Here is a 209,821-nt window from a genome sequence, read left to right on the forward strand (position 1 = left end):
TTGAGGAAACTCCATACTGTTTTCCAGAGTGGCTACACCAGTTGCATTCCCACTGACAGTGCAGTGCGGTTCCCCTTTATCCGCATCCTTGCCAACATCTGTTGTTTCCTGTGTTGTTAATTTTAGTCATTCTGACAGGTGTGAGGTGGTATCTCATTGTGTTTTGATTTGTATTTCTCTTTTGATGAGTGATGTTGAGCATCTTTTCATGTGTCTGTTAGCTATCTGGATGTCTTCTATGGAAAAGTGTCTATTCAGGTCTTCTGCCCATTTCATCATTGGATTATTTGTTTTTTGGGTGTTGAGTTTAGTAAGTTCTTTATAGATTTTGGATACTAACCCATTATCTGATACATCATTTGCAGATGTCTTCTCCCATTCCATCGGTTGCCTTTTAGATTTGTTGTTTCCTTCACTGTGCAGATGATTTTTATCTTGATGATGTCTCATAGTTCATTTTTGCTTTTATTTCCTTTGCCTCCTGAGACAAGTCTAGTAAGAAGTTGCTGCGGCTGAGGTCAAAGAGATTGCTGCCTGTGTTTTCCTTAGGATTTTGATCGTTTTCTGTCTTACATTTAGGTCTTCCATCCATTTTTAACTTAGTTGTTTTTTCTTTAATTTTTTTTTTAACATTTATTTATGTTTGAGAGATAGAGACAGAGTGAAAGCAGGGAAGATGCAGAGAGAGAGTGAGATAAGAATCCAAAGCAGGCTCCAGGCTCTGAGCTGTCAGCACAGAGCCCACTGAGGGGCTTGAACCCACGAACTGTGAGATCATAACCTGGGCTGAAGTTGGATGTTCAACGACTGAGTCCCCCAGGCACCCCTTGAACTTAGTTTTGTAAAAATATGGAATGCTTCATGAATTTGTATGCCATCCTTGCACAGGGCCCTAGCATAATGTTTTTGAAGTTCATCCATTCTGTGCAATGTATCAACACTTCATTAATGTTTATTGCCAAATAATATTCCATTGTATGGATTTACCCCATTTTATTTACCTATTCATCTGTTGATGAACATTTGAATTGTTTTCACCACTCAGCTATTGGGAACAACGTGGCTATGAATATTCATGTACGTGTATTTGTTTGAATACCTGTTTTTAATTCTTCTGAGTATATAACTAGGAGTGGGACAAATGAATCCTTGATCATGTGGTTAATTCTCTGTTTAACTTTTTGAGACATCTCCGCACTATTGCCACAGCCATTGTACTATTTTATTTTACATTCTCACCAGCAATGTACCAGGGTTTCAATTTCCCACCTTCTCACCAACACTTGTTGTCTTACTTTTTTGTTATAGCCATCCTAACAGATGTGAAATGCTGTTTCATTGTGTGTTTTCTGGATGCCTTTTATTTCATCTGCCAACTAAAAGGGATACTTCTTTGTCAGTAAATAACAGGTTGTCATGTGCTGTTTTCAGGCAGATTTGCTTTTCATTGTTGTTCCGATTAGCATTTCCCTGATGACCAGTGATGTTAAGCATCTTTTCATGCACATATTGGCTATTTGTATATCTTCCTAGAGAAATGTCTATTGTGTGGGGGTTTTTTGGATGCTTTTTATTTTATACACTTTAAATTGGGTTATTTGTCTTTTTTTACTGAGTTGTAAAGTTTTTAAAAATATATCCTAGATACACAAGTCCTTTATGAGATATATGACTTGCAAATATTTTCTCATATTCTGTGAGTTGTCTTTTCAGTTTCTTGATGATATCCTTTGAAGTACGAAAAATTTACATTTTGATGAAGTCCAATTTATCAGTTTTTTCTTTTGCTGTGTTTTGGTGTCAAATCTAAGAGACCGTTGCCTATTCCAATGTCACAAAGACCTACTCCTATGTTTTCTTTGAAGACTTGTAGAGTTTTAACTCTTACATTTAGGTCTTTGATCCATTTGAGTTAATTTTTGTATGGTGTGAGGTAGGGGGTCCAACTTCATTCTTTTGCATATGGATATCCAGTATCCCAGCATCATTTGTAGAAAAGATTATTCCTTTCCAATTGAATGGTCTTTCACCCTAGTAAAAAATCAATTGGCAGTTAGTATGAGGGTTTATCTCTAGACTCTTGATTCTATTCCATTGGCCTCTATGTCTTTCCTTATGCCAGTACCACAAATGTCTTGACTACTATAGCTTTGTAGTAAGTTTTGAAATGGAGAAATGTGAGTCTTCCAACCTTGTTCTTCTTCAGGATTATTTTGGTCATTCTGGGTCTTTTGAATTTTTACGTGAATTTTAGTAGCTTGCCAATTTCTGAAAAGAACTCAGCTGTGATTTTGATAGGGTCTGTGCTGAATCTGTAGATGAGTTTGAAGTGTATTTCCATCTTAACAATTTTAAGGGTTTTTTGTCTGCCTGTTTGTTTCTCCAAGATTTGGTTTAAGTTCCAGGTAGTTAACATACAGTGTAATATTAGTTTCAGATGCAGAATTTAGTGATTCAATACTTACATACAACACCGGACGCTTATCACAATAAGTGCCCTCCTTAATCCTCATCGCCTATTTAACACTGCCCTCCCCCCAACCCCACCTTTTGTCTGGTAACCATCACTTTGTTTTCTGTAGTTAAGAGTCTGTTTCCTGGGGAATTCTGGGTGGCTCAGTCAGTTAAGCATTCAACTCTTGATTTCAGCTCACAGTTGTGAGACTGCATCAGGCTTCGTGCTGGGCATGGAGCCTGCTTAAGATTCTCTCTCCCTCTTTCTCTGCCCCTCCCTGCCTCAAAAAAATAAAAATAAAATAAAGTTAAAAAAAAAGTCTGTGTCTTGGTTTTCCTCTCTTTTTTGTCCCCCTATGTTCATTTATTTTGTTTCTTAAAGTCCACGTGAGTGAAATCATATGGTATTTTGTTTTTTTCTGACTGACTTATTTTTCTTAGCAAGATTTCAACAATTTTAAGTTTTAAATTCATGAACATATGATGTCTCTCCATTTATGTAGGTCTTCTTTTTTAAAAACTAAAAAATTTATTTTTATTTTATTTGTTTATTTAATATTTGTTTATTTTTGAGAGAAAGAGAGACAGAATGAGAGCAGGGGAGTGGCAGAGAGAGAGGGAGACACAGAATCTGAAGCAGGCTCTAGGCTCTGAGCCCTCAGTGCAGAGCCTGTCACAGGGCTTGAACCCACAAACCATGAGATCATGACCTGAGCCTAAGTTAGATGCTCAACAGACTGAGCCATCCAGGCACTGCATTATAAGTAGAATTCTTTATTTCATTTTTTTGGTTGTTCATTGTAACTATTGTGTAGAAATACAATTTATATTTGTATATTAATCTTGTATTCTGCAAACTTGCTGAACCTGATTATTAGTTCTAGTAGGTTTTTCGTGGCTTCCTTTTTTTTTTTTTTTAATGTTTATTTATTTTGAGAGAGAGAGAGAGAGAGCATGGGTGTGTGAGCAGGGGAGGGGCAGAGAGAGGGAGAGAGAGAATCCCAAGCAGGCTCCATGCTGTCAGCACAGAGTCTGATGCGGGGCTTGAAATCGCAAACTGTGATATCATGACCTGAGCCAAAATCAAGAGTTGGAAGTTTAACCAACTAAGCAACCCAGGTGCCCCTTCCTTAGGATTTCTTTTTTTTTTTCTTTTTTAGGATTTCTTTATGCAAAAATCACATCATCAGTTAATAGGATAGTTTTACTTCTTCCTTTTTAATCTGGATGCCTTCTTGTCTTATTCTAGTCTGCTTGCCTTGGCTATAATGTCCTGCACAATGTCGAATAGAAGTGGAGTCTAGTTCCTCATCTTAGGGGAAAGGCAACCAATCTATCACTTTAAGTATGATGTTAGCTGTGGGTTTTTTGTAGATGTCCTCTATCTGGTTGAGTAATTTTCCTTCTATTCCTAGTTTGTTGAGTGTTTTTATCATGAAGGGGTCTTGAATTTTGTCATGTGCTATTCTGCATCTACTAAAGGATCCTGTGGGGTTTTGACCTTTATTCTATTAATGTGATGTATTTTGGATGTTTTGTGTTAAGCCAATCTTGCATTCATGGGATAAATACTATTCCTACAAGACAAATCTGAGCCTCTAAATTCTGCTTTTCAAAGATGGAAGAATTAAAAAGTGAGTATTTTCATTACAAACTTAGTCAATATTAATATTAATATTTCAAGCAAAATTCACTATAAGGATCTCAAAGAGTTGGCATCTTTAGGTATTACATGATTCTGTTTCCAAAAATATTATTTGCACATAACCTTCCAGGAGCACAATGGTCCTTTCAAATAAGGTACACCTATGGTTATAAAATGAGAAAAATGGGAAAACTAATATTTGGATTTCTTTTAGAGGTAAAACCCTGATCTAATTATTGACGATTGACCAACTCTGTCCATATTTTATTCATTGCATAAACATGCAAAAGTAATATTTTTGTTTCCCTCAAACATGTTCTGAGTCCCAGAAACCTTTGGGCCAGAAACTATAAACACCTTTTGAAATAAATTTTATTAATGGAACTCCAGTGACTTTTATTAGATCCTTATTTTTGGTTAGTTAGTCCTTTTGCTTTTTGCACCAAACTGAGGTGTTTTGAAATAATATTGCATTGTCCCAACAATCTGGCAGGCATGGAGTTTTCAGACAAGAAGATATTTATGGTCAGCTGAGGCAGGGCAATCACTGTTCTAAATCTTGAGGTTTCAAGTTAGATGTAGAGACTATAACAGACTCTTTTTACTCCTGTCTCATTGCTAGAGACTTGGAGCAGATTCCAGTTTCCACTGGTAGTCTTTGTTGAACAGTTCAACCTTTGTAATATGTGATGGTTGGAATAATCTTCCCTTCTACAAAACTTAAAATAGCTTGGGTTTTGTTTTTTGTTGCTAGATTGTTGCAAAGGGAGCACATAAGGGTTTGAATATATATATATATATATATATATATATATATATATATATATATATTTAATGTTTATTTATTTTTGAAAGAGAGAGAGAGAGAGAGCACAAGTGGGGGAGGGGCAAAGAAAGAGAGGGAGACACAGAATCAGTCTCCAGGCTCTGAGCTGTCAGTCAGCACAGAGCCCGATATGGGGTTTTAACTCAAGAACTGCAAGATCATGACCTGAGCTGAAGTCAGATGCTTAACTGACTGAGCCACTCAGGCATCCCAGGGCCTGAATGTATTTGGAAGCATTCATTTAATGAGTTAGGTAGAGTTTAGAGAAGAGTTGGAGGAGAATTTGCTACAGTTCATGAAATTCGGACCAATTTTAAGTCATACAATTACTTCCAAACTTCTCCTTCACCAAGCTGTTACTAGTATCACTAAGCAACACTTTTGGAAGATCAGCTTCACCCCATGCCAATGAAGTCAGTAAAAAGCATTAAATGGCTCAAAGGAAGCAGGAGGCAGGAGAGTGTCATCCCCCAAACCCCAAGGGCATATCTGTGGGTGGTGATTATATCCAACTGCTACCCATCTTCCATTTAGAAAGGCCAGCCTGGCTCTTCCTCTTCTCATTCAGACGTAGTTAAAAATAAATTTAACCAACAGGAAATATCAGATAACATACACCCTGTTCACTCTTTCAGAAATTACTTATTGGAGGTATAGGATGGGCTAGGCCACAGGGACACATCTATGAACTAGACCTGTTCCTGCCCTGATAGAGTTTGAGGTATTTTACTGGAAAAAAAATAAAAGACACGATGACAAAAGTAAACAAATGAAGTTATTACAAATCACAGTAATCTTTCATAAGATCTATGAAGAAAGAAATATACCATGGTCTGGGATAGAGAATATCAACGAACCATCTTCATTAGACAAGGTGGTCAAGGAGGCATCTCTGAGGAAGTGATATGTTAGCTGAAATCTGTGGGACAAGGAGTTAGTCACTTAAAAAGCAGGGTGAACAGAGTCCTAGAGAAAAGGAATAGTACATGCAAAGGCTCAGAGCCTGGAACAAGTCTCACCTGTTCTGGTAACTAGAGAAGGCCAGTCTGGTTGGAAGGCAGCAAGGGAGAATGGCATCAGAGGGAGCCCAAGGTTAGTGGGAATCCAGGCTATACTCAGCTCTTTTAAGCAACTGTATTAGTTTGCTAGGGCTATAGGATATATGTTTTGTTCCCCACACACTAAGCAATTAACCCAGTTCTGACACTATTTATCTGGTGGCAGCATCAGATCCTACAGGTTAAGGGCTTGGTCTTAAAAGACTGCCCCATCCCTTCACCCTCCAGATGCCAACGGCCAATTCCAAGTTGTCACCTGTGCTCTGACCAACTTGTCTATAGATTGGAGGTTCCAACAACCCTTTCCTTAGGTTTGATTAACTTAGAGTGGCTCATAGAACTCAGAGAAACATTTTACTTGCTAGATCACTGATTTTCTATAAAAGAATACAACCCAGGAAGAGCCATATGGAAGAGATGCATAGGGAAGTTATGGGGAAAGGGCACGGAGATCCCATGCTGTCTGGATGCACCACTCTTCCCAAATCTCCACGTGTTCAATGACCTGGAAGCTCTCTGAACCTGGTCCCTTTGAGGCTTTATGTAGGCTTCATTACTTTGGCATGATTGATGGAATCCCTGGCCACTGGCATCATTTTCACTTAATGACCTCTTTAAAGGGCCATCTCCAAATACAGTTACATTCTGAAATATTGGGGTCTTAAAACCAAGACACAGGCCCCAAATGGAATTGCTGGTGCCAAGCTTCCCATCACCAAACTAAGACTTAAGACAGTTTCATTTCTCCCAGAAATGGAAACTTACACCAATTGGGAATCGCCTGATCAGTGCTAGTTAGGTGATCTGTCCGATAGGCCCCCCCCCATCCCCTAAAAGAAAGTAATCTTATAACAAACAACTGCCTTTTTGCTTAGTAGAACTTCCTTGTTCCTGTTCCCTTCTGGCTATGAAAGTCTTTGATTTTGTACAGCTCCTTAGAGTCCCTTTCTGTCTGCTAGATTGGGTGCTGCCCAATTGGAGTTGACTTTTGCTTAAATAAACCCTTAAAAATTTGAATATACCTCAGTTTATCTTTTCACAGGGGGATAGGGCTTCCACATATGAATTTTCAGGGGCATAATTCAGTCCATAACAGCATAACTTTAAGGATTTCAGATTTGCTCTTAAGAGTGGTGGAAAACCATTGAAGAGTTTGAGGAAGGGGTATGAGGAAGAGTATGTTGAAGGAGATGTAGCAAATGCTTTTAGATATTAATTTTTTGCCAACCAAACCTTGTTTTTTGCTCAAGGCATTGATGTGTTCAGCCAAAAATGCAAATAGACTGGTTCTTTTGGCACAAGAGGTGGTCATGTGACAGTGTTACAAGTGCCTAATGGATACAATTTGGAGGTCTACTGAGTGGAATTCAGTAGTCTCAGGAAAGGCTTGTTTTACTGATGTAAAGGCATGCATGTCCCTTTGGCCTTCACTGTTCCTTCTTTTTCCTACCTGGGTAAAGCTTACAATGCCTGGAGACACAGCAGCCATATTGCACCCGTCAAGATGAAGGTTTTATGCCAGGGATATAGAGCTGGCACATAAAAGGAGCTTGGTTTTCAGATGACACCTTTGTGCAGCTATATAAGCTCTGGTTAGCTTACACCCACACTTTGCTCCTTACTTGTTTAAGCCACTGAAGCAGGGATTCCTGTTACAGCTGAACACATTCCTAACTGATACAGAGGTCTGGACCAGAAGAAGGCATGCCAGTTCGGAGGCCTTTGCCAAAGTCCAGACCAGAGATAATAAGGGCCTGGATTAGAATGGCAGTAATGGAGTTGGAGCAGAGTGGACGAATTCCAGAAACAAGGTACATTGCCTGAGCAGCACCCATGTGAACACCAAGAATTTTCCCTTACTTATCCAGGACCATTGAGCCCAAACTTGATTTATTTGGCCTTTTCTTAAAGTCTTGTAGCATGTACAGCCTCAATAAACATTTTGGTTTACCTACTTTGTGCTAGCTCTTGTAGTTTTGAGGAATTCTTCCCTGGCTACTCAAAGGTACACTGATCATTTCTTCCTGTGAAGTCAGTTGTTTTCACTTTATTCTATAATCCACAGTAATAAATATATTTTGTATCATGGCCAGAACACATGTAACTGAAAAAAAAGATATATACAGCTATAGATAGATAGATAGATAGATAGAGGCAGATATATAGATATATACACACATATACATACATACAGATATATAGCTGAAAAAGAAGTATTACAAAGCAGTAATCAAAATATGTGCTACACATTCTATTCTACTCCATTAACTGAAAAGATTCTGGTCACATACACCACCCAGTAAATTTGCTTTCATGATCCAGTGAGGAATTAAGAACCATAGTTTGAAAATTTGATCTAAATTATTGTTTTGGGGCACCAGGGTGGCTTAGTTGGTTAAGCGTCCGACTTTGGCTCAGGTCACGATCTTACAGTTCATGAGTTCAAGCCCTTCATCAAGCTCTCTGCTGTCAGCTCATAGCCCGCTTCCAATCCTCCGTCACCCTCTCTCTCTGTCCCTCCCTGCTCTCACTCACTCGCTCTCTCTCTCTTTCAGAAAAATAAACGTTTAAAAAAATAAGTTATTGGGAATGCAAGCTGGTGCAGCCACTCTGGAAAACAGTATGGAGGTTCCTCAAAAAACTAAAAATAGAACTACCCTACGACCCATCAATTGCACTACTAGGCATTTATCCAAGGGATACAGGCGTGCTGTTTCAAAGGGACACATGCACCCCCGTGTTTATAGCAGTACTTTCAACAATAGCCAAAGTATGGAAAGAGGCCAAATGTCCATCTATGGATGAATGGATAAATAAGATGTGGTATACACACACACACACACACACACACACACACACACACACACACTGGAGTATTACTCGGCAATCAAAAAGAATGAAATCTTGCCATTTGCAACTATGTGGATGGAACTGGAGGGTATTATGCTAAGTGAAATTAGTCAGTCAGAGGAAGACAAAAATCATATGACTTTACTCATATGAGGACTTTAAGAGACAAAAACAGATGAACATAAGGGAAGGGAAACAAAAATAATATAAGAACAGGGAGGGGGACAAAACAGAAGAGACTCATAAATATGGAGAACAAACTGAGGGTTACTGGAGGGGTTGTGGGAGGGGGGATGGGCTAAATGGGTAAGGGGCACTAAGGAATCTAATCCTGAAATCATTGTTGCACCATATGCTAACTGATTTGGATGCAAATTAAACAAAATAAAAAATTAAATAAAAAAATAAAAAAATAAGTAATTGTTTTGACACTTATTTTTACCACCCAGTGGTATCTCTTGCACTGATACTTGACTTTTCATGACAATGTCTTGTCTTACCATCTGGACCATGATCTTCTCCTTACCTTGTTTTTGTATCTGTCCATAATGCCTAGCACAGTGCTTGGCATATAGTGGATTATATACTCTTTGAGATCAAGAGCCATGTAATATGGAATTTTGGGTCTCCTTGTTACTGTAAACATGATAAACCATTCTTTCCATTTGTCTGTGGTTGGGTAGGTCATAGAAGTTCAGGAAAATAGGAACAGCTGCTTCAGGCTGCCATCCACTTCTCTTAAGTAATGTCTTTCTTTTTAGGACTCGATATTATTATTATTATTATTATTATTATTATTATTATTATTATTTTGGTTTTTAGCCTTTTTTAAATTTTCTTAACTTACGACCAAATTAGTTAGCATATAGTGCAACAATGATTTCAGGAGTAGATTCCTTAATTCCCCTTACCCATTCAGCCCATCCTCCCTCCCACAACCCCTCCAGTAACCCTCTGTTTGTTCTCTATATTTAAGATTCTCTTATGTTTTGTACCTGTCTCTGTTTTTATATTATTTTTGCTTCCATTCCCTTATGTTCATCTATTTTGTATCTTAAAGTCCTCATATGAGTGAAGTCATAAGATATTTGTCTTTCTCTGACTAATTTCACTTAACATAATACCCTCTAGTTCCATTCATATCGTTGGAAATGGCAAGATTTCATTCTTTTTGATTGCCGAGTAATACTCCATTGTATATGTATACCACATCTTCTTTATCCATTCATCCATCGATGGACATTTGGGCTCTTTCCATACTTTGGCTATTGTTGATAGTGCTGCTATAAACATTGGGGTGCATGTATCCCTTCGAAACAGTATACCTGTATCCCTTGGATAAATGCCTAGTAGTGCAATTATTGGGTCATACGGTAGTTCTATTATTAATTTTTTGAGGAATCTCCATACTGTTTTCCAGGGTGGCTGCACCAGCTTGCATTCCTGCCAGCAATGCAAAAGAGATCCTCTTTTTCTGCAACCTCGCCAACATCTGTTGTTGTATGAGTTGTTAATATTAGCCATTCTGACGAGTGTGAGGTGATATCTCATTGGGGTTTTGATTTGTATTTCCCTGATGATGAATGATGTTGAGCATTTTTTCATGTGTTGGTTGGCCATCTGGATGTCTTCTTTTTTTTAATATGAAATTTATTGTCAAATTCGTTTCTATACAACACCCAGTGCTCATCCCAACAGGTGCCCTCCTCAATGCCCATCACCCACTTTCCCCTCCCACCCGCCCCCCTATCAACCCTCAGTTTATTCTCAGTTTTTAATAGTCTCTTCTGGTTTGCCCCCTCCCCTCTCTGTAACGTTTTACCCCCCTTTTCCCTCCCCCATGGTCTTCTGTTAAGTTTCTCAGGATCCACATAAGAGTGAAAACATATGGTATCTGTCTTTTTCTGCCTGAATTATTTCACTTAGCATAATACCCTCCAGTTCCATCCACATTGCTAGAAGAGGCCAGGTTTCATTCTTTCTCATTGCCAAGTAGTATTCCATTATATATATAAACCACAATTTATTTATCCATTCATCAATTGATGGACATTTAGGCTCTTTCCATAATTTGGCTATTGTTGAAAGCGCTGCTACAAACATTGGGGTATAAGTGACCCTATGCATCAGCACTCCTGTATCCCTTGGGTAAATTCCTAGCAGTGCTATTGCTGGGTCATAGGGTAGATCTATTTTTAATTTTTCGAGGAACCTCCACACTATTTTCCAGAGTGGCTGCTCCAGTTTGCATTCCCACCAACAGTGCAAGAGTGTTCCCGTTTCTCCACATCCTCTCCAGCATCTATAGTCTCCTGATTTGTTCATTTTGGCCACTCTGACTGGCGTGAGGTGATATCTCAGTGTGGTTTTGATTTGTATTTCCCTGATGAGGAGCGACATTGAGCATCTTTTCATGTGCCTGTTGGCCATCTGGATGTCTTCTTTAGAGAAGTGTCTATTCATGTTTTCTGCCCATTTCTTCACTGGATTATTTGTTTTTCGGGTGTGGAGTTTGGTGAGCTCTTTATAGATTTTGGATACTAGCCCTTTGTCTGATATGTCATTTGCAAATATCTTTTCCCATTCCATTGGTTGCCTTTTAGTTTTGTTGATTGTTTCCTTTGCAATGCAGAAGGTTTTTATCTTCATGAGGTCCCAATAGTTCATTTTTGCTTTTAATTCTCTTGCCTTTGGAGATGTGTCAAGTAAGAAATTGCCGTGGCTGAGGTCAGAGAGGTTTTTTTCCTGCTTTCTCCTCTAGGGTTTTGATGGTTTCCTGTCTCAAATTAAGGTCCTTCATCCATTTTGAGTTTATTTTTATGAGTGGTATAAGAAAGTGGTCTAGTGTCATTCTTTTGCATGGTGCTGTCCAGTTCTCCCAGCACCATTTGTTAAAGAGACTGTCTTTTTTCCATTGGATGTTCTTTCCTGCTTTGTCAAAGATTAGTTGGCCATACATTTATGGGTCCAATTCTGGAGTCTGTATTCCATTGGTCTATGTGTCTGTTTTTGTGCCAATACCATGCTGTCTTAATGATTACAGCTTTGTAGTAGAGGCTGAAGTCTGGGATTGTGATGCCTCCCACTTTGGTCTTCTTCTTCAATATTACTTTAGCTATTCAGGGTCTTTTGTGGTTCCATACAAATTTTAGGATTGCTTGTTCTAGCTTTGAGAAGAATGCTAGTGCAATTTTGATTGGGGTTGCATTGAATGTGTAGATTGCTTTGGGTAATATTGACATCTTAACAATATGTATTCTTCCAATCCATGAGCACGGAATGTTTTTCCATTTCTTTATATCTTCTTCAATTTCCTTCATAAGCTTTCTATAGTTTTCAGCATACATATCTTTTACACCTTTGGTTAGGTTTATTCCTAGGTATTTTATGCTTCTTGGTGCATTGTGAATGGGATCAGTTTCTTTATTTGTCTTTCTGTTGCTTCATTATTAGTGTATAAGAATGCAACTGATTTCTGTACATTGATTTTGTATCCTGCAACTTTGCTGAATTCACGTATCAGTTCTAGCAGACTTTTGGTGGAGTCTGTGGGGTTTTCCATATATAGTATCATGTCATCTGCAAAAAGCGAAAGCTTGACTTCATCTTTGCCAATTTTGATGCCTTTGATTTCCTTTTGTTGTCTGATTGCTGATGCTAGAACTTCCAACACTATGTTAAACAACAGCGGTGAGAGTGGACATCCCTGTCATGTCCCTGATCTCAGGGGGAAAGCTCTCAGTTTTTTCCCATTGAGGATGATATCAGCTGTGGGCTTTTCATAAATGTCTTTTATGATTGGATGTCTTCTTTGGAGAAGTGTTTATTCATGTCTTTTGCCCATTTCTTCACTGGATTATTTTTTGGGGGGGTGTTGAATTTGATAAGTTCTTTATAGATTTTGGATACTAACCCTTTATCTGATATGTTGTTTGCAAATATCTTCTCCCATTCCGTCACTTGCCTTTTACTTTTGCTGATTGTTTCCTTCACTGTGCTGATTGTTTCCTTCGCTTTTTATTTTGATGAGGTCCCAGTAGTTCATTTTTGCTTTTGTTTCCCTTGCCTCCGGAGACGTGTTGAGTAAGAAGTTACTGCAGGCAAGATCAAAGAGGTTTTTCCCTGCTTTCTCCTGGAGGATTTTGATGGCTTCCTGTCTTACATTTAGGTCTTTCATCCATTTTGAGTTTATTTATGTGAATGGTGTAAGAAAGTGGTCCAGGTTCATTTTTCTGCATGTCACTGTCCAGTTTTCCCAGCACCACTTGCTGAAGAGACTGTCTTTATTCCATTGGACACTCTTTCTTGCTTTGTCAAAGATTAGTTGGCCATATGTTTGTGGGTCCATTCCTGGGTTCTCTATTCTGTTCCATTGATCTGAGTGTCTGTTTTTGTGCCATTGATATTTTTATTATTATTATTATTATTATTATTATTATTATTATTATAACAAACCTTAGATTTTTGTTGTCTTTCTGAGTATTTAATGCGTAGACTAGTTGATTTGGTAAGGTAATAACACACCCTAAAATGCTAGCAGGATAAAGCTAGGAGAGAAGGCTGTTTCTCTAACTGGGAGATTTCAAGAAAACTAAGAGAAAAGAGCCATGGTAAGGAGATGGGGGGACGTTTGTGGGCCAGGTTATCACACCAGTCTTGGAGCAGCCCATCTGTGTTTGAAGCATTGGAGAGGTTGAAGGCTGGGGAGGTCTGGGGAGGTTTCCTGGAACATGTGTACTTGCACAAGCTAGTGAATGGGAGACAGAAAACAACCTTATTTCTTGAGCAAACTTCACTCTTCCTGTCTTGTTTTCTCTGTATTTGCTGTCTTCATTTATTAACAGGAGACACTACTGTCTCCTTGGCTTCTGAGTGCCACCACTCTGTGGGTGGGAAATGGAAATCTCAGACTTGACATTCCTGGCTCACATGAGCAAACCTGGCAGGCAGACTCCTGTCACTTGGGCTCAAGGGAGGGTCTGGTGGCTCTTGGGAGAGCCACCATTTGTTGCCGGCTAAGAAATTGCTTTTTGAATGAAAAGAAGAAGGCAGCTTTAATTTGGCAATCTGGAATAGGCTCCAAGATACACTGAGAAGTGAAAAAACTAAGTGTAGACAATGTGTATGTGAGCTACCCTCAGAGGGAGAAGCTAGAAGGATATTTATTTGTAAATGCATATTTGTACATATGTAGAATATCTGTGGAAGAACACACAACAGACTAGAACTGTTACTATGTTTGAGGACGACTGGGTGGCTGGGAGATAGGGATGGGAGAGAGACTTATTTTTCACATGTATCCTTTCTGCATTTTGAATATTTTACCACGTACATGTTTTACCCTGTTGAAATAAATTATTATTTCCAATCAAAGCAATCTATGCAGCCCCTAAAAGTGATATTTATGAAATATGTATGAGAACACAGCTTAAAATATTATTTTAAATGAACCATTATAGTATATATAATACAAACAAAAATAACAATAAGCAAAATCCCTGTGTATGTAGAAAAAGACTTTGAAAGTGATACACCATAAGTTTAAAAGGTGGTTTCTGAAAGTAGAGGCATTCTTTTTTTCATTATTTCCAAATTTTCTTTTATTGTATCTTATTTAATCATGGTGAAAAAATAAACAAATCTTATAACCGAGAAGATAAACTGCTTTTCCTTCCCAGGTTGCAGCAACCAAGCTGTCACCGGGCTGACCTGTCCACATGGTCTTGATTCCGCTTGTGGCAAGTGGGTTAGATTGCGACTAGAGAGGAGGGTGAGGTGAGAGGCAGCGTCAAACAAAGGAAAAGACAGGAAGATTTCAGCTGCCTTCCACCTGAGGAATTTTCTTCACCTTCACCACGGATGTTTGCCAAATGTGGGAGAGTCAGGTGTTCTGGGCTAGATACATCTACTCATTAAAGCTCTCGCCATCTGCTAGGCTTTCACCCCTTGGATCACCGGTTCTTCTGAGTTCCTTGTGATTTAAATGTTTATTTATTTTTGAGAGATAAAGCATGAGTGGGCGGGGGGGTGCAGCGAGAGAGAGGGAGGGACAGAGTGTCTGAAGCAGGCTCCAGGCTCCATGCTGACAGCAGCAGACCCAATGTGGGGGCTCAAACTCATGAACTGTGAGATCATGACCTGAACCAAAGTAGGATGCTCAACTGACTGAGCCAGCCAGGTGGCCCTCACAGTCTCATATTATTAACTGCCTCCAAGATATCTTCTCCTGGAGAACATCTAGCGCATTCAGTAGGTATGAAGGGCATGTGTGGCTCCCTCTGACAAACCTGCTGCCTGCCATATAATCTCTTTGTCTGTTAATAGCACTCTCATCCCCCCCAGGGGTCTCCTGGCTCACCAGCCATTAAGTCCCCCAGCCTTTAGTCCAAGCCATCATTTAATTATTAATTTTTAAGTAAACTGTATGCCCAGAATGGGGCTTGAACTCACAACCCCTAGATCAAGAGTTGCATGTTCTACCCACTGAGACAGCCAGGCATCCCACCTAACCTGTCATTTTATTTTTATTTCTTTATTTAAATTGTAGTTAGCCAAAATACAGTGCAAGATTGGTTTTAGGAGGAGAATTCAGTGATTTATCACTTACATACAATACCCAGTGCTCATCACAAGTGCCCTCCTTAATACTCATCACCCATCTAGCTCATCCCTTACCCACCGACCTCCATCAACTCTCAGCTTGTTCTCCATGGTTAAGAGTCTCTTGTCACTTGTTTCCCTCTCTCCTCTCCATCGTCCCTTCCCGTATGTTCATCTGTTTTGTTTCTTAAATTCCACATGAGTGAAATCATACGATATTTGTCTTTCTGTGTTTGACTTACCTTGCTTAGCATAATACACTCTAGCTCCATCCACGTCATTGCAAATAGCAAGATTTCATTCTTTTCAATGGCTGAGTAACATTCCATCGTATATGTATACCACATCTTCTTTATCCATTCATCAGTTGATGGACATTTGGGTTCTCTCCATAGTTTGGCTATTGTCAATAGTGCTACTATAAACATTGGTATGCATGTACCTCTTCAAATCTGTATTTTTGCATTCTTTGAGGAATCACCTAATAGTGCAATGGCTGGATTGTCAGGTAGTTCTATTTCTAGTTTTTTGAGAAACCTTCACACTGTTCTCCAGAGTGGCTACACCAGTTTGCATTCCCACCAACAGTGGAAGGGTATTTCCCTGTCTCCACATCCTTGCCAACACCTGTTGTTTTGGGGTTGTTCATTTCAGCCATTCTGACAGGTGTGGGATGGCATCTCATTGCAGTTTTGATTTCTCTTTCCCTGATGATGAGTGATGTTGAGCATTTTTTCATGTGTCTGTTAGCCATCTGGATATCTTCCGTGAAAAAGTGTCTAATCATGTCTTCTGCTCATTTCTTCACTGGGTTATTTGTTTTTTCAGTGTTGAGTTTGGTAAGTTCTTTATAGATTTTGGATACTAGCCCTTTATCGGATATGCCATTTGCAAATATCTTCTACCATTCCGTTGGCTGCCTTTTAGTTTTGTTGACTGTTTGCTTCACTGTGCAGAAGATTTTTTTCTTGATGAGGTCCCAGTAGTTTCTATTTGCTTTTGTTTCCCTTGCCTCTGGAGATGTGTCTAGTAAGAAGTTGCTGCAGCCAAGCTCAGAGAGGTTGCTGCCTGTGTTCTCTTCTAGGATTTTGATGGTTTCCTGTCTCACATTTATCTCTTTCATACATTTTGATTTTATTTTGTGTATGATGTAAGACAGTGGTTCAGTTTCATTCTCCTGCATGTTGCTGTCCAGTTTTCCATTTGTTGAAGAGGTTTTTTTTCCATTGGATATTCCTTCCTGCTTTGTTGAATGTTAGTTGCCCATGTAGTTGTGCGTCCATTTCTGGGTTTTCTATTCTACTCCACTGACCTACGTGTCTGTTTTTGTGCCAGTACCATTCTGTCTTGATGATTACAGCTTTGCAGTATGGCTTGAAATCTGGAATCGTGATGCCTCCAGTTTTGTTTTACTTTTTCAGGATTGCTTTGGCTATTCGGGGTCTTTTGTGGTTCCATACAAATTTTAGGATTGTTTATTCTAGCTTTGAGAGAAATGCTGGTGGCATTTTGATAGGGATTGCATTAAATGTGTAGATTGCCTTGGGTAGTATAGACATTTTACAATGTTTGTTCTTCTGATCCATGAGCATGGGATGCTTGTCCATTTATTTGTGACCTCTTCAATTTCTTTCATAAGTGTTCTGTGGTTTTCAGAATACAGATCTCTTACCTCTTTAGTTAGGTTTATTTTTAGGTATCTCATTGCTTTTGGTCAATCTATCATTTTAAAATGAAATTCTCACCAAGCAGCTTTCCTACTTAAATACTCTCGGCAGAATTCCATTCACATAAAATCCACATTTCTTGTGTAGTAGAATGGGTTCTTCACAGGATGTTCCTAGCTTGCCTCTCTGGCCACATCCCCTACCATTGCCTTCAGCTTCTTCTTCTTCTTTTTTTTTTTTTTTTTAATGTTTATTTATTTTTAGACAGAGTGCAAGTCAGGGAGCGGCAGAGGGAGAGGGAGACACAGAATCCGAAATAGTCTCCAGGCTCCCAGCTGTCAGCACAGAGCCCGATGTGGGGCTCAAACCCATGAACCGTGAGATCATGACTTGAGCCGAAGTTGGAAGCTTAACTGCCTGAGCCACCCAGGCGCCCCTGCCTTCAGCTTCTTAATGTTCCTTGAACAAAATACATTCTCCATAACTCTGTACTTTAGTATATGCTGTTTCTAATTTAGCTAATCTCCTACTCATCCTCACAGAATTGCCTGAATTATCACCTTCTCCCTGAAGCCTTCCCAACTTCCCTAAGCGGTATCGGCAACTCCCTTTTTGTGTGTGTTGTCTAGGCCTTAATCCCTAATCCTTGCCACTACACAAGACCAAGGATTGTTATATCCCCTGAGTCTTCCTTGGACAATGCCTAGCACACAGTAGGTGCTCAAAACCTTGAATGAATTAATCAAAGGTTTGCATTTCTTCCGTGTTTCTATGATGTTATTCGGGCCCTCAAATATTGTCAAATGTTGTCCTATCACTGGGTCACACAGAGCTGTGGCCTAGAGGAGCTATTCATAAAGAAAACTTTCCTTCACCAATTTCCCTGGCTCTTCCCCTTTAGCCCTTTCCCCCTTATCTCTCAGTCAGCAGACTCAGTGTGGGTGGTGGTATGCATAATAAAACACCTATGCCTTTGATTTGATTCTGTTCTTAATTTTCATCCTTCTCAACTCTGTTCTTTGTCAAGTTTTAATAAATAAGTGTGAATTCCCCTTGGCATCGGACTGCAAGTGGAGCAAAAGAACTATATTACGGTGAAGAATCATCTGAGCAAACAGAGGAAAGGGGTGCACGAAAATTGAAAATTGCACTGCAAGGGAGATGCCTATCAGGCTTTTGGAAGAGAGCTGCCCACCCCCGTCCTCTGGCTTTGATCTCCAGGGCTCCACTAGAACAAGGTATTAGCTTTAACCAGCTCTTTGTTTCTGTGCCAGGAATGGATGCCAAGGGGTCCTACTTAGAAGCAATAAAGAGTAACAACAACAAATTGCTGTCAGAGTCAGACATATAATAACCTTAGGAGATGGGCCCTTATCTAGCAGAAACACAAGCAGAAGAAACCTTAGCTGTGATCTAGAAACAGGGGAGGAGGTAATTTCCAAGCTTCCCCTGAGCCACAGCCCCTGCTGACCAGGAGACCCAGGACTTTTTTTTTTTTTTTTTTTTTAATTTATTTATTTTTGAGAGAGAGAGAAAGAGAGGGCGCAAGCATGAGCAATGGAGGTGCATAGAGAGGGAGAGAGAGAATCCCAAGCAGGCTTTGCACCATCAACGCAGAGCCTGATGGGGGGCTCGAACCCATGAACCCTGAGATCATGACCTGAACTGAAATCAAGAGTCATACACTTAACCCACTGAGCTACCCAGGCGCCCCTGGCACAGAACTTCTTAAAGGCAGCCACTATCACCACTCCTCCAGAGGGAGACCACCACGTAGGTAGAGTGGGGACAGTGGGGGTGGGAGCCACCATCTCAGAAGAGAACAACACCAATGTACCAAAGGGCACTGTCTCTCATCACTCCCTGTGTCCTCGATCTCTACCTGCTGACAACACGGTCACTAGCATGCACTCTTTGAGTCTCCTTCTAATTGTGTTTCATCATCTGTGACTGACTCAAGTACAAGGTTGTATAGACTGGGACTATGATGCAGAGATGTGGTCCGGTTTAACATATATTCTATATCTATGCATCTGTATGGGGTGGGAGAGAAAAATGAGAGCAATACTAATTTTTCTTAGCCCAAGATAACCCTTTAGCAGACAAACCACACCAATGTCTGAAGAACATATCTTTTCTAGCCCAGGAAGCTACTTGAGCTTCCTCTTTCATTCCTGAACATCTGCCAACTTCATCCCTTCTAACCACTTCCATTTCCTCGTCACAAACTTCCTCATCCCTTTGCAGTGCGGCCCCCTCCTCCACTTCTTTCCCGAGGTGACACCAAGACTCCTGAATCTTCTCAGACCATATCCTGTTTTTCTCTGGGAGAAGAGTAGTGCTATTCACAGAACAAGATCAGGGGAAAGTGGTATCTCATTTATTGGCTGTGAAACCTTGGTCACCTTTGCCCCTTTTGTGCACATCCTGTCCCCCTCCCCTGCCCATCATCTAAGGAGTTGCCAAGGTCACCGAGTTCACTTCTGCAGGATCTCTCTAGCACCTACCAATCCTCTTCATCCTCACTGCCATGACAGAGTGCAAGAGTGGGAGTGGGGATGCTGATATCTGTCAATTCCAACTTTCACACCATGACCTTCTTCCCGTCTGTATTAATGTCCTAGAGTTGCTATAGCAAATAGCACAGACTGAGTGCCTTAAAACAACAGAAATTTATTGTCTCATAGTTCGGACGGCTAGAAGTCCAAAATCAAGGTGTGGGCAGGGTAGTTGCCTTCTAGAGTCTCTTCAGGAGGGTCTGTTTCATGTTGTTCTCCTAGCTTCTGGGAGTTGCCAGCAATCCTGGGCATTCCTTGGTTTGTGGATGCAACACTCCAGTCTCCACCTCTGTTTTTCTAGGGCATTCTCCTCTGTGTGTGTGTATAGCTCTGTGTTTCTGTTTTCTCATAAAGACAACAGTTACTGGACTTAGGACCCACCTTCATGTTAACTAATTACATCTGCAAAGATTGTATTTCCAAATAAGGTCACGTTCTGAGGTTCTAATGGACATGGACTTTTGGAAGACGCTGTTCAACCCCAGACACAGTTTTTCCAACTCTCAGAATCTCCCTACACCAACCTTTCTCTTTCTCCTCATAGGGTCCTCCAGTTTCATGGTCTCTCTACTTTGTCCCAGTGTGTCTGTCTTCTGTTGACGTCTGATTTTCTATCCAGATTGGACCACACAGTTAATGACTTGCCCCTTCTTCCAACTTTCTGTTGCTCCCTCTGTAGGCTGCCTACTTGGGGACACACAGGCTTTTCTCATTTGTTAAAGGAAACTGTGCACCTGTGAGGACTATGGTTGCAGGGAAATCTCTGTCTCCAGCTGCAGCTGGGCCTTCCAGGCCAATTAGCAGTCTTCAGTGACTCTTGCCTCACCTCTCTCCCCAAGCCCCACCTGACCAACCCTCCTTTAGTCTCAGGAATTAACTCTACTTCACTGAGAAAATTGAGCCACGAAGCTTCCAGGACCTAAACAGCCTGTCCCTTCTCTGTTTTACCAACATTTACAACTAATCTCCTCTCCTCTCCTCTCCTCATGTCACAAGGTAAGCTGCCCTCTCTGCTCAGGCCAGTCCAAGCCCCTCACAGCCCTCTGGGAGCTTGCTCCTTCAGCCATCCTGGCTCCCTCCCTCAGCCTACACCCATGCTCAAGCCATGTGGGTCTAAGAACACACTCCCTCAGGGCACCTGGTGGCTCAACTGGTTGGGTGTCCTGACTCTTGATTTTGGCTCAGGTCCTGATCTCACAGTTTGTGAGATCCAGCCCATGTCGGGCTCTGTGCTAACAGCGGCTGAGGCTACTTTGGGATTCTCTCTCCCTCTCTCTGCCCCTCTCTCCCTTGAGCTCTCTCTCTCTCTCTCTTTCTCTCTCTCTCTCACAAAATAAACATTAAAAAAAAAGAACACACACCCTTTCCTCTCTCTGATCTTCTTTCTTCCTAGTTAATGACTTCTCTCTCTTCTCTGTATACCTTCCCCCACACCCTGGGGCTTCTCTCTCTCTCTCTCCTTCTCTCTCTCTCATTAGCTAAGGTGCTTGAATAATTGTGTCTGTGATCTACACACACCCTCCCTTTCCATTCCCACAGAAGCCATTTGTTTCATGGAGCATCCCAGGCCCCTCAGTGGGATGTGATCCCTCCTCCCTTCCTCCTTCCTCTAAACCCCAAAGTTCTGTTTGTGCCTGTCCTGTTTGGTGTCATCCTGTCTTCCAGATTCAGAGCAGGGTGAATGTTACAGGCATCATGTAACTCTATATGGTACATGTAAAGGCTATGAAGGCAGCTGGTTCTGGGCCACATTGTGTTTGTTTTCCTCCTTGTGGCTGGATGAATGGAGTGGGCCTCATGGGCTGAGGGAGACAGAAACTTAACAGAACATGTAAACAGTTTCCGTTTCCCAAGGTCTCTTCCCTGTGGCTGCTGCTGCTGCTGCCTTCCGTGAACAGTGGTGACTTGGGCAAGGAAAGAGGGAAGGGGACTGAGAAGGCAGCCCTCCCATTGGTGCCAATACCCTGCTTATCTCTCTTCTGACCTGAGTTTACATGTGCACAAGGTGGCCTAGGAGGCATGCATTTCCCATCATGTGTGGCTTTGTGGGCCCAGTCCTTGCCAGCCCATCACACGGTACAGCCATGGGACAACCTCTCCTCTCCACATCCAGGTCTCTGCTATATTCTCCAAGGCAATATTAGTCACCGATTATTAAACACGCACATGTGAGGCTCTGAGGTAGGTGTTTCCTATACCATTTTACCACTTCCTCTAGTCCTTACTGCAATCCAGTGAGGTAGGTACTATTGTTTCCCATTTTCCAGGTGAGAAATAAAGACGTAAAGAGGTTAAGTAACTTGCATAGAGTCCTGCTATTAGTGGCAGACCACTCCCCAAGCCCTGGCCTGGATGATGCAGAGTTCATGCTTGTGGCAACTCCACCAGCCTGTCTTCTTTTCTCCAAAGGCCAACCTTGATCTCAATTTTCACCTGATCTCAGGCCTAATGTTTCAGTGGTGCATTTACAAGGTGTGAGCTGCCTGAGGGACACAATTCTCCCTCTTCCCCTGTGGCTTGTCCAGGAGCCCTGTTCTGTTACCCATCATGGAAATGCATGAGGGGTGTAGGTGGACAGGGGAGCAGTGAAAAGGAGGGCAACAGACCTGAGCTCTTACTAGATCCTCTCCTTCTTAGGACAGGATCTGGCTTATGTTTTCCCCCTTGCATATCTTTAGTGCCCATAAGTATGTGCTGAGTGAGGAAATAAACATTTGCTCCTGATCAAAATCTACAAGCAGATGTATTTGCCCTGGGGGTGAAAGTTATTGCAGAAGCAGATCCTCATCTGGACTCTCTTCCCCTGCCTTATTGGAATATCATGCCAACAAGGCATAGCCCAGTAGGTACTCCAGGATGGGGAAGTCTTAGAAAGCTGTTGTCAAAGAGTGGCAAGTGGTTTTGACATAAAGCAAGTTTTCATGAAGATTTAATGTGATAATTTGGATAAAACCTGGCACAATCTTTATTAAAAAGGGAAGTGTTTAGTAAAGTAACAAAACATATTGGCATAGCCAATCCTCTAAAGTGGCATCCAAATAAATGAGGCAAAGGGATAGTCAAAAACTTCTGTGCCCCTTTGGATGGCCATTTTACCTTAAAGGTCTTGCCACTGAATGTGGTACAAATAAAAACACATCACAACCTGCCACTTCTCTTCTCTTATGGCTCTCCATCGTACTCAGAATAAAACTGAGCTGCCTCCTCTGACTTCAGGCCCTTCTTCATCTGCCTCCATTATAGATCTTGTCTCGTACCCTCTCCTTTCCTGGTCTCTGGCTGGGGGAACAGGCCAGAACCTTTTGCATGTGCTTCAGGGATGAATTGAAGTGTCATTTCTTTCCCTGACCACCCAGAAGGGTCCTCATTTGTCTGTTGTTTTGTTTTGTTTTGTTTTGTTTTAAACACTATGTCCCTAAGACTGCTTGACAAATAGATGTTCAATAGATTGTTGTTGAAAAAGTGCACAAAGGAACTGGACCGTTGCTACTTTGTTTTTTGATTATTTTTAATTTTTATTTATTTTTAAAATTTCCAGTATAATTAACACAGTGTTATATTAGTGTCCGGTATATCATATAGTGATTCAATAATTACGTACATCACCCAGTGCTCATTCCCTTAAGTGTACTCTTAATCTCCTTCAAGTATTTCACCCATCCCCCACCCACCTCCCCTCTGGTAACCATCAGTTTGTTCTCTATAGTGGAGAGTCTTTTTCTTCCTCTTTTTTTCTTTATTTGTTTTGGTTTTTAAATTCCACATATGAATGAAATATATATTTGTCTTTGTTTGACTGACTTATTTCACTTAGCATTATATGCTCTAGATCCATCCATGTTGTTGCAAATGCCAAGATATCATTCTTTTTTATGGCTGAATAATACTCCATTGAATATATATATATATATATATATATATATATATATATATACACACACACACACACACACACACACACATACATATGTGTATATATATATATATGCAGCTAGGCACTTGGCCTGGCTGCAAGCCTGCCCCCCCAATATATATGTATATATCACATCTTTATCCAGTCATCTATCGATGAACACTTGGGTTGCTTTCATAACTTGCCTATTGTAAATAATACTGCAATAAACATAGGGGTACACATACGTTTTCAAATTAGTGTTTTTGTATTCTCTGGGTAAATTCCCAGTAGTGGAATTACTAAGTCATATGGTAATTCTATTTTTAATTTTTTGAGGAACCTCCGTATTGTTTTCCATGGTGGCTGCACCAGTTTCCCAACAATAGTTGGAAGTTGCATGAAGTTTCCTTTTTCTCCACATCCTCGTCAACACTTACTGTTTCTTGTGTTGTGGATTTTAGCCATTCTGACAAGTGTGAGGTGGTTATTTCATTATAGTTTTGATTTGCATTTCCCTGATGATGAGTGTGTTGAGCATCTTTTCATGTGTCTGTTAGCCATCTGGATGTCTTCTTTGGAGAAATGCCTATTCATGTATTCTGCCCATTTTTTTCTTAAATGTTTATTCATTTATTTTGAAAGAGAAAGAGAGATGGGGAGGGGCAGAGAGAGAGAGAGGAATAGAGAGAATCCTAAGCTTGCTCTGTGCTGCCAGTGCAGAGCCCGACGTGGGGCTCAATCCCATGAACAGTGAGATAATGACCCCAGCCGAAATCAAGAGTCAGATGTTCAACCGACTAAACCATCCAGGTGCCCCTCTTCTGCTCATTTTTAAAACTGGATTGTTTGTAGCACTGCTAGGAATTTACCCAAGGGATACAGGAGTGCTGATGCATAGGGGCACTTGTACCCCAATGTTTATAGCAGCACTCTCAACAATAGCCAAATTGCGGAAAAAGCCTAAATGTCCATCAACTGACGAATGGATAAAGAAATTGTGGTTTATGTACACAATGGAGTACTACGTGGCAATGAGAAAGAATGAAATATGGCCCTTTGTAGCAACATGGAGAGTGTGATGCTAAGTGAAATAAGCCATACAGAGGAAGACAGATACCATATGTTTTTACTCTTATGTGGATCCTGAGATACTTAACAGAAACCCATGGGAGAGGGGAAGGAAAAAAAAAAAAAAAGAGGTTAGAGTGGAAGAGAGCCAAAGCATAAGAGACTCTTAAAAACTGAGAACAAACTGAGGGTTGATGGGGGGTGGGAGGGAGGGGAGGGTGGGTGATGGGTATTGAGGAGGGCACCTTTTGGGATGAGCACTGGGTGTTGTATGGAAACCAATTTGACAATAAACTTCATATATTGAAAAAAAAAAGAAAAAAAGAAAAATTGGGTTGTTTGGTTTTATTGGTGTGAGTTGTAAAAGTTCTGCATATATTTTGGATATTAACCCTTTATTGGAAATGTCATTTGCAAATATCTTCTCCCCATTCACTAGGTTTTTTTTTTCCTGTTGTTGTTTTCTTTCCTGTGCATAAACTTTTCTTTTGATGTAGTTCTAATAGTTTATTTTTGCTTTTATTTCCCTTGCCTCAGGAAACATATCTAGAGAAATGTTGCTACAGCTGATGTCAGAGAAATTACTGCCTGTGCTCTCTTCTAAGATTTTTACTGTTTCAGGCCTCACATTTAGATCTTTAATCCATTTTGAGTTTATTTTGTATAAGGTATAAGAAAGTGGTCCAATTTCATTATTTTGTATGTAGCTGTCCAGTTTTCCCAGCACCATTTGTTGAAGAGACTGTCCTTTTCTCATTGCATAGTCTTGCCTCCTTTGCTGAAGATTAATTGACCATATGATCAAGGATTTATTTCTGGGCTCTCTATTCTGTTCTATTGGTCTATATGTCTATTTTTGTGCTAGTACCATATTGTCTTGATTACTGTAGCTTTGTAGTATGTCTGGAAAAATGGCATTGTGAGACCTCCAGGTTTTTCTTAAAATCTTTGTTTGTTTTAAGTAAACTCTATGCCCAACATGGGGGCAGAACTCACAACCCCAAGATCAAGAGTTGCATGATCTACCGACTGAGCTAGCCAGGTGCCTCTGTGATACCTCCAGTTTTTACCTTCTTTTTCAAGATTGCTTTGGCTATGTGGAGTCTTGTGGTTCCATTCAAATTTTAGGATTATTTGTTCCAGTTCTGTGAAAGAACACTGTTGGTATTTTGATTGGGATTGCATTAAATCTGTAGATTGCTTTGAGTAGTATGGGCATTTTAACAATATTTGTTCTTCCAGTCCATGAGCATGGAATATCTTTCCATTTGTTTGTGTCATCTTCAATTTCTTTCATCAGAGTTTTATAGTTTTTCAGAGTGCAGTCTTTCATCTCTTTGATTAAATATATTCCTGGGTATCTTATTATTTTTGGTGAAACTGTAAATTGGATTTTTTTTTCAATTTCTCTTTCTGCGCTTTAATTATTAGTATATAGAAATGCAATAGATTTCTGTAAATTGATTTTGTACCCTGCAACTTTACTGAATTCATTTATCAGTTCCAGTAGTTTTTTGGTGGAGTCTTTAGGGTTTTCTATATAGAGTATCATATCATCTACATATAATGAAAATTTTACTTCTTTTACCAGTTTGGATGCCTTTTATTTCTTTTTCTTGTCTGATTGCTATAGCTAGGACTTCCAGTAGTATGCTGAATAAAAGTGGTAAGAGTGGATGTCCTTGTCTTATTCCTGATCTTATGGCAAAAGCTCTCAGTTTGTCACCATTGAGTATGATGTTAGCTGTGGGTTTTTCATATGTGGCCTTTATTATGTTGAGATATGTTCTGTCTAAAACTACTATGTTGAGGGAGTTTTATTATGAATACATGTTGTACTTTGTCAAATGCTTTTCCTGCATCTATTGAATGATCATATGGTTTTTATCCTTTCTCTTACTAAATTAAGAAATTTTTTTTAAAAGTTTATTTATTGTAGGAGTGACCAAGAGAGTGTAAGCTGGGGAGGGGCACAGAGAGAGGGAGAATCCCAAGCAGGCTCCACGCCATCAGCACAGAGCCCTATGAAGGGCTCAAACCCATGAACTATGAGACCATGACCTGAGTTGAAATCAAGAATTGGACTTTCAATTGACTGAGCCATTCAAGTGCCCCTGTCCTTTCTCTTTTTGATATGATGTATCATGTTGATCGATTTGTGAATATTGAACCACCCTTGGGTCCCAGAAATAAGTATATCTCACTTGATCATAGTGGATGATTTTTAGTGTATTGTTGGATTTGGTTTGCTAATACTTCAGTGAGGATTTTTTAATTATGTTCATCAGAGATATTGGCCTGTAGTTGTCTTTTTTTGGTAGTGTCTTTATCTGGTTTTGGTATCAGGGTAATGCTTGTCTCATAGAATGAACTTGGAAGGTTTCCTTCCTCTTCTATTTTTTGGAATAGTTTAAGAAGAATACATATTAATTCTATGTTTTATTTTTGTTGTCATTTTTTCACACTGTACAGCTCCCTTCAGTGCTCACAGCCCACTGGTGAGAAGGCTGGGCAATGGTTTGCATGCATCTCTGGCACTGGCACACTATGAAAGGCCCACAGAGAAGGGCTGTCATCAGTCCATCACCGTGCACTAAATTATTCTGTAAATGTTTGGTAGAGTTCACCAAATGGTGAAGCCATCTGATCCCAGACTCTTGTTTGTTGGGAGTTTTTTTGATCACTGCTTCAATTTCATTGCTTATAATTGATATGTTAAAATTTTCTATTTCTTTCTGATTCAGTTTTGGGAGCTTTCATGTTTCTAGGGATTTATCCATTTCTTCTAGGTTGTCCAATTTGCTGGCATATAATTTTTTCATATATTCTCTTTTAATCCTTTGTATTTCTGTGGTGTTGGTTGTTATTTCTCCTCTTTCATTTTTTATTTTGTTTATTTGAGTCCTCTCTCTCTCTCTTTTTATGAGTCTGGCTAAAGGTTTATCAATTTTGTAGATCTTTTCAAAGAACCAGCCCTTGGTTTCATTGATCCGTTCTATTGTTTTTTTGTTGATGTTGTTTTTTGATTTCTATTTAATTTATTTTTACTCTAATCTTTATTATTTACTTCTTTCTACTGTTCTTGGGTTTTGTTTGTTATTCTTTTTCTAACTCCTTTAGGTGTAAGTTTAGGTTATTTATTTGAGATTTTTCTTGCTTCTTGGGGTAGGCTTGTATTGTCATAAACTTCCCTCTTAGAGCAGCTTTTGCTGCATCCTAATGATTTTGAAACATTGTGTTTTCATTTTCATTTTTCTCCATGTATTTTTTGATTTTCACTTTGATTTCTTGGCTGACCCATCTATTGTTTAGTAGCATGTTATTTAACCTCCATATATTTGTGTTATTTCCAGATTTTTTCTTGTGGTTGATTTCTAGTTTCATAGTATTGTGGTTAGACATGATAGATGCTATGAATTCAATCTTTTTGAATATGTTGAAACTTTTTTTGTGGCCTAACATGTGATGTATCCTGGAGAATATTCCATGTGCACTCAAAAGAATGTGTATTCTGCTGTTTTAGGATGGAATGTTCTGAAATACATATTTATTGGATCCAATGTGTCATTATTAGGTCCAATGTGTCATTCAAAACCACTGTTTCCTTATTGATTTTCTGTTTGGATGATCTATCCACTGATGTAAGTGGGTGTTAAAGTCCCCTGCTATTATTGTTTTACTATCAGTTACTTTCTTTACGTTTGTTATTAGTTGCTTTAAGTATTTTGGTGCTTTCACGTTGGGTGCATAAATATTTATAATTGTTATATATTCTTGTTAGGTTGTTCCCTTTATGATTATAATAGTGTCTTTATTTGTCTCTTTTTATCAGTGTTTGTTTTAAATTCTATTTTGTCCAAGGGGTGCCTGGGTCTCTCAGTCGGTTGAGTGTCTGACTCTTGATTTTGACCTAGGTCACGATCCCAGGATTGTGGGATTGAGTCCTGTGTTGGGCTCTGTGCTGAGTGTGGAGCCTGTGTAAGATTCTCTCTCTGCCCCTCTCCCCCACTCACTCTCTCTATTTCTCTGAAATTAAAAAAAAAATCCTATCTAAATAGAACAAAGTCTATTTTGTCTGATATAAGTATTGTTACCCCATCTTTCTTTTTATTGCCATTTGCATAAATGCCTTTCCATCCCTTCACCTTCAATCTGCATGTGTCTTTAGGTTTGAAATGAGTCTCTTGTAGGCAACAAATAGATAGGTTTTGTTTTTTATTCATTCCATCCCCCTATGTCTTTTGATTCGAGTGCTTAGTCCATTTACATCCAAAGTAATTACTGACAGGTCTGTACTTATTGCCATTTTGTCATTTGTTTTATGGTTGTTTTTGTAGTTCCTCTATATTCCTATCTTCTCTTGCTCTCTTTTCTCACAGTTTGTTGGCTTTCTTTAATAATATACATGGATTCCTTTCTCTCTCTGTCTCTCTCTCTCTCTTTTTGCATGTCTGGTTTTTTTTATTTGTGGTCACCATTAGATTTATATTTATCGTCTTATGCATATATATCATAACAGTGTATCTTAAGTTGATGGTTGCTTAAGTGTGAACCCATTCTAAAAGCACTAACTTTTTACTCCTCTCCCCCCATGTTTAAGTATATGGTGTCATATTTTATATCTTTCAATTTGTGAATCCCCTGACTGATTTTTATAGATATACTTAATTTTACTGCTTTTGTGCTTCTTACTTTTCTTACTCTTGCTTTTAGTCTTTCCTTTCTGCTCAAAGAATCCCCTTTAACATTTCTTGTAGATCTGATTTAGTGATGATGAATTCCTTTAACTTTAGTTTGTCTGGGAAACTATCTCTTTTCTATTCTGAATGTCAGTATTCTTGCTATAGAGTATTCTTGGTTGCAGAGATTTTTTCTTTCAGCAGTTTTTATATACCATTCCCTTCCCTTGTGGCCTGCAAAGTTTCTGCTGAAAAATAAGCTGATGACCTTAAGGGGTTTCCCTTGTATGTAACTATTTTATTCTCTCTTAATGCTTTAAAAATCCTCTTTATCACTACTTTTTGTCATTTCAGTTACTATGTGTCTTGGTGTGGACCTCCTTGGATTGATTTTGTTGGGAACTCTCTGTGCTTCCTGGATCTGGATATCTGTTTTCTTCCCCAGATTCAGGAAGCTTTCAGCTACTATTTCTTCAAATAAATTTTCAGCTCCCCTTTCTTTCTCTTCTCCTTCTAGGATCCTTATATGCAAATATTATCCTCTCTTTTTTTAATGTTTATTTATTTATTTTGAGAGAAAGAGAGTGCAGAGTGGAGGAGGGGGCAGAGAAAGAGAGAGAGGGGGGGGTGGAGAGAGAGAATCCCAAGCAGGCTTTGCACTGTGAGTGAAGAGCCTGATGTGGGACTCAAACTCACAAACTGTGAGATCATGACTTGAACCAAGATCAAGAGTTGGACGCTGAACCAACTAAGCTACCCAGATGCCTCACAAATGTTATTACTCTAGATGGTGTCACTGAGTTTTCTTTGTCTATTTTCATTTTTTATTATTCTTTTTTCTCTCTCTTATTCAACCTGATTACTTTCCATTAATGTATACTCCAGGTTGCTGATCCATTCTTCTGCTTCCTCTAGTCTACTATTTATTCCCACTAGTGTATTTTTTTTTTTTTGATGGGTAGGGGGAGGAGCGGCAGAGAGAGAGAGAAAGAGAATCCCAAGTAGGATCCATGCTTAGTGAGGAGCCTGATGTGGGGCTCGATCCCACAAGCCTGGGATCATGACAAAAACTAAAATCAAGAGTTGGAAGTTCAACCAACTGAGCCACCCAGGTGCACCCTCCCTCTAGTGTATTTTTAATTTCAGTTATTGAGTTCATCTTTGATTGTTTCTTTTTTTATGTTTTCTATCTCTTTGTTCAGAATCTCACTGAGGTCCTCCACTCTTTTCTGAAGTTCCATGACTAAGTTTATGACCATTGGTATCTTACATATCTTCCTTTCCTTTAGCTCTCTTTCTGTGATTTTGCCCTGTTCTTTCATTTGGGACATGTTTCTCTGCCTCCTCATTTTGTTTAACTTTCTGTGTCTGTTTCTCTGTTTTAGGAAAGTCAGCTGTGCCTTCTGCTCTTGAATGTAGTTGCCTATGAAGAAGAGGTCTTATAGTGCTCTGCATGTCCCCTGTTAACCAGAACCTGGTGCTTCAGGAGAGTCTTCTATGTGTGTAGTGTGCATCCTATTATTGTGGCTGAGCTGCATTTGCTTTCAGTCCAGTCACCTGCAATGGCTCTCTTTGCCTATTGTGGGCAGGGTTTGGTCCCTGTGTTGTTAGTGTGCCAGTCTGGGGCCACCTTGTGCTTGAGTTGGGTCAGATAAGGCTTTTGCCAGAACTGTGGCAGCACTGAACCATAGAGTGCTCTCTCTGTTTTGTCTCCTGAGAAGCTATTATTGGTTGCTGAGGTCTGCGGTCAGACCAGTTGTCTGTCCCCAGCCCGCTGCTGGGACCACAGTCAAACTGGTATGTGTGGTTCTCTTCCTCTCTCCCTGGGTAGGAGGAGTCAATCTGGGGTGATGCTGATCCCTGTTGGGGCTGCTTGCTGACAGCTGTGGTGCAAACTTTGGATGGACTCCTACCAAGGGTGTATTGGAGGGAACAAGTCCACAAGAGAATGCAGGGGCGAGACTGCAGTGTTAGCAAAGTTTGCATGTCTGCTATGGGAGGAGGTTGGCTGGAGGGAGCCAGTCCTCTTCCAGGGGGTGGGGCATACTGTTAGGAAGCTAGGTGGAAAGTGTTGGCACTGTGATCTGTTGATTCTCACAGGTGTCCGCGTATCTAAGCTGGATGTGAGGAGGGAAATGATGCCTGCCAACTCTTGTGTTCTTGGGGAAGTCTCCCAAAGATCCCTGCCCCTTCCCCACAGGCCTCTAGATTAGGAAATAAATCTCCCTCCATACACCCGAGGAATCTTTCAAACTGCTGCTTCTGTGCTGTATCTCAGCAGAGCTGTTTGTTGTCCTGTCTCTTTAAGGGTGGGGACTTGGTTTCCTGTTGCCCTCTGGCTCTCCCAGAGCTGAGCCCACTGATTTTTAAATTTCCAAGTGTTAAGCCTCACTGATTGTAAGAATTCATGAAGTTAGGCCTCTCTGGTTTTCAAAGCCAAATGTTATGGCAATTTGTCTTCCCAGTGTGGGTGCCCCCTGCTTGGGATGGGTTCTACTCTCCCCTCTCCATGACCAGTGGATCCCTCCCTCCTGTGGACAGTCCTGTGGGTCTGTTTGGCTCCTGACCATGTCTTCCCCCTTCCTACCCTCTTCAGTGTGACCTTTTCTCTCCATTTAGCTGTGGAGACTGTGTTCTTCCAGTCTGTGAGCCATTTAATGGGTTATTTACACTAATGTGGGTGTTATCTAGGTGAATCCATGGGACGAGGTGAGCCTTGGATCCTCCTACTCTGCCATCTTCCCTGGAAGTTGACCATTGCCACTTTAGATGGGAAAGGTGAACTTGGTTTTCTTGGGGTCTTACCTGTCTTCAGGGCTTTTTTCAAGATGATGTCCTGAGAAGTTTTTAAAAGTTGGGGTGATCTGGAAAGTATGTCAAAAACATAGGGAAAAAAAGGCTGTCTATTAGTGAGACTAGTAGATAATTGCTTGAAGTCTTTTTAGCAATCCCTGGGCCCAATCCACTTCCTGATTCTGTCTGTTGACCTCACCCTGAGCACTAACTGCACATCAGCTTAGCTTGTGGTTTCTACCATTGCTTTCTTTTTCTTTCTTTCTTTCTTTCTTTCTTTCTTTCTTTCTTTCTTTCTTTCAGTTTATTTGTTCATTTTGGGAGAGATAGAGGCAGCACAGGTAGGGAAGAGGCAGAGAGAGAGGGAAAGAGAGAATCCCAAGCAAGCTCCACATTGTCAGCACAGAACCCAATGTGGGGCTCGAAGTCACAAACCATGAGATCATGACCTGCACCCAAATCAAGAGCCAGGTGCTCAACTGACTGAGCCACCCAGGCACCCCCACCATTGCTTTCTAGGTTTCTTGACTTGTTGCTTTCCAGGTTTCTAAATCTTATAAGGCAAATCTAGTTACACAGGTTTTTATCCCAATTAAAATAATTCTACAGTAGGAAGACAAGTGACAAGAATTTGTATTATAATCCAATTGCCAAACTCTTTATACAAGTTGGTCAATTTTAAAAACAAACTAGAAGGGGCTTAGGTGGCACAGTCAGTTAAGTGTCTGACTCCTGATTTTGGCTCAGCTCATGATCTCACGGTTCATGAGTTCAAGCCCCCCATCGGGCTCTACACTGACAGTGCTGAGCCTGCTTAGGATTCTCTCTCTCTCCCTCTCTCTGCTCCTCCCCTGCTCATGCTTTCTCTCTCTCTCAAAATAAATAAAGTTAAAAAAAAAACAGGCTAGAGGGGCATCTGGGTGGCTCAGTTGGTTGAGCTTCCGACTTGGCTCAGGTCATGATCTCGAGGTTTGTGGGTTTGAGCCTCATACTGGGCTCACTGCTGTCAGCACAGAACCCGTTTTGGATTCTCTGTCCCCTTCTCTCTGCCCCTCCCCTGCTTGCTCTCACTCTTAAACATAAATAAACATTAAAAAATTTTAAAAATAAAATAAAAGAAAAATAAATTTATTTTTTATTTTAAATAAAATAAAAACAGACTAGAGTGGGCGTCCTCTCACCCAGAGATTTATAGCAGCTAATGGCAAGGGTCCTGGCCAAGGGACAAAGGTAGGAGTTTTAGGGACTTCTGGGGACCTGGGGTTTGCCTCTGAGCATGATTAGGAGGTGTTGCTCTACAGGAGAGAAAGAAATGGATAGGAAAGAAGAAGCTTTTCCAAAGGAAGAAAGATTAAGGAGAAAAGTTAATGTTTGCCCATCCTATGAAAACAAAAAATGTTATAGGCCAGAGATATGAGGCCTTCTATATTCAGTCACTCCTTCATTGTCTCCTGCATTTATTCATCTATTCAGTGAATGTTCGGTGCATTGTGCAGGCAGTGAACTAAGTCCCAGATGATACAAGGATGAATGAGTCTTGGTTCTTGACTTTGGATAGGTCAAATTACATGACCAAATGTTATGGTGTTTGTGAAAGTGTCTTGTAAACAGCACAACACTATAATGTGTTGGTTATCCTATCAGTGCTTAATACAGTGACTGGTATGGAGCAGGTGCTCAAAATGGCTGTTGACTGAAGGAATAAGATGAGGGGCTGAAACAACAAGCTGTGATATGTGAGAACCGGAGACTGTTGTGGTTGGAACCTAAAACGGGAATTGCGTGATTCAATAAAACACGAAACAGGTCTCCTTGATTATTCCGGAGACTGGGAACTCAATGTTCTTTTTTTTTTTTAAGTGTTTATTTATTTTTGAAGGAGAGAGAGACAGAGCATGAGAGGGGAGGGGCAGAGAGAGAGGGAGACACAGAATCCGAAGCAGGCTCCAGGCTTCGAGCCGTCAGCACACAGCCCGATGTGGGGCTCGAACTCACAAGCTGTGAGATCATGACCTGAGCTGAAGTTGGACACTTAACCAACTGAGCCACCCAGGCGCCCCGGGAACTCAATGTTCTAATCCCTCCTCTTCTCATAACTATGTGACCTTGGGTGACTTAATCTTTCTGGGGTTGAGTCAAGGAGTACAATCAAATTTCGGACTACCACCTTTGATGTGCTTTATTTGTGAATTGAGCTCCATCCTGAAGTTTGTTGAAGAAAGTAGCTGGAGTTAGAATAATACGTTACTGATTCTCAGTTGTAAATCCCTCCAAATCCCATGGAAGAAAACAGATAAAACTGTTGAACAAACATTTCCTTTTCTGTGTAGGAATGTGGTCATCTCAAACGGGAGCCACTGGTTAAATTGTAACCTTACGCTGGTGCTTACGTTAGCTTCTGTCTTTCACCTGTTGACCTTCAGGAAGCTGCAATGAGGATTTAGTATCTAATTTGGAAATTAATTAGCTGGGCAAGTTTTGAGAGATTTATAATTTGTGCCAAATTAATTCCCTCAATTTTTTATAACATTAAATGACCATTAGCACATATAAATATAATAAATAGAAAGCTTTCAAAGGCTGTTTGACCATCAAAGCCTGTATCATTCTTCATTTGTGCCAGGTTAGAGAAGAATGCCCAGAGTGAAATGTGGCCAGAAACCACAGTGCAGAGAAATTTAACAGTTCTCCGAGTTCCAGAATGAGTCAGAGAGGAGCCAAAATTTAATCTTACAATCTCATAAGTGCTTTATGACTACAATTATTACTTAAAGCTATCAGATGGCATAGACACGCACTAACTACTATTGTGGAAATTGAGTAGTACTTCAAAGTTTTCCAACAGAGATCATTTTGACAGTAGGTTTATCATAAGTGGTAAGGATCTATTTTCTATTAAAACATTATGATATATTTCATTATATGATTAATAAATGTTCACTACTGAAAAGTTAGAAAATGTGGATAAACAAAACAGGGGGGGAAACCCTCAAATTCCTATCCTGGAGGGAAAAACACACACATACTTTAAAAAAAAATGTTTATTTATTTTTAAGAGAGAGGGAGGGAGAGGGAGAGCACAAGGGGGGAGGGGCAAAGAGAAGGGGAGACAGAGAATCCCAACCAAGCTACCTGCTGTCAGCGCAGAGCATGATGTGGGGCTCAAACCCATGAACTGTGAGATCATGACCTGAGCGGAAACCAAGAGGCAGATGTTCAACCTACTGAGCCAGCCAGGCGCCCTCACACATACTTCTTGAAATTAAAAAAATGGGATTATACTATTTGTAACTGGAAAAATACTCAGAACCTAAGATCAAAAGTCTACACTCATATTTCTGTACTAGGAGAAGCAGCACCTGGAAAGGAGTGGAGGTGGAGGCTGACTTAAAAAAATAAATTGTATATACAAAGGAAAATGAAAACTTTGGGGAAAAAACACTAATCTTGAGGCATATTTAATATATTGCTTCATATTATATTTGTATGGTATTACTTGAGGTCAGAGAACTTGAGTTCCTGATTTCCTGTGCTTTGTCCTAATAAGTGTTTTTTGAGTTGTTTGCTGAGTAGTAATGTTCAAGTGCTCCACTTACTCTATTAGGTTATAGTAGTCTTTATTATAATCAAGAACCAAGTTTGCTGGGAGTCAGCCTGGCACAGTGCTTTGCAGTACTCAGCGTGCTCAATGAATATTTGTGGGTTTTTTTTTAAATGTTTTTTATTTATTTCTGAGGCAGACAGAGCATGAGTGGGGGAGGGGCAGAGAGAGAGGGAGACATAGAATTCGAAGCAGGCTCCAGGCTCTGAGCTGTCAGCACAGAGTCCGATGCGGGGCTTGAACTCACGAACTGCGAGATCATGACCTGAGCCAAAGTCGGACGCTCAACTGACTCAGCCACCCAGGCGTCCCTCAATGAATATTTGTTAAAGTGAATGTATGTGTTTAAATAATAGTTTCAATCACTGTTTGAGAGGACAAGTCTAGGATGCTGAACTCACATGGAATTCATAGGTTTCACCTTTTTCTTTTTTAAAACATTTTTTAATGTTTATTTATTTTTGAGAGACAGAGCGCAAGAAGGGGAAGGGCAGAGAGAAAGGGAGACACAGAATCCGAAGCAGGCTCCGGGCTTTCAGCTGTCAGCACAGAGCCCAACATGGGGCTCGAACCCATGAACTGGGAGATCATGACCTGAGCTGAAGTTGGACGCTTAACCAACTGAGCCACCCAGGTGCCCCTCACAGGTCTTATCTTAACAAACTTCAGAATATTGATTTAAGAGACTTAATTGACACACACAATGTACAGATTGACACTATGGCAGAGACTAAGTGCCACACTTCATAAAGTGTGCTAGAGCTTGTCTAGAATCCCAGACCATTTGATTACTAAGAGAAAAATTTGCTTTATGGCGATAATGAATGAACTGATAACTTTTAGGAAAGATTTATGTCCTTTTACACAATGAAGAAAAAAAAATAGGCCAAGAATACTAATTTGACAATTCCCCAGAAGAGAATGATAGTTTATTTCATAGGCAAGGGGAATTCCAGAGAAAAGGGAGTGACTTTTCATAGAGTCATTGAGCTAGCTAATGGTAGAGGTAGGACTAGAACCTGGGACCCCTGAATCCTGATTCATTGCATTTTCCACTACCATGCTCCCTAATAGCATATGTCCTACAAATACTGGATCAGTGACCTTAATTTGGAATACTTTCATATAATATTTTTAACTAAGAAATGCAAATGCTTACCACCCTTATGGTAGATGGAATAATGGCCTTCCAAGGAGTCCACATCCTGATCTTAAGAACCTTGGGGATATGTTACCTTACATGGTAGAAAGGCTTTTGCAAATGTGATTAAGTATTTTGAGATGGGAGATTAGATTATCCTAAATTATCTGGAAGATCCAAAGTAATCACAAGAGTCCTTACAAGAGGAGTCAGGAATGTCAGTGTTAGAAAAGGAGATATGATCACAGAAGCCAAGGATTGGAGTGATGTCACCATGAGCCAAGGAATGCAGGCATCTTCTAGAAGTTGGAAGAGGAAAGGGACAGATTTTTTCCTGGAGGCTCCAGAAGGAGCCAGCCCTGATATCTTGATTTTAGGTCAGTAAGATTCATTTCAGACTTCTGATCTCCAAAGTTGTGAGAGAATCAATTTGTTTAAATCACTAGTATTTTAAGCCACCAAATTTGTGATAATTTGTTGTAGTAGTAAGAGAAACGAATACAGTCTTCATTTCACAATAGTTGTATTATTTTTTATCATATTCTTGAAGAGCTGGAGGGTGGATAGGTAGCAGTGGAAGAAATCCTTTTGGCTCTGTGGGGTGGTTAAGTATTTTCCACTTCAGGGTTTCAAAAGGTAGTGTTTTGTATTATATTTATCTGTTTTTGTCCTTCCCTTTATCATATTTTTTCTACTGCTATCTAAGCAAACTTATTAGGTCACTTACTGAGTCAGAGAGAGTCAAAATTGAAGCTTCTATTTGTGTCTTTTATCACAGACCTCTTACAAACATCTCATTCTTTCACCCCATCCCAATTCTTTCTTTTTCTTTTTCTCACAATCCTCTTTTCCTCATGCACTTTCTTTTCTGTCCCCCTATTCCATTTAATTGAAGTTAAATTGCTTACTCATCCCTCTTCTTCCTCTCGGTTTCTCTGGAGCCTTCTGTCACCGTCATATTCCTTTTTTTTTTTTTTTTAAGCCCGATGTGTGTCTCAAACTCATGACCCTGAGATCAAGAGTTGCATGCTCTATTGACTGAGCCAGCCAGGCACCCCTCACTGTATTATATGCTTGAGTTTCTACCTGATTTTGCTCAAAATAGTCTAGACACTCCCTACTTTACCTGTGCTTTCCAGAATTTCTCACCCATAGGCTGAAAACCAATCAGAGGAGTCAGAGATTCTCAGAGTTTAAGGAGGTTTCAAAGATCATCAATTCCAACTACCCACTTATGTTTGAATTCATACCTTCTCCCTGATGTGCATGACAAATAACTTCCTTTCTTCCATCATTTTTTTTTTTTTAATATCTGTGTGGCAGGCATATGCTCAACCTTTGCTTGAACACCCCCAGGATGGAGAGCTCACTCCTCTATGAGGCAGTCCATTCTGTCTTTGGGATGGACTGACAGGGAAGCTCTGACATGGAAGAAGTTTCTCCTTCTGTTGAGCCAGAATCTTTTCTCCTCTAACTCTGACCCATGGGTTTAATTCTATTCCTCAAGTCATGGAACAATATTAATTTTTTTATATGACAGTCCTTCAATATTTAAAGATAATCTTCACATTTACAGTGGGTTTTCCTCTTGTCAGACTAAACTTCTCTGTTTCTTTGAATTCCTTGCCAAATGATGTCTTTTAGCTTTGTGGTTATGTTCTGGTTTTTTCTTTTCCCTCTTTGTCTGTGTTTGATTTGAAAAGGAATGCCCAGGACTGACTGAAAGAATCAGAGAGGAACGGTACTATCACCTTGCTCATTAGATCAGTGCTTCCCAGAAGTTTCTGTTATGATGGAAAAAATGTTCTATTTCTGTGCTGTCCAATATGGTAGTCACTAGCCACATGTAGTTATTGGGCATCTGAACTGTGATTAATGAGCATGAGGAACTGAATTTTAAATTTTATTTAGCTTTAATTATTTAAAGTTTAAATGGCTCTTAAAATAGAGGAAATTTGTCTCTATACATAAGACAGGAGAAGTAATAGGAAGTTCTGAGGGAAGGCTGTGATGAGAATCACAAGGGCTGGAGTCTTGTCACTATCATGACTTTGATGTATGTGTGTTCATGGAATAGTCAAAACACAGTCATTTTCCTTTTTCCTACCATCAGTTTTTCACTTGTAAGGTGAGAGCATTGGATTGGATCAGTGTTTTTCAAACCTCAAATCTGAATTCATTAGTAGGTTTTAAAATCAATTTAGAATTTTCACTGGCAGATTGTGAAAATTAATAAAGGGAAACCTTATTTAAAATGGAATCAGGAGGGGTGCCTGGGTGGCTCAGTTGGTTGAGCGTCTGACTGCGGCTCTGGTCATGATCTCGCAGTTTGTGAGTTCGAGCCCAATGTTGGGCTCTGTGCTGACAGCTTGGAGCCTGAAACCTGCTTCAGATTCTCTCTCTCTCTCAAAAATAAATAAACATTAAAAAATATTTTAAATAATAAAAATAAATAAATAAAATGGAGTCAGGAGACCAGCAGGAGAAGTTCTCCCACCCTACCACTCCTCCTCAGCTCCTTGCAGACCCAAGAAGAAGAAACCTATACTTAACTACCCCAGCAGGTGGGAAGCAGTTTTTCCCTTGCCCAACCAATGAGAGATTGCTTCACCTCAGCCAGTGAAAAGCCACCACACTTCAAAATCCCAGTTTACTCCAATGGACTCTTTGTTTATAATAGCCCCTCCCAACTCCCCCCTTTCCTCTATAAAAGTGTCTCTCTTCTTTGTTCCCTGGATTTGCCAATGGTTTTGCCATAGCTTGTATGTCCCAAATTGCATATTCTCTCCTATCCCTGAGTAAGGCCATTTGCTGGTAAAATAACTGGCTGTTTTATTTTTAAGATTAGCAAAGCTTTTTAAAAGATGAAATAAAGACTCCCCGCCGGCCGCAGCCTGACACGCCGCACGGCCCCCCAGTCTCCCGTGGCCGCCTCCCCCAGGCATGGCACAGGGCCTCGCCTCACTATGGCAGCAGCACGGCACAGCACGCTCGACTTCATGCTCGGCGCCAAAGCTGATGGTGAGACCATTCTAAAAGGCCTCCAGTCCATTTTCCGGGAGCAAGGGATGACGGAGTCGGTGCACACCTGGCAAGACCATGGTTATTTAGCGACCTACATAAACAAAAACGGCAGTTTTGCCAATTTGAGAATTTACCCACATGGACTGGTGTTATTGGACCTTCAGAGTTATGATGGTGATTCACAAGGCCAAGAAGTTGACAGTCTTCTGAACAAAGTAGAAGAAAGAATGAAAGAATTGAGTCGGGACAGTACTGGGCGGGTGAAGCGATTACCACCCATAGTTCGAGGGGGGGCCATCGACAGATACTGGCCCACTGCTGATGGTCGCCTGGTTGAGTATGACATAGATGAAGTGGTGTATGATGAAGATTCACCTTATCAGAACATTAAAATTCTATACTCAAAGCAATTTGGAAACATTCTCATCCTTAGTGGGGATGTTAATCTGGCGGAGAGTGATTTGGCGTATACCCAGGCCATCATGGGCAGTGGAAAAGAAGACTACAGTGGCAAAGACGTGCTCATTCTAGGGGGCGGAGATGGGGGCATATTATGTGAAATAGTCAAACTGAAACCAAAGATGGTCACTATGGTAGAGATTGACCAAATGGTGATTGATGGATGTAAGAAATACATGCGAAAAACATGTGGCGACGTCTTAGACAATCTTAAAGGAGACTGCTATCAGGTTCTAATAGAAGACTGTATTCCAGTACTGAAGAGGTACGCCAAAGAAGGGAGAGAGTTTGATTATGTGATTAATGATTTGACAGCTGTTCCAATCTCCACATCTCCAGAAGAAGATTCTACATGGGAGTTTCTCAGACTGATTCTTGACCTGTTGATGAAAGTACTGAAACCGGATGGGAAGTATTTTACACAGGGTAACTGTGTCAATTTGACAGAAGCCTTGTCGCTCTATGAAGAACAGCTTGGGCGCCTGTATTGTCCTGTGGAATTCTCAAAGGAGATCGTCTGTGTTCCTTCATACTTGGAATTGTGGGTATTTTACACTGTTTGGAAGAAAGCTAACCCTTGAAGACCGTTGTCCCCAATCGTGTGTGCTGCAAATAGCCTTCCTGACCTTCATATGCTGTACATGACATCGAAAGGAGTCAGGCAATTGATTGTGAATTCCTTCAAGTTTTCTTTTCTTTTTAATTATTATTCTTAATTTAAAAAAGCAAATGGAAAATGTATATTTTGATGAGCTAGGGTGTTATTTTTTTTGAAAGTCAGCTGAAGGATGATTAGACAGCACAGCGAAGGCTGCTAAATGCACTGAACCCCTAGAATGTGATTTTTGTTACTTTCTTTTGTGTGTGTGGGCTTTTTATTTTTGTTTTGGTAGACTTCAAATTTGGTTGTTTGGAGGAATGAACATCATTGTTTTTGTTCTGGAGGGAAGTTCTTGGTGGTGTTTTTTTTCCCAGAAAATTGACTTAGTTATTAAAATTTGGTGCTTATAAGAAAGAGTTAAGAAAAAATGAATAGCAATGCTTCAATTAAAATTATAAATGAGAAAAAAAAAAGATGAAATAAAAGAGATCAGAATGTGCTGTTGTACTTTGTAAAGTAAATATTGTTTTGTTAAACTTTTGTTCCAATTTGTGTGTGTGTGTGTGTGTGTGTGTGTGTGTGTGTGTTTACTGGGTTATTACATTAAATGTGTTTCTAACTGTGGATCACAGTAAAAAATGTTTTAAAAACATAGGAATTCATGACTGCTGTTCCTTTAGCCTGGTATTTTTGGTTTCTCTGTGTCTGCAAAAAGTATTCCTTGGGGCTTTACCTTCATGGTGAGGTCAGAGAATACGTTTCCATGATGTCATCCCACACCCTCAACCCAAGCAAGCAAGTCTCTGTACTGAGACTGTGACAGACACAGGCAACTCAGAAGGTGAGAAGAGGCTGAGGTATAACTGGGAGCCATATTGTTAAACAATGCTGATTCCATGACATCTTGAGGGTTTTAATTGGATTTCTTGCATATTGTAGCCCCTTTGGTTTCACTATAATGCTTAGAAGAGATTGTTTCTTGGGGTGCGTGGATGGTTCAGTCGGTTAGGCTTCCGACTCTTGTTTTTGGCTCAGGTCACGATCTCACAGTTCATGAGTTTGAGCCCCACTTTAGGTTCTGCTCTGACAGAGCAGAGCCTGCTTGGGATTCTCTGTCTCCCTCTCTCTCTCTGCCCCTTCTCTGCTTGCTCTCTCTAAATAAATAAATAAATAAATAAAACATTAAAAAAAGATATTCTTGCTTTAAGCAGGAAGTTGTACAAAATAATAGGATCCCCTCTCTAGAGGTAATATTGTATGATTCCATGAATACAAAATTTCAATAAATACTCATAACTAAGGACACTCTTCTAATATCAATAATGACATCAGTCCCTCTGCAATGAGGCATAGGTCACAGAGCTTATTATCCCACTCCATCTCAACAGTCCTGGGGTCTTAGGTTGGCAGCTTTTGAGAGGGCAAGCCTGGGCTTGAGTTCAAATCTCTTTCCTCCAAAACTGTCTAGAATTCTACTGTACCACATGCAGAGGGATTATTGTTATCAAATTTAAGTGATCAAATATGTTTTTTCTTCTCATGTCACTAAATGTAATTCTACTGAGTACAATTCAACAAACATTAGCAGGGCCTGTGCTAAAGGTGGGATGCTGCACTCAAGAGATTTTTGTTGAGCACCCATACTTTGGGGACACTTGGTATAGATGAACTAGGCATGGGGAGCACAGGCCACCGCTAGGGCACACTCCTAAATTTAGGAAGGAAGGAAAGAAGAAAAGAAAGAAAGAAAAAGAAAGAAAGAAAGAAAGAAAAAAGAAAGAAAGAAAGTAAAAGGAAGGAAGGAAGGAAGGAAAAGGGGGGGAAGAATGGGTTTCCCCAATCATCTTTTATGATACTAAAATATACCTATGATAAGCTGTAGCATGACTGAGGTAATGCTGTCGCATGACTGAGGTAATGCTGTCATACTGGAAGGATGGAGTATGTTGGGTGAGTGAATTGGGTTAGATGCTGAGGAATTGTATTTGGGTCTCCAGCACTGACCTGCAGATAAGCTCTTGAAAGCAAATGACCAGAACAAGGTCATTCAGATGGTGAAGTGACAGAAGCTCATTTTCTAATTCCAAGTGTTCTTGCTATGATAGCCTGTGTGTTCTGTAGTGGAGTTAGGGGGCATAAGGGTAGCATAGGCTTGAACATTTTCTCTGAAGATTATTCAACCTTCTTAACCTGGCGTAGGATCTCCTAACAGCCTTTGGGTAGTAATAGGTTTTGTCATGCAGATTTTTCCCTCTGGGAAAACAAGACACTGTGCAAAACCATTAGAATATCCAAGTTGGCCTGAAAGTATATGAAATTACATTTAAAAACTATATCCTAGGTTCTTAATTAGTTTTATTGTGGATTTAGTTTGACTGACTCACTCTCTAAAAGACAAATGGCCCCAGTGAGGGGAAATAATTGAATTCTGGAACACAGAGTTGAAGACCAGACTCTGGACCTACATTGCACCCCCAAGGTGCAGGTGTTCAGACTTTAGCCTGAGCAGTGTCCAGTGAACCCCAGGCCAGTCTCTGTCCTGTCCTATAGAACACCATAGCACAGAGTTTGAGAAGGCTGTTGGAACAGCTAACAGTATAAACATTGATGCAAAATATTTTGCTTTATAAAATATATATAAAAACCAAAAATATCTGGAGACAAATCATGGTGTTAAAAGTTGTTACATTAGGGACATCTGGGTGGCTCAGTCGGTTGAGCAGCCTACTCTTGGTTTTGGCTCAGGTTATCATCTCATGGTTTGTGGGATCGAGCCCCTCGTGGGGCTCCACACTTACACCATGGAGCCTGCTTGGGATTCTCTCTGTCTCCCTCCCTCTCTCTCTCTGCCCCTCCCCCACTCATACTCACTAACTCTCTCTCAATAAACAAACAAACAAACAAACAGGAGTGTCTGGGTGGCTCAGTCGGTTAAGCATTCCACTTCGGCTCAGGTCATGATCTCACAATTTGTGGGTTTGAGCCCCGCATTGGGTTCTGTGCTGACAGCTCAGAGCCTGGAGCCTGCTTTGGATTCTGTGACTCCCTTTCTCTCTGCCCCTCCCCAGCTTGCACTCTGTTTCTCTCTTTCAAAAATAAATAAACATTAAAAACATTTTTTTAAATCTTTAATAACTAAACAAAAAAGATGTATTAGAAAAAAAGGAAATGTTAAAGTTATTTTCAATTAGAAATGTAAAATGGGTAAATGAAAACCACAGTTAAAACTTATCCACTTTAAGCAAATGGTTCTCTATCAGAAAAAAAAACCAAAAAACTTATCCACTTAAGTTGCAGAATTAGGATCACAAGGGCTGGAGTCTTGTCACTATCATGGCTTTGATGTATGTGTGTTCATGGAATAGTTAAAACACAGTCATTTTCCTTTTTCCTAGCATCAGTTTTTCACTTGTAAGATGAGGGGCCATAGGACGGCAGGCATAGAGCTGTTTATACCTGTTCTTGAAATAAGGAGCAGGTCTTAAGCCTGGAGAGTAGAAATTGGGCAGAGATAGGGTAGAGGATGAATTGGTGGAGGCAGAGATTTTTGGCAACAAGACTAATTAGAAGGTCACTGTGATGGTCCATGTGAAATGAGAAGGAATCATTAGGGAACCAGCAGCTAGATGGAAGGCAGGGGGCCAGTCAGAAGATCTTCTGGAGTTGGAATTGGCTGGATTATATTTGAGGGAACTAGGTGTTCTTTCAGCTGGGGTAAGAATTCAATTTACATGAGATTTATTAATAGGGGGAAAAAAAGCTAAGTTTTATTATGTGCACATGGAGGCCCAGTAATGAAAATGAGACCCAAAGAAATGACCGGGTCAGGTAGTTTGGTTTTTTTTTTTTTTTTTTTTGCGAGGAATTTACAGGATAAAGAAAACAGGTGTTTAGGATCTTTAATTAGTAAGGAATTCTAAGTGGAATTTGGGCTGAGGCAGTGGATTAGTAACAAGGTTTGCTTCTCTGGCTTCTGAACTTTAAAGTACCTGTCTCTGGTGATAAGGATTTTTGTTGTTGTTTTTTACTTCTTAGTATAGGGAAGGGATTTTTCTTTTTTTAAGTTTTTTTATTAAAAATTTTTTAATGCTTATTTATTTTTGCGAGAGAGAGCGTGAGTGGGGGAGGGACAAAGAGAACAGGAAATGCAGAATCCGAAGAAGGCTCCAGGCTCTGACCTGTCAGCACAGAGCTCCACGCAGGGCTCGAACCCATGAACTGAGAGATCATGACCTGAGCGGAAGTCAGACGCTTAACCGACTGAGCCACCCAGGTGCCCGGGATTCTAGGGGAAGAGCAGATTGAAGGGATTTTTAAAAGTGAGGAAGTGGAAGTCAGAGAGTTAATCCAGTGTCACTTATAAAGTGCAGTTTTAAGCATCAAAATCCTCATTTATCACTTGTGCAAGTCAATATTGAAGAATCTCTATGCATATGTTTTTAATCAAAACATTCACAATAAAATGTCTAGGTTGTGTGTGTGTGTGTGTTTAAATTTGATTTTATTGTAGCAGTTCACTAATACTCCATCTTCTCCCAAATAATCACCATGATAGTACTATTCCTATTTTGTGACTTGGAGAATAGACACTTAGAAAGATTAGGCATTAGAATTTGTCCATAGCCACAAAAGCAGTAGAAAGCTACTGTTGGCCACTAGATTTAAAACAGTAATTAAAATGGTATCAAAGCAGGTATTATGTACTGGATTACATAGAACATAGCTGGAAATCCATGACCGCATAACTTAGTAATTTAGTATTTAGTATATTCAGTTCAACTCAGATGTTTAAAGAGTATTTATGCTGAACCGGACTAGATGGAGAACATTTCTTGGAGAGTGGAAAGTGTTAATGTTTAGCTAAAAAATGAGACTCTTCTAAATAGGAAAGAATGGCATCTCAGGATACAGTGAGGAGTCAAGTAAGGATACTTTAATAAGTAGTTAGTTTATAAATAATAGGTTTGGGGTGCCTGGGTGGCTCAGCCGGTTGAGCGTCCGACTTCGGCTCAGGTCATGATCTCGAGGTCTGTGAGTTTGAGCCCCGCGTCGGGCTCTGTGCTGACAACTCAGAGCCTGGGGAGCCCGCTTCGGATTCTGTGTCTCCCTCTCTCTCTGCCCCTCCCCTGCTCATGCTCTGTCTCTCTCTCTGTCTCTGTCAGAAATAAATGAAAATTAAAAAAGTTTTTATAAATAATAGGTTTAATACAAACTACAGGTGAAAAGGCCTTACTGTGAAGTTACTGCTGGCATTTAGAGTTAAAGAACATATTGTTCTTTATATGTTGTTCAAATATATTTTATCGGTTATATATATATATTTGACTGAGAGAGAGAGTGTGAGCAGGGGAGTGAAGCAGGGGGAGAGAGAAAGAATCTTAAGCAGGCTCCACACTCAGCACAGAGCCTGACACGGGGCTCTATCCTATGACTCTGGGATCAAGACATGAGCCAAAATCAACAGTCAGATGTTCAACCAACTGAGCCACCAGGTACCCTGTGTTTTATGTTTATAAATCCTTCTATCTCATGATCACAAAGTGCTTAATAAATAGGAACCCATTAAGGAATATACCATTATTATGAGGTAGTTATATATAAACAGTTTCATATTTTCAGATGGAGAAGGTGAGGCAAGAAGTCAACGTATACAATGTAAGTTAGTGGCAGGTTTGGATGTAGAAATAGAACATAGTTTCTCTTCACACCCAAAACTTTGCTTCAGTAGGTGGCTTATTGGCATTTATAAGTTAAAAGCTTTCTTGTAAAAAACATTCAAATAAGAAAATCTGATTTAAGTTTCCCCCTTTGATACAGCAAAACAAAATGCTAAACACAAACTTGCCTGATTTAATACGATTTCAGCCCAGAATCCAATTTGGGGTCTAGAATATCTTTTCCAAAGAGCATGGAAACCTAAAATAACTCTTGATTCTTAATGTTTAAGGCACCTTATTATTTTTAAAGTGTTTTATTTTTTCATTTCACATCATGACATCTTTTCTTTCACCAACTTAGAAATTTGAGAAAGGCAAAGGAAAGCCGTGAAGGTGAAGGCAAAGCCAACTTGTGGCTTAACTAGAATGGAACTTCTGTTTTTATTGGTAAACTTCAGTATATGCCCTTCACTCAGACCATAGTCTAGAAGAATACTTTGCTCTGAGTAAATGAACCAATTGTTCCAAACAGATCTAGTTAGTAATGGGAGAGAGAGATTTTGTATCAGATTATTATTAAAAAATTTTTTTTAAAATGTTTATTTTTGAAAGGGAGAGAGACAGAGTGTGAGCAGGGAAGGGGCAGAGAGAGAGGGAGACACAATCTGAAGCAGGCTTCAGACTCTGAGCTGTCAGCACCGAACCTGATGTGGGGCTCGAACTCACGAACCATATCCTGACCTGCGCCGAAGTTGGACACTTATCCAACTGAGTCACCCAGGCACCCCATATCAGATTATTATTATTATTTTTATATTAAATTTTTTTTAAATGTTTTTATTTATTTTTGAGACAGAGAGAGACAGAGCATGAGCAGGGAAGGGGCAGAGAGAGAGGGAGACACAGAATCGGAAACAGGCTCCAGGCTCTGAGCCGTCAGCCCAGAGCCCGACGCGGGGCTTGAACTCACAGACTGCGAGATCATGCCCTGAGCCGAAGTCGGATGCTCAACTGACTGAGCCACCCAGGCGCCCCTTGATTATTTTTTTAATTGAAGTATAATTGACATAATATATCCTATTGGTTCCAGGTGTGCATCATAATGATTCAATATTATTATACATTATGAATGACCTACACCATAAGTCTTGTTACCATCTGTCATCATGCAGTTATTATAATATTACTATCTTCCCTATGCTATACATCATCATGACTTATTTGTATTATAACTGGAAGTTTGTACCTCTTAATTCCCTTCACCTATTTCTGCCATTCTTCAACCCCCAACTGCTCCCCACCCTGATAATAACAATTTGTTTCTCCCATCTACGAGTGTGTTTCTGTTTTGTTTTGTTTGTTCACTTATTTTTAGGTTTCACATATACGTGAAATAATATAGTATTTTTATTTCTCTGTATGGCTTATTTCACCTAGCATAATACCCTCTAGGTCCATTTATGTTGTTGCAAATGGTAAGATTCATTTTTTTCATGGCTGAGTAATATTCTATTACATCGATATATTACAACTTTTTTACCCATTCAGCTATTGATGGACCTTTAGGTTGCTTCCATATCTTGGTTTTGTAAGTAATGCTTCATCACATAGGGATGCATATATCTTTTTGAATCGATGTTTTTGGTTTTTTTTGGATAAATATTTAGAAGTGGAGTTGCTAGATTGTATGGTAGTTCTATTTTTAATTTTTTTGAGGAATCTCCATACTGTTTTCCATAGTGGCTGTACCAATTTACATTCTAACCAACAGTGTATGACGATTCCCTTTTCTCCACATCGTTGCCAATACTTATTGTCTTTTTGATAATAGACAGTCTGATAGATGTGAGGTGATATCTCATTGTGGTTTTGATTTGCATTTCCTTGATTAGTGATTAGTGATGTTGACCATCTTTTCATGTGTCTGTTGGCCACCTGTGTATCTTCACTGGAAAAATGTATATTCAAGTCCTCTGCCCATTTTTAAATTGGGTTATGTGTTTTTTTGGTATTAACTTGTACAAATTCTTTATATATTTTGGATATTAACTCCTTAGTGGATGTATGATTTACAAATATCTTGTCCCACTCAGCAGGTTCCCTTTTCATTTTGTTGATGGTTTACTTCATTGTGCAAAAGGTTTTCAGTTTGATGTAACAATTTTATCTTTCTTTTTCTTTTTCATTTTAGAGAGAGAGAGAGAAAGTGTGGGAGAGGGGTAGAAGGAGAGAGAGAGAGAGAGACAGAGAGAGACAGAGAGAGACAGAGAGACAGAGAGAATCTTAAGCAGGCTCTATGCTCAGTGCAGAGCCCCACATGGGTCTTGATCCCGTGACTCTGGGATCATGACCTGAGCTGAAATCAAGAGTTGGATGCTCAACTGACTAAGCCACACAGTTGCCCCAGTTTGAGGTAATTCTATTTGTTTATTTTAGCTTTCATTGCCCTGCCTGAGGAGATGGGTCCAAAATATATTGCTAAACTAGTGTCAAAGAACTTATTGCCTACATTTTCTTCTAGGACTTTTATGATTTCAGGTCCTATACTTAGATCTTTAATCCACACTGAACTTATTTTTGTATATGGTGTAAGATAGGGTCCAGTTTTTTTCTTTTGTATGTAACTGTTCAGTTTTCCTAACACCATTTATTGAAGAGGCTGTTTTTTCCCTATTGTATATTCTTGCCTCATTTGTCATAGATTAATTGAACTTTATGTGACTTTTCTGGGCTTTCTATTCTATTCTGTTCTATTAATCTATGTGTCTGTTTTTGTGCCAGTATCCTACTGTTTTGATTACTATAGCTTTGTAGTATAGTTTGAAATTAGAGAGCTTTGTGCTTCTTTCTCATGATTGCTTTGGCTATTCAGCATGTTTTTAGTTCCATACAAATCTTAGGAGTATTTGTTCTAGTTCTATGAAAAATGCCATTGGTATTTTGATGGAGATTGCATTGAATCCGTAGATTGTTTTGGGTAGTATGTACATTTTAACAATATTCTTTCATTCTACGAGCATGGAATATCTTCCCATTTATTTGTGTTGTAGACTTTGTATTGGGTTTTGTAAGGGGTGCATTTTGTGAGTTAGGGAAACAGTGAGTGGTGGAAAATAAATTTCTCTTTAAGGAATAGACAACATAATAGTTGAGGACAGGGATGTCTAAGCTCCTAAATTCAAATATTTTCATATTTTAATTTCCTAACCTGATATATTTGTGATTAAATAAAGGTTGTGTTTATAAAAATGTAAACATCCATTTAAATCGCTCGATTCCGAGTCCCTAGACAGAAACAATGATGTCATCAATAGTAATAATAATGGTAGTAACTGCTAACATTTCCTAAGAACTTGCTGTGCACCAGTCACCATGCTAAGTGGTCTGTGGGCATTAACTTTTTAATCCCTTAAGTCAGAGCTATTCCTAAATCAATCTGCATGAAAAATGTCAAACTTTAATCTGAAAATAAAATACACTATATAATGCTTAGAAATAATGTTATATATATAGTATGTGTAACAATTATATATAAAGTAAAACTTAAACTGTATCATATTTAATACATTGCTATGTACTCATGTATGTATTTTTACAAGAATGGGTTCATGATACATAAACTTTTAAAAAACTTTAGGGGTGCCTGGCTGGCTCAGCCGGTATAGCATATGACTCTTTTTTTTTTTCTTAATGTTTATTTATTTACTTTTGAGACAGAGAGAGACAGAGCATGAATGAGGGAGAGTCAGAGAGAGAGGGAGACACAGAATCCGAAGCAGGCTCCAGGCCCTGAGCTGTCAGCACAGAGCCCGACGTGGGGCTCGAACTCACAGACCGTGCGATCATGACCTGAGCTGAAGTTGGACGCTTAACCGACTGAGCCACCCAGGCGCTTCTTTCTTTCTTTCTTTCTTTCTTTCTTTCTTTCTTTCTTTCTTTCTTTCTTTCTTTTTAGCATATGACTCTTGATCTCAGGGTCATGAATTCAAGCTCCACACTGAGCCTAGAGCTTAAAGATTTTTTTTTAGATACATTTTATATTTAGAAGTATTTTAGATTTATAGAAATATTGCAAAGATAGTACAGAGTTCCCATCCCTTTTCACCCTCTTCACCCATTTTCTCCTATTATTAACATCTTAATTCACATTCCACACTCATTACAATTAATAAGCCAATATTAATAATTAACTGAAGTCTGTATTTTATTCAGATTTCCTTATTTATTTATTTATTTATTTATTTATTTATTTATTTATTTAGAGGGAGAGAGAACAAGGGCGCCTGAGTGGGGTAGGGGCAGAGGGAGAGGGAGAGAGAGAATCCCAAGCAGACTCTATGTGCAGCATGGAGCCAGATGTGGGGTGCAATCTCATGAATTGTGAGATCGTGACCTGAGGTGAAATCAAGAGTCGGACACTCAACCAACTGAGCCATCCTTCCCCTAGATTTCCTTATTTTTTTCCTAATGTCCTTTTTCTGTTCCAGGATCCCATCTAGGATGCCACATCACATTTAGTTATTCAGCTGCCTTCAGTTCCTCTTGGATGTGACAGTTTCGCAGACTTTCCTTGTTTTTCATGACCTTAACAGTATTGACAAGTACTTGTCAGTTGTTTTATAGAATGTCCCTCAGTTGGGATTTGTTTAGTATTTTTAAAAAAATTTTTTTAAGTTTATTTATTTATTTTGAGAGAGACAGAGAGAGTGAGTGGGGGAGGGGCAGAGAGAGAAGATGGGGCAGAGGATCTGAAGTAGGTTTTGCGCTGACAGCAGAGACCCAGGGTCTCAATTCAGAAATCATGACCTGAGCCACAGTCAGACTCTTCACTGACTGAGCCATCCAGGCACCGTCTGGTTTTGTTTTTTTTTTTTAATGATTAGACTGGGATTATGGGTCTTGAGAGGAAGACTTAATATACTTAATCATTTGCTTATATCGATATTGACTCATGGATATTTACTTTATATTTTGCGTTCTAATCCATGCCTTTTTAAAAATGTACTTTCATGGCTAAGTAAAATGTGGACAGCTTTCGAAGTCAACAGAGGTGAACAACATTTAGAGGTTATGCAGTATGTATTTAATCAACCCGTCACTTTTTCCTTATTTCCAACAATGCTGAAATAACATCCTTGTGCGATCATTTTTGTGCACTCGTGTGACTATTTTTAGTATATTATTCTAACCCCATCTCTAAGACACATTCATTATACCTGAGCTATGTTCCCTTTCTTCAACTATACACTGCGTTCTGTAGCTTAGGCGGTTTTCTCTACCGAGAATGCTCTTCTGCTATCTTTGCCCACTCAATTTCCCTATTTGATTCAGGGCTCAGCTCCAAGGCATCTTGCTGTAGAAGCTCTTCTGTAGTGTTTTGAAGAGAATTTTATGGTTCCATCCTACTTCTCTTTGTTGTCTATGTATTATAATACTCACCATCTGAGCCTCCTGTTTTATCCCAGGACTTTTTCCTGGGTAGTTTATTAATGGGCAGAAGAAGAAGTGAGACCAATCACACTCATCTGTGTCCTCCATTGCAGTGATGAGCCCATAAAATAACTAGTATATTTTGACTTTGAAGCGAAGAACCTGAGTAACTGACACATTTAACTGGGCTCAATTTCATGGCTATTCTTCCTTTCTTTCACATATATTGTTGTTGCTACATGCTTCAGGGAGTTGAATATAGGTGCTAGTTTTTGTTTAAAGTGCAAATAACTGTGCTGTAGTTTAAATGTAATGTTTTCCAGCTGTCTGTCAAAAATGTTACTGGAAGGCTTTGGTATTACAGTGTCTTACAAAATGGGCATTTTAATGTGCCAAGTATTTATAGGAAATTGTATATGAAAGCAGGAGAAATGAAACGATTACATAAGGCCCCTTATACTTCTGACTTTCTTTTAAGTAAGCAGGGGGCATTATGTACCCCAAATATTATGGTTAGTAATAAGAGGTGCATGTCAAAAAGCAAAACAGAAACAAAGCAAAGAGACAACGTTAGTTTGGTTGTGACGCTGTCAGCTGAGGCTAAAGATCTCATACTGCTTTGTGATGACACACCCAGACTGTATTTAGGAAATTCGCGCCCCTTCCTTTAATACTTGGAGACGAGGTAACCCACACATCCGTGACCCCCCAACTAGGTTGGAGGAGGCCTTGCCGCAGGCGCGCGCGCACAGACCGCCAACCGCGGACACCTGGCTCCGGGCTCAGCTAGGCGGGGGGCCCCGCCTCCGATCTACCGAAGCCCAATCATCTGGAGAGTCTGGGGTACGTCCCGCGCCGGCCACGCCCCCAGCCTGCGGGGCGGGGGGCGTCTTTAAGAGCCGGCCGGCCGGCCCCCGACGCAGTAGGGGGTGCGGGGCTGTGGGCTGGAGGCCTGAGTGCTGTGCTCTGGGGTGCCGGCTCGCCTCCGCCTTCCTCCTCGCGGCAGCCTCCGTGCCCTGCGCCGCCGTCCCACCGGGGGCTCCACCGCCCTCTCCTCGGCCTCACCAGCCCGCTGGCCGGGCGCTCGGCGGCTCCTCCGTGAGCCCGCCGGGAACTCGCACCCCTCGCGCTCCCCTGGCTCCCGAGGGGGCCGCCTCGGGCCATGGTGCCCTTCCCCGAGGAGCCCGCCGCCGCGCGGGGGACGAGCGAGGCGCAGCCGCCGGGCCCCGCGCCCACCGGGGCAGCTCCGCTGCCGGGCCCGAGACCCTCGGACGGCCCCGAGGCGGTCGTCGAGAAGGTGGAGGTAGAGCTGGCGGGACCGGCGGGCGCTGAGCCCCCTCAGCCTCCCGAGGGCGGCTGGGGCTGGCTGGTGATGCTGGCGGCCATGTGGTGCAACGGGTCGGTGTTCGGCATCCAGAACGCCTGCGGGGTGCTCTTCGTGTCCATGCTGAAGACCTTTGGGTCCACGGACGATGACAAGATGGTCTTCAAGACAGGTGAGGCGCGGAGCCGGCCGGGGCCAGCCGGGGGTAGGGGGAGAACGGGCATGGGGCCCCTGAGCGCATCCCTCGTGAGGAGTGTGCTCGCGCCGGCTTGTGCGCCTCGGTGGGTCCCTGTGTGTGGGAGAGCGTGAGAGAGGTGGGTCTGTCCCATCGCAAATGCAGCCTGTCGCTCCAGGGGCCTCGGTGTGCCTGGCTTTGTAGTGAATACAGATTTGGGCACGGTGTGTTTGGAAACAAGCCGCAGAACTTATTTCCCAATAAGCAAGAGTAGGGTTTAAGAGTCTACGTATACTTTCCTCTTAATTGTCGAGAGCAAACAACCTTCCAAACCCAACGACACCGCACTGTGATTTTTGCAGTCTCTTATGAGACCGTGACCGTTGGGTTTTCGTTCATGTGCCTCCGGGGCTGCAGAGGGGCGTGTGTGCTGAGGGGAGGCAGGGTTGGCGAGATTAAAGAGATTTATTCCAAGGTCAAGGGGAGTTCCCCCAAGGGAGCTCTGCCAAGAGCCCTGGTTTCGTGGTTTGTTTGTTTGTTTGCTTGTTTTGGGGGGGGGGGGGGCACTGTGTGCTAAATATAGAAAGCATAGGAGGCAGCCAGATCAGGGACCGGGAGGAGGAAGGTGAAGGGTTGCCCTTTCCTGTTGTGTTGTCATATTTAACCATATACTAGACTAGATGAGAAAGTGCAGACTCAACATTTTTTTTCCCTGTAGAGACTTATAATGTGATCTCTTGACAGGCAAAAAACAAGTCCAAGACCTTTTGTATATAACTCTGTTACATACATTATTGTACTTCAACCTGCAAGGCAGGTGTTATCAGCCTTATTTAGGAAAGAAAACTGAAGCTTGGTAAAATAGTGTCTTCGTGAGTAGCAGAATGGAGATAGAACACACATCTTATGACTTAAAGGGCTAAGGGATTTCCATGACTAAATAAGGCTCCTCCCTGCCATTTGAGGAACTTTATATGATTAATAGTCTTTTTTTTAAACCTTAATTTTCTATTTTTAGAGTGACTGTTCCTTAGGACTTTAGTGTGCATGCAAAGAACATGCAAGAGACTGTTCTAACAAATTCTAAGGCAGAGGTAATGTTGGGAGTTTTAAAACCTTTTATAAATACTATTATACTGTATGTATCATTCTGGAGTGTGCTTTTCTTCTACTCTGCATTGTTTGCAATTTATCCACATAATATCTCAACTTGAACTGGTAGCTTAAATTCTTTACATTTTAGCTCCAGGTTTTCCATTGTATGAATATATTATACTTTACTAATGCATTCTCCCTTTAATAAACGTTTAGATTACTTCCAAACTTAATATAAATAATGCTGCAATGAATATTCTCTTTGCATATGTGATAATGTACCATATTTAATCTGGAATTTCTGTTCCTTAAACAGTAGCTCTTGAACTACTGTGTTACGCAGGTCACAGGGCTAGTATTAGGCTAATGTAATATCCTATACTTATTTTTATGGAAGGCAACTGTTGAAAGTCTAGCAGGATTGATATGCATGTGCAATATTGAACAAAAAAAAATTTTTTTTATATGAGCATGGGTATCTGGTAGGGAGAAGCTCAAGGAGGCAGATGGAATTGGTAGAGTCAACATTTTAAGACTGGTTCCTTTAGCATTTAGCATATTCTTGACTAGGATTACAGATTTTTAATGCAGTCAAGATAGCAAGACAAAAGTCTTTTGTTTACCAGTGTTTCTGCCAACTCAGGTGAGTAGGTCCTTTCTATCTGTGGATTTTTTCTCCTTCATTTTATGAGAGTGAGAGTGTGTGAGTGAGCAACTATGGGGTAAAAACCATAGGAGGGCCAGAGTTTTACTGTGTCGCAGCCTTGACCTATCTTCCATCCCCAAAGTTCCTGTTGGCTACAATGTTCCAACACAGGCCACCTGAGGGGGGACAGAGGGGACAGGAACCTGCTCTCTTGAGCTTTTTGAAGCTATTTTCAGTTTTGATGAATATCCTTCTCCATTTACTCAGTTGAATCCTTGACGATTTTCAGTTATGTTTGTGTATATGTGGGTGTATATTGTATAAATAGTTATCCAAATATGCCAGCTAAATACTGAAAATCTTTTTACTTCTGCACATGACTCCCATGTATGGTTGTGCCCTTGCACAAAGGTGCCCAACTCAGGGTAAGTGGTGCCTGAAAACCAGCCTGTGCTCTGGGTGCCCGCCTATATACTTGTAATGGCCCTGTATGACATAGCAGCTACATTGAATCTTTACTTGGATACTATGTGATACAGAGCTGATAACTGATACAATTTAAGGTCTAAGGAAGAACAAAGATTTAACCTCATCTGTGAAAAAATGGTAACAAGATACTCTTTAAGCCAGTTACTACTGAGACCTACCCACCCCCTGTGCCAGCCCAACACACACACACACACACACACACACACACACACACACACACACACGCAGGTGTTTCATAGTCCATCCTTCACAGCAGGTATTAAAGTATTTGAGAATACCTGAAGTTTGACTGTTCAGGCTTCTTTATTTTGATATTCTAATGCTGAGTCATCTGTGATCAAACAGATGCAAGCTTCAAGTACAATACAAAAAATATCTGAATTGTTTAAAGCTTTTATTTTTCAAACTTTTGGTCCATTTTTTATTACTGTTATTCATGATTGATAATCTCAGCATTAGAGAGCATTTAATTCTGTCTCCATGTTTTCATTGGTTTCTTCATAGTGATGAGCCCTAGGGCACATAGGGAGGTAGTGATGGAATGCAAATTGAGGTTTCTAAATGATAGTTCACTTTTCTTGAGAACTACCTATGTGCCAGGCCCAGTGCCTGCATTCCTATTTAAACATTACAACAAGTCCAGGATATTGGCTTAAACATCTTTCTTTTCAGATGTGGAAACTCAGGCTTACAGAGTTTAAGTAAGCAGTGGAGCCAGGATTCAGCCTCAGGCTTATGTCTCTAGAAATGGGGTTTTTAATGATTGATCATATTGCATTGAGTAGATAACTTTTGCTAATTCAGTGTTCTTAAAATTTTTTTAAACATTTATTTATTTATTAAAAAAATTTTTTTAAACATTTTCTCATTTTTGAGAGTGAGAGAGACAGAGCATGGGGGGGGGGGGAGGGGCAGAGAGAGGGGAGACACAGAATCTGAAGCAGGCTCCAGGCTTTGAGCCATCAGCACAGGGCCCGATGCGGGCTTGAACTCACAGAGTGCGAGATCGTGACCTGAGTCGAAGTTGGATGCTTAACTTACTGAGCCACCCAGGCACCCCAACGTTTATTTATTTTTGAGAGAGAGAGAGAGAGAGAGAATGCAAGCAAGGGAGGGGCAGAGAGAGAGAGAGGGAGACACAAGATCTGAATGAAGCAGGCTCTGAGCTGTCAGCACAGAGCCCGATTCAGGGCTTGAACTTGTGAACCATGAGATTATGATCTGAGCAGAAGTCAGACGCTTAACTGACTGAGCCACCCAGGCGCCCCTGCTAATTCAGTATTCTTTATGTTGTATATCAATTCAAGCATTAATTGAGCACTATTCCAGGCATTCTAGGGTTGGAAAAGAAGTCTGAAAGGTCATGATCTCACAGTTTGTGAGTTGGAGCCCCAAGTCAGGCTCCTTGCTGACAGCACAGGGTCTGCTTGGGATTCTGTCTGTCTCTACCCCTCTCCTGTGTGTGCACTGGAGCAATTTCTCACTCTCTGTCTCTTTCAAAATAAAGAAAAGGCTTAAAAAGTCTGAAAGATTAGGGTGCCTGTTTCTTGATCTTACTTTGCTATCAATAAACGATTGCCAATTGTTAATGTCTCATTGAAATAGATTTTTGTAGAGGGACTTCTATGGAGAAACAAGATAATTTCATATGGCATTTAAGCAAAAATCTGGGGTTTCCTTTGAAGAACCATGTTCCTTTAGATTGATCCACGGTAGGATGATGTTTCCAGACAGAACTGAAAAGGAGCCTTTCTCAGGCTTACTTCTTTTCAGGCTATCTTAACTCTGCCTATGCAAAACAAAAACAAAACAAAAAAAACCAACAACAAAAAAACCAACCAAAAAACCTCTTCCGATACAACTGATGATCCACCCAAAATTTCTCAGGAAAGGCCCTGAAGAAATTCATTCACACGAAGATATAGGTTAGTTTATACATCTTCGTGTTACTCCTTATTCATTCTTCAACTGTTTACCAAGTTTCTGACACTCTGTGCTGGGCACTAGAGATGGTAATTGAGAGAAACAAGGTCAGCTGTTCCCAAGGATTTTTTGATCTTCTGTGGGATACAAATGAGTAAACAGAATACTTCCCTGAGGCATTTGCAATATATCCGTGCTCAATCTTATTTTAAAAAGCTGAAATTCTAAGGGAATTCCAGTGAATGGTGAGGGCTGAGAAAGGCATTTGATGGCCTCTTTCTCTATGGTAATAAATCTTACTTTATTAATTTGAGACTTTGGAAAGGGCAAGCAAGCTGAACTGCAAGTTAGGCAGTAGAACTAATGGAAAGTGTTGAGTGTATCCCAGCCCCACTGTGTTACCCTGGCTGCTGATGACATGGTACTCAGAGGTCTGCCTCACACCTCCTGCTGCATCAGAGGAAACAAGCTGGGCTCGAGTGGTCTCTTTTCAGTTGAACTTTTACTGGTTCACATGTGCACAGGCAAATCTGATGCTTTTGGGAACACGAAAATAATTACTACCACTAACTGGAACATTATTTTCCCTTAGAAATCACTACTTGGCTGGATATTGGAAAACCCATTTTTGGTTCCTTCATGGAATTGATAAAGAGTCAAGGGTACTTTTCAGACGCAGTGCTGTGGACACTCTGGGATCTTACGAGGGTATTAATCTAGTTTACTTCCCTGCTTTCTTCCTGGAGAAAGAAATATTTTAATGGCATATTCACTTTTTAAATATATTTATTTAAAACAAGTATGTTTTCAGAATCAGTATTCAGAGTAGTTAATGATATTCTTTTGGAGATAGGATATCTTTGTGGTCCAGAGGCTTGGTCAAGTAAATTCTGAAGGCTTCTTTGGGAATTCCAGAGGCTTCTTTCAGTAATTCCCAAAATGTGTTCTTTAATAACCTTCTTCAAAGTGGAGGTCTGTGGTTAAACAAGTTTGGGAAACACGGTGCATTATCCTCCTTTCTTGGATATTTAAAGTAGAAATCAAGGTATTAAAAATTCAGTAGTTTTAAAGAGAAGTAGATTATTAAAAAGGTTCCAAAAGGGAGGCTCTTTGTCTACAATCTTTAATGCAACTCTGCCTTCTCTGTGTGGAGGTAGATCACTCTTTAGACAGTTAAAAATCACAAAGTAGGATTTTCAATAGCACTTAAGGAGCAATACATCTTGTTAGATCTTTCAGTATAATCCTACTAGCACCTCTCAAACTTCAAGTCAGTTCATGTTCCTGAAGGTTTAAAAAAAAAAAAAAGTTTTCCAGGCACCCGGGTGGCTCAGTCAGTTAAGCGACTGACTTCAGGTCAGGTCATGATATCTCAGGGTTTGTGAGTTTGAGCCACCCCCCCCTCACCCCCCCCCCTTCCCCGCCATGCCCACCATCCCCCCCCCCCGCCCCAACTTGTGCGCACACTCTCTCTTTCTCTCTCAAAATAAGTAAACTTAAAAAAAAAAATTAACTGCTCAAAGAACAAAATCAATCAAAAATAAATGGATACCAGAATTATGTCAGGAGGGGTTTTGAGATATCTTTTTGAATAAATTATACTCTGTGCTCCTGATGTGATTTGCTATATCTTTTGGATGGGTTCTTGTTGAATCTGTGTTGCAGTTCCTTGAGGCTTCATCCTAGGCCATGTACTTCACTTGTCCTACCTTCCTGTGTGTCTCATACACCCTATGGCTCCAGGCACTATTTTGGGGTTGTTATTTCCAAATTTCTTTAATGTGTTCCTGACCCGTATTCATTATATTGGGACAGTTCCATGTGGATACACAGGTATATCATACTCAACTAAAATGAACTCATTTTTTAGCCACCCCATATTATATATATATATATATATATATCTCCACCAAAAAGAATAGCCCACTTGCAAATAGACATATCCTTCCTTCTGAATTCTCCGTGCATGACGCCTCTGGTTGCTTGAGTCAGAAACCTGGAATTCATCTTAATTTCTTATTTCTGCCTTTTCCTTTCCTATTTTGTTAAATCAGACACAGTCCTTTTGCATTGACCTCCTTAATGTCTCATAAATCAATCCCCTTCTTTTCCTTTAGTACTGTCTTAATTCATGCCTTCATTAATTTTGGCCTCAATTATTGTCATAATGCTTTAACTGGTCCACCTGTCCTCAGTTATACACTTGAGTGACTTCTCTAAAACTTAGGGCCATATCATTTTTCTGTTTAAAAGCCTGCAGTGAAACTCATTACTTCTAGGAAAACGTTGAGCTCCATACACCAAAGGACTTCAAGTTCTGGCCCTTGCCTGACCCGTTAGCCTTGTCTCTCACCTCTGTTCCTTCTTGTTCTTTGTGTTTTGGCCAAGCTGAAAGCCTTGTGCTTTTCCAAATTTATCCTGCTATCTTTTGCCTCTATGCCTTTATGTGTGCCTCTCCTCTCTTCAATGTAGTTGTTAGTCCTTGTAAGATTCTGATGAAATGGTTAGCCATTTTATTCCTTTTGTCACAACCATGGGAGAAAACAATGATTTTATGCAAGTGTTGTTACATTTTTGATGCAATTGGAATGTTTTGGGAGTAACATGAATTCAAATGAGTTAGGAATTAAATTTAAAGTGGAAGACAGAGCAGGTGCCTGGCTGGCTCAGTCAGTAGAGTATGGAAAGGGAAGGGGAGGGGGAGGAGGATCTCTGGGTGGTGAGTTTGAGCCCCATGTTGAGGATAGAGATTATTCTTAAAAAAGACTTAAAGTGGAAGACCGAGAATGTAATTGCAGTCTATTCTAATCTAGCATTCTGTGAGTGGTATTTTAAAGAGAATCCATATTTAAGTGATAATTTGCACAGTCCTTTATCATAAATAAAGAGCTTTCATACACATTAACATTATTTTTTTAGAGTAGCCTTGTAGCGTGCTGTTACCTCCATTCACAGATAAGAAAGTTTTAACTTGCACAGTTTTGGGTTGGGGCACATGATATCAGTGTTTATATTTTTCAAGTTGAACTTAAGAGCATCTTTTCAGCTGTGTAAAAATTTGTGCTTATGTTAAAGTTGTCCTGAAATGTAGAACCTTGCCTATTTTCTTCCTTGAAACTATTTTCTGCTTATTTCCCTATATATTCTCTAGAACTTTAATAGTGTCTTGTACCCAAGATATCAGAAATCCTGGGAAGTTGCTTTTGGAATAGAATTCTATTTAGAGTTATTACAATCCAATTAGAGATCTGATCTCATATTCAGATTAAACAAACAAACCTTGACAAAAACAAACCAAACCCCAAACACTACTTGAAAAGTTGGCTCACCATGGCTCTGAGCATTAGCCTAGCCTGGTGCCACCCATGAACGATGGTGTTTTTATTGGCAGTGATTCAGAATGAGCAACTCCAGCACTCCTGGGAGCTATACAAACCCACCACACCATAGCCAGTTCTTCTGAGACTGTAGTTATGGAGGAAAGCAGTGCTTTCAGATGTACATGTACATGTACCAAATGCTAAAGTAATGCTAAGGTATCTTCATTAACAGCAGAAATAATTCCCTACCTTGAATATAGGAACCAGAGCTAAAAGAACTAAGACAATGACATGCCTTATTTCCAAGTTGCAAGTATTTTTTCATTTCAATAATTTTTAATTATGGGGATACATATGAAATACAGATGTGAAATAATGTATATGGACCAAAGCAGTGTTTCTGCTTAAGTTAATTCTGGAAAGATATAGGAGTCTGAGAAGGCAGCCCAGATCCACACCCCCCCCACCACCACGAGGAGCATATCAGAAGTTCCAGAGAAGCACATTTAATTTACAAAAGGATAGTCAAGATTATAATTCTGTATGCGAAAAACAAAAGAATCTAATTATTTCCATAATACAACCAAAAGTGACAAAATCTTAGCTGGTGGATAAATACAGAAGCATGGCTTTATCTTTTGAATATTATGGCTACTCATTCAAAAGGTAAACTACCCTTAGAGGTGTGCATCAAGGATTATGAGACTTCTGTGTTTATCAAGAGGGAACAAAGTTGGCCAGAAACACTGCTCCCCCATAAGGAAGAGAATCACTGACTAGAGTTTATGCATTGGTATGCTGTTCAGCTATTACTTTTTTTTTTCCTTTGCTAAAGTAAATTGCATCAGCAGTGTTCTGTGTGTATTCAGAAAGTCAAAATTTATTCTTGTGACAAACTTAGACTGGATTCAAAACCAATTCTCTGATATGCTTTATAAAAGCAGTAAACCACTATTCATTAAATGGAGGTATTTCTTGACTCTTCTGGGTAGATTGGTATTAATGCCAAGTCGAGTGGGTTAGTCTGGTGGCCTTTTAATAGTAAAAACCTTTTCATCTTGCTTAATTATCCTTTTTATTAGTTTTGACTTCATGTTCCATTTTTTCAAATGGCAGCATCTCAAAGGATTCACATTTGTCAATAGTTGTTTAAACGACATTCCACAAAGTTAATTGATGTTTTAGTGCAGTCGGGGGCAGAAAGTTGCCATTGTTGCTCTATACTAATGCAACACTCAAACTTTGGCAGCAATATCCTTAACTTCATACTTCTCCCTCAGTGCCAGGATTTTGGATTTCTTACTTTCTATTAGTTTATCTGTGGCCTCTAAGTTTTCCATGTTGAATAAGTATTACTTTTATAATAATAAAAATATTAATATTAAAAATAATTCACCATTAGCATTAGAAATACTAACTTTCATGACTATAGTAGTAAACTTGCCCTAAGAATAAGATGTTCTATAGGAATAAATGATAGATGTATGAGGGTTTCTTTTTTAATTTTTGATTTTTTAAAATGTTTTTATTTAGTTTTGAGAGAGAGAGAACATGAGCAGGGGAGGGACAGAGAGAGAGAGGGAGACACAGAATCTGAAGCAGGCTCCAGGATCTGAGCTGTCAGCACAGAGCCTGACGTGGGGCTCAAACTCATGAACCATGAAATCATGGCCTTGACCAAAGCTGGACGCTCAACGACTGAGCTACCCAGGTGTCCCTGTTTTTTTTTTTTTTTTTTTTTTTTAGCTTATTTATTCATTTTGAGAGTGAGTGAGAGAGTAAGCAGGGGAGGGGCAGAGAGAGAGGGAGTAGAGGGAATCCTAAGCAGGCTCTGTACTGCCAGTGAGGAGCCCCACAAGAGGCTTGAACTCACAAACTGTGAGATCATGACCTGAGCCGAAACCAAGAGCCTGCTGCTTAACCAGCCGAGCCACCCAGGCGCCCCTATATGTGTGGAATTTTAGTTTTAGGTGTTATGTTTTGTCTCCTACTCAAGAGAAAAATGTTAATTATGGAATAGTCTGGAAATGGAAAGCCAATGAATACTAAATGTTAACTCTTCAAATTTATAATGGATGCATATATACCAGTGTTCTTACATGTGTATAGATGTCATTAGTATGGAGCCACAATCCCTACAGGGGGGTTTGAGGCAGGGCCCCATAGTCAGATACCTTGATAGTTCTGCAGCAAAATCTATGAGTATTCAGAGCAAATGGGACAAATAAAGGCCATAGTTTCATGTCCGTTCAGTTTTTTTTTTTTTTAAGTTTTCTTTTAGTGTTTATTTATTTTTGAGACAGAGAGAGACAGAACATGAATGGCGGAGGGGCAGAGAGAGAGGGAGACAACAGAATCCAAAGCAGGATCCAGGCTCTGAGCTGTCAGCACAGAACCTGATGTGGGGCTTGAACTCACGAACTGGGAGATCATGACCTAGATGAATCGGACGCTTAACCAACTGAGCCACCCAGGCACCCCCCAGGTTATATTTTGCTTCCAAGTGAGTGTTGATATCATCATACAAAAAACTTTGGGTTTGGGATTTCAGAATTGCCAATACGGAATTGTAGATTTACATGTAAATATTTACTTTTGTTGGGGCACCTGGGTGGCTCAGTCGGTTGGGTGATCGACTTCTGCTTTGGTCATAATCTCACGGTTCGTGAGTTCAAGTCCCCTGTCCAGCTCTGTGCTGACAGCTCAGAGCCTGGAACCTGCTTTGGATTCCGTGTCTGCCTCTCTCTCTGCCTGTCTCTCTTGCTCATGCTCTGTGTCTCTCTCTCTCTCAAAATTAAATAAACATTAAAAAATATTTACTTCTGTTTTTGGTTTCTCAGTAAACATTCTTTTTAAGGTACATTTTTCTGTATCACATGGTATACCTACTTAAGGTTTTCAGTAAGCGTGTTCTTCTGCTGTACTGGTCTATCCTAGATTACTAACCAGCCCCTTTGACTGGATGTTTGAATTGTAGGCAGTGCTATGCAGTATAAGTATCATATCTATATACATCTTTGAACAAATTGTTTTTTCTCCTGTGGATTGCTTCCTTAGGGTATATGTAAAAGTAAGATTACTGGTTCAAAGGGTATGAACAACTTTATAACACTTGTTACACATTGCCAGGTTGTTCTTTAGAGAACTTGAGCCAGGTTACTGTGTACTAGCAATATATTGGTTACCTGAAAATCCTACCAGTGTTTTATTTTTATTAATATTTGCTAATTCAATAAATGCCAATGCTATTTTTAAAAAGCAGCTTTAGATTATATTTCATTGCTTTTAGGGCTATGTGTTTTCCCAGTTTTTGAGCTCTTTAGAAGCAGCAACATGGTTTGGCAGTTATATGTAATATCTGGAAATACAAGGGGGCATATAGCAGTAAATATCTTAGAGTAAAACTTTGTTACCATGGGTGGGAATGCTAGGAAGGCCTGAGATTATTCTCGTTTTTATTCTCACCTGACACACCTTGCTAGGTGGGGCACACCCTTGTTCCCATTCATCTTTTCTCAGCACAGGTGTTGATCAGGGCCTTCTATGGGATTAGAAGTGGGGATGGAAACTAACCATCTGGAGACTTGGCCAGAAGTACTTCCTGACTCTTCCAGGTGGCACCTAATCCTTCAGAGGATCAAGTCTGCATGAGCAGCCCTGTCTCCTTCTCTGTGCTATCGTCTTGCCTCAACCTTCTCCAGACCCAGCCAGTTTGGTTAAAAATAGCTTTAATTAATTAATTTGGGTGTATGTGTGTTACAGTTGTTGTTGTTGTTGTTTTGCTTTTAGTTTTAAAAAGATCTAGAAATCCTTTATTGAATACAAACCATGTACTAGGGGTCATGCAAGAAACAAACAAATTTGACTTCTTGAAGCAAAATGCCATGTACATAAATAACTCTAATGCAATATGCTACACTTATTTGAGTGCAGTATACATAAGATCTAGGATTTTAAAGGAAGGCAAAATGTTTTCTAACTGGGCTGATCAGGGAAGGCTTCATGGCAATAGCTTTTGAGTTAGGCTTTAAAGTATTGGTAGACTTTTCCTCAGCAGATATAGCAGAAAAAGGTATTTCAGGTGGAGTGCAAGGCCTAGGCAAGGGCTAGGAGGCAGCCTAATAAGGGATTTTTTTTGTGCTTTAGTCTATATTTTATCTTGTTTTATCTATCCAATAATCATATGATATAACTGCTATTATGATTGTCCTGCTTTAGATGGGCAGCTAAGGCTAGTGAGCAGTGGGGCTGCATTTGAACTTAAGTCTCTTGCATTAGGACCCAGGCTCTTTATACCTGAGTACACACTGGACTTATTAAGTGAATGCAAGGTGTTTGGTTTGCCTAGGGCCAGGGTATATATGTAAGGAAAGTCGCAGAAGATAAGGCTGGAAAAGAATGAGGGAGCTGGGGAACACAATGTTTGAATGCCAGGTTAAGAAGTTTGGATAATAAGCAATGGGGAGATATTGAAGGTGTCTGAAGTGTGCCTTAAAAAGATGTGACTGGGTTGCAGAGGGAAATACTTAGGAGGAACGCCAATTACAAAATTGTTGGCTGAGAGTTGGGTGAGATTTGAGGCCACAGTTGTTGAAATGGGAAGGAAGGGACCGATGAGAAACATTTTAAAGGATAGACTGAGGGAACTTTAGCAAATGATGGGTGTAGACTGTGACATGGAAGCATAGATGATGCCTATGTCTGGAGTCTATGTCTTAATACTTTACATATATATATATATATATATATATATATATATATATATAATATGAATATGTATATATTTTGACAACATAATTTATTGTCAAATTGGTTTCCATACAATACCTAGTGCTCATCACAACAAGTGCCCTCCTCAATGCCCATCACCCACTTTCCCCTCTCTCCCACCCCCCATCATCAACTCTCAGTTTGTTCTCAGTATTTAAGAGTGTCTGATGGTTTGCCTCCCTCCCTCTGTAATTTTCCCCCCCTTCCCCTCCCCTGTGGTCTTCTGTTAAGTTTCTCAGGATCCACATATGAGTGAAAATATACAGTATCTTTTTCTGCCTGACTTATTTCACTTAGCATAATACCTTTCAATTCCATCCACGTTGTTGCAAATGGCCAGATTTCATTCTTTCTCATTGCCAAGTAGTACTCCATTGTATATATAAACCACATCTTCTTTATCCATTTGTCAGTTGATGGACATTTAGGCTCTTTCCATAGTTTGGCTATTGTTGAAAGTGCTGTTATAAACATTGGGGTACATGAGCCCCTAGGCATCAGCACTCCTGTATTCCTTGGGTAGATTCCTAGCAGTGCTGTTGCTGGGTAGTTCTATTTTTTAATTTTTTGAGGAACCTCCACACTGTTTTCCCAAGCGGCTGCAGTTTGCATTCCCACCAACAGTGCAAGAGGGTTCCCGTTTCTCCACATCCTCGCCAGCATCTATAGTCTCCTGATTTGTTCATTTTAGCCACTCTGACCGGCGTGAGGTGGTATCTCAGTGTGGTTTTGATTTGTATTTCCCTGATGAGGAGTGATGTTGAGCATCTTTTCATGTGTCTGTTGGCCACCTGGATGTCTTCTTTAGAGAAGTGTCTGTTCATGTCTTCTGCCCAATTCTTCACTGGATTATTTGTTTTTTGGGTGTGGAGTTTGGTGAGTTCTTTATAGATTTTGGATACTATCTGATATGTCATTTGCAAATATCTTTTCCCATTCTGTTGGTTGCCTTTTAGTTTTGTTGATTGTTTCCTTTGCAGTGCAGAAGCTTTTTATCTTGATGAGATCGCAGTAGTTCATTTTTGCTTTTAATTCCCTTGCCCTTGGGGATGTGTCAAGTAAGAAACTGCTGCGACTGAGGTCAGAGAGGTTTTTTCCTGCTTTCTCCTCCAGGGTTTTGATGGTTTCCTGTCTCATTCCTTCATCCATTTTGAGTCTATTTTTGTGAATGGTGTAAGAAAGTGGTCTAGTTTCATTCTTTTGCATGTTGCTGTCCAGTTCTCCCAGTACCATTTGTTAAAGAGTATGTCTTAGTACTGTTTAAACTGGGAGCCCCACATTTTCATTCTGTACCAGTGCTACATATTATGTAGACAGTTCTGGATGGTGCCATTGTCAGGACTTGAGGAGGAGGAGTTGACAGGGAAAGATTGACTCAGATGTTAGACATTTGAATGTTAAATGCCAGCAGGACATCAGGGGATGGATATCAGATAACTGGAAATGTAAACCTGGAGCCTCAGAATGAAGCTGAAGCTAGAGGTAGAGCTTTGGAAAGACCATGTGTCTCTAAGAGGAACATGATGTTGATAATAGAAACCCAGAAATTCTGTCTCAAGCAGACCTGGGGGCTTCTCCTAGGTAGTTTAGTTAGTGTCCCTTGAAATCGTCTTATTTAAAATTAACAAAACTTCGTTCCTTAAAGTCTTTCTAGCATTTAGATTTCTCTAATTCAGATCTGCAACTTCCCAAAGGTCAGAATTGGTTTTTTTACTATCATTGTCTTAAGTATTTCCAAAACGTAGTCCTGAGAATTATTTTTTCCCTGTAGTTTAGCATAATCTCTAAGGCTATTGACATTTACTCTTCTTTCAAGCATGATGTAATTAAGCCAGTCTGTAAGTCTTATTTTCAAGATGTTTAGTTTTAATTCATTTATGTATTTCAAATTGAAATGTAAAGTATTGACAGTGGTGGAAAACCCGTTCAACAGGCAAATGTTATCTTGTAGATCAGTTTTCAGGGTATAGTAACTGAGTCAGCTACTTCATTTACAATTCATAATGAAAATAGCTAACTCTTTAGTGTAGGCTGACTTTTTAAAAAATTATCTAGGAAAACTAGGAAATCAGAATAAATGAATTTAAGTTCTCTGACTAGCACTAGGGTGGAATATTGCACATTTGTTTAAGAAACATGATTGACTTTTCCAAGTTCGTCACACTAGATATCTGAGGTCTGGCAGTGGGAGGAGGAGGTGTCCTCATGTGCTTGCTGACTGGGAATGGAGTTGGTTGTAATTCAGATAATAACTGGACGTCTGACTATGCTCAGGTATATTTTGCCTTAGTTTCCTGTCACATAGTGTAACAGTGAGACTCAAGCAAGATAATAGAATGTCAAAGTGCTTTTGGATGCGTAAAACAGCACAGATATGTCAAACAATGTTGTTATTGAGCAGCTTGGCATAGTGCCTATATGCGGGGGGTGTGTGTTGACTCACATGCTGTGCGGTAATCTTTTAGAACTCAGGTCCTGAATTGCTCTCTTGTGATCGAAGCCCGGTTGAAGGTGTTGGAAGTGCAGTGACCCTGGAGGAAGAACCTGTAAAAGCAGGGGGTGGATGAAAGGCAATTGATAGTTGTGTAAGAAGAGGGTATCTGCCCTTTTTTTTTTTTTTTTTGTAAGATACTCTTACCTTTGCAGTAACTGTTTTATCTTTTCATATCATTTGGCTTCATTTACAAGTTGTGTATTAAAGCACATGTCAAGATTTAAGGCAGTATTTTTTGACCATGCTTGTCTCCTGTTGTGCTTGCTGGGATGAATTGAAGTCCTGGCTTGCTGACAAGTAAATTTGATATCTGACAGTTACGGAGAGAAGAGGAAAAGGGAAGTCCAACTGAAGCATTTTTTCCTCAGAGTTTGATAAACAGAAGCCATGTAATCTTTTAAATCCCATGCCAACATTACAGGCAGAAAAAGACTTGCTAATAGCAAAGGTCAGGAATCACAAAAGAGCACTGTAAGTTTTTGGTATTGACTTCAAAACACACTGTTTTCTATAGTTTAATGTTCATTTGTTATATGTATGCTGTTACAGTTTTGTGTGTATGTGGTAGTTGTTTTTTTAACTTTGATTAGGAAACAAATCATGAGCCACTTAAATCAAAAGGCAGACTATTACTCTTTTTGGGAAAAAATCTAGTAAAAGTAATGCTTAATCCAATTAATCTGTCTTCTTCCTCTGATTCATTGCGATGACTTCAGGTGTCTGGGAGCAACTGAGAATGGGTTATGGAAAAATGTCAAGGCAATGTAATCCTCATTATTTATGGTCACTTAAGAGGATAAATTAATCACTGGTCACTAACCTTTGGATAATTACTCTATTTAACTGGAAATATCCTTAGTTTTTTGGAAAGCAAGTCAGTGAGTTAGTAGAACTGTCAAAATTAATCAGCTTTTCTAAGTCTAATAATAAGTGAATAGAAACTAGTTGCCTGCAACCCTTTCTCCCCTGTATTGTAGCATGATCCTTCTATAACTCCGGACATTGTATATGGACCAACAGGGAGAATATATTAATATACTACCTTGTGGTTTTCAGGTGGGCCTTCAAAGACTGTTAGTTCAGGATTAACAAAGTTGCCATAACAGGTAAAGGCTTGTGACCCGTGTATATGGTTTTGGTTTTTAGAATTAGGCAAGTTAATTACGTTATAAAATTGGCTTGACTATAGGTTGTTAAGAAGTAAGTCTTTTGGGGACAGCAATTCCATTTACTTGTGCATTAAATAAATATTTTGAAGGAGTCAACATTGTTTAGGTACTGTACTTATTAGATGCTAGGGATGGGGGTAGGAATAAAGAAAGGTATACATTTCAATTCCAAAAGAATAAAAAAGGAGGAAGTCCTAGCCTTGTGTTTTCAGCATGGGTACAGTGTCTCAAATGCAGACTAGTATTCACTTTTGGAGTTTGAGGTCCTCATTCAAGAGGTTCCCAATGAATCTTTATATTTAAGAGTAAATGAGATTGTTATGTAGGTGGAATCAGAGATATATTGCTTATTTATCACAATCAAAGTAATGCCATTTTGATAATAAAATTCACTTGCGTATGTTACAAATTATTGCTTTTCTAAGGTTTCTGGAAACAAAGCAGAATTCTGCTAAGTATTGTTTCCAATCAATAGAGAAAGATTTGTGTCATTATGAGAAACCTAATACTGTATATGGGACTGACTTTAGAACTAAAATATAAATTTGGACTTTAGAAAACAGTTGAAGGTTTAGAAATCTTAACTAGGACACATTTTAGAAAGCTCAATTTAATTTTTAAAATCCAACTCTATTGAGAGATAATTTCATACAAAATTCACCAATTTTAAGTCTACAATTTGATGAATTCTGACAAATGCACAGTCTTAAACCACCATCACAATCATGATAGAGCCTTTCCATCACCCCAAGATGTTCTTGTGTCTCTTTGCAGTTAATCTTCGCCTAGACCCTGGTCCCTGGCAACCATTGATCAGCATTGTCCCTATAGTTTGGCTTGCTCTAAAACTTTGTATAAATGGAATCATACAGTATTTTTCTCTTGTTTCTAGCTTTCACTCAGCTTGATCATTTTGAAGATTCACCCATGTTTCATATATTAGTAGTTCATTCCTTTTTATTGCTGAGTAGTATTCCATTATTGCCTATGCTACAATTTTTTATCCATTTACACATTGATGGACATTTGAGTTGTTTCTAGTTTTTGCCTGTTATGAATTGTGCTGCTTTGAACATTCGCGTGTAGTTACCTGTGTTTTCATGTCTCCTGTGCACCTTATTTTAATGTGAATTTTATTCTATATGCTTATCTATATTTTTAAATTACATAAGAAGATGATACTATGCATTTTTTTGTTAAGTAGGTTTCATGCCCAGTGTGGAGCCCAGTACAGGGCTTGAACTTACGACCCTGAGATCAAGACCTAAGGTGAGATTAAGAGTCGGATGCTTCACCGACTGAGCCACCCAGGTGCCCCTGTATTTTTTTTTTTTTTAATTAAAAGAAATTGTGACTGAATGAGGAGGTGAAATAGTAAGTGGAGGACTGATAGATTTTTCACTTGGGTGATTGGGTGAATGGTACTCCCGATCAAGAGAGTCAAATATGGCTGAGTCAAATATTTCCTATTTTTAAAAAAGACTGAAGAGGGTCCATTGGAATGAGTCCGTGGGAAGTCACCTCACTGGTGTGGGTGGAGGTAAGTGGGGCCTGATTAGTTTGTGGAGCAGTGAATGGGGAGTAGAGATGGGGGTGTAGGCTAGAAGTGAAGAAGTGACAAGAGGAGAAATATGGTGGTAGCTAGAGGAGGATCAGCATCAAGGGAGAGTAATCATTAATTTTCTAAAAGATGGGAGTAGCTTGAGGAGAGGGAGCCTGTAGCGAGGAAGAAGGTGAAGTCAGCAAGTGGCTAATTAATAGATAAGGTTCATGAGCAAGTCAGATAAGGAATCCAGAGCACTGCTGGTGGCAGGGGCGCGGTGAGGGGAGTTTGCCAGGGGTGGCATCTATTCAGGATCTGGAGAGAAGAAAGAACAGGAGCAAGGGGAGGTGGGATTGCTGAGGATCAGGAAGCGGAGGGGGCCTTTGTTTTGTCTGGGAAGGTATTTGTTAAGTGTACTGTATTGGGGTGGAGTAGTAGATATGAAGAGAGTGGCAGAGGTTTGGGGGCTGAGTAGTGAGCAGGAGAAGGATTGATAACAGCTCTGAGAACTCCACCAAGATTGGAAAATGTGAATTTGTGGTGAAATCAGTCTCCAAGATTGTGCCCACCCACCCCCGCCTCCAACTTACCGTCCTCTGAAGCCTGATAAGTGAACAGGGAAGATGAACTGAACAATTGATATAAGGTTGGAAGAGAATTGAAGCAAAATGATTTTACATTTTTTGTCTCTTTTCAGCTCTATGCTGTGTGGCTTCCTCTTCTCTTCACCTTTTATACACCTCATCTTTTTGGTAAAGTTGATTAAACATCTGACAACCAAATGCAGTTTTTTACGTTTTTTTAAATTGTGATAAAATCTGTATAATGTAAAATTTACCATTTTAACCACTATTAAGTGTACACTTGAGTGGCATTAGTACATTTACAATGTTGTGCACCCATCACTATCCTACAATTTTAATTTGAGGCATGACTCGGTCATCTCTTTTCTCCCTTTCTGTTACTCCTGACCTATAAATTCAACATAGTCCTTTACTGGGTACACGATTGGTATTTTTGAAATTGAGATATTAACAACAGTAGGTACTGAGCTTAATTTTGGCAGGTGCTGTGCAAGGCCCAAATGGTGGCATTAACTTTCTTGATATTTAGTTGTAATTATTTGTTAATGTCTATCTGCCTTACTAGGCTTGTAAGGTCTGTGAGTGCAGAGGCTATCTATGTCTGTCTTGTTCACAATGATATCTGTACTGTCTGGCATAGTGCTTGACACATAGTAGGCATTCAGTGAAGTTTTTTTTGTTTTCATTTTTTCAATGTTTGTTTATTTTTGAGAGACAGAGCATGAGTGGGGGAGGGGCAGAGAGAAAGGAAGACACAGAATCTGAAGCGGGCTCTAGACTCTGAGCTGTCAGCACAGAGCCTGACGTGGGGCTCAAACCCACGAACTGAGAGATCATGACCTGAGCCAAAGTGGGATGCTTAACCGACTGAGCCACCCAGGCGCCCCATCAGTGAAGTTTTTAAACACTTGGAAGTCCTTTGCTGAAAGAATTTACTTTAGTTTAATAAGTTCTTTCTACATGCTTCCTATAAAGTAAGTAAAACTTGTATTCACATTAATACAGATTATAGGGCATGCCACATTCCAATGTCTAGTTAATTAGTAGAAATCAAAAAGGGTTTATATTTGCAGTTTCACCTTGGAAGTATTAGAGTAGATTGTGCATTAAACAAATGGTTGTACAGAATTGGCAGCAATAATCCCAAAGCTTGAAGGCTGTAGGTTAATTAGGATAACTTGACAGAAAGTGAGTTAATCAAATTTGAGAGTTGAAAGAATGTTCCAATAATTTATGTTCACACACACTTCAAATATATCAGCAGGTTACAGGAACTTTAGTGGCAGAATACTCCAAAACGGCAAAATACCAGTGTGGATTTTATGGCTTATAGTAATGTTTTGGAGAAAGAAAAACCAATAAAATTGTTTGGGGCTATTTGGTACTATTACTTTGTATTAAATAAAATACACTAGGGTTTAAAATAATTCCCTTTGTTAAAGATAAAAATATATAGTTAATGTATTAATAAATTAGGAATTATATTTTTTTACAGTTCCATTTATTAATAGATTCAGTAAAACTTTAAGAAATATGCACAAATATAGACATTTCTGTGTTAACTGGTATTAAAGTCTTTTTTTCCAACTGGCATATGTTTAAGTGTATATAAAGGGGCAAAATACACATATAAGAATTAATTAGCAATATAATGACATCCCTATAAGAATAATCACAGTATGTCCTCTGATTCCAAAAGGTAAGGGCTCTCTGTGTGTGTAGAAAAACCCACTGAGTGGATGGAACTGGAGAGTGTGATGCTAAGTGAAATAAGCCATACAGAGAAAGACAGATACCATATGGTTTCACTCTTATGTGGATCCTGAGAAACATAACAGAAACCCATGGGGGAGGGGAAGGAAAAAAAAAAAAAAAAAGAGGTTAGAGTGGGAGAGAGCCAAAGCATAAGAGACTGTTAAAAACTGAGAACAAACTGAGGGTTGATGGGGGGTGGGAGGGAGGGCAGGGTGGGAGGGAGGGCAGGGTGGGTGATGGGTATTGAGGAGGGCACCTTTTGGGATGAGCACTGGGTGTTGTATGGAAACCAATTTGACAGTAAATTTCATATATTAAAAAATTAAAAAAATTAAAAAAAAAAAAACAAAAAAACCCCACTAAGGCCCTTTTAAAAACACAAAATCTGCCTCCAGCAAGATATTTTTTGGATCATAATGAAGGAGAATAGAAAAGCTATTAGGAGCTATAGTTCTAGAATTTTTTTACCCTTTTTAAACTCTCAGTGAGCTAAACTGGAGTTTGGTTTTAGAGACAATAATGGAAATTTTCTTATATATCATCTGCGAAATCTAGTCCTGAGTGATTACTATGGCTTTTTATTGTGGTATGTGTGCATGTAGATAGACAAGAGACCTAGGTCTTTGAAATGGATTTCCTCCACTGAAGTAATAGAAAGGGCAGGAGTGAGGGAGGGGTGGGTGGGGAAGGAGGAGCAGAATCAGAGGAAACAAAGACTGAGGCTCCAGGTTTGGTTGTGTAAATGTCTTCATCACTGAGGCCTGCCCCATCCTATTCTGGTGTTCTGCCCGCTATGTGGGAGCGAGCGAAGTCTGCTGTGTGAAGGCGGGATCTGGGGTCTTAGTGCCTGCTAGGCTGACATAAGCAGGTTGCATCTCCGGCTGGGCTCTGGGGTAGCAACGGCACAAATTTCCAGGAAACAAACCTTCCTGTCATCATTTTTATTTCTGAATCATCGTGTTTAGTTATTCAGATGTCTAGTATTGCCAGTTACTTAGGAATGAAGCAGGCAGCTTCTTCTGTTGCTCGCCTTTCCTTCCTTTTTTTCTTATTTCTATCTTGTCTGCTACTCCTTTAATTTAGTCAAGCACAGGCATTTAAACATAGCGCTTCCCATTTCCACTAGCAAGCATAGGACTTCCTCCTTACCTGATTGACTCCTACTCCTGTGGTGTGCAATGGTGACCTAAGACATTTAAAGATGTTGCATCATGTAGTAACATTGGGAAATCTCCAGAAGATAGTATTGAGTGAAAATATGAAGTTGTAGAGTGTTTAATGTGATACAGTTTACATTTCATTTGAAAACATGTAAAACAATACATTTCCTAGAATCTAAAACGCTATTGATGCTAAGATGCACCATTATTTTACATACGCTGAATTTATTGTAAGATGCATCCCGGTTTATAGATTTTTAAAAATTTTTTTTTACATTTATTTATTTTTTTGAGAGAACATAGAGTGTGAGCGGGGGAGGGGCAAAGAGAGAAAGAGACACAGAATCCGAAGCAGACTCCAGGCTCCAAGCCGTCAGCACAGAGCCCGATGCGGGGCTCAAACTCACAAACCACGATATCATGACCTGAGCCGAAGTCGGATGCTTAACTGACCGAGCCACCCAGGTGCCCCCAGTTTATAGATGGTTTCTTTTAAAAAAAATTTTTTTTAATGTTTATTCATTTCTGAATGACAGAAAGAGACAGAACACAAGCAGGAGTGGGGCAGAGAGAGAGGGGAGACACAGAATCTGAAGCAGGCTCCAGGCTCCAGGCTGTCAGCACAGAGCCCAACGAGGGGCTCACACTAATGAACCACAAGATCATGACCTGAGCCGAAGTCGGACGCTTAACTGACTGAGCCACCCAGGTGCCCCTTTATAGATGTTTTAATATGAAAAAAAAGCATCTTAGAATTGAAGAAGTAAGATAGATACACCTTATTGAAATGTATTTATATAATAAAAATATAAAAACATGCATAGAAATGATATATATAGCCAATTCAGGATCTCTAGTTTATCTCTATGAAGGGAGGGAGGAATGTAGAGGACAGGGCCACATAAGGGGCTTCAATGCTATAATTTCTTAAAAAAAATTTTTTTTTTTAATGTTTATTTATTTTTGAGACAGAGAGAGACAGAGCATGAACAGGGGAGGGTCAGGCAGAGAGAGAGACACAGAATCTGAAGCAGGCTCCAGGCTCTGGGCTGTCAGCACAGAGCCCAACGCGGGGCTCGAACTCACGGACCGTGAGATCATGACTTGAGCGAAGTCGGACGCCTAACCGACTGAGCCACCCAGGTGCCCCTTAAAAATTTTTTTAAAAATATTTATTTATTTTTGAGAGAGAGAGACACACACACAAGAGATAGAGTGCAAGTGAGGAAGGGGCAGAGAGAAAAGGAGACACAGAATCCGAAGCAGGCTCCAGGCTCTGAGCTGTCAGCACAGAGCCCAACGTGGGGCTCAAACTCACAAACCATGAGTATCATGACCTGAGCTGAAGTTGGATGCAACCGACTGAGCCACCCAGGTGTCCCAATAATTTATTTTTAAAAATCCAAATCGAATATTGCAAAAAGTTAAGATTAGACAAAGCTGGTTGGTGAATTTCTGTAATTTTCTGTATGCTATAAATATTATTTCATAATGAAAAATATGTACTTAAAAGCTACAAAAAAGCAAGTTGCAAAATTCTACATATAGTGGATCCTATTTTACCTTCTAGCAGTATTTGATTTTGTGTTTTTTCAGACTTTTTCCTACGTCTGTCACACCATAGCAGGTTTTGTTGTTGTTGCTGCTGTTGTGGGAAGGCTGGGCCTTTCTGCATTTTCATTTTTGTGTATGAATTAAAAGACATACCGTGTATTGCCTAATGATGATAAAAAGGGCAAAATTTTAAAGATGTCACAGAATGAATAGACTTGGCTGGCATTATTTCTTGGTTTTAATAAGGAGCAAGAAAATGTTTCCATTTTTCATTTCTTTGAAACCATTTTTCTGGTTGCTCCCTTGTTCTTTGCGGTAAGGTGTCTGTCGAGGTCAGGTCCTAAGAATGAGAATTGTACAAGTTGAACAAAAGTTAGTACTCTCAGGGCATTTGGCTGAGTCAGTCTGTGGAGTGTGCCACTCTTGATCTTGGGGTTGTGAGTTCCAGCCCCACGTTGGATGTAGAGCTTACTTAACAAAAAAATACTATCACGCCTAGAAATCTGATAAAGAGACTTTTAAAATAGGGCCTTGAAGCTCATGAACTCTTTATAATCCTTTTACTGAAACCTAAGAAGTATTTCGGTTTTGCCCTGCTGCCACCAGGTGAAAGGGCTGCAGTAGGGTGTTTGATTATTTTCCCAGTGGTGAGGAGAGTAGGGCCGAAAGGGGCATTGTGTTATCACACTACCCTTCGGGGTCCTTAGCCTTCTACCTCCGTGAAGGACTGTTTTTCATATCCCATAATATTATTTTACTATCACACTTAGGTATTTAGTAGTCCTTACTGTTTGATTAAAATAAAATTTGGCAAAATCTATAAAAAAGTGCCAAATACCCAGAATCTCATTCCCTAAAATCTTGCCTAATGACTCACAAGAAAGAAAAAACTATATGCAGAAGCTTTCCTCTCTACCATGAGTGTAAAAAAGTGAAACTTCGGAGTCCATTTAAATGTCCCCAATTCTAGAAATGGTAAATAAATGATGACAATCTTGTTTGATGGATTATATTGCAACCGTAAATGATAATGAGTGCTATGTAGCAACATAGAAAATGTTCGATGGTGAAAAGAGCAGATGTACCATGATGTGACTCTAGAAACGTATGTGAATGTGAACAAAGATGAAGGGAATATGGAAAAAGCAACAACGACAAAATAGTTGTATTAAAATGGTAGAATTTTGAGTGGATTTCTTCTCTCACCATTTGTAAAAATATTTGTACTTCTTTTTTGTGTGTGTGTGGGTCAGATCCTTTAAAGAAAAATTTAAATTTCTCTTTAAGAAAACAGCAGATGGTAGGTTTGAGGATACTAGGAAACTAAAAGTAGCAGCCCTTTTGAAGATAAAACTAAAACATTTTAAACCAGGTTTGCTTTCGCAAATATTGATTATTTAATTTTGTCTTTTCGAAGTAAGTTGGCCTAGTACAATTGTGTGGAAATCAGAATATTGCAGAAGATTGGCAAAAAGAAGTGGGAGGATCAAAGCCAATGTGACTGGCTTATTCTTTTGCACTACCAAATAAATTTTTGGACTGTGTCTGCTTTAGTCATTGTTTGGTTATTTGCTTTGAAGCTATTTGTTTGCAATAATGCCATTAGCATCCTCACAAGAGCCATAGTCTGACCCTGAGATGGTAGAATCTTTTTTTTTTTAACGTTTATTTATTTTTGAGACAGAGAGAGACAGAGCATGAACGGGGGAGGGGCAGAGACAGAGGGAGACACAGAATCGGAAGCAGGCTCCAGGCTCTGAGCCATCAGCCCAGAGCCCTACGCGGGGCTGGAACTCACGGACCGCGAGATCGTGACCTGAGCTGAAGTCGGACACTTAACCGACTGAGCCACCCAGGCGCCCCTGAGATGGTAGAATCTTAACTAATTTTATCATTTGTATAGAAACTGAATCTTTTGAGGACACGATGGATCATTTCTTTTCTTTGTACTTCTTGTTTTTGATTTTTACATAACCACAGATTTATAGTTACCAAAAAAGGTCCCATGATTAATGCATGGTTAAACCATCTTGCCATCATAGGTAGATTGGGGCTGTGGGACTGATGAGAGGATAGAATAGTACTAATAGACTGAAACAGTTTTAGACCTTTAGTGCCTTGTTAAGCAATTAATCCAGCATCCTCATTTACAGTTAAGTGAGTACCAGGGAATCCTCAGTGAACCTATAGGTCTTAGGACTTCATATCTATCTAGTACCCTTTCTATTATCCAAGGAGGGAAAGGGAGAGCAGAGCCAAATTATTGACATTTTAGGGGCTACTTTTTCAGGAAGGAAAGAACATTGGACCTGATGTCATTATCATTTTAGTTATAGTTTTTACAAAAACACCCCAAAACAAAAATGGGTAAAAGACATGACTAGACAATTCATCAAAGAAGGAGTATAATAAAAATGAAAAAACATGCAGCCATAATTAAAAAGTGCAAATGATAAATGCATATTGCTACCTCAAGGTAAAAAATTTACATACAAAAGTTATTATTAAGATCATTGGCAGGGTGCCTGGATGGCTCAGCGGGTTAAGCATCTGACTCTTGATTTCAGCTTGGGTCATGTCTCACAGTCTTGAGGTTGAGCCCTGCATCACATGGACTCTGCATTGAGCATGGAGCCGGCTTGGGATTCTCTTTCTTTCCCTCTCCCTCTGCCCCTGCCCCTGCCCCTGCCCCACTTGCACTCTTGTGCTTTCTCTCTCTCAAATGAAAAAAAAGACCATTGGCCTTACAGGGCTTTTTGTTGACAATCTACTCTAATTTTAGGAAATAAATGGAAGAAAATGCAGTGCAAGTGGTAAAAGATGAAGACAACCTGGTCAATGAATTTCATGAAAAGTTGTGGTAGCTTTAAATTTCTTTTTACTCATTCATTCGATCCTATCTGGCATCTGTAGATGAATTACTCAGGTGGTGTTTGCAGACCATGAACCACTAGGAAGAAAGCTGTGAAGGGCTCAAAACAGTTGAGACTAGGTATCCGTACCTAATTTTCCTTTCCTTCCGTGCCCTATACAAATAGAGAAGCTGGCGCATATCTGACTAAATGGATGTTCTCATCCCTCCTCAGAAAATTACTGCAGAGCCCCAGGAAGACAAAGCCAAGGAAAGAGAATCATCAAAATAGGAAAGGGACCGAAGTCTAGTTATTGGAGGATGTCATACTGAAGACAGGGGTTGGACTGTGTTGTAACTCTGAAGCCGAGTGTGGTTTTCTGAAGCCAAGTAAGGGGGCTGAGTGGGTTATCTGTCCTTGGCAACCATGTGCCACATCTCTGAACAGACCTTATCATCTGGGCTAAACCAGCCCAGGAGTTCTGATAAGAGGATTGAACTTAATATTTTAATATTACTGACACAAAAATAGCTCCCCTCAAATCCCATTTGGAAGTGAGCAGGGTAAAAATAACATTTAGTGTTGCTTTTTAACTAAATTATATATTTTAGAGGTGGGCCCAATCAGACCATATAGAAATGCCTCATCCTTTTTCATTCTGTAGCAAGAGTGGGCAAATGATCTCTGTAAAGGACCGTATGATACATATTTTAGTGTAGGCCAAACAGTCTCTTTCACAGCTACTCAACTGTGCTCCTGTTGTCGCACAAAAGCAGCCATACACAGCATGTAAATGAATGGGTATGACTGTGTTTCGGTAAAGCATTGTTGGATACTGACGTTTGAGTTTTATATAATAATTTGTTATGACATAGTCTTCTTTTCACTTTTTCCAACCATTTGAATATGTAAAAACCATTTTTAGCTTTGGGGCTGTGTAAAAACAGGCAACCGGCCAAATCTGGCCCCCAGGCAGTGGTTTGTTTACCGCTGCCCTGTAGCAGCCCTGCCAGTGGAAATAGAACACAAGCTGTATATGTAAATCAAGATCTTCTAGTAGCCATATTTTAAAAGGTAGCAACAGGGAAAATTAATATTATATTTTAACATAGCTCAATGCTATTATTTCAATATGTAATCAACGTTAAAATTAGTGAGATATTTAGCATTCTTTTTTTCCATAATAAGCCTTTGAAATCCTTTGTGTTCTTTACATTTATAGCACGTTCCAACTTGGATGCTTGATACTGATTTTGTATTTAGGTTTCTTAAAATGTACAGTTGGGAGAAACAGATTTGCATACATAATTTGTTCCAAACATACTTAAAAGTTTTCCAGTAACTGAATTGAATATTAGGTTTAAGGGCTCAGTGGCTCCTTCTGTATGCTTCTCTGCAACGTTCCATTGTATGGATGTCCCATAATTAACTGATTCCCACTGATGGACCATAGGTGGCTTTCAGTCTTTTGCTTTTACAAACAATGTTATAATGAATATTTTTATACATACAAAGTATTAACCTATGTTAGTACATTTGTAGATACATTCCTAAAAGTAAAAGCTCTGGGTCAAAGTATGTGTGCAGTTTTTCACTTTTAAAAACTTTTTATTTAGCAATAAAATTACAAGAATAAGAATAGTATCAAAATCCCTGTAAACCCCTTATTACCTCCTAATATTTTATTCCATTTGCTTTATCATTTGTGTATACCTGTACACTTTCTCTTTCTGGTGTTGTGTTTGTGTATGTGTATGCACATACATCCACATATATTTGAGAGAAAATTTTTTTTCTGAACCATTTAAGAATTAGCTGAAAAAAATAAGTCGAATATCTTATGGCCTTTTCCTTCTAAATGCTTAAGTGTATATTTCCTCAAAATAAGGATACTCTCTTATATAACTACAATAAGTTATCAACTGCAGTAAGTTGAACATAGATACAATACATTTCTTCAAAATATATAACCCATATTCCAATTTTGTCATGTGACCCAATAATGTCCTTTTTGGTCTGTACTTCTAATTTTAATAACAATTACCAGATTGTCTCCATATTGCCACTTTACTTTCCTTAAAGTAATACATGAGAATGTGCCATGTACCCTCAACTTCACCAACACAGTTATTTTAATGCATTTGGACTGTTAGGGAAAGAACAGTACTACGTCACAACTTGCATTTCTCTTATATAATGAGTAAAGTTGAGGATCTTCTCTTGTGTAAAAAGTGTTACTTATTTGTATTTCTTTTTTGTGAACTGTTACATCCTTTGTTTACTTTTCTACTGGGATGTTGGCTTTCTTTTATAGATGAGTAGGAATTTCTGATTTGTTCAGAACCTCAGCCATTTGTCGGTGATATGAGTTGCAAGTACTCTTCCCAGTTTGTCATTTGTTTTTTGTTTTTGTTTATGGTATTCGTTATTGTTCCTGATTATTTGTATTTGGGGTATTTTGAAAGCGTGATGTACTAGTGGGATGACCTGTGACTATTTTGTATTATATTTAGATTTCATACTCAAATCCACAAGTGTGTTTAGGGTATTGGGAAAGCAGTATAGGAAAGGAAGAGGCAGGTTTTCACCTCAGGATAAGGAGTGAGTAAACCAAATAAAATGGGACACATTTATTTCATCCTTAAATAATTGTTACTAACCTCACTGTGCCATGGCTGTTAACTCTGGCTCTCAAAAAAAAAAAAAACAAAAAAAACCCCACAGAAGTCAGTAATGGTGACAAAAGTCAGTAATGGAAAGAAAGAAATGGGTGCCTGGGTGGCTCAGTCAGTTAAGCATCCGACTTCACCTCAGATCATGATCTCGCAGTTTGTGAGTTCGAGCCCCGCGTCGAGCTCTGTGCAGACAGCTCAGACACTGCAGCCTGCTTCTGATTCTGTGTCTGCCTCACTCTCTGCCCCTCTCCTGCTCGGGTGCTATCTCTGTCTCTCTCTCTCTCTCTCTCTCTCTCTCTCTCTACCTCTACCTCTCTGTCTCAAAAATGAATAAAAACATTAAAAAAATTTTTTTTAAATAAAAGCAAAAAAAATAACATATAATATGGCACACATGCTTCCCACCCCCTGTTGGAGGATTTGAGGCAGCATGGTTACCCCATAGATCTGGATTAGTTTAGTTCTTTGACACCAGCATTATCAAGATTTCATCGTATTTGGAAGAACATAGTTTTTAGAGAAATTCCATGTTATTCTATTTCCATTTAAAGCATAATTTCAAGAAGCTTCCCATTTGTAGAAAGCTACAGACTAACCTCCTTTACCTTTGATTTTCATGTTATAGTAGAGAACCAGGCAAGCAAGCCTCAGCTTCCTGGGCATATCGCGTATGCAGTTGTACAGGGCTTTGTGCTCAGAAGGATCCCATGTTTGGTTTAATGCTTTGCTGTCAGCATCTTGTTGTATTTGATCTTGTTTGGTACATGAAGTCCGATGGGACAATGGAGCCTGTGCTGGGGGTTTGGGACCTTGGCTCTACAGTTTTGCCTTTCTACCTCCCCAGACCCTGTTATGCTTCCCCTTCCCAGCCACTGCCCCATGTCTGCCTCCGCTCTTCATCTGGGGTGGTAAGTGGGTCATGTTAGGGAGGAGGAGGCTGATGTTCTGCTGTTACTCTCCGGCTTCTGCTTGGCCTGGGTGCAGGCTTAGGGATGGTTGGGGTTGGTTACCTATATCTCATAGTGTTGTGGGGAGTGGTGGTGGCCAGCCCTGCCCCTGGCTGGCAGCACACTGGCGCGTTTAGTGGGTCAGTGTTTAGCTTACCCCCAGGCTAGGTATCGAGTATGTCCGGGTGCAGAGGTTTAAAAACCCGTGGGCATCACTTGCCATGGATTCTGGTGGCTGGCCAATAGGGGAAATGCCTGGCTCTCCTTCCCCTCAGTCTAGTGGGTGGTCAGAAGAGAAAACCCAACAGCCATCAGGCCTAAGCATATACTTGCAGTCCCCCTCCCCCCTTAAAGGTCTGTACTTTTCCCTTGAATATTTTTATGCTCGAAGGAGTGCTCCTTTGGGTAGCCTGAGGCACCCTTTCTTCAGCCTTCCAACCTTTTTTTTTTTTTTTTTTAATTTTTTTTTTTAACGTTTATTTATTTTTGAGACAGAGAGAGACAGAGCATGAACGGGGGAGGATCAGAGAGAGAGGGAGACACAGAATCTGAAACAGGTTCCAGGCTCTGAGCTGTCAGCACAGAGCCCGACGCGGGGCTTGAACTCACGGACCGTGAGATCATGACCTGAGCCAAAGTCGGCTGCTTAACCGACTGAGCCACCCAGGCGCCCCCTCCTTCCAACCTTCTTGAGTCTGGCTTGAATTTGTCTCTTCTGCCTGGCTTGAGGTACCCTCTGGGAACAAGCCATGAAATATAAATTTTGGAATTTCAGTGATTCTGCATATGATCTAAATGCTCTTGTATTTATACTTAAGACCAGCACTGCACAGTATAAAAATGATGATGAAATTCATGCTAATAATGGCACATTTTTATTTTTCTTTACTGTGACTGCACAGCATCAGTGGCCTCTCTTAAAATGTTTCAGATAGAAAGATAAGCCCTCTTCAAGTTGGATTATACAAACATATATGAAATCTGATGTGTGATAAACTGGACCTGTGAGGCTTTTTGGTCAGAAGAGTAATCCTACTCAATTTACTGTATTTTTCCTACATATGGTATGTTCTGACAGAACACATCTTTCATTAAGCATGTGGTTTTTATGTGAGCATGTAATGCCAAGGATGATTTCTGCTCTGAACTGAGTTTCTTTCCTGTCCCTGTGTCTGTCAGCTTCCTAGTTTCTGACTTTGGGAGCCCGTGGGTTTTTTGACTATGGCTTGGCCTTATTTTTGCCTGTGAGTCCCCTGGCCTTGAAGATATGGCCCTTCATTCATTCCTTCCCCTCACTGACAGCCTCCTGTGTCTTGCTTTTTTGTGTCCTGAACTTGGACCTGACTCTGCCCTTTGGCTTTAGTCTAGTTTGCTTCTCAGCATGCCCTAGAAACTCACTTTGGCTGCATAGACAAGGAGATGCTTTGGGATTTTATTTTATTTATTTTTTATTTTATTTTTTATTTATTTATTTTTAACATTTATTTATTTTTGAGACAGGGAGAGACAGAGCATGAACTGGGGAGGGTCAGAGAGAGGGAGACACAGAATCCGAAACAGGCTCCAGGCTCTGAGCTGTCAGCACAGAGCCCGACGCGGGGCTCGAACTCACGGACCGTGAGATCATGAGCTGAGCCGAAGTCGGACGCTTAACCGGCTGAGCCACCCAGGCGCCCCGAGATTTTAAACATGGAACCCAATATGCTATCACAAAGGAGTTCAGATTCTGGCAGCACTGGGTCACTGATTTTCCAGGCAAGAGAAGCTTTAATTCTTGAACTGCCTACCATCGAGAACTTCTTCCTCCACAGGGGGCTGGCTAGGGAGGAAGTCCGGCATTTTTCTCACTGTTTTCTTGAAAGTGTCCAAGGCACGATTGAGATCATTTAGGCGCAGCTTTTCCATGCAGACTTAGCACCTGGTTTAGGCAAGGGCTCTTGTTACCCAGCTTTTATCAAGGTTCTTAGCACACTCAGTATGGCTCCTGCTTCCTGCTTCCCCAGAGAGAACTGGTGGGTTCTGCTTCAGGCTGTTCTGTGTGGCTGGAGTTCACCCTCAGTTGCCGGCTGTCACCCATCTCCAGGGAGAGGGGCGCTGAGTGTGATCACTAGATACTGCTGTTGGTATTTTATTTACTGCCAGTTCATCATTACTGACAGTCATTCCATTTGGAAGATAAACATTGCCTCACCTGTTCATGGCATAATATTTTTACACTTGTTTTTCACTCACATGTCGCATGTTAACTTTCCTTCTGAGAAGATCAGCGTGATCTTGGAGCCTGGTGTGATCTGGATCTTATTACTCCTCGTGTATGTTTTTATCATCAGGTGCTTCTTTGGACTCTAGCCCATACCTCTTACTTGTCATCATCCTGTCAGGCTGATTCTGCCTGGTTCCTTAGTAACTTTGCTTTTGGGGTTTTATCTCTTCATCCTACCTACTCTTACCTTCCCTGTCAAATACAATTCTCTCATGAGCAACTGTGCCTGATAATCCTGGTGTAAAGGCCACAGCCCAGGATGTTTTAATGCTTGCAAGGAAGTCTCTTCAGATTACTACAGCGTAAAAGAATCCTTTCCATTTCAGCCTCTCATAGCTTACTGGATCAATTATTTATTTACTTGTGTAATTCATGTCCATGCTCAGGTATGTGTTAGTGTAGCTCTGAGACTGTGACTCCCTCTGGAGAAGGATCAGTGCCTGATATTAGCCTCCTCCTCAGTGTCTAATTTAGTGCCTAAAATAGGGAGACCTGTTGGCTGAGATGCACTGCTCCCTCAGTTAAATAGGGTCCCTGTCTGAGCCCTAGAGCCAGGGAGTAATCGTTGTCTGATTCTGTTGTGTTCCAGTAGACTAATAACTAGTAAAAGATCCAGAATATTCTGATATAGGTCTAAGGGGCAAATACAAGTCTGAATTGGAGCCCCTCATCAGAGATAGTTTCCCAGAGGGCCTGGATTTGAGTTTTTGTCCTTCATACTAACTTTTGTGACCCTCACTCAGCTCAAGGGGGCTTTTCTTACCTAAATGCCCTCCTGAAGTAGCACTGATATTCCTCAGTCAAAGGGCAGTAGGGTTCACGTTATGTTACCATTAGGGAGACACTGGCTTAAATCCCGCCTTCTCCCCATTTTTTCCCGTTCAAATCTCCAGGAAGTCCCAGAACTGGGGGGTCAGGACTGGATCAGAAGAAGCAGGAAAGTAGGCCACTCAGAGGTGGGAAGAGGCCACAGGCTCCAGTATCTACTCCAGGGTGTGTTCAGAGGCTGCATTAAGAGCAAACCAAACACTCTGAGGTCCTAAGAGAAAATTGCCCTGAATCCAAGATAATTTCATTCTAAGACATAAGATGGAGGGGTTCTTTTCTTTTTCTTTTTTAATGTTTATTTTTTAGAGAGAGGGAGAGAGAGAGACAGAGCGTGAGGAGGGGAGGGGCAGAGAGCGAGAGAGGGAGACGCAGAATCTAAAGCAGGCTCCGGGCTCTGAGCTGTCAGCACAGAGCCCAAAATAGGGCTCGAACTCACCAACCTGAGATCATGACCTGAGCTGAAGTCAGATGCTTAACTGACTGAGCCACCTAGGGGCCTCAAGATGAAGGGGTTCTTGATTAGCAGTGGGCTTTTTAGTTGCCACAAAGTAAGTAAACTCTGGGTGATGAGATTGGCCATAGAATACAAATGACCCTATGCTTTCAACTCTTCTTAAGTTAGGGCCTTTTATCTGCTCATTCTGAACCTAATTATTTGGGTTTGGTTGATGGCTAAGAAGTGGACTTTTATTTTGTGCTTACAGTTTGAAAAATATATTTTTTTAAGTTTATTTATTTTGAGACAGAGACAGAGAGAGAGAGTGAGCACGGGTAGGGGAGGGACAGAGAGAGGGAGAGAATCCCAGGCAGGCTCTGCACTGTCAGCACAGAGTCTGGCGCGGGACTCGATCTCACAGACCGTGAGATCATGACCTGAGCCAAAATCAAGAGGCAGATGCTTAACTGATGGAGCCACCTAGCTGCCCCTGAAAAAATATTTTTAAGTGTTTTGTTTTCTCCAACAGAGTGCTTTTCCTTCACTGAATCCCTAAAATTTAATTCTGGCTTAGGTTATTGAGTGGGAATGCAAGAGTATAATAATTTTTAGTGTGATCTTTAGTATGATGTAAAAATAAATCTCTGGAAACATGAAGTAGAAAATGTTCTTTATAGACTCTCTATAGGAAAAACAAATGTTTATAAACTCTGCTTATCAACTGTTTGTTTTTCCTACCTCTGTAATTTTATCCACTAATGACTGTCAGAGTTCAAATTCAGTTCATTGCACAGTATATGGAAATTTTCCTCACTGTTAGTTAGTAAGACTTTGAATCCTAAGTCCTGATGGCTAAATGGCACAATTCATTAAAGGCAGTCATCCTTTAACCTTAGTACTGTTATACTGGAAGGATAAATACAATTAGAAAAATATTTTATGAAAGTATCTTAAGTTTTGTTAGTAAATCTAATTTTACCCTTGGTTTCATTTGTGTTTCTAAATTCCTCAAGTAGATCGTGAAATCTGCAGACTTATTTTAGTTCAAGGATCTTTCTGCTTCTATAATTAACCACACTAAAGATCACATTATCGGCATTAAAAACAGTGTTATTAAATTAGAGATAATTTATTAGATCATCTTCAGGGCTAATGGGAGCAGTTTGGGGCAAATCTTTCTAGAAATGGTAGTATATTTTGATAAATATATATGGGCATGGAGTGGTTATCACTTACCTCCCAAGAAATTTCTGGGAAACTGGGACACATTTACAGTAAGATGTTATGATTAAGACTTATTGAAAAACCATCTGACTTGAGTTCTCCAAAAACTACTCTTTCCATATCTCATCAAACTGTCCTTGAAATCCCTTTGCCTCTGTTAAGTTTTTCTAGACAGTCTGAATAAGAGAATGTAATTTCTTGGATATTTCTGTGGTCAAATTAATATTTCCTACAACTCTCTTTAACATGAATATCAGTAAAACTTTATATGTATACTGCATATATTTGCTATTAGAATTGCAGTCAATTGCCGTATAACAAATGTAAATCTGTTTTACTGCTTTACACTTTCTAATATATTTTTACAAAAATAACATCCCTTATCCTAACATGACCAACATGTAGGATGGTGGTATTATTATTATCCTCATGGTTACAGATGAGGAAACTGAGGCTCAGGTTAACTAGATCAAACAGGAGGTGTCTGAAACCTGGATCTCTCGACTCCAAACTCCGTGTTCCTTCTACTGTTCTATACTGGATACCGTTGTACGCTGAGTTACATTATAAATTCTTAGTGAAGACAGTCACGGAAATTAGTAACTTAAATCAATAGGGGCTTTGTTCAGACACAGGCACATGCATATTTTATGGTAGGTGTTTATATGTATGTAATATTTGTCATAAATGTCAGAATTATAATCAATAGTGCCTTATTTTTAGATTTATAGTTGAGAACCACTTACTATTTTAGTGGGAATTATGTGAAATCCTTAGAATAAAAGGTATTAAGATTTTGGAGACTGTTCAAAGCAGTGTTCCAAATTGGGTGTTATCTCTCTTTTTTTTTTTTTTCGTGTGATGAATGAGGAGCTGGTGTGTTGGTGTTTGGTTATAAAGATAAGTATTTTCTTGGTATTTGTATGTCCTCTTTCTGATGCCAGTCTTTTGGTTAGCTTCTTCCCGTATTTCATATTTATGCAGTTGCAGCTGAAGGATAAGTAGACAGAACATGAATCGACTTATATTAAAATATATCTAGGGGCACCTGGTGGCTCCGTCTGTTAAGCGTCTGACTCTTAATTTTGGCTCAGGTCATGATCTCAAGGTGTCTCCCTCTCTGTCTGCCCCTCCCCCGCTTGTGTGTCCTTTCTCTCTCTCTCTCTCTCTCTCTCTCTCTAAATAAATAAACCTTTAAAAAAGGTTAACCTTTTAAAAAAAGGTTAAAAAATATATCTAGAAGTGTCAGATTCACGCTACTACTGCCAGCTGCACCAGAGATGAAGTGTGAGATTAAAGAATTTTATTGCTTACTCATTTTTTTTTGACCTAGTTAGATTCATGTTAGGCAGTCTGTGATTATTTTAAGATACTGAAATACATTGCATAGCACTTTATATACTTTTTAACCTGTTTTTATATATTTACTCCTCACAATAAATTTGAGTCAAGTGAGATGACATGGTTATTATCATATTACAAATGAAGAAATAGGACTTAAAGATAGTATAGCACCATGGTTAGGAGTATATATTTTTTATATATTCTTTTATGAATCAGACCAGAACCCTGGCTCTGCCAATTACTACCTGCATGACCTTGTAGCACGTTACTCTTTCTAAGCCTTGGTTTTCTAATCTGTAAAATGGAGGACCTTGTGAGCTTGCTGGGGGGTTTAAAAGAGATAATGGGTAGACACTATTTAGAATCAATAAATATTAGGTAGCATTATCATCTTCAGAGGTTATTATTTATTTAACTCAACAAAAATTGAGAGTCCCTTTTCTGTGCCAATCGCTGGGCTAGGCATCAGGTACATGATGGTGAACTAGACAAATATAGTCCTTACTCCAACAGAATTTATGTTTTAGTAGTAGAAACGGTAAATGAGTCAATGAGAACTTCATGATGTGACACGAACTTTGAGGAAAGTAAAATGGACAATGCTTGAGAGGACATTCTTAGTTGGACGGTCTCGTTGGAGAAAGTGGCATTTGATCTGAGACCCAAGTGGCCATAGCTGTGTGCAGATCCAGGGAAATAGCTTTCTAGGAGGAGAAAAACAGTGCAAACAGAGGCAGGGTAAGGGCATTACAGAACAGAGAGACATTGTCCAGCGTGGAGAGGTGGAGCACTGGATTGTATAGGGTTTGTATGCCAGGGAAAAGAGCTTGGGTTTCTTCTAAGTGTTGGGTTTTTGAGCAGGGGAGGGATATGTTCAATTTTGAGCAAGCAGTAGGGAGGTGCCAAGAAATAGAGGTATAGATGAAACACTGCTATTGTCCTTTAGAGTCTTCTGTGTCATAAAACTAGCACATGGCAGATTAGCAGTTAGAGCAGCACACACCCAGTGTTCCTGCTGGTGTCTCCTAATCTGATAATGGATGCTATTTATTATCATGTGTTCTCACAGCAGTCACCTCTCAGGTGACATTATGGTTTGTGTTATCTGTCGGTGAATCTGTTTCTCTAAGTCTGAAGGGCATGGGGGGGGGTTGCGACAAAGTGGGGGGAAATGATAAAAAGACTATTTCTGAACAATGGATATGAAATAGAGATTAGGAAGTAGGGGAGTGAAGGAAAAAGCATGGAGGTGAGGGATGCTGTTTAACCTGTGGCTTCCTGAGGTAGCATGTGTGAGTCTGTACGGGCTGGGCCGTGTCTCTCCCAGGTTCATCATGAATCCAGGCAGGGCAGCCCAGATACTGCTGCTTTGATTCTCTAGCCTGAGATTGTTAGTAGTTTTCCTCATCTCCACTGAGGCCAAAAGGGGCAGTGATACCCTTGTGTTTTCTTCTTACAACAAGATACTCTTCCCTTGGGAGTTTATTTCTTTGAGTCATTCCATCAGTTTAGCTATGATAATCGATCAATTAACATAATGGTCATATGTAATTATTATATTGGCTAACATTTAGCCACTATACTTACTAAGTACTTACTAAAAGTTAGTTATAGGCTCTTTTACCTACATTATTCTGCTAATCCTGAAACCCTCTGAGGTAGGTGCTACTAACCTTCCATTGTTACTGATGAGGAAAATGAAGCACAGAGAGGTTAATTATCTACGTGTGGTCCCAGAGCAGGTCATTGAAGCCCAGGGTTCAAACCTATGCTTAATTTAAGAGTAGACATGATACTCTTAGTTGCTTCTGCACACTGTTACATATTTAATCGTTACTTATTGATTATTAATGGTCTGAAAAGGGGGGGTGATGTTCTTCTACTGGAAAATGTAGTTTACTTAATGAAGACAATACCAGTTGGTTTTAAGAAATATGGAAGTTAATTCCATAGCACGATACTATAAGCCTTTCTATTCTGAAGAATTTCACCTGTATACCACCCACATGAAATGACAAGCATTTAGGAAGGCTGCTTATTGAGGAGAGAACTGGTACCTGTGTTTCTTCAAAAGAGGATGTATTGTCCCTTAAAGAAGGGGCTTACCAGTGACAGATTGTGATTATTACCTCTTTAGTGGCTTTTAATTGCACAAACAATATAATAAAAAATAATTTGTAAATCAAGAAAAATCTTTACCTCAACAGATTAACTGTTTTTACCTTTTCACATGCACTTCTAGTTCTTGTTTATTTGTATATAATTTGTACACAGTTCTAGAATACTTTTCATTTAATTTTATATTATAATGTGTTATTAAGTTAGGCCGTAAGTCTCTCCAGTAAAAAGGAAAAGATTGGAACGGGAAAGGCTGCAAGGCATTAATGATCGATTGGGGTCATGCCTACCAAGCCAGCAACGTCAGTTTTGGAGCTGGCCTTGGAAAGAGCAACTGTGTGTGGGACCTTGGAAAGTCTTCATCTTTCCATGTAGTCTGTCAGGCTTCCAAGAAAGCCAGTCGGGGGGGGATGGAAAAATACAGTGATTTGGAGCCCATGTGAAAGTAACAAGCTGATTGAGTTCCGAGTTGGGAAAGAGGAAAAACAGTCCTTACCTGATACGGTACTTTAAATGACAGCCAAACCTTAGTGGATAGGGAATGCGTCATGGTTTGTCAAAATTATCAATATTTTGCTCTTTGCAGGGGCTTTAATAGTTACTTATTGGTCACACATCTAGTTCCATCAGAGTGGAAGAACAGAGTTCTTGATAAATGCTATTTTAGTGATAGAGCTGTTATTCTGTAAATTCAGTTTAATTCAAAGTGGCTTTCAACTTTCAAATTTGTGTTAACTGTAGACCAACTACATGCATTCAGAAGCCTCCATGTTCAAGCTCCAGATGTCCTGAAGGATGAAATCCCATATTCAGGATCTTTCCTGAAAGTTCCCTTATCCAAATTGGCCTTTTTCTCTTGTGCCTCCTGGATGTGACAAGAGGTAACTTGAGTGAAAGGCAATGGGACAAAGTAGAAATCCTGTTAAACCTGTTCGGACAAGGCCTGAGACAATTGGTAGAGATACTTGTTTCCGATTTTCTCCTTTATAAAACAAGTAAAATTCGAAGTATCATGATGATTTTTGGGCTTTGGCACATTTCGTTTGATCTGATTGAAGTCACCTCACACAGCAAATCCCTGGGAAAAAAATTTATACAAACGAGAATTCCAAAGTCAGGTTTTATGTTAAATTCATGCCATTACAATGTAAGGATGCCTGTATTTGAGTTATGAACTGGAATATTTAATTATGGGACACATCATTGTATCAGAATATATAGTTTGCTTTGAAACATTTCTTTGTATATTCTCTAGGACATCTCTCCCTTTCTGTCATAACAAGAATTTGAGGTAAGTGTGGGCACTGGAGCACTATATAGGTTGGGGGGAGGGGCGCGGTGAGGAATGCGTTCTAAAGAAAATGCCACTACAGTGGAGTCAGCACAGTTTAATTTCTGGGGGAGCGGGTCTTTCTGTTAAATTCACATAAAGGCTTTCTTCTCTACTACAGAAACTTATTTATGCGACAGTCTTCAGGGAACCTGTTCACTGGCATATGGCCATTTCCTTTGTGTTTACATTCAAACGGTGTCTAGAAAAAAGCATCTTTTCATGAGCTGTTCTTTTTTTTGTTGTCTCTACCTGTTTTTGAGTGCTCTAGCTGAATGACCACTATTGTACTCTCAGCACCGGACATCCTGTTGTGTGGTTGTGTGTAGAGCTGCATTTTGGCTTGGTAAACATTACATCTGCCCTCAGGGAGGCTGCAGCCTTCCCAGGCAGAAAGGCCTCTCACGTTTTGCTGTTGCCGTTTGCCAGGTACCTCTGTGTCTGTGAGTGCACACACTACCCGCTCCCTCCCTGGGCCCCAGACTTGGGTTCCATTTGGCCATCATCCATGCTCCCACCTGCCCATCTCTGCTCTGATGGAATTCATTAGGATAATAAAATAGCTTTTTCCTATAAGAATAACCTGTTTTTTTTTTAATAGGCAGAAATGTGTAGTAGTTAAGAGCACGATCCAAACTGTATTTGAATCCTGTCTGGGTTACTTACTAGCTATGTAATCTCAAATAAGTTACTTGGTTTCCTTAGGTAAAAAGGGTATACTAATAATGCTCTGCTCATGGGGTTGTTATGAGGATTAAATGAGTTAATATTTATAAAACAAGACTGTGTCTAGCATATGGTAAACATTATATGAACATAAAGTAAAAGAAATACTTTTTTTTTTTTTAATGTTTGTTTATTCTTGAGAGAGAGGGAGACAGAGAGAGCGGGGGAGTGTCAGAGAGAGGGAGACACAGAATTCGAAGCAGGCTCCAGGCTCTGAGCTGCCAGCACAGAGCCTGACAAAGGGCTCAAACTGATGAACTGTGAGATCATGACCTGAGCTAAAGTCAGACGCTTAACTGACTGAGCCATCCAGGTGCCCCAATACTTTTTTTTTTTTTTAGGTTTATTTGAGAGAGAGCACATGAGTGTGCAAGGGTTTGGGGAGAGGCGGAGAGAGAGAATCCCAAGCAGCTCAGAGCTGGACTCGGGGCCTGATCTCATGAACTGTGCGATCATGACACGAGCTGAAGTCAAGAGTTGGGAGCCTAAGTGACTGAACCACCCAGGCACCCCTATACTTTGTTTTCTAATTATAAAACTTGGAGAATTTTTTATTACTTAGTAAGAGTGGGAATAATAAATAAATGGGATAGTCAGGATGGCAGGAGTGTATTTCAGGCAGGGAAGTGTAGATCTGGTCTTTGAACTCCTAGACCGGTTGTCTTATTCATCATGATGGTGTTCTTGTTTCTCTCATTTCTAGATCTTTCTTCCACCTTCGATGAATTAATAAATTTGGTATATTTGATGAATGAATTTTCAGCAAAATGGCCTTGAGCCCATGCCTTACTAACTAGTTATATGACCTTTGGAGAATTACTTAATCTTTGTAAGCCTCAACTTTCCTATCAGTGAAATGGAGTCAGTACTCCCTGTCTGGCAGAGTTACTGCAAGGATTAAATAACATGAGTATGTAAAGCCCTTGGCCCTATGCCTGGCCTACCAGAGTACCATTTGGATGTTCTTTTCCCTTGATTCCTTCCCAGCTCTTCTGACCATATTGGAGGTGATGCATATCAAAAGTCCCTAGTTGCCTGAGGGAGCAAGGATCCTGGAGAGTTCTGTGACTTGACTCAGATCCTCCAAAAGCTGAATTCATATAAGAACAAAGTGAGCGAACTGACTCCACTTCACCCATACTTTATACCAAGTTGGTTGGAAGATTCATAGCATCTATCAGAGTCACATATAGTGACCTTCTGGGATGCTTTTTCCTGTTCCTTTTTCTCTTCCTTTCACTGTGAAATATAACCTATATATAGAATGGTGTAAAACATACCTATAAACGATAATTATGAACACCCTTATAAAGAAACAGAATATTACCAGCCCAGCCTGCTTCTAAAGTGCAAATGGAATCCTATATACCTTATGTCTAAAAACTGTTAAAATATTCTCTGTATCTTGAAAAATAAACCTTCCTAGTAAAAGATTTAAGAGATATTTTAAGTTACGGTTTTTTAAAGTTTATTTATTTATTTATTTTTATTTTTTAAACATTTATTTATTTTTGAGACAGAGAGAGACAGAGCATGAATGGGGGAGGGTCAGAGAGAGGGGGACACAGAATCTGAAACAGGCTCCAGGCTCTGAGCTGTCAGCACAGAGCCTGACGCGGGGCTCGAACCCACGGACTGCGAGATCGTGACCTGAGCCGAAGTTGGCAGCTTAACCGACTGAGCCACCCAGGCGCCCCTAAAGTTTATTTTTGAGAGGGAGAAAGTGCGCACGTGAGCGGGGAAGACGCGGGGGTGGTGGGCAGAGGCTCTGAAGCGGGCTCTGCACTGAACTCAAAAACTGTGAGATCATGACCTGAGCCGAAATTGGTTGCTTAACCAGCTGAACCACCCAGGTGCTCCTGTAAAGTTATGGTTTTAATTGAATGTTAGCAAAATACCAAAGATGGCTGAATTCCATTATTATTTCATATATTTTGTATACTTTGCTAGGCCTGTAATGTTTGGTTCAGTAATAAAACTAATAAAGTAAAATATATTCACAAATTACTATAATTCTATAAAATAACTTACCTTTTATTTCAGCAAAATTGCATGCTAGTATAATCAAGATATTTTGGTGTATTGGCAGCAAGATGTAGTCACAGTGATGATTTAAGGATTAAAAAATAAGGTGATTGTATTTGAACCACAATATTTGAATACTTTTCAACAAAGGTGTAAATTAAAGCAAATGTAAAAGTAAGAAACAAAATACATACTGTATTATTCCATTTATGGAAAAGTCTAGAAAATGCAAACTAATCTATAGTGACAGAAAATGAATCAGCAGTTGTTTGGGAAGGGGCAGGACTGAGGAATTACACTGGGGAATGAGGAAACTTTTGAAGGAATAGAAATATTCATTGTCTTAATTGTAGCAGTCGTGGGTACAGCTGCCAAAGCTTCCCATTGAGCACTTTATGTGCAGTACATTGCATAACAATTCATCTGTAAAATTATAAAAAATGAAAATTTTGTTTTGAAAATGTTATTCGTCTTCTCCTGCGTAGTAAAAACTATTGAGATAAAAAAGCAAGCCAAGACGGAATAGTCTTTTTGACTAAAGATGTTGGGACAACTAGATAACTACATGAGGAAGAATGAAGTTGCATCTTTATCTCACATCCTATACAAAAATTAATTAAAAATGGATCAAAGACCTAAATGTAAGAGCTAAAATTGTAAAACTGTCAGAAAGAAGCATAGGCATACATCTTCATGACCTCAGATTAGGTAGTGGTTTTTTAGATATGACATCAGAAACACAAACAGCAAAAAGAAAAAATAGATACATTGAGTTTCATCAGAATTAAAAACTTCTGTTTTGAAGGACACCATCAAGACAGTAAAAGAAAGAACCCACAGAATGGGAGGAAGTGTTCTGCAAATCATATGTTAAAGGACTAGTGTCCAGAATATATCAAGAACTCTTACAAGTCAACGATGAAAAGGCAAGGAACACAATTTAATTTTTTTTTTAATGTTTACTATTTTTGAGCGAGAGAGAGAGCAAGCAGGGAAGGGGCAGAGAGAGAGGGAGACACAGAATCGGAAGCAGGCTCCAGGTTCTGAGCTGTCAGCACAGAGCCCGATGAGGGGCTCGAACTCACAGACCATGAGATCATCACCTGAGCCTTAGTTGGCCGCCCAACTGACTGAGCCACCCAGGCACCCCTGAGGAACACAATTTAAAAATGGGCAATGGGCAACAGGCACATGAAAAGATGTTCAACGTCGCTCCTTATCAGGGAAATACAAATCAAAACCACACTCAGATACCACCTCACGCCAGTCAGAGTGGCCAAAATGAAGAAATCAGGAGACTATAGATGCTGGAGAGGGTGTGGAGAAACAGGAACCCTCTTGCACTGTTGGTGGGAATGCAAATTGGTGCAGCCGCTCTGGAAAGCAGTGTGGAGGTTCCTCAGAAAATTAAAAATAGACCTACCCTATGACCCAGCAATAGCACTGCTAGGAATTTATCCAAGGGATACAGGAGTACTGATGCATAGGGGCACCTGTACCCCAATGTTTATAGCGGCACTCTCAACAATAGCCAAATTATGGAAAGAGCCTAAATGTCCATCAACTGATGAATGGATAAAGAAATTGTGGTTTATATACACAATGGAATACTACGTGGCAATGAGAAAAAATGAAATATGGCCTTTTGTAGCAACATGGATGGAACTGGAGAGTGTGATGCTAAGTGAAATAAGCCATACAGAGAAAGACAGATACCATATGGTTTCACTCTTATGTGGATCCTGAGAAACATAACAGAAACCCATGGGGGAGGGGAAGGAAAAAAAAAAAAAAAAAGAGGTTAGAGTGGGAGAGAGCCAAAGCATAAGAGACTGTTAAAAACTGAGAACAAACTGAGGGTTGATGGGGGGTGGGAGGGAGGGCAGGGTGGGTGATGGGTATTGAGGAGGGCACCTTTTGGGATGAGCACTGGGTGTTGTATGGAAACCAATTTGACAGTAAATTTCATATATTAAAAAAAAAAAAAAAAATGGGCAATGGGGGCACCTGGATAGTTCAGCTGGTTAAATGTCTGACTCTTGATTTTGGCTCAGGTCATGATCTCACGGTTCGTGGGACTGAGCCCTGCATTGGGCTCTGTGCTGACAGTGTGGAGCCTGCTTGGGATTCTCTCTCTCTCTCTCTCTCTCTCTGTCTTTCTGCCCCTCCCCTGCTCATGTGCACTCTCTCTCTCTCTCTCTCTCTCTGTCTCTCTTTGTCAAAATCAATAAATAAACATTAAAAAAAATAATAAAAGTGAGCAACAGATTTGAATGGGCATTTCTCCAGAGAAGATCTATAGATGGCCAATGAGCATATGAAAAGACACTCAACATCACTAATAATTAGGGACATGCAAATAGAAATCACAGCGAAATACTATTTCATTCCCATTAGGCTAACTATCATAAAAAAAGATGAATAATAACAAATGTTGGGAAGGATGTGGAAAAATTAGAACCTTCATTTATTACTGGTAAGAATGTAAAATGGTGCAGCCACCTAGGCAAACAGTCTGGCAGTTCCTTAAAAAGTTACTATATGGCACAGCCATTCTACCCAGGAGAATTGAAAAGCTATGTGAATGCAGAACTTTGTGTAGAAACATTCAGCATAGCTTTATTCATAATAAGCAAAAAGTGGAAACGACCCAAATGTCCATCAGTGAATGAATGGGTAAACAAAATGTGGTTTATCCATAAGTGGAATATTACTTAAACACAAAAAGGAACAAAGTACTAATGCATGCTACAAGGATGAGCTTTGAAAACATTATACTAAATGAAAGAAGCTGGACACAAAATGGAAGTGTATTTTGTACTTCCATTATACAAAATATTCAGAATAGGCAATTCCATGAAGATGGGCTGAGTAGAGGAAAGAATAGAAGTGACTGCTAATGGGTACAGAGTTTCTTTTTAGGGTGAGGAAAATGTTCTGTAATAAGATAATGATGACTGCACAACTTTTTGAACATACTAAACACCACTGAGTTGTATATTTTAAAAGGTCAAGTTTTATGGTATGTGAATTGTATCTCATTAAAATAGTTACATGAGAAAAATCAAGACAAAATACAGAATATAAATCAAGTTTTAATTTTCTTTTCATGTTTGTTTATTTTTGAGAGAGAGCATGAGTGGGAGAGGTGGCAGAGAGAGAGGAAACAGAGGGTCCAAAATGGGCTCTGTGCTGACAGCAGAGAGCCTGACATGGGGCTTGAACTCACGAGCTGTGAGATCACGACCTGAGCTGAAGTCAGACGCGCAACCAACTGAGCCACCTTGGCACCCCGCGAGTTTTAATTTTAAATACAAAGTATTTATAGTTGAATTTGATTTATTTTTGAAATTTAATAAAGTCTTACTAAATAGTTTTGTAAAATCAAAATTGTTCTAACATTTAGTGTCTATTAATTCCCAATATAAATAATCAGGGTCATGTTTCACTCATATTAGATCCACTAACATATGTATGTATTTAGGAGTAATAGGAATTGTTTAATGCTGCAAAATGTTTCTCTCCACGTGTAATAGCTGTGAATTTAGTGCTAATTAGTGAGTACCACCAGAACCATGAATTGGAATAGGAAGAAAAGCAAGAAAATGAACAGCTAGCTCTACTTGGAAGTGAAACTTTATTATGCAAGAATTCATTGCATTCATGTCCTCTTAGAAGATTTGATAAGTTAATTTGTTTTTCTCTTATCTAAGTGCTTTTGCAGTGGCACGGCTTCAACTTCATGGCATTTAGATGAGGTCCCCTTTGTTATGTGGGCATAGGACAACAGATATAGAGATGTGCTTCTCTGAGGCCTGGACAAGAGCACATGTTTAGAGTTACAAGTCTCACTGTGTCAAGATTGAGCACCTGTGTATTCTTTAATGAGATTTGTATGCACACGGGAGTGTGTGATCTGCAGGGGTCTAGGGCAGGGGTCCCTCTTGTGGGGCTCTAAGGGACTGCTTCTGATCTTATCATACCCCTCTTTAGGCCTTACTTGATCATGAGTCTGCTTTTTCACTGTTAATACTTTCAGCAGATGCTTATTATTTAAATTTGATTTTAAGATTAAACAGAATGGCAGAGATAATTTAGACTTGGCTAAGACTAATCTTTCCTTTTATGTTATGGCAAGATCAAGATTTCTAAACATAGTAGAACAGAGCAAAGGCTGAATGGTTTTGGTATCCTTCTAAGCTATTTTTTTTTTTTTCTCAATCATTTATCAATTCAACGTGTCTTTATAAATCCTTTATATAAAAGACGATCTAAGTCCTAAATCCAGTCAGGGAGGAATGTGAGAGTCTTGGCTTGCAACCCAGCGTCTATATGCAGTTTGTGGTTTATCTTGTCGGTTTAAGTTCTCTCTTAATTTCCTGCTCTTCAGTAGTAAATAACTCCCTGGCAGGATTACTTGTGGCTAGGAAGGCTCTTATCAGAGCATCTTTGTTTAGTTGGTACTTAGGGCAGGGCAAGGAGGCATTTGATTCACCAAGACAGAAATCTATCTGTTAGGTACAAACTTACTTGTGTGGGTTGATGCTTTCTTAGAATATCAAGGCTTGTTTGTACATGACAGTTGTAGGAGGTGCTTCCCTGTGTTTTCAAAAGGTTTGTTATAGCTCTTTTTGGATTCTTAGTGGGTACTGTGGGGTGGCTAAGAACATGGCATCCAGACTGTCTGGGTTCCCTTCCTCCACTCTCTGTCTTTGTGGCCTTGGGCAAGTTTTTTAACCATTCTTTGCCTCAGTTTCCTCTATTATACAGGGATAGTATGACCTCAGTCAGTGTTGTTGTAAGGATAAAGCATGTACAAGTTCTTGGCACAGAACAAGCACTTAATAAATGTTACTTAGTGCCAAACTCCATAGGAAATGTATACAAAGTTCTGGGCCACTGAAGTGGTGATGATGTGACATTAACTGGAAATTTTACCTTGGAGTTTGTCCTAGACTTACCTAAACTACTTGTACTCAGATAAACCCCTTTGAAAGGAGTAAACAGGTCTTTCTTCCCTCTTGCAGGGAATGGAGATACTGTAGCTGTCTAGAATGACCTTTGTTACTCAGCTCTGTGAGGTATAATATTCCTTTTTACCTTTTAAAACAACACATGCTGCTATTAAGTATTAAATAGCAAAATAAAGCTTTATGATTTCAGATTCTCCCAAATCTCACAAGGGACTTTTTTTTCTTTTTTTAAATAATTGTCTCTACTATTACCTTCCTTTGAAGAGTTGACGTTTCCGGGCAAGGCAGCCTATTCATAGTCAGGACTCTTCCCTGGTTTGCTTTGTGGCAATCACTTTCACCCTCCATTTCCCTTTCACATGACAAATATTCTTGTTGTTGAAGGAAGGATGGTTGACTTTATGCTTTCCAGGATTAGATGTTCTAGCAAGTTAGTGACTGAACTGGGTTTTTAGCTCAGATAAAACTAGTTACAAGCATAAGACAATTTCTTGTTACCCCTTCAACCTCCAATCATGACAAGCTGTGTTTTGACTGGGCTTAGAGAATCTACCTTTATCTTTGGTATCTGACCCACAGATTTCATCTCTCCTTTGGAATTTGTCTTAGAGTTCTCAAATCATGAGCCAGGCCACACCGCCATTATGACCCTCCTATTCCCAGTGGTATCTTCTCAGCTTAGGCTGTTTGCGGGGTAGTTTTGTGAAGTTATTCCATCATAATGGGGTCATACGATTTTTAAAAGCAGGCTAGATATATGCCCTGATTAATTCTAACAAAGTTTGGTATCAGTTTTCTAAAATTAATTTTTATGATCAGGCATATATGTATATAGTATAAAAGACTTCTGTGAGTCTTATAATAGAAGGTAGCATTCCCCTGTCCCACTCCCCCTTATCCTGAGTACCCTGTTCCAAAGGCATTGCTTTAAAAAAATTTTTTTTAAATGTTTATTTTTGAGAGAGAGAGAGACAGAGTGCGAGCTGGGGAGGGGCAGAGAGAGAGGGAGACACAGGATCTGAAGCAGGCTCCAGGCTCTGAGCTGTCAGCACAGAGCCTGATGCAGAGCTCGGACCCACAAACTGTGAGATCATGACCTGAGCCGAAGTTGGACACTTAACCGACTGAGCCACCCAGGCGCCCCCAAAGGCATTGCTTTTAACTTGCTTAGCAGTGTCTTATGGTTATCTTCATATTTCTAAACAAAATGCCTACATGGCTATATTTTGAATTTTCAAACTTACCTGCAGACTTCTTTCTGTGGAGGCTGAAGATACGACTCTTTTATACTACCCCTTTTTCTTATCCTCTTATTATTATGAATTTTGGTTAAATCATTTCAGAGGCAATATAGCATAGTGACTAAGAGTGAGGGCTTTGGGCTCAAATTCTAGCCTTTCCACCTACTAGATTTATGTGATTTTTAACAAGTTTTTAAATCTCGGTGTCTCAGCTTTCTCAGGAATAACCTACCTCATGGGTTTGCTGTGGATATTAAATGACTTAATATATGTGAAGCATGTAGAGTGTCTGGCACATGGTGAATTTGAAGTAAATTCTAGTTGTCATCCTCATCAGTATTATTATGATCTATGGCCACCTAATATCTCCCCCTGCATTTAAAGAATAGGGCTGGCATTGTAGTTACAGGTCAGCTGTAAATCTTTCCTACAGGATTTGCCCTGTAAGCTCCGATCATGGATGATCAGAGAATTTGGACCTCTTGAGGACAGGCCAGGACTGAGGACTGAACCCCAGAAGGGGCTGGCTGAGCATGCTCAGTTCCTCCCACTAAAGGCACCAAGCAAACAGTCCTCTTCCCCAGGAGAATTTGCCGAGGAGGTGGAGACAGGCCTTGAGTTGTCTCCGCTGGGAAGTCCCTGAATGGAAACAAGAGGCCAGGGAATGCGGAAGGTTTCCTGTGGCAAGTCTCTACTGGAGCTTTATTAGGACAGATGTTTTGTCCTGTGGGTGCATATTTGTGATCTCTACAACATAACTGCTTACTCACTATGTTGCTTTTGGAAATTTGTAACATCCAAACATGCAAGTGTGAAGTATGCTCCCAGGAAAATATATAAATGTGTGTGAATATTTTTTATTCCTTTTTTTTTTAAAGAGAGAGAATGTGAGTGGGGGAGAGGGACAGAGGAAGAGAGAGAGAGAGAGAGAGAGAGAGAGAGAGAGAGAGAATGAATCTCAAGCAGGCTCCATGCTTAGTGTGGAGCTCAGTTCAGATCCCACGACCTTGGGATCATGACCTGAGCTGAAATCAAGAGTCAGACGCTCAGCTGAGCCACCCAGGTACCCCTTTTTTTATTTTTTAACCAGTTCTGTCCATCAGGTGACCCGTAGTAGTATCTAAAACCAACAACAGTAGGTAGTTGAGGTAGTTCGAGGCTTATTTGTAATTTCCCTAACAATAATTTGTTCAAAATAGAAATTGAGAAAGTGCCCCATGATACGGAAACTCCTGAAAGAATTTAGTATAAAGCAATTATTGCTTTAACATAAGGCGATTATTTCAGTTATTTCCAAGGAACAGTTTTGGAAGAAGAAACTTGCATATTGAGTTAGTTGCTGGCATTTTCAAACAAACTGCTCTTCTCCTTTCCCTGCTCCCCAAACCCGTTCATTTTCCTTATTCTTAGACTTTGCCTCTGTTTCCCCTTCATTTTGTCGCCTAGCCAGATCTCTTAAGAGCAGACCTTACTGCTACTCCCTTCATTTCTTTATAACTAATGAATCATAAGTTCTGTTGATTCTACCACTCACATCTCTGATCTGTCCCTGTGGCTACCTTTGCCACTTCTGAGTTCAGACCATTGTCATTTGCTACTTGTAGCAGTGTTCAGCTGCCTCCCTCCCAATCTCCCCCATCAATAGTCCACTCTGTTCACAGAGTGGAGTGTCTAAAATATCATCTGATCATGTAATTCCCAGGTTAAAACCTAACAATGACTCCTTAACATCTAATGGATGGAGTCTGCATTTCTTAGAATGGCAGACAAAGCCGTACACTGATTCTGGCTGTACCTTTAGACAACCACTTATAGATACTAATTTTGTATATGCCGTTCCTTCTGCATGGAGTGTTCCTGCCTCTTTTCCCCAATCCTTGTCTGGTTAAGACCTGTTCATCCTGTAAGACACTTCGGGTGTTACCCTGAGGAAAGAGTGCCTGACAGCTCCTTCCCTCCTGGTGTGGGTACCTCTCTTACGTGGTCCCATAATACATGGTTCATACCTTGGCCCGTTATCACACTGCACACTGCTCAATCCCTGTCTGTCTGTCTCTCCTGATTATGAGCTTCTGGAGATTGGGACTTGAGGTCTCCAGGGCCTAGTATAAAGCTGTATATCCTCTTCCCATTCGTATTTGTCCATTTAATTCCCTGGACTCTACATGTAAAGTACTATATATTTTTTCTCTATTAAACTTGATTTTGTTGCTTTTGGTCTTCTCTTTATATTGATTTCAAGTCCTCGTTTTGCCAACCAGTATATCAACCATTCTCCCTAGCTTTTTGTCCCCCCAGTGGAAGAGCGGCTCTGAGGACAGGGGTTTGTTTTGATCATTGCTCTATCTCCTCAGCACCTAAAACAGCAGCAGTATATATATGTTATAGGCATTCAATAAATATTGAATGAATGAATGTGTCACTTACAAATCTGATTAATGGAACTTATGTTTCCTTTCATGTCTTGGCCCTTCCTCGATTATGTTCTTTTTAACGTTTTTATTAGAGATAACTCAAAAAAAAAACTCTTTCACTATTATGTAGGACTTAGTTTTGTGAATCTTACAGCAGAACAGACTTTTTCAAGAAAAGTGTTAATGAATCAGGACTGTTTCATCGTGGGAGAAGTAAAGTAGTATAGAAATTGTTGATACTGGGCTGTAAGTAGTTTCAGCTATACTTGTAAGAACTCTTTTCTGACTTCTCAGCATTCTGCTGCAGTAAGGGAGGAACATCTTACTCTGGACAAAGGAGGTAGATTTGCATCCAGCCCTCTTTGAGATAACTAACATTGCATATCTAGCAATAACTTCCTTCTCAACGATTGAATGTTCCCATTCACTTATTTGATAACTATTTGATTGCCTACTATAATATGGAGAATGGAAGGGGAAAGCATATGTAAGGCATGGTGGTGGCTTTTTTTTAATGTTTATTTTCATTTTTGAGAGAGAGACAGAGGGCAAGCGAGGCAGGGGCAGAAAGAGAGGGAGACACAGAATCCGAAGCAAGCTCCAGGCTTGCGCTGTCAGCACAGAGCCTGACGTGGGGCTCAAACCCATGAACCATGAGATCATGACCTGAGCTGAAGTTGGATGCGTAACTGACTAAGCCACTCAGCACCTCTGGTGGTGGCATTTAAGGAATTGAGACTTGGAGAGACGTGTGTGTGTGTGTGTGTGTGTGTGTGTAGACAATGCACAGACAAGGTAAAGAACCTTGGGTCAGTGACAGTGAGTGGCACCAACTAGAAGTTGCTGCAGAAGAGCAGAGGAGGGAAAGAACACCAAAGGCCAATTGAAAGAGCTAGGTTCTGACCTATTCCTCCACAGAAGCATGCTAAGTAGCTTTTTTGGGTCCTTATCATCCTGTTGAAGGTTTCTAACTTGTTCTCCCACCTTAAAAATGTTCCCTGGCTTAGGTGCACTGGCAAGAGTTTATAAAAGCAGTGTGGTTGTTTATAAGGGGTGAAAGAATGGACAGAGCAGAGCTTTAAACCAGGCAGTATGGGGTATAAATCTAGAGGCTTCCACTTAAAGAGCTGAGCACCCTTAGGCAAATCACTTAATCTCTGTGCTTTGGGCTATTTCAGACACTGTAATACAGGGATATTGTCCAAATCGTGGGGTTGCCTCAAAGATTGAATAAAGTGGTGTATATAAAGTGCCCCACATATTGTCTGCCACATGGTAGTGCTCACTGAATGTTAGTTTTCCTTTCTCCTTACAAAGATAAGATGCTTGTCCTGAGTAATTTTTTAGTGTTCCTACTGACAGTTATTAGGTATGATTATGATTTAATAGCTATGATCTATATGGTTCTTGCAGCTAAAAAAAGAGAAAAGTTCGCCATGGTGGGGAAGAGGAACACAGAAGTGGGTATAGAAAGAATGGATGTTTGAAGGGGATCTAATTAGAAAATTATTTTTCTTGATGGCCTAGAATTTAAAATTACATCATAGAGTCTTGTAAGAAAATGATATTCAGGGAAAGAATAGTTGTTTGTTTTCTTTTGGAGAATATTTTTCAATATCTTCTATAAGAATGTTGTAAAAAATTCTCTTTAAGTTGCCCACTATAGGCCATTAACCCTGTCATTACTGTAGAGTTTAAACAACTATAGTAACAATAGGATTAAATGTGTATTAACTTATGTTACCTCATTCCACAAAGGATTTGAGGTGGTTTTCAGAAGCTTGGAATACTATACAAATAAAATGGTAAGATAGGAGCAGAAAATAAGAAATCAGAACATTGAAAAAATATGGTATGTGGTTAATAGTATGGGAAAACAGTACCTAATTAATACATAAACCATTAAGGGTCTGTATTGTTATAATACAATAACATAAATGACTCTAAGCTTCCTGGAAACCAAAGTGAAAAGGGAGGCATGATGGAGGTGGTTAAAGAGGAAATTTACTTATTACTCTAGGAAGTAAAGTGTAAAGTAAAGTGTTTCCTAACCCTTAGCTTCTTGTAGGGAGCACTGAGGAATGAATGACTGAACAAATGAATGTTAGCATTACCCTTATGGTAGATGTAATAATAGATTTCATTAGACAGTTTCTGTAAGTGTCTCTTGATGACAGTTGAGTTTATGACATCAAGAGACAACTCTGAAAGCAGTTCTATCAGGGGCCAGTGTGATCTGACCAAGTTTACAGGTTCCAAGTCTAGCCTAATAATCCAAGGGTAATGTGGAGACTGTAATACACAATTTCCCCATCTTTAGATATCCTTGCTTTCAACAGGGAGTTTGATAAGGGCTGCCCAGGAGTTTAGGACTTGTATTGTGGGTATTTTATTGTAGAATTACACTGGATTTATCTCCCTTAGAGATCAAACTAGCAGACTCTCATGGAATCCTCTCATGGAAATGGAGAGGCCTTAGCAGACTCACATTTAGTGTATGAGTAGCACACTGCATTATGGATGTGGGCTGGGGGATTTTATCTTCTACTTTGAACAATGGCAAGATTAGAAAATGTTCATTACTCTTAGTGTGAGTTTCAATAAATTGGGGTGAGGAGCTTTGCATTAGAGACTGGAACTGTGAATCTATGTTTAGGAGTAAAAAAAAAAAAAAATCACACAAACTCAGAACTACCTATATGCTACTTTGGATTTCTGAGAGCTATAAATTAAAGATGAACCCTGAAGACCCCAGCAATTGGTATGGGTATGATGTATTGTGAATTTTTAAACCTTGGACTTTGTTAATTTTCATATTTTTGGAATAGTATGTGATACATGATTCCAGAAATCTCTGTAGTTGTTAGGCTCCAGAAATCTCTGTAGCTGTTACTTCACTTTAGTGCTTCCCAAGTGAGGTGAATGGTTACAGGTGAGCATAAGTGTTGATCACCTCCTGAGTCCCAAGTTTCTGAGCCATTGTCTGCAGCCGTGAGCAACCTTGTCCATTTTACCTTAGTGAGCTGTACAAGTGTTAAAATTTTCTGTGTATGCCAGGACCTGGAGATACCGGGAAGTGAAGCTTTAGTTCACTTTACATTTGCATGAACTTAGTGTTGCTTTAGAGTTCTTTGTTTACATGGGCGCCTGGGTGGCTTGGTCAGTTAAGCATCTAACTTCAGCTCAGGTCATGATCTTGTGGTTCATGGGTTCAAGCCCCATGTTGGGCTCTGTGCAGATAGCTCAGAGGCTGGAGCCTGCTTCAGATTCTGTGTCTCCTCTCTTTCTCTCTCTGCCCCTCCCCTGCTCACGCTCTTTCTCTCAAAAATAAGATAACAAATGCATGGTTTATATAACTACCATATAAGTTACTACTATAACTACTATATATAAGTTACTGTATAACTACTACTCAGTACTCAGATTCTAAGATTTTCTTTCTAAAACACGGAATATTAGAGAATGCAGAGAAAGGGGAAGAACTCTTTTGCACTGCTGGTAGGAATGTAAACTGGTGCAGCCACACTGGAAAGCAGCATGGAGGTTCCTCAAAAAATTAAAAATAGAACCACCCTATGATCCAGCAATTGCATTACTAGATATTTATCCAAAGGATACAAGAATGCTGATTCGAAGGGGCACATGCACCCCAATGTTTATAGCAACACTGTCAACAATAGCCGAAATGTGGAAAGAGCTCAAATGTCCATCAACTAATGAATGGGTAAAGAAGATGTGGCATATATATATAATGGAATGTTACTCAGCCATCAAAAAGAATGAAATCTTGCCATTTGCAACACTGTGGATGGAACTAGAGTATATTATGTTAAGCAAAATAAGTCAGAGAAAGACAAATATCATATGATTTCACTCATATGTGGAATTTAAGATACAAAACAGATGATCATAAGGGAAAGGAAGCAACAATAATATAAAAACAGGGAGAAAAACTGTAAGAGACTCTGAAATACAGAGAACAAAATGAGGATTGCTGGTGGGGTGTTGGGTGGGTGAGGGGCATTAAAGAGTGCACTTGTTGGGATGAGCATGGGGTGTTATATGGAATTGATGAATCACTAAATTATATTCCTGAAATTATTATTACACTATATGTTAGCTAACTTGAATTTGAATTTAAAATAAATAAATAAATAAATAAATAAAACGCAAAACATTAGACTCAGTTGTAGTCACCTGTGTCCCCTTCTTCATCCATGTCTTCCTAGAGGTAATAACTATGCCTTACTGGCTTTTGTTATTCCCATCATGTTTTATTTTATTTTATTATTTTTTATATATAATTTATTGTATGATTGGTTTCCATACAACACCCAGTGTTCATCCCAACAGGTGCCCTCCTCGATGCCCGTCACCCTCTTTCCTCTTTCCACCGCCCCCATCAACCCTCAGTTTGTTATCAGTATTTAAGAGTCTCCAATGGTTTGCCTCCCTCCCTCTCTGTAACTTTCCCCCCCCTTTGCCTCCCCCATGGTCTTCTGTTAAGTTTCTCAGGATCCACATATGAGTCCCATCATGTTTTATACTATTACTACAGATGTGTGAATCCATATTCCATTGGATGTCAATACCAACATTTCTTTTCAAATGCTGATGGATATTTAGGTTGTTGCTTTTTTTTTTTTTTTTTTTTTACCACTATTACAAACAATGTGTCAGTAAACATTCTTACTCATGTGTTCTTTTGCATAAAATTTCTCTGGAGTACATAACTGGGAGTGGAATTGCAAGAATATGGAGTATGCGTATCCTTGGCTTTCCTAGATGTTGCCAAATGGCTACTCACAATGGTTATTTCTATTTATGCTGGTATGCGTAGGAATTCCCATTTTCCCATTGTCTCACTAAAACTCAGACTTCTTATTTGTTGCCAAATTATGGTCATTTATTATTCTTTTAATTTGCATTTTTCTACTAATGAGCATCTGAGCCAAATGTCACTTGGCCACTGGGTTTTCTTTTCTGTGTATTTCCTCTGAACTCTTTTGTCCATTTTTCGGTTGGGTTGTCTTCTTTGTCCTGTTGATTTATAGCCTATCTTTACAAATGCAAGATGATAATAATTTACTGTTTATATGCCCTGCAGTGATATCCCATTCTGTGGCTTGTCTCTTTTTGCTTTGGTTCTAGTGTCTTTTTTTGCCTAGGAATTGTAAATTTTATCCATGTTTTTCTTCATGGTTTGTGCTTATGTCTGGAAATACTTTTCTATCATGAGTTCAAGATATTCTTTTTTTAAGATGTGTAATTTTTTTTTATATTTTAGGTTTGTATTCTGGGGATAAGAAGTTTTCTCTATTGAATTTTTTTTTATCTCAGTGACAATTTTTAATATCCAGGATTTCTAATTAATACTCTTTTTTAAACACACTTGCCCTTGTTTTATTTTTGCTTGTTTCATAGTTTTTTTTTTAAATGAAAATATTCTTTCATTTTATTTCTTTGAAAGTTCTAAATATACTCATTTTGGAGTGGTAGTTACACTGGTCTACAGAATTAATTTCATCTGGAGTGACTATATTTGCTAATTGGTGATTTGTTAGCTGTCTTTGTTAGCATTGGACTGACTTCAATTTTTTGGAATTTGAGTTTACAGAATCATTCTTAGTGGGAGGTATATTGTTTTGTTTTCTCCTTCTTCACCTTCCCTCCCTAACGGGTCTTCTGTTAGGCTCCCTGAATTCCCAGTTTCAGAATAAGGTATTTTAAGCTTCTTGTTCCACAGTAGCACTAAAAATCTCACAGGCCAGCCAGAGAGCCAGTGAGGACCTTATTTCAGGCCTAGTCATGAGGCTGAGTCTGTATTCTCCTTCCCCTAGAAGTTTGTAGAGTTCTGAATCTTTAATCTGGATAGAAATCACTAAAATACCTTAATAACTAGAATTTAAATAAAAATTTAAAAAGGAAACATTACTAAGATCCCATCTAGCTCACTCTTGCCTTCTCCCGTCTCCTTTTGCAGGTGTATGGGGGGAGTTCCAGCTCTGGGCTCAGTCAGTGAGCTTGGCTTTTTTCTGTTTCACAGGGAGTACTTTTAGTCCTCTTAACAATGCCTAGTATCTGCTTACGGACCTGGACTCCATTAGACAGGCCCAACTTAGTCCGTTCCTTTTTGCAGGTAGTCTGTAGCCCATGACCAGGTTTTTTTGGTATCTTTTGAAAAATCTATATGTGTATTCTAATTCTATCATTATTTTGTGTTTGGAACAGAGGATGATACATGGAACTTGAATTCACTGTGCACCTTGATTGGGATTTGGATTTTGTCTTAATTTACCTAGATTGTGAGCTTCTCCAGGAAGGGATAACTTTTTAAATTACATTTTTTTTCTTTTTCTTTTTCTTTTTTCTTTTCTTTTCTTTTTTTTTTTTTAGAGAGAGAGAGTGTGTGAATGCCCATGCTGGGGAGGGACAGAGGAGGAGAGAGAGAATCCTAAGCAGGCCTCAAGCCCAGTGCAGAGCCCCACGTGGAGCCCAGTCTCACAACTGTGAGATCGTGACCTAAGTTGAAATCATGATGACATCCAACTGACTGAGCCACCCAGGCACCCCAGGAAGGGCAAACTTTTTATCAACAACATCAAACATGGCGCCTAGCTGTGGGTGCCCAGTGTCTGTTTTTTAATGAAGGACTCTTGGACATGTCTTCTTATTCCTGTTTCCACCCTGGATATTTAGTTCGAATCCCACCAATGTTGCATAACCTTGGCAAGTTACCTAGGACCTCTAATCTCTTCTTCCCCATCTTTAAAATGAAGATAATTCCTCACAAGATTGCCTGAGGAGCTAATGACAATTCTGTGCAGGTCCTTTCCAAGGATTAGGAGACATTCCAGAAATGTTCTCTTTCCTGTCTGTCCCCACCCCACCCTCACCAGTGATTAACATTTTTCCTGGCAGAGCAGACAATTCTTTGCAGTCATTGTTGGATATAGTGTTCTGTAAATGTCATTAGGTTAAGATGGTTTATAGTGTCATCCAAACTTTTATATTTTAATGCTTTTTTTGGTCTTTTCATTTCTATTAATTACTGAGACAGATGTGCTAAATATACGGCTATGATTGTGAATTTGTCTAGTTTTGTTAGTTTTGTGTATTTGTTTTTTAGGACATCTATTTTTTGTTGTTGTTGTTGTTGAAATCTTCCATATAAGTTCATTTCTTAATCAGTGTTATTGAGGTGTAATCGACATGTAATAAGCTGCATGTTTAAAGTATGTAATTTGATGAGTTTTGTCACATGTATATGCCAATGAAGCCACTACTACAGTCAAAGTAATGAACATAACCATCACCCTCAAAGGTTTCTTTGTCCCTTGGTAATCCCTCTTTCCAGCTCCTTCCCACCTTCTAGGTAAACACTGATGTGCCTCTTGTCACTATAGATTAATTTGTATTTTTTTTTTAATTTTAAAGCGAGAGTGTGTGACTGGGGTGGCGGCGGGGGGAGAGAAAAAGAGAAAGAGAATATCTTAAGCAGCCTCCACATCAGAACAGAGTCCGATGTGGGGCTCGATCCCTTGACCCTGGGATCATGACCTGAGCCAAAATCAAGAGTCTGATGTTCAACTGACTGAGCCACCCAGGTGCCCCTAATTTGTATTTTTTTATAAATGGAATCATGCTTTATGTGCTCTGTTGATCTTCTTTCACTGAGTATAATTATTTTGCTATTCATCCATGTTATATTTATCAGGAGTTCACTCCTGTATATATGGCTGGGTTGTATTCCATTATATAAATACACCTTAATTAGTTTATATAGTCACTTATTTCTCGACACTTAGATTCTTTTTAGTTTTTGACTATTAGAAATAAAGCAGCTATAAGTGGCTGTTTACAAGTTACTTGTTTCTCTTAGGTAAATACCTAGGAGTGGAATGGCTAGGTCATATGGTAGGGGTATGTTTAACTTAAAAAAAAAAAAAGTTCCTAAACTGTTTTCCAAAGTGGTTGAACAATGTTATATTCCCTGTAGCAGCGTGTGATGGTTCCAATTGCTCTATGACCTCATTAGCACTTATATGATTAGTCCTTTTCCTTTTAGCCTTTCTAATAGATGTGTGGTTTTTTAATTATTATTTTAATTTACATTTCCCTTATGACTAATGATGTTGAGCATCTTTTCATATGCACATTTTCCATTTGCATATCTTTTTTTGTGAAGTGATTTTTCAAATATTTTGCCTGGTTTCTAATTGGGTTGCATGGTTTTCATGGAGTTTTAAGAATTCTTTATATAATCTGGGTACAGGTTTTTTATTAGATACATCATTTGCAAATCTTTCTGCCTAGTGTGTGACTTTCTTTTTATCCTCTTAACAGTGTCTTTTATTTTTTGTTGTTGTTGTTGTTGTTTTTTAAGTGGGCTCCATACTGGACTTGAACTCATGCCCCTGAGAACAAGACCTGAGCTGAGATCCAGAGTCGGATGCTTATGGGTGGATTTGAAATGTTTGGGTGGGTTAAGTGGGCATTTTAACAACATGGCTTCCCCTTTGGCATGTTTAATTGTGATGTTTAATGGACATCCTTGAAGATGACACTTTTAAAATGAAATTCCCTCCTAATGATGACTACTTCCCTGCCACTCTATGGGACAATCAGCAGAATCTGTAGGTTCTTATTTAGAATGGACATTCTCTTGTAATTTTGTTCCTGTTTATTTTAAAATTTTCCTTTTGTTTCACTAGAAAGGAAAGATGATGCTTAGTTTCAAATGTTAAAAGTGTACAAGTTGCTTTGTTACAATAAAACTAAGTGTGTAAAAAAAAAAAAAAAAAAAACGACTTGGATGCTTAACTCCCTGAGACACCCAGGTGCCCCTTAACAGTGTCTTTCAAGGAGAAATTCTTAGTTTTGTGAGGTTTACTTTATAGATTGCTTTTAGTATTGTATTTGAGAAATCTTTGCCTAATTTAAGGTTGCAAAGATTTCTCTAGTGTTCTCTTCCAGAAGTTTTAAAAGTTTTCAGTTTCACATTTAAGTTTTATGATCCTTTTTGAGGTAATTTTTAAAGATGGTGTAAGTAGGGATCAAATTTTAATGTTTCCTGTATCTGTGAAGCTCTGTTATGAAATGTGTATAAAGTTATCATTGTTATATCTTCCTGATGCATTGATACTTTTATCATTATAAAATATCCCTCTGTGTTTCTAGTAATACTTTTTGTCTTCAGCCTGTTTTGTCTAAACTGAGTAGAGCCACTCCATTCTTCTTAGGGTTATTTATATGGCATATCTTTTTCCATCTTTTTATTTTCAACTTGTGTATTTGTATTTAAAGTGCATCTTTTTAAACAGGATATAATTGGTTCTTGATTTTTTTAATCTAGTCAGAAAATCTTTCTCATTTGATTAGAGTCTTTAGTCTACTTTTATTTAATGTAATTACTGATATGGTCATATTCAGGTCTGACATTTTGCTATTTGTTTTCTATTTGTCTCATCCATTTTTTGTTCTTCTGTTCCTCTCTTCTGCCTTCCTTTGCACTAGTCAAAGAATTTTAGTAATCAATTCTAGTTTCTCTGTTGACTTTTAATCTATATATCTTTGCATTATTTTTTAATGCTTTCTCTAGGGTTTATAATATGCATCTTTAAGTTGTCCAAATGCATCTTAAATTAATATAGGATTGCCACAGGTGAAATATAGGAAACTTGCAATAGTATGTAACATCTATCTCCATTTTTAGTTTTTTTGTTATTATATACTACACCTATATAACAGTGTTATAATTTGCTTTAAATGGTCATATAAGTTCTTGAAAAGAAATTATAAAGAAAAAGCATGTGTATGTGTATTTCAGTCCTCCTTTGCACCCATGTTGCCAGCTGGTATCATTTCCCTTTAGCCTGAAACACTTTCTTTAATATTTCTTGTAGTGGAAATCTCCCAGTGACAAATTCTCTGTTTTTATTATCTAAAAATGTTTTTATTTTGCCTTAATTTTTTGAAGGGTAGTTTAGCTGGATATAGAATCCACAGAGACAGTTTTTTCCTCTTTCAACCCATTAAATAACACTGGTCCAGTGTTTTCTATCCTTCATTATTTCTTATGAGCAGCCAACTGATAATGATATCATTGTTTTCCTTGTATATAATAGGTTATCCTATTTTCTCTACTTTCAAATTTTTCTCTTTATCTTTGACATTCTGAAGTTTATGGTGTGTTTAGGAGTGGTTTGCTTAAGGAGGTTCTTTGAGCTTCTTAGATCTGTAAGTTAGTTTTTCACATAATATGTGATTTTGGGGTTTCATTATTTCTTCATATATATTTTCTGCCCCTGTTTTTCCTTTCTAGGAAATACACATGTTTCCTTTCAGTCATACACATGTTGGTCCTTTGGATTTTTGTCTCACAGACCTTTAACACTTTGTACCTTTTTAAAAAATATTTTTCTCTCTGTTCTTGAGGTTGGGTATTTCCTGTCTTCAAATTTCCATATACTTTTTTATCTTTTGTTATCAGTCTAGTGAGCCTATGAATGCATTCTTCAGTTATTGTACTTTTCATCACTATAGAGTTTCCATTTTTTTGTAGTTTGCATTTCACTGTTGAGATTCCCTATCTGCACACTGAGTAAGATTATATTTACATTTAATTATTTCAAATGGTATCCTCTAATACTTCTAACATTTATAACAGGTTTTTGAAATCTTTGCTAAATGCAATATCTGAGCACATTCAGAGTCCATTAATATTATTATTTTTTTGAATGTCTGATAATCTTAGGTTGAAACATGGATATTATAGATACTATTTTGAAGTAACTCTGATTCTATTGTATTCTTCCAAGGTTATTGAGTTTTTGTTCCTAGTAGGCAGTTAGCTTGCCTGGACTCCTGCAAACTGTCACTCTGTGATGTACAGCAGCTGATAATCTCTGCTCAGTTCTTACAGCCTTCAGCTGCTGCTTTTCTTTTTTCTCTAGCTGTTACTTGTCTTTAGTCTGGCCCCTAACTAGTCTATCCAGCACTTGTATTGTGTCTTGATCCTCAAAAAATCCCACAGACTTACAGTTTTTAGTTTCAGTTTCAGCTTTTCAAGGGTAAACTCTCCTCCACCTTCTATCTGCTTTAGACATTTTCCAGTGTGTTTAAATACTTTTTTTTTTCCAGTGCACACATGCCATAATTGTTCTCTGCAGGAGGGTTTGCTTGACCATTTCACTCTGATGCTATTAACAGAAGTTGATAGCAAGTAATTAAAAAAAAACCCTCGTTAGTGGAAGTATAACTCCGAAATAACATTTAGGGTGGCAAGGAAATGGTCAAGTACAGTCTACTCATTCTTGAATTTTTGTGTAGTTGCCAGATAGCTCTATGCCCCAAGAGTCATGGGAACTTTATTGAATGATATTTTGCATTCTAATCTCAGTTTTGTATTATTTCATTTTATTTGAAGCTATTAAAACAATGTTGAGATATTAGAAAGCAAAGATGTCTTGAAAAGAGGCCAAGATCAAGTGAAAATGAGGGTTGGAACTACCAAAAAAGGGTAAAAGAATATCAACCTTAAACTAACCATAGTAGTTCTCTCTTTGAGTATTTTCATTTGTAAACACTTTGCCTTTGCAATCATTTATGTCTGCATTATTATTAACACCTTTATTTTATTTAATATGCAGGAAAATCTTATATATTAAACCTAACCACTTCCCTTCAGTGATTTGCATTCTCCTTTGGCCATATACTGAAAGCTGAGGATTTGTTCTCCATATGGAGGAGGAAACAAAGGATCTGGATGGGGAAATTGGAAAGCTACTTAGTATTTTTTGACAAAGATTCCCCAGCATGGCCTTTCTTGTATGTCTCTTTCTATAATATCACATACACATACATATATTCAAATAAGAGTATACAAACACATTTTAAAGAGTTTATTTATTATACATTTAAAAAAAATGTTTATTTTTGACAGAGAGAGAGAGAGACAGAGACAGAGCATGAGCGGGGGAGGGGCAGAGAGAGGGAGACATAGAATCAGAAACAGGCTCCAGGCTCTGAGCTGTCAGCACAGAGCCTGATGTGGGGCTCGAACTCACAGACCGCGAGATCATGACCTGAGCCGAAGTTGGATGCTCAACTGACTGAGCCACCAAGGCGTCCCTATTATGCATTTTTTGACATCTATATCTCTTAAGGCATTTATCACCTTCTATGTGGTGGTCTTGTTGGACCTCTATTTGCATATATGTTACTAGACTGAAAATTATTGAAAGGTAGAGAAATCTCTTAGTTGTTTTTGTATTCTCAGTAGCCTAGGATAGTGCCTAGAACATATAGGCACTTTTAAGTGGAAGGGAGAAAAATCTCCTTACCTTCCTTGTCCCAGCTTCCCTCTTTCCCATGCCTACTTTAGAGAATATGGCAGCTAGGGAAGTGGAGAAGAGGTCATGGAAAAGAGACAAAGCTGGAGCTGGAGAAAAAGATTTGATAACCAAGTGAAGATTGGTTTGTTACCGAAAGCGAACTTAGGCCTTTCTGTTATTTAACATTGGCTAGAAGAATTATATGGACCTGCTGAAGTGGTCATCCAGTTGCAAGGTAACATTTTTCCCCCACATAAATTTTAAGAGGATAGTTGGGACAAAAATAAAGTTGTATTTGATTATATCCTGCAGTTAGTGCTTGTTCAATGGACATCAAAATCTGTAAAATTTTTCATGTTTGGTATAACATCCAAATCTAAACAATAATGCATTTTTTTTTTAAATGAGTAAAGGCTTGAATTTTTTTTTTTAAGTTTATTTATTTATTTTAAGTGAGAGTATGAGCAGGGGAGAGAGAATCTCAAGCAGGATCCATGCTGTCAGTGTGGAGCCACAGTGGAGCTCGATCTCATGAACTATGAGATCATGACCTAAGCCAAAATCAAGACACTTAACTGACTGAGCTACCCAGGTGCTCTAAGACTCGTTTTTATTCTTAAAAACACTTTGATTTATATGAACATTACACACAATGTAAGTGTATGCTTTTGGATTTTTTAATGTGGGATCCTATTTAGTGTTGACATTTTACTTTGTTGTAAAAGTGCCTTCATCCAAAAATAAATGTCAGGATGTTATTCTTCTATTTTGCCTAGATTGTTTAGATTATTTCATGAAAAAACATGATAGATGACTGAATTTTTTAAGTTAGATTGAATTATTATTAATCAGTGACATTTTTATACAAGATAGTAGATTAAAAAATTCTTAATTCTCCTGAAGTAGACCCATACTGAACAGCTCTGCCCACCTGGGCTGGGGTTGCACTAACTCTTTTTCCATAATTTTATCTTCTCATTCACCTATTATCTTCTAATCCACCTAGAGACCTAATCTGGCCAGTCTCTTCCTTGTACTCTCCACTTCTGAATCCCCCACTACCAACATCTAAGTCAAGATTGCATTATTTGAGATGGAAGCAACCCCAGTGTCCATCCGTAGATGAATGGATAGAGAAGATGTAGGTTATATGTGTAAACATATATACACATACATGTATACATACATATACAACATGTATACACACACAATGGAATATTAGCCCTAAAAAAGAATAAGATCTTGCCATTTGCAACAACACAAATGGAACTAGAGGGTATTATGCTAAGTGAAATAAGTCTGATAGAGAAAGACAAATACCATATGATTTCACTAATGTGTGGAATTTAAGAAAAAAAAAAACAACAACAAATGAACAGATAGACCAAAACCCAGACTCTTAAATACAGAAAACAGAGTGGTAGTTGCCAGAAAGGAGGTGGGTGGAGGGATGGGTGAAATAAAGGGCATTAAGAATACACTTATCATCTTTCTGGAGGAAGATGGCAGCGTAGGAGGATGCTGGGCTCACCGTGTCCTGCTGAGCACTTAGATTCCACCCACATCTGCCTAAATAACCCAGAAAACCACAAGAAGACTAGCAGAACGGACACTCCAGAGCCAAGCATAGACGAGGGACCCATGGAAGAGGGTAGGAAAGGCAGAGAGGTGGTGCGTGCTACACGGATTGGCGGGAGGGAGCTGGGGTGGTGGAGGGGCAGCCTGCCCATCAAGGCAGAGCCCCCTGAGTCTGGCTTGCAAAAGCAGAGGGGCCGGATGGAGTGTGTTCTGACAGTCAGCGGGACTTAACATCTGGAATGTTATAAGTCAACAGCTCTGCTCTGAGAGCGGGAGGGCTAGAGGACAACAGGAGGGAGAGTTGTTGAGCCCCGGAGGACAGAGTTCAGCTTGGTGGGGAACAAAGGTGCTCGCCAGCGCCATCTCCCTTGCCCATCCCCCAGCCAAAATCCCAAAGGGAACCAGTTCCCATCAGGGAACTTGCTTGCACCGCACAAACACCCAACGCTATGCTTCTGCGTATCCATCCCTCCGATGGGTCTGCCTCCCTCCCAGTGCCACAGGGCCCCTCCCGAAGTGGACCACCAAAGACAAAGCGAGCTGAGTCTGCCCCTCCTGCCCCTGTGCACCTTGCGGATCCACCCCGGCTAATACACCAGATCCCATCGAAGTAGCACCACAAGCCTGGAAGTGTGCAAGTAGCCCAAACAGGGCCCACACCACTCCACAGTGAGTCCTGTCCCTGGGAGAGGGGACGATGAGGTACACACCAGTCTGACTGTGGCCCCAGAGGTGGGCTGAGGGTAGACATCAGGTCTGACTGCGCCCCACCCACCAATGCAAGTTACTCCAGACAGCACAGGGGAAGTGCCCTGCAGTTCCGCGCCACTCCAGGGACTATCCAAAATGATGAAACGGAAGAATTCTCCTCAAAAGAAACTCCAGGAAGTAGCGACAGCTAACGAACTGATCAAAAACGATTTAAGCAATGTAACAGAAAATGAATTTAAAATAATAGTCATAAAATTAATCATTGGGCTTGAAAAAAGTATAGAGGACAGCAGAGAATCTATTGCTACAGAGATCAAGGGACTAAGAAACAGTCAGGAGGAGCTAAAAAATGCTATAAATGAGCTGCAAAATAAAATGGAGGTGACCACAGCTCGGATTGAAGAGGCAGAGGAGAAAATAGGTGAATTAGGAGATAAAATTATGGAAAAAGAGGAAGCTGAGAAAAAGATAAAAAAATCCAGGAGTATGAGGGGAGAATTAGAGAACTAAGTGACACAATTAAACGTAATAACATATGCATAATTGGGATCCAGAGGAGGAAGAGAGAGGGAAAGGTGCTGAAGATGTACTTGAAGAAATCATAGCTGAGAACTTCCCTGATCTGGGGAAGGAAAAAGGCATTGAAATCCAAGAGGCACAGAGAACTGCCTTCAGATGTAACTTGAATCGATCTTCTGCACAACATATCATAGTCAAACTGGCAAAATACAAGGATAAAGAGAAAATTCTGAAAGCAGCTAGGGATGAACATGCTCTAACATATAAAGGGAGACTGATAAGACTAGTGACAGATTTATCTACTGAGACTTGGCAGGCTAGAAAGGAATGGCAGGGTATCGTCAATGTGGTAAACAGAAAAAATATGCAGCCGAGAATCCTTTATCCAGCAAGTCTGTCATTTAGAATAGAAGGAGAGATAAAGGTCTTCCCAAACAAACAAAAACTGAAGGAATTCATCACCACTGAACCAGCCCTACAAGAGATCCTGTGAGACAAGGTACCAGAGACATCACTACAAGCATGAAACCTACAAACATCACAATGACTCTAAACCCATATCTTTCTATAATAATACTAACATAAATGGACTAAATGCTCCAACCAACCAAAAAGACATAGAGTATCAGAATGGATAAAAAAACAGGCCCCATCTATTTGCTGTCTATAGGAGACTCATTTTAGACCTGAGGACACCTTCAGATTGAAAGTGAGGGGATGGAGAACTATCCATCATGCTACTGGAAGTCAAAAGAAAGCTGGAGTAGCCATACTTATATCAGACAAACTAGACTTTAAATTAAAATCTGTAACAAGAGATGAAGAAGGACATTATATAATAATTACAGGGTCTATCCATCAGGAAGAGCCAACAATTATAAATGTCTATGCACCAAATACGGGAGCCCCCAAATATATAAAACAATTACAAACATAAGCAGCCTTATTGATAAGAATGTGGTCATTGCAGGGGACTTTAATACTCCACTTACAACAATGGATAGATCATCTAGACACACGGTCAATAAAGAAACAAGGGCCCTGAATGATACACTGGATCAGATGGACTTGACAGATGTATTTAGAACTCTGCGTCCCAAAGCAACAGAATATACTTTCTTCTCCAGTGCACGTGGAACATTCTCCAAGATAGGTCACATACTGGGTCACGAAACAGCCCTTCATAAGTATATAAGAATTGAGATCATACCATGCATACTTTCAGACCACAATGCTATGAAGCTTGAAATCAACCACAGGAAAAAGTCTGGAAAACCTCCAAAAGCATGGAGGTTAAAGAACACCCTACTAAAGAATGAATGGGTCAACCAGGCAATTAGAGAAGAAATTAAAAAATATATGGAAACAAACAAAAATGAAAATACAATAATCCAAACACTTTTGGATGCAGCGAAGGCAGTCCTGAGAGGAAAATACATTGCAATCCAGGTACCTATCTCAAGAAACAAGAAAAATCCAAATACAAAATCTAACAGCACACCTAAAGGAAATAGAAGCAGAACAGCAAAGACACCCCAAGCCCAGCAGAAGAGAAATAATAAAGATCAGAGCAGAAATAAACAATATAGAATCTAAAAAAAACTGTAGAGCAGATCAATGAAACCAAGAGTTGGTTTTTTGAAAAATTAAACAAAATTGATAAACCTCTAGCCAGGCTTCTCAAAAAGAAAAGGGAGATGACCCAAATAGATAAAATCATGAGTGAAAATGGAATTATTACAATGAATCCTTCAGAAATACAAGCAATTATCAGGGAATACTATGAAAAATTATATGCCAACAAACTGGACAACCTGGAAGAAATGGACAAATTCCTAAACACCCACACACTCCCAAAACTCAAACAGGAAGAAATAGAAAGCTTGAACAGACCCATAACCAACTAAGAAATTGAGTCAGTTATCAAAAATCTCCCAACAAATAAGAGTCCAGGACCAGATGGCTTCCCAGGAGAATTCTACCAGACATTTAAAGAAGAAATAATCCCTATCCTTCTTAAGCTATTCCAAAAATTAGAAAGGGAAGGAAAACTTCCAGACTCATTCTGTGAAGTCAGCATTACTTTGATTCCTAAACCAGACAGAGACCCAGTAAAAAAAGAGAACTACAGGCCAATATCCCTGATGAATATGGATGCAAAAATTCTCAATAAGATACTAGCTAATCGAATTCAACAGCATATAAAAAGAATTATTCACCATGATCAAGTGGGATTCATTCCTGGGCTGCAGGGCTGGTTCAACATTCGTAAATCAATCAATGTGATACATCACATTAATAAATAAAATAAAATAAAATAGCCACATGATCCTGTCAATCGACGCAGAAAAAGCATTTGACAAAATTCAGCATCCTTTCTTAATTAAAACCCTCGAGAAAGTCGGGATAGAAGGAATATACTTAAACATCATAAAAGCCATTTATGAAAAGCCCACAGCTAATATCATCCTCAATGGGGAAAAACTGAGAGCTTTCTCCCTGAGATCAGGAACACGACAGGGATGTCCACTCTCACCGCTGTTGTTTAACATAGTGTTGGAAGTTCTAGCATCAGCAATCAGACAACAAAAGGAAATCAAAGGCATCAAAATTGGCAAAGATGAAGTCAAGCTTTCACTTTTTGCAGATGACATGATATTATATATGGAAAATCCGATAGACTCCACCAAAAGTCTGCTAGGACTGATACATGAATTCAGCAAAGTTGCAGGCTACAGAAATCAGTTGCATTCTTATACACTAATAATGAAGCAACAGAAAGACAAATAAAGAAACTGATCCCATTCACAATTGTACCAAGAAGCATAAAATACCTAGGAATAAACCTAACCAAAGATGTAAAAGATCTGTGTGCTGAAAACTATAGAAATCTTATGAAGGAAATTGAAGAAGATATAAAGAAATGGAAAAACATTCCGTGCTCATGGATTGGAAGAATAAATGTTGTAAAAATGTCAATACTACCCAAAGCTATCTGCACATTCAATGCAATCCCAATCAAAATTGCACCAGCATTCTTCTCGAAGCTAGAACAAACAATCCTAAAATTCATATGGAATCCAAAATTCATATGAATCCTAAAATTCATATGGAATCCTAAAATTCATATGGAATAGCCAAAGTAATTTTGAAGAAGACCAAAGCAGGAGGCATCACAATCCCAGATTTTAGCCTCTACTACAAAGCTGTAATCATCAAGACAACATGGTATTGGCACAAAAACAGACACATAGACCAATGGAATAGAATAGAAACCCCAGAACTAGACCCACAAAAGTATGGCCAACTAATCTTTGACAAAACAGGAAAGAATATCCAATGGAAAAAAAGACAGTCTCTTTAACAAATGGTGTTGGGAGAACTGGACAGCAACATGCAGAAGAATGAAACTAGACCACTTGGTTATACCATTCACAAAAACAAACTCAAAATGGATGAAGGACCTTAATTTGAGACAGGAAACCATCAAAACCCTAGAGGAGAAAGCAGGAAAAAACCTCTCTGACCTCAGTCGCAGCAGTTTCTTACTTGACACATCCCCAAGGGCAAGGGAATTAAAAGCAAAAATGAACTATTGGGACCTCATGAAGATAAAAAGCTTCTGCACAGCAAAGGAAACAATCAGCAAAACTAAAAGGCAACCAACAGAACGGGAAAAGATATTTGCAAATGACATATCAGACAAAGGGCTAGTATCCAAAATCTATAAAGAACTCACCAAACTCCACACCCGAAAAACAAATAATCCAGTGAAGAAATGGGCAGAAAACATGAATAGACACTTCTCTAAAGAAGACATCCAGATGGCCAACAGGCACATGAAAAGATGCTCAATGTCGCTCCTCATCAGGGAAATACAAATCAAACCACACTCAGATATCACCTCATGACAGTCAGAGTGGCTAAAATGAACAAATCAGGAGACTATAGATGCTGGAGAGGATGTGGAGAAACAGGAACCCTCTTGCACTGTTGGTGGGAATGCAAACTGGTGCAGCTGCTCTGGAAAACAGTGTGGAGGTTCCTCAAAAAATTAAAAATAGACCTACCCTATGACCCAGCAATAGCACTGCTAGGAATTTACCCAAGGGATATAGGAGTATTGATGCATAGGGGCACTTGTACCCCAATGTTTATAGCAGCACTCTGAACAATAGCCAAATTATGGAAAGAGCCTAAATGTCCATCAACTGACTAATGGATAAAGAAATTGTGGTTTATATACACATGGAATACTATGTGGCACTGAGAAAGAATGAAATATGGCCCTTTGTAGCAATGTGGATGGAACTGGAGAGTGTTAAGTGAAATAATTCAGGCAGAAAAAGACAGATACCATACGTTTTCACTCTTATGTGGATCCTGAGAAACTTAACAGAAGTCTATGGGGGAGGGGAATTAAAAAAAAAAAAAAAAAAAGAGGTTAGAGAGGGAGAGTGCCAAAGCATAAGAGACTCTTAAAATCTGAGAACAAACTGAGGGTTGATGGGGGGTGGGAGCAAGGGGGCGTGGGTGATGGGTATTGAGGAGGGCACCTTTTGGGATGAGCACTGGGTGTTGTATGGAAACCAATTTGACAATAAATTTCATATTAAAAAAAAAGAATACACTTATCATGATGAATCCTGAGTAATGTGTAAAATTATTGAATCATTATGTTGTACACCTGAAATTAATAGAACACTGTATGTTAATTATTCTTAAATTTAAAAAAAATATTGCTTTGTACAGTCTTTTCGTTGTGTTTTAAGAACATAGTCTCCTTTCTGGTAAGGTTAGGAAGATCAAAATATGGCTGATTAAAATATGAATAATTTAAAATGTAAGAAGGCAAAGCATTAAATTGTTAGCCTGATAAATTCTTCTTTTTGTACCCCATTATTAAGAAGTGATCATTTGCATAGGGTCTGGACTTACTTCCTTTGCTGAGGAAATATACTAACTAGTAAGCTTTCAGTTTAGAGGAGGGAGCTTTAGAGATCATTTGTTCCAATGTATAAGACAGACAGTTTGTTGTTGTTAAAACTCTAAATCATTAAGGTCTTCTGTGCTAGATATTGAGGTTTAGATACATTTTCCCTAATTCTTAATGATTCTGGAAAGGTATGTGTTAGATCCCCTTTTGAGATAAGAAAACAGACTAAGCAGAAGTGACTTGCCTAAGGATGTATTGTAGTTATAGGGCCAAGGGATTTGGACCCAAATCTGTCTGTTTTTTAGCCCATGCACTTAGGTCCCATTAGTTTATTATACTTTTTAATTAGAATTTATAGACTTAGTATCTTGTGAGATCACTTGTTTCTTTGGCACAAAATTATAATTTATATTCAGTATTTCTCTGTTATTGGTTCCCTTTTGTTTTGGCTTTTACAGAATCAGAACAGGAAATTATGACTTTTGATTCAAAATGTTTTATGTTTATTTATTTTGAGAGAGTGTGCACATGCAAGTGGGAGAAGGACAGAGAGAGAGAGAATCACAAGCAGGTTGCACACCATCAATGAAGAGCCCTATGCAGGGCTCAAACCCACAAACCGTGAGATCACGACATGAGCCAAAATCAAAAGTCAGATGCCTAACTGACCGAACCATTCAGGTGCCCCGTGACTTCTGATTCTTAAGTTTTGTTTTTATTTTTAATTGTGAAAGATAACATACTTTCGGGAAAGAAGATAAAATGTGTGTGTGGTTTCATCAATAAAGGGATACCCAGTAACTATTATCCAGGTCAACAGATAGTCTACCTGTGTATGACTTGATTGCCTTAGCACAAGAACTAAGCCCAGACTCTAGGCAGATGTTCAGTCTTAACTATTGGTTCCAAATGATTATAATTCTGTTTCCTCCCCCTAAGCGTTAACCACTATCCTGACTTCCAGTGGTCATCATTTCTTCGCAGTTTGACCACCTAAGCATGCATTAGTAAATGTATCTAATTTTTTTTTAATGACTTTCTTTCCATAGACTAGAACTTGCTTAAAACCATAGATACCAGGTTAGAGATTAATAGAGTTTGGGTCATAGAAGAGTGTTTGATTTGATTACGGAAACAAACTAAGAATTCAGTTAAACACAAATAATTGCTGTGCCAGTTATAATTAGTATTGGCCAGTCCTTTGGGCTGTGATTCAGATCTGTTTCTAATTTATTCCAATTTCTTCCCATTCCAAAAAAGTAGTAGCTTTTTTGCACTAATGTTATTCTAAATTTATATTATATATCCTATGGGATAACTACAGATGCAGTTTGCCATAACATAATGTCCCTTTTGTCCCTCTTTTACAGCGTGGGTAAGTTCTCTGTCCATGGGGATGATTTTCTTTTGCTGCCCAATAGCCAGCGTCTTCACAGACACGTTTGGTTGTCAGAAGACAGCTGTCGTGGGTGCTGCTGTTGGATTCATTGGACTCCTGTCCAGTTCTTTTGTAAGGTAAGGACTTGGTTCTTCATGCTGCTTTTCAAGAACTGTTAGATACCATAAAGTTGTGCTTTCAGAAACTTTGCTGTTTACGAGGAAAAAATCCTCTTTTCATTGCGTAAGCTTTAAGCACTATGACTTACACAGTGTTATCCATGGCAGCAAGTCAGAGCTTCATAATTTGAATGCTTTTGTTTGTACCTCTCTCATATTATTTATTCAGTTGCATTTTTTTTAACCCACTGATCAAAAGCTATCAAGCTGTAAGGGGAGCGAGGGGTCACGTGGTATAAATTCCAGGTGTCGAACAGTGGACTCACTTTCCTATAGTTCAAGTTCAGCTTTCTTAGGAAAGCCTTCTCTGGCAACTCCAGGTCACATCACATCCCTTCTCGGGATCCTCTTTACACACATGGTTGATATTTACTGATGTACACTGCACTTTTCCAGTTGTCAAACTTGAGCGATTTGAACCAGCTGTTACTGAGGTGAAAATTTAGAAGTGAAAGATGCTGAGCAGCATTGAAAATGCCATCATTTGTCCTTATGCGCTTTACTCTGTAGGAGACATACAAAGCTTAATATCACGCAGAACTTAGTATTTAAAATAGTGCCCAAGAGAATGTTTCCAGTTTATATCCATGGCTCTCAGGTTTTCCAACTGACAGATTTACAGTACTGTGACATATTGTATAGATACAGGTGTCCATGATTGTACCACGTTGTCAATACTGTTTTTAATATATGCTTTGAAAAAGGCAGAGAAATGTACAGTGGGTTTAGATTTTTCCTTTAAAATTGTTAAATAAAAATAGCACCTTAAGAAGTAAGTTGCAGTTATCTTGAAAACTACTTATGTGGAAAAACTGAGGCACTGAGGCAGCATGAATGAAGTATTTTGTTCTATATTGTTTGGGTAGATGTCTTGTTTCACAAAGATTATGAATAGGGTGTTTTTTACATGTTTAATATTTTTTTCGTCAAGTACCTGGAACCTATGGCTGCTGAATATATGTTTATGGAATAGAGTGGAGATTGAGTAGAGGGTGATCAGAGTGAAGTAAAATTAACCTGGGAAAACCTAGGAGTGACTCTTGAGCCTCATTTGGAGATTGTGCTTGCTGTGGACTAATAATGGGGGAAGGGCATCTCAGAGAAGATTGCCAACATGCCTTGATTTTATCAGATGCTAGAGTTCCTTATGATTACCTTAGCATATTGCTAGACTGGTGTTATTGTTCAAATTTTAATTATTAACCAACTTTATCTGTCTTAGTTTCTAATAAATAATTTGCCTTTGCTACTGAGATACAGCCTTTTGAATTGGGCTTTTCAAAAAGAAAAAAATTTAGTATTCTTTTACTCCTTACCTTAATTGCTTCAAAGAATGTAATAATATCCTTGATGTTCCTAAGAGATATGTAATTAAGTTATTTGGTTAAACTATACAATTCTTAATCCTTTATTATTGTTTTGAGGCATACGTGGCCTTAAAACTTATAAGGTGGGATCACTAATAACACACTTCCCCTCGTCTTCCGGCAGTCAGAACATGGTCTTTTGCTGTCTTGCACAATGCCGAGAGCCGTGCAGTACAGGGGCGAAGGTTGGTCCACAGCCGTTAGGCCAGCAGAAATGAGACACAACTGCTTCTCTGTGCAAATGTTTCTGAAATAACCTTGGGGAGAAAATATCAAATGCAGCTTTTCCCTTGAATAGATTGCTTAGTAAGTGTCTGGGAAGTCTCAATAAAATAATGAGTTTTTGTAGTAAAATTATAATTTTCAAAAGCTTTTATTGAGACTAGGTTTTTTTTGTTCGTTAGTTTAATCACTGTCATTTTACTGAAGCCCTTCCTGGCACTGTCCTTTCTGAGTTGTGGAGAGCACAACAGTTCTGACTGAGTGCTGCACGGTTCACCTGAAATCCATGAAAAGAGGAAGAGGAACAAAATCACTGATGGCCTTAATGGTCATTTTTCACATAGTTGAGGCATTTTATTATCCATTCAGATGACGTGAAAATATTTTTAGTGTCATATTCTTAGCTTGTTGAGTTTTTCACCTCTTTCTGTTAAATTTTTATTTGTGTAAAATCGGTTGAAGAGCTAAAACCCACTCTTACTAGAAGGTTTTATTCTACCAAGCACTTGATAAAAATAATGAAAGCTGCTTTCTCTCTGTTTCATCTCCCCACAGCTCCATCGAGCCTCTGTACCTTACCTATGGAATCATATTTGCTTGTGGCTGCTCCTTTGCATACCAGCCTTCGCTGGTCATTTTGGGACACTATTTCAAGAAGCGCCTTGGACTGGTGAATGGCATTGTCACCGCCGGCAGCAGCATCTTCACAATTTTGCTGCCTTTCCTTTTAAGGGTTCTGACTGACACCGTGGGCCTCTTTCACACACTGAGGGTCCTCTGCATCTTCATGTTTGTTCTCTTTCTGGCTAGCTTTACGTACCGACCTCTTGCTCCAAGTGCCAAAGATAAAGAGGGTGGAACCAAAGGAGGCAACAACAGATTCTCCCTCTTTTCCAGGAGGAAGTTTAGTCCTCCAAAAAAATTTTTCAATTTTGCCCTCTTCAAGGTGACAGCCTATGCGGTTTGGGCAGTTGGAATACCGCTTGCACTTTTTGGATACTTTGTGCCTTATGTTCACTTGGTGAGTATGCTTCTCCGGCTTTGCTGGTAACGGGTATTGTTATTTCATACAGGAAAATTTCTTAGAAGAGCAAGATAGATCACGTTGAGGTTGGTCTTAAACATTATCCTGGTTGTAATTCAGGGACTCTTGAAATTCAAGGTCCCTTAAGACAAGGGCAACACATCCATCAGATCATTAAATAGAGGATAGGTTTCGTGGTGTGCTTTTGGAATTTAAAAAATTGCCAAACCGTAAAAAATGGAAAAAAAAAACTTTAAAAAAAAAAAAAAAGGAAGGCTAAAATACCGGAACAAATGTCATCAATACAAAGAACTTAGTTGGTCACTTTTTCTTTAAGTAGCTTACAAATCATAATCAGGGACAAAGATGGGGCAATGATTTTGCCCACATCAATAAATTATTTTTTGACAGAATGGTACAGAAATTAGGTAGGCTGTAAAGGCCAAATGGTCTTGACACGAAGAAGCATTACACCTACTTGTGGGATACTTCTGGGAAAGTGGGGATTTTATTCAGAGGATTATTTGAGAAATGTTAGTTAGCAATTTCAAATGAGGGGAGGGCAAGGATTTCATAGGAGATTTAGAATTCAAGTACTCAAGCAATTTATTTTGTTTATTTCTATCACAAAGGCAAATTTAAGCCTCTTTATACTGAAACAAGAATAGGCAGTGTCTAAAGTATCTGCCCCTGGCAAAATTTGCTCTAAAGTGCTTATTACGTCCCTTCCTTTTTTCTTGCTATTGTGGCTAAAAATATATTTATAGTTCAACATGGTTGATAAGTGACAAGCAAAATGATGCAAAGGTACATTCTTCTGTGGTATGTATACTGTGCAAGAACTTGGATCTTTTCTAGCTCTTAGTCTACTTTTGGATATTTGTGTAACTTTTCATTAAAGTTTTGGTGGAAGTTGGTAACACAGCTCAAGGATTTTTGGGCTCAAGCGGTCAGCTTGTAAGCTATGACATCAGTCCTTTGTGGGTTCCTATGCTTAGTCCAGAAAAGAATTAAGTCAAGGAAACAGGAAGAGAAATGGTAAGCAGTCCTGGATCTAGAACTAATTTTGATTTCTCTATTCTCCTAATTCCTGTTTTGCCAGAGGTGTTGAAGAAGCACTGGGGTAACCAATGGGAGGCAGGGAAAAGGACTGGTTTTTAGTACTCTGAGTCACTCGGCATTTTGCAGAGACTGAGGTAGTAGATAAAATGACCTCGTATGTGACACCTGTCACATATGTAGTGTGTGACTACATCTTTTTTTTTTTTTTTTTAGTATGTGGCTACATTCTGACTTCACAGTCCATTTTTACCCTTTTAGGAAGGCATATCTGAACCATCTGAAGCTTTTTTGTTGTTGTTGGAATATAGATCTGTTGTGGGAGGATCTACTTTACCATCTCTTCTATAGCTTCTAGAGTTAAAACATTTGTGGTGTCCTTTTCAAAGATGAATAGATTTTTTAAAAGAAATTCTCTTAGGGGGGTGCCTGGGTGGCTCAGTCAGTTAAGCATCCGACTTCAGCTCAGGTCATGACCTCATGGTTCATGAGTTCGAGCCCCTGTGTCGGGCTCTGTGCTGACTTCTCAGAGCCTGGAGCCTGCTTTGGATTCTGTGTCTCCTTCTCTCTCTGCCTCTCCCCTGCTCACGCTCTTTCTCTCTCTCTCAAATAAATAAACATTAAAAAAACTTAAAAATTCTCTTAGGTACTACAAAGTGAGCGCACACAGAGAAATCAGTATCTCAGTTTTTTTTTTTTTTTTAAATAAAGGTTGTCTGCAACTTATGACTGATTTTTTTTTTAATGTTTATTTTTGAGAGAGAGAGGCAGAGCGTGGGCAGGCAAGGGGCAGAGAAAGAGGGAGACACAGAATCTGAAGCAGGTTCCAGGCTCTGAGCTGTCAGCACAGAGCCTGATGCAGGGCTCCAACCCATGAGCTGTGAGATCATGACCTGAGCTGAAGTCAGACGTTTAACCAACTGAGCCACCCAGGCACCCCTGTTTTGTTAATACCAGACATTTACCAAAGGGCAAGTGGTGGGTGACTGTCTAGTTATTCTTGTAACATTTATAATTTGTAAATTAATTTTACATATGTTCTTTCATCTGACCTTTACAAAAAACCTGTGACATAGGCAAAATAATATTAGTCCTTACTGTGTAGGTTGGAAAACAGATCCATCATTAGCAAAGATGTTAAGTGACTTCTTCATATTCAAAGATGTTAAGTGAAGTGAGTATGCCTAAGGAAATTTAATAAATACATTATTGGTCTTTTTCTCTTTTTTTTATATGAAATTTATTGTCAAATTGGTTTCCATACAACACCCAGTGCTCATCCCAACAGGTGCCCTCCTCAGAACCCATCACCTACCCTCCTTGCCCTCCCACCCCCCCATCAACCCTCAGTTTATTCTCAGTTTTTAAGAGTCTCTTATGTTTTAGCTCCCTCCCTCTCTAACCTTAAAGTAAATCAAATTTCATAGTGAGTGATGAGTTAGATGGTATTCTAGATATTATTGTCATCAGGAGGCTGTAAATCAGATAGTACACAAAACAATAGGGTCTCTGTTAACTCCAATAACAAACCAGGTCTTTTTTCTGCTCTCCTTCCTTCCAGGCATGTTTTCTTAGAAAATGTATTGATATTTTTCATTTGTGATTTTTTGCATTGTCGAACAGTTATAACACTAAAAGCTGTGTTGGAGAGGAAACACCAGACAGTTGCGGGCTGTTGCCATGCAGCCTGTTGAAGTCTCGTGTTTAATGGGTGCACCAAGTTGCTTGCTCGTGTTGTAAATTAAGGTTTGGATTGTGGATACTTGCTTAATCCAGGCTTCATGGATCCAGCCTTCCCCTTAGAGGAGGAAAAAGTGTCTTACATCTTTCCAAATACAAGTAGATGATATTCAATTCACATTAAACCCTCTGTTGTGTATTGAAGGGAATACACAGGAGGTATAAGAACCTGTCGAAGGAGGATAAAATCTAGTAAATATAATAATAAGAGCTGTTATATAGTTTACAACTTTTACATATATTATCTTATTTCATCTTCACAACAGGGAGTACTTGTGATGCAACATCTTCATTTCACTGATAAAAAGACTGAGGCACCAAGAGATTTAAAAACTTGTCTAGGGTCACAGAAATAGTTACTAGTAATTACTGGTGTGGCATTTCTATTCCAGAAGCAGTAGTGTATATTGGGTCAAGGTAAGGGCTCTGCAGTAAGACACATCTGGGTTTTGTCCCTAACTAGTTGCATGACCTTGAGTAATTCCTGTGAGCATCAGTTTCTTCATCTATAAAATAGGGATAAACCCAATTGTGTAGAGTTGTAAGGATTAGAAAAAAAATGTATGTAAAGCATCTATCCAGTCCTGGTATAAAAATGAGAATTAATTTAAAGACAATGTGATTGCTGATTGAGTGGCTTTAAGTGAGGGCTGTAGAAGAGTCAAAGGAGAGAGATGATACCCATTTGGAAAAGGGCTTAATAAAAGCTTCCCAGGATTGGAGTTGGCCCTTGAGCTTGAGGTTGGTGTTAAATTCAGATCCCTAATCAAGCAGGGAATTAATTTATCTAGGTCTTCTTTGAAGATCCAGAAGTACAATGAAGTGGTTAGGTTAAAAACTCTTAAGATTTTTACCTGCTAGGCTGTACACGAGACTTGAGAGAAAATATGCATGCTCTGTGTCAGTCTTGCTCTTGAAGCAGGGTTGGAGGTTTTCTCTTTTAGTAGTTGACTTTTATTTCTTTATTTTTTTAATGTTTATTTTTGACAGAGAGCACAAGCGGGGGAGGGGCAGAGAGAGAGGGAGACACAGAATCTGAAACAGGCTCCAGGCTCCCAGCTGTCAGCACAGAGCCCGATGCAGGGCTTGAACTCACAGACAGCGAAATCATGACCCTCTGAGCTGAAGTCAGACGCCCAACCGACTGAGCCACCCAGGTGCCCCAGTAGTTGACTTTTAAAGATGAGGAATCCTATTGTTTCCTGAAAGCTGTCAAATGATTTCTCTTTTAGGCCTACCCACTTACAGTCTCCACTGTGAGGGTACAAATCTTCTAGATCAGTTTAAGTGAGGCCTAACTTTCTAAATAAACATTACTATTGGCAGCTGCTTCAGTTTTTATTATTTGTCCCTTTTGCCTGAGAGTTGTTTTATGTTATTTTCTGGGCTACATATTTATGGTTTCTCCTTATCCAGTTCTTAGCTTCCAAAAGTATAACACTCTTAGTTTTCGTCCTACTTCTCCATCACTCTTTAGTTTCTTTGCTGGTTCCTTTTCCACCCTGACTCTTCATATCAGTGTGTTCCAGGGCCTGTCCCTGATCTTTTTATCTACTCATTCCATTGGTGGTTTCTTCCAGTCTCCAGAGTTCAAACATCTTATCTATGCCAGGGACTCTAAATTTGTATTTCTCACCCAGACCTCTTTCCTGAATACTCTGCCGGGCTTTGAGAACCAACTGCCTACTTAGTATCTCCACTTGAATGACTGCTACCTGTTTGAGATTTAATATGTCCAACCCTAAAGTCCTGATCTTACCCCCTCACAAAACTTCTCTGCCCCCCAGCAGTCTCCATCTCAGGAGATGGCAATTTCATCTTTCTAAGTGATTGGGCCCCAAACCTTGGAGTCATCCTTGGCTCTTCTTTCTTTCATATTACACTCCTGATCCGGTCTGGAAATGCTGGTGGTTCTCCTTTCAAAATATATCCAGGATCTGGCCACCTTTCATTATCCTCACTACTACACCTTAGACCAGGCCAACATCCCCAGCCTGGATCACTGCGGTTGCCTCACAACTGGTTTCCCTGCTACCTTCCCTGCCTGCTGCAGTCTGTTCTGTACACAGAAGCCACCAGGGTTCCTTCAATACATAATTCACTCTGCTCAGAATCCTTCAATGGCTCTCCATTTCTTTGAGAGTAAAAACTAATGTCCTTATAGTGGCCTACAAGGTACTCCATGATCTGGCCCCTCCTGCCTATCTGATCTCATCTTGTATCTTTGCCCCCCTTGCTCACTCTGCTCCTGCCACACTGTCCTTTTCGTTATTTACACTTTTTTTTTAAGATTTTATTTTTAAATAATTTCTATACCCATCATGGGGCTCGAACCCACAACCCTGAGATCAAGAGTCGCGCGTTCCTCCAACTGAGCCAGCCAGCGTCCCGCTCTTCACCTTTTAATGAGACATACCCTGACCACCTGGTTACAACTCCCTCCTTCCTTCTCCCCTCCACAGCATTTCCAAACACCCTCACACTGCTTTTCCTTTTTTCATAGCACCCGATACCTTCTAACATATTACATAATTTAATTATTATGATTATTTTTGGCTATCTGTATATATGTATCTGCTAGAATATAAACCTCATGAAGCCAAGGGTCTTTTTTGTTTTGTTCAGCGATAGATCCTAGACACCTAGCACAAAGCACATTGGGTGCTTAAGTATTTGTCCAGTGACTGAATATATAAGTCTAAAGTGACATTATATAAGCAATTCATTTTCTCACCATTTTGATCTTTAAAATTCCCTATTTGATGCCTTAATGATTTTTCACATACGTTTATATATTTTTCTCATTTTATAGGGCATGATAGTATTCATATTCATTAAACAGTTAATAACTCAAACTCAGCAAACTTCAGAATAATTAACACTCATGCCATCTTTTTTTAAAGTTTATTAGAGAGAGAAAAAGAGAGAGAAAACAAGTGGGGGGAGGGGCAGAGAGAAGGGGAGAGACAGAATCTCAAGCAGGCTCTGCACTGTCAGCGCAGAGGCGAAAGCGGGGCTTGAACTTACAAACCATGAGATCATGACCTGAGCCAAAATCAAGATTTGGACGCTCAACTGACTGAGCCACTCAGGTACCCCAGTGCCATCTTTAATTTGGTTCAAAAAAATTTTTTTTGTAATGTTTTTTATTTATTTTTGAGAGAGAGACAGAATGCTAGAGGGGGAGGAGCGGAGAGAGAAGGAAGGAGACCCAGAATCGGAGGCAGGCTCCAGGCTCTGAGCTGTCAACACAGGGCCCGACACGGGGCTCGAACTCACGAACTGCGAGATCATGACCTGAGCCGAAATTGGACGCCCAACCGACTGAGCCACCCAGGCACCACTCCAAGTGCCATATTTTAACAGAGAAAGTAATTTATGTGTTTTGCCCTGACCCACATCTTTATATGCATTATGTTGAAATTATAACTTGATAAATAGGAGGAATTTCTGTGTCTTTGTCACTACTGTAAGTATGTGGAAGGAGAGAATAGGAACGCTTGGTAGCCATCCCCATTAACTAGGAAAGCTAGACAGTTGGTGTCTGCCCTACTGTGTAGTGACCGAAAATCTTAAAAAGCCTTGGGTGGTGCGTGTTGGAACAGGGTTGCATGCAGGAGCCATAGTCTGACCACAGGTCTACGTAACTTTGGCAAGACACAGGGCCACGTCAGTCAGATGACTGATAAATGCCTAAGAATGACAATGATAATGTAACTTTTCTAGGTAACATGAAGTGCTCCATCCTCAATACAAGGATCATGATTTAGTTTTAATTACTTTCACATCTCTCCACCACTACTCATCTTGAAAAGCAGCTATTTAGTACCTGTGTTCTTTGACTCTAGAACATGGTAGTGGGGTTGAGTTTTAGTGTTTAAGCTTTCGACCCACATAGTTCTCTATCAGGGAGAAGATGACTGACTCGTGTCGTAATCTGCAATATATGTGTTGATTAGCCTGTTTTCAAAACTTTATGATAAGATAGGAATGTGTCAGTTTTGTGTCAGAAAGTAATTGTTCTCAAAAGAAACTTTGATCTGTAGAAAGACCCGTGTATCTGATACTGTGATCAAAGACACGGTCATTTGAATGCTGACAGGACAATTAAGTGGACACCAAGTCCAGTGGTAATTGGGGACAAACAATTTATATTTTTAAACTAGGAGTGAAATTTTGAGACCAATATGCCAATAAACAGGGCATATAGTACCTCAAGAGACATTTTATAGCTTTGATTAATGCCAGATGTTCTCATGGGCCAATACAGAAATGTCACTGTTAGACCTCACTGGCCAGGGCCCTTCTCTTCATATTGTGAAAGCAGGAATTCTGTAAACCAGACCTCAGGGTGCTGAGCCATGCAAACAAGAACAGCATACATGCTTTCATCAGTTTGAGGCTTCCTCAGAGGGAGATTCAGGGAGAATCCATAATGTATCAGGCATTTTCACAAAATCTCACATAACCATCACAAGGATGAGTGTATCAAGTGTAATAATTAATTACAAAGTTAGGGCTAAGGAAATGACTGTGCTGGGTTCAACGTCACTCACTGAGTTATGCTCAGAGCTGGGATTTGAACCCAAGTGTTGGAGTCTAAGTCTCATGTTCTTTTTATGAAAGAGTCTGCTGTCCCTTCATCAAGTCACCCCACAGATGGAGTGCTGCCTGTTATCAGGCCAAGTTTCCTTTGCCTTGGAAGTTTCCCTTCCATTCTCAGAACTAAGAACAGAGGCATTGCTGGGCCAGTGCAGCTCTCAGAGCCTGCTGTGCAGCCATGGACAGGACTGTGGAGGAAACAGGCTTCTCTGTTCTGATGTGATGTAAAGGAGAGGGTGTCATGTAACCGTATTTCCAGCTGTACGTCAACTCTTCTCATCTCTACTACATTGTCAGTATGAGAAAACTGAATCGCTTTTCACAACCTGTGACAAGCAGAATAGGGAATATACACAGTTTTGCATTAGGTTTTGAGTTCTACAATAAACATTAAGCATAGCAGAAGAAAAAAATGGACAAATGTAAAAATTTACAAGATCCGGCCTCTTTTGGTTAACATAAGTACTATTATAGGAAAATGGAAAAAAAGTAAATTGCTTATATTTTAGAGTTATAAAGTATCCGCCCATCACTGATCATTAGTGTCCTGAGAAGGCCCTAAAGAGTCCTGGTGTTGGAAAGCTGTTCCCTCTCTCTTGTTAATGTCTAATGTCACCAGGGTTTTTGTTTTGTTTTTAAGTATCTCAGGTTTTATTTGTTAAAATATACTTTTGAATAATTTCAAAATTTAACCATTATGTGGATATTTGCTTATCCCTCAATTGGTTGGATTAGTATCAAATTAAAGTTTGTTGAAGTTTGAAGGACCTAAATTAGCTGGTGAGCGTCCTATTGTGGTTTTTATATCAATTAGAAGATGAATAGAAATAAAAATATTATTTGAAGAATCTTCCCTTTGTGAGGCTATACTTGGACATTGGCTTTACCCCATATTTACTGGGTGATTCTGGCAGGTGGACAGAGTTGTCTGATCCATTGAGAGTACATTTCTGCTAATTTATCCTTATCTCCAAATTCTGGAGCATCTCTTTTGGAGAAGCCATTGTAGACACTAACTCCAGGATTACAGAGCAGAATAGGCCTTAGTTATATATTTGTCCTGAAGGGAAGAGTCTTTAGTGCCCAAAGCAAGTTTGAGGGATGCACATCTCTTATGTATTAGTCCCCGGACTGCCCATGCCACTGTCCATTTCCCCTTTGCTTTTCCTGCTTTCTGTCCCCGTTATCTGTATCTAGTTTTTTACAGCTCACTCATAATCAGGAAGTTTATATTCCTTTGTAACAAACTGGAGAAAAGCCCATTTACTGGTAGGCAGTGCCTGCCATGTGGAGGCAGAACTGCAAACATGGACAGCTGGTGTGCAGGTCCACAGGCCAGCTGTGTCTGCACCCATGTCTAATTGAACAGATTCATTCTTGGAGTAACATGGCAGGAACAGCTGCCGCGTCCAGAGCTCCCGAGCATGTGGTTTAGGATTCAGCGTGTCCAGTCCTCACGGCCATGGAAGGATTTGCTTAAAACCACCAGTTTCTTAAACAAATGCAACATTTACTGATTTCCCACATTTTTATTGACATTTGACATACAAGAAGTTCCCACAAACGTTATCTTTCACTGGAGTCTCAGGGCCACACTGTGAGATAGGCAATCATGCAAGGCTGGTAGCTGGTATGGCCAGGGCTTGAGCCTGGCTCCTCTGAAGAGTGTGACTTTTAAATAAGATATTTATGTACCTACAAAGATATAACAGTCATTTACGAGTTGAAAGGCATCATATGGGTGATTTAGTTGCACTTTTTTAATGAGACTGGTAAAGGAACTAAAGCACAGAAAGGTTAAGTTGCTTGCCAAAAGTCACATCGTTATAAAGCTGCAGAACCACTGTAATAACATCCAGGAGTATCCATAGAAAATAAGTGGATGCCTATTATAGCCTAAAATATAAATGTGTATATAGTAGAAATAGAATTTTTATTTATTTATTTTTATTTATTAAAAAAATTTTTTTTAGTTTTTTTTTTTTTTTAACGTTTATTTATTTTTGAGAGAGGGAGACAGAGTGTAAGCGGTGGGAGAGAGAGAGAGGGAGACACAGAATTGGAAGCAGGCTCCAGGCTCTGAGCTGTCAGCACAGAGCCCGACACAGGGCTCAAACTCACAGACCGTGAGATCATGACCTGAGCCAAAGTCAGACGCTTAACCGACTGAGCCACCCAGGTGCCCCAGAAACAGAATTTTTAGAGGAATGACATAGTTTTCTCACGAAATGTAACCCTAGTCAACTCATAGGATTCATTTCCTAGTCCAGGGTTCCTTTGCCATTTTGACACATTTCAGTTCTTCAAAGTTGCCAATGGCAGTTATCCTGGTTTTGTTTTATTTTTTCTTTTGCTGATCTATTTGGAGCTCAGGGTCGAGGTTGTTGAGCCCAGAGAGTGCAGAGAATGCAGACTTCACAGTAGGATCCTTATAAACCAAAGGTTATTGTGCTTTGGGCCAGGACTGGGCTGCTGAGCTGATCTCTCCTGCTGCATTGATCACTGATCACGGTAAGGTTCTGACAGGAGAAAAGCCTTGGGGCTCATTACAGCCATGTGGGTGACGGTTGCTGTGCTTTGGAAACATTTTAAAACTGATTTACGATGGAATTGTATAATCTGAAGAGTTTCTCTGTCAGTCTTGCTTGCACTATAATCAGATTGCTGATATGGAGTTAATATTTGAATTTTGTTTTTAGTCTAGAGGCTAAAACAATAGAGACTAAATACTACGGGCTAACATTTTAATTTTCTTCCTTCTTTTATTCTTGGTTTTGGTTTATTCTAATTATCTTTATGTTGATTGTTACTTTGACATTTATTAGCTATGCAGAATGTTTTGGTACTTTGCAGAATAAAAAGTAATCACATTGTTTTTCCACCAAATTTTCCTTTAAAAAAACTTTTTTTAATGTTTATTTTTTGTGAGAGAGAGCACACGCGTGAGCGTGGGGGTTGGGTGGGGGGAGGTGGCAGACAGAGAGGGAGACACAGAATCAGAAGCAGGCTGCAGTCTCTGAGCTGTCGGCACAGAGCCCGATGTGGGGCTCGAACTCACTGACCACAAGATAATGACCTGAGCCAAAGTTGGACACTTAACTGACTGAGCCACCCAGGCAACCCCAAGTTTTCTAATTTAAGTACAGCTGACACTTGACCAATGCAGGGGTTAGGGGTACTGGACCCCCATGCGGTCAGAAATCTGCAGATAACTTTTGGCTTCTCCAAAACTTTACTACTAATAGCCCACCATTGACAGGAAGCTTTACTGATAATAAGCAGCCAGTTAAGACATATTATATGTTACATGTGTTATATAATGTATTCTTACAATAAAATAAGCTAGAGAAAATATTAAGAAAATTGTTAAGAGAAGGGCCACATAACAGACCACATAACAAAAAAACTCACAAGAAATGTAAAGAGATATTCTTGTGTCAAATTTATAAGCCTGTTTTAAAATGAAAAATAAAACAAAAATTACATTTGACACTTGAACAACATGGGTTTGAACAGTGTGGGTCCATTTATACACAGATGTTTTTCAATAAATAGAGTATAGTACTGTAAATGTATTTTCTCTTAAGAGGCTTTTTTAAAATTTCCATTTATTAAGCAATCTCTACAACCCAACATGGGGCTTGAACTCATGACCCTGAGATCAAGAGTCATAAGCTCTACCAACTGAGCCAGCCAGGTGCCCCACAAACATATGCTTTTTGATTCATTTCTCACAGCAACCTTTTGGGAGGAAAGCAGTACTGATGTTGAATAGATTAAGAACCTTGAGGATCAGAGGTTTTATTTGCTCAAGGTAGCACAGTAGTGGAAGGGGTGTTACTAGAATTAGAATAGGTTATTCCCATTATTCTGCCAGTTTTTTTTTTTTTCCCCTTGCATGTGTGTGGCTTCCTCTAATTACAGCTCAGTTGAACAGATTCAAGCATTCATTCATTTGACAAATACTGGGTACCTGCTGGGTGCCATTAGCATTCTAGGTGTGGGGATGCAGTGGTGAGAACAGCTTGATAGATAAGTACACACATAAACACATAAACAAGGTAGTTTTCAAATAGTGATGTTTTCTTTGAGGAAAATAAAAAGAGATGAAAGGTAATGGTGGAAGGTCACTTCAGCGACAACTTTGAGGTGACAGTAAATTAGAGAATAAATATAAAAGCAAGATTGCTTCCTATTGCCCTTGGGAAGCCTAGGACATAGAATCCCTCTAGTTTCTATCTTTAAGGCCAGCCAATGATTGATGACTTTTTTTAGCCAACTTTTTATCCGGTGTATTATATTGAAATCTGCATGTTGAAAATTTTAAAATCTTGCATAGGGCCCAACGATTGCTTTTTCTTCAGATACTTTACTCACTATGTATATTTTCTAAAACTACACTACTCTTCCTCAGTCCTTGTGGTTATTACATTAATGATGAGACATCTTCTCTCCTTCACTTTATCTCCTCTTCTTCCAGATTTTTTCCAATGGTGTCTCTGCTTTTCTTGCCCTTCTAACCTTGCACTTATTTCCCTGCAGATCTCAACATCTGCTGCAATTTGACCACTCAGGTTAGTGAAAATTTGCTCACTTATCAGTTTTGTGCCTTAGGCAGTATTCACCAGTATTCTCCTACTGAAGATGAATAAGGATCTTTACTTCGGGCGCTTCTACTTCATTAATGGCAGAAGTTAAAGAACTACAGAACACTCTCATCAAAACAAGCTAGTTGGGTTTGGTTTGTTTGTCTGCTTTTTAGTTTCTTTTGTGTGTGTGTGTTTTTTCTCTCTTCCAAACTGTAATATGCTAACATAGGAACTTGACAGGACAGAATACTGATCATTTACAAAGAAGTAAACTAAGGTAGAGCTGCTGCTTTTAGTAAGACAATAAGTTATCATGTATTCCAAATTATATTTAGACAAAGACAAGTGTGTATAGGTAATTCAACTAGTTTTTAGGAGTGATGCATAATTTATATTCAGTACGAAAATTATCCCTAGAATGTAGGTTCCAAACTGCTAAGAGCTTTTGAAATTGTGGGGGAGAAAAAAAAATCCACAGACATTTTTTTTTAAATTTTTTTTTTTAACATTTATTTATTTTTGAGACAGAGAGAGACAGAGCATGAACAGGGGAGGGGCAGAGAGAGAGGGAGACACAGAATCTGAAACAGGCTCCAGGCTCTGAGCTGTCAGCCCAGAGCCCGACGCGGGGCTCGAACCCACGGACCGTGAGATCATGACCTGAGCCGAAGTCAGACGCTTAACCGACCAAGCCACCCAGGCGCCCCTCAAGAGGCATTTTTAAATACCTAGTTTTAACTTTAACTGAAAACCAGCAATAGTGTATTTTTGTCAAGCTCTTATACTATACAACATAATTGATTTTATTGATGAACACTGAGTTTTTCTACAAAATACACTGGGGAGTTCTGTGTGGGAATTGTCTTCATACCTCAGGAAATGGCAAAGAATAAATGGGTAAAGTAGACTGGATACTTCAAAGGGTAGGGACAGAGCCCCCTCTTTGCCGCTCCATCCCCAGCACCTAGCCTGTGCCTGGCACTCAAAATATTTTTTGACCATTTCCACCCTGAGCTTATAGATTGGTTGAATTGCTAAAGTATGAGTTCTACTAATTTGTCTACTTATGCTTACTTCTTATTCTAATAGCACTTTATGTTCTTTAAGTTCTTTCTTTCTTTTGGTCTTCACTATATAAACCTTGAAGGTGACAACAGTTTTATCTCCATCTTACATGGAAAGGCATTAGCTGGTTTAGAGACTTTCTCTGATCACGCACATATAGTGACAGGGTGAGGTTTATATAATAGAAAAGTACCCTTATCTAGTTTCAATGTGGAGTAATGGGAAGATCTGGAAATGGGTGGTAAGAAGTACATAGTTAACCGTGTTGAGGCGAGACGTTACCTCCTATGCCTTGTACCTTCTCCTAGCTGCTTCCAGAAGATTGGGATCACTGAGGGTAACCACAGCCCAGAAAGTAGGCTAACAGATGGCCGTGCCACTCTTGACCCCCACATACATCTGTGGAGTTTAAAATATCACCATATATTGATTATTGAATTTATGAGGCATTTTAATAGCGTCAACATAAATCAGGTATTCCTGTCCCTACTTAACTGTATCTCTACTTATGTGAACACGTGGTTTTTTCTTTTATATTTCTTACTCAGGAGCTGCCACAGGGATTTTTCACAGGTCTTGCCACATGTCTCTTGCTCATGCTCTTCAGCTTGCAGGACATTCTCAATCCTGGGATCAGGATTACTCTGTCCCTGTCCCACCTCTTCCTCGTGAGGGTGCTTTCTAAGCTCGATATCATGTTTACCTTCACAACAACCCTGTCACATATCTAGAGTAATATGTCAGACCCAGGACCTCCTTTTGTCTTCTGAAATAAAATATCTAGTTCATAAAAACTACCCATACACATAATTTAAAAAAATAATACCTTACTTTTAACATAAAAAAAAAAATAAAGGAAGTAATTTTTTTAAAAAATCATATGTATTTTAAAAGTTAATGTGGGGTGCTCCAATTGGATGGGGGGGGCACCAAATGTGGGGCATCCCAACTGGGTGGGGGGGTCAGTGGCGCAGGCAGTGAAAGAATTTATCCAAGGCAGAACAAAAAAGATAGGAGTTTACTGAATACCCCACAAGGGAGCAGCAGGCAGGACAGCAAAGGGAGAGACTGTCCGTGATGAGGTGGTGGTGAGGGGCCACAGTTCTAGGGCAGAGTGAGGAAGTATGGGGACTTCTAGATTTTTCCCTTTTTTGGTAATCTTAGGAGCTGTGCCTGGTTATTATTGGTCAGTTAGGGCCTATGGCTATTTCAGGGTTGGTTGCTTAATGAACCTGTTTGCATTCAGCTTGGTGGTCGCTGTGGGTCTTTTTGCCTTGCTCAATTTCCATTGCTCAAGCCTATTGCCTACTAGGAGCCTCTATTGTTAATGCTTGGGACACATGCTACAACATGGATGAAACCTGAAGACATTATGCTAAGTGAAATAAGCCATAGAAGGTCAAACACTGTATGATTCCACCTAGATGAGGACCTAAAGTAGTCACATCCATAGAAACAAAGTAGAATGGTGGTTGCCAGGGCTTTAGCAAAATGGGAAATTAGTGTTTAATGGGTATAGTGTGTCAGCCTGGGAAAATGAGGAAGTTCTGGAAATGGATGGTGGTGATGGCTGCAGAGAGAGTGAATGTATTTAATGCCACTCAAGTGTATACTTAAAAAATAGTAAAAATGGTACTGTTGTTCAACACAGTCCTGGAAGTCCTAGCCTTAGCAATCAGACAACATAAAAAAATAAAAGGCATACAAATTGGCAAGGAAGAAGTCAAATTTCACATGACACGATGTTCTACGTAGAAAACTCAAAAGACTCCACCAAAAAACTGCTAGAACTGATCCATGAATTCAGCAAAGTCACAGGATATAAAATCAATGTACAGAAATTGGTTGCATTTCTATACACCAATAATGAAGCAACAGAAAGAGAAATCAAGGAGTCAGTCCCATTTACAACTGCACCAAAAACCATAAGATACTATGAATAAACCTAACCAAAGAGGTAAAAGATCTGTACGCTGAAAACTATAGACAGCTTATGAAAGAAATTGAAGAAGACACAAAGAAAAATGGAAAAGCATTCCATGCTTATGGATTGGAAGAACAAATATTGTTAAAATGTCTATACTACCCAAAGCAATCTACGTATTCAGTGCAATCCCTACCAAAGTAACACTAGCATTCTTCACAGAGCTACAATAAGCAATTCTAAAATTTGTATAGAACCAGAAAAGACCCCGAGTAGCCAAAGCAATCCTGAAAAAGAAAACCAAAGCTGGAGGCATCACAATTGGACTTCGAGCTGTATTACAAAGCTGTAATCATCACGGCAGGATGGTACTGGCACAAAAACAGACACATCGATCAATGGAACAGAATAGAGAACGCAGAAATGGACCTATAAATGAATGGCCAACTAATCTTTGACAAAGCAGGAAAAAATATCCAATGGAAAAAAAGTCTCTTCAGCAAATGGTGTTGGGAAAACTGGACAGTGACATGCAGTGGAATGAACCTGGGCCACTTTCTTACACCATACACAAAAATAAACTCAAAATGAATGCAAGACCTAAATGTGAGACAGGAATCCATCAAAATCCTACAGGAGAAAACAGGCAGCAACCTCTTTGACCTCAGCCTCAGCAACTTCTTACTAAACATGTCTCTGGAGGCAAGGGAAACAAATGCAAAAATGAACTGTTGGAACCTCATCAAGATAAAAAGCCTCTGCACAGCAAAGGAAACAATCAGCAAAACTAAAAGGCAACCGACGGAATGGGAGAAGATATTTGCAAATGACATATCAGATAAAGGGTTAGTATCCAAAATCTGTAAAGAACTTATCAAACTCAACACCCAAAAAACAAATAATCCAGTGAAGAAATGGGCAGAAGACATGAACAGACAGTTTTCCAAAGAAGACATCCAGATGGCTAACAGACACATGAAAAGATGCTGTGAGCCAATGTGCAGTATTTGTTTCAGATCAGGAAACTGATGCCAAGATCTTAAAATCAGTAAGGAGTAGTGCTCATAATTCAACTCAGCCTTCCAATTCTCAGTCACACAAGTTTCTCACTGCTATGCTGGCATCCTTAATCCAGACCACTCAGGGCCTCCATTTTCTTACCTATCCTCCTAAAGGGGTGTGCTTTTTTTCTTCCTGAAACCTTTAAAATCACAAGACAGAGCTGAACATGTTTAAAATACTGTTAATCGCACACCCCCTCCACCTACCCCAAAACTCTGAAATAGGCTTATTTCTAAAGAAAATTGAAAAAAAAAATGGGGGTAGACAATCTCAGAAATATGTATATGGAAATGACAACAGCGGGAAGAAAATTGACCTAAGCTCAATCCTAACAATTCAGATACATTTTTTTTCTTTTTTTTTTTTTTACTTTGATGTGATACTAGGGAGAAGGTTAGCAATTAGATAACTCTTAGAATTGACAGAAGACTCATCCCTGTATGCCTTACAAAGACTGAAGGAGAGGAGACATATCCCCTTTTCTAAAGAAATACAAACATGGAAACATGATGCCCCAAAAAAGAGCATTCATCACAAACAGGATCCACATCTGCAAAGCTTTTGTGGCCACAATGTATTTTCAGAGTGCTCTTTCAAGTATTGGTTATGCATGCAGACTGTGGACAGTGGCTAAGCCCTCTGGAACCATCTTACCAGAAGGGAGGGAGGTGGTAGTCTAACTCCTTCAAAGACAGATACTGTCTAAATTCACAGTTCATGGTGTTCATCCAAACTAGCCAGGAACCAAGGATCTGAGAGAGTGCTGAATCTATGCCAAGAATGAGACTCCAAGAAGGAAACTGTTCAGAATCAAATTTGGATTTAGGTAGAATGAATAAAAATTAAAATAAACCAACAGATTAAACATCTTTCATTGTTCAGGAAAGACTAGAACAATTTTTGGTAATTTGTGAAATATCTGGCATAGAAATTGTCAGGGTCACTAAATTTCAAGTTACCTCAAAATCCTAGAGATTTTTTTAAACAATTTTTTTTAAGTTTACTTATTTTTGAGAGAGAAACAGAGACACAGCATGAGTGGGAGAGGGACAGAGAGAGCAGGAGACACAGAATCTGAAGCAGGCTCCAGGGTCCGCCGGGCTGTCAGCATGGAGCCCAACGTGGGGCTTGAACCCATGAACCGCAAGATCATGACCTGAGTTGAAGTCCAACGCTTGACTGACTGAGCCATCCAAGTGCCCTTATTTTCTATTTTAAGTTGAAGCCCATCTTCTAAAATGCAGGATTATATGAACTGTCATCTAAATCCAAATTGGTTTTGATAATTCCAATAGAACATTTTGCCAAATCTAGATCTGATCTAAATAATGCTATGTCAAGGGTGCCTGGGTGGCTCAGTCGGTTAAGCATCCAACTCTTTTAAAAAAAATTTTATGTTTAGTTTTGAGAGAGACACACGAGTGCGAGCAGGGAAGGGGCAAAGAGAGAGGGAGACACAGAATCGGAAACAGGCTCTAGGATCTGAGCTGTCAGCACAGAGCCCAACACAGGGCTCAAACCCATGAACTGTGAGATCATGACCTGAGCTGAAGTTCAATGCCTAACTGACTGAGCCACCCAGGCTCCCCAAGCATTCAACTCTTAATTTCAGCTCAGGTCATGGTCTCACAGTTCGTGAGATGGAGCCCCGTGTTGAGCTCTGTACCGATAGCTCAGAGCCTGCTTGGGATTCACTCTCTCCCTCTCTTGCTGCCCCTTCCCTGTCTCAAAATAAATAAAATTAAAAAAAAAATTTTTTAATTAAAAAAAATAATGCTATGGCAAGAATGGACTTTTGTTTTGCCTTTTTTTTTTTTAACCTAAGGGGAAAAAATTTTTTTTTAATGTTTATTTTTGAGAGAGAGAGAGAGACAGAGTATGAGCAGGAGAGGGGCAGGGAGAGGAGACACAGAATCCTAAGCAGGCTCCAGGCTCTGAGCTGTCAGCACAGAGCCCAACACTGGGCTCAAGAACTATGAGATCTCAAGAACTATGAGATCATGACCTGAGCCAAAGTTGGACGCTCACCTGACTGAACCACCCGGGCACCCCTAATGGAAATTTTTGAAAAAATGTTTATTTTTAAGAGAGAGAGAGAGAGCACATGCACACATCGGGGAGGGGCAGAGGGAGAGGAAACAGAATTCAAAGCAGGCTCCAGGCTTTGAGCTGACAGCAGTGAGCCCGATGTAGAGGCTTGAACTTATCAACTGTGGGATCATGCCCTGAGTCAAAATCAAGAGCCAGAGGATGCTCAATGAACTGAGCCACCCAGGTGCCCCAAGGGAAATCATTAAAAACAAACAAACAAAAAAACAGAAAAATAACAAATTTTTTAAAGAAATCTTAGAAAATGTTTTTAAAATTAGACCAGGGTTTTTTGAGCCATCAGCCATCTTTCATCCTTCTGAACTTTTCTTTTTCTGTCCCTTAGTGGCCTTTAAGTAATCTTTACTCTGGAAACCCTTCCCTCTTTTTTCTGAGTCCCTACCTTTACGTGTCTTAACAGTGCCATGTGTGATTACCGACAACGTGGAAGCCCATCTTCATGAAATGGAAAGACTGGCCATTTAAGAAACCATGCAGAGCCAGCTCCTTGTACCTCTAATGGCCCTGTTAGGTCAAAGGTCTGCTCTGCTCTCTACCTGGTCAGCTGCTGGAGGCAGGGGGGCACCTGCTCCACAAGTTTAGTCATGATGGAGACATCTTATTAGTAGGTAGACACTGGGCTGCCTTAAGATGTTCTTAAAAATGTTAGTGGGCAAAGAATTTTATGTTTTCATTTCAAACACATCTTAGAGCTTTATTCTGAAAGCACAGTTGATCAGATTTAACAAGCTAAAATGGCATTTGAGGCTGACCTAATCAAGGAATATCTATCTTAATAGCCATAAAGTCCTATTTCAATATTATATGGTGTAAAGGGCTTAATTTTTATGTACCCAAATCTAGGAGTTTAGTTTTCTTCCACATTTGATCGCCTCACTGGGTTTGCTGGTGTACAATGTACTTGTGAAAAAACTTTCTAAGTGAATGCCCCACTTGTTTTACTTTTTTTTCTTAGCAAAAACAGAGGTAGAGAAAACATACTTGTTTAAAAAAGACAGGAAAAAAAAAAAGGACCCAGACCAAACCCTCATTCCATTCAGAGTTCTGTTCATCTTACTTTGAAGTCAAAGGGTAGTGTAAAGTTTTGATTTGCAACAAATTCTAAGATTATCCATTAACTACTCTAGCAAGCTTTCTACTTCCTTTCAAATGTGCATCTAATTTTTAAAGGGGCCAGGCTCTTTTCTTTGAGTTTATCTTTTAAAAAATGTATTTTAAGCAGAATGATCTTTTAGAGTTGATGGAATAGCTTTTCAAATGTTGAATGGATGTATCAGAAACCTACTCTAACCTGCAGGTGAATCAGAGGCAACAGGTTGAAGCTGCTAATGATCTTTGGAGTGAATAGCAAGTGAGTGAAACTGCTCTGAACTCCATATCCCTGCTGGAAAGTAGGGAGCTGCAGAAATCATTCTTTATTACAAAACCACTGAAAATACCGTGTCGCATTTGTTACTCCGTTTTTGGATATAGCATGTAAACGTAAAAGTTACAGGTCCCCTGACCTGCCCAGCAGAGTGTATTCTTCTAGCGACAAAATGGGTGCTGATGTTTACCTGGTGTCCAGCTTGACGATGTGTATCTGAAGAGGAAGGGCAGGAGATCAGGAAATCAGAATCTTCACAGGCAAGGACAGTTGATGACTGCATTACGGGAATCTGTTTATCTCTCAGAGGGCACAGTAACTGCAACAGCCGTGGATGATAACTGTTGTTGATTTTTGCCTGCTCAGTTCTGCAAAAGTAGTTGAAGTTCTACCAGTTCCAGAGCCTGCAATGCTCTGGTGAAGCTGTTTTTGTCTTGCTTTCCTGGCCTCCCGAAGTTACTGCCTTTTTTTTTTTTTTTTTTTAAGCACTCCATAGTGGAGTCAGCAGCTGTTACTTCAAGTCCACATCTTTAAGTAGCCTGTAGTCCCTCTTGTTTAATTAATTATTCCCCAAAGATATATAGTTTAACTTCTATGTACAAAAGTTTTATCATATTCTTTATGTAATAAATTATATACATGTTACATAAAAGACACTAAGCTCAAACCACCCATCCCCTTAAAACGCTGGAGGCAAGGGCAGTTGAGGCTGAAGACCATCATAGTAATGGCTAATACCGCAATTTTATAAAATACTGTGGATCATTATTGGACCTCTTTTGGCCAGTGACCTCCTTGCTTTGCTGGTGTGTACCACCATTGGGTTTTAAGGGTTTCTTCTGTAAGTAAAGTGATGTAGGGTTCCCTTCTGCTGGGTATTCTATCGTGCAACTATTTGTCAAGGAGAAACTTGAGTTTCTGCTGCACTTACATCAGTTTTATAGGAGCTGTTTTTATTCTGTGGTCACCCATTTAATTTTCTTCATGGTTGACTAAAAGCCAGAGGACTTGGGCTGGGTTCTCCATGGAAAAACACTGTCTGATGTCTCCCTGTGTCTGGCACTGTCACTCCTCTGAAGAGGAAGAGGTAGAGAGGGAAGAAGCCAACGCAGCAAGATGACTTTTTCTCTTTTTTAATGTTTGTTTTTGAGAGAGAGAGAGAGAGAGAGCGAGAGAGCAGGGAAGGGGCAGAGAGAGAGGGAAAAAGAAAGAATCCCAAGTGGGCTCTGTGCTGTCAGCACAGAGTCCAATGTGAGTCTTGAACCCATGAGCCATAAGGTCATGACCTGAGCTGGAACCAAGAGTTGGATGCTTAGGACGCTTAACTGACTGAGCCACCCAGGCGTCCCACAAGATGACTTTGTCGGGTTCCTACCTCAACCTCTCAAAAGGGAATCCGCATCTAGGCTCTAGGGAGGGGAGAGGAACCTCTCCCTTTGGCTGGTCAGAAACATGTCATCCATAGATGAATGAACGGTTGAACCGCTGTTTACTTGGAAGTGGGGATGGTTGGGAGGAAGGGGAAACTGTGAACTGTTCTTTTTTTTTTTCTTTCTTTCATGCATGATGTAGAATGAACAGATATTTTTGGATATGAGTTCTTGGATGACAAAACAATAAAAGGGTTTCACACAACCCACAAATGGCTTCTGTGGGTAGCAAATGCTGCTTGAATGATAAAAAATGTTTTAGAAGCAGGCAGCATTCAAGTTGTCAGCAAGGTTTTGGTAATCCCTGACAGGCGTGCAGCCCTGGAGTAAACCAATGTTTGAGGACCTAAATAAAGGACTAATTCCTACCCTGAAAATACATTCAGATAAAGTCAACTTGAAACAACTGCTCTACAAAATGATGTTATTTTTTACGTAGATAGTGGCCTCTGTTGTAAGCTCTGTGTTCGTTTATAAAGTTAGGTTAAATAGGGAAACATCTACCTAACATTTTCACGTCCTTATCCATGTAACGCTTTTTGAGAGATACGAATTTGGCCTAATAGTCATGCTTTCCGCTAAATTAAAGTGCATGGCAGTCTCCAGAGGATGAGACATTGGCAGAGATTCATCAAATAGCCTGCAGCAATCATGGGAGACCAGGCTGAAGTACAATGCACCAGATCTCCAGGGAACTGCTACCTCAATTAAGGAAGGATCTCTAGGACCCAGAGACTAGCATCCCTAGACTCTGTTCTCCGACCCCCCCACCCCCACCCCCTAGATTCCCATACTTACCGACTGTTTTTGAGCTTGCAGATTTGGGCCGAGGGTGAGGAGGTGTATTGGAAGCTGAAGTTCTTGTTCTATTTCAACAGCAACAACAGCAACACATTTCAATGAAATAACACCCCTCATAGTTGAAGAAATAAGTTTCCACTTAAGCATAATTTGGACTTAACAAACTCATCCACTTTCAAAAGGCTCAAAACAATTCACCTTATTATCCATTTTAAGGATCTTAAAGTAGAGCAGGGGGAAAACTAAACTAAACCACTAATGAAAATAGCAGTTTGGCAGGCAAGTGTTCTTAGTTTCATCAAAAGAATGACTGGTAAGTTTAGTTTAGTTTTTTTTTTTTTTTTTTTGGGTTTTTTTTTTTTGTTTTGTTTTGTTTTTAATACTGAACAATATCTTTTGAAAAGTTAGATTTGGGGCGCCTGGGTGGCTCCGTCAGTTAAGCGTCCGACTTCAGCTCAGGTCACGATCTCGTGGTCTGTGAGTTCGAGCCCCGAGTCGGGCTCTGGGCTGACAGCTCAGAGCCTGGAGCCTGCTTCCGATTCTGTGTCTCCCTCTCTCTCTGCCCCTCCCCCGTTCATGCTCTGTCTCTCTCTGTCTCAAAAATAAATAAACGTTAAAAAAAAAAACAAAAAAAAAGTTAGATCCTTTGGGTACTTACTGAAGTAGATTAATACATTAAGTCTGGATTCAAATTCTAAATAAGTTGATGAATACACATAATTATATTCTACGTGCCTTAAATCAGGTTATTCATTTTCTTCGGAATTGAGCTGGAATCCATCTTTCCACTTTGTCTAATTTCACTTACCAACAGTGATAAAGGCCTGGAGGAATAAGCCAGTTTGAGGTCACCTTTATCAACAGCTACCTTATCTTTGCAGCCACAAATGGATTTCTTAGACCAGCACTGTTCAATAGAAATGTAATGTAAGCCATATAATTTATAATGTTCTACTTTCCATAGTTAAAAAAAATTTTTTTATGTCCATTTATTTTTGAGAGAGACAGAGTGTGAGTGGGGAGAGGGGCAGAGAGAGAGGGAGACACAGTATCCAAAGCAGGGCTTCCAGGCTCCGAGCTGTCAGCACAGAGCCCGATGCGGGCCTCAAACCCACCAACCGCGAGGTCATGACCTGAGCCGAAGTCGGACACCCAACCTACTGAGCCACGCAGGCGTCCCTCTACTTCCCATATTTAAAAGAATTAAAAACAGGGGCGTCCGGGCAGCTCATTCGGTTAAGCATTGACTTCAGCTCAGGTCATGATCTCACAGCTCGTGAGCTCAAGCCCTACGTCGGGCTCTGTGCTGACAGCTCAGAGCCTGGAGCCTGCTTCAAATTCTGGGTCTCTGCCTCTCTCTGCCCATACCCTGCTCATGCTGTTTCTCTCTCTCTCTCTCAAAACTAAATAAACATGAAAAAAATCAACAACAAATGAAACTAGTTTCATGATATATACAATATATTTTATTTAATGTAGCCAAAATATTATTTCAACATGGAATCAATTTTTAAATTATTGAGATATTTTGCATGTTTTTCCACCAAGTCTTCTAAATTTTCTGTATTTTGCACTTCGAGCACATCTCAATTTGAAGTAGCTACTTTTTAAGTGCTCAGTAGCCTCTGTGTGGCTAGCAGCTACCACATTGAACAGCACAGTGTTAACAGCGTGTGTGTAAGGAGGCAGCTGGAAGTGAGGCTGCAGTAGCAAAGCTTTTATCTATTAAAGCAGGAGCGGGAGCTTTATCCTGAAGGCTGTGGGAACCGTCAAAGGATCTCAGAGAAGTGTTTTTCGTTTTGAACTTAATCTGGTGGTCTCAGAGAATTTAAAGATGCAGGAGTGGGGGGCTCAAGCCAGAAGCATGCTAGGAGGCTGTTGTTGTCTAAGTGAGTGATGGGAGCCTGAACTGAAACACAGGGAACACAGACCAAAAGAAGTGTGTCTGAGAGGGGGAGGAGGTAAAATCATCAGAATTTGGCGGTGACTCCTGCATCTGCAATCTAGGATGCTTTTTAGGTTTCTCCCTTGGAGAGTTGGGCCAAAAGTAGTAGTGGAGGGAAGGCAGATTGTGAGGGGGAGAGGAGTTCAGCATGAGTCATATTCACTTTGAGGTGTCTTTGGAACAGACGGGTAGATAGGCCTAGGGTGACATGCAAGAGTTTATACAACAGAATGTGTAGCCTTAGAAGCTAGAAAGGCTGGGTAGGAACATGCAATACTTAAGGTGCCAATGAAAACTTTAGGCAATAGCAAGAATGGGATATAAGGTGGAGGTCATCAAGGACAGCTTTATAGAAAAGGTGGGATTTGAGCAGAGTCTTAAAGAATGGGTAGGATTCAGAAAGTCAAAGAAGAGACAGCAGAAATGTAGAGAGGTAACAAAGTATGAGATGTGTTTAAGCAACACTATTTGAATAAACCTGTCCTGCTGGGCCAGATGGGATTAGGGCTGAGATCAAAGCCAGCCTAATGCAGTTTGCAGACTGGCATGGGGTTGGATCCTGCTGTGTTGTAAATTTAAGGTAGGTGCCAACATTTCCACAAAAAATTTCTGACTTCCCTTTAAAATAAAAGGGGGCTTGGAGTATGTGTTCCCTCTCTCCAGGAAGTCTCTTTCACTCCTTCATGCTACTTGCCTGAGTCCTGTAGATATTTGAGTTTTCTGCTTTTGAGTCAAGGATCAATAGGTAATAAAGGCACAAAGACGACTGGTGACAGGTTATGAAGGGCTTTTAATACCAAACCGAATATAAATGTCAGTGGTGGGTAACTAATGGATGAGGGATTGATCAGATTAAAGTCCTATTTAGAAGAATTATTCCGGAGCAGTGTGGAAATAGAGAAGTTAGGGAGGAGAGTTACCAGTTTGGGAAGGGAAAAGACAGAGTGCTGGTGTTGGCATATCCAAGTGGGCCTAAAAATGTGAAATGGAAGTCTCTTAAGAAGACGTCATCCCTACAGGCTACTAGGAACACTTGGGAATCAATGGGCCATTGAGTTTGCTGGGTAATTTGCTTTGCAGGCTTCTAGAATTCAGGCCAAAGTTTGGTATAGGGAACGGCAAGTCTGATTGTTTGAAACAACTGTTTGGGTTAGTTAAAACATCTCTGCGATTGCAGAGAAAACAGTGGGAGTAGAGACATGCTTTTTTTTCCTTGTGAGCACAGATAGATGATCATTGAGAAAAGGGAAGTGCTAAGATAGGGATGAAACTTGGGGGCTGTGGGAGCAAAGCTTATGTTAGTGGGTGCTGAGTTGCCGTGTATTTTTCTTTCACCCAGTATAACAACTGCCTGGCCACACTTCCTTTTAAAACATAGTCAGGTTGTTGTTTTACAGTCATTAAGTACACTGCAAATAGAGGGAAAAGGTCCTTGAAAAAAGATAGGCTAAAATTGGGTGCCTGGTGCCTGGGTGGCCCAGTCATTTAACCAACTGATTCTTTTTTTTTTTTTTTTTAATGTTTATTTATTTTTGAGAGAGACAGAGACAGAAAGAGGGAGACACAGAATCCAAAGCAGGCTCCAGGCTCTGAGCTGACAGCACAGAGCCTGATGTGGGGCTTGCACTCACGAACCATGAGATCATGACCTGAGCTGAAGTCGGACACTTAACTGAGCCACTCAGGTCAGGTGCCCCAACCAACTGATTCTTGATTTCAGCCCAGGTCATGATCACATGGTCGGTTGGTTGGTCATGACATCAAGCCCTGCTTCGAGTTCTGCATTGAGCGTGGAGCCTGCCTGGAATTGTCTCTCTCCCTCCCTCACTGCCCCTCCCCTGCTCGCACGTACACTCTCTCAAAATAAACAAACTTTAAAAGAAGGCTAAAATTAAAATTTTCAGTTATAAATAAGGTCTGAGGATCTAATTACATTGTTGATTATAGTTGGCAACAGTGTATTGTATAACTGAAATTTGCAAGAGAATAGAAAGTGTTCTCACCCCCCTCCCCCAAAAAAGGTAAATATGTTAGGTGATAGATGTATTAACTAATTTGATGGGGGGGGGGATCTTTTTACAATGGATATGTGTATCAGTGATAGGCCGTATATTTTAAATACTTGAGGTACTATTGCTATCTCCATTTTACAGACAAGGCAACTGAGGACCTAAAGGTTAAGAAATTATTCAAGGTCACAAGGCTGATAAGGGATGGAACCAAGACTTGAACCCATGCAGTCTAAGAGGCTTTTCTCTTAACCGCTGTGTTAAACTGTGTATCTGTCTGTTCTGATGTCACACAGATAGGCAAATTCACAGGTAGGGAACCTTACTTCTGCTTTATCCTGGAAGCTCCACTCCAGCTGTTTCAGGGGTGTCAGTTTGGTTCAGGTCCTCCTACAAGAGATAAAACTGCCTTAAATAGCCTGTAAGGAGAACAGATAATTGGGTCCTGGGGTGACCTTGAGAGGAGAAGGCTGTATGGTGTGTTCAAAGTATGTTCTCTTCCTTTAGCTAATGGCTCGAGGTTAACTTATAAAATGTACATTTGTCATTTTTTTGAAATAGGACCTCTCCTAACAATTCTTCTTTTGTGCAAGCTAAATCATGTTAGCTTTGTCTTCGTATGTTCTGATGAACAATTATCACAGAAGAAATTGTATAAATATTTGGAACTGGAAGGGGGTGAGAATCCATAACATTGTGCAGACACAAAGACATTTTGTGTCAAAACTTGTCAGTTTTTCCTACCGTATTTAGTGTTGCTTCTTTCTTGATGGTCCACAGATGAAATATGTGAATGAAAGATTTCAAGATGGAAAAAATAAAGAGGTGGTTCTCATGTGCATTGGCATCACTTCAGGAGTCGGACGGCTGCTCTTTGGCCGGATCGCAGATTATATGCCTGGTGTGAAGAAGGTTTATCTTCAGGTACTTTCTTAAGCTGCTTTTCCCCCAGCAGAATTATCTTTGTCACCTCATGTCTCATTATATGTATGTATGTGTTTGCTTAAATTCTTCTGTAAAAATTACAAATGTTTTCTAGAACCTAACTTCTACCAGCAGTTTTTCAAGGCCAAACTCAGTTATGAATTTTGGGTTTTCAACATGAGAAATTGGCGATCACACAACAAGCTTACTTGTTTTGTCACGGCACTCCACCAAATCAAGATGGTTTTTGCCCACTGCTTTTTCTAAGAAGAATTTTTTATTTCTGGCACAGTTCTCTTAGTCATGTGCCTTTTGCACCACCTTGTGAAATTCAGGGGCCTGTTTATTTTGAACTTTTTTACTGCAGATTGCCTCCTGGGTGTTGAGGGCTGTGCACTACGCAAATGCTAATTCCAAGCTCACACGGACACTCACTTGACAAGCACTTAAATGACTCCTCCGTGCCAGACACTGTGCTAAATGCTGCGGATGAAGCATGAAACATGGTCTGTGCCCTCAGTTAGTCGCTAATGGTCTCATGGAGAGACAGAGTTGCAGCAAAGTGGAATAATGGCTATGCTAGATGGGTGCTAGAAACATAGGCACCAACTATCTGAATCACTAGTGAGGCTCTGAGCAGGCTTCCTGGGCTGGTGTGGTATTAATAGGTGAGTGGCAGTCAGAAAGAGAAGGAAGATAGAGAAGTGTGTTCCAAGCAGAGGAAACCACATGGGCAAAGAGGTGGAGGTGTGACATAGTATATTATGTCTGTGAAACTGAGTGTTTGAATGGAATAAAGGGAGAGCGATAAACTGACTGGCTGGGGGGCAGGTGGGGGGGAGGGAGGTGGGGAGAGGCAGGAGCCGGGTTAGGAGAAGGATAACACTATCCTGAAATCTACCAGGAGCCACTAGAGGGTTTTAACTGAGGGAGTGACATGACAGTTGTATTTTATTAAGCTTAATGCAGTGGCTGTGAAGGGTGGATGACGTGGGAGGGCAGGAGCTCAGGCAGTCACAAAAGGCTACATGTTGTGCAGCTCTGTTTTGGTGGAGTGGCCAGAATAGGCAGTGCCACAGAGACAGAGTGGATTCCTGGTGGCCCGGGGTGGGCGGGGGTGGGGGTGGGGGGGCTGTGGGGAGTAACTGCTACAGGCTCTGGGGGTTCTTCCTGGGGTGATATATTCCAAAGTTAGGCAGTAGTGATAGTTGTACAACTTTGTAAATTCAGTAAAACGTACTGAATTATTTACTTTAAATGGGTGAATTTTATGGTATGTGAATTTATCTCTATCAAGCTGTTATTAAAAACAACAACAACAACAACAGAGTGGAAGCAGGGGTACTAGCTGGAGACCATTGAAGCAGTCTAGGCAGGAGGAACCAAGGCAGAAACACTGGCATCAAACAGTAAAATAGGGATATGGGAGTAAGAGTTTGACGGAGCCACCAAAGCTGGGTCTGAGATTTGTGGCTCCGGTAACAGAATGGATGGTTGTGCTATTGCGTTTAAGATGAGTCATTTCAGTAAATCGGAGTAAGATGTGGAGTTCACTTTTGCCATGTTAAATTTTTGGTGCTCATGGGAGAGCCATGTTGCGTCTGGAGCTCCTGAGAGATCCCAAGGGACCTGTGGGACTTTGGCATTCGTGGGCTGTATGGGTAAGCGGAGGACGAGGGATGTGCATGAAGACTGAAGGGAGTGGCCAGCTTAGTGGGAAAGAAGCAGGGCACAGAGTGTTTCAGGGACAGCAGTGGTCAGCAGTGTCGGTAGCTAGTGACAGGGCAAGCACATTAAAGGCTAAAAGGTTTTCATTGCATTTAGCAACAGAGTTTCAGTGGCATGGCAGGTGCTAAAGACTGATCATGATTAGCTGAAAAAATGGAAACGTAGACTACTTTGCCTAACAGCTTGGCTGTGGGAGGACAGTGAAGGGGAGCCCGGGGAAGGGGGCAATTTGGGATTGGGGAATTGAGCGTGCCAGCTCACTGTATAGATGGGAGGCAGTATTTGAGCTGGGCTTTGAAGTAGAGCTGGGATTTAGGTGCAGGAAAATGATTGGAAAAGGCATTCATTACAGATAAAGAAGCTTCCATTAGATGATTTGAAATAACCCAGCTGCCATTTATTGAGTACTTCCATGTGCCAGACAATGAACTAAGTGCCCCACATGCAATCTCCCTTGTTCCTTGCACCAGCCCTAAGAGGAAAGTATCGTTGTTATTTCCACTCAGAGGTACGAACCCTAAGGAACAGAGGCTGACTCACTGTGGGTGTCTGTGTGGAGGTCCCGGCAGCCAGCTGCAGAAAGGAGTCTGGTCACATAGCAGAAGGGAGAGTAGACAGCTGGTAGAGTGCTACTTTTACAAGTATTTACTGTATTATGATCGTTTCCCCCTTTTTTAGGACCTAACTGTGGGTATTCTTGTGGAACATTTGGTTTTGTTCTCAAGTGTCAAGAGAACCCTCTAATGGACATTCGATGCATTACAGACTTAAAAATACTTATTTTGAGAAAGAGAGCACACAAGCAGGGAGGGGAGGGGCAAAGAGAGAGAGGGAGAGAGAGAGAATCCTAAGTAGGCTCTACGCTGTCAGTGCAGAGCCTGACATGGGGCTTGAACTCACACACTGTGAAATCATGACCTGAGCCGAAATCAAGAGTCAGACACTTAACTGACTGAGCCACCCAGGCGCCCCTGTATTACAGACTTTCAGCTTCCTTTCATTCATGCAAAGGATTGTGTCTACTGTGTTCCAGCCTAGACCTTGGTGGGATGATACAAACAAGACACACGTGGTCCCTGAGTTCCTGGAGCAATACTGGAGGCAGGAAAAATGAAGAACTCAGGAAGACAGGGAGAGTGACAAGGGAAGAGGTTGGAAAGCTAGGAGGGGCCAGATTATACAGGGCCTTGAAAGTCAAATTGAAGAGATTTTGCTTTAAGTGTTGTGGGTCTTTGTTGGAGAATGAAGTGGTCTGATTTCACATTTTAAGTCACTGTGGTGGTTCTGTCTCTGGAGGATAGGTTACTGGGGTGGAAGCAGTAATCCATTCTCCACAGCAGCATATGCTGAGTCACGAGTGACATGACTGCATTTCAGAGAGCCTGTGAAGGAGAAAAAAGGCCTTCAGTGTGTCCTGTGTGTCCTGTGGCTGCTGGGAGTGCGCTCCTCCTGTGAACACAGTGGCACAGGAGCCAACACAGGCCTTGCCCGTGTGGCTACTGGACTCACTCCTTTGTATCACTCCCCTCCTCTGTCTCTCCTTTTTCCTGGCTTCCCTGCCCACCTGCCAACCATTCGGTGTGGCTTTTGATTCTTGGCTGTTCTCTGCTGTTGCCAGCTCCAGCTCTGTTTGCTTCCTCCTCTTTCTCTTTCCCTCAATGGCTGGCTGCCTTTTGGCCTAGCCTTTAAAAGTTGGAATGCTCCCACTCCTTACCTTGCTGTCGTTGGTGGTGCAGACATGCCTACTGCCTGCTTTTGTCTGTTATAGCCCAACTCCTCCCTGTCTCCTAGCAGCTGGGCACAGATCACACCTCACAGCCTCCCACACGGTCTAGTTTCTGGTCACAGGCATCTTGGGTTTGGGAGGCTGCGCAGCAGAAAAGCACACAGGCTCTGGAGACACGAGTTCAGCCCGGTCCTTGCACCAGCCGTGTTCAGAACTGGCAGAGGGCTGTGGTAAGGATTCATGGTGACAGCTTATGTAAAGTGCCAGCCCAGAGTGGAGGATTAATGCATCCTTCCTTTTATTGTGTGGTTGGCGAGGGGCAGACAGGGGGAGAATCCCAAGCAGGCTCCAAGCTGCCAGCACAGAGCCCAACGCAGGGCTCGAACTCACGAAACCGTGAGATCATGACCTGAGCCAAAATCAAGAGTCAGATGCTTAACCAACTAAGCAACCCAGGCGTCCCCTTTTTATTTCATCAAATACTGAAGCAAATCCTGATTTGGAACAGATCTTAAGAAAGAAGACTTTGGTTATCCTGAACTAGAGATCTTTGCTTATAGATCACTTAGCTTATAGATCACTTACATTTTGCTTAAGAGTTCTGAATTTAAACTCTATCAAGGTCCTGGTTTCCAGGTATTTTCAGCTAACATTTTGTTTTTTATTATTTCTTTTGAGAGAGAGAGGGACAGAGAGAGAGCACAAGGCGGGAGGGAGGAACAGAGAGAGAGGGAGAGAGAGAGAATCCACACTGTCAGCACAGAGCCCAATGTGGGGCTCAGACTCATGAACTGTGAGATCATGACCTGAGCTGAAATCAAGAGTCAGACACTTAACTGAGCCACCCAGGCGCCCCCAGCCTAACAGTTTTAAATGCTGAAGAGATGACTGAATTGCATTATATGGAATTATAATGGTGAAAGTCTTTCTGCTCTGGGTTCCTAGCCAGAGGCCCTGAAAGTCTGGAAACTTTATATTGAATAAATTTGTAGGAGCAACACTTGAACCTAACTGTGGCCAGCTGTATGTCTGCCTCTGAAAATGCCTCCTGCTTATTCAGGTGCAGCTCATTTTTCCTCTTGAGCTATACTTAGATTCCTGAGCAGAACTTAAACTGACATTTCTCCAAGAATGTTCTCTTTGTGATAGAAATAGGGAAGGGTAATATAAAAAAAACAATTTTTTTTTGTTCTTAAAGTATGTAAACTAACTCAAGCAAGGGGTTATTCTTCTAAAGCCTATAATATTGTGACAGAAGATATTTCCTTGGATGGTTTTAAGAAAACAAAAGCAAGAAATACATCTCAACTGTCAATGCCTTATTAAATTAAATGTCATTGCCAGAGATTAGAGGAGAATTAGGAGCCTCTGAATACCTTATTTAAATCTAACCAGAGTTGCTGTGTTTGAGGAGAGGAAAACAGACTGTAGTAATACCAAATTTATTCATCTTTCAAAATGGGGCATCTACAAATCAATATTTGATGTATGGATCAATATATTTTTTAATAGGTTTAATTTATTTAGCAATCTCTACACCTAACATGGGGCTCAAACTCACGACCCTGAGATCAAGAGTTGCATGCTCTTCTGACTGGGCCAGGCAGGTACCCGTGGATCAGTACTTATTTGGGGAAGTGATGAAGTATGGAACCTCTCATATGAACAGTTTGCAAGCTATTTTCTGAGAAATGCTAAAGAATAAATGTGTAAATTCCTGTGAACTCCATTCTTAAAGAAAAACCAAGAAATTTTACTTTTAAATAAAAATTTCTATTTAAGTTATTAAAATTTAACAGTTTCAAATAATAACTAACAATTACTGCCAAGTAATTAAAAAAGAAGATAATATAGTTTGGATTGAGGAGAACTTGTAGTCAGGTAAAGTATTAAGAAATGATATGGTTCAAATATATAGTAATAAATTCAAAACTCTTAAGTGAATGATTTTTTACAAAACTTACCAAAGAACAAAAATTGCAAGGGGCCAACGATGTATAGAAAAATCAGGATAACCACCAAAAGTAAAGCACCTGGGTCTCATGTTACATAAGTTTGTTCAAGAAAAACATTCATTTATTGAGCACAGTTGACTTTGTACCAAGTAGTATGCTAGGATTTCACTAATTCACTCTGGTTCTCTTATCTTGGAAGAGATTTGTACTAAACAAAATAGTAAAAGAACAGGAAACATTCAAAGAAAAGAATATTCTTGAAAGCTAACACATAGCATAGTTACAGTGGCATGGTTGTGAATGTTTGGTCTGTGGCAATGTGGCCTCACAGTGTCCTGAAGTTTTATTGTAGATCCTCTGGAGTTTGTGATAATAGAGATAAGTTTCTAAGATTCAAATGACTTTCCATGTTTATCTCCTTTTATGTTTTGCAGGTAGAGTTAAAAAATGCATATACAATTAAGACTATTATATGGTTATTTTATCAATAACTCCTGAAATCTTTACCTACTTACGAATTTCAACCCACTTTCTACATTTTGATTTATTTTTAGATCTGTTTGTATAGATGGAAAGCATCAGGAAGCCTTTTTACTGGCTCAAGGTCACAGAATGCTGGAACCTGGTCTTGTTCCTCTGGGCCTTTAGTTCTTTCCAACCTATCAGGCCGCAAGCCCAATAATATCCATGCAAGAAATTCTGTATGTGGTTTCATTGAAGTTGGGGTAGAGATGAAGATGTTTAAGTAGAAAATAAAAAATCAGGAGAATGGGAGATTGTGTTCTTTGGAAAATGTGAGTGCCAGGCTTATTTTTCAACAACCAACTCGGAGTCTTATACTAATCATTATACCATAAAGCCATGTTTTAACCATGAAGAAAAATTTTCAGTTGCATGGTGTGATGGTGTCGAAAAGAGATCTAACCTGGAGTTTGAAACTTTTTTCAAGAGCATGTTTCTTATTGTGGGGTCAGTGGACCACTTGTGTTAAAGTCATCTGGAGAGCTTGGCCAGACTGCTATTCCTGTATCCCTTCACTCAGTCTGCAGCTTCAGGAACTCCTCAGGTAATCCTGATGTGTACTAGGTTGTGAGGGGCTGCCCTGAGGTGAGCTACCGAGCTTGGTACGCTGTAGGTGTGCCTAGTGGGTCCTAGGAAAAACAGAATAGGCAAAGATGGTGATCCAGATGGCTGCTTCATGGTCTTTCCCTTCCCCCCCACCCCCCTGTCATTGAAGGGTATCCTCTAGGAACAGTAGTTCCTTCTGCTCTCTACTACTACCTGTGTAGACCAAGGGTTCCAGGATGGGCACGTTTGGGCGCATTACTACCCCTCTTCCAGAATCACTATCTGCATCTGTAAAATGGGCACAATATTAGTATCCACTTCATAAAGTTGTTAGGAGATTATTAAAGTGCTTAGAACAGTGCCTGGCATTTAATAAACAAGAAATGATAGCTGCTATTATATGCATATTTTTCAAAAGCTTGATGCATTTTGAAACATTTCTTCTGCTGCCTAGTGAATTGTCCAGTTTTAATTCGTTCTTTGCCTAAAGAAAGTTATTGAATTGTTTGCTTCTTTTTTTGTGTTCACCATACTTGGAATATACAACTATGGCAACATCTAGAACACTTGATGTGCACTTGTTTCACGTGTTCATCTCCCCACAGCCCAAGGGTAGGGACCAGGTATTATTCACATAGCACACGGCACAGAGCTACCAAATGGCAGGCAAAATTAAGTGTTCGGTTCTATTAACTACTCTAACGTTAAAATGAAAGTATTCCGTGGCTCAAAATATTTCCAGACCTTAACTCTGGAGGCTTAAATAGGATATACCTATGCTGTATCACCAGAAAACAGTGTTTGAAAGTATCATTTGATAATCATATTGATTTACACTATCAAGTAAAATAGGATTAGAAAATTTAGTTCTTCAATGTTATAGCAGAATAATTTGTTTTTCATTGCATATTATACATATTTCCTATGACCGTCAGAATTTAATTAGAATTTGAATAATCAAAATTCAGTACATATTTGTATAATACCTATCAAATCATAGTTATTTTAATCTCTCACTTGGTCTGAATATCTGGAATATGTCTGGAATATTGGCAGGCAATGTATTCTAAATTATTTAAATATCTAAACCTTACATCATTGCATTCCCCGAATTGGAAGCTTTGTGATCTGATCTGATCTTCCTGGCATATTTTCCGTTTGCAAAGGACTAACACCAGTAGAGTATAATTTCAAAATCAGATGTTTGATTAATGAATTTGAGCCAATACTCAAAGAACAGATATTTATTGAGTGCTGACCAGGTGCAAGATTCTTAAACCTTAGAATATCTAGTCCAAAGAGGACTTGTACAGATTCTGACCTCAAAGAACTTACAGGCTGGAGGGGAACGTAAATATGTAAAAATACTTACTTTATTCTTAATGGAAATTTTAAGAAAGTGCTAGGGGAACTTAGGGGAGATGATTATGGGGATTGATTACATAAAATCAAGGTGAATTGGGCCAGGGAGGCAACTCTTCCAGGGAGGAGTCAGTTAATATTCCTAGGCATGCATGTTGCTCAGTAATTGCAACATATACTTTTCCTGAGAGCAGAGTTGACATTGTGGTGGTGTCTTATTCTAGGTACTCTCCTTTTTCTTCATTGGTCTGATGTCCATGATGATTCCCCTGTGTGGTGTCTTTGGGGCCCTCATTGCTGTCTGTCTCATCATGGGTCTCTTCGATGGATGCTTCATTTCCATTATGGCTCCCATTGCCTTTGAGTTAGTTGGTGCCCAGGATGTTTCTCAAGCAATTGGATTTCTACTTGGATTCATGTCTATACCCATGACTGTGGGCCCACCTATTGCAGGTAAATGTAATGGTTCTCCAGTAATTATATGTAAAATATATTATGATTTATTGGTTGGTGGTCTTTTGCTTTTGTATGTGCCTTATTGATAACATTTTTAATAAGACCAGCTGTAGATGGCATGTTGAAAAAGTTTGCTGAGGAGTCTCTCTTATCCTTATTGATAATCTGACACACTCAGTAAAATGTGTAATTGCAATCTTCTGGGCTTTAAGCTTTTACAATTCCTGTATTTCACTTAGTATGTGTTTTGGAGAAATGGGAACATAGTTTCTTTAAAAAAAGAGGTGAAGATTCTAAAAGATTTCTAAATATGTATGCTTTGGGCAAGAGATCGTATCCCCCCTAGAAATAATTAATGAAAAATACCATTTAGTGGAAACAACTCAAGTGTTCATCAGTGGATGAATGGACAAACAAAATGTGGTGCAGCCATAACGGGATATTATTCGGCCATAAAAAGGAATGAAGTATTGTACCAATACATGCTACCAGGTGATGAACCTTGAGAACATTATGCTAAGTGAAAGAAGCACAAATACAAAAGGTCACATACTGTATGATTTTATTGATATGAAATATCCAGAATAGGTAAATCCACAGAGGCAGAGAGCAGATTGGTGGTCTCCAGGGGCTGGAGGGAAGGGGGAGTAGGGAATAACTGCTTAACGGGTATGGCATTTCCTTCTGGTGTGATAAAAATATCTGGGGACTAGATAGAGGTGGCGGTTATACAACACTGTGAATGTGGTAAGTGCCACAGAAATGGTTAATTTATGTTATGATGCATTTCACCTTTAGAAATCTTCTCAATAGCATAAAATTGTCTCATGTTCAATATCACTGGGGTGCCAGTGAATTATTAGATTAGAATCTGATAAAATTAGGATAAAATTCAAATGTATTTATTATCGTTGGTGTTTGGCACGTAAGGGGCTCAGAGAAAGTTCATTCTCGTGTCCAGAATCGCACATATCTAGCAACTTTTCCCGCTGGGAACCTAGTCACGAATCAAGCACACAGAGTCACTAAAGGTCACAGTCTCCCTGTAGCAGGAGAACCCTCCAGCCCTTCTTTCCCTGCCTGCAGGTAATAGACTATTCACACTATTTTTACACCTTACAAACGTAGATTTCTAGGGTTTCCAAGTCAAAAGCAGATAATAAGCAGCACTTTGGTAGGAATGGTGTTTGCAACTAGAAATAACTGATAACAGACCAAGAATAAGGAGATAACTGGAAACTTCCTAAGTTGGCAGAACAGCACCCAGCAACTGGCAGCAGAAAGCTCTTGACTCCTCAGGAGCTTCTGATGGATCATAGTATTACAGTCCAAACATGATGACTGGTGTTCATAAGGAAGGAAAGGGTCAGTATATAAGGAATATTCTGACTCAGAAGATAAGAAAATTGTAGATTTAGATATATTGTATATTTTATGTTTCTATCGAGAATAAATGCACACTTCATGTGTCGGTACTTGACAGATTCTCAGCTGTTTATTTAGAAAAGTCAGATACTCCATACAGTTTGTTCCCTGGACATTTCTGATAACTTAGGTCTTATGGTAAAAGTTACAAAAGTTTAAAAACACTAAGATAGGGGCACCTGGGTGACTCATTTGCTTAAGTGTCCGGCTCTTGGTTTTCGCTTGCGTCATGGTCTCGCGGTTTGTGGGTTCAAGCCCCACTGGGTTCTGCACTGACACTGAGGAGCCTGCTTGGGATTCTCTCTCTCTGCCCCTCCCCTGCGCACGTGTGCGCGCTCTCTCTCTCTCGAAAATAAATAAATAAACGTTAAAAAAAAAAACACTAGGATAACTTTTAAAATCTGGATTTTGTGGGGTGTCTGGCTGGCTCAGTTGGTAGAGTATGTGACTCTTGATCTTGGGGTTATAAGTTCGAGCCCCATGCTGGGTGTAAAGGTTACTTAAAAAATAAAATCTTAAAAAAATTTTTTTTAATGTTTTTATTTATTTTTGACAGAGACAGAGCACATGTGGGGGAGCAGCAGAGAGAGAGGGAGACACAGAATCTGAAGCAGGCTCTAGGCTCTAAGCTGTCAGCACAGAGCCCGATGGGGGGCTGGAACTAATGAACTACGAGATCATGACCTGAGCTGAAGTCAGACATTTTACCAACTAAGCCACCCAGGCACCCCAAGAATAAAATCTTTTTTAAAAAACCTGGATTTTGTTAGAGAAATTAGAAATAAGGAGTATTCAAAATAACCGTTTTTAGAAGCAGAGCCCAAGGATCTCTGTTTTATGTTTTAAGCAAAAAACATAAGAATATATGTTTTACTCCCACGTGCTGATAAATGTATGTAACAGTCTTTTTCATCCTCTTAGATCTATAATTTTTGTTACGATTTCGGATCATAATTTTAAATATAGTTTCATGTTATTTCATAAACAAATAGGCCTAAGAAAGATGTGAAATGTAGACGTTGTAAGGACCATTACACCAAAGGCCAGAATACCCCAAATGGCCTTTGAATAGTTTTGAGAAAGCCAAAGCTTGGTTGCAAATATTTTTTTCCATGTAATAACTTGGTGTGAAAACCCATAGGCTTGTAGTCTGTGACGAGATTAAAGATCTAAGATCTTTTCCTTCCTCCTATCAGGAAAGGTTTATACCTCAGACCCATTTCTTAGGCAATGTCTGATATTTGAGATGGTTGAACTAGTCCTGCTGAGATGAAGTTGTTAGCTTAGGAGGAGGCCATCAGTGTGATTGATCTGAGACCCCTAAAAGCCACACTTGGTTCTCTCTTGGTGACAGTTTTTTCCCTTCCCAGGGTTACTTCGTGACAAGCTGGGCTCCTACGATGTGGCATTCTACCTCGCTGGAATCCCTCCCCTTATTGGAGGTGCTGTTCTTTGTTTTATCCCGTGGATCCACAGTAAGAAGCAAAGAGAGATTGGTAAAACCACTGGAGGAGAAAAGATGGAGAAAATGTTGGAGAACCAGAACTCTCTGCTGTCAAGCTCACCTGGAATCTTTAAGAAAGAATCTGACTCTGTTATTTAATGTCTTATATACCTCCAACCAGACTGGACTTGCTTTTGGAAGTTTAAGCAAGTTTCCCTTTTATATGAATTGCAAATTTCCTATTTTTTTAATTACATCTTAAGAATAGCACAATAATTGGGAAATAGAACCCTTATTACTACAAGAACCATTTCTGCCACTGAATAGCTAGCTGTTTGATATTTCCATGAGTTTGGGGGCAGAGACTATGGTATATGAAAACATGTCTGAAAGTCAAATATTAAGAGAATTGAAGCTATTCCAAAGCAACTTTGGAAACTGTGAATGCTAATAAGCTTATACAAATATTTAAAAATACCTCGGGGCGCCTGGGTGGCTCAGTTGGTTGAGCGTCCGACTTCGTTCGGCTCAGGTCGTGTTCTTGCTGTTCGTGGGTTCAAGCCCCGCATCAGGCTCTGTGCTGACAGCTCGGAGCCTGGAGCCTGCTTCGGATTCTGTGTCTCCCTCTCTCTGCCCCTCCCCTGCTTGCACTCTATCTCTCTCTCTCTCTCTCTCTCAAAAATAAATAAATGTTTTAAAAAAAATTTAAAAAAAATACCTCACGCTATACTGAAAGGGTTGCAATTTGGTTAGGACTGGAAATAACGTTTATCGTCTCACATGGTGTTTTTAGTTCTGGTATCTCCGTTTTAATTTCTTCTGCTATTTGGAAACTTTTTACCTTTAAGTCTGGATTCTAGATAATGTCAGACCTACCTAAACCTCAAGTCTATGTTAAAGCTGCTTGCCTGCTGTTAAGTAAGATACGAAATTAAGTTATCCTGACTTGCTTCGGTGTCAGGGGAACTTCTTGGTGCTGATGGTAACACTGTGTTCAGATTCAGTACATGTGAGATGAAAAGGATCCTGTTCATTAGGGCAGAGCAATTTGGAAATCAGGCGCTTCTTCCACTTACTTTTTGTTCTCTTTTGGTTTGCAGTATGTTTTACTCAGGTAGCCAGAAACACCCCAAATTTCTGAAATTGTTTCAATGTTAACAATAAAGTAAAATAGAATGAATGAAAGAGATTCTGGCAGTTTTAACATAGAATTTTTCTGACTTCTGACTTTGTTGGCACTAGACTTGACATTTCAGCAGAGTCTTACCGAGCATGTTATCAAGTTGCAGTTTCAGGTGCAAATGGCGAAAAAAATCTTTTAATCATGCAGAAGGTATTTCTGGTGGAAATAATTGCTCAAATTGGTTTATAAAATTAATGGGTCTTGAAAGGTTAAAAGCACTTATAAAGAGAAATAACTTCTGTATTTCTCAAACTTTCTGGCAAAAATTTGCACTCATCAGTATTTATCCTAGCATGCTCCCCATTAACATTCCCAATATTTTTTCTATTTATACAAAAACACTTGTATGAAAGCTATTAAAGTTTTAAGGACCTAAACATTAAAACCGAAGTCATGCCATGACCTATACTCGTCTACAAAAAACTAAGAACAATTTCCTCATCCTGAAACTATACTTTAGTACCACGTTTCTTATTTATGTCTTTGAAAATTAATAATATCCAAAGTATATTTAATTCCTAAGTATAAATGTGTATTAGAGCTTCCTCAAACGTAGCTTGTTCACTTGGGAAGAATGCTGTCTTTTTCTAAAGCACCTTCAGGATCCATAGGTTTCTAACTTCTCTGGATGGACAGAAACTTAATCTATTATCTCCCTGCTTTTCTTTTCAGCTTCTATTGTTTCTTTGCCTCTAGCTGAGGATATAGGTACCTGAAGAGCATATGAATTTGTAGTTGTTGACGGGGGTGGGGCAGGGCACACAGGGGGCTGGAGGGAAGCGAGGCAGTTAATTAAACAGCTAGAAAAACCCCAAAGTTCAAAATAGGAATGCTGAATGCGGAATTTATTTTTAATAGGATTTTAAGTGATTTTTTTATTGTGAAGACATCACTTAGCCATTTACTACATACACATGGTTGCAACTTCCAGTACTTCTATATTTCATATTTAGGAAACTTGGGGAATTTGTTTTTTGGAAGGTTCTGTTGCTTAAAAGAACAACTATATTTTGACCATACTGCCCTTTCATATTCTTATTTTAAAGCTTTTAGAAAATGACTTAGAAATGATAATGTAAGATATTATTGGATTCATTTATTCACACCCAGTTACATAAAACATTATTTCCTGATTATTATCAGTACTTTTGAGAACATACAACTAAGATCAATCATCAAACTTGCCCTTAGAAACATTTTTTTTTGATAGTTTTAGCATAGACTCCTAAGACTGCCTCACCCCCTTTTTACAGAAAGAATTCTAAAAGAGAAAATTTGCTCTGTAAAGACCTCCAAAATGTTTTCCCTTTCAAAATTTGGCTGATTTTAGAAAGAAAAAAAAGTAACAATCTGACTTGCTCTTGCTTGGTTAGTTTCCATAATAAAAGAGCAAAGTGACTGAAATATTAATAGTATTTAGTATAGTATTTAGATCTCAGAATATTTTGTGTACAGTATTACACATATGCAGCTTTCAGTCTAATGGAATGAATTAAATGGGATCTATGATACTGAAAGAGCTCCACTATAATAGACTGTTATGGGGAGGTCTGTGCTGTAATAATATAAAGTTAAAAAGTATAAACGATGCTGAATTCTATAAAATGCGTATTTCATAACATGTTGTTTGGTACAAAAAGTTCTAGAAGTCTGAAGTTTAAAGATAAAATGAAAAATACTAATATTCATAAGGATTTGTGTTTTAGACAAGAAATAGTACCATAATCTTTCAAAGTAAATCTTTTGTAATCTCTGAACAGAGTGTTACTATTGCAATAAAGTGACTCGATGGGCCTAAATTTTTTGCTTCAATCCAGACACTTTTTTGAGAGGAAAAGAATAGAGTCAGAACTCTGCTTTCTATCTCATCATGCTAATTCTGATAAAACTCAGCAAATTCTCAAATTCAAAGGTTCTGGTATTTGAGGCCAACAACATAAAGGGAGCAACTGTTTGCTCCCTTTACAGAGACTCTGGATCAGGTACTATTGCCTATGGATCTTCCAGAAACATTGCAGTTAAATTTTACTGTGGTAGACGTTAGTAGGATCCATCCATTTCAGTAGTAATAAACCACCCAGATCGATACTTTATTCAAAATTTATAAATTTCTTTGATCCCAGTTAAAATCCTTAGTCTACAGTCCTACGACAAGACTTGTAATATCCACTGGAAGTTGCATCATGCTTGCATTAAGCTTCAAATTCTATCCGTAAATAGAAACAAGACTTCATTTGTACTTCCTGATCCATTGTATCTGTTTATACATGTTTGCAGAAGATCCCCTCCCAAGTATGAAGAAAACCTTAACTCTGTTGGCTTCAACTTTCCACACTTTTAAAGTAAATGTACACCTAATTGTAAATAAACATAGGTTTGTCTTTACTTATGGTAATTCTAATCCTTTCAACTGCATTTAAGAATATTTTAATTTGTACCAGTTATTTACAAACCACTTTATGTCCAAATGACTTTTGTGCTTAAGTGAATAGAAAACTGAATAGAAAATGCGATTAGGGGTAGGCAACCTCCAGCATGGGTAGCATAAGGGAAGTTCCTGGCCATGCACTTTTCCACCTTTTTTTTTTTTTTAATATTTATCCATTTTTGAGGTGGGGGGGGGGGGGACAGAGAATCTGAAGTGAGCTCCCTGCTGACAAGCAGAGAGCCTGATGTGGGGGTGGGGCTTGAACCCACAGACCTCAAGATCATGACCTGAGCTGAAGTCGGATGCTTAACCAACTGAGCCACCAAGGCACCCCCCTACCCTTTCTTAGGCCTCATTTGTTTCCTCTTCCTATTATCTTTATCCTTATCATTCTTTCCCCCTTTACTTCCCTCTGTCTTTCAAAAACCTGCTCAAGAGTCCATTGACATCCTTGCTTAGTTCCACTGGCTGTTTAGTTGCACTACTTACTGGTCCCTATGGCTTCACAGGATGAAATCGCATCCAGTTTCACGTCACCTGTCACCTGGTAGAATAGCTTGCTCTCAGCCTTCAACTTAGAGTTCTATTGGTCTCCGTTGAAAAAATTGTTTAATTGTGTGATTAAAATTTGGGGAGGAAGTGTTATATATTTGGCATCTTTTGTGCTAATATATAAAACTTTATTTAAATGTTTAATGCTTTCAGAGAAAAGATCAAGTTCTCAAATATTTTCAGAGAGCATAATTTTTTACTTTGATTTTCATATTCCATTGAGAGCACATCATGGAGGATGCTGTGGAATGTAGTGGCCTCTCAGAGACGGCTCCTAATGAAATCTGCTGCAGGCTGATACTTTATGGTAAAGGGTGTTAAATTCCCAGAGTCTAGAGGTACAAGTGGAAAGGATAAGTTAATTAGCTCTAGTTTAAAAAATAGGTAAAAAGGGATGCCCTGTAAACAGGGTGGTTCAGTCAGTTAATCCGCCTCTTGGTTTCAGCTCAGGTCATGATCTTGCAGTTCATAGGATTGAGCCCAGCATCAGGTTCTGTGCCGACAGTGCAGAGCCTGCTTGGGATTCTCTCTCTCCCTCTGCCTGCCCCCCACCTCTTTCTCAAAATAAATAAAATAAACTTTAAAAAAAAAAATGTAAACAATCAGGGGCGCCTGGGTGGCTCAGTTGGCTGAGCGTCCAACTTCAGTTCAGATCACGATCTCACAATTTGTGAGTTCGAGCTCTGTGCTGACAGCTCAGAGCCTGGAGCCTGCTTTGGATTCTGTGTCTCCCTCTCTCTCTGTTCCTCCCCCACTCACAATCTGTCTTTCTCTCTCTCTGTTCCTCCCCCACTCACAATCTGTCTTTCTCTCTCTCTCAAAATAAAAACATTAAAACAAATTTTTTTTAAATATGTAAACAATTTAAGTTTTAGACTCCTTAGGAAATTTCTAATTGAAAACTTCATCATTGCTGGCATAAACATTAAGGAGCATTTTTTGCATTAGGCTAAAAATTGTTGCTTTTTCCTATGTGTGAAAAGGAGAAGGAAGTGAAACATTATTTTACATTTATATTATTTTAAAAAAAATTTTTTTAAGTTTTTATTTATTTGAGAAAGAGAACACAAGCAGGGGAGGGGCCAGAGAGAGGTGAGAGAGAGAGAATCCCAAGCAGGCTCTGCACTGTCAGCACAGAGCCCCACATGGGGCTCGAACCCATGAACTGTGAGATCATGAACTGAGCCAAAATCAGGAGTTGGACACTTAAACGACTGAGCCACCCAGGCACCCGTACATTTATATTCTTTAATTTGAAAGATAAGTGGTATCTTGGCTAAGAGAAAAATGTATCATCCATCATAATTTAATTAACTCTTAAAAACAAAACTGTGCCTTGTTATTAAAACAGAAGAACAAGTTGGCCATTTGTTAACGGTGATGTGGTAATGTGAAATAAGGACACAGGAGACAAGGAAGGCTGACAATCATTAATTCTGCTCATATTACAGTAACTGAGTTTTGTTGATACTTTGGTGTAAAGGAGCTAAAAAGACCATCTAGAGCTGAGTTTGAGACTGGTTCACGGGGCAAAGAAGAACGAGGAGAGCAACAGAGAGCTCCTGGGCTCACTATAATCTTATAGTCACAGCCATTTTTATCAGTTGATTTGTTGGCAAACACTAACGCTTTGTTTTATAAATACACTATAGAGTGATAGGTTACAGTGTCAAAAATAAAGGGCCAAATGCCCATAGCTAAATGTGAAAACCGCATACAACTTAGAACCACAGTTACTGAACTTACATAAATGTGGACTTGATCAGATGACTTTAGATGACTCCTGAGACAATAAAGACCCAGAAAACAATTTACGTCACATCTCTGAATCACTCAAACCTTGAAACTTGGGACATAGTTTACTTAGCGTGTCCATTTTAAAATTGTCAGTTTTGAAAGAGTAAACATTAATCATCTTGACATCTATACACTCAAGGAAATCCTCATGGTTTCTTGACAGGATACAATATAGGAGGCTACCTCATTTACAAAACAGATGATTTCAAATTTTTGTTAGTATGTTAGAAAGACATTGGGAATGAAATAAAACCTTTCTAAGTACTTGATCCTGATGGTCCACCTACCTCAGCTTTCAGTGTCCAACTAAAAGCCCCGCTTAATCAATTCTTGCTTAATCAGAAGGGAGCTAGTGGTGATTCTGAGATCGAAAGGCAAGGGAGTCCAAGTAGTAAAGGGGGCCATGGTATCAGTAAAATTTCCTAAGTGCTTTGTTCTGACAAGTGGCTATAAGAAGAACAAAAAAAGGAATATTAACTAATGTGCCCTGTGGATAATCTGAAACAGAAAAACTGGAGAAATTTATAATTGCTATATAATAATGAACACTTACTAAAATGCTTCACTAGTGGCTTTTCAAATTATACTGGCAGCTTGACGATGAACTCTTGTTTTCATTTGTGTTTTCTTTGGCAGGAAAATGGATGATTACTGACAACAGATTATATGCTTGTGCCTTACTTAACCTTACAGCTTACATGTTAAACTCCTGTCAGAGGCACCCCTTTCCTAGTGGAACAGGGACCACTGGAGTTTTTAAAAATGCTGTCGTTGAGTGGGGCAACAGTGAAGGAGTTAACTCCCAAGTTTCTAATCTAATTAAAGATGTTTCTAGCCTTTCAGTATGCATGTTGTAAGAAAAGTATTTTGGAGTTGAATGTCACTAACCATGCATATTGTAAGAACTATCGATATAAATTAACATTTGTAAATCTAACTAAGTCTGTGATAATATTTTGGAGCCTCTGATGTATAACTTTTATTCTTTACCAGATAATACTTTTCAGTATCTGTCCGTATTAGAAGAGTCATTCCGTTAAATATCTTAAATGTGGGTAAGCACAAAAACATTTTCTGTTATGATATTCTCTAAATGTAGTCTTCTGTAGTATGTTCTAATATGCTAGAAAGTTAATGGGTCAAAGTATCTTTCATAGTTCAGTCTATATTGGAAGAGTATGTCAGGGACTGAGAGTTTCATGAGTGCTGTTTTTGGATCCCGTACAATGAGCACACTATGTATTTGGTGCCTTTTTTTCCTACCAAAGAAAGATTAGGTCAGAACTGGTGCTAAATTTTATGTTCCTTTCAAAATTATTTTTCCTTTTTAAATATAACACAATAGGAGAGGTGTAGATCCAGCAGTATTATGAATGTTGTATTTTGTATATACATCTAAGGAAAAAAAACCTCACCTAAAAACCAGTATCTACTTAGAGGTATATGATTTTTGTTAACACATAAGGCTTCCAAGTGTAAAACTGGTACGAAAATAATCACTAAATGAAAACTTAGTAATGAACATAGCCCCCCAAGGTAATAACTTCAAGGAAGAGGTCCCGTGCAATGCTATATGTCAATTATATCTCAGTTAAAAAATACAAAAGTCCCTTATCAATGTTTCTAACACAAAGTTAGCTATTCAAAGTATCCTGTAACTCTGAGAGGGTACAGAGAAAATTTTATGTATGTTTCATCGTGTATCTATATTTACATATGTACAAAATAGCTTTCTAATAAGCTTATTTTAAGTAGATATTTTAAGCTATTTTTCAGGCTAAAATTCGAGTTTGGGGAGTCATCAATCTCAAAACTTGGACAATGAGTTACATTAAAAAAAATTCTCACTGAAAGTATCATCGTTCGTCTTTCAGATTTAACAAAGAATTGAGTGAGTAAGGACCACATCTGGGTGTCAGCAAACCTCAGATCTATGGTTTATTAAGGGTTCTCAGCATGTCATGGTTGTAGCCAATTGTATGACACCCACCTAAAATTCCACATGGATCTCTGAGTTTTAATGTCTCGTAAGTAGGATTCAGATGAAGTGAGGACAACAGGTTTTTATTTAATCCTGCTGACTTTTGTAGACTGCCTTAACTATGAGGATTTTATAAATGTAAATTAGGAAAATGGTGTACTATAGAAAATTAGGAAGACCATACTAGAGTATACCGGATTCTCTGCTAACTAATGATAACTCCTTTCTACTGTTAACATGAGTTAAATGTGGAGGGGAGAATGGGGACTTGTTCATCAGAAGTCACTGTCCAGTGAGATTAAATATCCCTTTAGTAACTTCTGATGTAACTTAATTTATTGTGATTGGAGAACTGTACGCTTTGCAAAGGCACTGCACAATGCTTGATAAATTTGCATTTTGTCAGTTCGTTCTCCGATCGGTTTATTTTAGCCTGAAAGTTGGAGCCACAATAAACAGAACCCTACAGTTTTAAGAGACAGCTTGGATATTTTAAGTATCTCCTCATATAATGTGACATTTTTCATGTCACCTTATTTTAATGTTTATCTCAAAAAGTAATTTGTAAATTATGTGCATGTTTTCAAGGTTAGAAAAACATGCTGTATCTTAGACCTCAAAACCAAATTATTCCAAGTGCACACTGTGCACCAGAGCGTGGCTCTGCTTCTCTACCTACACAGGATGCCATTTTTGGCACAGTTGTTTTAAGTGTAGATCACTATGTGAAATGATTATGCTGGATTTGATCAGTATGCAGTATTTTAGCATTTGCCTTTAAAGACTGTTTTTTTTCTTTTTAAGGAGTATAATTTATAATTGATTTTTTTTATAATGTGCAATTTCATATAGATAAGCAAATCCTTTTTAATGAAAAGAGCTTTGTAATCATTTGGAGAAGAAAATCATTTACTGTGGAACAATGTGATATTCTCAGTAAATACAATAAAAAAATTCTAGCAAATTTCTTTAAGGCTTTGTGATTATACTTACAGAGTTCCCCGGGGAGATGAGGGAAGGAAAAATTACTGAGGTGAAGGAAACTGTCTGTGTTGAATAAAAGAAAAATAAGCTGTGTGCTTTTTAAGCTGCATACACGTATTCCAAGTGTGTTTGGGTATTGTTATTCCTCCTTGGTAAGCGACACGGATAGAAATAATCCCAAAGCACTGGCTAGTCCCCAAAGTAGTTCTCTTTGACACTCTTTTTTTGTAGTTTGAATTACATTACTGTTTTACTTAAACTGATGAAACGTATTACATTCAGCTGGTACTTGAGACCCCTGCCTCGCTGACACTTTCAAGGGATGACCCAGAACAGGCTGGCATTTTGGTGGAGACCCACTTAGAGAAAAACTGACTCTGTAGTCAAGGGTTATGTATTGTTTGATGTGCCTTAACTACAAAGCCAATCATTATTTACATTTAATGGTGCTGAAGAGAATGTATACATTAAACTCGAGAATATGGGATCTGTGATGTATCACTTACTCCAAAATTATTTACATGCCTGCACATAGGTGCCAGAATGTGCAGGCCATCGGAAGCCTTTTGAGAGAACCGTGAGGGACTAGGTATGACAGATTGTTACTGATCTTAAGTAGGATAAAATTCACTCTCCCGGGAAAATAATTTTTACAGAAAACAATTTCTAATGTATATAGAAAACTTCATTTTTCTAGAGGCATAGCTCAAATCAAATAATTACTGTATCCGACTTAAGCTAGAAAGTTCTCAAATCTCCTGCTAATGAACCTAAAACTTTAGATTGAAGAGTTCTTTTTTTAAACTCTGAGTCACCGGTGTCTTCTTGAACCCTTCCAGGGATAGGAAGCTCACTACCCCCACCCCAAATGGTGGTCTCTTCTGTAGCTGGGCCCTTTGCTTCCCACAGTCACCCCATTTAGCTTAACCACCTGTCCTTGTCCCCTTGTCCCAGCTTAACCACCTCCCTCGCCACTCTTGGACTTCTGTCAGTTACTGATTCCAGCAAATGGCCAGTATTTATGGGGAGCAACTTTATTTCCACTCACACCCAAAAGCAACACTTGAAACCTTGTCATCTCTGGAAGTGGCTTCATCTATGAAGTCTTTTTTTGTTTGTTTTTAATGTTTATTTATTTTTGACAGAGAGAGAGAACAAGTAGGGAAGGGGCAGAGAGAGAAGGAGATACAGAATCCAGAGCAGGCTCCGTGCTGACAGCAGAGAGCCCGACGCGGAGCCTGAACTCACGAAACGTGAGATAATGACCTGAGTCAGATGCTTAACCAACTAAGCCACCCAGATGCTTCAAGTCTTTTTTTTTTTTTTTAAGTTTATTTATTTATTTTGGGAGACAGAGACGGAGGGGAGAGAGAGAATCCCAATCAGTCTCCATACTGTCAGCATGGAGCCCAACGTGGGGCTTGAACTCATGAACTTCGAGATCACGACCTGAGCCGAAATCAAGAGTCGGATGCTCAACCAACTGAGCTACCTGGGCGCCCTTCATCTTTGAAATCTCAAATATCAACATCCCTCTCTCTTCTCATGACTTAGTGTCACGTTAATGGAACCCTTTCTCGCTTCCATTTGACCTGCTCTTCAACTCCGAGCTCATCTTCCCGTTGACTCCATTCTCTCCCAATCTCCACTCCCTCTCAATTTACCAGATCTGTTCCCTCTGTCTATTCCCTACCCTTACTCCGGGGATCTAAAAACCGCCAAACAGCTCTTCGAGTATTCAGCTCACTAGTTCCCCCTACACCCCCCACTCCTCACATTAAACACTTCTAGCTTCCTCAACTGTCCTGTGTCAATTTTTCCCCCTCTACTGGATCATTTCCATCATCATTATATACCTATTATTTCTCCCATCTTGAGGGAAAAAAGACTTCTTTTAAACTCGCATGCCCCCTGCAGCTACTATCTCATTTCTTTCCATCCATTTAGAAAAGGCCAAAAAAAAAAAAAAAAAAAGGCCAAAAACAAAACTTTGAAAAAATTTCTACTCACCCTCTTCGATTTTATCTCCTATTCGCTTTTAAGTCCTCTCCGTTAGGATTTTACCCCCCCACCACTCTGCTGAAACTGCCCTTCTCAAGGGTACCATTGGCCACCACGTCACTAAATGAAATCATCATTTTTCAGTCCTCATTTTATTTGAATGACCAGCAGCACTCAGCACAGGATTCAATCCCTGATCCCTGAATCAGGCTCCCGGTGCCACACACATACCTGGTGTTCCTCCATTCTTTCTAGCCACTCCTTCCCAGTCTCCCACCCCTAAACACTGGGAGCACATCGTAGCTTAGTTTTGGAACCCCTTCTCTATTCTACCTACATGCTCTCCCTAGGTGACCACCCTGGCTCACAACTCGAGTTGTTACCTAGAGGCTGTTGGAGCACATACCTCATCACCCTTGAACTTCAGACCTTAGATTCAACTGCCAACCTAACACCTCTAACTGGATGATCTCTTCTGTTCTTTGTTCCCAGAGGTGCTTCTCCTCTGTCTCTTCTCTGTAGAACAGCCAGCATGACCCAGTCAAAATGTGTCAGGTGAAGTCAGTCCTCTGTTCAGAAGCCTCCCGTGGCTCCCTCTCTCTCTCTCAGAAAAAGCCGAAGTCCTTGCCATCACTGGCAAAGCTCCACGTGTTCTGGCACCTGTTATGTCTCTGACTGCATCTCCTGCTCTCGCCTCCTGAACCACCTGCCTCCTTCCAATTCCATCCTTACATTGCTGCCCCTTGCCCAGGCTGCTCTTCCTCTGGCTGGACTGTTCCTTCCACCTGCATTGTTCTGTCACATCCTTTAGGGCTTTACTGAAAAGTCTTCTCGGCGAGGCCTTCCCTAACTATTTAAAATTTAATTCCCCCCACCCCCAGGGCACCTGGATGGCTCAGGTCATGATGTTGAGGTTTGTGAGTTCGGCCTGGCCTCAGGCCCTGTGCTGACAGCTTGGAGCCTGTTTCAGATTCTGTCTCTCCCTCTCTGCCCCTCCCCTGCTCGTGCTCTGTCTCTGTCTCTCTCTAAAGTAAATAAACATTAAACAAAAAAATGTTTTTAAATTTAATTCCCCCTCCCCGACACTTCCTTATCCTGCTTCCCAAGTTAATTTTTTTCTCCTTAGCTAGCAGTTATCACTAGTCATTTATGCTTTATCTTCTTTATTGTCTGGCTTTTACACTAGACTGTAAGTTCCACAAGGGTAAGGTTGTTGTCTATTGTTTTATCTCTAGCACTTAGAAAAATGCTTGGCAGGGGTGACTGGCTCAGTCAGCTGAGTGTCCAACTCTTGGTTTTGGCTTAGGTCATGACCCCAGGGTTGTGGGATCAAGCCCCATGTCAGGTTCTGTACTGAGTATGGAGCCTGCTTGGGATTCTCTCTCTTTCTTCCTCCCTCTGCCCCTCTCCCCTGCTCTAAAATAAAAATAATAAAAAATAAAAATAAGATAAAAATAAAATCTTTAAAAAATTAAGACAATGAAAGAAAAACGCCTGGCATAGAGAAGGTGCTCAATAATTATTTGTTGACTACATGGTTTCCAAACTTGTCAACACTATAATATTGACTTTCTCCATCTTGGGAACATTCCCCTAGAGAACTCAGCCAGTGCAGCTGGAGTGAGTTGGCAAGATCAGGATCAGGACTGAGGATAGCTTGGCTGGCATGGCTGCCCCAAGGCCAAGGAGAGGGCCTACACAGTCAGGAGATTAATGCCATATATCGGGCTTGAACAGATAAGTGAATAGATTGAGGTTTCCACGGTTGGAGAAGGGAGGCTTCCAACATGGTGCTGTGGTGATGGACTGGAACTGGAAAATGTGGTATGAATATGTGTGTTATGTGTGCACTTGTGCTGGGGGCAGGGATACACACGTGCTCATACGTCTACTTCCTACCTCTGCCCCTCCAGGCCCCTCTAGAGGGCCTAGAAGCAATGATATTCCAGGAGCCATGAGTATACCTCCATATTCGACCTTGTAACAGCAGGGACTCAGAAGGCAGATACTCAGCTAAATAGACGTCCTTGTATTTAATGTAAAATGCAATGCTAGCATAATGGAGCTGAACGGGACACTCATGGAAATCTTACAGTACTTCCCAATTTTATAGGAAGAGAAAAGCTTGTTTTCAGACATTAAAGAAGAAGAAAATACCCCAATCCGTCATCCAGAGATAATTAATTGCCTTTATAATTACAGAATGTATCCCTTAAGACTATATCTACGGAAATGTTTCGCAAAAGTGAAGAAACACTAAACATGCAATTTTTTGCAAAATGTTTTTTTCACTTGGTATTTGTAAATATCTTCTCATGTTCTTGTTTTTGGTGACAAAAAATGAAAACTGCTTCAAGCAAAAGAATGAAAAGTTCAGGTATCATCTGACATCAGATATGGCAGAATCTAGGGTCGAATCATGCCATTGCTGAGTTTGAGCCCCACCTGTGGCATGGAGTTTACTTAAAAAAACAAACAACAAAAACTAGAATGCTGCTGTGACCACTTTAATGTAAATTTTCTTCTACATTCCTGATAATTTTCTTAAACTGCGTTTCCCAGAATGGGATTACTAAGGTAAGATGAATGAATACTTACATTTTTTTATGCATATGTGGTTCCTGAGGTTTTCAATCTAAATTTTTTGTTTTAAATGTTTATTTTTGAGAGACAGAGCATGAGCGGGGAAGGGGCAGAGAGAGAGGGAGACACAGAATCCGAAGCAGGCTCCAGGCTCTGCACTGTCAGCACAGAGCCTGACGTGGGGCTCCAACCCACGAGCCGTGAGATCATGACCTGAGCTGAAGTTGGATGCTTAACTGACTGAGCCACCCAGGAGCCCCTGAGGTTTTCGATCTAAATAATGGATACTAAACATGATGCAAATGCGTGCATTCTCATCACATGATAAAAAAAAAAAAAAAAAAACTTTAGTGGATTTAAATATTTTTATATTTTAACTTACAGCTTCACTGATAAACCCAAGGGTAGGTGGACACAGAAGGCTTCAGGGGTCGGTTTGCTGGCAGGCTGGTGTAGCCTGGGGCCTGAGGTCTATGTCAGGAGGGCAGCAGAAAACAATCTTCCGGGGACCAAATGAGCTGAGGCTGGCGGGTAGATGTGCAAACAGAGGTCGCAAGCTACTGCTAGCCTGAGGCCTGGGGTCTGCTTCTGGGAAGACCGGGAGAAGGTGGTCACTGGGCCCAGGCCGGGTCTGTGCCACTGCTGTAGCCAAGGGACTATGCACAGTGGCGGCAGAGCACCATTTGCGGGGCTACCCCCCAATCTCACGCTCACGGCTGTTAGACTGTGCAACAAGGACAAGAGAAAGCAAAATGCAACAAAGAGGAACCAGGAGAAGACGCCCGCCCCCTTCCTCCTACAATGTCCCTCCAGCGCCCCCTCCAGAGAGGTTTAACAGCGCGCTTCACAGTAAAAGAGAAATGCCTGAGTCTAGTCTGTTAGTGCAGGGCAGGTCCTTGAGGGTGAATGTGGAGCTCAGAGGCAATCAGTTGATAACTAGTTGACATGATGCTAAAAGCTACCAATAACTGCTCATTTCAGCCTTTTGACCTACAGGAGAATTAGTTTCCTTTTATGATTAAATATTGAGAAACTCAGAGGGTCAGTACATGCTGTGGGATACCCTTGATCTGACAGCCACAAATGTAACCCATTCTGAGAATTTGTGGACCAAGTCAGAAAATCTCACCCCTAAAGTGGAAGGGGGGGGGGGGAATTTATATTTTGAAACTAAAAAGAATCGACCTTAAATGGATAGGAGTAGCTATCTGCGGAAATCTTCTGTGAAAATAACATACCAGAGTAAGGATTTATAAAGATGCTGCTGATAAAAGTAGGGTACAATCTAAATCTCAGACAGGTCTAGGTCATCTCCCTGAAAGGAAAGATAGAAATCTAGAATCCTAACAATCAGGGCTAAACTGATAGGAAGACTCATAACTCAGAAGTCAAGGATATTGTTAAAAAGAGCTTTAGAGGGTAACAGTTTGTCCCTACATCCCCAATACTTCTACGATTCTGATTTTGCTAATACAGCCAAAAAATTAGCCTGACAGTGGAAAAGGGCAATTTATCTGGTTCTAAAGTTCTAAGGACATATAGAAATTCCTTCTCCTCCATCTTTTGCTATAATAGAGAAACTTGAAATATAGCAGTCAGGGGGCACCTGGATGGCTCAGTCAGTTAAGCATCCGACTTTGGCTCAGTTCATGATCTCACACTCCACGAGTTCGAGCCCCGCGTCGGGCTCTGTGCTGACAGCTCGGAGCCTGGAGCCTGCTTCAGATTCTGTGTCTCCCTCTCTCTGACCCTCTCCCATTCACACTCTGTCTTTCTCTGTCTCAAAAATAAATAAACATTAAAAAAAAAAAGAAAGAAATATAGCGGTCAGCAAACTTTCTCTGTAAAGGGCCAGATGGTAAATATTTTAGGCTTTTCGGGCCCTGGGGGTCTCTGTCACAACTACTCAATTTGGTCACTGTAGTGCAAATCCAGACCATACATAATGGGTAAATAAATATATGTGGCTGTGTTCCAGTAAAACTTTATTTACAAAAACAGGATGTGGCCAGATATGGCCTGTGGGCTTCAGTTTGCTGACCTCTTACCTAACCTATCATTGATCTGACCAGACTGGTCCAACTAGTTGGGAAGGGGTGCCTTGGGAATACTAGATGCAGGGCATATTGCTCTGTTTACAGATTAGCATCTTTGGGTGTGGTCACATCAGTCAGTTTTCTGGGAACTGATCCATTCTGCATGAACTAAAGTTTAGTTCTTAACCTTGAAAAGTTGATCTCTGAAGAGACTTGACCTTGGGGTCTGGTCTGAGTAGCTCATCTGTCTCATTCATTTACTATTCTCTTTCTCTCTCTCTCTCTCTCTCTCCCTCCCTCCCTCCCTCTCAATCTCTCTTCCTCTTTTCACCATCTCTAAATGACAGCACCAATATACTAATTTTTATTTTTATTATTAATAACATTTAATATGTACTACTAACCGAACAGGCTTTTCTTTAGGTTTAGTAATCAGTCTATATGTATAAGAGAAAATATTCTGTTTTAACAATTCAGCTATTATCATGAAGAGTTGTTATCTGCGTTAAAAACACAAAGTATTATGAAAGATTATATTTTCGTCATCTTGGGCTGCCATAACTAAATACCACAGACTGGATGTCTTAACAGGTATTTATTCTTCATAGTTCCAAAGGCTGGGAAGTCCAAGATCAAGGTGCTAATTCAGTTCCTTGGGAAGGCATTCTTCCAGGATTTCAGAAGGTTGCCTTCTTTGTGTCCTCACAAGAGAGCTCACTGGCTCTGGTCTCTCTTCCTCTTCTTATAAGGACACTAATCCCATCATGGAGCCCTACCATCATGACCTCATCTAAACCTACTTACCTCCCAAACAGCCTACCTCCAACTACTAGCACAGAGGGGTTAGGTTATCAACATAACTTTGCAGGGAAGGAATACAATTTAGTCCATAGCAGATTATTTTTGTTTCTTTATGAAATTGTCATCAAAGAGGCCCTGAAAGAGTTGAAAACCTAACCGAGGAGCTCCAATAAATAATTACTCAGTAATGGTCTTGAGTGTGTAATTAATGTTCCCTAATTGTCAAGGAAGATAGTAAAATGATAAACTATTGGTGGTAACTGATGTATAAACCAGATAGAAGCTGGGCTTTAGGAATATGCTATTTTGGCATGCCTTAACTCATTCTTATGGCTTCACAAGCCCCTTGTTTTGGCTTATCAGTTTAGCTCCTATTCTACACTAGACCCTTTTGCTTAATGACTCAGTTCGACTCATTCTCATGGATTTTGACTATTTTGGCTCCCTTCCCTGGGTTCCCAATAGGTCTAACCCACTGAAATAATAGATAAGAAGCATTTCCATCTCAAGTTAATGGTCAGAGCTGACCCTGACCCAGCCTGGGTTGGATGAACATTTTTCCACTATGCATAATTTCTCTCTTTGAAGAGCCCTCAAAGCTAGACCTAGGATCTTAGGGCCATATTTTTTTACATCATTTGAGCCTTCCCTGTATTACGATTAGTAGCAAAGGGTGGCTTGGAGTGGGACAGGGACAGTTTAGCTCACTTAAAATTTCCTTTAGCTCCTTACCTTCAGCCACTCTAAATAAAGCTACAATTGAAGTGAAAATGTTTTATATGTATATATTTTTAATTTTAGAGTGAGAGAGAGCAAGTGGGGAGAATGGCAGAGGGAGACAAAGACAGAATGCCAAGCAGGCTTCGCACTCAGCACAGAGCTGAGGCGGGGCTCCATCCCACAATCACAGGACCACCACCTGAGCCGAAGTCAAGGGTCACATGCTCAACTGACTGAGCCACCCAGGGCCCCAAAAATGGTTTATCTTGAATACAAGTCCCCAAACTCTCCCCACCTTCCAATCGGATTGTTACCTTACACCTTCTTTTTTAAAAAATTTTATCTATCTTATTTTAGAGAGACAGGGGCACATGAATGGGGCAGAAGGAGAGAGAGAGAGAGAATCAGGCGGAGGGAGGGAGGGAGGGAGAAGGGGGGAGAAGGGGGGAGAAGGGGGGAGAAGGGGGGAGAAGGGGGGAGAAGGGGAGAGGGGGAGAGGGGGAGTGAGGGAGAGAGAGAGAGAGAGAGAGAATGAGAATACATCTTAAGTTCCACACTCAGCGCAGAGCCTGACTCGGAGCTAGATCTTAAGATCCTGGGACCATGACCTGAGCCAAAATCAAGAGTCAGATGCTGAACCGACTGAAGCTCTCAGGAGCCCTACCTTACACCTTCTTCTATAGAAATTCTGGAGCCACCACTGAGCATGTATGTGCAGAAGAAAATACACGCTTTCACATGGGCACACGTGCACTCACGCACACACACACAGACACACACACACACAAGGTCATGGGAACCGTTGCCCCCATACCCACCTTTCCATCCTCACCAAACCACTCTGGTGCAAATATAATGATCGCCTTGCTAATCTATGTAATAAAACCACTAAAGCTATCTCCCTTTCTCTAGATCCTTCCTACTCCAGTTCAACTGGCCAATACTGCCTGCTCATGTTCTTAGTCCTCCGCATTCACGTGATATTCTTACTACTCAGAAACCTTTTACAGCTTCCTGGAGTCAAACCATGATCAAAAGATTATGTCTTCAGTTGGTTTTCAAAGTTCTTCACAATCTAGCCCCCAAATGCCTTTCCAGACTTACCTATTACTCTCAAAGAACCTTCCACTTAGTAAAGGTGGTCAACTCACTATTTTTAAACTCACTTTAGACGGTCCTCACCTTTGAGCCTCTCTTCATGCCGTTTCCGAGCTCAATCCTGACTCAAATCTCACATGTCTCCTGAACCCCTGCCACACGGCCTGGTGCACGCAATGCTTGCTTTTCTCTTGGCCCTTCAGCTACTCCACCATGATTCCTCTGTCCACATTCCCAAGCTTCTTCTGCCTCAACTCTTTACTTTGACATACTTTGAATAATTTGTTTACCTCAGACTTCATCGAATCCTTCCTTCACCGACGCAGGGTTCACACTCAATTAATTCTTCCTAGATGTCTACAATGGAAATTTTCAGTGACTCTCTTTATATTGTAGTTTGGGTTATAACAATTTTGTTAAAGAATTATCAAAACACAGCACCTAAGACAATCCCTTTTTATAATAACCTACAGTCTGAAGGTTTGAAGAAGGGAGTAACAATACTACTGGTATACCAGTTTCAAGCTGCTTTCTTACTATTGGGACAAAAATGAGTAAGAAATGGTTTTAAACGGGTTAAGTTATTTGCTGCTCTTCTCAAAGTCAGAATTACAAGGGACCTCAGAGCTATCTACTTTAACCCATGCATTCGGAAAGGGAGGCTGAGGAAAATTACATAATTATCCAACGTGACCGTGATTCTTTAAATCCAGTGTATTCTCCACAGGAATTACAGGTGATCACTTGGGTTTTAAAACCACACACTCTCCTAATTTTCCTCTTCTCTTAGGCTCCTTTGTGGGAAGCTCCTCACCTTCCCTACCTTTACACGTGGCGTGGCCTCAGGGATTACTGAGTCCCTGGCCCTCTTTGGTCTATACTCACAACTGAGGCAATCTTACCCAGTTACATAGGATTAAATGCCATCTACGTGCTAACTCCCAGTTTATATCTAGTGTTTCCTCCTTCTATTGAGTGGAATATCTGGCTGCCCACTTGATGCCTTCATTTAATTATACAAATATAATCTTAACACATTCAGCCAGAATTCTTGATTTTCTTCCATGTCCCAGGAGAATTTGTGCTCCTTCCACAATCTTCTCCATCTGAATAAAGAGGACTATTATTCACCAGTAGCTTAGTGAACAGTCTCTTGACCAAATTTTAGTCAGGCTCTTCTGAATTCTCTTCCCAATAAGGCCTGGACTTTGGACTTCTGTGTCCATCTTTTAATTGCCCAACTTTAGCCAGAATCGTGTTGGCATCTGATTGGGTCCCTCAATCTCTACTGTTCCCCTGGTGATGTCTGATCACCCTGGCCTGCCTTCAGCAAGAATCCTGTTAGGTTGGTTTAGCCAGAATCCCCCCTTACCCCTGATGTTTCCTCCTAGTAATTTTCTAACCTCCTCCTGCACCGAGCCCCTTGGCTATAGATTCCCACTTTTCCTTGTATTTAAAATTGAGCCCAGTTCTGGGTGCCTGGGTGGCACAGTTGGTTAAGCATCAGACTTTGGCTCAGGTCATAATCTCATGGTTTGTGAGTTTGAGCCCCACATCAGGCTCTGTGCTGACAGCTCAGAGCCTGGAGCTTGCTTCCGATTCTGTGTCTCCCTCTCTCTCTGCCCTTCTCTGCCCCCTCACGTTCTGTCTCTCTGTCTCTCTCTCTCTCAAAGATAAACATTGAAAATAATAATAAATAAATAAAATTGAGCCCAGTTCTATACTTTCCCCCTATTGCAATAGTCCCTGAGTAAAATCTGTTTTTGGCTTCAACTACTATTCAGCTCTAGTTTTTCTTTGACATAAGTAAAAATCCTTGAAGTCATTTTTTTATACTTTATATATTCTTTGTCTCACATGCCCAGTCCATTAGTGTGAGAAGTAAGGCAGATGATTCATTTTCAGACATACTAAATAAAAGCTGTGCTAATTAACAGTAGGTTTACACCCTATTGGAAATATGTACAAACCCCCACAATGGAGTCCCAAACCCTTAGACACTTCCCTTCCTGGTTCTTCTTCCCCTCTCCATTTTGCAGGCTTATTTTCATGGGCTTTGCAATGAGCATGCTCCAAAGAACAAAGGAGGGACTGAAAGTCTCTGCATCATCTCAGGGAAGGTACACTTGTTCCGATCAGACTACTTTTTGTCTTATATGGGCATAGGTGACTTCTGGGTAAGGCTGTAAGCTCTGTAGTGCTCAGCCAATGAGGAACCAGGGGAGGGACTTGCATGCTAGGAGATAAATTGTCTGCTGTGACTGCCTGAGTGTGCCTGTCCATCAGACACCCACTCTCGCAAGAACATTGATTAAAGCCTCGCTTCACTGTGCTCCAAGTCTCCGCATCCCTCCTTTGATGGGTCGATGGGTTTATTTCTAACAATTAGCAAATACTACTGTTTTTAGCTTCAGTAACTTCCCAAATCTGACCACTCTCACAAATACAAGTATCTGCACCTAACCAAATAACCTCTCAATTAGACCTCCATTCTCTCGGCTCTCCATCCTGCTCCTTTCTAGTGTATTCTTTCAACACATCCAGAAAGTCCTTAACATAAGGCTTGGGTGTGTACCCAGGAACCCTGCTTGCTCTGTCCTCATTTTCTACCAACTCTCCCTTCATTCATACGGCTCCAGCCACACCAGACTTTTTACTTCTCAAACACACCAAGCTGGCTCCTGCTCCTGGAGGCTTGTCCCTGCTGTTCTCTCTGGTATGCTCGGCATGGCTGGTTCTCTCACTTCAGTTAGGGTTCTGTCCAAATGTCACTCCCAGGAGCCTTCTGCAACACTACCTTAGTTAAAAATACACCCTCTCAATCACTCTCTATCCCCTTTATTCTTTGTTCTTCGGTAGGTTACTATCACTATCAACACATTACAAACGCCTTTGTTCATTTTCTACCTTGTCCATGAGGGCGAGAATTTTTGTCTGTTTTTTCACTGTTAGATCAATGCCTGGCACGGACTAGCTATTTAATAACTATTTAATGACTAAATCAATGATGAGGTGGGCTTTTTATTTAGTTTGCTTATAAATTAAAAAAAAAAAAAAAATACTGTTCCTGGTGTTTGTTCCTAGTTTAGCAACACAGTAGTCCCTGTCATTGTAGGGATTTCTGCAAAGGAGCTGGACTTTTTCCAAGCAGGTAGTAGCTAGTGTGATATTAGATGGCAGAGATTAAACAAGAATGGCTTTGCTCTGGAGCAGAGTAGTATCCAGCTCTGGATAAGTGGCTGCCTCTGTGTACAGACACAGGGAAGATCATATTTCTTACGGAGCACTTAAAGCCCTAAAGTAGTTTCCTTTTTTATGCAGACAACTCTAATTGCTCCTGAAGCACTTAGTACATTAAGAAATGTTAGTCCGTTTCTATTTAAGCCTATAGTAGGCAAGCTCTCAACTTTGGGTTGCTTTTTTTTTTAACGTTTATTTATTTTTGAGACAGAGACAGAGCATGAACGGGGGAGGGGCAGAGAGAGAGGGAGACACAGAATCGGAAACAGGCTCCAGGCTCTGAGCCGTCAGCCCAGAGCCCGACGCAGGGCTCGAACTCACGGACTCACAGACCGTGAGATCGTGACCTGAGCTGAAGTCGGACGCTTAACTGACTGAGCCACCCAGGCGCCCCATGGGTTGCTTTTATTCTCCTGATAAGCTGAGTTTGGCTAATAACAGTACAGTATGCCAAAGATTTTATCTGATCTAAACGGCATAGGAGACCATTATGATGGTAGATCAAAGAGTTCTATAGCCTTGAATGTTACAATGAATCCAACTAAAGGAAACTCTAAGTTTTGATTTTTTTTTTAAAAAAAAGGAAATTTAAAAATCAGTAAGTTTTTATTTTTAATGAGATAAAAAATTCCAGACACCGAAGTCAGATCCTTTCAGTATTATTTTAAACTTTTCAAACTATATAGTACAAACAAAAGTTATTTTGCTGAAATTAAATCTTTCTGAGAGTTGGTTGTAACAGACTTTTTTTTTTTTTTAATGTTTGTTTATTTTTAAGAGGGGGGAGGGGCAGAGAGAGAGACAGAATCTGAAGCAGGCTCCAGGGTCTGAGCTGTCAGCACAGAGCCTGACGTGGGGCTCAAACTTACAAACTGCAAGATCATGACCTGAGCCAAAGTCAGACACTTAACCAACTGAGCCACCCAGGCAAACCTAGACTGGGTTTTTAATGCTAAAGTTAAAGAATGATCGTTTACATAGAGGCTGCTTTTAGGCAACAGGCTTGAGCAATGAATGGAATGTAGAAAGGGCCCACAGTGACCCCCTGGCTAAATACAGACAGGCACGGCAGATGACCCACCTCAAAATATCCATAGGCCACAACTGACCAAGGGGCTACTTACAACCAGGCAGTTACCAAAAAAGGGAGAATTCCATACATCACCATATCTTCTCATCTTCCCCCTTTAGGTACAGCCCCCCACCACACCTCGTTGAAGTCTCTCCTCTGCTGTCCTGCCTGCCGCTCCCTTGCAATGTATTCAATAAACTTCTATCACATTTGTTCTGCCTCAGGTGATGCACCATGAGATCATGACCTGGGCTGAAGTCAAGAGACGCTTAACCAACTGAGCCACCCAGGTGCCCCAGACACCACAATTTAGCATACTGATAGAAATAGTTAATGACACCTCGTTTTTCCATGATGTGCTTTAAGGACTAATTAGATATTATTTGATAAAGTAAAAAGAATGGTCCCTCCAGAGAATTTAGATTGAATAGGTCCTAACAGTGATGTGCAGTCCCCAAGCATGATCCGTCTAACGTCTCACTCTTACTCAAGATAAAATTTCAAGTTAAAAGATGAAAAATCCAGGGCTCCTGGGTGGCTCAGTCAAACGTCTGACTTCAGCTCAGGTCATGATCTCATGGTTCGTGGGTTTGAGTCCCGTGTCGGGCTCTGTGCTGATAGCTCAGAGCTTGGAGGCTGCTTCAGATTCTGTGTCTCCCTCTCTCTGTGCTTCTCCCCTGCTCATGCTGTCTCTCAAAAATAAATAAATGTAAAAAAATTTTTTTAAATGAAAAAATCTCCCTCCTTGTTGCCATTTCACAAATACGCCAATATAGTACCATATTAATGACTAAGGTCCAGATATTTTCCTTTCTGATACATTATCATGTAGATTGTAAAATACCAATTTTTTCAAGGAAACAATAAAGCTATATTTATTTTCAACTGAAAAAAAGAGCCCTTCAATATTTTTATTTCTCCTGAATTGTCTCGCACAGAAGTTATTCTCACAAATTGGCCTAGAGAGAAAACTGCATGAAGCGATACTCCATTTTACACCCTTTTTTTTTTTTTTCTTAAAAGGTGGTGAGTGACCTCTGGAGGCAATTGGAAAAAATATCCTGCTATTTTTAGGAGTGAAAGGGCGGGGTGGGGGTAGAATTAGAAAATAGATCCTTCCATTTAGAGGAGGTTTGTTTTTGAAAGTTTAATCATGATGAATTAAAACATTTAACTTGAGGGGCACCTGGGTGGCTCAGCCGGTTAAGCGACAGACTTCGGCTCAGGTCGTGATCTCGAAGTTTGTGGGTTTGAGCCCCGCATGGGGCTCTGTGCTGACAGCTCAGAGCCTAGAGTCCGGAGCCTGTTTCGGATTCTGTGTCTCCTCCTCTCTCTGCCCCTCCCCTGCTCATGCTCTGTCTCTGTCACTCAATAATAAATAAACGTTAAAAAAAAAATTTAAACACTTTAAAATCAGTTCAGTGATCCTCAATTAAGTAATATTTATTGAGTATATAATACATGTTACACAGGAGATAGAGAAGCAAAACCTTCTGAGCTTACAATCTACCCAGGAAACTAAAGGTAAGTGCTAAAATATTTATAACACAAGCTAGAACGTGTGAGAAAACTGAGGAGCGGCATGGCTACACAGGAATTCAGATATTTGGTTAGGGCAACCAAAGAAAGTCTACGTTCAATATTTACTGAAGACCCACTGTGTGCCGGGCACTGTGCTGAAGGATAAATAAGACACAGTACCGGCCCTTCGGACACTCTGAGCACGGGTAGAAAAGATGATACATAAAGAGGAACATTCCGTAGGTGGGCTCTTAGAAAGTATGCACAAAGGAGGGAAACTAAAACAGCCTCGAGATGGAGAGGAGGGAACACCTAAGCAGGTTCTTTTTTTTTTTTTTAATTTTTTTTTTTAACGTTTTTATTTATTTTTGAGACAGAGAGAGACAGAGCATGAAGGGGGGAGGGGCAGAGAGAGAAGGAGACAGAATCGGAAGCAGGCTCCAGGCTCTGAGCCATCAGCCCAGAGCCCGACGCGGGGCTCGAACTCACGGACCACGAGATCGTGACCTGAGCTGAAGTCAGACGCTTAACCCACTGCGCCACCCAGGCACCCCAGCAGGTTCTTAAAGGTAGGGAGAGTTCTGGGATGGCTTTGGCATCGTAAGTCTACTCTCGTCCATCTCTCCCACCGATTACAACTAAAAACTCATCACAAAATACAGGCAGCAACTGCCTGAGGATTCTGAAAAGTAAAAGACTGTGAAGGAGAGGCACAGCTTGAAAAAGAAACCTGCAAGGGGGATGGGTTTCGTGGCCTTTTTTTCCTTTCTCTTGTGATTTTGTCCTGAGGGGAGGCCCCAGTTCCCCAGGGAACTGTTCGGCTGCCTGAGTAGCTAAAACTCTGAGAGAAACACTGTCCTGTATCCAGGGATACTGAGAAAAGGTTCCCCTGTGAGTTGGAAAGTGAGGAGGGAGGGGGGAGAGGACAGGGTTACAGAAGGTGATTCCTAACTTTGTGTAGGAACCACTTTAAGTCTTAGGTTCGTTCACTGCTGAGTTGCACTTGTTTTTAGCTAAAGCAGCAAAGCAAAGGCTTTGACAACTGAGTCAAACCACAGGCAAAATCTCAGACTAACCCCTGAGCGGTACATGTTCAGGACAGACCCAGAGCAACGGAGCAGAGGCTTTGAAAACCGAACTGAGAATGAAATCCTCACCCACAGAAGGTGATACAAAACCTGTAATGTGAACTCAACCAGGTTGAAAGTCTGCTTAAACAAACATATATTCTCCAGAGGAGGATTTTAACAGGATCCAAGAGCAGCACCATGTTAACTGTCACAATGTCCACGATACGATAGAAAACAACCTGTGTAAAAATTAATGGAAGGAAACTTTGTTTAAAATGGAGTCAAGGACAGTCGGTTAAGTGTCCGACCTCCACTCAGGTCATGATCTCACGGTTGGTGAATTCGAGCCCTGCATTGGGCTCTGCGCTGAGCGCTCAGCCTGGAGCCTGCTTCAGATTCTGAGTCTCCCTCTCTCTCTCTCTCTGCCCCTCCCCAGCTTGTGCTCTCACTCCCTCTCTCTCTCTCTCTCTCTCTCAATAATAAATACATAAAATAAAATAAAATAAAATAAAATAAAATAAAATAAAAAAAATAAAATAGAGTCAAGAGGCCAGCAGGGGGAGCTCTTTCACCCCACCACTCATCCTTAATTGCAGATCCAACAGCAGGAGACATACCTTGCTGCATAGTAAGTTGGGGACTACTTCTAAATACTACCTGACTATCCTAGCAAGAAGGAAGAGAGGTTTTCCTCCTCCTCTGGCAACAGCCCTGCCAATGACAGAATGTCACAAGTCAGCCAATGAAAATCCAGCATACTGTGAATTCCCGGTTTACTCCAGTGGACATTTTGTTCATAATAATTCTCCCAACTCTCCTCTTTCCTCTATGAGTATTCCTCCCCTTTGTTCTCTGGACTTGCCAATGGTTTTGTGGTAGCTTCCTGTTCCAGACTGCAATTCTATGCTAGTCACAAATAAGTCCTTTTTTTTTTTTTTTTTTTTTTTTTTGCTGGTAAAACAACTGGCTGTTTTAGTTTTAAGGTTAACACCTGTCACACAAAAAAACCAGGAAGCTGTGGCCAAATCCTTGGGGAAAAGACAATCACCATAACAACCCCAAGATAACACAGGTGTTGGAGTTTTCAGACAAAGACTCTAAAGCAGCTATTACATGTTGCAGGAGGTAAAGATAAACACACGTGATACAAATGTAAAGACATTTTCAGCAGAGAAAGCATAAAAAAGAACTGAGTGGAAATTTTGAACTGAAAAGTACAGAATGTGAAAGAAACAAATTCACTAGATGGGTACAATATCAGAATGGAGATGATGGAAGAAAGCAGCAGTGAACTTGAACATAGATAAGTCAACAGAAATTATCTAAACTGAAGAGAAGGGGATAAAAAGCCTGGGGAAAAAAACCGAACACAGGAGCATCAGGGACCTGTGCAACAACATCAAAAGGTCTAACGTATAAGTCATTCGAGTCCCAGAAAGACAGGTGAAGGAGGCTGAGAAAAAAATCATGTGAAAAAGTAATGGCTAGAAACTTCCCAAATTTGGTAAAGGGCGTATCTACAGATTCCAGAAATTTGGTGGACTCCAACACTTAAATTCAAACACAATCAGGCCTAGATCTCTCAAAATCAAACTACTGAAAGACGGCGATAAAGAAAAAATCTTGAAAGCAGCCAGAGAAAAATGAAACACTACATAAAGAGCAAAGATCAAATGACTGCAGAGCTCAGGGTAGCCGGAAGACACTGGAACAACACCTCTAGGTGTGGAAAGTAAAGTACAAGAATCAGAAGCCTATATCCAGTGAAAACATTTTCAGTAATGAAGGTGAAATACAGACATTCCTAGATGAAGGAAAACTTAAAAAGCTGCTGTCAGTAGACCTGCTCTAAAAAATGCTGAGGATGAAGGGAAAGGATACCCAGAAGGAAACGTGGATGTTTAGGAATGAAGGAGGAGGAGCAGCAGCAAATCTAACTATCTAGGTTAATATAAAAATCCTTATTTTTTTATATTAAATTCTTTTTTTTTTTTTTTTTTTTAAATAGGTTTCACACCCAGCGTGGAGCCCAATGCTGGGCTGCAAGTCACAGATTGAGAACTGAGCTGAGATCAGGAGTCAGACACTTAACCAACTGAGCCAGCCAGGTGCCTCTCTCTTAAATTCTTTAAAATAAGTATGATTATTGAGAAGACAGGCAGGAATAAGGCAGATGCTCTTAGTTACAGGAGACTAAGGTGCTGTAACAAAAATTCAGTGATTTTAAAAAACAGGTTTTTTCTCTCATATCACAGAGGGAGGCATTGTCTCTGGCCTTTCTGCTCACATTCTAATGGCATCCTAACTACAAATTCAGCTGGGAGATGTAGTGGAGCTGGGGGAGTCACACACTGGGTTATAGCTTCGTTACTTAGGAAGAAAAGGCAAATGGATTTTGATGCATAGCTAGCAGCCTGTCCTGCAGCAGGTGAAAGAGGAAGGCATTTTGGACAAGAGGGGACAATATGATCAAAGGTATGGAAGAGAGAAAAAACATGTAAAGAGCTAATAGCAATTTTGATGCTGTTGGAATGTAAATAATGAGATAAAGCTAGAGAGGTGGGTTGCGGCAGAGGAAGATGGATTTTATTCTTGAGGAGTTGAAGGGTTTTATACCGCAGGTTTTCATTTCACTGAACTACTCAGGGGTAAAAGATGGGAGAACAGAAGACTAGCGGAGAGAAACCTAATTAGGAGCTTAGGGGGATAGTTTTGGTGAGAGGTGATCAAGTTTTAAAAGTAGGCTGTGATTGGGGCGCCTGGGTGGCTCAGTCGGTTGGGCGTCCGACTTTGGCTCAGGTCATGATCTCGTGGTCCGTGGGTTCGAGCCCCGCGTCGGGCTCTGGGCCGATGGCTCGGAGCCTGGAGCCTGCTTCCGATTCTGTGTCTCCCTCTCTCTCTGCCCCTCCCCCGTTCATTCTCTCTCTCTCTCTCTCTCTGTCTCAAAAATAAATAAAAACGTTAAAAAAAAATAAAAGTAGGCTGTGATCATAGCATAGTTTTAGAAATATCTGTGGAAATAAAACTGGCAGGACTTGGAGATAAACCGAGGAGAAAGAAGGAAGCAGCAAGGCAGGATCTCACATTCCTTACAAAGATCGCCAGGCGGCTGGTGGTATCAGCATGGAGTATCCCAGAGCAGGAGCAGATTTCTTTAGGAAAAGGAGGAGTTCGGTTTCAGGTGATAAAGATAAAATATTGTGAAGCTTGAATTCCTACAGAATATATTAAATCTCAGTGAGTTGAAGCATGGAGCTCAAGACCAAATTCCTCTGGATGGCGTACAAGACCCTGGGTAATGTGCACCTAACCTACCTCTTCTATCATCCTCTATTCTCTTTAATACGCATCCCTTTTGCTTCAACCACAGCAAACTCTTCTCAGAGGCCTTCCCGGACTCTGCAATCTAAAACACGTTCCCTTAAATCACAGCATCTGTACTTTGAGGTAAATTGGGAAGGGCTTAATGACCAAATGGATGGGGCTGGAGAGATGGGTTGGAAGGGAAATGATGAGGAGGCTCAGGTTTGTAGTCCGGGAGCCTAAGTGGGTAAAAGAAACCAGGTGCAAAAGAGCATTTCCAATAGACAATAAAGAACAATATTTACGCGTTTTGAGGCTGTGGTCCGGTCAAAGGGCAAAAGGAATCAAAAAGCTGGAATCGGATAAAGACAAGGCCTTTCCTCCTCCGGCGGCATACCTTTTACTCAGGGATCCTGAAAACCCACGTGCTGCTCCGCTTTCTTACAACAACGGTATTCTTCGCAGGGATTGAAGCCAGAGTGTGCTTGAAACCTCGGCTTTGGGTCCAGATTTCTCTTGAGCTATTGTTACACTGTGTATGTACAGCCCCTTACTCGCTGACTGACCTTGGGCAAGTTTCTACTTATTCTCTATGACTTAATTCTCCTCTCTGTAAAACGAGGATAACATGGAATTTGGAGTGTTGTTATGAGCGTTAATTGAGATGATACCCGTGAACGCTTCCATGAGGTTCAACAAATGCTGTGGAGTGACAGATGGACGACATAGTTCAAAGGCACGAGGGCAGCAATTCTAGGGAGCTAAGACACAGACCTCCGGGCTTCCTTTGCCCAGCGAGGAGACCCAGGGAGCGGTCGCAAAGCCATACCTTGCAAACCTCGGTCCGCATTTCCTCGGGACAGTGTGGCCGCGTCTTTCCTCACGATCGATCGGGTCCCAAGCTGCAGCTTCAGCTCACTCCGCCACGCGGCGCCCGCTCGCGGGGCCTCTGTGGGCTCAGCTGTGTGTGATGCCCAGGCCCTAGGGCGAAGTCCGGTCTCCCAGGCAACCACATAAACTTCCGGTTTGAGGCAGGCTGGGGTTGGCGAGACGCCACATTTCCGCCACGTGACCCCCACGCCAGGCACCTTGAGGGCTGAAGGGCGCGCGTCGCGGGCCTGCAACCTCCGGCTAGTTCCGAAGTTGGACTTCCCGGCCCTGAAGGGGGCCAGGAAGGTGGGGAGGTGGCGCCAGCGGGGACGGCCGGGCCTGGAGGGGCGGGGCCCTGGCTCAGCTCCCAGTTCCCGAGGCTCGGCTGAGAAGCCGGGCGGCAGCAGGACTGCTTCTCCCGAGCCGCCGAGCTGGAGCTGGAGCTGGAACTCCGCGGGGCCGGGGCCCCGGGTGCCGGGCAGCGGCTCCTCCAGGCCGAGGCCGCGGCGGAGAATGAGGCGGTGGCGGGTTCCCGGCGGAGCCGCCGGGCGGGAAGCATGCTGCGCTGGTTCATCACCGTGATCCTGTGTGCCGCCTTCCTGGGTCTGGTGAGAGCCGGGGGCTGGAATCCTCCCAGGCCGGGGGCGTGAGCAGGCGTCCTGCAGAGAACGCGGTCTTCCGAGTTCGAGTCTCGCCTCTGCCTCTTGCAAACTGCGACCTTGGGCGCATTCATCTGCCCCCAGACTTAGTTTCCTAATCCGAAAAATGGGCACGGTTCTAATCTTGGAGGGTTATTGTCAAGTGATTTTCCTAATATATTTTCCAGCTCCAGCCAACCGTCCTCCTTCTCCTACGTGGGGTGGGGAGCTGCAAGGGGGTTTGCCAGGTTTATAGCCCCTGCCCCTCGCGCCCACACAGACCCCATATTACTACACAAAGCTGCTTTTCTGGGATCTCTTCTTCCTCGTCTGACAAAATATAGCCACCTCCTTATTTTTGCAGATGGGGAAATAGACCCAGAGAGGGAAAATGCCTTTTCCAGACCACACAGCTGGCTTTAAGTGGTAGAGCCAGGAATAATGTGTCTCTTATTCTGCCCACAATCTTATGTAAAACAAACCCGTAGATCCTTCGGTGTTTTTCTTAAGAGTAAACTGCAAGGCCAGAAGAGCCTTTTGACCAACCCCTTGACCTTCCAGCCATTACCTTATTTCTGGACCTCTCCGTCTCGTCACTTGTCTGGAATATTGGGATCTTGGGGATTTGGTAGGGTGAGTTCTCTGAGGAGAGTCGCTTCTGGTCACTTAGCGTCTTTCTCTGGAGTCACAACGGATTCTTAGAATGTTTTGATGTAGAAAAAGGAAAAATCATTGCGGACGCTTGGGGAGTCCTCACCTTGCGCCAGGTCCTGTTTTAAGCGCTTGGCAGGCGGGAAGTAATTTGATTGGAGATGAAGCTCAGCCTTCCCTCCATATACCAGGTGCTCACTCTGCCCTTAGTCTGGGACTGCTCTGGCTGGGGCAAGAGGCACACCCAAGTTTTAGAGCAGAGCAGTTCAATTAGAATCAATTAATCTTGAAGCCTAGACCGATAGAAACATTTTTTTATGTGTCCAGCAACTATCCTCTGATGGCTCGGGGTTTTCTTTGAAGAAAAATGTAGACTCAGACATTTAAATTGCTTATCTCCTGCGGATGTTGTGTCAGAGGAAGGACCCCCAAGTGCATCCAGAAATATTGCTCTGTTTTAACAACATCAAAAAAACAGGAACAATATTACAATATGTCTTGATAATTAAATTTTTTAACCTCTAAGTTCCTATTATTTGTATATAATCTAGTATATTGAAATGCCAAGACAAAAATTATTTTAATGTTACATTTTACTGTTGGTACAAGAGTCTTTTGTGGTATTGTTCGAAAAGGAAACAAAACTGCAGCAAAGAGCCAAAAAAATTAAATATATTTTTTTTAAAACTTGAGAGTTGTCAAAACTAGAAAATCAGTAGGATTTGACACACCAGATACAAGGAGCCTAAAGCTCCAGTAAACTAGTACTGTCGTCCTGAAATTTTCCTGGCTGTAAGACTTAAAATATTCCCCTACGTTACATTGAAATCCCCTCCTGTCTTTTTAATAGGGAAGAAAGCTACCACGTAGACATTATTTTAATGGCTGCAAGTAAGAGATTTCGTCTTTTTAAATTTTAGGGAATGAGTGTTGCTATACTGGGACCCACATTTCAAGATCTGGCAACAAACGTGAACCGCAATATTAGCAGTCTTTCTCTGATTTTTGTGGGCCGTGCCTTTGGATATTTGAGTGGCTCTGTGATTGGTGGAGTTCTTCTTGACGCCATGAATCATTTTCTACTCTTGGGTAAGTACAACACCAATTGTAGCTCTTTGCAACTTTTGTGGAATTCGCAGTTTGTTTTAAAACATGAGGGGCGCCTGGGTGGCGCAGTCGGTTAAGCGTCCGACTTCAGCCAGGTCACGATCTCACGGTCCATGAGTTCGAGCCCCGCGTCAGGCTCTGGGCTGATGGCTCGGAGCCTGGAGCCTGTTTCTGATTCTGTGTCTCCCTCTCTCTCTGCCCCTCCCCCGTTCATGCTATGTCTCTCTCTGTCCCAAAAATAAATAAAAAACGTTGAAAAAAAAAAAAAAAAAAAACATGAAATATAGGGGCGCCTGGGTGGCTCAGTGGGTTAAGCGTCCGACTTCGGCTCAGGTAACGATCTCACGGTCCGTGAGTTTGAGCCCCGCGTCAGGCTCTGGGCTGATGGCTCAGAGCCTGGAGCCTGTTTCCGATTCTGTGTCTCCCTCTCTCTCTGCCCCTCCCCCGTTCATGCTCTGTCTCTCTCTGTCTCAAAAATAAATAAACGTTAAAAAAAAACAACAACCATGAAATATACTAGCTTGCAGAGTGGTTGACGACTCAAATGGGTGCATGCCTGTTTTCATCTTTGCAGTTATAGGGAATCTGTGCTGGGCCCCTCTGGAAATTTAGATTAGCCCCAGGGTGTGCTACCCGTCCTTCGCCTTCCTGACCATCACTGTAATTTAGGCACCACCCCTGGATCCACCAGCCAACATACCAGTTGTCCAAAGATCTTGGCTTGTCAGGGCTTAGGGCAGATCTCCTAGGGCCACCATAGGTCAGAATGAATTCCTTGACCCTGCCCAGGCTAGACCCTGGACTGAGCATGAAGGTGGGAGGGAACAGTGGGTGAAATGACACAGGCTAAATTTTTGTCCCTGCCGCCCCATGTTAATGGTGACTCCAGACCTCTCTACCCCACCCTCAGAATAGATGGCAAAGCTTTTAACTTACTCTTTTTGAATGAATAGATATGTTTAAAGTTTATTTTTTGAGAGAGAAAGAGCACGAGTGGGGGAAGGGCAGAGGCACAGGGGGACAGGATCTCAAGCAGGCTCTGCACTGTCAGCACAGAGCCAGTGCAGGGCTCGAACCCACAAACTGTGAGATCATGACCTGAGCCAAAATCAAGAGTCAGATGCTTATCTGACTGAGCCATCCAGGCGCCCCTGAATAAATAGATATGTTTAAAGAAAATCTGGATTGGGGCACCTTGGTGGCTTAGTCATTTGGGCATCCGACTTTAACTCAGGTCATGATCACATGGTTTGTGGGTTCAAGCCCCGCGTTGGGCTCTGTGTTGACAGCTCAGAGCCTGGAGCTTGCTTCAGATTCTGTGTGTGTGTGTGTGTGTGTGTGTGTGTGTGTGTGTGTGTGTCTGTCTCTCTCTCTCTCTCTCTCTCTGCCCCTCCCCTGCTTGCGTTCTCTCTCTCTCTCTCTCTCTTTCAAAAATAAAATAAAATAGTTTGGATTAATGTGATAAAACTGCTTTGGAAGTAAGGAGAATAATTTACTGTTATTGATGAATAAATGAATAACCACTCAGATTTCCAAAGTGGGTTGAGAACACATATCTGTGTGGTATTTCCCTCCCTATTCCCTACCTAATTATTTAATACACTTCTACAACAAACTATAGTAATTGCATCTTATTTTTCTCTTTTTAATTTCTTACCTCCTATCTAAAAATCCCTCTAGGTTCTCTTGAGCTGTCTGGTTTGCTATAAAACTTTGCCTTATGGTATCTAATTTGATTATTAGCGTTGCCAGAAATGAACTCCTGTTAGGACAACTTAGATTTTATAGTCCATAAAGATTATGGAAGCTTGTAAAGGAAATAAACATTTGTAGATGCTGAACCTCTCATCCACTTACTATTACTTAATTGTAATTTCACCTACTTCTATTTATAGTTTTTATGATGTTGACTTGATTCGTGGATATTGTTTTTTATAGCTGACGTTTACCTTTCTTCTCAGGGCTGTCAATGTTGGCCACCACAGTTGGTCTCTATCTTGTTCCGTTCTGTAAGACAGCGGGATTACTGATTGTCATGATGTCCATCTTTGGTGTTTCAATTGGCATTCTGGATACAGGTCGGTGAGCCCTTCAGTGTCCTGTCTGGGAGTGGGGACTTCCTATTAGAAAAAGTAGAATGGATGACACCAAATGTTTATTTGCAGTGTAAAATGACACCAGCCTACTGAATTGCTCCTGGGGTCACCCAGTCAGAACCACCCTTTTGGCAACTACTCTTCTTGCCAAGTAGGGTACCTGTTTTTGAGCAGCCAACCATGGAGTGAATTTAAAGAACTTTGTTCAGTGAGGGATTATTGCTTTATGGTATCCAAACAGGAAAGGGTCTGCCATGTGGGTAACTATGGTGCAGGTGAAGGGGCTTTCATTTTGGGATAGAACTTTATCAGTGTAGTATGGGAGGAATTGATGGGTTACTAGGTTGAACCAGCTGGCTGAGGAATCCTAGAAGCGGCTATCCAGTTTTAAAAAGCACTCTGCCTTTCTGAGCAACCTGTGCTCTGTATTATTTTCCTGCTCTTTTGTTTACTCTCAAAACCTCCTGCCTTCTTGCAGGAGATCCTCTCCATGGGTCTTGGTATCTTTTAAAAACCTACTAAATAATATGCTTGGCATTTTTGTCCACCCCTAAAAGCAACTCTTATCCCTTGCTCTACTGTTACTTAATAGATCGGGGATGTTTTGTACTTTAGGCTTCGTTTGGTTTAAAAAAAAAAAAAAAAAAACAACAGAAAGAAAACCCAAGACTTGATGCTTCTTCCCTTTCACCTTGTAGAGGAGGTATCCTTGTTACCTGTCATGGGCACAGCAGAACTCTATAGTGTTCAGGTTTCTGAACATGTGTTTTGCATCTGTTATATACATGAATCATTTCCCTCAACTGGCTGCTTGGTAATTTGACCAGTATCTGGTGATAATATATACTTAAAATGTTTATAAATAAATATCCACCCTCGTCCTGCCACCCTGGTATTAGAACTGTGTTATAAAAAGCCTTGGGCTAATGTCCCTAGCTCTAGGAGGGAGTGGTTTACTAGCTTGAGGAATCCATTTGTGAGTATGTGATGTTACACTGCTTCCAGTTCTCTGGTGGTGGGAGGTTAGAGTGCCTTAATCACAGAATTGAGCGAGTTGTAACATCTGATCATTTAGAATGTTATATAAACCTAGTGCCACGTAAAGTAGGCTCTTCCTCTTTCTGATAGTAATGAAACGGGTTTTTGCCAAGTTTCTGTGATTAAATCATTTTCCTCATCTTTCATTGGTAGGTGGTAACGTCCTAATCTTGGCTATATGGGGGGACAAAGGAGCCCCACATATGCAGGCTTTACACTTCAGTTTTGCCTTGGGTGCCTTCTTGGCTCCACTACTGGCTAAACTGGCATTGGGCACGACGGGGTCTGCTGACAACCACGCAGAAGCTGACTCTCACAGTTCTCTCAACCAGTCGTCTGAAGCTGACTCAGAATCTCTACTTGGAGTACCTGACAATCTGAATTTACTGTGGGCTTACGCTGTTATCGGTACCTACATTTTTGTAGTTTCTGTCTTTTTTTTGGCTCTGTTTTTGAAGAAAAGCTCAAGGCAGGAAAAAACCAAAGCATCAGCTCAGAGGTCTCGAAGAGCGAAATATCACAACGCCCTTCTGTGTCTGCTTTTTCTGTTCTTCTTTTTTTATGTGGGGGCCGAGGTAACCTATGGCTCTTACGTTTTCTCATTCGCGACCACCCACGCCGGCATGAAGGAGAGTGAAGCAGCTGGGTTGAACTCCATCTTCTGGGGGACCTTTGCGGCCTGCAGGGGCCTGGCAATCTTCTTTGCTACGTGTTTACAACCTGGAACCATGATTGTGTTAAGCAACATCGGCAGCCTGGGGTCATCTTTACTGCTGGTGCTTTTCGACAAGAGCCCAGTTTGTCTCTGGATAGCAACGTCAGTGTATGGGGCCTCGATGGCAACCACGTTTCCCAGCGGTGTTTCTTGGATTGAGCAATACACCACTATCCATGGGAAATCCGCAGCTTTTTTTGTAGTTGGTGCTGCCCTGGGAGAAATGGCTATTCCTGCGGTAATTGGAATTCTTCAGGGAGAATACCCTGATTTGCCTGTAGTTTTGTATACCTCTTTGGGGGCATCGATAGCCACTGCTGTTTTATTTCCTGTGCTCTATAAACTCGCCACCTCACCTCTTGATCAACAGCGGAAAGAACACAGAAAAAGCGAGGACCAGAAAGCTTTGCTTTCTAGTTCTGAGCTAAATGACTACGAGGAAGACAATGAAGAAGAAGATGCAGAAAAATGGAACGAAATGGATTTTGAAGTGATTGAAATGAATGATACAATGAGGAATTCCGTAATAGAGACATCTAGAAATATTCTGACGGAGCCCTTAGCTGAAGTCTCCAGTCACTCCCACTCCAGTGCGGTGGTGTTGGAGTCCTCTCCAGTTAATACTGGCAAGTCCCCTGTGAATCACCTTGCAAGAAACCAGGCTAAAAGGGACTAACACCTAGAGAAGATGGATTATTTACTGACCTCCTTGAATAGTCTCCAGTTCTAAAGAAGCCAGAGCAGAGCATTAACGGATTTTCAACATGCTTTGGGGAATCAAAATTTCTAGCTCTGAGTACATTTAGCAAATGCTAAAACGTTTTGGGAGGTTCTGTAATTCCCAGAGTTTTCCATAAAGAACAAATGGTCTCATGCAGCAGGATCTTGTTGTGAGGCTAGCGTTTGGCACGTGGCTGAGTCAGTAATGTTTTATGGTCTCCATCCCTCAGAGCGTGCAAAGAAGGTGTTTGTTGTTGAGAGGTTGGGTGCCATTCTAATAGCGTGTGAAACCGTCTAGCAGTTGAATCGATGAGCCGAACAAATGATCAGTCATCAGTATTCTGCCAGGGAAGTTGACAAGCGTCGTTTCATAAAAGAGCAACTTTGCAAGTGGACAGGGATTTTTTTCATTGCTTTGCCCTCTCTGTAGTAGTGCACCAGAAAACGCTAATCCTCATTTGATTTCTGATTTCTGATTTCTGATTTCTATGAAGAGAACACAGAACGGGACCCGAGAGACCTGGCTTCAAACCTTGACTGCTGCTTCCTACTTATCTGGTCCTGCACTCAGTCACTCAACTTACGCAGGCCTCATTTATCTTCTCTCCTGACCTGTGATTCCAAAAGTGAAACTGAGGTGGTTTTCAAACTAGGAATCCATAAGTTTTTTTATTTAAAGTATATGCAAGGGGAAAAAAAAAAAGTTTGTGCAAGATGTCTGTTAGAAATTAATATAAGTGCCATCCATTCTTCCTTTCAAATGAGAAATGAAGCAAAGTTGATAGTTTTAAGCATAGTACCAATTGTGAATACGTGTCAGTTTAAGAGACTCCATGTTTAATAATGATTTGCAAAACACATTTTTAGTATTTCATCCATTCTAAGATGCACCTTTTTTTCACATTTATTTTCACATTTTTAACATCTCTGAAATCAGACTTTGTCTTACAGTCAGTAGTCTCTTAACACTGACAAAATTTAACTGATGGTTGTCCATGTACATATACGAAGTAATGTTGCATGTTACAATCAGTGTCTTAAACAGTAATCCATTCAGTTATGGAGATTTTACTATTTTTACAGATATTTTAAAGAGAAAAGTTATTTTTATATGCTGACTTTCTTGATGTTCAAGCAGGATTTGGAGGCGCGATGTTCCAACTTGAAAAGCTGTTTCTTCAGAGTTACTATGTTAGTACAGCTGTGGACAGTGTCTACCTTAGCAACAGGCTCTGGGTCTGAGCCTTGCATTTCCAGGACTCGCTCCTCGTTGAGTCTGGCTGGTAATCACATTGTTAACACCGTAAACTAGGCTGCTAGTTTAATTTACAAAGAGGCGCAGTCTTTTCCAGTGTTGGGAATATTTGTATCACCCATCTAGGGCTCTTCCTTTCTGAGTTTGAAATATCTGGGAAGCCAAAATAATGAGTAAGTGGCTTGATAGCTTAGGGGTCCAGAGATCACAAAGGGTACTTCATAGGAGCGTGGCAAATGACTAGCACTGATGATAGTTTTTGTTAGTTTTATGGTGAATAACAGTTAATTTCTACTCGATTGCGGTATGTTTGCTTTCTCTTATCTCATTTCTATAATTTTGCCTTTGTTTTTTCCTAAGCGAAATACGGTATCTTTCTTAACCACTGCCCACTCACCTTCTCTACCTGCTGCGATAATCGTTTATGTTAATAATCTAGCACTTTTGGAGAAGGCTGGTGGAGAAATGTACAGTAAAACGCCTATTCTTGCTCTTTTTATGTTGTACTTCCAGCTGGAACTTGGAGACCACCACTGCTGCATTTAGTGCGTTTTCTCAGGTTGGTGGAATTTAGGCAGTTGCTACTGTTTGGCAGCCGGGAGGCTTGCTGGAACAGGGATTCTGTCTGCAGCCTCTACATTTAAGGGGTAGAAGATGCAGCTCGAGGAGAGAAGGATGGTAATAAGAACATGGCAGCAAATTTGGAAATCCAAACTGGAAAATCCACTAGAGTTCCACAAACCAAAATGTGAATGGCCATGTGAGATTATAGGCATTGTGAAAGTTTGATGATGTATTTCCATATTGGAAGGATAAGACTTAGTACAATTCCAAGAATTAGCATTCATCCTAAGCAGTTCTTAGGTAAGTGTCTATTGATCTGTGAGTAACCAAGAGTGAAGCTCTCTCTTGCTGAAGAGCAGATTTAGCAGTTTGGACATTTATTATCTCACAGTTTCTTGGGTCAGGAATTTGGGCATGACTTCCCCGGATCCTCTGCTCAGGGTCTCGTGGGGCTGCGGTCAAGTCGTCGGGTAGGGCTGTGCTCCTTTCTGGAGCATAGGGTTCTCTTCCGGGGCCATGTGTGCGATGGTTGACAATCCTCAGTTCCTTGCTGTGGTAGGCTGAGGTCTCTGTTGTTTTGCTGTCAGCCAGCACCGGCACCAATTCCCAGAACCTCCCACGGGTTTTCTTGGGTTTTTTTTTTTTTTGCCAAGCAGGCCTCTGTAGATCCTCTCACAACATGGCAGCCTATTTCTTCAAAGCCAGCAGGAGAACCTCTCACCTGAGTCCACTCTGCTGGAATCTTCTATAACATAATCACAGGAGTGACCTCCCATCACCTTTGCCATCTGCGCTTGGCGGGAAGCAAGTCATAAATTCTACCCAAACTCCAGGGGAGAGGCTAATACAGAGATGTGACTCATAGGGGGTCGCCTTAGAGTGTGTTTGCTACGCTCTGGTACCTATAGAATCAAGGTTTAAGAGAACTAAAAAGTTTGAGCTGGGAAAAAGAAACCCTCAGAAGTCACTGAAAGTGATATAGGTACCAAACCGAGTGAACTAATGTGGGGATGGAAGGTTCCCCATAGGCCAGGCCAACAAACCCGATAGGGGAGAATCTTTTTGTTTGTGGAGCACTGGATAGGCTAACTCCGAGTTACGCCTTTTTTTCCCTTGACATTTTATTTTATGTCCTTTACCACTATGCTTTTAGCCTGTTCAAATGCAGCTTACTATGAGGGAAATAGGTGAATTTCAGTTTAATTGTATTTTCATAGTAAAGTCCAAGAAGACGTTGAGAGCATTTTTCAGTTACTCTTATTTTTTAAAGAAAAATTGTTTTTAAAAATCAGTTTTTGTAAATTTTTTTAATGTTTATTTATTTTTGAGAGACACAGACAGAATGTGAATGGGTTAGGGGCAGAGAGAGAGGGAGACACAGAATCCGAAGCAGGCTCCAGGCTCTGAGCTGTCAGCACAGAGCCCAACACGGGGCTCGAACTTACTAGCGTGAGATCATGACCTAAGCTGAAGTCAGACGCTCAACTGACTGAGCCACCCAGGTGCCCCTAAAAATCAGTTTTTATTATATAAAAGTAATGAGAGTCAAGTATAAGTAATTTATACAAAGAAAGGTCATGCTGGAAGATTAGGGAAGTACATAAAAATGTAAGGGACAAGTGTAAGTAATTTATATAGTTTTTATTTAATTTATTTTTTAAAAGTAATCTCTGTGCCCAACGTGGGGCTTAGACTTAGGACTCTGCGATCAAGAGTCTTATGCTCTACTGACTGCACCAGCCAGGCCTGTATAAATAATTTATAATTTTAAACACCTAAAAAAGTTCTTAATTTCTCATCAATGTAATTTCCTGGGTAAAGAGGTAAAAAGAGAATTTCCTCCTACCAGATAAAGTTTCAGAAACAACTTGAATTTTGTGTCCACAGTACATGGACACTATAGTTGATGGACTGGTTGTCAGTTTGAAGACTTGTAATTTATTTATAAAAAAAATAAATAAAACCATAGCAACGTATCACTCAGTCTTGCCACTTAAAAGTTATCACTAAAATCGAGCTTAAAGCTCTTAATGGAAGAACATCTGTTCTTCTGGGATACCCTGTATCTGTGTGTGTTAAGGGCCAGTTGTTTTGTTCACAGTGCTGTGAATGTGTGTGTGTTTGCATATGTGAACTCACAGATATCATGTGGGTTTGATATTTTCCTATACTCTGGGGGTGCAGTGGGGGTAGAGGTGGCAGAGAAGGGATACAAAAAAGCTTGAGGTATGATTCCAAGTTTGTTAGAGATGTTCCTTTTTTTTTTTTTTTTTTGGAGAGCATGAAGGGGAGAGAATCTTAAGCAGGCTCCATGCTCAGCACAGAGCCTGATCCCACAACCCTGGGATCGTGACCTGAGCCAAAATCAAGAGTCAGACCAGACACTCAACTGGCTGAGCCACCCAGGCGCCCAGAAACGTTCCTTTTTTTTAACTGAAATTTTTATCGTGATTATTACAGATTTTCATGCAGTTGTACGTAGTGGCTCTTGGTTTTTTGTTTTCACATTTCCTGAGTGAGGGATCCTTTTCTCAGTCTGCAAGGGTAGAGCACTAGACTAGCGCTTCTCAAACTGTAATGTGCATTTGAGTTGCTTGTTAAAATGCAGATTCAAATTCAGTACTGCCTGGGATAGGGGCTGAGAGTCTACATTTCTAACAAACTCTTAGGAGATAGGGAGCTATTGGCCTGGGGACCGACCACTTTGGGTTGCAAGATTCACTTTTTGGGAATGTCAAATTCTTTACTGCGTTGGGGAATTCAGTTTGTTTTTGTTTTGGCTTCTCTAAATCTGACCTTAAATCTGTAGGAGTCTATAGTCCCCATGTACTCCCTCCTCTTTCTCACACACACACTCTCTAGGACTCTGTTCTGAATTCTCTCCAGTCCTCTCCGTTTACTGTATTCGCTGTTGAATATTTATTCCTTATGTCTGTTGAATGCCTCCTATTTGGCAGTCTCTGGGGGAGATGCTATGTGTACACGGGTGAGATCAGGAGGTTCCTCCCTCCGTGGAACTTAGCCTCTAAGGCAGTACTGTCCAGTAGAGTTTTCCATAATGAGGAGAACGTTTTACATCTGCGCTGCCCAGTAGCCACTGGCCACATTTGGTGAATTGAGCCCTTGAAATATGGCACGTAAGACATAGAAAGTGAATTTTTAATATAAGTGTCTACATTAGCTGGTGGCTTCCATATTTGATAACGCAGGTATAGTGGGAGAAACAAGTGGGAGAAACATCACACAAGATGTTTCCAGGAAGATTTTATTTTCTGTTATATTAGAAATTAACAACTATTTGGGGTCAGAAAAGTTGTCATAGATACCTTCTCAAACGGCATAATGTAAATTATCATGGCACTTAGGAAAGGCCTGGTTTTAATGGGTTATAGTGGTAGACAGTGGTGTTCAGTGATCTAAAAGAGGTTTATCTTTCCATGTGTGTTAAGGAAGCAAACCGAGGCTGGGTCATGTTGGTGGCCAGGAGGATTGAAGCTCCTCCCACTGAATGCATTTGAGCTAAGTTGAACTTGACTTGGATTTTTATTTAGCTATAAATAGTTTCATATTTAATAAATTCTAAAGTTTCATAACATTGAATTTTTGCAGAGATAATTTTTCTATATATTCCAGCATTTTTTGGGTAATTGTCTTAACTATGTGTTCTCATGTCCTCGATTTCTGCCTTGTTTATTTCTTTTAATTCTTGCAGAGAAGATCCCTTAGTTTCTTACACTGTGGCTGTCAATTCTCATATATTGTCTTCCTTTTGGCTTGTATTTTTAATTGCAGAATGCCTTTCATGTCTGGTCTCTAAGTTTATGGCAAATTGCCTTTGATGTGTTTATATATATTAATAAATAACGTTGAAGTTATCAGATGACATGAGTGACTTAAGGCATTTTAGCCTCTGAACAATTTGTTGAGATTATAGGGTGCTTTTTAAAAGTTATTTATTTTTAATTAAGTACGTTCACATTATTGTGCAACCATCACTGCCATCGTTCACAAAACTGAAACTCTGTAACCCATTAAATGCTCTAACTCCCTATTCCACCCTCCTCCCAGCTGTGAAAACGATCATTCTATTTTCTATCTCTACAAATTTCACTACTCTACACACCTCATATATGCATCACACAGTATTTGTCTCTAAGTACCTCATATAAATGGCATCATACAGTATTTGTCCTTTTATGGCTTGCTTATTTCACTTAGCATAATGTCTTCAGGTTTCATCCATGTTGTAGCATGTGTGAGAATTTCCTTTGTAAGGCTAAGGGATAGTCTTTTGAGTGCATATTTTGTTTATCCGTGTATCTATTATATAGACTCTGGGGTTTCCACCTTTTGGCAATTGTGAATAATGCTGCTATGGAAATTGATGTACAAATATCTGTTTGAATTTCTGCTTGTAATTCTTTTGGGTGTCCCCACAAGTATGATTGCTGGATTATATGGTAGTTCTGTTTTTGATTTTTTTGGGTGCTTTCATTATTTGGCTTAGATATCTGTTTTTCAGAAGAAACCAACTATAGGAAAGAGGATAGAGAAACCCATGCTTTTGTTAGTACGGGTTCAAACTCTAGGCAGACTTCTAGCCCATTAAAATCAAGTTAGTATCACCCACATCCTGAGTAGATGGAAGATTCTATCAGACATCTACCTCAAAGTTTTGTTATCTCTACTTCAGAATTTTTTTTTTTATTATTCAGTCATTGACTAAGTGTTTGAGAGCCTCTTTGTTTGAAATCCTGCCTGAAATGAAACCAAACCTGGACCTTTTGGAGGTTGCCCTTCTAGACAGATTTTCACTAGTTTTGATTTGGGGGGCTTGAAGTGGTAGGGATGACCTTGTAAATTGAGTACCTCTGTATTTAAGACTGCTCACTACTTACATGGCTTTGTACAATGTAAAGCTTATTTGAATAAAATATTGATATAAATAAATGCTAATGTTGGCTTCAGATAAGATTGGTGTTTCATTTCATGGATGCTTAAGAATGAATTTGGCATTTCCAGAGATTAGTCAAGAATATTGCCAGACTTCAGATTGTGAGTGCTCCAAAACGTATACGGTAGTTGTATTGAGTTCCTAAAATGTGAGTAGTATGTATTTTTTCACTTCACGTGGATATTTTAGAAATGACACCTAACATCTTTTGATAATGTCTAACATTTCTGGCCCTTCAGCTTCTCTTAGATTTATGATCCAATTTCTTTTTTTTTTTTCTAATTTTTTAACGTTTATTTATTTTTGAGAGAGAGACCGAGTGCATGGGGGGGAGGGGCAGAGAGAGAGGGAGACACAGAATCCAAAGTAGGCTCCAGGCTCTGAGTTGTCAGCACAGAGCCCGACACAGGACTCAAACCCACGAACTGTGGGATGGTGACCCGAGCTGGAGTCCGGCGCTTCCCACCTGAGCCACCCAGGCGCCCCTATGATCCAATTTCTAAATTTCCAAGTCCACCAAAGAAGCTATTGCTAGCTGGATATCTTTGTTAATATTTTTTTCTTCAGTAATATTTTATTTGAAGAATAATCCCCTAATTAAGATGATTACAATTCTATCTCTGTCTCAGAATGGGAAAAAGGTCTTCAGAATTGTGCGTCAAGCAGAGACGGGGGTGCTTCTCCTTGCTTCTCGTTCATACAGGGCCCTGCAGCTGAAAGCCCGCTGTTAGTGACCACAGCCCTTTTTGTCTTGTTTAAAACAACTGTGGTGGTGATCTGGTTAAATGCTTCTCACTTAGAGTGTGATTCGGGTGTATAGCAGCCTCCCCATCCCCTCACACTTTACTGGAGTCTTTGGGAAAAGATCGTTTTTAAAGTGGGAGCATTTGAGCTGAGAGAAACTAAATGGCACACTCTCCCTGGTCTTATCTGAGCAGTTAGTAATGACACCGTAGGTGTCCTCATTTGACTCCTGCCGTCTCAGCTTTCGGTGATCTAAGTTTACAGCTGTGCACTTTGCCCTGGGCAGGGATCTTGTACCTTTGCATCATGCCAGGGACTCTGGGCAAAGCTTAGCCTTTTCTGACTCCTCCTAAATACAAAACTCTAGAAGCCTTGGCATTGGGCCAGATAGGATAGGCTTTCAAGTGAACTGGCGGTGATATCCAGGGTCCCCAATGCTTTCCCTGATGAAGCAGGGGCTTCGTTTATAGTTCCACTCCTACTTCATCTTCCATGGATTTGGTTGGGCATGAGAATGGATTAAATGGCCACAGCACCCACTCTTAAGTGTTTCCTGGGCGGGAAGGATAGGGTGAGAGATGTGGTTTACAAGGACACAGACATGGGGCTCTTGCTACCACCCACTGGAAAAGATAATGGCTTGGGGGATGGAATTTTT

The 209,821-nt window shown here is 40.2% G+C and overlaps 3 protein-coding genes, 2 long non-coding RNA genes and 1 other non-coding gene across 14 annotated transcripts; 3 read left to right on the forward strand and 3 right to left on the reverse strand.

Moving 5' to 3' along the window:
• Nucleotides 1-27,083: 27,083 nt before the first annotated feature.
• Nucleotides 27,084-27,213, reverse strand: LOC132668136 (small nucleolar RNA SNORA42/SNORA80 family). Its single transcript, XR_009605494.1, has one exon. It is a non-coding gene; the product is annotated as a small nucleolar RNA SNORA42/SNORA80 family (small nucleolar RNA).
• A 12,502-nt stretch (nt 27,214-39,715) lies between these two features.
• On the forward strand, nt 39,716-41,379 carry LOC132667499 (spermine synthase). Its single transcript, XM_060616403.3, has one exon. The coding sequence runs from the start codon at nt 39,802-39,804 to the stop codon at nt 40,897-40,899; it is 1,098 nt and encodes a 365-aa protein (XP_060472386.1). The 5' UTR covers nt 39,716-39,801; the 3' UTR covers nt 40,900-41,379.
• Nucleotides 41,380-52,703: 11,324 nt separating this feature from the next.
• Nucleotides 52,704-166,741, forward strand: SLC16A10 (solute carrier family 16 member 10). The gene is made up of 6 exons (XM_060616401.2): nt 52,704-53,502; nt 124,853-124,997; nt 127,184-127,649; nt 154,134-154,277; nt 162,341-162,569; nt 165,368-166,741. The coding sequence occupies exons 1-6, from the start codon at nt 53,169-53,171 to the stop codon at nt 165,598-165,600; spliced, it is 1,551 nt and encodes a 516-aa protein (XP_060472384.1). The 5' UTR covers nt 52,704-53,168; the 3' UTR covers nt 165,601-166,741.
• On the reverse strand, nt 136,563-194,829 carry LOC132667501 (uncharacterized). Of its 9 annotated transcripts, XR_009605183.2 has the most exons (11): nt 194,641-194,829; nt 179,333-179,407; nt 171,689-171,848; nt 160,968-161,042; nt 160,612-160,837; nt 154,098-154,251; nt 153,680-153,743; nt 149,397-149,464; nt 148,100-148,241; nt 147,359-147,536; nt 136,563-136,748 (listed from the first exon to the last, which is right to left on the reverse strand). It is a non-coding gene; the product is annotated as an uncharacterized LOC132667501 (long non-coding RNA). The 9 variants fall into 9 exon arrangements; XR_013555724.1 differs by lacking the exon at nt 179,333-179,407 and having other exon boundaries at nt 194,641-194,827; XR_009605181.2 differs by lacking the exons at nt 179,333-179,407; nt 194,641-194,829 and adding an exon at nt 150,208-150,306 and having other exon boundaries at nt 171,689-172,169.
• Nucleotides 169,781-170,503, reverse strand: LOC132667503 (uncharacterized). Its single transcript, XR_009605186.3, has 2 exons — nt 170,435-170,503; nt 169,781-170,388 (listed from the first exon to the last, which is right to left on the reverse strand). It is a non-coding gene; the product is annotated as an uncharacterized LOC132667503 (long non-coding RNA).
• A 65-nt stretch (nt 194,830-194,894) lies between the features above and the next one.
• SLC60A2 (solute carrier family 60 member 2) lies at nt 194,895-208,437 on the forward strand. The gene is given in 5 exon segments (XM_060616400.3): nt 194,895-195,289; nt 196,891-197,059; nt 199,039-199,155; nt 200,365-201,572; nt 201,574-208,437. Coding segments are annotated over 5 exon segments (1,581 nt in total). The 5' UTR covers nt 194,895-195,238; the 3' UTR covers nt 201,610-208,437.
• Nucleotides 208,438-209,821: the final 1,384 nt, after the last annotated feature.

This window comes from Panthera onca, chromosome B2, assembly GCF_046562875.1.
Source record: "Panthera onca isolate mPanOnc1 chromosome B2, mPanOnc1 haplotype 2, whole genome shotgun sequence".
Taxonomy (NCBI): Eukaryota; Metazoa; Chordata; class Mammalia; order Carnivora; family Felidae; genus Panthera; species Panthera onca.

What these genes read in the sequence shown, in the direction of transcription:
- LOC132667499 (XM_060616403.3), top strand. Translation starts at nt 39,802, where the DNA reads ATGGCAGCAGCACGGCACAGCACGCTCGACTTCATGCTCGGCGCCAAA.
- SLC16A10 (XM_060616401.2), top strand. Translation starts at nt 53,169, where the DNA reads ATGGTGCCCTTCCCCGAGGAGCCCGCCGCCGCGCGGGGGACGAGCGAG. An exon ending in CTGTCCAGTTCTTTTGTAAG is followed by an intron (nt 124,998 to 127,183) that starts GTAAGGACTTGG and finishes ATCTCCCCACAG; the next exon opens with CTCCATCGAGCCTCTGTACC. An exon ending in TGTGGGCCCACCTATTGCAG is followed by an intron (nt 162,570 to 165,367) that starts GTAAATGTAATG and finishes TTCCCTTCCCAG; the next exon opens with GGTTACTTCGTGACAAGCTG.